Here is a 288,358-nt window from a genome sequence, read left to right as displayed (position 1 = left end):
GATTTCCATGGCTCTCATCCCACTCTGCTTTAGACTATTTGAAAGACTGCAGCTAAAATCCATCCTCTGCTTTGACTATTTTCTGCCCAGTCATTTTGTGCTTCAGCAAAATTCTTACTGTCTTCCTTAATGGACTTCTGGGGGTGGAAGAGCAACTTCAATAAAAGTACAGAGAGTTAAATGAAGAGGCCAAGTCATTAACAAAATTCTAAGCTTGTCCTAGATTCCTAGAACATATTACATTATCAGAGCCCCTGTAACTAACTTTTGGCATATTCCTATGCCTATTACTTAATTCATTTAACAAACAGATGTTTAAATTTATTAAATGCTTTTTCTACATCAACTGAAATAATCATTATTTTCTTTTTTATTAATAAGGTAAATTTGATGGGGGATGCAACTCAACTCAGTATATGTAGCAAAAGAGACTTTATAGATATAATTAACTGAAATATATTGTCCCATCTTATCACAAGGGACCTTATAAGAAGAAGAAGTCAGGAGGTCAGAAAGGAGAAAAGATACACTGATGGCTTTGAAGATAGGGGGAGAAAGGGGCCGATAGCCAAAGACTGTCAGCTACCTCCAGAAACTGGCAACAACATGAAACTGATTCTCCCCTGAAGCCTCTAGAAGCCAATCCCAAAAAAAACCAAAAGATGAATGTTCTCTCTGATATGTGGAGGCTGACTCAATATGGATGAGGAGAGTAGAGGTTTCACTGGATTGGACAGGAGGAAGTGAGGGGAAGGGAGTGGGGGTGGGACTGGGAAAGACAGAAGAATGAACCAGACATAACTTTCCTGTGTTCATATATGAATCCACAACCAATGTAACTCCACATTTTCAACCACAAGAATGGGAAATTGTATGTATGATATGTCGAAATACATTCTACTGTCATGTGTAACTAAAAAGAACAAATTTTTTAAAAAGAAAGAACTAGGTGTCAATGCCTGATTTTTGTGCCATAAGAATCATTTTGTACTTCTGACCTCTACTGTTACAAGTAAATAAATATGTATTGCTTTAAGCCATCAAATTTGTGATAATTTGTTACAGCAGACCATGCGACCACAATACTTACTGCTTTGAAGATCTTTAGCATAATTTCTTTCAAATCCTTGAATCATTTGTCCCCAGAGTTCAAGTCATGTGGTGTGTAATGATCCATTATCTGTAGGTCATGAGCCTTTTGGATTCTGATTATTTGGGCTTGTGAGCATGTCTTCTCCTGGTGCTATCAACAAACCTGTTTGGTAATAGGTACTGAAGCAGAGGAGGAGTACAGGCCACAAATGGTGTCACTCTAGGTGATATTGAAAAAGGGGGCAGAGGAGTTAACCCAAGAGTAGAGAGTCACACAACAGACACGCTGCAGACCTCTCCACCAGAAAATTCTCTTGTCCCAGGTCTAGCCTGGGAACTTAGAACAAAGCAACACTGGGGAGAGAGGGTCTTCTGATTGTGATCCTTCAGTCCTGGGGTTTGAAGGTTAGTATACAGAGTAAAAGCACAAGGTCATCTGGTCGGTCCACTTCTATTTGAATTAGCTCTTCCTCCCAAAACTTGCTGATATGAGCCCACCACTCCAGGGGGGCCCAAGTTGTTGCTGTGGCTCTGGGGCAGGTAATGGCCATCAGGAGCCCACACTGGTAAAGGCAGATGAAAGACTCTCTTCACTGGTCTATATTCCCATTTCTGCCGGTCGTCCTCGCCCCAAGCTTTTGACATTCGTAGTGGGTTTCCCCAGTTTGTTTGTTTTTTGGGTTTTTTTCTTTTTCTGGCATTTCCTTAGAAAAACTTTCTTGCCTTCTATAGAAGGACCCAACAACCCATGTGAAATTACCATTTTGTCAACTTTCTTTTCTACCATGACTTACAAAACCAAAGTACAAAATAATGCTGTCTGTAACTCTGAAGGGAGTGGTTAATATGAGGGTACAAGACAACTGGAAGAGAGAGGTTGAGTGGAGTGTGAACAGCACCTCACTTAGAAATCAGCACAGCCCAAGAAATTTATAGATGTCCAGATGGCTAGGTCCCCTGATTTTGACACTAGTTATCAGTGTGTTAAAAAAAAAAATGTTTTCATTAATCTAGTGGCCTTCAGGTTACCTCTGGAATCATGTTGTTGGTTTTTTTACTTCGTGTTTTTATGAGGACACATGGGTTTTTTGTTTGTTTGGTTGGTTTTGATTTTTTTTTTGTTTATTTGTTTGTTTTTGTTTTTGATATCAGGGATTGAACTCAGGGACACTCAACCACTGAGCCACATCCCAATCTTATTTTCTATTTTATTTAGACCAGGAACTCACTGAGTTGGTTAGCACCTCACTTTTGCTAAGGTTGGCTTTGAACTCAAAATCCTCCTTCCTCAGCCTCGAAAGCCACAGGGATTACAGACATGTGCCACCGCACCCAGTTTATGAGGAGACATTTTATGAACCAATTTCTTCCAGAACCCAACCCACTTCGCCCCTATACCTGTGCCTGTTATTTGAAAATCCTTCTCTGCCCTTTGAAATTTCTTGTTTATATTCTGTGAGTAATGCTGTATTCAAACCACTTTGAGGGTTCCAACATATCCATAAGAAACAATAAAATTGTTTTTAAAGAAATCTTCATAAAAGAAGAGTTCTGAGGGTGGGTGCAGGGAGGGGGGAATAGAACAAAAAATTAAATGCAGTTTAAAGCTAACTTATGGAAAATACGGACAAACTCTATGAGACTTCTTTGTTCATTTTTTGCAATTGTTCTATAACTTACCGCAAACTACAAAGTTAAATAAATAATTTTTAAAAAATGAAGATTTATGAAAGAAAAAAAAAACAATGTGAATTGATATTTACCAGAATTTTCTTCAGATATTTTAACCTAGAGAAGGACAACTATACAATGAAAACCATAATGTTAGAAATCTCTTTATTGGATTCAAATAAAATATTTATAGCTTGATAGAATATTTATTATGCCAGGCCTACAAAATTAATGAGCATAATTACATACACACTCACAGGACAAAATAATGAGACTCCCAAGAGTTAATAAAAGAAAGGCACATACACATGAACTAGAACTATTGGAACAAACAGGTCCAGAATTAAATAGAAGCAAATTGTTCTCAAAGATATAAGAAAGGAAAATATACCATATATGCTATGGTTTGGACATGAGGTGTCCCCCACCCCAAATCTGTTAATGCAGAAATAATCAGAGGTCAAATGATTAGGTTAGGAGGGCTGTAACCTAATCAGTCCATCAGAGCTTGAATGGACTGGGCAGCTGGAGGAAGCGGATCACTGTAGGCAGGTGTGCCCTTACAGGGTATATCTTCACTATGGCCCCTTCCCCCTACCCCTCTCTGCTTCTTACACTGCCAGGAGCTGAGCAGCTTTCCTCTGCTGGGCCATTCCCCATGATGTGCTGCCCCACCATGGGCCCAGGACAATGGTGTTGGCCATGTATGAACTGAGGACTCAGAGCCTTTGAGCCCCAAATAAACTTTTCCTCCTCTAACTTGTTATTGTCAGCTTTGTTAGTCCTAGCAATTAAAAAATCTGATTAAAACAATATGCAAATCACCTAAGATTTTCTTCATGTTCTCCCTCTCTCACCACCAACATAACTCATGCTCTCAGATGTACTCATATACACTGGCTCAATATTCCCATTAGTGCATTTTAAGGCAGAGCTACCATTTTATGCCCTCTGCATGTGATTACCAAACGCCAATCCCCCTCAAAACCCAAGCCCACCAAAGAAAAATGTGTTGTTGCCCAACAGGAAGGCAGTAGAAAAGTCGGCAGTGGGAATCTTGGGGTCACCCTTCCTGGGTTCTTTAAGCTTTCTCGAGATACACATTCTGTCTTCCTCTGTGTTGAATGCTAAGCAATGTTGACCACGTGCTGGCCATTTTACAAGCATGGAATTTTCCCTTCCTTTCCATATGAAAGGTCATGACCTCTATGGCTCCTCAGAGAGGTAGCATAAAAGTAGCACGGATGTTTAGCTCACACGGGATTTTAGACATTAGATTAACTTGTCTATAAAATGGGGAAAGTAACACAGTAATCCCCTAGTATCCATGAAGGATGGGTTCTATAACTCCCTGTGATATCAAAATACATGGATGCTCCAGTCCCTTATATAAAATGACATAGTATGTGCATATAACCTGTGCACTTCTTCCCACATAATTTAAATTACCTTTAGGTTACTTATATTTAATACAATGTGCTATGTAAATTATTGTCATTCTGTATTATATAGGGAATAAAAATTTTAAAAGTCCATACATGTTCAGAACAAATGTGGTGTTTTTTTAATCTTTTAAATACTTTCAATCTGTAGGTGGTAGAATCTGTGGATGCAGAAAACTAATTATAATTTATTTCAAATACTTTAGTGTAGGATTGTTTTAAGGATCATTTGAGATCTTGTAAACTCTCACTTTAGTTTAGGATTGTTTTAAGGATCATTTGAGATCTTGTAAACTCTCAAAAAACATAAGGTCCATCAGTGAATTTTATGTAGTTTTGTAAATACAGCATGGGAAGGAGAAAGTGTAATATTCCAGCTATTAAATAAAAAAATATTAGATCAGTATTTTTTTAAGCTCCTCATAAAATAATGCACTTAGCCAATGCACATCAATGGCAACTAATATCACATATACAGAAAAGAAAGAGAGATGAACAAACATTATCTAGATGTATTCTTTTAATTTTTTAAAAAATCAAATTATAGGCAGGTACAGTGGTTCATGCCTATAGCTAATACCTGAGGCTGAAGGATTGCAAGTTCAAGGCCAGACTCAGAAACTTAGCAAGACCCTTGGCAATTTAGCAATACCCTGTCTCAAAATAAAAAATAGAAAGGGCTAGAGATGTAGCTCAGTGCCAGCATACCCCTTGGTTCAAACCCAAGTACCCAAAAAGTAAGAAAATTAAAATTTTTAAATTTAAAAGTATATGTTAAATGAAACCACAAGGAAGCAATTAGAAAAATCCAGATTTCAGGAAACTTTACAACTTAATTCCTTCAACAAATATGTTGCAAAGAAGTAGAGAAAATCTATAGGTTAAAAGAGACTTAAGTGATATATGAGAACCAAAAGTATATGAGAGTGTTGCTTGGAAAATAAGTCAAACAAATTAAGACAAAAATTATTCTGCAAAAATTCAAACACTGACTGGATATTTGTTGATTTTAAGGAATCATTACCAATTTTTTAGGTGTGATAACAGTATTATGGCTATGTTTTTAAGCAATCTTTTTTCTTTTAGAAATACAAACTGAATTAATCATGGATGAAATGGTATGCTTAGAATTCTCCATAAAATAACCACGCATGGAGGGAGCGTACCAGATGAGAGCACATGGGGACAAATATAAAATAAAACCAGAGTGACAGTGAACTGGGTGATCATTACGGGGAGGTCAGGGGTAGTGCAGGGACCCTGTGGATTACACTATTCTTCTCAACTCATATATATTTGAAAACTAGTAAAAAGGTTTTCAAAGTGATAAGCACTTGTTTAAATACTTTTTACTCGTAACACATAATATCTTTAAATATTCTCCATGTTGGTAGTTTCTCACTTTGCAAAGATTTTTTCACCCAAAGCAGGACACAAACAAAAATTGTGTGTGTGTGTGTGTGTGTGTATGTGTGTGTGTATGCAATACACTTCACATACACTTGCAGCTACATTGCTGGCATGTGGTCTAGATTTGACTAATGCAAAGAGTACCAGTCTACGTGGTCCACAGCATCATCCAGAGTGGAAGTGGTGGTGGTGGTGATTTCATTAAACCAGTCCATACAGAGGAGGTGGGCATTATTCCTGGCTACCCAGCTTCAGAGTTTAATTGTGTCCCCACCCCCATCCCAAGATTCACTGTGCTTATTTAATATTCTTTAATAAATTCCTTTTCTCCTTAGTGTGAATTCCTAAGAAGCATGACTCACATAACACCCTTGAAATCTTCAACTGTTGTGAAAGTTCAGAAAAGCTGGAAATATCAGAAAAATTTTCTGTAAGAAAGTGATTTTTCAGCTGCTCTTTGAGAGGATGGATAGGCTCTCTAAAAAATATCAGGGTGACAAGTGTGAAATGGAGAGGGTATCCTCAGAGGATGGACTATAGATAAAAACAGAGAAGCCAAAATTATATGGCATGGGCCAAAAGAGAATTCAGCTTGCTCACACAGTATAAGTAGGATGAAGATGAGCAGAGAAACCACTCTAAGAAAACAATGTTGGAGACACATCATAGTGGTCTAACACAGTACAAATCTTTAAAATAATGGTTCTATTGAGCACTGATTATATAACATTCTCTTTATGTCATCAATTTCATATTATGTTCAGAATAATTCAGTGAGTGGCTATTTTCACTTTTGTTGTCATTGCAAACTGAGACTCTAAAAGATTAAATGACTTGCCCAAACTTACACTGCTGGTAAGTAAGAAAATCAAGATTTGAGTTAGTTAGATGCCAAGACTTGAAACTCACGCTCTATTCTATTGCTTAATGATTTGAACCTCATATCAGAGACAAAGAGGGGTCAAAAAGATTTCCAGAAAGAATGATCTGTGCTTGAAGGTTTTATATAGCCGGAAAGATATAATATAGATCCCTTGAATAAATCTTATTTTTATATCTTGAGCCATAGCAGTGCTTATTGAATTAAATAGTGCCAATTTCTAGAATTATATTCAATATTAGTTATTACATAATACTTGCAGTAAAAGTTTTAGAACAGCAATGTTGAATATGGGGAAATAATCAATGCATCTTTGTAACTTTATTGCGTATATTTTCTTTAATAAATCCTGGATAAGAATTTATTTTCTTGTGATGTAAATGTCACATTCATCAAGAACTAAAAAAAAAATGATGAGACAAGGAATTTTTTGAAGGTTGTTTAATTTTGGTCAATAAAGATATTATCCTGTCTCTGTAATGACAGTCATTATAATATAATCATTCTTGTCTGGCTGCTTCTCCTCCATTCTACTGGTAATTGTTTAAGATGTTTTCATTTCTGACATTACTCAATCCATGCTGACCATCTCTGAAGGGCCAATCTTCATGGTCACGTGCCTAAACTCTTGCACAGCCTATTTCAGTCTTATGCCCCACTTTTCCTCTTTTGAGCCATCCCTTCTTGTCCTGATGAGTAGAGAATTGTCCTTCTACTACGAAGGACTGTCCACAAAAATCTGCCTCTTTGGTCCTTTTCATCATCAACAGGCTTGTTTAGTCTTGATATCCAAAGCCTGGCTGACTTCTGGGCTCTCTCTTCCTCTTCTCTTTCACACATCTGAACCCCATCTTCTCTGTTGAATCATTTCTGATCACCTCGACTCAGTGACAAGTCTCTTTTCTCATACCTACTTCCACAGTGATAATGCCATAATAACTTAAAACATAATTTCTATCATATTGGTATCTTTCTATATGTTTCCATATAAGTCACCCATATAAATTCTCTGAGAACAGCAACTTTCTGTATTTGTGGTGCCCTGCCTCTTTTCAAGCATCTTATGAAACAGGTTACACAAAGAAGATATGCAAATATTTGATTGGTATTGGATACTCTAAGGAATAGGAGGACCACAAGAAAAGAACACTCTTTTAATCTTTTAATTTAAATAATATAAATTCCCTGATTTTTTTAATGTAGAATATTGTTGTATAACCTTAAATGTTTCCTCCTGGTAAAAAACATATCCAGATAATGATTTAAAATTGAAAAATCATAAGCAAACACAGAAAGTATTCAGGAATATCTGTTACTTGTACAATCTTGTACATGTCATTCTCCCTATGGAATGAGTTGCTAATCAACTGCCACAGGCATAATTAACAATATCACAAGTTCTAACAAGAACTCAGAAGTCAAAAATCACAAAACATGGAAATTTATTTATTTTTAATACTGGACTCTGAGATCTTAAACATGCATTAGAAAAATAAGTACCTATTTCCATTGCAGACAGAAGATTCTCAGGAATACCAAAGTCTTCTAATTTGTTCATCCTTGAATATATTTCAAAATCTAGTTGGAATGGTAGGCTTTATCTTTTCAATAATTAAAACCTTAAAGAGTCTTGTGAGAGCTGTGCTCATTAACCATAACCCTCAAAAAACAAAGCTTTCTCATTGTACTTTAAAACTAGATTGTGGAGGCTGGGGATATGGCTCAAGCGGTAAGGCACTCATTAAAATAAAAATTCTCTCTCTCTCTCTCTCTCTCTCTCTCTCTTTGAAAAAAATAAAACTGGATTGTGGTGTACTGCTTGTTCTTCAGCCTCCCCAGAGTCTTGGCCACACGTGCCACAAATACATTTCAGGTGCAAATTATCTGCACCATAAAATTTTAGAGTATATCATTCATGCTGATTTAAAAAAATTGAAATACTAGATTTTCAGGAAGAAAGATAAAAGCAAATTACCAGTCAATATTTCTATTTTTTAGCAGATTAAATAATCACAGATTAAACAGTAGGAACTTCAGAACATCTAGGCTTTACATAAACTTCCTAGAAAATATCTAATGCTGGGAAGTTTTTAAAATTTTACATAAAAATTAAAATGTCTCTTGGAACACTTAAACTCGAGTCATCAGTCACACCAATCTTCTTAAGCATATATGCCATATTTGATTTCAATATCTTCAAACTCATAGCAGTTTGAAAGTAGGCCTAAAATCAGGTGATGTCCCAGACAAAACAAAGATAAAATTTCAGTCATTCCACTTCAATAGCAGGAATCTATCCTCCTTTCATTCATTTGCTAAGGCAGCCATAACAAAATACCCCCCAATTAAGTGACTTAAACAACAAAATGTATTATCTCAGTTCTTGAGGCTGGAAAGCCAACATATGAGTAGGATTGGTTCCCTGATTTCTGGTGGCTCACTGTACATCTGTGGTATTCCTTGACTTGGAGACATATCTCTGCCTTCATTGTTAGAGTTCTCTGTTTATGCATAATCCTATCCCAATTTTCCCTCTTTATAAGGACACCAGTCATATTGAATTAAGGTCTTCCCCACTCCAGTTTTATCTCATTTTAATTAATTACATCTGCAATCACCCTATTTCCAAAGGTCGAATTCAATAATACAATAAGTTAGAACTTCAATATAGGAATTTGGGGAATAAATAACTCAATGCATAATAGGAATTAAAGATAATCTTCTCACCTATTACACAGAATTAATCATGCAGGAATAAATAGGGAATAAAAAACAATCAGATTGGTGTGATGAACTCTACATATCAAAGTTACATAGATCTATGTCATTTCAATAATTCATTTATGCATGCATTCAAGAAAACTTATGAATAATACTAACAATGAAAAGGCACAAGTGGGGATACAGGAGTACACAGGACTTTAGACACAACCTGATTCATATTTTGTGCTGTGTACAGGTGAATAATTCTTTAAATGTTTGTTCAACATTTATTTAAAGGCAACAGAAAGTAGTTGGTATTCTATTAAAAAAACATACACTTTATTTCAAAAGCATGAATTAAATCTAAAATAACATTGACTCTTATTTGAGAAATTCTCTCTGTTCAGTTTTCTGTTACTCATAAATGAATAGTGTTAATAGTTCATACTCTCTGACCATCAAGGTAGGCTACAAGACAACAGTTACAGAAATTTTTCAACAGTATTTGAAAGTTATTTTTCTTCCAGCTATCATGCTGGAAAAAATAGTTTTACTTTTATGTATTCTTTATTTCTTTTTAGTTTTCTTTTGCAGTTTTTAAATAAGATAAAACTTTGGAAGTCACATTGAAAATTCAAAATTTAGATAATAAATTGCTGATTCTCATCATATTGCATTGTTCTACAATATTTCAGAATTTCAACCTACTATGACTGCTGACTTCAGGGAACTACCTGGCTGATTTTGAAGAAGGCAGCACAGCCCAGTACAACCCCAAACATATTTCATGTGTTTGCTGCTTTTTCATCACTATGACCAAAATACCTGAAAAAAAGAACTTAGAGGGCTGAGTTTGTGGTTCAGTAGTAGAGCACTTGCTTAGCACGTGTGAGGCCCTGGATGTGATCCTCATTACCACATAAAAATAAATAAAATAAAGGTATTGTGTCCGTCCACAATCAAAAATAAATAATAACAAAAGAACAACTTAGAGGAGGAAAAGTTTATTTTAGTCTCACAGTTTCAGAGATCTCAGTCTGTGGTCAGCCAACTCCACTGGGATGAGGCAAAGCATCATGGCGGAAGACCATGGCAGAGGAAAACTCTTAGCTCATGGCAGTTGGGAAGCAGAGAGATTGAGGTGGCAGGGACAGAATATCAACACCAAAGGCACCCCCCCACACACACACATTAACCTAATTCTCCCAGTCACACCTTAACAATTACCTGCCACCAGTTACTACCCTGTACTACAGTATTTTCAGTTTATTAATCCATCAAATAGATTAACCCACTGATTAGGCTATGACTCAATCGGATCAATTCACCTTTGAACATTGTTTCACTGTCTCACATAAGCTTTGGGGGGACACCTCATATCCAAACCATAACAGGATACTGAGAGTAACCTCTTAAATTTCCATTTGTTGGTCCTTTCTAGTCAGACATAAAGGATGGGAACAAAATGCATTTTTTTAGTCATGTATAGAGCTATTTATGGAACTCTAAATTAGTGAATAGCATATGAGATTTTAGTATCCCATTATGAACTGGAAACCCAGGAAGCTGATTAGCTTTACTCTTAATCGGATTTATAAATTATTAAGAGAAATAACCACATAAATCAGGGAAACTCAAGGTCAAAAACTACCATGTAACTAAAGGAAATATCAGAACATCTATGTGGTCAGTCTTTTCCTAGCTTCATACACAAGGGAAACTAACTATACAACAGTTATGCACAGACTCTGGATTAGATGTCTGGGTAAAAAATCCCACTTGCAGCATTTATTAACTAGGTGAACTTGAGGAAATCATTTGACTGTTCTCTGTCTCACTTGACTCTTGTGAAAAATGGTAATATTGACAGCACCTACTTTGTGGAATTTTTGCAGACTGTATATATTGAAATTTATAGACTGTTGAGAACAAAGCCTGGTACATACTAGATACAAATATTCCTTATTAAAGTGAAGTGTGTACTAGAACTGTAAACTGTTCTGTGTGATGTTAAGTGTAAACTTGAACTTAAATAATGTATTTCTTAGTTGTCATGGAGTGGGTTGTGAAGCTGCTGGGCACATGTTCTATCCAATAAGCTGCCTAAAAAGGAAAAGATCAATTTCTCTTCTAGTATAGTGCAACCCACAAGGAGATGTTTTCTGATCATGCTGATCCTATCAGACATGTTGCAAGAAGCTAAACAGAGGAGAGCCACCAGCAAAGTAGTGTCTACTCAGCTTCCCACCATTAGCATGCACTGGCTTCTGCCAGATAGTTGACACCATGGGACCTATACCTACTAGGATTTTTCATTTTATCTTCTTCTGGCTTTGAAAACTCATGTCATAATTTTATTACCATGTTAACAGTATAGTCTTAAGAGGTAGAACTTCCAAGAGGTGATTACATCATGGGGGATCTGCCGTCATGCACAGATTCATGTGCCTGCTGTAGGGTAGGTTCATTATTAAAAAAATGAGTTCATTTTCTCTCTCCTTTTCTCCCCTTCTTTTTTTCCCTCCCTTCCTTCTTCAGTCCCTCCCTCATGAGACAACACAATAGGAAGACCCCACAGATGGCAGCCCTTTGGTCTTGGGCTTGCCATACTCCAGAACTGTGAGGAAGCAATTTTGTTCTTTATAAATCACCCAGCCTCTGCTATTCTATATAGCAGCATAAGATGGGTGAAGACAATATCTCTTTACAATTAGTTGCTTATTTGACTGTCCTGAGCCAATTTAACTATGCAGCAATTGTCAAGTTCTCTAGTAAATGAAGACTTCAGCAGTCACTGGTAGATGGGTGAGAAGAAGACTTCAGCAGTCAGTGGTAGATGGGTGACACCCCGTTACTAAAACTTAATTACTAAGTGTCTTGGCCCAGATATACTAAATGTTTAAATAGTAGCAACAGTTTTCTTTTGTTGTTGTTGTTGTTTTTTGTTTTGTTTTGTTTTGTTTTTGTAGCTCCACTGACAACATCACTTTATTCCCAGGCACGCTGACTCATGCCTTTTGTGAAAGTTTTACTCTGTATCAAATGTAATGATATTCTGGAAGCAGAAACAGCCTTGAAGTTGAGTGAAGAGACAGAATCCTCCATGGATAGGAAGGATACAGAGTGTACACAGAGGGGCTAGGATCAAGCCCCCTACTATAATGGGTTGCATAGCTGATTTAAAGAAAGAGTAATGGCACCCACACAAATATGTTACCAGCCAGGTATGTTGAATACCATAAATTTGTTAAGAGAAAAAGTGATTTCTGTCATCTTTATGCTGATTGATAATCTCTGTAGTATAAATTTTGATAAGGATACTTAAAACGCCAAGCAACAAACTCAGATGGTTGCTGATTCTTCTTAGGGTATAAGAAGAATCAGCAACCATCTGAGTTTGTAATCTAACCATTCCTAAGGTAAAGATTAGAGTTTATTTATGCATACATACAGATAGCACTGTTTACAGAGATGCAGTCTTAAATGCAAAATATCCTCATGCAATTTCAGTTTATTTTGGCCAATAATAGTTGATATATACAAAATTGTTAAGCTATAAGTAGGAATATGAGATATCTATTTTAAAGATGAGAAAAGTGATGCACAGAAAATGACTTACTAGTTTTGTGGCCTTAAGCCAGTTGTTCAACCATTCTAAACCTCAGATTTTTTTATCTGTACAATATGGTCGTTGCAATAAACATATGTGATAATAGATGAAAAGTTACCTTTCTCAGTGCCAAGCATACAGAATGAATTCAATCAATTTGACTTTTAACATTCAAATGAAATTTAAATGAATTAAAGAATTTTAAGCCCTCAGTTGAATATCTGATATTATTGCCTCAAGGCAGTAATAGAATTTTATTATTAGATGAAAGTCTGAAGATAATCTCAGACCAATTGCTCCAAGATACAGGAGCTTCAACAAGTTCTGGTCTTACTTGAGAAGGCATGAAAGATCTTATAGCTGAACACTGACAAGGGTCTAATTTTGGTTTTAAAACAAGCAAACAAACAAACAAACAAAACAGAACCAGCATATTTAAAAATTAAATCTACACAATTGTAGTTAGCATAATTGGACTGGGTATATCCCAACCCCCAAAAAATGTGCATCCCAGATACCTGTGCTTCTTTAGAAGTGTCCTATTATGTCAAGTAGTTCAGTTTTCCCAGAATCTTTTCACTACCATCCTGTTGGTATTATATTAACAGGTAAGTGACATCATTCCACAAAGCCTCCTGTAGATCCTATCTCTGGCTTTAGTCTACCACTTTCAGGCCTGGCCTAATCCTGGGTTTGGACCCATACTGATGAACCATCTGGCAAGAAATCAATATGCTTCTAACCCTGGAAAATACAGGAGAGAACATGATATGGAGATGGCCAGGGTTCCATTTATGAAGAATGTGTGTAAAAATGCCAGTAGACATGAGGATCTCAGAATCTGCTGAGTAATTTTGGGTCTTTCCACAATTTCTGGCATCAACAATGATTAAAAAAATATTCAGTCATCAATTTTTTTTTATTTCTAAAACTCTAACATCCAAACCCTTTTCCCTTAAAGTTTTAGATGGTAAATGGATATCAGAGGCTCTAATTCAGCCTCCCAAACAACATCCACACTTATAACACTTCCCCTGGATGGCAGCCAGCACCTTGATAGATCCAGTTATTGGAAAGTCCTTAGGAACATTCAACTGAAAAAAAATGCTGTTCTGTAACTTCCAGGTGCTAGCCAGAAAGTCAAGCCTAAAACCACAGAGTTTCAAAGTTGGCAAGAATCTCAGCATCATTTTAACCTCTGGAACTTCCCTCAAACAAATCAAATTTCTTTTCCATATTAAAGCTTAAATGGGTGACCCTTTCTTGTGTAACAAACCATCCCTAAACAACAAACACTTATTATTTCTTATAATTTTGAGCCTCGGAGCATTAGTCAGTTTTTTTTTTATCACTATGTTGAAATATCTGAGAAAAATAAAAGAGGAAAGAGTTACTGTGGCTCTCAGTTTCTGAGGTTCAATCCCTGGTCATCTGGTCCCATTGCTGTGGACCTGTGGTGAGGCAGAACATTATGGAGGAGAAAACATGATAGAACAGATCTGCTCAGCTCATGGCAGCTGGAAAAGAAAAAGAGAGATAAAAGAAGGGGCTGGGGACAAAATATACACTTGCTGTCCCAGTGACCCACTTCCTCCAACGGGGGGCAACCACCACCTCTCAATAATGCCATCAAAACATGAATCCATCAATGGATTAATCCATTGGCAATGAGAGAGCCCCCATGATCTTATCACTTTCCAAAAATCCCCACCTCTGAACATTGTTTCATTGAGAACCAAACCTTCAGAACATGAGCCTAATTCAAACTATAACAGCCAGCTAGATGACTGTTCCAGTTAGCCCAGTGCAGCTGTGACTGGATGGTCTGTAATGACCTTATTCACGTGTCTGGCAATTGTCAGGGTGGTGGTTCTCAAGGTAGCCTCAGCTGGGACAGTCTGTCTTCACTCCACATGGTGTCTCCTCCTCCAGTAAGCCACCCTGGGCTTCTTTACCTGGTATCTCAAGGATCCAAAGAGCAATGCTTCTCAAGACTCTGATGCACTCTTTTCTGATGTCCTTTTGCCCCAAAGCAAATCACACCACACACTGGTGTGTTAGATAGTGCTCCCCATCCCAATTAATATCCTTCCCAGAACCTCATAATGTAACCTTACTTGTAAATATTGTCGTTGCACATGTAATCAGTTAAGTTAAAGAGAAGTCATCCTGGACTAGGCATGGGTCTTTAATCCAATGTGATTAACATCCTTATAAAAAGAAGAGAAGAGGTACAGAAACATACAGGAAGAATGCCACGTGATAACCGAGGTAGAGAATGGAGGGCGATTTCTACAGGCCAAGGAATGTCAAAGACTGGGAGAACCCAGATACTAAAAGAAAGACATGGAGCAGACTCCGCCAGAGTCTTCAAAGTGGGTGTCGCCCTGCCAACACCTTGATTTAGGACACCTAGATTTGAAAACTATGAAAGAATAGATTTCTACTATTTTTTTTAATTTGTATTATTAGTTGTTCAAAACATTACATAGTTTTTGACATATCATATTTCATACATTTGATTCAAGTGGGTTATGAACTCCCATTTTTACCCCGAATACAGATTGCAGAATCACATCGGTTACACATCCACTTTTTTACATAGATTTCTACTATTTTAAGCCACCTGTTTGTGGTAGTCAGGCAGCCCAAGGAAACTAACACACATGGCCAAGTGATAATTCAAGAGATGGCTCACTAATAAATGAGAAGAAATGAATCACTATATTACAAAGTGATGTGCACACCCGGGTAAGAAGAGTTTGTGGCCATGTTTTCAATCTACCAGAGATCCTTTCCAGTATATGATATATTATAATGTTTTCCCATTATCAAACTTTCCAGGATAACTCCTAGAACAAGGTTTCAATACCTTTTACATGTAGGTTACTCTCTAGTAGTATTGCAATTTCTTCGTATTCTTCTTAAAAGGCAGGCCACAGTGTTACTACATACTTCAAACATATTCTCTTCAGAAATGCTATTCAGTTTCATATTAGTAGGTTGTATTTGGCTGCAAGTAATAGAAACTTCACTAACAGAGGCCTAAGTGAAACTCTATTTATTATTTTGCTTAACAAGAACTCTGTTAATAGCTAATCCTGATTAGAAACTTTGTAATGTCCGCTCTTGTATCAAAACCTCTGAAATTCTCTTAGTCTTTCCTGCATCATTGCAAGAAGTCTCGCTGAATATCATATTCTGTATGTAATATTTGTATGTGGTCATGTCCAAATTGAGGTGAAGGGCTGGAGGGAAAAGTAAGAGAGGTTTCCTGTTATCTTTGTCATATTATCAGGAAGAAAATAGATCTCCCAGAAATTTCCCACAGTCTCTTTGGCCAGACCAAGCCATATCATGACTCCTAGCTCCCAGAGACTTTGAAAACAAGTTTCTGCTTTTTTAGTTCTATTGTGGATACCATCAAGGGAGGAAAAGGCTGGGGGATACTTTTGGTTATAGTATTTAGACAGCCAACCAGGAGATGAACCTCCTCCAAAACACAGGAAACTTTGAGGCACGGCATATTGATGTGGTCACTTTTATGGAAGGGATTTTTAGAAATGACAAAGAAATTGTCATATTGTGTTCATTACAGTAATTAAGCATGAGGGTTCTGGGTTCAGAACCTATCTTCTAATTTACCAGAAAAGTGAGTTCTTATAAATTACTGCACTTATCTAAGGTCTCAGATTCTGCATGTTAAAAATAGAGAGAAAATAATCATAGCTTACGTGTTAGAAATAGAAAAAAAATCATACCTATTGACAGTGCTGCAAAGATTAAATTTATGCCACTTATTACAATTTCTAGCCCATGGTAAATATTTAAAAATACACATTAGTCTGTTTTCTGTGTTACTATAATGAAATACCTGAGGCTAGTTAACTATAAAGAAAGATTCATTTTTGCTTATCGTTCTGGTCCAAGGACAAGGGACCATATCTAGTAATGGCCTTTTGCTGACAGAATCCCAAAGCAACACAAGGTATCACATAGTGAGAGACAGGGAATACACATGCAAGTGTCTTTTATGGTCTAATTCCCTCCTGTTATAAACCCACCTGTGTTCAATCATGAGAGCTTCATCCTGGTGACCTTATCTAATCCTAGTCACCTCCAAAGTTCCCTCTTCTAAATATCAAATTGTTTCCACCTTCTTAATATGTCAAAATGGGAATAAAATTTCAGCACATGAGCCTTTGGGGACATAGGCACACTCCCACAATTCCATAAGGTAAGGGACAGATATAGGACAAAGAACAACCAGGTTAATTTATACATATCTACATAAAGAAACCTGAAAAAAACACATAGGGAACAACTAAAAGTGATTACCTATGGTAGAGAGAACGGAGACTTTCTAATGAATACTTCTAAAGTCTTTAATTGCATGAATATGTATTTTCTAGTTAAAAAAAAAAGTTGAATGTCCCCATTATGTATTTAAGTCAATTTGGTTCATGGCTTCACAAAGTCTATCAAGAAAAAATAATTTGCTAAAAATGTTCAAGGTAGTTATCTTCCAGTGATTGAGTTAACAATGTTTGTTGTTTGGGCCAAATATAATCCAAAAGGTCCTTATATGCAGAAGAGAGAGGGACAAGAGTCAAAGTCAGCGTCATGGATTGTGAGAAAGAGTCTCCTGGCCACTGCTGGTTGTAGGAGGTGGGAGGAGAAATCAGCCAAGTAATCCCTGCAACTTCCAGAAGATAAAATGGCAAAAATATGGATTCTCCTTGGAGCTCTAGAAAGGAACATGACTTGCTGACTCCTTGACGTTAGCCCAGTGAGACCTTGTCATGAGCAAGTTGTACCATTAACACAGACAGGACAAATTTGTGTCTTTCCACAATGCCAGAATTTATTGGATAGTGATAAATTTACAAGCTACATTAATTTCATTGGCTTTAATTAACCGAGTACTCTTGGTTTCTCTTGGAATCCATGACCTAGGCAATCACAAATCCTTTCATTCCAATCAATTCCCAATATCCTTAACACTCCAGTCACAGATCACGCTTGACACAATGATATGCAGGTTTCAGAACAGCTGAGGAAAGATCAAGGCCACTATAGGACCTAAAGAGTAAAAAGATACAAATGCAAAGTCACTGAAGGTGGTCAGGTAAAGATTTAAAGGACCCAGCCACAGAGCTGTCAAGGTGAGGAGCCAGACAGATGGCAGTTCAGAAGTGAGCAGTGACACGGGCAGGAAAAACCATGCTGAGCTAAAGCTTGGGGGTGAGCGAAAAGTCACTGATATGACAATTTTCCTGAGCAAGACTCATAATAAGTGACCAGGTGACAGGTCAGTGTGCAGTGCCTAAGTCTTGGGGTGCTCATCCTTTTATAAATCTTAGGCAAGGGGGTTGGTTACACCTGGTGTGATTGATAAGCTCATCTGCCTGTTGTTCCTGATAAAATTTAATACGCCCATATGTCCATGCACTCCTGATTTAATTTGGTAATTCATAAGTGATCATTTTTTATTAGTACATGTAAATAATTTATTAGTTTGTGACTTAGGGTTAAGCTGGGCAAATGATGGTTGTGTACTTGTACAACAAGATATCGAGTCATTCTGCCTCGGCACTTGTACTCAAAATGGAATAACTCAGAGTGAGAGGGGAGTAACCTAGGACAGCCACAGCCCACACTCTCTGCAGACTTCTACAATTATATGGAAATACGTTTGTGTTAAGTCACTATTTTATTATAATTTATTATAGCAGCAATAGGAAACCAATATAAATCCCCACATATTGAGTAATAAATGTTATTTTTAAATCAGGAAAAAATAATATTTTTAAATGTTCTGCTTATAAGCAAACTTGAAGTATAACCAGAGCATCAAATTGCTGAGTTCTCTCATGAGATGATATACACCATTAGCTTGTAAGTGTTCAGAGACTTGGCCCCAAGGTACCTGAGCAATCTTCAAAATGCATCAAGTGGCAAAGCATGTGCTCCCAGACTCCTGGTATTGATTTTTTTTTTTCATTCTTTTGTTCCCTAGTCCTTCACCTACACCTCTCAGATAACAGGCATGTCACATAGCTAGTCTTCAGAAAAAGTGTACATTTTATAAGAAATGTTTTAAAAAATAAAGCTGTAAAAAAGGAAAGACATATATCAAAAAACATCATTTTTTAAAACAGCAGAAAATGTCCTGAAATACCAGACAGAAATCTGTTTCTAATGTGATGTACCTAGTTTTCCAGAGAACAGGAAATTGCCTGTTATAAATGCATTGTCATGATGACAATGGGAAAAAGCACAAGAATTGCACAAATTCCTTTGTGCTTCATTGTACATTACAAATGTAGAGACCTAGAAAAGCTTTATGTTGTAGTAGCTAGATTTTTTTAAATAAAAAATAAAAGTAGTTGGAAGGTCTTCTTTAAAGAATTCAAGCTAAATGGTCCTTATGAGAAAAGAATTTAATTTTTTTTAATTGATTATTTTTTTCCTGGTTACTCAGATAATACACACTCAATGTAAAAAAGTTAGAAGTTACAAAAAAGTACGTAGAATATTAATCATTCATCCTAAGAGGAAACCATTTCTAAAATCTCTTGCATTTTTCTTTCATTTATACTTTTTCATAGTAAAGATATAGTAGTAATATATAGCATATATAATTTTTTATCTTGTTCCTTTGCATTAATATTTAAAACAGCAGCCTTTCACTTGGAAAATAAAACTGCACAGCCATAATTTTCACATTGCATAATTTTCATATTTGCATCCATCATGTGCCTATACCAAAAAAAATATTCACACTTTCTTTTGTGTTGAATAATTAGTTTGCTCTTAAGGCTGATTATTTATAAATAGTGCTGCAACAAACAGCTTTATACATAATTATTTTTCTACAGTAACGATTATTTCTGTAGAATCAATGCTTAGAAGTGCACTAGCTGTGCTAAAATTTGTGAATATTTTTAAGAATCTAATACATATGGCTGTGATTCTTCCAGAAGATTTATCTATTTATTCTTAATCAATGTTTGAGATTTTCTCCAATCATTCCTTGGTATTCAGAGATTGATCCCAGGACCCCCAGTAAATACCAAAATTCAAGGATATTCAGTTTCATATAAAACAGTGTAGCATTTGTTTGTAATCTACCCACATCTCTCCTATACTTTGCATCTCTAGTATAAGATTACTTACAATACCTAAAACAATGTAAATGTATGTAAATAGTCTTAAATGTATTATTTAGGAAATAGTGACAAGGCAAAAAAGTATATATACACACGTATATATACACACACAAACGTATATACACACACACATACAATATTTTTCAAATATCTTCAGTCCATAGTTGGTTGGATCTGTGGATACAGAATCTGTTTATACAGAGAAATAACTATATATTACCAATTCTTAGAAGCACAGATTATTTTTACTTTAAAATCTTTATAAACTTGATAAACACAGAATATTTTTATATTTATTTTAATATATTTTAATTAGGATGAATACTCTATTACATACTCTTTTATAAATTTTCTAGTCACATAATTTGTAACTTGTTTGTTAGAGTTAATTTTATACCAACATGAGAGATTACTGTATGGGTGACAAGAGTAACAGTTTATTACAGCATTGATTTCAGATCCAATGTACCCAGGATATCTTCCCTGACAAGTGAGGTATGACCCTTCCAAACATTACCCCCAAACAATATTTATATCTGTTTAAAAAATGACTAGTGAATGGCAAGAAATAAATAATTCTCAGAACTTTTCTAAAAAGTATTGCATTCAGAAATTGGTGGTTCAGGACTGGGGTTGTGGCTAACTTGTAGAACTCTTGCCTAGCACATGTGAGGCACTAGGTTCGATCCTCAGCACCACATAAAAAATAAATAAACAAATAAAATAATGCTATAAATAAAAAAGAAGTTGGTGGTTCAGAGGAAATCCATATTTATCTAAGAAATTCCTAATGGAAGGAAATGGCAGTAAGCAGAGCGGAGCCAAGAACACAAAATAAGAATCAGAAGGTTCCACAGTATGTTGGAGAGGATTCTCTTTAAGAGATGTTCCCCTATTGAACAAGGCACCCTTATACCCCTATGCTAAATACCGGTATAAGGTCTGCTCTTTGAAATTTCCACTTGCCTACTTAGATATGTGTGGCAAAATGCTATTCCTTGCTTATAATCCTTTTTCTAAAAAAGTAAATATTTATGTACTGATCTCCTCAAGAAGACCACAAGACAGGCACCATGCATATTAGTTAGGATTACTTTGGTTTCTACTAACAGAGAGTCCAACTAAATATGAGTAAAAACAACAAGGGTACTACCATCTTGTATTAAAAGAAGTAGTAAGATAGGCTCTTCCAGGGTGATCAAGTGAGTGGACCAACATGACTGGACTTAAGCTGGCATTTCTGTGATCTTAGGAGCATCATCTTAGAGTTTTCAGATAGCCACCATAATTCTAAATATCCTGTCTTCAAACAACAATGTCAAATAGGATATTTTATCCACTTTATCAGGAAAAAAAATATTTCCCACAAGTCCACAGCTGAATTCACCTTTCAATAAACTCATCATAATTGGTCACAAACCACACTCTAAGTAACAGCAAAGGGGAACAGTATTGCTATAATTGTAAAATCATAATTTGTTGCTGGCCTGGATTTATTGGCTTCTCTATTGTGTTAGTCAGCTTTCCATCAGTATGACAAAATGCCTGAGAGAATCAACTTAAAAGAAGGAAAGGTTTATTTTGGCTCATAATTTCAGAGGCTTCAGTTCATGGTTGCTTGGCCCTATTGCTTTGGGCCTGTAGCAGGATAGTACTTCATGGCAGGAGCACATGGCAGAGAGGCTTGTTCTTTTTACAGCAACTAGAAAGCAAAAAGAAGTAAGTATAGGGTTCCAGTATCCTCAAGGGCATGTGCCCAGGGATCTAGTGCTCTTCCACTAGGCCCTACCTCCCAAAGGCTGACAACCAAGCCTTAAGCATAGGGGCCTTTGAGGGCCACTTATTCAAACCATAGCAACTTCACATAGATAAATTCCAGCTTCTGTTGGGAAGGGAAAAGCAGAGGACTGACTGATGTGTTAGCAACTAATGTCTACCACCTCCAGGCTTATCAACTTATATTTCCCCAGAATTTAGTAAAGTCCTCCTTGCATAGTATGTTCAGAGAGAATATTTGTAGGCTGTTAATAAATGAAAGAAAATATTTGGAATACCTTTGTAAAATAGCACCAGTGCATTCCTTTTGCTAAGATTATTCGAGAACTATGAAAGAGTATCATATTTTGTAGAATACTAAAAGGTTAAACTTCATGAGAAAATTCATTGTTATTTTTTTTGAATGAAGATATATTGTGAATTTGATAGCTTCAGAATTCTTTGAAATTACAAATAAATAAATGACAAAAATAGGTCAGACTCATCTGACAAATTTGGGCAGATTGAAGGAGACGTTTTTAAGGGAAACATCAGAACTGGGCCACAGTGGCTTTATTAGTCACCTTTAAATTGACACCAACAGTAATGCTGCTATTCTATTTTCAGATAATTCAGCTATTAAATAGTGCCTGATGAGTAAAGAAATATCGCATTTGCTATTTATTAGGTTGGTTCCCATCTCTATGATCCCACGAAACCGTCATTGTGACCGATTCTTTGTCGGGTTATACATCCTCAAAGTCAACCTCTTTCCCTCCTCTCTAAGGACAGAGAGAGGTCATGTTCAGTGGCTTTTTACAGAGGGCTTTGTGCTTCCAGTCCTGGATCACAGATATTCTTCAAAGTATATTCTGAAGACATGGTCAGCAATATCTGTGCTTCACAGTATCTACTTCCTGGTTATTAAGTAACTGTCATTCCTTTTTACCCCCAAGAGCACCAGCCCTTTCTTATAGGCGTGGCTGAACCTAGTTGGAAGTTTTTGTTCTTGTTTTCTTTTTTTTCCTTTGATTTGTTTTTTTGCACTTGTAGAAATAGTCTCATCAAATCCCATTGATCCTCAGGAACCTCAGCACCAGCCAGGCCAGTTCGCCCTCTTCAGTCCTTAGGCCATTCGGCATACTATACCAAACAACTACAGACTGGAGAGGATTCTCTTTAAGAGAGGCTCCCTTATTGGACAAGGTATCCTTATATCCCTATGCTATATACCTCTATGAGGTCTGCTCCTTGAAATTTCCACTTGCCTACTGACTCCTCACCATTCTGGAGACTGCAAAGTCCAAGATCAAGGCTGTGGCAGATTGGATACCTGGAGAGGGTGCATTTCTGGCTCAAACATTGTACTTTCATCACTTGGTGGTTGGGACAGGGAGTTCTCTGGAGCCTTTTATAAGGACACCAGTTCCATTCACAAGGGCTCTACCCTCATGACATAGTCACCTCCTAAAAGACCCCCCCCCCTTCCTGAGATCTTCACATTGAGGTGGCGGGGACCAACATTCAGCCTATATCAAGGGCTCTCTTCTGAGCTGAGATGCCAGATCTAGCCAAGCAGGACCCATCCTCAGAGGTACACATGTCAGACCTACGGGGTGTATCTTCCAAGACTTAGAGTCTTTACAATTCCAGCCTCTTCCATTTGTTCCCTCAGTCCTAACTGCTTCCTGTAATTGCTGTCCTAAATACCTTAGAACTTTCTTCTGATGGTTTCTGTTGCCTAGTTAACAACTTCATCACAATTTTTTATACTGAAGTCTCTCTGCTCAAATCTCTTGTTTCCTGACTGTTCAGTCTACAGTTCCCCCATTTTACCCACCCATGGCATTGAGCATATACAACAGATGAGCTAAAGCATTGTCATCCTATACTAGGCAGATATTGTTTGATATTATGAGGGTGGGGGATGAATTCTGAGCTTCATGGTGCTTGGGGAAGGAGCAGAGAAAGACCAACTGGAACCCCTATCCTTTTCCCTGTATCCCCAAGATGCCTAAACTTAAGATCAGCAATATGAAGTCCCTACAGTTTCCTAAGCCCCTTTCCTGAGAAGGTAATTTAACGATTTCCTTAACATTATTTAGATATGTCCTTTGAGGTATCTTGCTTCCCCAACCCAAGTGCCTTATTAAGTACCCCCTCTGTTAAGTGCAATATTCCCACAGAAGAAATTTTAGTGATCACATTTCTTCCCCTGTTGCTATAATTCCAAGGATATTTTACCACTCCTTGGAGTTCAGCACCATGGAAACAAAAGAATATAAAGGTTACATAATTTGTTCATTTTACATTCCACCAGCATCTCATCCCAGGCCCTCTGCTCTTTATCTTTCTACCTCAAACTGATCCTCATACCTGGCTTGCACCAGGAACAGCTCTGATCTGGTGGCCTCCCAATTCTCTAGAGAGCAAATACAATCCAAGACTTCCATTTCTTTAATTGTTTTGGTTCAAAACATCCAGAAATGACTGGTGAGCCCTAAACAAATCTGAAAATGAATCTTCTCAAGAAAACTTTGTTCAGCAGCCACATAATAATGGACCTTTAAACTAGACTCACACAATTTGGCTAGCTTCTGAAGGAATTTATGACAGACTTTTAAGACACAATGCCAGTTCTTAAGGACACTGACACCCAGGATTGGACACAACAAGTAAACTGCACAAAGCAATAATACAAAACAAGTGCAATAGACTCCATGGTAGAGAACTTCCTGAGGGCTGCAGTGCTCTGGGAAGGCTTCAGAGAACCCAAGCCTGAAAGTTGTCCACTAACCCATGAATTAAGTGGGATGTCAGTGTTGTTCAAATTGCATCAATGTGGACTGTGAGCATAAAATTGTATCTCAATCTGTCTTCAAAAAGACAAGAAAAGATAGAAAATTCAGGCTATAATCTAACACTGTCAGGGCATCTTCCAAAAATCTATTACCTAGAGTATTGCACAGGATGTTAGCCAGTTTTTCAGGACAGACCAAATTGTGTATTGATTTTCAACTTTGTTAAATCTACTTCCACAGACAATGTCTCTAAGAAATGCTACCATCATGCCATCTGAAAAGGTATTTTGATCTTCATAGTCCAAACAGTTCAAAAGCAGAAAAACATAAAATAGAAGGTATGTAAGCACGTGTAGAAGCCCTCTTTGCCCACAGATCCATGTGCTTCACACAGCAGCAGAGCTGGCTTCTCTGGTCACTATCTGCCTCCTGAGGTCAGCCAGTGGCAGGCTGGAGGAAGGAGAACTCAGGGTATTTTTCCTCTTCCTCGCTGTCTCAGCCAGGACCTCTGTGATTCTAGCGCCTGCTGAGGAGACCCACCTGGTTCAGCTTCTTCTGGGTAACTCCAGTCCCTGGGCCCTGGTAGCATGACTTCCTTCTTTAATGTATTCCTGCTGCTACTAAACTCTGATTAATCTCTGCTCCTCCACAGGCTGGATGAACAAATTACATGCCCTCTGTTAACAACATTAGAAGTAGTTTGTGTTTCTGGTTAAACACAAAGGCTTTCCTATTGTTTCCTGCCATGTGGAAGGAGCTCCGTTATGAGATCATCCTGGCTTCTCTTGGTTCACTTAGCCACTTACAAAGGAGTAAGTGGACCTAATTGGTGAGTGTGGAAAGAGAATCAAGCAGGAAGAACCCAACCTCTTCCTTTAGCCTTTCTTTTGAAGTCAGCCCACCTGCCATTAGTGTGTTCTCTGCTCTGCTGTCAACCACATGGTAGAAAGGTGTGACCCTAGAGAAGATGCTAACAGGTTTCCAGGGCTGCCTACGGCAGAGTAATCTTAAATTTCTGGATTGAGAAGCCCAATTGCCTGGACTTGCAGGTACATTATATTGTATTAACATTATCAATACTAAATGTGATATTTTGATTCTTCCATCTGTGTCACTTTTGTTTCTTTTATTACATTCAATCCAGTGCTCAAAAAAGGAAGGCCCATATAGAATACATGCTCAGAAACATAGCATGTATAATATTTATTTACATTATGTTCTAATTACTTGCATTCCTAAAGTTGTTAGATCAATTGAAACTAATATCTAATCTCATAAATAGCTGACATTGTGCCAGGAATTATTCTAGGTGCTTTACATAAGTTTATTTACCTTTCCCAATAATGCAATATTTATTACAGGTGCTCCTTGACATCCACTGCATTCTGATAAATCCATCGTAAGTCAAAAAATGCATGGAATTCACCTCCTATAGTTTGGATATGGATTGTCCCCCAAAGATTCAAGTGTTGGAAGGTTGGTCCCCAGTGTAGCAATGGGAGAGGTGCTGGGACCTATAAGTGGTAGGGCCTGGTAGAATGTGATTACCTCGTTGGCAGTGCTGCCCTTGGAAGGAATTAATGCTGGTCTTACAAAGTGAGTTAATTCTCACAAGAGTGGGTTATTACTTAAAAAAAAAAAAAGACAATCTTGACCCCTGTCTTTATCTTTGTGGCTTCTTATCTTACGTTATGATCTTTTCTACACCTTCACCAGAGTCCACCAGAAGCCAGCACTCTGCTCATGGACCTCCAGAACTGTGAACTAAATAACCCTCTTCTCTTTAAAACTTGTCTAGTCTTAGATAATTGTTATAGCAATGAACAACAGACAAAAATGCCACTCAACTTACCAAACATCATAGCTTAACAGCACAAAACACTATAGAGTATGAGTTGTTCACCCACACATTTGCTTGACTGACTAGAATCTGGGGTTCACTGCTCCTGCCAGCATCACAAGGGCGCATCACTAGCTCAGAAAAAGATCAAAATTCAAACTCAAAGTACAAGTCCTACTGAATGTATATTGTTTATGCACTGTCATTGTCAAAAAAAATCATTAAGTTGAACCATCCTAAGTCAGAGGCCATCTGTATCAAAAGTCCTGTTTGCATCCAAGGAGACTAGAGCATTGAGATATCATATCCCCATGTTTGCCTAAAGTCACACAGAAAATAGTTAGTTGAACCTGGAATCAAAGTTTAAACACCAGTCTATAGAATCTGCATTTTACAGTACCAGGCTATGCTGCCGAAATTCAAATTTTTAACAAATGAACCTGTACTTCATAAAATATGATTACATTTTCAGTCTTAGGTGTATTATTTTCAAATACCTCCTAAAGCATAGCATGTAGTCTCAGTTTTTGACACACCTCAGTTTTGATGTAGAACATGACATTATTTCCTTCTCCAAAAAGACCTACTAAGCAATGCTGATTTTACCAGAAATTTCAGATGAAATATGAAAAAGGGAATTCACATCAAGTACCTGATAATAAATTAAAGTGCTTTTAAGCAGTGGATACATTCCTAAAGACTCCTGTTATTCAACTCTGGCCACTTGAAAAATAATTATCCCATAGAAATAAACATAAAATCCAACATAATATTTTATTACAGAAGAGGTTGCTAATATTTTCATTATTACACTATTTTGAATTTGAATAGTTAGACTTCTCATAAAATAAACAAAATGTATATATTTCCTATATGGCTTTCATAATGGAGATGGGGGAGGGTTCTTTTTCATCTTTCCACAACAGAACAAGATAACTCTTGCCTCCCAATCCCTGAAATCTTAACACTTGCCTTCCTACCCTCTCTACACTGAGCATTTAGTTCTACCTCTTCCTGACACCTGTTTACCTGTACACACGGTGAGGGTTGGCAAAAAAGGATTTTGCAGCCACAAGAAGAAAGGGAAAGAAGTGCATAGATTAAACTGCAATTAAAGAAATCTTATTGAAACAAAGATCATAAATACTCTAAACTGATCACTTCATGGTATAAAATAACCAGGACTATCATTACTATAGCTATAATTTACTATCATGTGCCTCTTGAAATTATTCATATTTATTGTATCTATATGGTGACAACACTGTATAAAGTTGTTCTCTTGTGAATCATTTTCTGACTCTGCTTTCAATACTTTCACATTGAAGACAATCAGTGGAGGAGAGGAAGGGGACCGAGGAAGGGAAGAATAGTGGAATGAATCTGACCTAACCTTCCTATGTGCATATACAAATATACCACAGTGAAATTCACCATTATGTATATCCACAATACACAATAAGTAAAAAGCGGAAAGACCAGTAGACATAGAGAACCTGGGGAGGGAAAGAAGATGTGCTGAGAACTGAATTAATGCAAATTATATTTCATGTTTTATAGTTCTATTAAAGTGAGCCCTAATGTCACATCTAACACAAAAATAAATAGATAGATAAATAAATAAATAAATAAATAAATAAATAAATAAATAAGGGAATGGGGCTTTAGCTAAATGGGGCTTTTGCCTAACATGCACTTGGCCTTGGGTTCAATCTCTGGCAATGATAATAATAATAATGTCACATTGATAGCTTGGAATGGGCCATAGTAGGATAATTTATGGTACAGAAATTGGCAAAGTTTATAAACAAGAGCTATTTACACCCCTAACCCCAGAAAGCCTGTTGTCAATCATTTACTAGCACACACTAGATGTTGATAAGATGATTGATAGGTTAGGTAGGTAGATAGATGTGTATACACATCTATAGTCACACAGACAGACTGAAAGATATACAGACATAGGTATGTAGTTAGCTTAACATTATTTTCCTTACAGAAATACTTCCGTGTTTTCTCTGACAACAAATCTTATAAATTTCAATAAAACTGCTGCATACGTATATTTTCCCATTAGAATTTAGGAAACGTGGTTTCATACCGGGAATGAAAAATAAAACACAAACAACCCACTGGACCTCCTTTCATGTGAAGGGACAACAATAGAGAAAGGGAACTAACAATATGAACCATGTAGAACTGGTACAAAGAGGTCTTTGAAAAGCGAGGGGGAAAATGCTGAGCTGACACAAGTCCCAGAGAGCACATTGATGTCTTCTAGATTATAGGCAGTCAGCATAAACATTCTCCAATAATAGGGTACACTTAGAAACCTTCTCTCTAAACAAGAAAAATGATATTTTAAATTGCAGTGAAGGGTAACCAATTTCTACATAAGAGAGCAAGATGAAGCCAATTTGCAGAAAACTTGAGAACCAGAGAAATGGGGGCTGATTTTCTGGGGAGATTTTATCCACTGCTATCCTACTTCAACAACAAAAAAAATTATAATGTAATCATATTTTATATCTAAGGGTTTAATTTTATGACAATACATAGCGGTGACTATGGCTTGAGACCGCAAAGAGCAGAAACAGTACTGCTTCATGTTTTATTCGAGACAGTACACATGTTCTACAAACATATTTGCAAATGCAAAATGCCTTTTAATATGAAATGTTACATGTTTTATGACTGTGGTTATAAACGTTAAAATAACCACAGGGTAGAAACAATTCTATTCAAATATTTGCCAAGTTCAAATCTCATCAACAGGAAGATGTACAGATTATTCCTAAGGGCCCCACTTTGCAAATATTCAGTGTCATTAGGGAGAAATAAGTGTAACGTGGAAAACCTGCAGAACCAGCTTCGTGTACGAATGTGGTCTCTTATTTAATAACCCAGGCACTCCATCCCTGAGTGATCTAAACTCTTTCTCTAAAAAAAATCTAGGGGGGGAAAAGTGCTCACTCAGTTCAAAGAGGACCATTTATGGTTCACAAGACAAAATTAAATTGTTTGATCAGGGAACCGTGAACCCCAGTTTATAACTTCCAGTACTTCTGTTGTGATCTCTGAGTGCCACTAATAAAATTGTGTCTTGCTTTTGGCTACTAAGTCATCCTTGCTGAGTCAGATCTTTGTATAGGTTGCAGAGACACTACAGGCTCTGGTTCCCAAAAGGTCATCTCCTTTGATTTTGTTCTCATAAGTCCATAATACCAGTCAATCCAGAGTAGTTTCTAGCTTACAGTCAAGTTCTGTTGGAAAAAAAAAAAAAAAAAAAACACTGACCTCCACAAATAGGAACAGTGATGGTGAATCTGTATCACTGCTCAGATCCACCTTTCTTCATAGTGAACTTCCCTTTGGGTCCTTCATTTGCTTTTGTGATGGGGGGCACTGCATCATGACCATTTAATCCATCAGAAAAAATAACATAAAACCTAAGAAGAAAAGAGGATTGCATTTCAACCTGTCTTCTGAAGATATTCCTTGGCCTCCTTGAAAACATAGTTACCTCTTTATGGTAAAACATCCTAAATATTGTCCATGCAAGTCCACCTTGCAATGGTGCAGCAAAGAGAGAATTGTTAATTCAAGTTATCCCAAAATCTGAAAAAGAAAATCTGTTATGAGGTGATATATTCTGTATCTTCTAAGACAACTGACCACTTGGTATCTTTAAAATGTAACGTCTCGCCAGACGTATTGCATCCTAAATAATTTAGAAGACATTCGGGGCTATGATAAATGTATGCACAAATTCAATAGGAGCACAGAGTACAGGGCAATTAAGTTTGACTGAATAGATATGAGCTCCCCAAAGTAAAAACTATGTGATCTGGGACGGAAAAGTGTCAACCATGATAACAGAGAAAGGTGTTTATGGGCCAAAACAGCCTAAGAGAAAAGGACGTGTAAATATTTGAAAGTAAAGGTGAGCCATTTACCCAGTGTAGAGACACAGGTTTTATGGGTATCCAGGAATAAAGAGTGTTGAAAAAAGAGAATTACATGTAGACCCATCTTGTGTTCCACTGTGAATACCGAGTTAGAAGTCTATGCTGAAAACAAAAATGGGAAGGATGAAGAGCAGAAGGAGTAATGTATGGGAATCTATAAGTTAGGGAGAAAACAAATGCCTGGGCAGAGAGTGGACAGGTGGGGAGGGGAGCCTAAAGTCAAGAATGTGATGCTGTTCTCACTGTCCAGGCCAGAGATGGCACAGCCCTGAGAGTAGAGGCAGTGTGGTAACCAAGGGGAAAAATCTGATTCTAGCAATGCTGCAGGGCAGATTAGCAAGCCCTGGGGAATAGTTGTGTACACAGAGAAATGCAGAGAGAAAGAAATGATACTGAGGTTGTGAGGTTGTAGTGAGGGAGATTGCCATTAACTGCACTAGGGAACATTAGAGGAGAAGAGTTGTAATGGGGACACACACACACACACACACACAACACACACACACACACACACAACACACACACACACACAAATGGATTTCTTTTGGCACTTCTACTTTTAAGTTCCTATAGGACATTCATATGGAGAGGCACTTTCTAAATTTACTTTTTTAAAAATGATGCTTTCATTTGTCTGGAGGCTCAAACTGGTAATAACTGCTGCAAAGGACATCTAAACACTATAAACCAAACTTCTCATCACGCACAAATATACAGCTACAGAAACATTTCACCAGAAATAAAATAGAATAGGTTGAAAATATATATTATTTTCAGATTTTTTTAGTATTTATATAATGAAGGAAGCACTACAAATCAATACAAAAAAACAAAAAGATGATTCAAAAAATAGCAGAAATTCACATATGGCTATTTGGAAAAAAAAAAAAAATATATATATATATATATATATATATATATATATATATATGGATTTAGAGCTTTACCTCATACTATGCACCAAATTAAGTTAGAGAAAAGGGGAAAAATGAAGGTGAATATTTATTCAACCTTTGAACCTCAGGATGGGAAATATTTTTTTATATTTTGGAAAAATCACAAAGTTTATGATTAATAGATTTGACTATGTAAGAACATTTTATCCCTCACCTTCAATAAACAACATTTACTGAATCAAAAGACATTTAAAGATCTATATATTTCAAAATAATGTATATGCTTTTGTTTACAATCATATAAAATAGCAAGTGATGTCTAAGTAATAAGAGATGGTTCTATTTTTTTAAATGATCCCTGTTCAACTTCTAGATTTCACCAGTAAAGGGAATGAGTGTACCCCTTTCTTTGGGCTCCTCCCCTTTCATTAGGCTGGAATGCAAGGACTAATAGTGGAAGATGGAAGACCCATATTAACAGAAGATCCACAAAATAGAGCCTAGATGCCCAACACAGAGTTACCTTCTCCCATGCAGTGTGAGCAGGGACCTACTCAGCTCAGTTTACTATGTGACGACATTGTATAACCATGTATACAACCAACTTCAAAAAATAATAAGCTTGGGCTGGGGTTCTGCCTCAGAGGTATAGTAATTGCCTAGCATGTGTGAGGCACTGCCTTTGACTCTCAGCACCACATATAAACAAATGAATAAAATAAAGGTCCATCAACACTAAAAAATATTCTTAAAAATAATAATAATAATAAACTTTGCCCACCAATTAAATGTGGCAATACACCTGTGAGGATTTCTGGTACCTCTCCATGCCAGAGAACATGGATGAGAAGCATCAGCATGTAGAGCTGTTTCCTATTCTTCTTACATCATTTAAGAAAGATACCACCCATTCTTATGTTTTTAAATAATGTATAAACAAAATGCACTGAACCATACAAGAAACTAGATCAAGTTCTTAAAGAGAATGTTTCAACTGTTAAAAAAAGCATGCAAGTTGACAATTTCTCCTTGTCAGTACTGATCAATAAAGCCCCTAGACTGAAGTATTTAAAAGTTTTGAGAAATTGATAATTGTGCCCCAACAGTCATCTTTCCTTACTTCTTTGGTAATAAAACCACTAATTTTTAGCTTGGAACACAGTGGCCCAAAATAAAATTTACATTTCAGTCTCCCAAATAGCTACACTTGGCCAGGTGACTAAATTCTGGTCAGTTGGGGAATAAGTAACCTTGAGTTGGAATCCATGTGTTAGGACGGCCGCAAGAGCTCATGGTAAGGAACCTGATCCTCACTATTGATGTCACCTTATTAGTTATGGATTGCCTACTTCTGCTCTCTGTTCATGGACAGAGAAAGAAATCTCTTCTTCCTTTGAGCCCACTCTTACACTGAGCTTTCTGTTATTTCCATTCTAAACCTAAATGTTACAAAGACCAAAAAACATATCATTGTTCTACATTCTCAAAAAGAATCAGAAAGAAAGGTATGCAATATTAAAACAGTACTATGAAAAAATAAGCACATAATTTAAAGGTCTTTAAAATGGGAGTCAGTATTACAGGTCAGCAACATCCACTATATCTCAAAATCCTTCTTATTTTTCTCGTCTTTTAGTTCTTCAAATGGTAAATCCTGTGATTCATTAAAGTTCCCCAGTCATTGCCTTTCTGCTGACTCAATAATACATTAGAATCACTGCTTTGTTGTTTTATAGTATACTATAAAGAATTAACTTAGTCTCCTATGTTATTAGAGAAAAAAATTTAAATAGCTATCTTCAAAAATCAATTGTAAGGCTTTAGAGTGGAATAACAAATTTGGCAATTGGCCCACATTGAAATATTGTATTGACTATTTCCTCCCTACCAGAAAAGCACACTCTAACCAGACAATATGAGAAGGAGCTTATCTCTGTGTTTGGGTTCTAGAAAGAATTGCTTAATGAAAACAAATTTCAGAAAGGTTATTATTAGTCACCCTCACACTTTCCTCAGGTGTATGACTGCACTGAAAACTATGAACAATGGTAGAACTTAGGCACATCTCCAGGGAAGCAAGTTAGGAACCAAAGGGAAAACCCAACTGGCCCTTGAGGTGTGGTAAGGAGGACCTGGGAAAAATCGGGGCTTGGGGAGAGGATGCGGACAGACACAGCTACTGCAAAGTACAAAGGTTCTAAGTGTGTGCATGTCTGTATGCACATATATACATGAAAAAATTAATTCAACAGGCAAGTCTTAAAAATTAGATTGACTGTTTTTAGTAAATCACTATCACTTCCCTTTAAAGGAAATAGAGATATATAGGCAATTAACTTGAGGTGCAATATTTGATATAGAGATTGCTATCATCAGCAATCACCTTGAGTAGAACAGTAATTGTAATAAAAATTTATATAAAAATTGATTTATTAATGATTAAAATATTGAAGTCTGTAAAGAAGCAGAGTAGTTAACCTTTGCTTGGCCTTGTTTCCTGTCAAAGAGAATAGTTTCCTAAAGTGCTCAGAAAACAAAATAAGAAGCAACAATGAGAATCAGCCATGTTAGTAACAGCTAAAGAGCAGGGAAATGAGAAAATGGATTTGTGTGTATTTTTGGTTTTTGGGGTGGTTTTGTTTTTGTTTTTTTTTTGGTCTCATCTTTGAGGCCTTAACTTTTGTTGGTTACTTTTTTATGGTTTATCAAAAACCCCTGTTTATTACAGAAGCCTTACTCTGGTTTCAGAAAATGAAAATAAACAATAAAAAATTGATATTTAAAAACCTATTATAAAAAATATTTTTTAGTGGGGACAGGTACTGGGATTGAACCCAGGGCATTTAACCACTGCGCTACATCCCCAGCCCTTTTTATTTTTTATTTTGAGACAGGGTTTCACTAAATTGCTTAGGGCCTTGCTAAGTTGCTAAGTTTGGTCTCAAACTTGTAATTTTCCTGTCAGCCTCCTGAGTCACTAGGAATACAGGTGTGCTCTACCACACCTGGCTAAAGAATTTTAAACACACATAATTTTATTTTGAAATTCCAATAGCTGAGGGTTCAAACTCAAAGTATAAATCAACCAGACTAAGATCCCATTAGTAATGTGTTGCTTAACTTGAACACTAGAAATATTTCTTTAAATATAAGTCAGCATTATTTTGCTGTGGAAAGGACCCTAAGAGACTATACTTTACTCTTTCAGGTGGATCAGTGAAGGTAAAATAATCATCAATAATCAGTACTTATCATTTTAGTCAAGGAGTATAGCCTTCACCTGCCCCTCTCATTCAATAAAGTCCTGTGGGTGCTTGAAGGAGAATATCTCCAAATACCACCAACCTTGTAGTTTTGCAGGGTAACCTACTCTGTTTATGTTCTTTGTGAAAATCACACAAAGACTCTCCATCCTCTGGACTGAGCCTCCTGATCCTTGAGAGGATCACAGAGATGTAAAAACCCACTAGGTCAAGTCTATGGCCCAAAATTTAATTTGATTTCTCTTAAGATCAGACTACAACCACAGGTATTGGAAAAAAATTCAAACCTAAAGGATTCTCTCTGTCCATCCTTCCTTCATTTTGCTCAAAAATACCTCAAAAAAGTTCTAAGGAATGATCAAGAAAAGGCTGAATGTCCCATTTGACATATAAATTATCTAATTTTCTCTTTTCTGCTTTTTGTACCTAGGCATAAGTCCTCTGACCATAGTTAGTATTGTTTGACCAAAAAAAAATTTATAATGTATTTCTGCTTCAAAATAATCATAGATTTCCTAACCTGCAACATTAAATAAAAAGATAATATTAAGAATAATGTAATCAAAGTAATGGGGATCATGTATTCATTCATACATATGAACAAAATGGGGGAGAGAAACAGAGATAATGTTAATGTTGGAGGGGTCTTGCACAAGAATGCCAGTTAATACATGTAGAAGTAATAGAGTCCGAAAAAATCATTGTCTTGCAACTTCCTATCTGGTAATTGAGACAAAAGATCCTAAGTTGATAGTAAGACCCTAGAGTGAAAATTTGTTGAAGAGCAGGATAGTCCTATGGTCTCGAGCTGCCATCCCACAAACTCCTCTTTATTTACAAGGAAAAGGGGTACCTTTATATTGAGAAGACACAGCAAACATGACCTCACTTAGTGGCTAAAGGGCTCAGCATTGATAATGCGACAGACAGATATGTACCTCCTGATGGGATGCAGCAGGAAGTATGTAGGTAAGAAATGGACCTTCAGTGAGGCAAGCAGAGCATACTATCAAAGTGTCACCAAACAAAAGACTACAAAGGACTGTTCTAAATAGAGGAGATTTTAAAGACTTTATGAAAAAAAATATATTGAATAACTTTTGTTGGATTATGGATAAAAAAGCTATGTGGAAATTTTATTGTAATAATTGGGAAATTTTTAATATGAACTGTATATTTGATCATGCTATTGAATCAATGTTAAGCTTATTGGCTCTACTAAAAGTATTGCAGTTACATAAGCTAAAGCTCTTATTCTTGTAGCTACATACTGAATTATTTAGAGATAAGCTGTTATAATATCTGCCTTTGTCTTCAAGTTCAAGAAAATGTATATGTGATACACAAACACACACACACACACATGCTACATAACACCAAGAGAAAGGTAACAAGAAGTGACAAATGTTAAGTGGTAATGCCAAGAAAATAATTCAGTGTTGTTTACGGAACTCTTCTCTCAACATTTTGCAGCTTTGAAATTTTTCAGAATAAATTGAGGATGAAAGGGAGGAAGGGAAAAGGAGAGTTGATTGATTTGGAAGCTCTTATGCATAAAACCATATAGAAGATGTTTCCTGAAGAAGTTAAGAGTATACCACTCCAAAATAGGCTTCCCTGACACATTGACTATTTTGAATTAAAGGCACTTAAAGAAGACAGGTGCAAGAAGATCTCTCTGACCTTCATTCTGTTTCTTAAAAGTAGTAGATGAAATTCTACATGGATGATGTCCTCTCTATCTCAGAAGGAAAATAATGTTCTTATCATCAAGCATGTTCTTATTTAATTGGATGGACAATTAAATCCAAGGGAAATTCATACATACAAAACTTGTTAAAGTAACCTTCACCTTCTCTACCTAGTTAACCACTCTAGCTCTACCCCTTTGCCTCATCACATTTCATACCTTACTTCTATTACTGTTAATTTACTATTTATTGTTTAACTATTATTTAGAAAATTATACTTTACTATTTATTTTTACTATTTATTACATCATTATTCTCTATTATTCCAACTCAGAATCTAAGTAACTGATTCTAACTGCTTCTTTGGATCTGCATTTCCTAGGAGGGCTCATGTGCAGTCTAAAGCCTATATTAAATTTCTACACTTTTCTCCTGATAAAACCCACCTTATATCAATTGAATTCTCCAACCCAGCTGGGACCTTAAGAAGATGAATGTGGAGTTTTGCAACCCTTGCAATCTTGTTACATAATTTAAATCTACATATCAGATACAATATGATAAACACTTCTAGAGAAAATATCCAAACAGTTTAACTAAAAGATTAAATTCTGTTAAAGTTATCTAGAAGTAATATGTTATATAAGTTCTAGAGCCATATGACAATGAATTTTAGTCTTAATTTTGCCATTTACTATTTATGTAACCTTGGGCATGATACTCATGGTTAACTTGACATCTCTTGCTTTTCTTTTCTATAAAACAAAGAATAATGCTTAATTAATACAGATGTTCTGACTATTGAATACTAAAATGCTGCTGTTCAGTGGTTCTCAAACTATTGTTTGAATCATGGTCACCTTGAAGACTCATCCCCAAACCCAGAGATTCTAAGGCAGGCAATCTCGGATGGGGCCCTAGAACATGCATTTCCAAGTTCCCAACTGATTTTGCTGATTCTGTGGTCTGGGGACCACACTTTGAGAAATAGCTCTATAGATATGCAATTAAGTGTAGACTCAGAAAGAGAAAGAATTCTATAGAACCAGAACTCTCTGTTAATAGGGCCTGTTACTCCAGGAGGTGAGTAGAAGTCTATGTCTTTCTGCTATGATTTTCCTGATAGCCCACACAGATAAAATTCTATTTACAGTTTCAACCACCTCCCTGTTCCAATGCAATGGAAGCACCTGGCCAGATATTTGGAAGTAAATGACCTCTGAAATGAGTCTGTCACATCAATACCTATCTGTAAGATGCTCAGAGTACTTTGCACCCTGTAGGCCTTCTGTAAGTGCCCAGCACAAATCCCAGAGCCAGTCCACTAAGCTGCCCTCAGCTCTCATTCCTAACTTTCTTCTGCACTTCCTGCTAAACAAAAAGTATAACCAATACTTGACCTAATATGTTCAGACCTTCTTATGCTACACCCAAGGTATGGCCTCAGAGACACACAGAGAAATCAGATTCCTTCTCACTGGACCATGAGAATCAGAAAGTCCATTACTATAGACCTTATGTGCCTCATATTGGAGCCTTCTCCTAGTACTGTGCAGACAGTTTCGAGAGTGCTTTGCACTCTGACTTGGATTTTTAGAGCTCAATCCTTCATGGATGTTTATCAGAGGAAGAATGTAATATATTTTAAAGAGTATGGACCCTGGACAACCAAAGATTTCAGTTAGAATCCTAGTTTGATTACTAACCAGGAGGTCCCTGACAAAATTACTCAAGATCACTTGAGCCTCAGTTAGTTAAACTATATGATGGGAATAACATTACTTGACCCATAAGATTAAGTGAGGCAATGCATAATAAAAGCACTGATCTTAGTGACTATCCCAGTAAGTAAAAGATATATTAGGTTTTATAAAAGTTATAGTGATGGTGAAAATTACAATAAAAAATGACAAAGGAGGACAAGGAAGAAAAACATGCCTATTCATGAAGCTAACTCTCCAGCTATCTTCTGGACAGTTGCTGCCCTACTTTCATCCATATACTTTGAATTTCCACCATGCTCATAGCCTCCCTTAAAGGACTTTAAAACTAAAGTGGAACAACAACAACAACAAAAATCATTCTAATGGTTATCCTAAATCTTAATCCCTATGAATGATCACTGTGCTCTCCTGTGGTAGAATGGATTTTTTTAAGTAATGGAGATTGCTGTGCTTCTTGTAATTGCAGAGAATGTTCCCCAGGTCCTCTAGCCAAGCAGGCCCATGAATCTAGAGGATAGAAACATTGCTCTAGGCAAGTTAGGTCACACAATTATCTATTTTGCATTCTCATGAGACAGAATCCTGAATAAGTAGTAGATGAAAGAACAGGGACTAAGTTAGGGCAGCTGGATTTCAGTCATGATCCGTCACCATTAATTATTTGTGTTGACTTAGACATTATTTGGGGATCCTCACTTTCCCCACATGTTAAGCATCTGCTCACTCTATGGATCTCTTCTATTTCACAAATCATGATTGTCTCCACTTTGGCCCTGGCTTAATCTCCCAACTTGGAAGAAGAATCATATGATTGACAATGATTTGTCAATTTCAAAGTTCAATTCATGACAGTTCTGACATTTACACAGTAGCTGGCACCAAGTTCCAGATGGTCACTGTGATGAACCATATTGAGTGAAGAGCAGCAGAAAATAATGCTGCATTAAACTGGGTTTTAAGGAAAGGCAGTAAAAAGATTTCATGAATATACATTTATTGTATTGACATTTCTGTCATTCCATTTATGTCCTACAGAATAAAAATAAATGCTTTTGGCTTTTGATAAAGCTATAATCAGGTAACAAAATTAGTTGCACAGCATGACTTAATTATTAAAGAACATATATAGAGTTGCACACACCAAGATAATAATGGTAGTTAACAATTAGTGACAGTTACAGATGTTTTTAAAATTTTTTCTTTGTAATTTTTTCTTAGTATTTTCTGATATTCTACCATGTGCAGGTGTTGCTTTTGTGAAAATAATTTTTAAAAACCAATATTCCAAATCCTAATTTAATCACTGTCTCACAGCCTTTTACAGTTTCTCTGTCTGGAAAATAATTCAGAATACAACACATCTAATCCTTTTATGGATAAAAATCTTTTTATGAATAAAAAGAGAAAAAACATTTATAATTCCCTAGCAGCCATGTCTTCCTAACCAAACAATTTTTTCCATCAAACTCTATCCTAGTCTTTTAGAAATTTTCTTACTGAGCAGCTCTTAGATTACTGTCTTTGATTGTCACTGTCTTTCCTAAAAAAGCAGCATGTGCTTAGTCTGTCATAAAGCAGCGTGGTAAATTTCAAAGCTCAGATTCCACTGCTTTTCCTGAAAGTAGTTATGGAGGTTTCATGTTGAGTTCCCCTAACAGCCTGAGGGAGTCAGGACAGCGGGGTGGAGAACCGGGCTTCCAACAAGACTCCAGACTGAACCAGGACTCTGCCACTCTAGGTCTGTGCATCGCTGATCCCTATACAACCTCGGATCCCCTCAGTTTCCTCATCTGCAAAATGAATGTGATAATGCCTATCATACCATCTTATTAGCACCAAGTGAGGTCCTGCTTGTAAAGAGGCATAGTTCAATGCCTGGAAAATAATACTTGTTATTGGAGCACTCAATGGCTCAGTAAATCGAACTATAATTTATTTTAAAATGAAACTTCAACTTCTTCACAAATAACTTCAGAGATTCAAAATCCCATCCCCTTCTCACAGGTATTTTATCTTTGAGAGAAATAAATATAAAGAGTATCTCGTGGAATCTTTCTGCTTTGATTTTATTATATCAAAACTCTGCCTACACAATTTCTCAATTTGAAAGTTTTCAAACACTCAAGTGAGCAATTTTCTGTTTCTTAATAAAATGATTATTAGTTCTCTTTTTTTGAGTTGGAAAGAAATTTAGAAGTACCTGGGTATTTTCTATTCAGACAGTTACTATTAACATGGACCATATTTAGATATTCAAAACGTTAGTTTTTAAATTCCTAACACTAAATCAAACAAATAAAAATCATTGTTTAATTTAAAATTCAAAAATTCAAAGGAAATGAATGGTACAGTATCTGTTAGTATATAAATTTAGTCTTTCTTGATTTTCAAACTGTATCCGGTAATTCATTATAAAATGAGACTGAGGGGATATTTAAAAGATCAACTCCATTATTTTAAATATTTCATTAATTTAGTTACTAATATGTTGTTCTCATAAAGTAAATTATTCTAATAGTTAAGACTGCTAGCAATATTCTAGCTATGCTATGTGAATGAGGAAAGTTCTTAGTCCATCTTTAATTGTGTATAATAATATCTACTTCACAGAGGCATCATGAGAATTAGATGAGAAATACATAAATCATTTAGCAGAAACTGAATACAATAAGCTCTCATTAAATATTATATAATATTATGTCATCATTTTTATGACAGAAAATATAAGCATTAGAAAGGGTAACTTCTCAAGTTTTCTTTAAAGAAGACTATTTTAGAATAGATTGGGTTCTTATGAAAAGAGAAATTTTTCCTAGTCTATTTTCAAAGTATTATTCAAGAGCAAATTAATTTTTCTAGCTATTCTCTTATTTAGCTTAGGAGAAAACCTCTTGAATTCCTCTTCTCTCATCTTACCCACTATGAGAGTTACATTCATCTGGTTGAATTGCACCCTGCAATTATGATTTTTCACACTATGAAACCATTTAAACATATAAAAGTATACATAACACAATGTGAAAGACACTCTTATATATGCTGATGTTCAAACACCAAGATTAAGCACATGTTAATATTTTGCTTTGCTTCAACTCCCCAACTTTGCTTTCTAAAGCATGAGATGTTACAGGTACCTATATATCCTGAGCCCATCATCTTTCTCCCCAGAAGCAACCACTACCCTAAAGCAGCCAGTGTGTTATCATTTTCATGGATGTTTTGTGTTTCTGTTACATATGTAGCATCTATAAATAGTAATTGTTTTTTTTAAATGTACACAAATGTATTTTACCTTAAGTATTCTTTGCAACTTGTTTTTTCTTAACTCAGCATTGCATGTTTTAAAAATCAACCATTTTTACTTATAGATATCTGGATCATTCATTATAAATCTTGCAGATTTACTATTTGAATAAGACATAGCTTATATACTTATTCACTGTTAGTGGATTGTTTCCCTTGTTACAAACTTGCTTAAACAATTTCCCTGTTCCAAATACCTTGGTTTTCCTAGGGTAAAGAAGTGAATTAGTGGGTGATATATGCACCTTCACCTTTACAAAGTATTCCCAAATTGTTTTCCAAGATGGTCAAACCAATTTGCAATCCAACATGAACAGGTCTTCAACATCCCCCACACCTTCACTAACACTTTGTATCATCAGATAGACTGGATTTTTCCAATTTGTTATTGATCTATCTTGTCACATTTGCCTGAACTATTTGCCAATCCAATCATTTTCCAGGGATTTCATAATATTTTCCAGAATAAAGTCTTTGTAAATATTAGAAAAAAGAACAAATGAACACATGATTCTAAGAATTCAAAGATTGCTGAAGGAGATTTATTTTCCTAACTAGAAAGACAAAAAAAAAATCAAGAAAAGAATGGGAATGAGTCAGTATCTGAACATGTAAATATGAATCAAAAATCAGTTCTGATGCAGTAAACAAAGAAAACCATCACCAAAAAAATCTTCACATTCAATGCCTGCTCTAAAGTTTAGGTTAACTAGATTGTGTTTGTTACTTAAAAAATCAGAAATGCTGTAATTCTCTCTTTGCCTTTCTCAGAGACAGCATACAAATGTATGAAGCCCTCATAGAAATTAATAAATATTGCCTGTTGGGATCTTATTTCCATATTTCATTTATCTGACAAATCAAGATTAGCTCAATAATTTATATATTGGTTGAAGATAAATTAATGAGCTTTGTGCACTAGGGTACTTTTATGCAAAGGGAAATGAATACGAATTTTCCATGTTACAAATGTTTTGCTGTTAGGTCTTTATAAAAATAAAAACTACAAATGTGAATGCCACTATTATTTTATACAAAGAAATAATAATGCGGTGATAAAATATTACACATTTTGCCTACCAATACTTCAGATGTAATCGACCTACAGACAGATTATAAAGAATAGCCTTGTTTTTATAAAAATTAAATGAGTCCTAAGATTTAAAATGTTTTGTTGCTGTTGCTTCTGTCATTTTGTGTTTATTATTCTTCTCTAGTTTATAAATTTTGTCACTGAATGTTGATAATATTCAATTGTGCTCTGTGTCCTTGTATGGTCTAATCATTGGGGTTTATTCTAGGTAGCCTTGCCACACAGTACATGGAAATTTCTAGAAATAATGTCTATACAGACACATTTTAAAAAATGAAGCTCATATTTGTTACTTGACCTTGTATTTATGACAGCCATGAAGCTGCTCTGATCTTAATCTCAATAAGATACTCTTTGTAGAATGCTAAAAATAGTTTCCTAGAGACTTATTAATTTTAGATAAAATACATGGTGAGTCCTTTCATTTTTCACAACTTGTTTCTAACGGAGAGTGGGAAAATACGACTGCTTGATTAAAGGGTTTTTTTGAAATTGTCAATGCTTGATCACTTGATATTCAGTAGTCAGTGATTCAACTAGTTATTTTTATAAGTGTAATAATGTATGAAGAACTGATTTTTAAAAGATAAAATGTACATATTATTAGTAAAGCAATATAGTGACTTGGGGTACTTGGGGTTTTTTTTTTTAAAGAATTTAACTTTATTTTATTTATTAGTTTTTATGTGGTACTGAGAATCCAACCCAGTGCCTCACCCATACTAGGCAAGTGCTATACCACCGAGGTACAACCCCAGCCCTGGGGTATTCATTTTTAAACAATGTTGTAGTTACAGTTCTTTTCAAACACAAAATTGTTAAAAGTTTATCTAAGGTAAAATTGTATAACTATTAAAAGAAAATAGAACCAAAATTATATATAGCTTATATTCCAGGGTGCATGCATCTCACATAATAGCTAAAAAGTATGACATAGTTAGTATACTACTGAACACATTTTAGGATTAAAGAAAATAAATAAATAAATAACAGAAAAAAACTTATATTTTATCTTGGGATTAATTTATGCCCAAACACATTAGACTTCTAAATTACTATTGCATCCCTGGAATAAAGTCTACCTGGTCACAGAGTACAATTCTTTTTATATATTGGTAAATTCTATTTACTAATATTTTAGTAAATATTTTGTTAGGGATTTTTGTGTCTGTATCGATGAGAACTTTTGCATCTGTATTGATGTGGTTTCATTTTTGTACTTTTTCTGGTTTTAGTGTCAGTATCAGGATACTAGCTTCATAAAAATACTAGCTTCACAAAAATGGATTGAGAAATGTTCTCTCTCTACTGTTTTCTGGGACAGATTGGGTAGAGTTGGTGTTCTTTTATAAATGGCTAGAATTCTCTGGTGAAAGCATCTGGACTTGAAGATTTATCAAGGAGTTTTTAAATTACAGTTTCGATTTATTTAATTGTCACAATGCTATTCAAGCTATTCATTTAGTACAAGTTGTGGCAGTTTGTGATTTTTGAGAATTTGGTGCATTTCATCTAAGTTGTCAAGGGTACGTGTAAAGAACTATTTGGAATACTCCCTCATATGATTTCTAGATGATCCACAGTGGTATCTTCTGTTTCATTCCTTATATTGTAACTTGGGTCTTCTCTCACTTTATTTCTCTGGCAGTTTTCCTACAGAATTGTCAATTTTATTGATCTTTACAAAGATCTAGCTTTTTGTTTTATTGGTTTTCTTTATTATTTCCAATGTCATCGATTTCTGCTCTTATATTTATTACTACTTCCTTTCTTCTGCTTGGTTTGGATTTCTTTTGTTCTTTTGACCAGGCTCTTGAGGTGGGAGCTTAGACCATGGATTTGAGCATAAATATCTTACTCTTCTCTGCTTTAGCTGTATTCCACAGATCATCTTTTATTTTTTTCGGAGTGTTGGGGAGGTACCAGGCATTGAATTCAGGTACACTCAACCTCTGAGCCACATCCCCAGCCCTATTTTGTATTTTTTATTTAGAGGCAGGATCTCACTGAGTTGCTTAGGGCCTTGCTAAGTTGTTGGGGCTGACTTTGAACTCATGATCCTCCTCCAGTCAACCTCTAGAGCCACTGGGATTATAGGTATGGCGCCTGGCTCCATAGATATTGATAAGTGTCATTTCCATGTTCATTCAGTTCAATGCATTTTTTTTTTCATTTTCCTTAAGATTTTCTCTATGATTATTTATAAATGTGTTATTTATGTGTGTTGTTCTGTTCTAAGTATTCAGACATTTCCAATCTAATTTTCTATCTCCTTATTAGGATACCAATCAAGTTGGATTTAGGGGCCCCTCTAAACTAATAGAATCTTAACCTGATTATATCTGCAAAGACCCTATTTATAAATAAAGTTACATTTACAGGTTCCAGGGATTGGGACCTGGATATCTTTTAGGACCAATATTCATCCTACCTCAGGAACTTGATTTTAACTCTAGAACAAAATATTGGGGAAAGGATTGTTCTCTAATTGTTTTTTTTAATTTTTTTTATTTGTAAATGTCTTTTTATTTTATTTATGTATTTATATGTGGTGCTGAGGATTGAACCCAGAGCCTCACCCATGCCAGGCAAGCACTGTACCACTGAGCCACAACTCCAGCCCCTGTAATTGGGGTTTTGATTTTGTTTTTATTTAACAAAAACAAATACAGAAACTTTTACTCACAATTATATGATGGGTGAATTTTACTCATGATTATAGGATGGACCATGATGGATAGAATTTGGATGAGGGAGACAGTAAATTAATAATTGGCACAAAACTGATTTTATCTACAAAAATTTCTTCAGTTAATTTGATGATGAAGACAGAAAATTCCAAATATAGGACAAATATATCTATTTTCTTTTATAACATAGTCAGACTTTTTATAATGCTAAATGTCCCTGAATACTTTTAAGTTTGTCTTTCTCACTTGAGATGGTTCTTGGGAGCTAGGGTCTCGTCCTGCACAGATGAATCCTAGCCTAGCGCACACAGATGTTCCATTATTAATACACGTGCATTCAGTAGGGTGAATAAATGAAACCAAACACTATAAGTGATGCAGTTATACAATTTTCTTCCACAAGACCAATGACAACATCCTCAGCCAGCAGAGGCTATGGTGATGCTTCCACTTTGGTCCTCACCCAGATCCACAGCTCTGGTTATCCTAATGGTCCACATGTAGATCCCACTCAGATCTGTGGTAGTCTGGCGTTTTTCTGACAGGCCTTTCTGCTGGTGTGATGTGAGTAAGGTACTCTAAATCTTTCTGTGGGAAAGTCCTCAAAAATTCAGTCCAAAAAATAAGGTAAGAATCTTCTCTAGACATAACTGAAGTCCATGTTAGTTAAAGTTCATCTTTAGCTCCATTCCATTTCATTCTTCCTTCCCCAACCCCATCTCCCCTTTATCAGGACTTCTGGCCATATATTTTCAGTTCTTTTTAAAGATATATTTACAGTTACCTATTCTATTTATTTTTATATAGTTTGAATAGATCAAGATTTTAAGTTTTAAATATGAATAGCCAGTTGTCCCCACAGTGGTTTTTTTAATCTTTTATTTATTGATTTATAATGTTACATTTAAAGTTTCCATTTATATTGATGTCTCCTTTTGAACTCGATTTTTTGTTTCACTAACCTTTTAATTTATTGCTGAACAATAGCAAACTGATTCAATTACTGTAGTTTACGATGAATATTGGTACCTGGTAAAGTAATTCCCGCAAACATGTTCTTTGTCTTGATTATTCTTGGATCTTTAATATTCCTATGTGGTTTTGGATCAGCTCAAAAATTTCATGAGAAAAAAAAAGTCTAATGGGTATTTTGCCTGGAATTGAATTTACTTACAGTTTAGCAGATTTTACATCATTATCAGATTCTTTGAATCTGTATACAGTCAACTCTCCATTTTCAGGTCTTACACTTAACATATAGAATATATTTAATATATTTTAAAATAGTTAATAATTTTCTCCATAAAAATTTTTATGACTCCAAACACTGTTCTGAAAAGTTTGCTTGTGTTTACTAACTTAATCTTCATAACAACTGAGATAAATAATATTATAATTAATATCCCCTGTGTTATAGATAAGAAAACTGAGACACAGATTACCTATTTTGCCCCACGTCACACATCTAAGGGGCATAGCTTGAATTTGAGCACATGTATGTATATCACTGGAAGAGAGTCACTGTGTCCTGGCATTAGCTTGCCTGCAAAAGGATGGTAGAAGAAGGTCTTCAACAGAACTGGAAACTTGTAGCAACTGTGGCTATAAGTGGAGCCAGAAAGAGGGGCTTTTCCTGCCCAATGAAGTTGGTGGGTTTTTTTGTTGTTGTTGTTGTTTCGTTTTGTTTTGATTTGTGTGTGTGTGTGTGTGTGTGTGTGTGTGTGTTCTTGGTTAGAATTATAAGCACATATAAACTTGATAAAAATAAAATCATAAAAGATGAATATGTAAATAGCCTTAAGAGTTGTGTTATCTAGAATATGAAATTATTTCATAGCTGCCTGATCATCTAACAAGAACTGAAGAAAAAGAAAGTGATTTTTTTAAAAGGACAAATTTTTTTCTGAATTCCATAGGTGCTTTCTAAGAGGAGAGTCTACCTTATATTAAACATGCCAGTGCAGATCTTTAAGAAAGTTATTCAAACGGCCACCACAAGCCACTAACACGGGGGCAAATTAATCTCTTCATGAGGCAAAAAGTAATTATTATGAACTCTACCCTGAGCTAGACTCAACATGTTTTCAGATTGATGTCTCCCAAATGAACACTCATAATTTGTTATCGTCTGTCTTGTAATTTTGCTGTAGGCCTACCTGATTTGTTTATGTTATATTTACTATGTTTTATCCACTTGTGAATATTTTTTAAAAATCCTCTTCTCACCATAAGATTCCAGGGTCCTTCTTTGGGTTCTTTTGAGCCCAGCCCCTATGGTTCTGAGATTTTTGCCAGATTCTGCAGTCTTCCTTACAAATCACAAGGCTGGCAAGTTCCTGCTGGGAATAAATCTGAGGACTGAGCCTCACAGTCTCAGCAAGGCTCTGCAAAATTTAATTAAGAATCACCTCAAACCTTCACCACAAAAATAAACAATGGCTAGAGAGTCATATCATCTCACTTGCTTCGCATTCCTTGCAGCTCTCATTTTTCAAATAATTATAGAAATTAATGTGCCTTCCTCAAAATGGAATTATTCTCTAAAACCCTAAGGTTATTCCAAAAGCAAAGATAAAGTAATTCCTTCTGTGTAGACCATTTTGTAGCATATTTTAATGATTATTTTTAAAACAAAATAACTTTTCTAACTGCAGCTTTACCTCTCTTAGGCTAAAGCTCATCCTGCAACATTCTATAAGATTATGTGATAACATTCATCTTCCAATTTAATGAACTTATCCAAATAAAAATTAGTTTTATTTCCCATATGTTAGATTACCAAAGTATCCCATATCTCCCCCAAAGACCACTCTCTCTAAAGTGGCCTAAGAATCCATGAAAGTAGCTCAGGCCAAAGGGGCCAATAGTATTTTGGTGGTAGATGCTATCTTGGCAGCTATTACACTGACCCCTTCTTGCTTTTCACAGAAACTTGATTTTATTAATTGTCTTCCAACTAGCCATTTCCTAGAGGGCACCCATTTCCATCCCAGCAGGTGACTCCTGGTAAGACAGAACCAGTTGTAGTTATTTTACCTCCGTCGGCAAATATTTGATGTGTGGACATCTGACCCTACTGTGTCTGCTAAGATGTCACAAGTTGGCTGAAGAATTTTGGGGCAATGTTTTCCTTCTCTCAAAACTGACCTAAGCCAGGCATGGTGGCCCACACCTGCAATCCCAGCTCCTCAGGAGGCTGAGGCAGAAGAAAAACATGTACCAGACCAGGTTGGGCAACTTAGCAAGACCTTGTCTCAAAATAAAACATAGATGTGCTGGGGATGTAACTCAATGGTATAGCACTTGCCTAGGGTATGTGAGGACCTGGGTTTGATCTCCAGCACCACAAAAGAAGGAGGAGTAGTAAGAGGAAGAGTAGGAGGAGGAGGTGGTGGAGGAAGAGAGGAGAAAGGAAAAAGTAGGAAAGAAAAAAAGGACAGAGAGAAAGAAAAAAAGATGACTCTATTCAACCACTGAGGTAACCAATAACCAAGTGAAAGTAAATCTTCCATATAGACTATTTGGTAGCATACCTCTAATGATTATTTTTAAAACAAAATAACTTTTCTAACAATAGTTTTCTCTCTCTTTGGCAAGAGTTCATCATACTGCAACAGTCTATAAGAATTTTTTTTAATTCTCTTCTAACCATAAAATTCCATGGTCCTTCCTTGTGTTTGCCTCATGGTTCTGACTCTTCAGTCCTCTTCAAAAACCACTGAAGCCGGTGAAATAGTTCTGCCTTCTGAAATTCTGATTATGTAAGGAAATAAACTAAGGAACAGAATTAGTTTAAAGTAATAGAAAATTCAGCTTGCAGGGGTTTAAAAAAATACTTTTTATCTTTCTCTTGCAACACAGTCTAGAGATAGGTACAGAACAGGCCTAGAAATGACTACTATTGGGTAATGTAGAAGGTGCCTACGTTAAAGTATTAAGCAATAAAGAAAGAAAAATATGGATTTAAAATAGGATATTAAATACAAGGGAATGTGAATTATCCAGACCACAACGTTCAGTCTAGAATAATGACTTGGGCTATGTTGAAGGTTGTGTTTACTTTAATTTGCTACTAATCAGCCACAGTTCTGGCCTCTTGGATATATATATCCAAGAGGCCAGAACTGTGAGCTGCCTGTCTTGATACTGTCAAGCTACGGAGGAGCAACTCAGGATCAAAGATCTACTCTAGGCCAAAAGAGAAGAAAAAAGTCCTGCCGAGACAAAACATCTTGCTAGCCTTCATTCTGTGAACTTAGAATTGTATTGATAAAAGACCAGACTAGATTTAAAGAAATAGATATAAAGCAAGAAAGTCGATACAAAACATCAGATTCTTGGAACTGGATTGTTGAGTTCAGAAGACTAAAAATCCAAGTCAACGTGGTCAGCCAGATTTTTCTCTTATGTTATAGATCAATCTGTGATGTACAGAGAACCCTCAACCTTGGGAAATAGAGAAAATGGTGTATGATGGAGATTTTATATTTATTAAGTTTATTTACTCAACATTTTCCTACAATCAAGTAAAAAAAAATTAAGAGTCAAAGAAATAAGTCAAGCTTAATAAAGTTAATGAACCAAATACACCAGGGAACTGAGTGGCAAGTGAAAGAAAGTTTTAAAAAGAATTGCTGCCATAAATCCACAAACTCACTACCATAGGAAGTGGGCTACAGAGGCTATTAAACTGTGTGTAAAATAATGTTGAAATCAACAAAATACAAAGGTGGATTCAAGTGACAGCTTGCAGTAAAAACACAATGTAAATATCAGTGTTTAAAATGGGCTAGAGTCATTTCATGTAGGACAGTGGTCCTTAGAGTGTGAACCCTGGACCAGGAGTATCAGCAACATCTTGAACCTAGAGCAAATTCTCAGCTTCCACCAAGAACTACAGAAACAGAACCTCTGAGGCAGAGGCAGAACTCTGCATTCTGACAATACCTCCCTCCAGGGATCCTGATGCACTCACCTTTGAGAATCACTGCTATGGGGACAAGGAGCCCTAACGAGCAGGCAGTGGGATAAGGTGACCACCAGCTGCGGTGTCACACAGACCTGAGTTTGCCTCTCAGATCTATTCTTCTAGTTACATGAAGTTAGGTAGGTACTCACATCCTCTAAGCCTATTTATAAGCATCCCTTTCTTAGAGGTGTATTGCAAGGACTGACCCAATAACATCCATGAAATCTGCTCAATAAATAATATTTGCTATTGCTTCATCATCAACATCATCGTAATGCTCCCTAAAGGTATGACTATATTATTTCTCTGTATATGAAAACACTGATTATTCAATGTTCTATATATTCTATAAAAGAAAACAAGAAGGTGTCATAGCAAGATTTGTGTATTAATGGTTGAATTAATTACAATGATTATTCTATGACACTATATATTTGACATTGTTCTAAATGCTTTGCCTATATTAAGTCATTATATCCTACTTCATCCTCAAAATAAACCCATAAAGTAAGGTCTATTATTATGCCCAAAGTTACAAAACTAGAACTTGATAGTCAAGATTCAAATGCCTTAAAGTTTATGGACTAAACTGTATCACTTCTCAAAGCTAAAGATTCTTTGACATTTAAGGCAGGTGTTTCAATTGTCTCAAATAATACACTTAAGTGGAATATCTCATTATCCAAGGAATCAGAGATATGAAACATCCTCATCCTTCTGCTACCTGCTCTTTGAATCTCTTTTCCATCTGCATCAATGCACCCAAGCAATTCCATAGATAAGCTAGTAGCCTGCAAATTGCAATGACTGTTCTCTCTAAAATGGTAGGAAGAACAGAGCTTGTGAGAAATGCACACAATGAGAAAATTCATTGAGCTCCCCAGCTTCTCATTTTCTCAGTGCAAGGGCATTCCAGGATAATAGAATAAACTATTACCCTCCGGCAGCAACAGTATCTCTGCTAAGTCTGAGTCAGATGCTCAGGCACTTGAATATACTAGGAAGGAATAAGAGAACAGAACTCAAGGGGTCAGATTACCTTGCTCTGAGCTGCACTCTCTATGCCTGAGCAAACTGCCTGGTTGCCCATGTCTGTCTGGATGTTTGAAGGCTCCCTGACCTTGCTTGATGGATTTTATTGGGCATTTGTCAAGGCTTTCAAAACTTCTCAGTGTCAAAACAAGAGCATTCAGACTCCAAGGCTGCAACAAAAGGAGGCAGTCTTTTGAATCAAGACAGATCAATTTTACCTCTAACTCTGTCTCCAGCTTTTGAATGCCTGCCAAGTTCTTTAGGTTTCTTCAAGGTGACAAATCCAAACAATTCACATGCTGTTTCAACAGTTCTCAATTGCCAGTATTTCCAGGGAATTCTATGTTGGAATAAGGAGGAAAACCCTCCCTATGTATTTCCTACTGCCAGAAAACAATCTAAAATGAAAGTGAGAAAATGCAAGATTAGGTTTTCCTCTTATTATTTCGGATGGAATATTCATTGGACCAAGTTTTTGGCGGAATAGAAATTTCAGTAAATGTGTTAGTCCTCTTGTTAGTACTTACTGAAAATGGTATCTCATTTCCCACGTGCATTCCCTGAACATCTTATCTAATGTGTTATGGAAAAAGACATTCAAAAGGAAATAGCTCTGCTTTACTCTGTAAATTTTTCCACAATCTGATCTACAGAGAAAAAAACTAGAAGCAATAAGATTTGTTGTAGGTCAGAGCACAGTGTTTCCTTCTGTCTCTGTTCATTTGTGCCAGTGTTAAGTTTTTTGACTCCGAGGAAACTTTCCCTCACTTTCCATCCAAATGGCCTACAAAGAGTTACTGAAAGTAAAAGACCCTTGAGATTATCCTGGATGTGTAACCATATTAAGAAATCAATATTCACTTTTAGCCATGATAATAGTATTTTTGTCAAGTTTAAGAGATTTGCTCTCATACAGGAATCAAGGTACTTGTGTAACAGAAGAGGAGATGCGTGTAAGGTCCACGTACAGTTGCTTCAGTGTCTTCTACACAGGTGTTAGGTAAACTGTTCCCACAGAAAGAGCTTTTGCAGATATCATAAAGGTAAAAGAAAACATTCTTTTATTTATTTTTTTCTGTCCTAAATAATTCCTATCCATAACCTCCCCAAACTCAATGAAGTACACATTTCTGGGGTTTGAGAGATGGGGGGGGGTGAAGTAATGAGAATTGTAGGTTCCTCTCTCCCCCGTCAGCACTGTACCAAGCCCCTTGTGAACACGGTTGCCGAACCAGACATGCAGAAATGTAAGAGTAAGGACCAGTAGTAGCAGAGTGGATGAGTTAACAGCAGATGGGGACGGAGGGGAAGACAACAAAATTTATTTTCCAAAAATATAGAGTGGAATTACAATGTAAGATTGATTACATATGTAAAATGAATTTCCCCACCAGATGCTACTAATTACAAAAGGAAAAACAGTAACCATGCAGTGGAGGAAACTGGCAGTTACCACCGTAACCCAAGTGATCAAAGCTTACACCAACAGTAAGGGGGTGCACACATCAAGCGCTCCCTGATAGGATGCACTGAGAAGAAACGCCACCATCGCTGCGCCAGTCCCGGCAGGGCCACAGCAGACATCAGACCAACCTGCTGCGGCTGTTCTACAACACAGAGCCCTGGACTCCTCAAAAAATGCCAATGTCATGAAATCCAAAGGAATTTCTGAGGAACTGTTCCAGCTAAAAGGAGACTGAACGGACTTGGCAACCGAAAGCCACATGTGACCTGGAGAACATCATGGAAGCAAATGATAAAATCTGGATAACGTCTCTAGACTGGATAATCACATTGTTTTAGTTTTAAATTCCTGGTTATAATTAACATACTAAGGTTATATAAGAAAATGGGCTTGTTTTAAGAAAGGCACACACCAAAGGATTCATAAGCAGTAGGCTTCTGGTCAGCAAACTCACTCTCGAACAACTCGGAAGAAAGAATACAGGGAAAGAGAGGGCAAAGAAAACAATCAAATAAAGCAAAAATTGTTCCTTGTTGGATTCTAGCCAACTTTACAGTCAGTCTGAAACGATGTCAAAAATAAATTTTTTTTTAATTGTGATACAGAAATTTAAGGTAAATGTGATGTTTTTATAACCCAAGGGAAAAGGGGGAAAGTTGCCTTAATCCCTTCCAGGGAGTCTCTTTGAGGACACACTCCAGTAACTGGTCTTGATCTTGTCTATGTTTCATCCTTTTCCCTTCGATGCTCAATTTCAAAGCTTCCCAGGACAGTTTCTGTTTCCACTTAGGGAAACCCTCTCCCACTGAAGACCAGTGCGACACAGTGGACTTTGGAAGCTGTTTCTCACACTCTGAGTCATTACAGCTAGGATGAAACAGACAGGGCGAGGCTATGGAGTGGGTGATAGCAGTACCTTGAGGACCTGGCTGGGGCGAGGTCCTTCACTGGTATGTGGCAAAGACATGCCTACTCACTGTTCCTGGTCCCTTGAGAAGTAGACATTGAACAAACTGTGCCTCCCCCCGCCCCCACTCTCCCTCCCTCCCTCTCTCTTACACACACACACAGGAAGCAATTTTCAGAGGTAAACAGAATACATTTATATGGAAGAGAAGTCAGTTTCCCAAAGAGTCAATAATCTTCACTCGGTCGCTTTTCCAGCAAGGAGACAGCACTTTTCACAGGTAATGTCCTTTCCAACTACTATCCCCATATTCATCATGCAGTTTCCAAATCACAAGGAGGGGATAGTGGGTAGGTAAGAAGTTTCCATCTTTTCAAACAGAGCTATCTGTCCTTGCTTGCCAGATTTGGGCCCCCAAAAGACCCACTGAAATCTCTGAATTTCAGATTTTTCTATATTTCAGATCTCAGGTTGCAAGTGCCCCTGGGCGTGAAGGACAGCACACCCTCTATCCATACGTCCTGCCAGGGAACAAGGGGCCACTGGAGATGGAGTGAGGGTTCAAAACAGCCACATTCCACCTCCACTCTGGGTCTTTCTTTGATGCAGCTTCCTTTTCCTGGAATCCATCCCCAACCCTAAAGTCTCCCCCATATTATCCCTCATCACTCCTGTGTTTGCCCTGGGTTTCCTTCACCCCACCACCACTCTCATACAGCTCTCTTGAGTGTAAGCAAAGACCTAAAACTCAAAGATTAACTAGTTTTTTTTTTTTAAAAAAAAAAAGAAAGAAAAAGCATTGAGAGGCAAACAGGATCCAATCAGATATCATGAAAAGAACTACAATTGTCCCTCAGTATCTGTGGAAGATTGGTACCAGGAACCCCCAGCAGATACCAAAATCTGCAGATGCTCAAGCCCCTTCTATAGAATAGTGTAGTATTTACATATGACCTGCACATCCTCCTGTATGCTTTAAAGCATCTCTAGATGACTTATAATACCCAATACAATGTAAACCCTATGTTGTTACAGTGTCGTGTTTAGAGAATAATGGCAGCAATGAAAAGTCTCTACATGTTTGGTACAGGTACATTTTTTTTTCAAATATTTTCCATATGTGGTTGTTTGAATCTATAGATGTGGAAGGCTGACTGCATACCTGGTACTTGTGATAGGAAAAAATATGAAAAGAATTTAGAGTAGAATGACACAATAATAGAGTAGTTGAAACCAATCACATGGATCAAATGTACACTTTCTGTAGCAGAAAGTATTAAATAATGGATAACTTGAATCTGAAGGATTGAGGCCCAATAAGAGGCAAATACGTTAGAAAAGCTCCAAAGATTTCTGTAGTTCTAAAGCTCAATGTCCCAGGTAATATATATCTCTGGTTAATACCTGGCCCCTGACATCTGAGAGTGTAACCTCCTAAAGTAATTAAAATACCAAACCTCGCTGACCTGCACGGGAGCTTGGGCCCAGGGTAGGCCCAAGTCCATCCCACTAACAGCAGACACCCACCTGAGCTCAGGCCCAGCCCAGACCTGCCTCAGTGACCTACACAGGAGCCAGGGCCCAGGGTAAGCTTGGGTCCGCCCCCGCCACCACCACCACCTAGGAGCTCAGGTCTAACTTTCATCTTGAGACACTAAAGCCATCCCCATAGCCTTCCCTATGCAGTAGCCTCTATCTTGGAACAACAGACAGGGCTTAGAAGCAGCTGCATCTTGAAGCAGGCATCCCAAAGCTAGTGTAAGGCTGACCCTTTCAGTCCCATCTCTGAAAGAAGTTGCATCCATCTTGGGACACCTCCACTGCTATCTCCAGCTACCTACTGCCATTGCCGCTACCAACTATAGCTGTAAGAGCATCCATCCTGGGACACCAGCAGGGTCTGGAAGTCCACCACCAAGGTGAGACAGAGATAATCTGCACAGATACTACAAGATTATAGGATAGAAACTGTAATACCTCAGATCCACACTGCAAGTAAGGAAATCACATAGACAACATGAAAAAACAAGGGAGGAAACTGCCCCAAACAAACCAGGATGCTACAAAAACAGGATCCAGGAACAGTGCAGTTGATGAAATGTCAGAGAAGGGGTTCAGCATGTTTATAATTAAAATGATCTATGAATTAAAGAATGACCTAAATGAGCAAATACAGGCAAAAGTCGATCACTCCAACAAAGAGATAAGAGAGCAAATACAGGCAACCATTGATGACACCAATAAATAGATAAGTGAGCAAATACAGGCATCCATTGATCACACCAATAAAGAAAGAAGGGAGCAAATACAGGTAGCAAGAGATTACTTCAAGAAAGAAAGATTCTGAAAAAAAAATCCTTGAAATAAAGAAAACAATAAAACAAATTTAAAAACTCAATAGAAAGCATCACCAACAGACTAGATCACTTGGTACACAGAACGCAATGAGATAATATCAGAAAATTTCCCAAAAATGAAAAATGAATTGGAAAATCAAACACAAGGGGCTTAGAGGACACCAAATGGACAAAATTACAACAGATCTACACCAAGGAACATTATAATGAAAATGCCTGGCATACAGAAAAATGATAGAATCTTAAAAGCTACAAGAGAGAAGAATCAGATCACATATAGGGGAAGACTAATTTGTATCTCAGCAGATTTTTTAAGCCAGGAGATCCTGGAACAGAATATACCAAGCTCTGAAAGAAATGAATGCCAACCAAAGATCTTATATCCAGCAAAACTAAGCATTAGATTTGATGATGAAATAAAAACATTCCATGATAAACAAAAGTTAAAAGAATTTACAAATAAAAACCTGCACTACAGAACATCCTTGGCAGAATATTCCATGAAGAGGAATTGAAAAACAACAATGAAGCTAGCCAAGCCCTAAAAAACAAATGTCAAATGTCTTCTTTGATATAAAGAGAGCCACTAAGAATAGAACAGGAAGGAAGAGCATGAGGAAAAGACTAACAGTAAACTAAGACGAATGGGGGGAGAGAAAGGAAGAGAGAAGGGAAAACATATGGAAATGGTAGGAGACCTTCAGTGATACACAAAATAATAAGAGGTTATGAGGGGCAAGGGGGTGGGGGGAAAAAAAGGGGAGAGAATTGAACAACAGCAGAGGAGGTAGAGAGGGATGTTGGGAGGGGAGGGGAGGGGAGGGGGGATAGTAGGGGATAGGAAAGGTAGCAGAATACAACAGTCACTAATATGCCATTATGTAAAAATGTGAGTATGTAACAGAAGTGAGTCTGTATTATGTATTTGGGGAGTTCAAAACCCAATTGAGTCGAATGTATGAAAGATGATATGTCTTGAGCTCTGTAATGTTTTGAACAACCAATAAAAAAAAAAAAAAGAAAATCAGCAAAGGGAGGTATTACACTAAAGGAAAAACTAATCAAAGGAGAAACCAAGTCAAGTTAAATACCAAAAGTAAACAAAACTGGGTGGGAATACAAATCATGTCTCAATAATAACCCTGAATGTTAATGGCCTACACTCACCAATCAAAAGATATAGACTGGCAGGTTGCATTTTTAAAAAAAAGAACCAACAATATGCTGCCTCCAAGAGACCCATCTCAGGGGAAAAGACATTCACAGACTGAAGGTGAAAAGTTGGAAAAAATCATACTACTCACATGAGCTGCAGAAGCAAGCAGGGGTTTCCATCCTCATATCAAATAAAGTAGATTTCAAGTCAGAGGTAATCAAAAGGGATAAAGAAGGATATTTTATGCTGCTTAAGAAAAACATTCATCAATTATAAATATATATGCCTCAAACAATGGAGCATTTATGTTTATAAAACAAATTCTTCTCATGTTCAAGAGTCAAATAGACCACAACACAATAATTCTGGGTGACTTTAACACACCTCTTTCACAATTGGATAGATCTTCCAAACAAAAGCTGAACAAAGAAACTATAAAACTCAATAATACAATCAATAATTAGACTTAACTGACATATAAAGAATATTTCATCCTTCAACGAGTGAATAAACTTTCTTCTCAGCAGCACATAGATCCTTCTCTAAATAGACCATATACTATGCCACAAAGCAACTCTTCGCAAATACAAAAAAAGTAGAGATACTATCTGGCATTCTATCAGATCATAATGAAATAAAATTAGAAATCAATTATAAAATAAAAAATAAAAACTACTCCAACACCTGGAGACTAAATAATATGCTACTGAATGTACAATGGGTTGCAAAAGACATTAAGAAGGAGATTAAAAAATTCTTAGAGATGAATGAGAACACAAATATAACATATCAAAATCTCTGGGACACTATGAAGGCAGTACTAAGAGAGTTCATTGCATAGAGTTCATTTCTTAAAAGAAGAAAACGTCGACAAATAAATGACTTAACATTACATCTCAAAGCCCTAGAAAAAGAAGAAAAAATCAACACCAAAAGCAGAAGAAGATAGGAAATAATTAAAATCAGAGCTGAAATCAATGAAATTGAAACAAAAGAACAATTTTAAAAAATGACAAAACAAAAAGTTGGTTCTTTGAAAAAAATAAATAAAATTGACAGACCCTTAGCCATACTCACGAAAAGAAGGAGAAAGAAAACTCAAATTACTAACATATGTGACGAAAAAGGAAATATCAGAATGGACACTACAGAAATACAGAATACAATTAGAAATTATTTTGAAAAGTTGTACTCAAATAAAATAGAAAATATCAATGGCATTGACAAATTTCTAGAGTCATATGATTTGCCCAAATTGAATCAGGATGATATATACAATTTAAACAGATCAATTTCAAGTGATAAAATAGAAGATGCCCCAGAAGCCTACCAACCAAGAAAAGCCCAAGACCAAATGGATACACAGCCGAGTTCCATGAGACCTTTAAAGAAGAACTAATACCAATACTCTTCAATTTATTTCAGGAAATAGAAAAAGAAGGAGCACTTCCAAACTCATTCTATGAGGCCAATATCATCCTAATTCCAAAACCAGGCAAAGATACATCAAAACAAACAAACAAAAACAACAACAACAACAACAACAAAACCCTTCAGACCAATATCTCTAATGAACATAGATGCAAAAATTCTCAATAAAATGCTGGCAAATTGAATACAAAAAAGATAGTACACTATAATCAAGTGGGGTTCATTCCAGGGATGCAAGGTTGGTTCAACATATGGAAATCAATAAATGTAATTCATCACATCAATAGTCTTAAATATAAGAACCATATGATCATCTCAATAGATGCAGAAAAAGCATTTGACAAAATACAGCACCCCTTCATGTTCAAACACTAGAAAAACTAGGGATAACAGAAACATATATCAACATTGTAAAAGCGATCTATGCGAAGCACCAGGCCAACATTATTCTAAATGGACAAAAATTGAAAGCATTCCCTCTAAAAACTAGAACAAGACAGAGATGCCGTCTTTCACCACTTCTATTTAACATAGTTCTTGAAACACTGGCCAGAGCAATTAGACAGACAAAAGAAATTAAAGGAATACCCATAGGAAAAGAAGAACTCAAATTGGCACTATTTGCTGATGATATGATTCTATCTATTCTATCTATTCTAGAAGACCCAAAAAATTCCACCAGAAAACTTCTAGAAGTAGAAAGTGAATTCAGCAAAGTAGCAGGATACAAAATCAACACTCATAAGTTAAAGGCATTTCTGTATATTAGTGACAAATCCTATGAAAGGAAAATGAGGAAAACTACCCCATTTACAATAGCCTCAAAAAAAAAATACTCAGGAATCAATTTAATGACAGAGGTGAAGACCTCTACAATGAAAACTACAGAATGCTAAAGAAAGAAATTTAAAAAGAACTTAGAAAATGGAAAGATCTACCTTGTTCATAGACAGAATTGATATTGTCCAAATTACCATACTGCATACCATAATGCATTTTCAATCAAAAAGCCAATGACATTCCTCACAGAAATAGAAAAAGCAGTCATGAAATTCATCTGGAAAATAAGAGACACAGAATAGCTGAAGCAATCCTTATCAAAAGAGTGAAGCAGGTGGCATCACTATACCAGACCTTAAATTATACTACAGAGCAATAGTAATGAAGACAGCATAATATTGGCACCAAAATAAACTTGTAGACCAATGGTACAGAATAGAGGACACAAAGACTAACCCACATAATTATAGTTATCTTACATTAGGCAAAGGTGCCAAAAACGTACGTTGGAGAAAAGATAGCCTCTTCAACAAATAGTGCTGGGAATATTGGAAATCCATATGCAACAAAATGAAATTAAATCTCTATTTCTCACCATGCACAAAACTCAACTTGAAATGGGTCAAGGACCTAAGAACTAAACCAGAGACACTGCATCTATTAGAAGAAGTAGGCCCAAATCTCCACCATACAGGATTAGGCCCAACTTCCTGTAGCGCAAGAATTAATATCAAGAATCAATAAATGGGATGGATTTCAAACTAAAAAGCTTTTTCTCAGCAAAAGAAACAATCAGTGAGGTGAATAGAGCGCCTAGAATTTGGGAACAAATTTTTACCATATGTAAATCAGATAGAGCACTAATCTCTAGGATATATAAAGAACTCAAAAGTTTTAACACCAATAAAACAAATAACCCAATTAATAAATGTGCCAAGGAACTGACAGACACTTCTTAGAAGAAATATACAATCAATCAATATGAAAAAATGTTCAACATCTCTAGCAATTAGAGACATGCAAATCAAAACTACTCTAAGATTTCATCTCACTCTAGTCTGAACAGCCACAGTGGAGTAAAAGGCACACTCATACATTGTTGGTGGGACTGCAAATTGGTGGAAAGCAGTATGGAGAATCCTTGGAAAACTGGGAATGGAATCACCATTTGACCCAGCTATCCCACTCCTTGGTCTATACCCAAAAGACTTAAAATCAGCATACTACAGGGACACAGCCACATCAATGTTTATAGCAGCACAATTCACAATAGCTAAACTGTAAAACCAACCTAGATGTCCTTCAGTAGATGAATGGATAAAGAAATTTTGTATATATACACATGGAATATTATTCAGCATTAAAAGAGAATAAAATCATGACATTTGAAGGTAAATGGGTGGAGTTGGAGAATATAATGCTAAGTGAGCCAATCCAAAAAAAAAATGCCAAATGTTTTCTCTGATTTAAGGATGCTGATTCATAATGGGGGAGGCATAGAAGGATTAGATGAACTCTAGATAGGGCAAAGAGGAAAAGCGGAGGGAGAGGAAGGATTGGGAGGTGGGGGGTAGGAAAGACGGTGGAATGAGATGGTCATTATTACCCTAAGTACATGTATGAAGACATGAGCGGTGTGACTCTACTTTGTGTACAACCAGAGATATGAAAAATTGTGCTAAATATCTATAATATGAATTGTAATACTTTCTGCTGTCATATATAATAAATTAAAATAATGCCAAAAAATATCAAACCTAAAATTGTTTGAATGATACAATTTTCCTAAAGAAAATTAATAGCTTTAAACCAGGATAATAAGTATACATGTGATTAAGTTATTCAAACCTATAGTCCTAATATTTTCAAATATCTTAATCCTTGCACTTAAGAGAAATTGACCTATTACTAAAGTATATCATCTGTATGATTCAAAATTAAATTGATGGGACTGACTAATTCATTTACATTAAATATCTTACATCAAAATCCATCCGTATAATAAAATTTAAGAAAGCCTAATACTTAATAAACTTTTATGTGAGACTTGAGGGTGACTATTTAAAGGCATCTGACCCAGTGTGCTGATATATTTATTCCTTTTCATGTTTTCCAGTGTGTGTGATGGCTGCCGACGAGAGGCCAGCTAAGATCATGAGGTGGCCTTAAGGATGGAAGCTATATGTTAAGCATCGCAGAGCAGAAACAGCCTTAGATCTCTTTTATTTTATTTTTTAAATATTTTTAGCTGTAGATGGATACAATATCTTTATATATCTAATGTCATATGGTGCTGAGGTTCGAACCCAGTAACCATCAGTGCTCGGTGAGCACTTTATCACTGCGCCACATCCCAGCTAAGGTGCTGGATCTCTGATGACAGAATGGAGCCCATCTTCCAACCTCTTTAAGAAGTGAGTCTCCATCTTGCTTAAAACCATTGTTATTTGGGGGTTTTCTATTACAGGCATTTGAACTTTATCCTAAAAGACATCAGAATATTTATACGTGTTGATAAATTTTGCTAATTTAGCATTCTTGCAACAAGGCTCTTAAAACCTACACATAGAATCTTGCTTTAAAATGCCATATCCTGGGGCTGGGGATGTGGCTCAAGCGGTAGCGCGCTCGTCTGGCATGCGTGCGGCCCGGGTTCCATCCTCAGCACCACATACCAACAAAGATGTTGTGTCCGCCGAGAACTAAAAAATAAATATCAAAAATTCTGTCTCTCCTCTCTCACTCTCTCTTAAAAAAAGAAAATAAAAAAAATAAATAAAATGCCATATCCAACATTTATGCCATTTGTTAAAAAAAAGATAGATTCTATAAACTTGTGTTACTAATCTATCTAAAGTAAGACCTTAATAAGGAAAAAAAGCCTTGAGTTCCTTAAACCATTCAATTTTATGTCATAGAGTTAGAAAAGATTTTGAAAGTGAAAATGAGAAAAGTCTGGTCCTGCTACCACCTGATGAAGCCAAAAACTCAAGAGACTGGTGGGAAAAGAAAGAGCTCTAGCTGCAACAATCTGGCACGTGGAAGATGGAGACTTGATTTCTTCCTGCCAGGGGACCTTCTTGTCAGGGGTTGCACGTGCTCAGCTTACAAGGGGTTTCAGAAGAGTCTGCCATAGGCAGGTGGGTGCTGGACCGGTCATTAATTCTTGCCGTCATTCATTCTCTTGATGTGGATTCCAGGATGCCCTCAGGTACCAGGCATTCCAGATTTTCCTGTTTTCTATAAACCTAAATACAGATTACTGTTTAGAAAGTCATGTGACCAGTGTTGTTCTTTCATATTTTCCCTTATTCTTCCTTTTAGGCAAGGCTGAGTTTGCCAGTTATTTATCTGGGGGAGTGAAGCAAAACAAAAACAGTGAAAAAAAGACTTGCTAGTACTAGGAATGAGTTAACCCATTCAGGGCTTTAGGTGTACCAAATGAAAATGGTAACCACAGCCATAATGTGTACCAGATGTTGCAATCAACTATCTCAGGTAGAATTCACAATATTCCTATGAGATAGGCATTATAATTATCCTCATTTTACAAATAAGAAACCTAAGGCACAGAGAAATTGATAACTTACCCAAATTGATACAGCTGGTAAGAGGAGAAACCGGCATCAGCATCTAGTAGCTTGATGGCAGAGCCAGCAGGCAGGTGAAAGATGGAGACTTGCACCCAAATTCCCCCTAAGCAAGTCTAGGTTGAGAAAAGGTTTTTTTTTTTTTAAATGGTATTTTCAAATCAAAATAACTATACAGTGCCAAAACTGAGGCCCAAATCTAGATTTTCTTATTCAAGTTTTTTTCCCCCATTAAAGCAGCATTGATACCAAACAGTTTTTAGGTTAACCGAATATTTTTAGACTACTGAAATGTTTAGAAGCATTAAAAGATAAATAAAAACACTTGCAATAATTAAGTATATGCTCAAGTGTAATACATATTAATCATCTTTCAAGGGAAGCAATAGAGGTAATCTCTCCTTGAATGTTAGAATTTCTGATTCAATAGAAATTATCCCAGCATCTAAAAAGTTCCAATAGAGCTATATCCATATCTAGACTTATGTATAACAGAGGGAAGATTGTATGGTTTTTCTACAGATAAATAGATCTTTGTCTTTTATTGCTAGTTGCCCCAAAAGTATTACCGAAAAAAAAAGCTTAATATTATGTAACATTTTAATTTTTTTAATCATTACATTTTAATTTTTTAATCATCATTTTTTTTCTGCTAATTGAACAGCTCCTTTCACCTCCAGATTCTAACCCATGCTCCATATTCTGTTAACACCATGAGAATATTTGTTTGTTCATTTTGCAGTACTGGGGATTGAACCCAGGGTTGCTCTGCCCCTGAGCTACATCCCAAACCAACTTTAAAAAAAATTTTTTTTGGTACCAGGGATTGAACTCAGGGGCACTCAACCACTGAGCCACATCCTCCTATTTTGTATTTTCTTTAAAGACAGAGCCTCACTGAATTGCTTAGCACCTCACTGTTGTTGAGGCTAGCTTTGAACCTGTGATCTTCCTGCCTCAGCTTCCCAAGCCACTGGGATTACAGGCTTGTGCCACTGTGCCTGGCCAATTTTAAATTTTGAGAGAGAATCTCGCCAGGTTGCCCAGGTTGGCCTCCAACTTGGGATCCTCCTGCCTCAGCTTCCTGAGTAGCTGGGATAGGCATGTACCACCATTAAATCTTCTTAACCACAATAATCTTTGTAATGACAGTTTTCTTCTCGGTGTTGTGGAGGCTGCAGTGACTCCCTTTCTCTACATGCATTCATTCCTATCTCCTTTGCTGGTCTGCATGGTCCTCCACAAAATGGTTCCTGTGTACTTATTCAAATATCTTTCTTAGGGTTTTCCTTCTGCACAGTCATTTTTAGATCAACAGCAAATCAGGGAATGCCAAAAGACACCTGAGTAGATAGATGTAGAATTGCACCAACCAGCATGGGAAACTTTGACAGGCTTTGCTTACAACAGATTGCAGCAGCTTCCACTAGAAATGTATGGGTTTCTGAAGCCGGGGAGGCAAACTGGAGTCAGAATATCATGGATTCAGGAACAGAAGGAGAGTGGTTCCAATTTAACTGGCTAAGGTCAGCTTTCTAGAGTTTAGACCAAATGTATGCCAGGAGCTGTCCTTTGCAGTAGGCAAAGACAAAGAGATCTACAACAGAGGGGCAGCTTCTGCTCCTGAACTTGACTCCCAAGTGCTCTTACCTGCACTGCCTCCAGCTCCCACAGTCTCCTTCTGCTTCTCTCTTTGGTGTTTCACCTTCCACTGACTTCGTTTCTTTGGGGAAAATACCTACATGCAATCCTGGATTAAGTATTGACTCTATCCATTTGGTGGATTTCCTGGATTTCAGAGTTGGCAGGAGTCTAGTGATAACTGCTCCCTCTTTGCAGCAAATGTTCTTTCTGGGATGTTTTGGGGTTAGAGGAAGAAAACATATTATGATTTTCCCATAAATCTACTAAGCATTGCAATGAATTATGAATCTCTGAGCAGAAAGATATATCATCCAAAGGCCCAAACACGATTGGCAAATCTTTTATTTGAAAGCTATGGCTTATTTCAGTTAATTAGGAAACCATCTTATTTAAGTCTAGCATTCTTTCTAAATTAAAAGTTATGGAATTACAAAATTTTATTTGATAATCATGTACATACCACTTATTGCTGTGTTCAATTTGTAATAAAAATTCTGTGGATATTTCCTACCTCATCATTGCTCCTTTTCCTTCTTGAAATATTGCCTAATCTGACATGGCAACAGCAAAAAAAAAAAAAAAAGTCTGAGATTTTTCTCAAGAATTCCTTTTCACTTCTAATATTGTCTTCTTGGTCAATGAGAAAATAAATTGTAATCATATTTCTTTTCATTACTATTTATCCTTTTTATATACCAAAATTCACACTCATTTCAAGATAAAAGATATAATATGTAAAAGAAATGAGTACTTTTGAAGTGTCCCAGATACAAATATGAAAACACAGAAATATTTTATTGGGTACAATCAATATATAAAGATAGAGACTACCTTCCCTATAGCTTATGGTGTAATTTTGTACTTATTCACATAATTATTTGTTGATTTATATCATTCTGATGTGACATGAATTCTATAAGGATCCGTATCCTGTCTGTTTTGGCTTACCACTCAATCTCCAATACCCATCTCAGTATTAAGAACATGGTAGACACTCAACAAATTGCAGTGAACACATGAAGAAAAGGAATCTTCAGTGACATATAAGGACTATGACAGGGGGCAATAGATAATTTTTAGAAGGGACAAATATTTTTATTATCTCGAATGTGGTGATATCAAAGCTTAAAAAATTCCACAGTTTAAACACATGAAGTTCATGGTATGTCAATTATATCTCAATAAAACCACTTTTTAGGTTGTAAAAATCTTGGTAATACTATGCTAATTATACTATCCAAAAATTCATGAAATTTTTTATAATAACATTTTACAAAGAAACCAACATTACTAGAATATTGTTTGGTCAATTTTAGAAAAGAAAAACATTTTGAATTAAGTATTAATTTTTTACATCTTGGCTTCAGGTACATAGACATTATTAAAGTAAAAAATCATACCATTTAATCAGCTTTTTATCATTAATTTGAAATAATGTTATTGCATTTAAGATCTTCAAACTAGATATCATGATAACGTGGGTTGTTTTCTCTTGAATGTGCATTTTCATTTTTGAATAAAATACTCAACAAATGTTTTCCCCCAAAGACAGTGTGTGAATTGAATCCTATTGAAAATATACCGGAAGTACTTATTCTTTCTAAATTCCAGAGTCTTTTCAATTATAATGAAAAAATATTATTATCCATTTTGTTGGAAATTCCCAGTACATGAGGAAGATAATAATGTTCAAAGACATTACGACTGAATTAAAATCTCACTAGTGTTTGAAAAGAGAATGGTAATATAGGCATGAGAAATGAATCACAGGCATGAGACAAAAGGATTGATTTTATCATTATGCATAGTAAGTGACCGAATTATTCATTGACAATAGATTTACAGCTTTTGGTTAAAATCAGTTTCAATTTAAAATCTGATCACTTAATTTTGACAAAACTTTTTGGGACATAAGATTTTTCTGTCTCTCTAGATTTGAATATTTTGAACACATTTTTATATGAAATTATATAATTCGTGGTCCTTTTAATATTTTAAAAGTTATTCATGTTATAGCATGCATTAGTATTTCATTCCTTTTGACAGCAGAATGATATCCTATTATGTGACTGAACCACATCATATTTATCTATCAACCAGTTGGTGAATAGCTTGGGTTATTCCCTCCTTCTGGCTACAAATAATGTTGCTCTGAACATTCGTGTACAAATTTCTATGTGGATCTCTCTTTTTATTTCCCTTAGGCACATACCCAAGAGTGTAACGGCTAGATGCTATGGTAATTTCAAGTTTAGTCAGTTGAGGGATTGCTGGATTCCAAAGCAGTGGCACCATTTGCATTCCTATCCACAGTATGTGAGTGTTCCAACTTCTCCACATACTCTCCAACAAGCATTATCTATATTTTTAAATAGTCATTTGAGTGTATATGAAATGGTATCTTGTGATTTTGATTTGCAGTTCCCCTGATAGCTAATTATATTGAGCATCTTTTCATGAGCTTAGTGGTCATTTGCAGATCTTTGGAGAAATGACTATTCAGATTCTTCGCCCATTTTTAAACTAGTTTTTAAAAAAATTATTTAGCCATAATAGTTCTTAATATATTCCAAGTACAAGTTGCTTATCAGATATATGATTTACAAAAATCATTCTTTGGGTTAGAGTTTTACTTTCTTGGTGTTGTTCTTTGAAGTACAAAACTTTTAGTTTTTGAGATATCCAGTGTATCACTGTTTTCCTTTGATGTTCGTGTTTTGGTGTCATATGTAAGGAATTGTTATAGAAGTTCAAACAAAATCACTCCTATTTTCCTCCTAAGAGATTTATAGTTGATTTAACTTTTATATTTGGATCTCTGATCCATTTTAATTAATTTTGATATATGGTATGAGGAATAGTCCAGCTTCATTCTTTGACAGGTACATCTCCATTTGTTCAAATATCATTTGTTGAAAAGACTAGTCTCAGCCTTTTCTCCCATTTAATTGCCTAAACATGGAAACAAAATTTCTAATCTTCTTAGCCCTAGTAGTGATGTTCCCTGTGTTGTTTTATTGTATTTCTTCCTTTGGAATATCAACTACTGCTTTAGTCCATTTTCTACTGCTATTACAGAAAACCCATGACTGGTAGTTTATAAAAAATAGAGATTTATTTCTTACAGCTCTGGAAGCAGGGAGATCTGATATCAAGTCACTGGCATCTAATGTTGTGTCATCCCATGGCAGACAGTGGAAAGGAAAAAGAGCATGAGAGAATAGGAAGACAAGAAGGAGCTGAACTCCAATTTTTAACAAGCCTATTGCACTATAACATGACATTAATCCATTCATGAGGACAAAGCCTTCATCACCTAATCACCACTTGTTAAATTTCATCTCCCAACGCTGGTAATTGTGTTTGCAGCACAGGAACTTTTGGAGACACATTCAAACTATAGCAACTGTCACCTGACTCTGGGTACCTGACAATCACTTCTCTGTGTCTGAAGTTGAAATCTGGATCCTTGGACCAATAGAGTTTTATTAATGTCTACACCCTGCTATAACAGTAGAACATAGTGGGTGTGTTTGCATACAACTTTATTTTCTCCTATTACTCAATAACACAACCCATCCTAATTCAAAAGGAAAGCTAAGGACATATTTTTCTGTTAATTCCCACTTGCCATAGTTGTTGGGAATGTGATGAAAGTTGCAATATAAAACTCATTATCTTAGAGCATAATTTAGTTGGTAAAACTGAGGAAATTTTTGTGGGGAAATGCAAAGGAAAATGACATTAATATGCTCAGAACTGGGCATATTGGGACTCCTAATATCATTTGTTTAGAAGGCTCATTAGGGAAAAAAAAGGATATTTATATAATGTTTAAGACTTTCTAAAATCTGGCACCTTTAATCTCCATCCATGGATTCCCAATGAGAAGCGTTTTTGTAATCAGTCTATTTGTTTCCCCAAATATATTCTTCTATTATTCCAATTACTTCAGATATTCATCAAACAATTATTATTGAGTAACCATTAAACACCAAGCACTCCTACCCTAAAAGAGGTCTCTCGCTCATCTCTATAGACAGAACCCTATTTCAAGATCTGGCTCAACAATTCCGTTCACCACAGATCTTAGCCGCAGTTCTTAGAATCTCTTCTTCTCTCAAGGTCTGCACTTGTTGCTGCTTGTCTATTTGACATTAGGTGCCAGTCATTGTGTTGCACTACTGGTCAGTTTTCATTAGTACCTTGGTAATCTACTAGCACTCTGCCTCAGCATCTCAGGTGTGCTGTATACTCAGTATTCAGTATATATTCTGCACATGATGATCAAGAGTGGTCCCTAGAGATGCTGTCCTTAAATAACCTTCATCTTTCCAAGTTCATCAGCAGTGGTTATAAGACCTGAAAGTTTTTAAATTATCTTGCTGACATCTGAATTCTACTACAGATTCTGTGACAAAGTCATATTGCTGGAAACAGAGTTCCCTACCAGGGGTTGGCACACACTGTACTTCTTGCACAATGGAAGGTGAGAAGATCTGAGATCTTTGGAATGAAGCAGATGCAGATTAGTGCAATACTCAGTTGCAATCAAGTTTATGAGCCAATAAAAACGTGTGTGGTTTTTAACAAACAGGAAGGAGTGGTTTTCCAGAAATGTGGGAGTTAGAATACACTTGCAATTATGGATAAAGTGGAAGTATAACCTGGGAAAAGACACATGGTAAGCTATAAACTATACATGCAATGCTCTTCTAGGTATGAAAAACCATTTTCATTTCCTGTATGCATGACCTATATTGTCAACCTTGCTGATGAATTGTTAATGGGACACACATATCAAAGAGAATGCTCTATAGAAAACAAATGTAACCTCTGAAACTCCTTTCTAATAACTATTATTCGTAAGAAAGCAAAATTGAACTTATTTGAGGGATCATTAGGAATTAAAAAGTAACTGCTCATAAATCACATAGTGTCATGCTGCTATGCACTAATTTTTGGGGAAAAAAACGGTTCTGGCTTTATAGAAAATTACACTTCAAATGTTAATCAGAAATGTACTATATTTTCTCCAGTTTATGTTAGCTAATTTCTAGAGCTAATACTTTAAAAAATATTTCCTTGCTGAACAAACTTAATTTGCTTCAGATTCATATTCATTGAGCCAGAGGAAGCCTGTTTTATGTCATGAGATCCTGGGACTCAAGAGAAATAAAAATGGCCAGTGATGACAGTCTTGATAAGACTATGTTCATTTTTTACTTTTAGAAGACCATACTTTTAAATCGTGACCATCACTGAAACGGACACATTTATCTTTGAGTCCTGCTCTGCCCTGAGATATTCTGTGAACACTGGGAACACATTTTCTTTGTTCTGATCCCAGCCCCTGAATGAGAGCCAAGTAGAGTGGGTTCCTCATAAATATGCATTGACCACCTGCCTGGGTATTCCTGTAGAGCTGTACTCCGGTGGTTAGCAAATGCTACCTGCAGGAAGCAGAGGAAATACAAATGGAGGTAAGATGCTATCATTTCTTTTCTTTTATTTATTTATTTATTTATTTTTTGAAGCTTGGGTTATGATCACTTCTCTCAGCTTGAACGCTGCAGATCTCTCACTTTAGGATCTAAATGGAGTTTAAATAAAAGGCTCCCACATGAAGTCCTCTTCCAGTGGGTACCCGGAGAAAGAAAACAAGATGAAAGAAGTAAAATGCTTCTAACTTAGTTTATTCCGTTCTCACCAGTTCAGCAGCTCACCAGAATCTATACAGAATCTTAATCCAAACTTGAAGGTGAAATCAGGAACAAATAAAAAAAATACTGTATTTATTGACGACTTAGTGGCATAAATCTAATTCTATGAAATAAAAGGTAATGAGGTTGTAATAGTCTCAAAGATATGGGGCACACAATTTAATATCTTTATGTATTTTATACCAAGATCCTACTCACCTTTTTGGATAAAACTACTGCGTCCAAATTTCTGCAGGTTTAACTAAAAGCAAAAACCTGAACAACACAAATGAACCACCTGCGCAAAGATTTAGTTAACTTTAATTGCAATTTCAGAGCTTTATGAAGCTGCAGAGCATAAACTGGTGGGAAGTACCAGGCCCACATACAGATGGGCCCAGAGGCACCCAGACTCCAAGGGCAGGAAGCGGATCAGCTCTAGAGACTTCAGGTCTCACTGCCTGTTGCTAGTGAGCAAGTGGGGCTCAGAATGAGTTCAGCTGACGGTGCAGAGGGTAGGATTCCAATCAGACGGTAAACACGCAGTCCCTTTCCAGCTGGAGCAGGGACCTAAACCTGGTCATCGCAGACCCCTTCTCCAGTCTGCACACTCAAAACCCATCAACACCCCTTTCCAGAGGATGGGCGGCTCCTTTGCAATTAAAAGCCGTAGGGTGCCGGGAGGGCATACATAAGCATGCTACCTCCAAGACACCTCTTCCCATCTGGCCAAGATTTGGGAGTGTCGCAATGGCATGGATGGCCTTGATGGGGGACACGAAGAACCGACACCGCGGGAAGGATCGAGGGCTCCCGGGCTTAGGAGACTGCAACTGTTCCCCCCTATGAGGAGTGGTACAGTCCGGGGCGGGGCGGGGCGGAGGAGTCTCTCCGTGGTCTCTCCCCGCCCCTTCCCGCCTCCGAGCAGGGCTGCGGCGGGAGCGAGTAAGCGCGCGTCCGGCAGGTCCCTCCCCCGGCGCCGGCGACCGGGCTCCGCCCCTCGCCGAGCCGCCCCCTCCGCGGCTGCAGGCAGAGCTCGCCCAGCTTTGCGGACGCCGCCACCGTCGCCACCGTCGCCTCTTCCTGCTACTGCTGGCGTTCCGGGGCCGCTCCGGGTGGCGACGCTGCCCTGGGTGGGCGGCGAGCCCGGGCGGCAGCTGAGCACCCGGCGCGGCGCCTCCAGTTCTCCCGGCCGCGCGGCGCCGTGACAGGTGCAGAGTCTGGGCTGAAGTCTCACCTGCAGCCATCGCCGCGATGCCCACAATGCGGAGAACAGTGTCGGAGATTCGCTCTCGCGCCGAGGGTGAGTGACCACCTCAACAGGGGGGCTGTGCGCGGAGGAGGCGCGGAACCAGCCTGGGGCAGGGCTGTGAGTGAGCGAGCTTGCACGCGTGTGTGTGTGTGTGTGTGTGTGTGTGTGTGTGTGTGTGTGTGTGTGTGTGTTTATGTTTATCCGGCCAGAAATACCTTGTCCCACCTCTTCCCCTTGACAGTCGCCAGACTGTCGCGCCCGGTCCCCAGCGGACCCTTCTCCCTGCCCTGCCTTCAGTGCTCTCACAAATCCTTTCCAGGGTCCAGACCCTCCGAATTGATACCGGGAGCGAGCCCCAAGGCTTGCTTTACACCGCAGCGTGACCATTAGGTCCAAGTCACAGAGCGCACTTGCTTGCCCAACTAGCCACTAGCGAGCGAACCTCCAGGTTCTTAGCTTCCCCACCCTAAAGAACAGATCGCCAACCCGCCGCCCTCGTCGCCAGCGCCCACCTCTTAACAGCACCCACATCGCAGCTCCAGGGGAAGCGGATTTGCCCTTCACAACGTGTAAGACCTTTTGATCCACAGTCCCTTGCCTCTCTGGGAGCGAGGATTCTTAATTGGAGTTCGGTGCTTAGTAGGTGTCATGCATTAATTACAATCTTTCATTCTGTCTTCTGCAGTGAAGTCTCACCTGGCTGAGTCTCTCGGATGAGGTTTCGTTTTTGTTTTTCCTTATTCCTGAAACCTGCACTTTGGCCAGTTGAGCTGATTTGTAGAAGATGTTTTATTTGCTCCACCCAGGGCCAGCTGTTGAATGGCTGCGCTTGTCCACTTGTCGGTACTGAGCAACAGATGCCAAGGGTAGAGGCAAGGGAGGTTTGGTGGGAGAAGCCCTCAGCATTCTATCTGGCCTGTGGCAGCATTCAATAAATATTCCTTGATTTTGATCAGGGCAAAGCCAAGACTACATATCCCGAGTTTTGTTTTTCATTGCCGTAAACCTATAGTTGAACCCTGCAAAGAGGATAACGTGTTTTTGAGAACTGAGCTATCTTGTCACCATTACTGATTCTCACCCTTCCTCCCCACCCCCACTCTTCAGTGTCAGGCTGGTCACAATAGTGGTTTTAGGAGAAAAAGAAATGTGTGTTTTACACACACACACACACACACACACACACACACGGGGGGGGGGGGGAGTCCAGGGATTTAAGGCAGAACATTTTATTTTTCCTCTGTAGTGTCCTCATTTGAAAATAGAGTTCCTGGGCTCTAATATCTAGGATTTCCTAATTTCAAGACTTAGGAAAATATTAAACTGCTCTGGGGAGAGAGCCACATAGAGTCAAAACTAACCTGTGTCCAACAGGAATTTAATACATACTTATTGTGATAGCAAAAAAAAAAAAAGTCACTTATAGGACGTTTCAGTTTTATACAGTTGAATAGATGATATTTCTTTTTCAACGTACACAGTAAATATGTACTCATTTTTATACTTCTAAATGAAGTTAATTTTGCTGATCACCCTTTCAACTGTAGAGGTGATGAAAATATAATATAATGGTGATAGTTGGTGTTTTCAAATAATAGCAATTGATGGATCAGATATTGTGGGGAATAGGAACAAGAAGTAAAAAAATCTAAAAGAAATGCAGAAAATCCTGTGGCATGTGTGAGGATTTTATTAGCATTGAAGGCCTGCAGTTTTCTTTTTGATTGGCACATGTGTTTTACAAAACACTTTCACAGAGTTTATGGGATCTTACAATGCTCCTAGAGGTTGGCAAAGGTGGAGTAACATCTGCTAGTTGAGGAAATGATGGCTCAGAATGGTTTAGTAACTTGCCCAAGGTCAAGTGGCTAGTTTAGTGACACATTTGGTATAACAGCTCTGGGAAAACAAGGACTGCTTCTTACTTAATCTTTGTATTCCCTGTGCATCTAGCACAGTGTCAGGTGCATTGTGGTGCTTGGTGAATGACCCTTTCCTCCCATATTGGTTGATTTGCTCAGAACTGTGAGGACAAAGTAATAACTGTGTGGGCTAGCGGTGTGGATTGTTGTCTGCTCTTCCCACATCTTTCTTTCCTGAGCAATGTTCTCCTTCCATAGCTCCTGCTTCCTAAAGGGCCTTGCTCTGAACTGCAGTCCTTTGGGCCTCAGCTGATTGGATCAGGCTGGGCTCCTGACCCAAGGGCATTCAATCCATTGGTGACTCACACTTGTAACCTTGTGGTTTGGCTACAAAGATCCTCTGTGTTTTTATCTCTCTCTTGGGAAGTATTAAGGTTAGAGACTTTTATAGTGAAAATCAAAGCAGAAAGGGGCAGAGGCAAATATTCTGATGGGGGAGAATCTGATGACTGTAATAGGTCATGCTAATTCTGCTGAAATAAATAAACAAAACCCATGAATAGATAGGAAAGAAAATGGAAGAGATAGGAAAATGTAGATGCTGAGAGAAGGTGGCCAGACCTTGGACTTGAAGCTTTTCCTAAGTTTTCTATTCCCAGTTCTCAAGAAGTTAAAAAAAAAATCTCTTTTTATCTCCCTTCTTGAAGTTACTTGAATGGGTTTCTGTTCCCTGAATCCAGATTGGCCAGATGCATGATTGTCTTGCTTGTAAGTTGTTTGTAACCAAATTGGAGAGATAGGACTGAAATGAAATAAGGAATAAATAGTCTAAGAGGGGCTGTTGTTAATTGAATATTGTGCTTGTTGTGGGTATCATCGGTCCTGTACAAGATCAGGAATTTAATACATGCTGATTCCTGAGCAAGTGAATAATTCATTGAGGTATGATTTGATGAGTTCTCCTGCAGTGCTTTTCAAACTTTAAGGCATGCAGGAATAACCTGGGGATCTTGTTAAATAAAGGCTGATTTAGAAGGTCTGGGATAGGGCTGGAGTTATTATACTTCTGATAAGCTCACAGGTTATGCTGGAAGTTGCTGGTCTGCAGGTAACAGTCTTTAAAAGATTTTGCCATCTCTTGCAGTGCTTGGGAGGGCATTGAAGGTGAAGAGTAAGGACATGAAAAAAGCAAACGTGGCTTATTGCAGAGTTGTTAAGGAAACTAGCTAGGAACAAGAGGGAAACTTGGAAAGGAGTAGGATGTAAGTTTGGACAGGTAGAGCACTGCTAGATTACAGAGCATTTTGAATGCCAAGATGAGTCATTTGGATATAGAATTGAATATGTGAACAAGATCTTAGAGTTCATTAATCTAATTTGAGTATGACACTAATACATAATAACTGACAGAGCCAGTCTGGAGCCAAATCCTTATAAGAGAGTGACATCCCAGGAGAAGTATCTTAGATAAACTAAGAAATGCCGTGGATGGGCTGGAAGGAAACTCACTAAATAGGCTCTATTGCCAATAAAGTCTTAAAATAGCAAAGGTCAGGATTAGCACTGAAATGGAATAGTAAAAATGGGAAGGGAGGAATCAGATTTCTGTCACTAAACTCGTTCCACAGGTACTTGGGACTTATCAGTGAGCACAGTGGCAGAAGCCTTGTCCTTGGTGGTGCTTTTCCTTTCTAGTAAAGCATGAGAAAAAGCAAACACAATAAATAAGCAAATGATAGTGAGTGCTACTGAAGAATAAAGAGAAGGTATGAGGGTAAGGCCAGTGGATTTCAGTTCTCGGAGGGTTGGCCAGGCTGCCCTTCATTGAGCAGGTGAGGCAAGATAGTTAGCCTAGTAGGGACCTGGAGGAAGGGTGAGGGAACAAGCAGAGGGAATGGTCAGACAGAGGCTTCAAGGCAGGAGAGTCTGGAGTGTTAAAGGAACACGGAGGGCGAGAATAGAAGGAAATGAGGCCACATGGTGGGATTTAGCTGTATAGAATAAGAGGCAGTTGGATTTTTTTTTAAAGCAATTCTCTAAAGCAGTAATCTTGAGTTCTAATGTTTATAATATCCTATGTCTTTAAACCTCATTAAAATGCAGTTTCTTTGGCTGCTTTATGAAGATTCTATTGAGTAGACCTGAGGTGGGCCTGGGGAACTGCAAAACGAATGAGCCCCCTTGGATATTCTGGAGCTGGCTCAACTCTTCTTTACAGTCTTAAGCCCGACTGGTTGAGAAAAATTCCAACATCCCTGCCTCCCACCCCCAATCCACCACGTTCCACACATTCTGACTATTGAACTCAGGGCCTTGTATATGCTAAGCAAGTGCTACATCCCTGATTGAGATAATCTATTACAAGATAAGGAAGTTGAGAAAGAGGGCCAATACCTTAAGAGAAGATCAAATTTTAAAGTAATTGTAAGACATCCAAATTGACAGGCTTTAAAGCTACTTAGGAATTTTGAAGTCAGATGTGGAAAAAAAATCATCTTTGGAATCTTAAATTCAGAGATAATACTTGAAACCCAGTCAGTATATAAATTTGCCCCAAAGCAAGAGTAAAAACCTAAGGTTAAGATTTTAGGTCTCTTCTACCCTGGCTAAATTAAATGGATATCTAAACACAACATCAGTAATCTAGAAACAGGGACTGAAATAAAGGTAGCTTATACAAAAACATTTTTTACCACTCCTACAAAACAAGCCTGGAGATAGGTAGCTATGCCTGTTATACAAACTCATGAGGGATATTGGCTCCTTATTCCTTTTTGCTTCACCATCCTGAGCAGATGACTTCCATAAAGTCACAACATAATTGCTGGGTGCCAGCCATCTTGTAGAAGTTCCAGGCAGGAAAAAAAATGGAAGAGTTGTCCTGAAAAATGCCATACAGAGAATAATGCTTATTTTTGCATTGGTTCCCATCTGCAAGAGAAGCTGGGAAATGGAGTTTTCCAGCACAGCACATTACTCAGCAGTGCATTTCTAAAGGAAAAAGGGAAACCAGTTAAAGGGTAGACAACAGGCTCAGTCACAACCAGGTATTCAGATTGCCAAAAACTCTTGCTTGAATAAAACAGGAACTGTTTTTAGAGCTTGTGCTCAACAAAATTACAAGCATTAAGTTGTTCAGAACTAAAGAAATGTACTCAGAAAAAAAACACATTACCCATCCAATGGTTTGCATTTTATTCTGCTGAATGTGATAATGATAAAATGGAAGGCTGTTCCTGTTATGTAACACATATGCTGTGGGATCTATTTGGAAGTTGTCTTAGTGTGGTAGGGGGTTTACTAAATAACAACTCTAAAATGTTTGCAACTGTATAGAATACTATGTTTCATTTACTTAAAAGATAACAAAAAGGACAGGAAAATTAATTTCTTGTTAAAGGAAATATTTTAGGAGGCTATTTCAGTTGTTCAGATCAAAGATGACTAAGGTTCTTTTTTCCCTTGGATGAACGTGCATTACCTACCTACTGTGTGCAGCTAATCAGGTGGTGGGACAAAACGGATGGTGAATGAAGGAGACCCCAGCAAAAATGTGGAGATGTGTTCATGGCTTATAGCTGAAGTGACACGGAGTGTAGTGATACATCATGTAATCAGTATTCCACATTTTCTAAATATGTCATTTTATTTCATGTTATTCTAACTGCATCCGAAATACATTTTTAGGTTTTCTAATCTATGGCATGGAATTCATTATTTTCCTCATCCTTTCAAAAATAGTGAAAATTGAATTGTGCACCTACATGACAGCCGTGGAAAGTCTGCATGTGTCTTAGGAAGCATTTGAAGCTAGTGAAATGTTTGCCGTGTGGGTCTCAGGATTTCATTAGAATGGCGGTGCTGGGAAGACAGAGCTTTTGCTTTTCTTCTTCACCCCTCACCATAGCCTATACCTTTCAGTGATCTCATCCTTTGCAGAGTAACATCCTTCAAGGCACGAGTTTTTGTCTTGTCTTATTCAGTGACAGGTTGCTCCCTGCAGGACATTATTGGCAGCTCTTGTGTTTGTTGAATGAATCTGTGGCCTAGAGATGAGAATGTGGTAGAATCCAGGTTGTAAAGTACTCTGAGCTAAGTCCAGGTGTACTCAGCACCCTTTTACAAGGAACCCCCACACCACGACAAGAGCATTTCTGTGATTTCTTCATTGTTGTACCCTCCCCCCATCTCAAGTTCTACTGTTCTGCTTGTTTGTTGAATGCACTGACACAGAGCTTTGTTCTGAATGGAGGAGGAGCTTATTACCTTTGTTCTTTCAGTTGTAGAAGTACTGCCTGAGCATTGGTAAATCTCACATCGCACAGAGAGTAAAATCACCCCAGATGATGCCATCGAATATAATCATGTTGTGATTGTACAATTTTATAAATTTTATGTAAGATTTGTATATTTCTTAAATGTTCTCATTTTATATATGCCCTTCTAGCCATTTTCCAGAAGAGGAGAAAAATAAGATCATACTCTACATTATTTTTAATCTTTTTTCCCCACTGACTAGTATTTCACAGACCTCTGTGTCCATATGATCTAGAGTTATATAAATTCAATGGAGGGTGTGATTTTTGTCTCTTGTCACTTCTTACTTCTCTAATTCTTAGAGCAGTGATTTGAACTTGCTAGGGGCTCAGTCATTATTTATAGAATGCACAAATTGATGTCATTGATTTTGTGACAGTTCAGTATTTTTACCTTAAATATGGTTTACTAAGGAATGTCCTGTGAGTGGGCATTTAGGCCATTTCCGAGTTTTTTTGTTTTGTTTTGTTGTGTGTGTGTTTTAAGTAGTTGTTAAAACAAAACACCAAAAAAAAAAAGTGTTTGTATACTTCTCAGATTATTTCTTTGCGAAAAGTCTCTAGAAATGGAATTTCTGGGTGAAAAGGATGTCTCTTCTTATGACTTTTTTTTTGTTTTGTAACTTAGACATGTAAGCTGGAAGCTATTGGTGTTGAAACCAAACCATTGGTCTGAATTCTTTCATTTTAAATACTTTTCAGTTAATTTTTATCTCTCTGGGTTTTGCAATTATATTGTGTATAATAAAGCAGATTAATTGTTTTTTAAAGAAGGGATTGAACACAGGAGTGCTTAACCACTGTGCCACAGTGGTTAAGCCCTATTTATTTTTTTATTTTTGAGACAGGGTCTCGGGACTGAGGATATACCTCAATGGGTAGAGTGCTTGCCTTGCATGCACAAGGCCCTGGGTTCAATCCCCAGGACCAGAGAGATTGAGAGAGAGACAGGGGGAGAGAGAGAGACAGAGAGAGAGAGAGAGAGAGAGAGAGAGAGAGAGAGAGAGAGAGAGAGACACACACAGAGAGAGAGAGAGTGTGTGTGTGTGTGTATATGTGCGTGTGTGTGTGTGTGTCTCACTAAGTTGCTTAGGGCCTCACTAAATTGCTGAGGCTGGCTTTGAACTTGTGATCCTCCTGCCTTAGCCTCCATAGCCACTGGAATTACAGGCATGTTATGCCCAGTTATTTTTTTTATTAGTGCATTATAGTTGTACATAATCATTGGGTTTAATTTGACATAATAATATTGACAGGGAGTTTAATTTACTCCATTTCAGGCCTCAATTTCCCCCCTTTCTCTCCCCTCCTCCTTCTCTAATTTCCATTCTTCTGTTGGTCTACCTTCCACTCATTTATTGATTTTTTAAATTGGTGCTTGATAGATATACATAAAGATAGAATTCACTGTGGTATATTTATACATGCACATAATATAATTTAAGCTAAGTATTTTTAAATGTTTTCAGTTAATTATTATTGGAATAGGTATTTATTACTTATCGTACAAAAAAACCCTTTTTTTAATCTGCTAGAATACCATGGACTCCAGTTCTGTTTTTAAGGTTTCATATAGTGGCCCCTACATAATAGCTAAGATCTTTCTCATTCTATTAAGAATTAGAGCAGAATTTAGACCAGCTGGGGTTTAGCTAATAGTTCCAAGGAATCTTCTTATATCAAATTGGCTTTCATATCTCAAATCAGCACTAAGAAAGAGAAAACATGAGTCACAAGTGCTAGACATGTATGCAATTTAAAATATTCTAGTAGATGTATTTAAATTATAAAACAGGTACCATTAGTTTTAATAATATATTTATACTACTCAAACCTTAAATATATTAATATAAGTAATATTTATAATGTTAATATATAATAATATAATGTTATAATAATATTTCATTTAGTAATGTATCTAAATAAAACTTAATATATTATAAGCATATGCTTCCTGTAACCCAGTGTATCCAACATTTATTGATATAAAATTATAAATGAGAGAATTGACATTCCTCTTTTGCACTAAGCTTTCTAAGTCTGGCGGTTATGTTGTTTGTACAGTGTATCTAATTTAGATATGCGCTTGGTAGCCACAGTGACCACTGGCTCCTCTGCCGAACAGCACAGCTATAGATTCAGCCTCCAGCTTGTGCTAGCTTCATAGGACTTCCTAGAATTCTTCAGTAAATAAATTTTTTTTTAATGAAAATCCAGAGCTCCAAGAAAGCTTATTAAAAATACATGTGTGGATATCCTTGTCCTCCAGCTTCCTTGCTGACAACAGGAGGCAGTCACTTATGTCCTCATAAAACCTCACACATTGTGTTTGTGCTTAGATAACACTGCCTTTCACATGGCCCCTGTGGCAATTTAGGGAATTTATGTGAACACGTGTCATCTTTGGAAGGCTTGTGTTTTTTTTTTTCTCCTTTTTTTTTCTTTTAAAAGAGATTTGGTAAGCAAAACCCACCCTGCTGCTGTCTTCCTATTAGTTTTTATTTAAATATTAACATAAATGTGAAATACTTTGAGCAGTACACTTTATGTTCAATATCACCATCACTTTCGTCGGTGTAAAGGGACTGTGCCTCTGAGCTTCATGGATTATTTACCCCTCTAATTGATGGGGCACAAGGAGGTGTCAGTTTTTATATATATATATATTTTATTAGTTGCTCAAGACAATACAATGATCTTGACATATCATACATGGTGTCAGTTTTAAATTTGAGCCTCTGTTCATTATTTTGTCTGAGCTATCTTTGAAGGAGGTGACTCTTCGAGATCCAAGGAGGGCTGTGCTCAGTAGCATCTAGTTAGTCAGGTGACAGTTCAGGCAGAGACTGCTTTCAGGAAGGACAGAGCTAAAGCTCTCCCAGGTTCTGGAGCGGAAACCACTTTAGTTGATCTTTTAGATAAGTCTGTTTTTGTGAGTGAAGCCGGTGAGCAGAGGGTAAAGCAGAGGTGGTTTGTTCTGACACCAATCTAGACCAGCTGGGTTTCCGGAATGGCTTAGGTTCTTGTGACTTTCCCTGGTCCTGAGAAAAAGCTAGTTTGGTGTAAAAGAAGTTTTCTTCCAGCTTCTGCAGACTCTCTTTTCCCTTTGCCCCTCCATCACACCCACATAGACTTAGCCCTATCCCTGACCTGAAAATCTCTGAGGTAGGCGGGCATTTAAGGAGCTCTGACTGGGCACTCTAAAGACATGAGCACCTGCCACCATTTCCCTGGCCCCTCAGTGCCTGCCACACAGCTCCGAGAGCTCCCAGCCTAAAAACCCTGCCTCAGTCAGGTTGGAGGTGCTGATCAGCGCCCCTGGTTGGGACTCCCGGCTCTGCACTGGCCTGCTAAGGTTTCGGAATATCATGCACCTGCACTTTCTCTCCTGTTGCTCTTGGCCACTCATCCAGACCGACTTGTGGCCCCATGCAGGGCGCCTTTGGTTCTGAATGCATCTGCTGCCCATGACCATTCCTGCTGGCCACGTCCTGCCACTGTCTTCATCTCGGTGGCTGTGAATAGTTGACTCCTTTCAGTTCCCGTCTCTCCTTTCCTTCCCCTTCCCTGGCCCAGACCATCTCCTGTCTCTGACCAAAGAAATGCATCAGGTCTCAGTATAAATTTGTCCCAAACTGGATGCGTGTCTCTGTACTTTAAGCTTGAGTTGGGTTCATGCCACTGTCTCTGCCGGGATGGTGGTGGTAAATGTTGCCAGGTAAACTGGATCGTCTTGTCTAACTTTGTTTTCACTCTTATGGGTAGATGTTAGAGAAATGACATGGGGAAGACCCCGCCTGCCGTCTTCAGTGCAGAGTGTGCCAAGTGTGGACAGGGCAGCAGAGGCTTGTGAAGTGTGGCTTGTTTTGTAGCCACATTGTGTACCTCAGTGGTACTCCACCCTGGATGCACAGTGCATCGCTTGGGGGTGTTTCTGAACAGTGCCGACATGTGGGTCCATCCTAGTCCAGTGGCGTCAGTCTCATCCGTGGGGATATGGACCAAGTGTTGATATTTCATCGCCCAGATAATTCTAATGTTCAGGAGTAGTGGAAAAAAAGATCAGATTGCATATTTATTTAGTCATATGTAAATACAGTTATTATGTAAATAACTTAATTTATTTAGTTATATGTAAATATGTTTAGTCATATATGTTGCCAGCAAGAAATCAGAAGCATATGGATATTTCTGTTTTTTTTTTTTTTCAATCTACCAAATTGCCTGATGGGTCTAATTATATTCCTTTTAATTTTCCCTCTTACAAGTGATGAAGTTCATATGATGATATTTACTCAATCTTGAAGATTTTCTTTAAAATTCTGAATTGAACATTGAATTCAGCACAACCCAATGAAGAGTACAACATGTCTGAGTTTATTTTTAGCTGGTATTATATCTACTCCGGGAGCTTAGTGAATATGAGGTTTTCTGTGGTATCATTACTGGCTTTGTGCTAACCTGCTTACTTTCAGTGTATTATAATAATTAATAGCTTTATTCTTCTTTGAAACTTCTTTGGTAACCTTATTTCCAAGGGATGTCCTTTCTTCTGTGGTGCATTTCTACAGTTATTGATTTATCCCACCATAGTATGAAAAGGTCTTTTATAGGTTAATGTATCAAGTGTGAAAACTTAACACAAGTTCCAACTTATTTGCCTTTCCTGGTTGTGGAGCTGAAGGTCAATATTTGAGACTCTTAGTTTGGGCAGTCTGGGGGCTGTTTGGCCACTTGGATGAGGGCTGGATTCTGGCTTCCAGCTGTAGGCAGTGGCCAGTGCTGGTGGTGAAGGTTGTCATCTGCAGCTCTGAGGACTGGCAAGTAAACACCACAGTGCCTCAGACTGAGTGCATTTGCCCAACCTTTGTGTGATTGTTTTTTATTTTATAATTCTCATTTATTTGTTTTTCATTTACATTTAGACTTGCCTTTATTGGATGATAGTGTGACTTGTACTTTACAGATGAAAACCTTTTTTAAAAGCCAGGATTTGCCCTTATAGAGGAGATGGAGGGAAGATTCTGACTTATTGGCTCAGTTTAACCCTATGGTTGCTTATGCCTGCTTTTGTTTAAAGTTTAGTAAAATAATCATTATATGAGTTTTCACTTGGCTTTTTTTGTTGTTGTTTTGGTTGTGGGTTTTTGTTTGTTTGTTTGTTTGTTTGTTTGTTTTTTGTTTTGGTGGTACAGGAGATTGAACCCAGGGGTTTTACTGAGTTATATCCCAAGCCCTTTTTAGCTTTTATTTTGAGACAGGGTCTCACTAAGTTAACCAGACTGGCCCTGAACTTGTTGTATCCTCCTGCTCCAACCTCCCAAGTCCCTGGGATTAGAGGTGTATGCCACTGTGCTCAGTGTGAGTTGGCTTGTTGTGAACTTCTGCATGAATATAATTAGCAAAGGAGAATTTTTAAAAGCCCTCTTGATTTCCCCAGGTGCCAAGTTGAATTTCCCCTGATCTTATTAAGTGACTTTCCCCATGGAATTTTTTTATTCCTGTGGTTCATGAAACACTCATCTATAGACTTTAAGTTTGACTAAGCCTGAATACCAAAGCCTGTGGTCAGAACCCAGTAGTAATTTTTCTTTATGTCAGACGTTTTTTCATATGTTCAACTATGATTATTTTACTGAACTTTAAACAAAAGTTTAAACAGCCCCTTTTTTTGTTGCTGTTGTTCCACTGGAGCAAACTAATAGAACCACCATCTCCACTGTTTAAGTCTTGTGGGGTTTGGGGTCCTTTCAGTCCTGGCTTTCAGTTAGACAGGGTGGCCACCTAACAACCCGTGTGCATTTGTTTTGTGACTTAACACTTGAGGCCATCACTCATTTAGTGCTGTTTCTTCTCGCTCGCTTTAGCCTCTTAAGCTAATGCCTGCTAAATAATTGACTTGAAGGAAAGTGCAGCCAAGTACTCAGAGTTCCCTGTAGTGCTGGAGTGAAACCCGGGTTCTAGTCCTTTCAGCCTGTGTGGCCTTGAGACTGTCTCTGAACCTCTCTGAGAATCCTGTTGTTCTTTGCCGATGGTAATCCCTGTCTGTGAATCGGCTGCCTGTTGGAGAGTGAGATGAAGCCTAACTGCACGCTGAAATCTCCCGTGGAGCTTCTAACATGCTGACCACTGGGACCCACCCCAGATATTCTGACTGAATCTTAGGAATAAACGTTGAAACAAGGAGAAGAGAGGAGGCTTGGACCAGTAGGCCTTGCGGAGGTGGTGGAATGTGGTCAGATCAGGACAGAGCTTGAAGGAGGGAGGGTCGAACCGATGGATTGATAGAGAAGGTGTTTCTTCAAAGAAAAAAGAGGAGTCGAGAATGGCTAACATTTAAGGCCCTGAGACACAAATGATGGTGCCATTTACTGAGATAGAAAACACTGAAGGAAGAACAGAAAACCTCCTTCTATCTTACAAAAGAGTGAGACAGTCACCATGTGCCAAAACATGTAGACAGTTTTCTTATTCTCTGCAAATGAGTATTGCATTTCATCCAGGTTTCCATCCTCTCCTTCCCTCATCTTTTATTTTTTTTTTCCTGAATATTCTTTAGAACTTCAGCAAACCTAACTCTCAGTGTCTCTTCCCCATTCCCTCCCATTGGTGTGGATTTTAGGCATCTAGGAACCGCGTGGGTTCAGTCTGTTTGGGGGTGAGAATCTGTGGCCAGGACTCTTGCTCCATAACCAGAGCTGATGAGAACCGTCTCTGATGTCACCTTTGTGCTCTTTTGGCTCTTGGGGTGCTCCAGACTGCAGGGTCATTTTCCAGGACTGAGACGTTAAATGAAAGCACTAGCTAAACAAATGTCCCTCGAAACTGCATCTGGTGAGTGATTAGGACAAGATGGAGCTGTTCAGATTTTGCAAGTTGAGTTATTAAAATGCTGGCATGGTTGTGAAATCCCAGGGTGTTTTCTTAGTCTGACACACATCGTCCTGCTGCACACGGCTCTGTGGCGGCCCAGGTATGCCAGCAGGTCCCGCGGGGACTGACCTCATGATGCCAATTGGTAGAGGCAGCACCAGTAACTGCAAGCTGAGGAGGCTCTTTTTCTGCTCTGGCTGCTCTTTATTTATTAGGGAGTTCTTTCTGAAGCTTTTGTTCCATCCATCTTCTCATTCTTCTTCTACCTGTGAATTGGGTGGGCTGATGGCAATCTCACATTGTGTAGGCGTCCTTGCTGTAATGTCACTGAGCTGGGTCTTTTAAGATTCACAACCCACCAACTGTCATTCACACTCCTAGTTTAATCGGTTCAGTGGAGGTTTCTGCCTTTGGTGGCCACTTCCCTACAAATTGAAGGCTGTCCACCATGCCTTTCCTGCCCTTGGGCATACAAGTGGCGCCTATGTCTTGAAGCCCATCTTGTCTGACCAGTCTTGGGGCTTTTAAATACTGCCCCTGGTGCCTAGGACAGACAAGCCATCCCAGAGCCACACCCATTCTCAGGGCCATGCTGGGCACAGTGGAGCTCTCTGGGACACCTGTATGGGTCTCCTTTTTCCTAGCCTTGCTCAGTTGACTTGCTGGGTGTTGTGCTGCTGGGTTGCAGTTCTGCTCTTCAGAACCAGGCGGAGGCAGCGTCGCCCCATTCTGTATCCTGGGTGGTTTCTATCAAGTTAAAAGCTGTTCTCCTGCTTGTAGGAAGTTCATGTTGCTGTGTGTGCTGGGCTGACGTGCCCACAAAGTCCTTATTGGCAGTAGGCTTTAGTTTCTTCAACAGATGTTTTTGATGCTTGAGGCTTTGTATAAAAAAAAAAAAAGTGAAGTATTTTTTCTCCCTTAGAAGTTCACCATAGAGACAAGAAGCAGGTGCCACTCAAATGCCTCTGAGTCATCCTGAGAATAATGCAGCATCCAAATGATGTTATTTGGGTATTTTTGCTGCTTTTATTAAAGTGAGGACGAGTTTGTAGGAACCAGTTATGCATCTGCCTGTTTTTGTGTTTAAAAAAAATATGTAAATAGTTCTTTAAAAGGAAAGTTGTAATAGTAACTCATAAGAATAATAGCTGCTTCTGTGGCAGTTTATTAAATTTTTTCCCGGGGGCCTTTTAAGGGCTAGCTCATTCAGAACAGTTGTGCATCTTCTATGAACAAATTGCCCCTGAAGTCAGCCGGGTTACTTAACTACCCTGCCAACGCCTGCAGCTACTCATTCACTTGGTGGTACTCTTCCGGGTACAAACTTTGTCTGCACAAGGCATCGTGTGAGTGGTTCTCTGATGACCTTATAAATGTCCTTTAAAAAATCCTCTGGAAAGGATAGAATAATGGAATTCCAGAGTCAGAAGGGGACTTAGAATTCATTTCAGGCAGCACAGTACCTGAGGCAGCCTGCTTGCCGTTGACTACCCATTTCCTGCTTGAGTACCCCTCCATGAAGGGATCGCACCTCCTAAGATAGTTCATTTCATTCTCGGCTCTAGTTCTTAGCAAGTTCTTTCTTGCTAAGAAAGCAATAAAAGCCGTACAAACATTCATTTTCTGCACGTCATGCTCTGCCAGATATCCCCATATTATATTTGTACAATTGACATTTTTAGCCCTTTGTATAGGACCTTCAAGTTATTCAGCCTCTCAAAATACTCTTGAGTTCTGATCTTTTCATGTCAACTGTCTATTTCTTATGTCATCTGTGTCCTTAAGTTGTCTTTGGAACCCAGGAGTCTGGTTCCAGAATCCTGACCAATTTATGCAGTTACTCTAGGCAAGGGATCTCCTGGATCACAGCTGAGGCTCATAGGACTTGACCTTTGGGATCTCACTCACTCTTCCCAGTTTTGCCTTGTTTTTATCTCTGTAAATCTGCCCCATTTTCCATTAATATACTTCTGACATGGTGTTAGTCCAATTTTCTTTACTATAATGAAATACCTGAGGCTGGATACATTTATGAAGAAAAGAGGTCCATTTTGGCCCACAGTTGTGGAGGTCCAGACCCAGGGGCCATATCTGGTGATGGCCTTCTTCCTCACAGTGCCCCAAGACAATGCAGAGCATCACATGGCAAGAGACAGGGAATGTGTGTGTGTCTTCTCTGGTCTCTCTCCTCTTCTTATAAAGCCACCAGTATTTCGTCACAGGGCCTCCACCCTGATGTTCTTATCTAATCTTAACACTTTCCAAAGTCCCCATCTCCTAATACCATAATCAGGTAAAGTTTCTGCTGTCTTATTGCCTCACAATGGGGATTAAGTTTCAGTACGTGAACCCTGGTGCAAACACTCAAGCCATTACCCAAGCTGTGTTGGCATGCATGTGTCTTCAGGTGCCAGGATATCCTCCAGTGTGACTCCAGTGAGTCAGGTGACCCTCTCTCTAGGTGGCAAGTTCTCATTCCCAGCAGGACATCTGATTGGCTTGGCTGGTCAGATGCCCAGTGTTGACCCTGACACCTACGGCTGGGTTACCAGACCAGGAGGGAGGAATAGAGGACCAGGAGGCCAGTGGACCCAGGACTGGCTCTTTAGGGAAAGGTTCTCAGAGCTGGTTGGATGCGGGGGGGACGGGAGGTGGTAGCCAAGGGATAAGCTCCAGTATGAACCTCCTTTCTATATGTTTGTCAGTTGGTGACAATGAATCCACATTGTTACACAGTCATGAAGTTGTGTGTCTCTGTCATATAATAGTAGGGTCTAGCCAGAAGCCTTCCTAAAATCCAGATGCTAGAATTTCAAGAAAAGAAAAAGAGGAAGTGAGTCTGGAGGCTCCCTGGTCTCCAGAGGTCACCACCTCCCTTTAAACCATCCTTCCAATGAAGTGCACTTGGTTTTTGACTGGCATAGACCTCAGACTCGCTGGCCAATAATGGTATTGTCCACATTTAGGCGGTGTCAAGGACCTCTTCTGAGAATTCTGGGACGCTCTCCTGTGCTCTGTGTATGCTGCGAGACCCACTTTCACAGCAGTTGAATCCTCCCCAGTGTTACATGAATTCTCAATGCAAAAGGGAAATATTTTTTTTTAACTTCCAAATTAATATTCTCAAAAAATTCCCACTCTGGGGCTGGGGATGTGGCTCAAGCGGTAGCGCGCTCGCCTGGCATGCGTGCGGCCCAGGTTCGATCCTCAGCACCACATACCAACAAAGATGTTGTGTCCGCCGAGAACTAGAAAATAAATATTAAAATTCTGTCTCTCTCTCTCTTAAAAAAAAAAATTCCCACTCTGGAACTCTGAAGGCACATGTCTAGGCCGCTGTTTTAATAAACAGTGTTTTATAATGCTCGGGATCTGTCGTCTCTCCTTTTTAGAACACTGGGGGATATTTTTCAGCTGCATCCCTTGAATCCTCTTTTGTTCACCATTGGTTTTCTTTCTATGAATAGTGATGGTTCCCTTATCCATTCTGAGTATTCTCACAGTCCTCTAGGCCTGTGTGTGTGTGTGTGTGTGTGTGTGTGCGCGCTATGAAATAGAATTCTTTTACATCAACCAGGTGCTGGCTTTTATTTCATTTCTTTTTTTCCTTTTAAAAAAATCATCCCCTGCTTTCTCTTTTGCTTTAGTTGTTACAATTCGTGTTCGTTTCGACCTTTCTGGTTTTTAGATGACTCTCCTTGGTAGACAGTGAGGTGAAGTGGGAGTTGGGAAGTTCTGCTTTTTATTTGATGATCTGTTAACATTGCATCCTGTCCTGCAGGCAGCAGGCCTGTCTCATCAGTGCCTTGTATTCAAAATGAAGGGGGGGGGAGACACATGTGGAGGTCTCTAACATTTTGTAAGACAACTTTCCTACTTCCTCAGGTGTCTGCACCGGTTATCACTCACTCCCAAGCATGGGATTCTATTTCCAGTCTTTCCTTTGGTCTTTTTCTATCTTCTTTCACTTGCTCATGGACTTCCTGTGCAGTGGTTGTGGCCTTTCAAACTAAGCCTGCCTTTTCCCCTCGTCAGGGCTTTTCACAGTTAGTCAGCATGTTGCTTTAGATGGTTTTATGGGCTCCTGTCCCTTTGGGGTCTTGATGACAGCTTGGAATGTGTCCTCCTGAAGTCCGGAGCACGTGTCCAGCTTGGCGTGGATTCTCCCTTTTGACAGTCAAAGGTCTTTCATGCTGTCATGGTTTCTAAGACTCTTACTGCTTTACCCCTTTTGTGTCACTTAGCATCCAATTCACAGGAGCAGTTCCTCATCTTGTTTCCTGTCCCCTGTGGGAGATGAACTTGATGCTAAGGCAAGTCGCCAGTGCTTTTAGCTAATTGAGACTTCTAGGAGATGCCTGGTGGACGTCTGGTAGTTGAAACCCCTCATTGCTAGCACAGTCTGCTTCCGTGGCAGTTTTTTTAAGTCTACACGGGGAACATGCTGTCGGATCAAGACCAAGACCTGTGAGATGTTAAGGCAATGCCATTATTCCCTCTGTAGTTCATTGTTCGACTTGCTTTTCCAGTTAAGCACAATTTAGCATTAGTAAATGTTTTATTGCTATGTCCAAGCCACTCAGCATGCCCAAGATGATTGTTTTTGTAGGTTAATATCCAAGACTAGCTGCTATGGAGTTTGAGTGCTTCCTATGTGTGAGGCTTAACACTAGGCAGAAGAGATTTTCGTGAAATACCACTTAAGGGTAGCCTTTTTTCTGAATGTTAGTACTACTTTTTTCAGTGTCTTCTGCTTAGAATTTGTACTAGTACTTTTGAAGCCTTGTGCAATACAGTTTGACTTCAAGATGTGTTAAGCCATTAGGTGGTTTGTTTGTTTTTTTTCCTGTTTTAGACAAGATATACTGTTGATGTGTTTTTTATACTTGTTTATTTTTAGGTCACTTTTCACAAAAGCAGTTAAAGAAAAATATCAATTACCATGTATGGTAATGACAGATCCTGATAGAAAAATATTTGAATGTGTATGAGGATAGAGGAAAGACTATATAACTTCTGGGAATTTTTGGATAACTGAAAGTAGAAAATTTGGTAAACATTTAGTCAGTGGAAGGGACTTTCCTGTGGTGTTATTTGTTTTTTTTTTCCCATAGCATCTATTATTCTCAGTTGTGATTTACCTAAATATGTAGGTCAAAAGATTAATGTTGGAGGTGTGGTGGTTTTTTTACCTATGGGATACATTCAGAACTTTCAGAGACAACACTTCACAAAGAAGAAGGGTCAAAGAGGGTGCTTTGACATTTAAGTGATAACCTAACAGAGCCCATGAAGGTAAGACACGTTCTTGACCAAAAGAACGGTGAAGGGGTGGAATAGATCCAGGGCCAGGAAAAATGGACTTTAAGGGAGATGTGAGATCAATTTCAGTTGTGGTAATGAGCACATCAGTGTGAGAGCTTTGAAGATGCAGTGATCTTTGTCAGTGTCCTGGTACTCTCCTGCTCCCGTGCTCACAGGCTCCCTGACCATGAGAGAAGCAAGGTTTCGTCATCTTCATTGTGTTGAGAAGAATTCTTTAAGAAAGTGAACACTTTTGTAGGATGAAAAAAAAAAATTAAAAAAAAAATTTTTTTTTTTTTAAGCAGAGCATCATGTTTTACGTCATCAAGGATAAGTGTCTCTTTACTACATTTGATTATAATTCAGATGGGCTTGAAGATAAGGAGCCAAGATCACAGTCGCGTGAATCAGAGGGTGGTGGGGAAGAAGCTGAGATGTGGAAAGGGATGTGGAAAGCTCTGAGGTTCTTGTGTAAGTTTGTTAGGGTGGCAGCCCACAGTTATCCCAGAGCAGACCAGACTCAGAGCACGGTTAGGACATCTGGTAACAGGAGAGGAGATCTGATCTAGCAAGTAGGCCCTGCTGTGGAAGGTGCCAGGTAGCCTGGTGATCTCTTGAGCAAGGCAGTACACTGTGGTTTCAGACCATCATTCTGTACAGAACAGAAAATCCGACTAATGAGTGAGGTTCAGGGGCCAGAGCTCAGCATCTTGAAGAAGGCCATCCAGGTCCTGTAGGAGATCAGTGTTCACCGAAGTTAGATGCGCATCGGGACTGGACTGAGCTTCCTGAAGAGGACAAAATGCCTCTGCTAAAATTCCATAATCTGGAAGCTGAGCATATCTTGTAAGTAGGTGGAGTAGTTCAGTGGAGTCAAATGTGAACTTCCCAGAAAAGTCCAGGGGGATCCAAGGAAGTTTGACTAATGGGCATTCACTTCAAGACGCCACAGAATTAGGCCTGTGCTCCACCTTCTCACCTGTCCAAGTGGCACATAGTCTGTGATTGGTTTAGCTTGGGCCATGTGCCTAGCTTTAAGTCAGAAAGGGGCTCAGTAACTTGATGAGCAGTCCCCCTAGGTGGCCTGCCAGGGAAGCAAGTTCTCCAGAGGAAAAGCAGGGGCTATTTCCAGGAAAAGCAGACACTGAGCTGGAACGAGCAACAGAAGTCCACTGCACAGAACCTGGTAGGAGGAGTAAAGTGTTAATGCAATTGCAAATTTCATTTCCTTCCTAGTTATTGCAGTCATGGTCCAGAAATGTGAGAGGTATTGGTATTGCTGAATAGTTTCTATTTAATATCCATACTTTTTAAAGGTGTTTCATTTCTTTTGTGTCATATTTGAAAATGTAGTATGTGAGCCTTCACTTTCAAAGCACCCTGTTCACTGTTTCCAGAATGTTAATGCCTTTCCATTGTGCTCTGTGTCTCTGACCAGCTGCTATCAGGCTCACAATCGAACATTTGAAATGACTGTTGTGCTCCAATAATGCAGAACATGGGATTTCAAATCTCTTTTGTAGCTGCAGTAACTGCCTTTGTATTTCTAATTAAATTATCTGTGTAATAAAAAAAACATTAAAAATAAAATAAATAAAATACAAACATCTAAATTATTCCTCCGAAGATTGCTTTGATCTAGAAGCTTGGGTCAGGGAGCAGCAGGGAGAGAAAGAAAAAAAAAAAAGATATTTTTTACATATGTATACAGCAGACAGGAACTTTTAATTATTATTTTTCCTAAAGAACAAAAGAAAAATATATCACACTTTTGAAAAAGGACGGTGGGAAATGTTCATGATTTCCTACTAAGTCACGCCTCACTTTAATCACACCTCAAGTTCTGCCTCTCAAGTCTCCAGCTAGTTTACCAGTTAATATTCTTTTATTAGATCCTGACTGTTGCAAGCATGACTGTTTATTTAATGACCTAAATCTAGGTCAAGAAACTTGAGCAAATAGTATGGCCTCTTTAATGCCTAATATGGGAAGCCATTGAGTGAAAGGTTATATAATTGGACTCCCTTGAATCTGTTTGGGAGATAATATAATAGATATTCTGATTCTAATTGCAGCCTTACTTATAATTACAATAGAGTTGAACCTGCAAAAACGTAATGGTTCTATATTACCAGGCAACAGAATGATTTTGTATCTTTTTCTTTTCTCCCTCCTACCTACCCACCCCTGCGTTTCTATTGCGTAACCCCTATGCAGATGACAATTCAAGGAAAACATGTACTTACTTAATATTAACTCACAAAATTGGATGGGAAAATTTATCATTTTACTAGGAACTTTGATTCAGACTGGTCACAACCTTAATTAAATATTATTCAAAACATTTTAATGTTAAATACTTACATTAATGTCTTTGAGACTTCTGTTTTTCCTATATTGAGTATTTTTAAAGGGAGATTAATTTTACACTTTCTGGGGAGGATAAAGTGACAGGGACTGTCTAAGTGACAGGTATCATGCTACCTTGTTGCCATCTTCACATCAATGATGTTGATGGGTGAGGAAACTGAGGCTCAGATGATAAAAAATGTGCCTGGTGTTAGGAAGAAGTACCATAATCAGAATTTGAATACAGATCTGTCTGCAAGTGTATTCTTCCCACCTGCCCCACAGTCTGCCTTTCTTATTTCATAATAGAAAATTATAACTAGAATTTTCATGTGTATATGAGGAAGCAGGCACTGCCCCAAGTATGAACTCATGTAATCCCCACAAAACATGTGTAAGAAAGTAGGCAGCTAGAGGGTAATTAGTCTAAAGTAACCATAGCTTATAACCTCTTGCTTTTAGGCATGATACTGATGCCTTCCTTAGTTGTATTCTGTACTTAAAATATTATTGATTACTGTGTTTTAATGAGAAAAAGACACATGATTCTTAGGATAGGGCCGTTTGACTGTAAAGAGAAGCCCTCATTAAGTGATTAATTTGTGTTTTACATCCTACATTAAAAGCAATGGGTCACTAATCTGAACAGTGCATTTTATTTAAGCCAAGATATTCAAAAGATTGCAAATTTGTCATGTGATCCCAAAACAAAAATATAATTGATAAGATTTTTAAAACTCCTACATCTTTTTCAGGTCTTGAGCTTCTGCTTGGAGTGACATAGATGGTAGCTGTGTGTGGTCTATACAGTGATAACGAGAGACATGGAGAGGCTACAGGGTCAGACCAGCTCTGCCCTCCAAGAATGCCATGTGCACTTCCACTTCTTTTTATCTCTGTCCCCACAGTCCAACCCAGACCCCATCATCTTTTACTCGATTGTCCTATAACCTCAAAGTGTGGTCCTCCTGCTTAAAACTTGCAGTGGATTCCTACCACGTAAAGAATAGGAATTCACATTGTTCATTGTTTCTCCAGTCTGGCCCTGCCTCATTTTGTTTTATGAGGAACGTTATCTTCATATTCCTGGAAATGCCAAGTCCATTCTTCCCTCCAGCACTCTGTTCCTGCCCCTCTGCCTGTTGGTTGGGTTTCCCTGACCTTTCTTTAAATATCATCAAGGTCTCAACTCGGCATCCCCTTGATGGATGCCTCCAGTTACTCATCAGTAGGAGCATGAGGAGCAGTGGTAGAAGCAACAACAATGAGAACAGCTAATATTTACTGAGCTCTCACTACCTGCCAGGCATTATTCTTTTCATTTCTTAACTTATCCCATCCTTCACGACCACCCTTTGAGGTAAGGAATTCTTGTTATGGCTGTTGTATAGATGACAAAACAGAAGCACAGAGAATTTCATCAATCATTCTTTCAAACACTGGTTTATTTTCTTCATCTGTATTACTATGATCTCTAATTATCTTGTACTATTCTAGAAAATAAGTCCAAAATTGGGGACTTTACCTTATTTCCTGCTATTTCTATAGCATTTTAAAAATAGTAGGCACAGAGTAGACGCTTCTTGAGTCTGTTGAATGAATGAATAAACAAATGAAGGAACTAATATGATCTTACTGATTGGATCTTTCTATTTGTGATAAGAAGTAGAAAACTTTGGAGATTAATCTGCTTTCATTGTAGAAGGTCAGAAGCCTTTCACTTGAATAACTACTGAGCATTGTTCTTCGTTACATAGTACTATGTGCTTGCTTGTAAGCATGTGCTGAGTCTGGGCATAGGAAGGAAGACTGCATGTCAGCATATTCAGTCACTCAGTAATCATTGGTCGGTAGGTTGCAGGTGGTAGTTGGCTTAAATTGTAGTCACTGCTTATCTCTTCAAATATGGAGATTTTGCCAAGATCACAGAGCAGCATTTGGCCTCCTGACAGTGTTGGCTGCAGATTAAGGTGACTGTTGCTACGAAACATCTTGATAAAGGCATCAGTAGAATTTTTTATTCTGTTTTCTAAATTTCCCAGGTCTTCTAAACAAATGAACTATTGACATTCTTTTTTTTCCCCTTCCTGGTGCCTAGTGGATGCAAATTTTATAAGGTTTAAGAGCTTGAAAGAGCACATTAGATTATTAGCGGAGCTTCCTCATTTTACAAGGGAAAAGAATAACCCTCAGGGATCAAGAGGTTTGTGTAGGGTGACATAAACAATCGGTAGAAGAACCAGAGCTCTCCTTGCAGCCACATTGTGGGTTGAATGATCAACACTGTGAGAGGGAGATGAGCACTTGTGCACTTCAGAGTCCCAAGTAGGATGCCGACCCACCAGCACCCTAAGTCTTCTCCATAGTGGAAATTATTGCTAGAAGATGAAATTATCACCAGGAGGATGTTGCTTATATGTACCGACACAAAATAATATCTTCTTTTTAGCCTAGGCAGTGTTAAGAAACATAACGTGGCTATTTATTTCTCTATACTGAATTCTTGGTCCTTCAGAAGTCTAGAAACAGCATTTGGTCATTTTATAACTCAAACTGAAGAATTAGGTATAGTAAAATTCCTGGTTTGGTGTGTGCTTAGGGCATACTAAATAACTTCATCATGAGATGAAATAAAACACAATTCAGAAAACCAAACGGCTTTTCTTCTGGGGGGAGAAGAAGAGAATAAGAATCAAACAGAATGTTATAAACTCTGAATATGGTATTTTCGATACAGCTGGAAATCTGAATTACTGAGTCATTGTCTGTTTCATTTGGCATAAATAAGGAAAAGTCTTTCCCTGGCTCATTTTAATGAAAACTGGGCTAGAATAGTTTATTCGGAGAGATTGAGTGATTGTGACTGGTTTTAAGAAATTATAGGCCTTGGAGAGTATGACCTTGAAAGAAGTTGAACTGTGCTTTAATACAGAAGGAGTCTTGCTTAGTTCCTGAAGTGATGGGTGTGTGAGTGTACCTGCAATTTGTTCTGTAGAACTTTTAGCTTAAAAATACAACTGGGGCTGTGGATGTCAAATATCTGCTGATTACTGAGGACACAGCAGTAAATGCTTGAGTGATTCTCCTGGAGAATCCAAAATGTGATAAAGGCATATGTATCAGGTGTCATTGTCACTGTTAACTTGTGTCTGTACTTGAGGATATCTCGAGATACCCCCAACTTGGAAATCAGGAAAATGAGTGCATCTTATTTCTTGAGACCAACACATGTCTCATAGTTAACTTTTTTGCTGCTGTGACTAAAAGACCTGGTCAGAAAAATTTTAGAGGAGGAAGAGTTTACTTGGGGGCTATGGTTTCAGAGGTCTCAGTCCATAAACAGCTGGCTCCATTCCTCAGGACTCAACTGAGGCAGAACATGATGGCGAAAGAGAGTGGCAGAGGAAAGCACCTCACATAATGATCAGAGAGCAAAGAAAGAGACTCCACTCACCAGATACAAAATATACACCCCAAAGGCACACCCCCAATAGCCTGTCTCTCCCAGCCACACCCCACCCACCCTCAGTCACCACTCAGTTAATCCTATCAGGGGATTAATTCACTAATTGGGTTAAAGCTCTCATAACCCAATCATTTCTCCGCTAAACCTTCCTGAATTGTCTCACACATGAACAATGGGGAGACACCTCACATCCAAACCACAACAACATGACAGCAACAAAGTCACCTGCTGGGGGCAGATTGTTTCCTAGGCCTGCAGGGATTGCTGTTATCCCAATGAAAGATTAAATATCAGTTTGAATTTGGAGGTGGAGGAGGTCACAGTAGGGGTGAGACATTGAGTTAAACAATGGCCTCTCTGTGGTAGGTAGAAATGATAACGAACAGACCTGATATATCATGGCCCTGTTGCCAGGGCATTCCAACAAACTTTGAAGAGTTTGGTCCTATGGAGGCATTGCCCTTTTTGTGGGATTGAATTCTTATTTCATCCAGCCACTGGTGAGTGGGTTTCTTTGGTGCTTACCAGACACGTTATCACTTAGTCATTGACTTTCTAGATAAGACAACCTGGGAGAGTTGAATCTATCACAAGACTGAAGTTACTGTAGTTCCTATCACAGTCATTCCTCATCATCATTTACTAATCATTGATGTGGATTGATTCATCGGTCTCTAAGGTTTGGGTAACCCGTGTCTACTTGTAACAGGGGCTTCTGTTCTTGATATATGATCTGATTTTGCTCATGTGTGAATTCAACAGACAGTGAGGGCTTTGAGCTACAGCTATGATAGTCAGAAAACTTTCAGTGTAGCAGGGAAAGCAGAGAAATCGCCACTCTGAGAAATTGCTTGGGAGGCTCTACAACTTAATTCCTACACTCCATTAACTCTCTGAGTAAAACAGATAACATTTATTATGTGCTTAACAAATATTAGGTATTTTGTTAAGTGCTTTGCATATATACTCTTTCATTTTATACCAACTGTTCCAGGAGGTGTACACATATTTTTGTTTTACAGACTTTTTACAGACTAGGAAGCCTATGGAGAACAAGTAACTACCAGATGTGTCATGTTCTTGGCCTTGCTGTTAACCAAATACCGTCCATTTAACTATAGTTGATGTGCTGTTTGAATGTATTCCATGGTGGGCTTCACAGTTCAGTGTGGACCACCTAAGTTCTAACCCAGGGAAGATGGGTCCCAGAGGGATCCCAGAAGTAACCAGCTGAATGCTTTGGGGGGTGCCTGTAGATTAAATGACAACTATTGTATACGTTCTTTGTGCGATATTGGGCTAGAAAAAGCTTCAAAAATACCAGAGAATGTGATTAAAATGCATTTCCTTCTCTCAGCAAACTTAACCTGGCTTAAAAACAAAGATGACTTCTGAGGACCTGATCTACCAGGAGGACTCAGTGGTCACCCTTCTACATCCACGGCTTTGCTCTCCTTCTTTGCTTCCTGAAAAAAATGGCTCAGTTCTCTACAGATTTTAGGACTGTAAACAGGTGGATTAAAAGCTACTAGTAAATTTTAAATGCTTACATTGAACAAGCTTCCAAATCATCATGCAAATCCTAAAGCAAAGGAGAGAGCCAAGTATGGGAAGGAATGGCAACTGAGCTGGCTTACTTTTGTCTTCTCTGGGATGGGGGTGGGGGGTGGGGGGTTTTCCCTTCAATTGTCTTTGCCACCACTGTACAATAGCTCATTGAAGTCATCATCCAGGTATATACACACAGTCTTGATGGGTCATTGTGGCTCATGAAGGTGGTAATTTGCGGAAGAAATAATATATTTTTTTTTTTTAAAAAACCAGAAGCCTAAAAATAGAGTTGTCTGGTATATATCGAGTAGTTCTTGAATTGAATGTAGGTGTTTAGTCAGTTTCTATTGCTGTGATCAAAAGACCTAACAACAACAACCTAGAGGAGGAAAAGTTTATTTTGGTTCACTGTGTCAGAGGTTCAGTCCATGGTCAGCTGACTCTATCTGGGCCCAAGGTGAAGCAGAACATTATGGCAGAAGGGCTTGGTGGAGGAAAGCTGCTCAGGACCTCACAACCAGGAAGCAGAGCAAGATCTCTGCTCATCAAGGACAAAATATAAGTGCCAAAGGCACACCCTCAGTGACCTTCCTCCTTCAGCCACACCCTTCCTGGCTACAGCTAACACCCAGTTAATCCATTCAAGTGGATTAGTCTACCATTTAGGTTACAGCTCTCATAATCATTTTACCTCTGAACATTCTTGCATTGTCTCAGAAGCTTTGGGGAAAACCTCATATTTAAACCATAGCAGTAGAAAATGTGTTTTCACCCTTTATTGAGAAGAGTTGTGCCATCAAAACTGCTACCCACCTCCCTCAAAGTGTGAGTTTGTTAATTTAGATAGAAAAGGCTCTTTCTTACAGAGGAGTATGGATTGATAGTTTTCCTGTATCTCCAGGTATAACCTGTTTATTTCTACAATACAAATTTATTCAAAATTATAATAATTAAAAAATACTCACATTTTACTTTAACAGGTCTTTTCCCAAGTTACCTTCTCAAAATATTCCCAAGGACCTCTGAGTTTGCTGTGCCTATTCACCGGTTGATCTAGGCACCCGTGGGCAATTGGGTGCATTACACAGGTGGTACCTGAATCCTCTGGCCTTTGGACATCCTGAGAGTGAGCCTCAGGGTGCCTGTGGGGTCCCTGTCACTGCCAAGCTCACAGGAACCCTGATACCACTGAGAAGACCAGAGAGGGTGCCTACTAGCTCTCATAGGCTAAGGACTTCACTCCTTGCTTTTGTGCAAATTCCCCTCCCCCATCTCACATCTGGTCAGGGCATCCCAGAGCCCCAAGAGTTCTCCATAAATTCAGCTGCATGAACATCATCTTTCCCAGGCTTTTCTAGAGTGCCTGGGTAAAGAAAGCCTAGAGCATCTGCAATATTCTGTGCCCAGAACCATGGAGTCCTTTTGATGGCTCTACTCTAGAGAACAGGTAGGTATTCGGTCTAGATTTTGCCTCTTTTTCTGGATTTTTTTTTTTTCTGGGTATGACAGGACCTAATTTGGTGTCATGTGACTTCTAGGGTGATGAGGATAACAGGCAAATCTCACCCTGGAATGCTTTCAGTGGCATGTTGCAAAGCAGAAAATGGACCTCTTCACCAGCAGGAGAGGTTCCATGTGACACCCTCCCTCCCTCCCAGTGCTTCTGGTGTGCTTCTGTAGCACTTCCCTGTTTGCACCCACTTGCAGACACATCATCGTGTCCGCCCCCCCAGCCCTGTGTCTGTGCTCATGCTCTTACCTTTGTAGACCCCCTCGGTGGTTCTCTGGTTTCACACAGTATCCAGATGTCACAGGCAAAGCATTCTTGTACCATTCCTTACCAGCTCTTTCTTGGCTCTCATGCATCTTTATCAGTGGGTGGAGAAGCTTTCTCTTGCCCTCAAAAATAACAGCCAAATAACCGTCCCTCTGTCGTTTGTCCTGTGTTAATTGGGCACACATTGGTTGAGTATCTGCTGTTGGCTGGTACTGGGGTTAGGAAGATGAGTGACAACACACAGCCTGCAGCCCCAGGGAGCCCCTTTTCTAGTAAGTGGAGATGGACTCCTAAACAGAGAGCATCAAAACCTCCTGGTAAGTGTCTTGCTGGGGCCAGAGTAGGTCAAAGCAGCTTCACCGACTTTAATATTAGAGGCCCTTCAAAAGAGGCCAGGTGTTGGCCGGCTGTGTGGGAGGAGTTGGCATTGGCTGGGCAGAAAAGGGAAGGAAGAGTGGGTACTTCAGAGGGAGCGCTGTTGGCGTCCCTTTTTAATAAAAGGGTAAGGCATTCCTTGAATTTTCACTAGAACATACAATAAGCAGTTTAAGATATTTTCTGTCCAGGGCTGTTCTTATAAAACTTATGTGGTTTTTAAAAATGTGTTGTCAGTGTGGCAGCAAGGGACCCTGTTGGCTTGAATTATTCCCATGATTATGAGATGTCTTCAGATGATCTTGGAACCTTAATACTCAGGAGCCCAAATTCTAAGTAGTCAATAAGATCATTGTGGTGGTTGCTTATTTAAAACAGGATTTACTTTTTTTTTCCTCCTGTTTTCATCCAAAAAGAAAAACAAAGGAAAACATTACATGTTTAGCTTAAAATCTTAAATATATATTTAGATTAGTTTTGTCTCGTTAGTCCATAATGTAATATAAACCAGTAGAGAGTTATTTACTTTGGGGTATATTTTTATGTAGTGGGAAGAAAGATGTTGAACGTTTACCTGAGGAAAGTTTTAAATCGATGTTACCGCTTTTGAAATGGATCCATTTTTATGTGACTGTTAAATGACGACGCTCACATTGAATAGAAATGTTAGATACAGGGATTTTACTTTTTATTATAAAGGAAACAAGCACAACCCATAAAGGGCAGCATGGACTTTCAACAGATTTTACGTTCTAGAGTAGTAACGGAATGCATGTTCAGTCTGGGTAATAAAATGAATCATTTCTTGTCAAATAAAAAGACTTGTCTTTTTTTTTTTTTTTTTAAGGTTATGAGAAGACAGATGAAGTTTCGGAGAAGACCTCGCTGGCTGATCAGGATGAAGTCAGGACTATATTCATCAACCAGCCCCAGCTGACAAAATTCTGCAATAACCATGTCAGGTAGGGACTCCTGCAGGACACTGGAGCAACATCAGAGCAGCACTGCAGGTCTAAATGGAACCACTTGCAAGGAGCATCAGTTCAGTCAGTTAGTTCTTGAGAGCCTCTCACCAGCAGGAGTAGGTTGTTTCTCCATCTTCTGTCCAGTTAAGAAGTGTTAATAACAATCTTGAAGTAGGAAGGAGCAGAAAAGATCAGAACCCTTGTTCTGCCAGTTCTGTATGGAATCTGATCATGTGTAAATGTTCTAAGCCTATGACTACAGCCATGTATTTTTTTTTTTTTTTGCTAGCAAGTTTTAGCATTTCAGGAGAGATCTTTGCCATTCTGCACCAAGGAAACTCTAACCCCAACCTACAGCAAATCTAAATCTAAAAATTTAAAGAAATATTGTTTTTTGATAGTTGAGGGATATAGCATGCTGTTAGAGAGTGGAGGATTGTGAGAATGACGTCACTGCAGTGATAGGTTTCCATTGCCAACAATCACATAGAAAGTATTAGTGTGAGCAAAGTCGCTGAGAGGCCTCTTGGTCCACATGAATACCCCCAGTGCTGGCCTATGTTTCTCTGGTGGCAGAATTTCTAGATTCTAGATGTGCCCCTTTAAACTAGTATTTGCAACTTCAAATTCTTGAGTAACATTTCTCAGTTTGGGGAGTATGGCACAGGTCTACTTTAATCTCCCTTCTATTTTATAACCAAGACAAAGCTCTGGATGTTTCCAGTATTATCTCAAGTTGCTCTTTGTAAACTATTCCTAGTGCTGTTAAGCAGGGTGATTGGCCAAAGAGAACAAACGATATTATGCAGAAGAGATAGCCTATGGTTTTCTCTTTACTATTGACTTAGCCATCTCCTCTCACACTTTTTCATCTAAGTTAATAACCCTTTGCAAGATTTTTTCAATTGGAAACATTGAGCAAATGTTCATCTAATTGTGTGGGTGTATGTGTGTGTATGTGGTGGTGGTAATGGAATTTTGTAAATGTGTGTGCTAATTGTGGAGTAATCGATTTCTCTGCTACTTTTCATTTTTGTTTTCTAGCACTGCAAAATACAACATAATCACATTCCTTCCAAGATTTCTCTACTCTCAGTTCAGAAGAGCTGCTAATTCATTTTTTCTTTTTATTGCACTGCTTCAGGTAAAGTCACATCATAAAGCCTTAGTTCAAAGTTAAATGTTCAGGTGTTAATATATGTGTTTGTGGAGCCCATGACCAGTCCCCTGAGACTTAGCTGAAAGCAGAGAGGAAGGCTGGTCTGGATGGACATTTCCCTGCTACTGCTGCAAGCAGGGCCAGAATTTCACTGCCTCTTCAAGCCTTTTGCTTCATATTTATCAGCATATTTAGGTATTCTGTAAATTCAATGTGGCAAGAACTATCCATTTTAAGTGGTCTAGAGGCATGAAACTTTTTCCTAAAATTTTACTTTAGTTTTATAGCATTGAAAGTGTCACTTCTGAACTTTAGAATGTAAAAACCTCTTTCAGAGTTAATTATAACTGATTGCTTTAGAAAAAAAATTGTTTTATTAAAAAGTAGCATAGATATCCCTCTAGTCTTTTATTCCCCCTCCAAGCATTATATATTGCTTTAGATAACAAAAAAAGGATCATAGAGCACACATTGTTTTATAGTCTGCTTTATATGCATAATAATATGTGAACATCTTCCTAGGTATTAGCTGTACTTCTAAGATGCCATTTCTAATTGTTATAAAATATTTTATTACATAACTATGCTAGTATATATTTAACCAACCCCCCATTGTAGGTTAGCCTGTATGCAATATGCTTGTCATAAAGCTCATTAACATGTTTTTCTAACTACTTGTTAGATAAAAATACACTGCCTCACCCAGTGTTAGTCTGCCAAGATAGTAAAACAAATGAGGCATGTTTTAGAAGTCACTAATACTTTGTTTTTTTTTTAGGTTTAGTATAAACTTTTTGAATCTCATTTTATTTCTCTTGCTTTTTTTTTCTTTTCTTTAAATAGCAAATACCTGATGTGTCACCAACAGGTCGTTATACAACACTGGTTCCTCTCTTATTTATTTTAGCTGTGGCAGCTGTCAAAGAAATAATAGAAGATATTGTAAGTATTTGAATTTTTTCACTAATGTGACTTGTGTGTATATGTTTGTATACAGTAGTGTTTTCTTAAGTTATTTAATTCATGACACAGGCTGTAATTTATGCTCATTCAGTTTAGCAGTATGGAATATATTCCCATCCATGAAGTTAATTCTTAATAGATTAGATTAGTACTGAAGCATGCTCCTTACAATATTTGCTTATGTTTATAGGTTAGTAATAAAATAGTTTGAATGTAATAATTGGCATAAACTGGAAACCATCCTTGAGCATTGTTTTCAATTAAATGAAGTCACCTCAAAGTTATCTAAATACAGCTTTTTTTTATTCTTTCACTTTTAGATTTAAATACCATAGTTTCTACCTTATTAAATGCCTTTGATTCTTTCACATCTTATTTTAGTAGTTCTCAATTTCCTTTTCCTTTATCTTATTTTATTACAGTAACAGAAAATTGGCTATTTTTAGCATTCTGTAGTAGTAGAGAAAAGGGGAAATCAGTTTCCCTTTTGTAAAATAAATTCCCCCAAAATAAATTTGACCTTTTTTTTTAAGTCTTTAGTTTTAGCATTTTTCAGTAGTGACTTAGTAGAATATAGTTTCCTATTTTTATGTGTAAATAACAAGTGGCATATATACTTATTTTCAAATACTCTTAAACTGATGGAGAATTTTAAAAACAAAAGTTATATCATGTCAGCTGCTAAGTAGTGAGAAGGTGTTTATAAAGCTTCAATTTAATATTTCATAAGCATTCATTTCTGTAACAGCATTCCATTAATATTATTAAAAAGAAAATATGAGCCACAGCATCTTTAGGGCCATTGGAAATGGGGCAACTAAACATTTAGATCAGCAGTCTCGAAAGCATCTGAGTGTGTAAGAGAAGATACGGAGTGTGTGCGTGCATATGTGTAAGACAGCAGAGTCCCCTTATTTGGAAATGATGCACTGCACTGGGACCCCTAGTTGAGAAATTTAAGGGACTCTCTTCTGGCTTATATTGATCCATGCAGACTTTGCATCCTTTAAACTATGGTTGGATTTGACAGTTCGTGGGGATTAGAAGTTTAAACTCTTTCATCACCTTATGTACTCACTTTTCTGTGTTTGTTTATTCTAATTTTTATGGAGTACCTGTTTTTTCCTAGACATTGTGCTATTATTTCTGCTAATGTGGTTTACATTTAGTTCCCTCAATAATTTTGAAAGTTGTATATTAAACTCCATTAAAGATAAGGAAAACTGAGGCTTAGGAAGATCCTGTATCTTGTCCAAGAAAGTGGTGGAGTCAAAACACTGTTCCATGTAATGCTCTTTGCTCCATGTGGAGAGCATAATTGTGGAGAGTCACCAACAATAACATAAATAACATTTTTGTGCTTCTGGGTTCCACATATTTGTACTGTGTTCTTTATTAAATCTTATAACAGCTCTTTAAGGTATGATTGATCTTATCCCCATTTTGCAGATAAGGAGGAACAGAGGACAAGGTAATTTGTCCAAGGTCAAGCAGCTAATGACTGGGACTGCTAGATTTCAAGCAAGGCTTTTGAGTCTGCATTCCTGCCTTATTAGCACCCTTCTAAACTGCTTCCTTTACTTTATGTTGTTGTTGTTTTGTTTTTTTTGATTCCCTAGCGAAGTCATAAGCTCTCTAGCTATGTTCTAGTACTCATCTTTGAAAAGATATGGTAAATAAAGTTGTAATTTTAAATAGAACTCTTATTGGCAATAATATGAGAACTGTTAGAAAGAAGCTAATCAATCAGACCCTGAGAAATATAATAATAGTATTGTTAGATACTAATAATGGCATAGGAGGTATTTTTTAGTGAAATAGGTGTTAAGATATTAACTAAAATTTACCTGTAAGAATATTTAATAAGAAGTTTGTAGTGTTTAAAAGTTTAAGCTTGAAATATCACTCTCTAGAAAGAGAGAAATATAAGTGATAGTTGGACAAAAAGCCATCTTTATCAGAAAATATAATGAATATATATACATATATATTCATGCATTATTTCAACAAAACCAAGCATTCATTAGGATATACTTCAGGATGTGCTAAATGTTTGTGTGGTAATAAATCATGTTCCAAATATCAGAGGTTTAGTGCATGAATCTTTTGCACTTACTCAAAGATACTGCAGGTTGCTGGGAGAATGGAGGGCAGGAGGTGCCCCTGTTCCAGATAGTTCTTCAGGATCACAGTCTGAATGGAGGTTCTGCTGTGTGGAATGTCAGTGGTCATTGGAACAGGAAAGGGGACAGGGAGTGGAACTCCCACATCTTACATGTTTTGGCTCCTACGTGGTGTGCATCACATCTGCTTACAGGCCAGGATTAGAAATAGTGGTATGGTAATGAGGAAGGGAATGATATCCACCCCCATCCATGGAAGTAGAGAACAATGTCTGTGAAGGTTAGTAATGTCCTCCACTCACACCTCAGTGAATAAAACAGAGCTTGTGGTCTAGTAAATCTTCCTTTATATGCTCTTGAACAAAATTTTTAAAAATTTTAGAATAAAGCATAGTAAGATTGTCTACTAGTGAGACACTTAAGACATCCATCCCAATTTATTTTAACTCTTGATGCTTTTAACAGCTTAGTGTAATACAGTTTCCTATTTTTATGTGTAAGTAACAAGTGGCCTGCATACTTATTTGAAAATACTCTTAAATTGTTGGAGAGCTTTAAAAACAAGTTATATCATGTCAACTGCTAAATCTTTTGGAAATGATCAGTTGTTTGTTAAATTGATAGCAAAGAAGGAATGTTCTTAGTAGTGACTATCAACTTGTTAAACACTAGTAGACTTTATTCATCATAAAAATGGATATTTATTTTGAAGTCTGTGGTATGCAAGGACCAAAAGTTAGTGATGTGCTAGTGACTAAAAGTAGCCTTGATGGAGCTTATAATCCAGTAGAGAAGGTGGGTGTTAATCAAGTAATCATATTGGGCTATTATAGAAGTCATGTGCAGTAAGTCCTTAAAATAATGCCTAGTGTATAGTAAACAGTAAGCGAATGTTAGCTATATTGTCATCATTCAAAGATCCTTTTGGTTAAACAACAAAAAATGAATTGGAAGGAAAACTCAAGAAGACTAGCTAGAAGAATATTCTAGTAGTTGGTATAAAAAATGGAAATATGTTAGACTAAGTGATATTGTAGAGATCATGAAAAGTAGTAAAAGGAAGTCATTACACATTCAAAAGTAAACTTGACCAGACTGATCACTGCCCAACATGCTACCTACCCTACTTATTTTCATTCATATTCTGTCTGTCTACAGCCAGTAGAGTATAAGCCCCGTGAGAAGGGAGGGGCTCTGGCTCATGTGTTTTTGTGTGTCCTTAGCAGTTGTTAATGAGACCTGGCACATAGTGTTTAGTAAATATTTATTGAATGAAGAAAGAGGTTGGGCAGGGGCAAGAGGAAGAAGAAGGTGCAAGGACAACTCTCAGGGTTCCAGTTTGTAAAAATAAGTGGTGTGTGGTTCTGTGCCTGAGTCAAGGACCTAGTCTTGAGGGTGAAGGTCCCAGGCTGCCTTGTGGACAGTTTGAGATGCCTTTGAGACTGCCAGAGAGAGGTGTCGAGGAGGCAAATGGGTGTAATGGTGTGGACTCAGACAAGTGTCTTGGCTGGTGTTTACTTCCATTTTAGAATGAGTTGAGCCAGAAAAGAACTTAGAGAAGTGATGAAGGCTGGGGAGTAAGCTTGACCAACTGAACCCCATCCCAGAACAATGAGCAAAGAGACCAGAAGGCCTCGAGTGCTCATGGAAAACCTAGGCAGTGATGTGGTAAGATAGGCCCAGGAGACAAGGGCTTCAGAAGAGGAATTCTGATCACTTTCTTGGACAAGTTACATGACCTCTCTAAGCCTTAGCTTCCTTACCCTCAAGAGGATTTAACAGAACTCTCAAAGTTTTTGAGGGAATTAAACGAAAACAAAACAAGATCAGCATTGCAAAATTGAGTATTCTAAAGTTCATAATACTGTTAATACAGTTAATGGCGTACTTTCAGTCACACGTCGTTGATAATGTTAAACGATTCACTATCTTTCACTAATATTAAATGAATTTTGGTTATAAGACAGTAGACTTATTTGAATTCAGAAAATGTCTTTTTTCCAAACTCTTAGTTTTAGAAGAAACAATGATCTCCTATGATACACAGTAAGATGCTTTCTCTTTGTAGTCACAAGATTAGACTCTGGCTAAATGCTTATGTATATTCAACACCCTTCTTTCTTGATAAGTAACCTAACTTATTCCTCGGAGGGAAGGCTAAGAGAGAGATGCTCCAATGTGAGAATTCTCTGCAGGTGGAAAGTCATGTTTAGGATCATCTTAGGTTTCACTAAGATTAAATTTCCTGTTTGAAGTGGAATGTTTCATTAGTTAGCTTTTATTTGTCTCCTTCAGTTGAAAGTCTAACCATTGCCTATCATCAATTGTACATTATTTTGGAAATATTTGTACCTCTTTTGAATATCTAAATTTTCCTCGGACTGTTATTTTGAACCAAAATTTACCTTTGATTGCTTTCTGACATTCTTAGAATCTTTATTAACAAAGCAACACACAAAAATGAACCTTTTTGTAGTTTTACAATTATATTCTCTACTGTTGCTATAAGTTTAATAGAACTTCAAGAAATAATTTAAGATTAATTTCTGGCAAACTAGACTTTCTTTGGGAAGCAGTAATATGCCTATTAAAAGTTGACAAGAATATACTTTTATTAGTGAGTATTTTATGCTGAGAAAGACTTGTAGTGTGTTCCTGCATATGGATTTGGTAAGAATCATTTTCAACACTTTCCACAGAGGAGTTTTGAATGCTCTGTTTACATTTTGTGCAGTTCAATGGTGATTGATTGGATGAACCAAGTTTATGCGACCAGCTATTATTCCACTTCTCCAGGGTGTTGCTGGAACTCAGGAGTGCTGATCTACCACTCTACACTTTTCTCTTGGAGAGTTTTCATATATGCACTGAGATTCCAAAAACCTTGTTATTTTTTTTTCTCATATGGAAAACTTTGGAACTCTCTTGTTTTACATTTGTCCCAGCTTCTGTGGTAGTCGGTCATTCACAGCCAAGTTTGACTTTGGCCTTCCTATGATAGGATCTTTGAGCAAAGAGTTAGTTACACTCAGCACTTTCCTGCAGCATTAACAGAGTCTGATGTGTTCTGCTTAATGCTTGCTGTAAGTTTCAACAGAAGCCAGAGAAAACCTTTTCTTGCCACTTAAATTCTCACCTTTCCTCAGACCTCTGTTCCTTTTTTTTTTTTTTTTTTGACCCACTGCTATAAACCCTTGTATAAACCCTTGGCTGGTGTAACCCTTAAAATTCACCTGCCTGGACTTAGATTACCTCACCTTGTTAGCCATTTAATTTTGTAGGTGCCTTGGGGACAAAAGAAAAGAGGACCCTATGATTATGGTCACACGTGGTTGTGGGTGATGTTGGAAATCTGTGATGAGAAGAGGCTGTGTGAAAGTGGTAGACGTATTAGGTTCTAGTCACTGACAGACATCAGCACATCATTAAATTATAGAGGATATTGTAGTCAGCTTAATTAGATAATGAATTTCATAAGAAGCTGAAAATATTACAATACTATTATTAAATGGTAGCTATTATAGATAATTCTCCCGGGCAATTTTTTTAAGTGAGTTATTTAAGCACAAGACTAAATCAGACTTCCAGTTCCAATTTTTCTTGTACATTAAAAGTCTATTCTGTGCTTATGTAAGATCCATCTGAGGACCACAAACCTGTGCTGATGTGGAGGAGCACTGTGTAGTGATTCTGTTACTAGTGCTTTCGGATTTAAAGTTCCAGAGTGCCCTCTCCTCCTTTCTTTCAATGCACCCCCCCCCCAGAGATGTACATACTGATAACACTGACATCCATTATTGACATGAACCAATGAAACCTGGAGAAACACAACTTAAAGAAAGCTCTTTTTTTTTTTATTTTTTGGTAGGGTGCTCTTTATCAATCTCATTCACTTTTTCACTGTTATTCTTTTTGCTTTTAAACTAGAAACGACACAAAGCTGATAATGCGGTGAACAAGAAGCAGACACAAGGTAGGAATTTTCCATCTGTTGTCTCATATTTGTCAAGTCTATTCAGTAATATCTACAAATCTCTTTAATTATATATAATTCAATGGAGAATACTATGTCTTTAAGTTTTCATTCCAGAGTAGATTGCTTCTTGCTTTGTGGCATTTGTTAGCATGACACTTGAAGTCGTATTGGAGTGATTTATAGTGGTAATGCTTTTGAAAGACAACATTTTAATGGATTTAAGTGACTCCTAGCAATGTGCTCCCAAGTATTGTCCGTAAAATCTACAGTTATTTTGACAGTGTTAAAAGCTATAAAATGTCTGTTTGTTTGTGATCTACAGATGTTTCCCTAGAAAAGAGTTACAGAAAATAATCTGATGTATTGTTACTTGGGTGCAAAGTGTGTGGGAAGCACTTTGAGGTATACTATATATGCAGATAAAATATGCCCCAGAAATAAAGAAAATGATTAAAACCAGGCAAGCTCCTGGGGAATGTGTAGAATGTTGGCGTGGATCTTTTGGTTTGGGTCTCTGTTTGAGCAGCCCAAACCAAAGTGACCTTCAGCATAAGCAAAAAGACTGTCATGTGCTCCGTTTGAAAACAAAACAAAACAAAACCCAGGAACTTGCAAAACAGACACCTTACGCCATCCCTCAGCTTGCCCCCTCTGAGAGTTTTGTTTCTCTTTGAATTTCTCTGATGTGTTAAGGATCAGCTAAGTTTGCTGACATTATTTGGTTGCCATTATTTTTATGAAGCCCTGTTAAAATGCTCTGATTCTTTCTCATCGTTTCCCAACATCGTTGCCTTTTCTGATGATTGTTTTTTGTACACGTGAGGAAGGTGCATCTATTAATCTAAAAATTTGCAGAGTATTTACTGAATTTTATTTATTATAAGATATACAAAAAACAATAAATAGGGATTTTAAATTCGAAGAGCTGACAGCCCATTTGTAGAGATAAGTATGTGAACAAACAAATAAAAGTACAAGATATGAGAGGATTTCTATGGAAGATGAAGGGTTCAGATGCATGGTCTCATTGTCTTACTGCATCTTTGTGGCAAATGATGTTTTCCATGTCCAATGCTATAGAAATTCAAAAGGAGAAAAAATTGTAGCGCTTCTTCAGCTATATCTTGAATTTGGAAGGGATTGTAGATGAGCAGAGAGACTAGGGAAGTCAATTTTGCACCTAGGTTGAGTAGGAAAGGAGAGGTAAAGTTGTCCTGAATAGAAAGAAGGATGTTGGATTACTTTCTTGAACTGTGTGGAAAGGAGATTTGTATCAGACAGAACAAACACATGATTTATAAAGGTAGGCTGGGGCCAAACTTTATGGGACCTTGAGTGCCAAGCCAAGGAGATTCTGACATATATATATATATATATATATATATATATATATATATATATATATATATATATATATATACTAAGTAGCTATTGAAGGTTTATGAGTCAAAAGGGAACGGACAGACAGGTTTCAGGATGGAGAGCCGAAGGAATCAGAGTAGGGGACCGTGTCAGTCAACTTTGCATTGCTACGACCAAAATATGTGAAAGAACAACATAAAGGAGGAAAAATTTATTTGGGGCTCACAGTTTCGGAGGTTCAGTCCACGTATAGCCAATTCAGTCCCAATGCTGTGGAATTAAGGTGGGGCAGAACATCATGGCAGAAGGCCATGGCGGGGAAAAGCTGCTCGGCATATGGCAATCAGGAAGCAGGAGGGTAGGGAGGAACTAGGACAAAATGTAATCCTGGAGAGCATCCCCAGTGACCTACTTTCTTCAGCCACATCCCATTCACCTAAAGTTGCCACCCAGTAATCCATTCATATTATTAATCCGGCAAATGACATGATGTCTCTCATAACCTAATCATTTTCCCTCTCAACATTCCTGCATCATCTAACACCTGAGCTTTACGGGAAACCCCTCCTATCCAAACCATAACCCAGTTTATTAGAAGCCTGGAGACCAAGCTATTCCAGGAGTTTAGGTGTAAAGGGACAATTATAGCAGTTGAAGGGGGAAAAATTCAGATGTTTCAAGTCTTGGTATCTTTTTTTAATTTTCATTTTTTTATTGATTGTTCAAAACATTACAGAGCTCATGATATATCATCTTTCATACATTTGACTCAATTTGGTTTTGAACTCCCCAAATACAAATTGCAGACTCACTTCTGTTACATACTCACATTTTTACATAATGGCATATTAGTGACTGTCGTATTCTGCTACCTTTCCTATCCCCTACTATCCCCCCTCCCCTCCCCTCCCCTCCCCTCCCCTCCATCTTCCCTCTCTACCTCCTCTGCTGTTGTTCAATTCTCTCCCTTTTCCCCCCCTCCCCCTTGCCCCTCATAACCTCTTATAATTTTGTGTATCACTGAAGGTCTCCTACCATTTCCATATCCTTTCCCTTCTCTCTCCCTTTCTCTCCCCCCATTCATCTTAGCTTACTGTTAGTCTTTTCCTCATGCTCTTCCTTCCTGTTCTATTCTTAGTGGCTCTCTTTATATCAAAGAAGACATTTGACATTTGTTTTTTAGGGCTTGGCTAGCTTCACTTAGCATAATCTGCTCTAATGCCATCCATTTCCCTGCAAAGCTATGCACAATGGAGTATTATGCAGCACTACGAAGTCTTGGTATTTTTGACAGTGTGAAGTTTTTGCATTTCTTGCCCTGATGCTCAGAATACTCAGGACAGGTTTTGAAACAGACGTATGTAAATATTTTCTACTCCATCATGTGTTCTGTAACAGAGACTCTTCTCTTCAGTGACGGGCAGTTGTTTGTTTTCAGGTAGTGGCCCTAGAAGCCCCTGTGGTACAGTGGAAGAACAGTGGCTGTAGCTATGGTGATTTTAGGTGACCACAGCTTGTATTGCTGCTCCCTTCAGAGAAAACATTCTGTTTCTTGGTTATCACTGTTGGTTCATCAATCCCCTTCATGGATTAATGGGATTAGTTCTGCGGCTGAAATGAAGAATAGGCAAGTAAGAGGAAAGGATTTTAAGTGTGTATAAAACCATTTCAAAAATAAAATATTAAGACTCAGGTATAAAAACCATTTTAGTCAGCACAATACTAGGAAATCCCATACCCAAGAAATTATGGCTTTTAGGTTGATTCTTGAAGTTATTTTCCAAGGGATTGATTGGCCTCTTTGGTTTTATTTCCTTTTCTTCTCTTTGTCCCTCCCCTCCCCTCCCCTCCCTCCTCCTCTTCCCTTCCTGCTCCCCTCCCCCTCCTCTCTCTTCTCTCTTCTCTCTCTCTCTGTCTAGTTTCAGAATTGGTGGTTTTCTTGCTTGGCAGTTGATAGGTAACAAAAATGTTTGAATAGGGTACTGTTTTCTGTCAGATAATTCAAATTGCTGAATACTGAAGCCATCTGTTATCATTAGACCAGAACGAAATTCAATTTACTTTCCTGAACTGAGGCACTAGTGGATGTGTAGGAGTAGGAAGAAGGATATTCATGACAGGTAATTAATTTTTGACAGAGATTTAAATATTAAACTTAAATTTTCATTTTATAAATGTTTACCAAGACCACATAATATGTAAGAGGACATCTTTCCCTCAGATTCAAATATGAACCCTTCAGAGTTTTTGAATACAGAGATGACTACTTTCTCCCCTTATTTTTCATTGAGGCCCTGAAGCGTATTTTTTCTTCTTCTCTCATTCCCTAGAGCCTTTATAAATATCAGTTTGTATTTTCAACAATTTCAACCACTTAAGTGCAGACTGGTTCCTGTCTAACACCTTATTTTTACCAATTAAATAACAGAGTTTGAACCTAACTCAGAACTTAACAAATAGGCTGACCTTATCCTCCATACCTGTTTTGAAGGAAAACACTTCTTGCCATGGAGTTATGGAAGCTGGTTAAGTAGATGGTTCAGTGACGATGCAAATGTAAAATTGCATATTGCTGCCCAGGAACCTTGTTGGCAAGGGAAGGCAGAGTACGGATTGATGCTCAGAAGTCCAAGGATGTGAGTGAGCCTTGAGTTTTGTGGTCCACTCTTACCAAAAATTGTGACTGCTTCTCTTGGCTCCTGGTGTTTTGTTTTTGTTGTTGTTTTGTTGTGTTATGGTTTATGCAAAATCTAGTCAGGAACTCCACAGAGTTCAGGGCCAGCCTCTTACTCACCATTGTGTTTCCAGTACCTCCCAGCTTAGGGTGCTTTCTTAGCCGGTGCTCTGTATGTATAGAGCTGATAAACAAGTGTCCAGAGAGATATTTAAATGGGGACAACAAAGGAAGAACAGAAGCTAGAAATGTAAGGAGCCTTCTTGAAAACTAATCATCTGGGCTGGGAACAGGATGAAAAGCAGCATCTTCATAACACTGTGTCCCAGACTGTTTCACAGGCACTCATAAATACTAATATGGCAGAAGTTCTTGCTGCTTCTTTGCCTTCTCTGTCAGAGTCATCACATCACCATTCGCGCTTGCTTTGCCCCCTGTGAATACAGTGCTGTGTCCACTCATCATTTCCATATCGCAGAGCCCAGGAGCTCTGAAATATCCAGAGTGCCTGGTTTTCCTTGCATCTGGACTTACCTTCATTTTCTCTGATTTCCTCCCTCAGGATCTGAACTCAGCTTCTGACATACTGTCTTCCATGTATCTACACGCACAGGAGGCAATCTCTTGCTGTTTACCCTAAATTGGGTTGTTTTGCCCAATTTATCTCTGTAGACATTTGTAAATTATAAGTTTATAATTGCTATTATGATATGTAAATTGAAGCCAGACCCCAAATGAATTTATTGTAGTGGTGGTTGAACTGGTTCTCTTTTTTAAATTGTGTAACTATGCTCTCATTGTTGTATGATATGGTGTGAGGACCAGTATGCTAATATTTGAAGTGAAATGATAGTTTCTCCTAAAATCATAACATAGAGGCTTGGGAAAGAACGGAGCTCATTTGTAGACTAGGGTATTTGGGGGAAATTTAATGAATAGATGTACTTTTAAAAACCCCATGTGCGGATGTACTCCCAGAAGTTGCTGTGTGTACATTCCGCATGTGGGAAGGAGTGGGAGATACAGCAGCCCGTTCATTACCTGGTTTGATGCTGTAGTTGAAGGAAGGGACCAGGGAAACAACTCCACATCATGTACAGCCACAAGAATGGGATCCTAATTAGAATAATTCATACTCATGTATGTATAATATGTCAAAAAGCACTCTACTGCCATGTATAACTAAAAAGTATTTTTAAAAAGGTGGTGTACCATTACTATGATTAGATTAGTGCATTGTTTTATTATGATAGTAGGCAATATGCTAGAATAAGTCTTAATAATGAAATTTTGTTCCATTATTTAATATATATTTTTTAGAAAAGTCAACATGAAATTCTTTTAAATGAAGCACATAGCTTAAAATAACCAGTCTTCTCCTCTCACCCTGAGTTCCTCCCCAGAGCTTGCCTGGGGTAGAATTGGAGATGGCTGACAGCCAGTAACAAGGGTACTTGCCTGAAGGACACCTGGTTGCTTATCTCCCACTGGAAACCCTAGAATCCAGTTCCCTTTTTTTATGGAAAAAGCATTGAGGTAGTGTAAATTGCATGTGTTTTAGGGTATTAGGGCTAAAGCAGGGCAGAGTCTGTCTAGCTTAGGTCAGTTTCTGTGCTGTACAAAAGGGTATGTCATGCTAAGGAATTTAACATGGCACCACTTTCGTGACCTAATGAAACAGAGTGCTGGTGTTTTTCTCCCTGGAGGTTCCCCCCCCCCACCCCGCCCATGAGAACCATCCAATGGGCCTGAACAGGTGTTCTGCTGCATGTGTATCAACTTACCCATGAATACTTCTTAGCAGTTACAATTTCCATGATGTTCAGGGTTAAAAATCAAACATATAGCCTAAATGATTTCGAACACCTAAAATGCTATTAATGTGCCTCACAAATATCACGTATCTGTCAGGATTATATAAATTGAACTGGTTAGATAGTTTCAACAATAGCTGTGGAAGCTGTGGGCAGGGAGGAAGTATGTATTTGTGGAGAAATATAGCCCCAGCTTGTGTTTCATTTGTCCTAGAAACAAAAGTTGCACACAGGAGCAAAATCCACTGAGGAAATTTGGGAACATAGTTCAAGAGAGAGAGAGACTGGACTCAGGCTTGGCTTTTGACCCTGCTCTTAGCTTCTTTTCCTGCTTGTACATATCTCACTCACTTTGTCTTCTGTTTTTTAATTTAAACAAGTCATTCCACCTTCATGGGTACTTTCCTCCCATGTGTTTTTGCCAAGCCCAAATAAATTGCATGTCCAGATTTCCTGGGGAAAAAACAGGTGTGAGTCCAAGGTAGAACATTTGTTATTTCACTTCAGTAAGTCTTTATTGAACATTTTCCTTGTATAAGACTCTGCAGAAAATGCAGAGGGGAGCAAGGCTTCATTCTTGACCTACAGGAAATTAGAATTATGGGAGAGAAGATGAAGTCTGATATACAAGGCAGAAGAAGTGATAAGGACTAAATGAGAGAGGTGGGATTCAGAAGTATCATTTGAGAGGTTCATGAAGGACGAGTAGAATTCCAGTACACAGAGAGACTGGGTGGTAGCATGGGTGACCCAGGAGGAGGGACTACAGTGGAGGTGGGAAGACATGAGCATAGTCAGAGAAGCACAAATGATGCATTTTGATAAGAAGCATAGATACGTGTCAGGGGCAGGGATGCGGAGGCAAGTTAGGGTCATATTTAGGAGACTTTTGAAAATCAGGGTGAGAAATATGTAGGGAATAAATGAAGGGTATGGCAAGGCTCCCAGTGGACTTTTAAAGAAGAATCTGATGGCTCTGTGGGGCTGGGATCGGGCAGAGAGACTGATTTTGGATTGATTAGGAGAGAAACTGGCTGGAGAGTTGATTAACTGGACTCCTCAGTTGGAGGGTGGTGATGACAAGAAGATAGAGGAAATGCAGAGACTAGATATGGGGGGATGAGAGGAAGAGGGGGAGCCCTGCCCAGCACCAGATGCTGCAAATTGAGAGGAGCAGCACTCTACACCTGTTAAATCAGCATGAAGAAGACAAGAGCATTACTGTTCTTAACCAGAGCTCCAGTTCTTAACTGAAGAGGAGTTGAACTATGAAAACTAAACCCACATTGTAAGGAATTGTTGAATGATTGATTAGTGAGGCCCTGGGGGAGCTTTTTCTTTCAAGATATTTTTCAGTTAAGTGAAGGAAAAAGTGAATGATTGATGACTTACATATATATACATCCGTATTCTTCTTGTGAGTCACTGGTTCTTAAGCTTGAACGTGCCTCACAATGCCCAGGAGGGTTCATTAAAACATAGACTATTCCTGGGAGTCACCCTAGAATTTCTTCAGGCCTCGAATGGGGCCCCAGAATTTTATTCTTAAGAAATGTTCACGGATGCTGGTGGTACTGGTGAGGGCCCACACTTGGGGGCCTTTGTAAAAGTTTTATAGATGAGTTCAAAGGAATATCAACTGATTTAATACCGACATGAATAACAGAGTCAAGAGAGAGGAATTCAGGAAATTCCCCTTTGTTCTTTGTGTGTCAGTAGATGATAATGATTCAGCCAAGCTCCTAGTGATTTAATTTGACCTTTATAGACAAGTTTACACAAGACAGTCTTGTGCAATGTCAATTTGTGGCACAGTGAGGCTCTTACCTTCAAACTATCTTTGGAAGTAAGATTCTCTTTAATGAATGGTTTATATGGGTATATCGGTTTTCTTTCTTTGCTCGGATCAAAACCATAGTCTCAGCTGTACTCTCCTGTGATGTAAAATTCCTCTCAAATGCCGACTCTAGGCAGGATTGGAGCACACTATTCCTCTTGTAGTTTTTCTGCTCTCTGGGGCATCCTTTTGAATAACTTGCCTCTCCTTTCCCACTTAAAAAGTGACCTGTTGCCCAAGACCTGTTGCACTTTGGGTGATGTCCCTAGTGACAGACCATTTTGCCTAGAGACTTGGGCCGTGACACTCTCTGAGAATGTAAATGAGCACCTGCACCTGGCAGTGTTGGATTGAGTACTGAGAGGGCCACTTCATCCAGGGCTTTTGATTGAGAGGTACTCTAACAGAATGCCCAAGGTACTCTAACAGAATGTTTTCACTTCACAAAAGAAACCCATTACAACAAAGCTGCCAACTAGTATTCTGCTAAGTAAAAACAGATTCTCTTTGAGGTATTTGTTGAATGTCTGAGCCCTCGCAGGCATTCTGTCAGACTAATTTGGCTGTGTGGAAACTAAAGCAGGTGTGTTTGGATGCAACTGGGGAGTGATGGGGGAGTTTTTGCATTTAAAAGCATGAGCTGCCAAAGCACCTAGACAGGCCATTCTGTCCCCACACGTTCCAGTTCCTCTTCACCAGCATCCTTCATCATTTCCTCCAGAAGCAGAGTAGAAGCTCCATGAACTTTTGTCCCAAGAAAGCAAGTCTCAGCAAAGGACCCAGCATTGTTCCCTGCTTCCTTGACACTAGCTGGAACTGGGTCACAGGAGGTCACTGGTTAAAAATAAACTAGGTTGCTATTTCAGTTGCCAGCAGATTACACGGGATGATGTTTATTGTCATTGTTCTAAGAATTGGATGCTTAGGAACCAATTCCAAAAGAAAGATAACAGTGAATCCTGGCATTGATGTGTGTCCTTGGCCAGTGTTTTAAGTCTTGTGCAGACACTATATATTGTGAGCTGGTTTTTAACTTCACTGGAATCCTGAACTGCTCTCTGTATCCTAAAATTGGTCTAAGGTCAAGTCTGGAGAAGCTGTGTACTTCCTTTCTTGGTTTCTGAGTTTAGTTTTTGTATTTCAAGAACAAAATTAATGGTGTGGGGTGGAGGGGGCGGTGGATTAGAAACACCTCTTCATTTATAACAAGCTTCTGAGCAACACAGGTCCTACAGACCCAGAGAACAAGTACTTTTTTAAAAAAAAAAAGTGATTCTATTTAGGTCTCAGCAGAGGGACCTAAAGGTGATATATATCTTCATTAATCCAAGCCACTGCAGGCTCCAGTGTTAATACCAAATACTCATTAGATTGACAAAATCCAAGTGATTGTATATATCTGGTTCTATAGTCAGTGAAACTTGGTATGTTGCTGGTGAGAGAGAAATTGCTGTAGATTCCTAAAGAAGTAGTCTATATCTGATAAAAGTATCAACAGAAATACTCTGGAGCCAGCAATGCTTCTTACAGGATTTACTCCTATAAGACACAATCATGTAAATATATTTCAGTGTTCTTTGTGGTGGTAGGAAAAAAGGAGAAAACCAGAATTTCATCAAGAGAATAGTTGAATGACCAATGATACAGCTATTATCTCGGGTGTACCTAGAAGTCACATGCTAAACCTTGACCACAATAAGGATAAGACAGACTAGCTGGAGATTTATAATGTGCTGTGTTTCTCTAGTTTGTCCTTAAAGTATTATATGTTAAGGGGGAAAAAACAAGTTGCAGAGAAATACAATTCAAAAATGAATGGGAAAAAAGCAAGCCTGTCCACCATTATCTGGGGAATGGTGCATCTATTAGCACTCCTAACCTTGAGAACGTGGCAATGAGATGAAGAGAGACTGTCAGCTTTTCCTTTCTGCCCCTCTGTCATACTGTTGGACACGTGTTGATTTTGTAGTTTGATAGAAAGCATCATAGACTGATTATATATTTAAAAGTTTCTTAGATGTAAATTTTTGCAGGAGGCTAAGTTTTTTTCCAGTTTCTCTCTCCAATAATGGATTGATGGAAATATTTGTGTGGAGGGTGGAATGTACTGTTTGGGGTGGAGGCAGAGATCTGATAAAGGTCAGGTGGGAAGGAGGCAAACAGATTAGAAAGTGGAGGAAGAACGGATCCGGATCCGTGTGAGGCTGAGAGGAAAAGAGCAGATTCAGAAGATAGAGCTGGGAAGCAGGTCTGGAGAACCACTCTCAGTGGTCTTCCGTGAAAGTGCCACTGGCATCCACCATGCAGAGTAGAGCGAAGGCTCCTTGTAAGCTCTGTCTGTTGGGTCTGAGAAGCCTGTTGTGACACTTCTGTCCTGTTGAGTGGAACCAATGAGTAGGTCAGGGCTATTTTTAGATGTGAACTAGCCAACATCTGTGAAGTGGCAGCATAGAGGATGAGTTTCGATGGCAGAGCTAGAAGGGGTGGGCCTGAGCTGGCATCAGGGACTGGAGCATGTTCGTGCACCTCATGGTTACCTAACCACGTGCAACTGCTTGCACAGTACGGGAAATCTGAGTAACTTATAAAACTGAGAAGTCTATTTTAAACAAATGTTTAAATAGTCCATCGGCATCTTTTTATAGCTATTTTTTCATTCAGTCAAAACTCACAAACCATAAAGTTCACCATGTTAAATCATGAAGTTCAGTGGCCTCTGGTGCATTCACAAGATTATGTGCCCATCACCACTGCCTAACTGCAGAACATTTTCACTACACAGAGCCCGTCAATTTCTAGCTTCACCTTCCTGGAGGCCCTGACAACCACTAATCTGCCTTCTGTCTCCACGGATTCGTCTGGTCTGGATGTTTTCAATCAGTGAGATCATGTGATGGGTGGCCCTTCGTGTCTGTCTTCTGTCACTCAGCCTGTCTTCAGGCTTCATCCATGTTGTGCTGTCAGCACTTCATCCTCTTTCTGGCTAAATAAGGTTCCACTGAATGGATCTATTTGCTTATCTGTTAATCAGTTGATGGACATTTGGGTTGTTTCCCCTTGGAGGCTATTGTGAGTGAGAACTGCTGCACTGAACATTCCTGTACAATTTTATATGAAACATGTTTTCAAGGCTCTCAGGTATATGCTTACGAGTGGAATTTCTGGGCCTCTGGTAGCTTTGTGATGAACTCTTCTAGGAATTGCCAAAGCGTTTGCCTCTACGGCTGTGTGTTCAAAGCCATCTGCATGTTGTTTTTAACATGAGATCTACTAGGGAGAGGAGTTTTATCCTTAGTAAATCTATGTTGCTATTTCCATGGCTTGGCTTCATATGGTCTCAAACACACAGGCATATTAGCGAGTCCAGCATTCCATCTAGCAAGTGCTCTCCCTGAGCGCCTTTGTGTTGCTGTGTGGTGCCACTGGGAATGAGCGTGAGCAGAGCAGAGCAGCTCCCTGGTGTCGTGAAATGTGTGGTGTCGGGGAGCCACCAGCCATTAAGTAATCCTCTCCCCGCTAAATGTATAGAAAATCTGGAGTAAATGCTCAGAAGGCAAAGTGCATGGGGGCCCATTTAGACTTGGGGGTAGGGCAAACAACTGGTGTCCACAAAAGGTCCCCTGAGAAAGTGGTGTTCAAATCAAGATCTGGAAGTTATGTAGAAGTTAGTGAGTTAAGTTAGAAGTTGAGATGGTGGTGAATGGGCTGGTGGAGTGCCCCTGAGTTCAGTCCCTGGTACATGCCCCACCCCCACCCCCCCCAAAAATCCATTACTTACCTGCTTGTGACTCTTTTTTTTTTTTTTTTTTTAAAGCACTGCTGCTGTTGTAACATCTGAAATGTGTCCCTCCCTTTTGCACATGTTTTCTCTGGCTTTCTCCTTCAGCCCAGCTCAATGTAGTACTTCCTCTTTGGGCTGAAGGAAAGTTTTGTGACTCTCACGAGATGGCCCTCCATTAATAACAGGTCATTGTGCCAGCTGAAATTGACATTAGAAGTTTGTGTTTCTTTCCATAATTTTACATGTCCTTATTATCCTAATTAGTTTTTAAACCTGTAAAATTGCTACTAGCTATTTAATTTGAAGCTGTTCATTTGAATGACTGTTTCATCATAAGTAGCCTTTTCTTAGGTAGTGAAAAATGTTCTTAAAAATGTCGCCTTTTCTCTTTCCAGTTTTGAGAAATGGTGCTTGGGAAATTGTTCACTGGGAAAAGGTATGCATTGATTTTTATTTTGTTCCAGGAGAAGAAATGCATAGAGGTGTATCTAGTAGATGAAATTTTTGTATATGATATAAGCAAAAGACAAGAATTCCACTGATACCAAAGCTATTTATTAATTGATGTTATGACTATACATATGGACTTTCAGTTAGTCACATCTATTTAGCATTTCTGCTCTATTCTAGAAAGATGATTATTTTTAAAAAAGTAATATCTAAAACTCTTTATTTCTCTCATAGTATGTTTTGAGGTGTTTTGAGTGCTGTTTTCATAGATTTTATTTAACCATGAGCTGTTTTGTCTCGTAAATTTTGCTTTAATCATCTACTGTCCAAGTAAAATAAATGTTAGGGTTCTGATATTTCACATTTGTATTTTTTTTTTACCTCAAATTCATAAAGTGAGAGTGATCACATTCAAATACAACTAATTTCTTTTTTAAAAAAAGTCATAAAGCCTAAGCATTGTTGTTCAGTGAACCCAAAATCAGTGACATGACTTCACAAGTTAATTGGCTCATAGAACCTCTAGCATAGCAGTTAGTGAACTGAGTCATAATTTAACAAATGCTATCCAGCTGTTCGTTTTCAGACCTCATTTTCAAAAGGTAAGCGAGTATTATTAATTCTCCCTTAGTTCTGAAAGATTTACTCTCTAGTCACCCACAGATGAACAGCCTATGTAACTTGGTAAATGACTTTTTGGAGGCCAGGCCAGTCTGTCAAGGGGACTTTGTTTCCTGGGATTGCCAGGACACAAGGGGTGCGAGACAGTATCCTGCTAGGACAACACAGGTGTTACCCGCAATCGATTTATTTGTACTCCATTTTCTTCTCAGCTGATTTAAATCCTGTGTTTGATCCTGCCTTGTGGTTTTTATGGTTACTTGGTGTCCCTGCACAGATTCACCCCTCAATAAAAGCTTCATTGCATTTTTATTAATTTTTAAATCAGTTGCTAGACATCTCCTCTTCTGGATAGTAGAAAATTCTCATCTCTCTTTTTTGGTCTTTGACATAAGAGTAACAAAGAGGATAATGCCTTGATAGTGCTTTCATTATTTCTGTCCTAATTGTCTCTGTTTAGGAAGAGCAAAACAAAACCAAAGGTGTAAAAAGCACTTCCAAAGTAAATTTCTTTAAGGGTCTTGTATGGCACTTGTGGATTTAAACATCTTGGAGAAAAGATAGGATATAATTAAGTATAACTTGAATTGTATTATATTTTCATTACTGGCATTGTCAGTATAGTTAATATAAATGCACGTCCTAAGAAATTAACTTATCAGTTTATTATCTTCTTACCTAGACTTCTTGCTGAGTAAATAAAGTGATAAAGTCAGGAGATAACCATCTACTACTTCACTCTAAAATTAGCCTTTAAAATTGCTTAGTGGGCAGCCAATCTTTCAAGAATGTGTTACTCTACATGGATGATTGTAATGCTTTGTTAATTTTTTAAAAGTTTTTTTTTAGTTGTACGTGGACACAATATCTTTATTTACTTATTTTTATGTGGTGCTGAGGATACAACCCAGTGCCTCACACGTGCAAGATTGGCACTCTCTACCACTGAGCTACAGCCCCAACCCACTTTGTTAATTTTTGACAGACAAAAATACTGGATCACCAGCCATGTTTACCCATGTTTACCCATCAGGGTAGTTTTTTTAGTTATCTTAGAGATCAATGCCACACTTAATGTGGGTATCACTTGTTGAGAGGATCAGATTCTAAGTCACCCAAAGCCACCCGGCTAAAATGAACTGAAGTTATTTAATAACTAGAATTAGATAATTAATTATAACTCATGAAAATTGATTTGGTCATAAATTCAAAATTAATGTATTCTTGTGTTGGTGATATGGGGAAAAAAGGTCTTCTCACTGGCATGTGGGATACTCACAGATAAACTTTAAAACCTATGTATGACCTTTGTAAAGAAATCATCTATCCTTAAAGATTTACGTATATATACAAAGATGTCATATTCTTTGAAAAATTAAAATATCCATTATTCTAAATTATTAATATATTATAATCTCAGGAAATTTACATTTTTTTCCCTCGTGAGTTGACTAATTTATCTGATTTCCAAAAATAAACAGTAGAGAAAAATAGAACAATGAAGAACTATGTGCTAAGATTGACTGTAAGTAAGATAGAAAGTTATTAAAAGAAAGTGGATATATTTCAAATATAGAATAGCAGGGGATAAATAGGAATAATATAGAGTAAAATGCAGTGCCTGAATTAAAGTCTGTTTAATCTTTGAAAAAGGTTAAACAAAGCAAAATAATTGGTAAAGTGATTATTTAATAATCACAGAGCAGCAGTTTCAAGTAATAATACTTGAATATTTAGTTTATAGCTAAAAGAAATTCCAACTGGATAAAATAGTTAAATGCTAAAATGCTGTTTTTGAATCACATACAAATAGAATAAAGACATTAATAAATATAAGAACAGTATCTTGAGATCTTTGGTATTTGATTACATAAATCTTAAAACAAATACAAAACAGAAGTTACCAGGAATAAATAAGCAGGGAATATAAAATGTTTGCACCAAATATGGCAGATTAAGATCTTTGTTATTGCCCACTTTCATTTCCTATTTATATAAGTAAGAGGATATATATAAACAACCAAACTCAGAATAATAATCAACCTGTTAATAAAAGTTGCAAATTTAAACAACATTGATGTCTTTGCCTGCTATATATTCAATAAAAACAAGTTCACTTGTATTTCAAAAGCTTTATTTTATATTTTATTCACATACTATGTGGATTAGGAGTTTGGCTACTCATATTGAGAAACATAAGAAAGAAATTCTGGGAATTTATCCCAAGAAAATAATTATAATGTAGGAGAAAATATCTATATACCTAAAATGTTTATTGCAGCACAATTTTGTGTACATGATATGTATGCAACGTTGCTAAAGTAGTTCTTATTTTATAATTAAAATAATTTATAAACAAAATAACTACTTCTTAAAGTAGTTGTATCATAAATAAATTACGGCATTCTACATAGTGTTTTTGTGACAAGTAAAAATTGTGATTTTACACATTGTGGCAGCAACAGAAAAAAATTCTAATATTCGTTCAATAAATGGTAGTTGATAATATGTGCCAGGCAGTCAGCTCATAGCAGAAAACAAGATATGTAAGAGTTTCTGTGTCATAGAATATGATCATGGTTGAAAAGAACAGGTCTCTGAGTGCTGAGATACCAGCCATGTGAAAAATGGCATATTGAACCCATGGGCAGGCACAGAGCAAGCTGACATGTTTGGCTTAGCCAGATCACCAGACTTTTTCTTAGTGTATATAATATTTTGTGCAATTAAAAACAAAATCAGTAAACCAACACTAAAAGTGTCGTCCACATGCTGGGTAATATATGAGAAACCTTTGAGTGCTGGGCTTCACTTCAGGGTACTTTCCCGGCCATTCTAAATGTGTGGCTACTGAGGTTGCTTTTTAATGTTCCTCAGAGGACTTAAAAATTTGCACAGCATACTTGTAGTCATTCACAGATGGGCAGACTTTAACTCTCAAACATTCATGGTTCATCCCTCCGGTTATTGCCCTGAAGTCTTTTCCCTGTTGCAGAAGGTTAAGTTTCAAGTACCTGGTTTTAAAAGAAAGTGTTGAATGACAGAGCCCAGACAAAGAACTGCAGTTCTGCTCTTAAAAATGTCAGCAGTGGCTTCATCCACCCTCTCCACAAAGACCAGTTCTTCACATTAAGAAGCAGCTGAGACTGTTCACAGGTTTCGAGATACATTCAAATAGAGAATTTAGGTGAATAACCCTGATACAAACACATTCTTCTGACTCCGTGGGGAAGCATGGCATGGTGGGCTGTGTCGCTTTGTAGAGTTGCCCTAATGCATGAAGTTTCCATCACAAAATGTGCTTTTCTTTGTATTAAGACTCTTATCTCAAAATAATGCTTAATAAAAATATAAATATTCTAAAACCTATAATTGGGCAAAGTTTGATTTTTAATTATTCAATTATAGTTTGATAATCTCATCCTTTTTCATAATTTTCAATCACAGTTGCTCATGGTAACAACTTGAGAAAGTGAACCAAAAGCCTAAACTGTTACCTTAACTTTGGTATTTGGGAGACTGAAAATGTTTTGTCATGTTCCTCCCATTGTAATACATGGGCAAAGCATTTTTGCCATCCTGGCTTTTTCTTTTGTTCATTTCTTTTATGTTGGAAAGGAGAATGCCACATTAGGAGCTCAGAGCCCAAAGGAATAAGAAATTCTTAGATACCTTTGAGAAATTTATCTAAAATGTAGGCAAGTAAATTCCCTGTGTTCTTTAAGGAATGTGAGAACTGCTTTAGCATTTAGTAGTTCTTGGTTTTCCAAGCCACTGGGTAATGACAGTGTGTCCTATAAAGTGTTAATATACTATTCAGTTTAATTACTGTAAGGGCTCCTTTTTGTCTTATGAAGAATGAAGATGTTGAGAAGCGGTGCAATCAGTTGAGGGTTTTTGTAAGTCTTACTGATCAATTCTAATGATGTAGATGGATGAGGTCCTGATTTTATGAAGCATATAGTTTAACTGGAGAAGAAACATTAACCTATCAGAGGTGATTGCAGAACAATTAAATGGGAACCTGGGTAGCATTATAAATGTCATGACTACAGAGAATTTATTTTTATTATCTTACTGTAAGTGGATGCCATTAGAATACTATCATGGCACTTTTTTTAAGTTTACATTGATACTTAATTTTTAAAAATTTTTTTGTGTTTTTTCCTTTTTTGAGGGAGGGAGTTTTAATTTCAAGGTCCTTGGCAGTTTTTCAGGCAGTCCAAATTTCAACTAAAACAAGTCATTTTGAGTCAAGGCATCCAGAGTTTCCCTACTTGGGTAACCAGCATACATATATCACAGATTAGAAGTTCCCACTCCACCATCCCCCCCACACTCACAACTTTCCCTAACCTGTTTTTTCCAGCATATGAAGAGGAACAGAATGGGGCCCCTCTGGAATGATTTCTTATGTTTCCCACTAAGGACACCATTCTCTCCTTTCCCCCAGTAAACCATCATTTTAGAATTCAAAGATAAGTAGGGAGAGGGAATAACAAAACATCTTTAACAACAACAACAACAAAAAAGACTTTTCTTCCCTGTATTAAACATAGAAAATGTAAGTAAGAGGGTTACATTTGTGATCTAATAGGAATGGCTACCAGCATAACTTGGTCCAATGAATTAAGCCAGATTGTTACTTAGTTGAAGTTATATTATTTTCCAAAAGATGCATAACAGACCTGACACTTAAATTACTTCAAGTTCTGGCCATAGGTCATCTTTAATTTTTCATCATGCCATGCTCAGAAAAAAAAAATGTTAACACACTGGAAAATAAACAGATTAGGCTGTTTATTTTTAACATGAATTACATTGATAGTTTCAGTAAATTTACTAGTGTAAACATGAAGCTTTGCCAATAATCAGGTAGTCAGATGTGCATTAGCTTTTCCACTCACTGATCCTGAGCAAATATTAGAATCTCAGATTCATTTTCTTCCACTCTAAATTATGAATAGGAACTAATACTTGTTTCCTAGAGGTCATTGTGAAAGGTAATGATCACCTATATGATCATTTTTCCAATCAAGTGGAGATTTCCTTAAGTAGGGTAAAGTTTTAGTGGCTGAATTCCTCCCTTTTACTTTTATGTCAAAGAGAGAGAATATGAGAAATTGAGATGTCAATTAAGTAGGTAAAATGGATCCATTGATTTTATTAAGATAAGTTATTTATAACTGAAAAAAAAGCGCAAAGATACAGTGTTCATTTTTTAAAGGATTCTCCCACCTCTGGCCTCACTCCTAGACAGTTTTTTGCCATTTTTGTGAAGACCAGTGGTTCTTGTTTGCCAATAGCCATTTTTTTCCTGTATTCTGTGCTTAAATACAATGGGTTGTGTATTTGTAACTATCTTTCTATGCAGATAATTAACCAATTCCCAGTTTTCTTTCAGGTAAATGTTGGAGATATAGTTATAATAAAAGGCAAAGAGTATATACCTGCTGACACTGTACTTCTCTCATCAAGGTAGAGATACCTACTGATGCTCAAACAGTGTAGAGGATGGTTTCTCTACCCTGCATTGACCTTGTGATTTCTCCAAGGAAATAAGGAATAAACGAAGAATTTTAAACCTCTCCAATGATTTTTAATTAAAGCTCTTAAAAATTTGATTGGACTTAAGGGGCTCTTTCATGTTTGCCATATAAAATAAATAACAGGTATTATTATATAATCCAAAAGTTAAAATTATAATTGAGAGTCTTTTCTTCCTCTGGATATGTCCAGATTCATGTGTGTGGACCACTTATTTTATATAATCCATTGATTGGGTTCTGTTGATTTTATCTTTTGATCCTTGTTCATCATAAATTCCTTTATGATGTGTTCATATATCTTTGCAAAGTTTCTTGATCCTTATGGTGAAATGGCACAAGAAAATGGATGAATGATTTCTTTTTTTGCCATCATACCTTTCAAAATGCCATCCTCTTCCAACCAAAAATTAAGTACTTGCTCTTTCTCTTAAACTCTTTCTGTTACTGAGTTTAGACAATTTTTGTTATACTCGTATTTAAGAGAGTCATAAATTAGTATTCAGAACATATGGCAGTTACCCTTCAAAGAATGTGATTTTCAAATGGTTTTATGTTTAAAAACTGTAAAACTAGTCCTAATATAAATTAAGTAGAAATGTTTTTACTGTTTTAGAGGTTGTTTATCATCATTTCCTTGGACAGTTTTATTTGTAATATCCATATGTAAATATGGAGTGTCCTTTTTTCAAAACCTATTTAATCAGGTCATGATTCAAAGTGATTGGGTTTATGACAGGCTAGTGAAACTTGAGCAAGTAAGAATTACCCAGATATTTACAGAAGTAAGTCTATAGGTAGTTGAAAAAGCTAGGGGTGGTTCTATTTCCATATTTTATAGTCAGTTACTTTTTGTGCCACATACAGATGGGTTTTTGTTTTCAGAAAAATTAAGATGGATTTTTTAAAATCAGCCTTTCTGTTCTTACTTTTCTTTGCTTACAACTATTTGTAGGGGTAAAATTTCTAAAACTGAAGTAAAGCTTTCTGTCTACACTTGGCCATATAATAGCAAACTTAAGGGTGATTTTCTTGCCATTGTCTCAGGTTCTGAGTAATATTGGGTGTTAAAAGGAGCTCTGCTTAGGAGTCAGAAAACCAGAATCCTTTTCCTGGCTTGGTGATTCTGAACAAACTACATAGTCTCATCCTTTCACATAGAGGAAGACAGACTAAGTGATCAAGCCCTGATGTTCCCCAATTCTTTTTTTTTTTAATTGATGAACTTTCAGAGTACCTAATAGAATGATGTACATTTAATGGTTATTAAATAATAAATGTGCTAATGATTGGCCATCTAGATATTATATGTATATAAGAAAGATCAAAGTGATGGTAAAGTCTTCTAGCAATTAAGAAAGTACTGATGTTTTCCTGATTAAACTCTTCAAGACATTACCCTAGAATCATATGTGCTGAGCCATTCATGTACAGTATTTATTTTTTCTGCCAGACTATCCTGCCCTGACTTTAATTCTAACTTGAAATTTTTAAAAAAAACATTTGTCATCTTTCTTAATGCAGCCCTAGAAGCACCTCAGCAAGCTCTGTGCTTGTACAGTTGGATGCTCAATGGAAAATTCTATGCAAATATTCTAAAATGTGAAAACTCTGAAATCTGAAACACTCCTGGTCCTAGTCATTTCAGATAAAGGCTACTTAACCTTTATTTTTAAAACTTTAGAGCATTTTTTATAGAATTTGTTTTCTAAACATTGAAAATATTTCCTAGTGGCTATCAATATTAGTAGATCAAAATAGCTTTTATGTCTTTCCTCCAAAGATTATCATATTTTTAACAGATTATCTGATCCATTGCTTTTGGTTATTTAGTAATATAAAGGTTGTGCTACCAGGCAAACATTTCTCCTCAGAATCACAATACCACCTTTCAGCTGGCATGTTGGTTTACTTATGTAGCTCTTTTGAGACTACATTAACCTTAACAATTAGGTTATAGTTTTTATCATTTAACAGAAAGAGAAATTTTGACATTGTTTTACATTTAGCTACTTCAGTGACTAAGTCAAAGTTGAGATATTCCTGATTATCTTTACTATGTAACACTGTCCACTGTCAAAATAAGTACATGCTGATTTTCACCAGCAAGTGGGCACTGTTAAGCAGTAAGAATAAACAATTGCTTATAATATTTCTAAATGTTTTCCATTTTTAATTATAGTGCATCTTCTGTGAATTAGTTTGAAAAAAGGCATGAACATGGCTGAAAGTTAACTGTGTTTCACTTTTGAAATGGAGAAACTGAAATTTTAGTATAATACATTTATGCCTTGAGAAAGTATAAAATAGAGTAAAATAACTCAAGCTAAATTCAAATCCAAATATATTCTTAGTATGTCTATTTCATGCCCTCCCTGAAAATGTTTCTCTTGTTTCAAAGGCTTAAACTCCTCCCTACATTCCCCCGCCCCACCACTGCCCAAAACCACAATGTATTACCTAGACTTTGTTATTAGATAACTCCAAATGCTATAATTTCCTAAGACCCATATCTTTGCTTTTTTGCATTAAAGGTAATACAATACTTATACAATTAACTTTAAAAATATTTTTGAATCAGAATATTTTTAACAAAGTTTTTCTTTTTCTTTTTTTTTTAGTGTGTTGGGGTTGGAGGAAGCTAGTATAGTATGCTTTGCTTTTCAAAAACCTAAAAAATAACTTACACAATGATTTCTTTGCTTTTTGGATAGTATGAGATCTACAGCAGAAGGAATGAGATTAAGGAATTAGATAAAGTAAGATCTATAAGTTAGAGTAGCTCTTTATATGAAGTGTTTTTATTCAATTTGTTAAGAAATGCTTATATGTAAACTTTAAAAATTGGAAGTTTTTGCATTAAAATTGAAATTTGGTTTTAAAAGCAAATAAGTAATCCTTATTGAATGTTGTCTCATGCTTTCAGACCTGATCAAAATAAGTTTTGAAAAAATTGGCATTAGACATTTTTATTAACATGTATTATTTTCTATAATAATTTCAAACCTCTGTCTCTCTTGTCCATTTGTTTGTTTTTTTTTCTTCTCTGTTATTCATTTTTTCCCCACTTTAATTATTTTAAACTGGGACATGTAGGTGGCAGTAGGGGAAATAGTGAAAGTGACCAATGGGGAACATCTCCCAGCAGATCTCATCAGTCTGTCCTCAAGGTTAGAGCCACTGAGTGGTACAGGATGTGTAAGAGGGTCCTCACCCTAAACCAGAGAACAGTTGCACCCAAATATGCTTGAGTTCTGTGTCTCTTTCTTTTAAATGAACTTTTTTATATTCTTGGTGACGGACATTTCACAGATGTTTTAAAAGCATTTTATGAATACCATATTGGAAGACGTCTGTGCCTCAAGTAGGCCGATTTAACTCCTATTGTTATTGATAGGAGTCCAAGAGACATGCAGTGAAGGAAGATTTTAATTTCCTATGCATCATTAATAATAGCCATATTTAACAACATGCCTCAATACCGAAGCTTAACTTACTACCTCGCCAGGATATTGTTTTCAACAGTGTTAAGCTTTTCCTGAAACAGCCATGGAAAATTGATTGTATTTCTTAAATACGTTCTTATTTCTCATATTCGAAATTTTCTACAAGTTCCATAGAATACCTCTAGTGATTATGACTGTAATTTGGGTTTAAATAGGGTTTACAGAGGACCCCCTGCACAAAGCTGGATGTTGTACCTTTTGTACCGCATGCTTTGGGACCAGTTTTTAATCCCACTTGTAACTCGTGACAATGTGCACGTTCCTGTGATAAACTTCAGCCGTCTCCTCATGTCTGTATTGTGATTTGCATCTTGTTTCATTTCCACTTACTAATCAAGACGCCTGCTTTGCCTCTCTGACTGTAGTTTGTGTTTTGGATGTGATCGTATTTGCTGAAGTGTTTCTGATCTGGCATGATTCCTGACTTCTCGCTGCCTTTTCACAGCACTGTTAAGAACTGCTTTCCTCACAGCTGTCTTCAGTGGTTATTAAGAATGTTCTGACTTTGGATGCATATTTATTTGCCCCACTTCAAATGAAATCATCCATTTAAGCTTCATAACTTCTTAGCTATTTAAAGTCTTGGAAAATCTGTTTTGTGAGAAAAAAAATAAAATGTTATTCTCACTCATTCTGAGACTGGCCTTTGATAAGTGTGTCATCAGTAAATTTCAATGCATCTTATCACCAGAATGTAGAATCAGTGTTGTCGTTTAGCATTGTTGGTGATCATTCTTCTATAGTATCAAAAGATGTGTTTTATAATTTCATAGATCATTTAATGTTCCGAATGTATATATAAGTAAGTCACAAATTTGAAGCAATTGCTAGGACCAAATTACTATTGTGACAGAGATATAAGAAGTAAGGTTTTGAATAATTGATAGAAAATATAAACATTGGAAGACTTTTCTCCAGTTGGGGAAAAAGGAGCAGCCTCTATGAATGACCCCATAGGGAAAACTTGCAGTTACTTTAAAATGAGTCTGTCAAATATTGGATTAATGTCCATGTATTTAAGTAGTTTCCACAAATCTTTAGGCTATGGAATTCAACTAACTGCCCAATTCTGAAATTGTGGAATAGTTTCTTTTTGCACATGTACAAATTGGAAGTTGATTAGAAAATTCCAGGTGTGTGTGACTTGCAAATTTCTTTCTTTGGAAGCTTTGCACACACTCATAAGAAATTATATTCATAACTGCTTACATGATAGCAATTTAGGCTTTTATGTATGCTACTGAGATTGGAATTCAGAATGGTTTTCCATAGAGTTGAGGATCGGATTGTCCAGCTGCACAACCAACTCACATGTCTATTGTTGCTGGGCAGTAAAGTATCATGGGAAGGGAACATAGCATTTACTGCAGGGATATAGCATCTGCAGTAAAACTGAAGAACAAAGCTGTCAGGCCACTGCACGCCAGACTTCACTGAAACACTTTGTTGGAGACTCAGAAAGTGGTTCTTTTCGGTTTAAGACAAAAAGGCCAAATTGGCCAATTTTAATTTTGTCTTTTCCTTTCTCAGTGTTCTCTGAAGCACTTTGAAGAGAGAGGAAAAAATAGAGGCAGAAAAATATTGTCCACTTTTATTGTAAAATCTGTCCATGTAGCTTTTAAAAGGAGGCTTAAATTTTTAATATGACATGCTCCGTATGATACTATTTATTATTATAACTAAAAGGTGAAAAAAATGCAAGCTTATAGAAGTAGCAATCTGGAATTTTCTAATCAGCTACTTTGCTTAACCAATTTACATGTGGGCCATGAACATGAAATCTTCCTTGATATTTCTGAACTAAAGATAAATCTGGGCACAAACTACTTTACATTTCAGATACAGTCTGTGTTGTGTCTATATGGATGAACAATTTAAAAATAACGTGACAGATCTACTCATTTCATTATCTTGAAGGCCATTAGTGAGTGTTGTCAGGAAATTGCTTTGGGGTCCTTCTGGCTGGAAAGCTGAGCCATGATTTGTCATGCATGGGTTCTGCCTCACAGCATCTTGCTGTTGGAATGAAAAATCATCTAGAAGCTAGGTGACTCTAGCTTTGCCTAGAACAGAAGGCTTTGGTGAGTCTGAACATGTAAATATTCTGCTTTCTTTCTCCCACTAAATCTTTGTGCTTCTCAATTCTAAACAACAGTGAGCCCCAGGCCATGTGCTACATTGAGACATCCAACCTAGATGGTGAAACAAACTTGAAAATTAGACAGGTAAGTTCTGATGCAGATTCATCGACTTATTCCTGTTTTAGTACATGGAATGAAAAGCTCCTTTCTTAGTATTACTGTCTTAAGGGGAGGTAATTCTAAGTACTACTTGCTCATTGAGGTTTCATAAACCAGTGTTAAGTAAATGGAATATTCAGGTTCACTTGCTGATTAAATGTAGTTCATCATATAAGTACTATTTGTAATATATTTTATGTAATAGCCAACACTTGGGTAATAATAATCATAGTGGTTCTAAGTGCTTTGACATGTGGTAGCTTATTTATTTTTCCTACCCACCTGGCCCAAATTATTATTTGGCTTTGCCATATTGAAAAGCTGCGGCTTTCTTTGTTATTCTGAAACTCACTCACCTTGTGTTTTAATATTAGCTTAGATTGCTACAGTTCCTTTTCATACCATCCTAGCAGGAAACAAAAGTCAGTTTAAGCAGACTGAGATTGTATAGTGCTAAACATCAATTTCACTTTAGGAAAGAAATTTCTCCTTGGAGGCTTCAAAATATTTTTGTAGACTAGTTTATACTTTAGTACTTTCACAAAAGCTGCCCTAATCTTGTGCTAAAAAACGTGCTCAAGTTGGGAAAGACGGTAACCCTAAATTGTGATTTGACAGTGTATTATGTAATGGGAGAGAATTGTTCATAAGACAGTCCTAAGACTTGGAGGAATCCCCCAGCCCCAAGCCAGACACAACTTACTTAACATCCTCTTTGCTTATTTAAAAAATTTTAAACAGGGCTTACCAGCAACCTCCGATATCAAAGACATTGACAGTTTGATGAGAATTTCTGGCAAAATTGAGTGTGAGAGTCCAAACAGACATCTCTACGATTTTGTGGGAAATATAAGGCTTGATGGCCATGGGTATGTAAAAGCACATTTGCTGCATTTTCTTGTGTTGTTGAATGTTTTCCGATTCTGGGTCCTATTATTTTCCTCTGCTCTAAGTTTGAATACTTAAAACCTTTTTTTAAGAAAGTCTGTTTTCCAGCCCAAGTCTTATAAAAATGTTGGATCTTAACCCTATTCATGTGGTATAGGCTTTCCCAGGGTTCCTGCCAATCTGGCAGTTGGAAGTTTTCAGGGATATTCCACATTCCTGGCAGGTTCTTCTGTGGGTAAATAACCTGTGGCTTGTCCTTTGACCAGAATACTAGCCAGTGTTCATGACCTGGGTCCTTTCCTGTGACCTCTGGATGCCTTGGGGAGTTCAGGCTGTATCCCTAAGGTGTTTATTGTACTGGGCGATTTGTTTCCTTCTCTGTGTAATTTTTTTTTAATATTGCCGTTGGACACAATACCTTTATTTATTTATTTTTATGTGGTGCTGAGTATCAAACCCAGGGCCTAGAATGTCCTAGGTGAGCGCTCTACTGCTGAGCCACAACCTCAGCCCTAGTTTTTTATGTTTTTTTTTTTTTTAATTATTTCTGGGGGAAGGAGGTGTGCTGTGGATTGAACCCAGGGCTTTATGCCTGTTGGGCAAGTGTTGTACCACTGAGCTATACTCCCAGCCCTCACATGCACTTTGCTAAACCATGTTATCATATGTAACATCTTTTGTTTTTCCTTGCTTCTTATCTCTTTCTCCTCTCCTCTTTCCTACCACTTCTCTACCTCTTCCATCATTCATTCAACCAGTATTTCTTATGCACCTAGACTGTTAGGCCATTTGCAGATATTAAGGCACCAATGAATAATGCAAATAAGTACTCCTGCCCTAGTGTCTGAGTTCATTCAGGCCACTATAACAAAATGCCTTAGATTGGACAGTTTATAAACAACAAAAATATATTGCTTGCCATTCTGGAGGCTGGAAAATCCAAGACCAAGGTACCAGCAGACTTGGTGTCAGATGAGGACATGTTTCTCATTGATGGCACTGGCTGTATGTCCTCAGATGGTGGAGGCCCTCAGGACTTCCCTACGAGGGCCCAAATCCCATTCACGAAGGCAGAGCTTTCATGATCTAATCACCTTAAGACCACACCTCCTGATATCACTATACTCGGGATTAGGTTTCAACTTATAAATATTGGGGGCATACAAATATTTTAAACCATAACATCTTGTGAGATTACTTTCTCATAGTAAGGGGAAGGGCAGACTGACAAACAATGACACGATAAGTAAGAAAATTCTGCCTCTATTAAAAAGCAATAAATGCTTTGCAAAAGATGTCATAAGAGAGTGGGAGAAGGTGGGAGGGAATCAGGATGGTTGCAGTCAGCCTCATTGAGAAGGTAACATTTGAACAATGATGAGTAGGAGGTGAGGAACTTAGCCATATGAAGATTTGAAAGGAGAGGATTCCAAACAAAAGAAATAGTGCAAGTTTTCAGTTATATTATTACAATGATCTTAAAGAGGGAAAGTACTTGGAGAAATTTGGGAATGTTAGGCCATTGTGGTTGGAATGGTGTGATCAAGGAAGACAGTAATAGAAGAAATCCAATAGCAAATAGCGGGCAATATCATAGGAGGCTTTGTAGGTCATTGTGGGGGTGGATTCAGAATGAAATGGGAATCCACTGAAAGGTTTTGAGGGAGGAAGATCAGCAGTTTGGTTTTGGACTATTTGTGATGTCCAAACAGAGATGGATGTCCAAGAGACAATCAAATATATATATATGAAGTTTGGGATAGATGTCTTGGATGAAATAAATTGGGGAGAAGTTGGCAGAGATACTTAAAGCCGTGTGACTGGGAAAAACCATTGAGAGTGAAAGGGTCTAAGCAGAAAAATTGAAAGACCCAAGGACTCTCCTAGGACTGTCTAATATCAAGAGGTTGTAAAGCTGGGATATGACTCAGTGGTAGAGTACTTTCCTACTATGCATGAGGCCCTGGGATCAACCCCCATAATGGGAGTAGGGTAGGGGTGAGGTTGATTAAAAAAAAAAGGAAGGACTAGTGAAAGAGACTGAGACCACTTGTAGGGTGAAAAGACAGAGCAAGAGGAAACTGTACCAAGGTAGACAGCAAAGCACAAAATCGAGTCAGATGTTACTGATGGTCAGGTTGAGGGAAGCTGAATATATATAATCAGTTGGGTTTAGCTAGTGGACATTATTGAACTTGACTGGAACAGGTGGAACCTATGAGCTTGTGTTTGAGACCATAGAAGGAGTTGAGAATCACAAACACACTTCTTTTTCAAGGGTTTTTTTTGTTGTTGGTTTTTTTTTTTTTTTTTTTTTTTGCAAAGGGGAATAAAGAATGGGGTAGAACTCCACAGTATATCTTATCTACCAGGCATTTGTAGAGGCCAACTAAATGTAAACTAGATGCACTGATTCAATCCACCAACCTGGGAAAATGTTATTGGTGCTTTCATCATCTTGTGATTGCAATATTAGAGATTGGAACCTTAAAAGACATTTGAAGTATTCAGATCTACCAAGAGCTTGTCTGCAACCATCAGAGTAATTGTTGTTTAAAATTTTTAACCCAAGTTATCTTTTCCTGAACATATGGTTATATACTAATGATAGCTTTTGCCGTTTATACAAGTAATGTTTCTTTAGTGTGACATTCCTAACTGGCCAGCTTCCATTTCTTATCAGTTCCCCTTCAAATTGATGCCAAGCAAATTCATGCTGTCAAGGAGAAATTTTGTGTGATGGTGCCAAGATTTAGGATACAGATAGAATTTATATAATAGCATGTTTTGTTTTATATGATATGTAGAAGTAGATCTTAAAGACGTTTAGCACATTTGATTTTGACTGTGATTACCCAGAGATCTGGAGACCCTTTGGAATGAATGAGTATACTTTGATTCCTTTAAGGATGAGGGTCATGGTCTAATGCCAGAAGCTTTGAATTCCAGCTGTGATGAAAACAAATTATTCTTAACTCCTTGTAATTAAAAAGTAGGACATTTTGCTTTTTAACAGTTTGTACCTATTTCCAGTCAATCCAGACCACAAATTCTGAGTGACAGTTCTTACATTATGCCCTGTTGGAATAAGTGAGGAATAGTGAGTACCTGTGTTACCTAGAGCATAGTCCAGCAGCTTCTCCAGAACTTCATGGAAACCTGCTATAAGCCCAAGGTCCCTCCCAACTCTCAAGTGCACCCCAAATTTTGAGACATATCCAAGAAGGGTTCTTCTGCTGTGGTTTCAATATGATTTATCTCCCAACAGTTTATGTGCCATAATACCCCAATGTAATGGTATTGAGAGGTGATGGGACCAAGGGGGAGGTAACTAGGTCCTGGAGGCTCCACCCTCAGAAGGATTAATGCCCATATCACAGGGTTAGTCATGGCAAGAACAAGTTGTTATACAGTGAGGCCATCCCATGTGTTTGGCTCCTTTCACACAGCTCTGTGTCACTTGTACTCCCCCCATGTGATTTTATCTGCCATGTTTTGACACAGCATGAAGCTCTTGCCAGATGTGGTCACCTAATCTTGGATTTTTCAACCTTCAAAACCGTAGGCTAAAATAAAAATATTTTCTTACACCCAGTCTTGAGTATTTTTTTAACTAGTCACACAAAATGGACTAAAGTAGCATTCCTTCTGGACCCATACAGTTGGGGGCATGGTGATGCATGCCTGTAATCCCAGCAACTCGGGAGACTGAGACAGGAGGATCTCGAGTTCTGGACCCATACAGTTGGGTCCATAAGGCATGCTTTTGTACCTAGAGAATGAAAGTTATGGTTGGTTTTCCTTTCTTTAAATTAAAATGCACTCTGTATTAATAAGGATTCACCTGAGTATTGTTCTCACCCACTCATCTTGATTGATTTCACCTAAGCCAGAGAATTTGTATAGGTCCTGAAAAAATGTCTAAGACCCAAGCTGCTGCTGGCCTCTGAGCTTACTAGATAGAGCTTGAAGGCCTTAGTCACAAGAAGGCCTTAGTCACATGAAGCTTTCATTAACAAAGATTCTGTGTTCTCTGTAGATTTTGGGGGGGAAGGGGGGAGATTGTTTCCTTCTTTCTTTATAAAATTTTTTTATATTTTTATGTTTGAGTTTTTTGCTGTTTTATTCAGCTTTTTCACTGCTGTGACTAAAATACCCCATAAGAACAATTTTAGAGGAGGAAAAGTTTATTTGGGGGCTCACAATTTCAGAGGTCTCAGTCTGTAGGCAGCTGGCTTCAGTACTAGGGGCTCAAGATGAGACTGAACATCATGGAGGAAGAGAGTGGTGGAGGGAAGCAGCTCACCTGATGCTCACACCCCCAATGCTCCAGCCACACCATACCCAACTTCATTACTACTCAACTTGTCCCATCAGGGGATTAATTCACTGATTGGGTTAAGGCTATCATAACCCAGTCATTTCTCCTCTGAACCCTCCTGCATTGTCTCACATATGAGTTTTGGGGGACATCTCACATCAAAACCATAACATTTGCTTTTGCTTTTTTTTCCCCCTTATTAAAATGAAGACTAGGTCATAGAAACCCTTGAGCCATTAACTTTGTATATTAAATTTCCATCAAGTAGCCCAACATATCTATGATAGTGCTGTATCCTTGTATAAGTTTGTATCACCTAATAACTTTCCTTAGAGAGTGCCCTTACAGAAAACCCACAAGTGACCCAACTTGAATTTTATTCATGAAAATGTGGCTTAAATTACAGGAGATTAATAACTTTAAAAAGCTTACCATTTGCTGGGCACACGCCCATAAATCCCAGCGGCTCTGGAGGCTAAGACAGGAGGATCACAAGTTCAAAGTCAGCCTCAGCAAAATCAAGGTGCTAAGCAACTTAGTGAGACTCCGTCTTTAAATAAAATACAAAAAAAAAAAAAATGGGGGGGTGCTGGGGATGTGGCTCAGTGGTTAAGTGCCATGAGTTCAATCCCTGTACCAAAAAAAAAAAAAAAAATGCTTACCATTTCTTGAAAATGTATTTGCAGTTCTTAGAGAATTGATCTTCAGGTACTATAAAATAAATAACCTGGAAGTTTAAGTACAGGGACCTGTCTGTGGGGGAGATATGGCAGTGCTACATACAGTGAGATCTGTGTATTTATCTTATTGTGTCTGTCTGTGTGTGTGTGTGAGAGAGAGACAGAGGAGAGAGAAAGAGTAAGAGACAGAAAGACAGAGAGACAGACAAGAGAGACAGAATTTGAACCTCTATTATACATAAAGCTATTTTTAATTTGATGTGTGGGTGTATGTTGGGTGGTCTGCTGCAGTTCTCTTAGTCCACCATTTCCAAACATTTCAAGAAACTAAATCAACGTATTAATTTAGGAAAAGTCATAAATAGGCTTAAGAATTAGCCTCTGAATTCCAAAACACTGTCTTGTCTTTGGGATAGCATGTTAGTTTGCTCAGGCTGCTATAACAGTATACCACAGACTAGATAGCTTTCCCAGGAGAAGTTTTTTCCTCACCATTCTGAGTGTTGGAAATCTGAGATCAGGATAGTAGTGTGGTTTGATTCTGATGAGGGTTTTCTTTTTGTCAGTAAAAGATGTCTTCTCACTGTGTCTTCACTTGGTAGAAAGACAGAACGCTGTCTGGTATCTCCTCTTAAAATGGCAATGATCTCAACATGAAGATCCCACCCTTTTACATTTTAAAAAAACCTAATAAACTCCTGAAGTTGCCAACTCCAAAAAAACATCATATTAGGGGGTTAGAACTTCAGCATAGGAATATGAAGCCAGAATGGGGGGGGTGCACAATTCAGTCCATAGGAGATAAAAATATTATAGGACTTGGCTAGTAGGATATTAAGGAGGAGCAACAGCTATTTCCCAACAGTCAATAGTTACTTTCCCAGCAGCTGTTCATGTCTAAAACAATAATTCTCTTTGGTGGGAAAATTACTTGCTTTCTAGAAATAAAGCAAATGTGAGAAGAGTTATTAAAATATATAATTAAAATAACATATAGTGACTGTGTGGTGAACTGCGACTGGGCAGTTCTTAAGCATTTTAGAAAATGTCATTTCTAATGTCAGTATACTCTGTCCTAGCACTGTTCCTCTGGGAGCAGATCAGATTCTTCTTCGAGGTGCTCAGTTGAGAAATACTCAGTGGGTTCATGGAATAGTTGTCTACACTGGACATGACACCAAGCTGATGCAGGTGAGATTTTTATCTATGAAATATCTGGAGCCTCAGTCTTTTGGAAATACATCACTTGTAGCTCTCAGTGCAGTACCTCAAACAGAGCAGACCATCTGTCCCAGATTTCTGAGCCCCACCCCACATATCCAGAGTCTGGCCCTCCAGGATGTGTGAGGCCTTTAAATCCCCTCCCTGTGAGAAGGACTCTGTACACAGGAACACTGGAAATTTCACCAGAGATCACCTGGTGCATGAATGGTTCGATGTGTGATCTGTTGGCAGCATTTTCTGACTATTGGTGATCATTTACGTTGTCAGTAACAGTGAGTGCTCTGCATTAAAGTATGTGTCTTCTAATTTTATTTTAATGCAATCATCATACTTTAAATTTTATTTTTTCATGTAATTTAACGAAAAGTGTGAATTGAATTGCCATTTTTATAGCATTTTTATGTAAGGCTATTTTTGCCATCAGCTTTCATCCTAGCACCAATGTTTACACTTGCCTGCAAGTGCTCCTTCTCTGCATCATGATACCATCTGTGTTCAGTGGTTCCATGGGTATGGGAAACTCACTTTTAAATACCGAGTGAAAATCTACTCTTAAAGGCTAATATCTTTGTACATTGTACAGGCACAAAGATGTTATTAACAGGCAAGTGGAACTGTTCTTAATTCTTTTATCCTTAGCTATTCTGTAAATCTTTGTTTTATGCTGTCCTACGGATTCCTTAGTTAGTACAGATCTAGCATAAATAATTTGAAAGGAAACTCTCCTTTGTTATCTTTTATAATCAGGGCTACCTGCATTGCTGCTATGCTCAGGAAAACAATTACAAATGCCACCAGAAATTTGAAGATGAGAGATTCTTCAAATGTTGCCTTCATAGTTGAGAGTTTCCAGGTGTCTGGATGTAGGTGCATAGGTCTTGTCTTCTCCTTTCTTGAGCAGACACTCTAACTAGGTGTTTCTGCAGTACCTTATTTGCTTAAATAGCCAAGTGCATCTCACCTGCCACAGTGTCTGTGAAAGAAATATTATTTCATAGAAAAAGGTTTGAAAAGTATAGTAGTCTTGGGAAAAAGAGGTACCTAACCATTGACACCTGTCCTACCTGGCATGGGTTTTGCATAATTTATATATACACATACCTCTTGATACTGACTTATGACTCATGTTGTCATCCTCATCACATGTCAAGTACACATCACTAAACTGTGTACATTTTTTTTTAACTATTCATCTTGTTTCTTTTTTACAGAATTCAACGAGTCCGCCACTTAAGCTCTCCAATGTGGAACGGATCACAAATGTACAAATATTGATTTTGTTTTGTATCTTAATTGCCATGTCTCTTATCTGTTCCGTGGGCTCAGCCATTTGGAATCGAAGGCACTCTGGAAGAGACTGGTATCTCAATCTAAACTGTAAGCAATGATGTCGTGACTGCACTTTTTTACTTTCATTAACATGTGATTGTTTCACAATTGATCTGGATTTGTTTTATGGAATTTCCTGTTTCTAAAAAGAAGACCTTGTTGTCAAGATAATTTGACATTTAATGTTTATTTTTCAATGTGGTATCCAATAAAAGTACACAAAATTTTAGGATCTCTAAATTTCAAAATCCTTGAAAACACAATAAACAATCCTTAGTAGTAGAAAATGTTCAGTAAATATAGCCCTTAACATGATATTCATAAGTAAAAGCTATTCTTTAAAAAATAGTTAACTATCTGGATACAGAAAGTAGATTGTGTGTGTGTGTTCTCACATGCATGCATGTTTTATTATAAAGTAGTTTACATACCTTAAAAATGTTTTAATTGAATACACTTGCATTTGATCTCAGTAATACAGAGAGTCCTATGTTAATGCTCACCTTGACCAGGGGAAAGTGCTGTTAGATTCCCTGTGGAGCATACATCCTTGTGTGGTTGTGGTATTAATGTGCCACCCCTGGGTATTTCTAGGAAGTGGGTTTGCATTTCCATTTGGTAAATACTTAATTTCCAAGTGTGAAAACCAATTCTAGTAAAGTCTTATTGCAAAAACTGATTTTTAAAAATCTGCTTTTTATTGCATTTATTTAACTTTGCAGCTCTTCCAAGTCATTTTTATACTCCCTGGTTTATTATTTTAACATGAAAAGTGTTACTATTATCATCAGTTTGTTTTTTCATATTCTTTGCAATTTATCTGGGATACCGGTTTCACTTTCCTTATTGAGAAGGAAGAGGTCAGGTACATGTCTATTCTCCTAGTGGCTCAGGAAGCTGAGACAGGAGGATCCCAAGTTCAAAGGAAGCTTGCAACTTAGTAAGGCCCCAATCAACTCAACAAGGATCTGTCTCAAAAAATAAAATTAAATTAAAAAAATCTTGGAATGTGTGGTGAAGTACCTCTGACTTCAATCCTTAGTACGAGAGAGAAAGAGAAGATAGGAGGATAGAAGAAAGAGTATAATTTACCTATGAATGAATAATACTCCTACAGTTGGAATTGGTTTTGCTGCCACTCTTTTGTTTACTTGCTTGCTTTTTAAAAGTGTGCTTTAAATTGAAAATGCTTTTTGAATTCATATGAAGTCATTCTATGCAATTGAAATTTTACATTTATAAATCTCTGTCGTCTCTGGACTTGTAAAACGTGATTTACAGTACTTAGTAGTTCTTTCACACTTTAGTACCACTATGCAGTTCTTAATAGAATTAACAGCATATCAAATACAAGTACAGTTATCCCTCAGTTTCTATGAGTGATTAGTTTCAGGACACAGCAAGGATGCCAAAATCCACAGATGCTCAAGTCTCTTATATATAGAATGGCATAGACTTGGCATGTAACCTATGCACATTCTCCCATATACTTAAATCTCTGCATTACTTATAATACATAATACAATGTATATGCTATGCAAATAGGTGTTATACTGTATTGTTTAGGGAATAATGACAATGAAAGCAGTATGCACATATATAGACAGTTTGTGTTCTTTCCTTCCCTCCACCCCACAAATGCATAGCCTTCAGATATGGAGGACCAACTGTAGTGTAATTCCATCTTGAAGGATGAATTTGAGAATCAGGACATGTTATCAGCAAAATGTTCCTCCCAAATTATCCACATAGGCTGTATAATATGGAACATTCTTACTATGCTAAATTTTTATCAGTGCAAATAAAATAAATCTGTAAATTATTCTTCTCATCTCTCCCAACAGATGGTGGTGCTAATAATTTTGGACTGAATTTCTTGACCTTCATCATCCTTTTCAACAATCTCATTCCAATCAGCTTGTTGGTTACATTAGAGGTGGTAAAATTCACCCAGGCATACTTCATAAACTGGGTAAATATGAGTTATTATAGTATAACAATACATTTTGTTTTCTTATGATAAGATTTTTTCATCTCCCCGGGAGGAAGAAAATCTCAATTACACCTACCTTTTATTGACTACAAGATGATATTTTTGAGCCTGATGTAATTTTAACAAAATCCCCTCTTCTCAAAAGCATGCATGTTTATAAACTAGGTATCTTGAGAAAAAAATGGTTCTCTAATTCAGGAAACCTATTTTGGTATACTTAGTGGTTGAAAAGGAAGGAGACCATGAGATTGGAATTAATAAATATCTGGATTATAGTTCTAGTATTATGATTTGCTACATATGCAGACTTTGCCTAGTCCTTTGACTTCTTTCAAGTTTATTTTCTTGGACACTCACATAGGGATGATAAAACATGCTTTACCCACATCTCCCTGTGGCTATATATATCAAGGAGTCTCTTGACATAGCAAAGAACTTCATAAACAATCAAGCACTCTACAAATGATGCTGAGTTTGCTATTGGTAACAACCAGCTCATCTCTCATGTTTATTCACATTTACAGTTTATTTTTCCACACTGTTAACAATCTCAGCATGAACTTTTCTTCTTAATTATTTTCTTAAATTTATTATTGGTAAAATGTATTAGACATCTGTTTTCTAAAAAAATAATAAACATTATCATACTTTCAGGTTTAGATTATCAAAGTTTAAATTAATTGATCTACATTAAATCCATCAGAAAGTTTGATTTTCTTTATTTTGAGAAATTGTGCTGTTATTTTTGTTTCTTAAATCATTTAAAGCCTTTCTATATTGACAATATTGGGATTTTTAAAAATTCAGCCTATGATACTATTGCAACTGCTCACTGTCTTCTTGTGGTGTCAGTCTCTTAATTCCTTGGTTGGAGATCAGTGTCATGTAGACATCTGAAATGAGCTGCAGACATAGCTGTCCTCATACAAGGATTACATTGCTGAAGAATTTTGTAATGTGTCCAAATATAATAGAAACTTACTGAAGGATTCTCATTCAGATATTATAAGGTAATTCACTATGAAGGTCAAATGACTAGTCAGTCAATTTGTTATTTTTTATTTGGACTTTCAAAAATAATATTGGCTTCAAATAAATGTATAAGCTTAGTGTTAGAGGAACACAACAGGCTTAGGCTTTTAAACCACATTTCTTATATACAGATATTTTGTAACATCCCTGATGGATGGAATACTAGAGATGGAAGACTTGTTTTCCACTCTTCCCTTACAAGGCAGCTTTTTCCTTGTATAGAAATGAGATTTGTAATCATCTTCCTTTGATTCTGCTTCTGCCCAGTGAATCTGTGTGAAAACATTTTATTTTATTTCTGAATGATAGCCTTCTAAGATATTTGAACTCAGCTTCCATTCCTGCTCTTCTGCCATATCGTTTTCTCCCTAAATAAACATCCCCACCTCCTTTGATTGCTCTTTGTTTCATGAAGTTTCCAGATTACTCTCCATTCTGACCACTCTTCCCTCTTCTCTAAATATAGCCTGGTTGGCTCATGTCTCTCTTAAAATATGGCACATAAAACTCAACAGCCTCTTCCAGAAGTAATGGTGATCAGTTCAGAACACAGATCTAGAGAGATCTGTTTTGATTTAGAGTCTGGCCTTTTCATTTGATGTGTAAAATCATTAAACCACAACCCTGACTTATTGACAAACTTTTCCACTATAGAAAATATTAATTTTGTTGGCTATTAGAGTCAAACCTCATGGCTTCTAGGCACAAAGCAAGAACAGATAAGTTCTTTTGGCTTTTGAGAGGTGCATTTGCTTGGCTTTCAAGTATGCTGAATACAAAACTTAACCCAAAAGGTACGACCAGGTAGAATCTCTTGGACAATTTTCCCAGGGGTTTGAAGACCTAATTATCTGAGCAACCTTTAGTTGCCCTTTTCTTTCTCTTGTCATTAAGCACCTACCTAGTGTCAGACACTCCAGGGAACACATTTCATGTGTTATCTTATTTAGTCTTTACAATAGGTCACCTTTACTGAAAACAACCAAATTACAGCCAACCTAGATTGCCTGATTCCAGAGACATACTCTTAACTACCGTGTAGCACTGTCTGCCCTAATGTCATCAGTTTTTGATCCCAAATGGTGTCCTTTTTCCTTCTCAGAATCACAGAATCAATAAATGGACCAAGCCCCAGTTGAGCAATGAAGGAAGGGTTATCTTTGGCAAAGAATGAGGAAGCAGAAAGAAATGCTCACAGATCTATTTCTAGATCTGTTTGGGGCTGGGAATGATAGATACAGTGTAAGAGAAATTAAGGGTAAAAGAAATCAGGGGTATACTAATAAAGGGGATGAATATTCATGGTTATTTTTTTTTCTGGGATCAAGTAGAGATTTTCTAGAAATTCGAGTGCCACCATTTTTCATTCCTTTTATGCTTCTTTCCAGTCACTATCATGGAAACTGTTAACTTTCATGGCACTGGGGGTGTATCATTTAGCATGCAGATAGGATTATAGTGAAGTGAGAGGTTGTCGGGTGGTCTTTCTGGTAGCCACCTTATTAGATCCAACTGGTTTTCATTAGCTCACCTGAAGATGGACTTCTAGCCTACAAGGCATCTGTCTTCAAAGATAAGCAAAATTAGGGAAGAAATTCAATGAGGTCATGTAGGCAGTGCAAAATTAGGATGGGGTGACACTAACTATGAAATATAATAGTCTATACTGAGTGTTTTCAAGAAAATTAAATGGTATAGAAATAACAAGGAATTAAAATGCTTGCCTATAGCTTATCAGTCAAACAGTGACTTATTAAAGTATAAAGATACTCTTAGACAAAGTCTGTCTTTGCACTGCACAAAAGCCAATAGGGATAAATTTTTTAAAAAATTCTAATGTTAGATGTTTCCAATGAACTAATTGTTTCATAATAAAACAAACAAACAAACAAAAAAAGCCAATAAGGAGGTAATAAGAGTTGGTGGGAAAGAAATCAGGTTTATTCAAGTGTAAATACCCTGAGAAGATGCGGGGAATCTCATCACACACACATCCCTAAAAAAAAGAACCTCTTCCACTTTGTAGGGAACTCAGGTAGGTGAAAGGCTCATATAGGGAGGGAGAAGAGATGTAGATACAGTGGACAGGAAGACCACACGCTGGGTGGGGTCTTTGTCATCAAGGGCAAATTTCCTTTTTATTTTGATGAGAAATCACAACTGCACTCAACCTCTTTGTGATCGTTCCTATAATTCTTAGACTTCTTACTTTTCTGAAAGTTAAACATCACCGTAATATACATGTTTGTGTTAGTCTGTGCTCAAGGACTAAAGAATAAGGAGGAGCCTAACACATTCTGATGTTATCCAAAGGTCTGGAGATGTTCTGGGTTTTGTAAATCGGAAGAAAGATTATTTAGCAGTTAACATCTGCATCAGGTAGGCCTGGCGTTCTTGTAGAATTTAGAAAGCAAAGGGAGATGAAGCAACTCTACAAAGGACAACTCCTAAAGGAGCTGTCACCGTCACAGTACTGCTTTCTTTTAAATTTCAACCCAATGCCTTATTACTAGTTGTATTCATTTCTCTGTTTATTTTTTAAGGATCTTGACATGCACTATGAACCCACAGATACTGCTGCTATGGCTCGAACATCTAATCTGAATGAGGAACTTGGCCAGGTAAGTGTTGAATCAGAAGTCAGATTTGGTATAATTTCTGTGGTATGTGACAACTTCAGATGAGGTAACAACTCCTAATTTTCCAATATTTGAATAATCCGCATAGGGACATTTTTAGTACACGTCTAACCATCTTCATTTTCAGTAAGTGAAGTTTTCAACACTATTTAAAGCGGATTCTGTGTTCAAGATAAGGTACTGCACAAACCTAGGCGTGTCCTCAACTTGTAGCCTGATGAGTACAGAAAATGTTAGAATTGTAAAATTGTTCATAACTTTTAACTAGAAAGGAAGGGAAAACTCAAGTTGTGTGAGTTTAGTCAAATAGGAATTTTACGTTTACATTTCATAAGTCATACAATACATGGCTTAATAGAGATGCATTCTGAAAAATGCATTGTTAGCTGATTTTTGTCATTGTGCAAACAACATAGAATGTACTTACACATACTGATGTCTATGTCTCACTAGGCAATATAATCTGGTGGTATCACCATCATATTTGTGGTCCCTTGGTGACTAAAAGACCTTATGGCATACAACTGCATGTGTGTATCTGCTAATCCACTCATGTAAGCTAGCTGCCTGAGATTTTGTTTTCTTATATCATCACCACTTCCAAAATCTTAGTATTTAAATAGCATGCAGGACAGAATTTTTGTTTTTCTTACCAATTCAGATGTTGTATGAAATTAATTGTACAAGCTATCACAGATTCTATAGTTGGTTGTTATTTTGAGAAATGTTGACAGACATCCCAGTACAGTAGTGATACTCTCTAATGAAAATTCAGACCATACTGAGGCATATTTCTCTCTTCCCATAGTATTTTGAATATTTAGATAGTTTTTAGTACCAACATGTGAAAGAATTTATTGCTAAAATATTTTTTAAAAGCTGAATATGCTCTCTGATGTATGTGCAAGAACTAGTCAAATAATAATAATGATAATAATAATGATCATTGTACCCCTACAATGTAACAAAGTTGATTTAAAAATATAAATGGATTTTTTCCCCTCTAAAAAATTTGAAACATTAATGAGAAATTTTAACCTTTTGTTTAGGTTAAATACATATTTTCTGACAAAACTGGGACTCTGACATGCAATGTAATGCAGTTTAAGAAGTGCACTATAGCAGGAGTTGCTTATGGGTGAGTTTTTTCCTCCCTTTAATGAGAATATGATATACACGTTTAATTAATACTAACAGTTTTGTTCTCTTGAGAATTCTTATTAGAGGAGGGCTTCGTTCTTGTTTTTTGTTTGTTTGTTTTAATCTAGAAAGCAGCTGTTTTAATTTCAGGACACACACAGGGTTTGGTATTCTTTTCACTGAGGATGAAATAGGGTGGGTTTTTCAGTGTGTAGGTTTGTAAAAGGGTCTCCATCTGGCCTTGGTAATAAGAAGTAAATATGTTTCCGTTTGCACTGGTGCAGTAAGAGTGCAGCTTGGATGTGATGAGACAATGCAGTCAGGCCTTGGTCAGTTTTCAAGTTAAAACATTGTTGTTTCTCTTTTAGTTATGATTGGTTTTTCTTGTATCATCTCACCTCTTAGCACTTGTAGAGCAATCTAGAATTCTGATGATGCAGAGGAGGTAGGGATATGAACTTTTTTTGTTTTTTTTTTAATCTTTTTTTGTGATACTGGGGATTGTACCCAGTGGTTCTCTACCTCTGAGCTACATCCCCAACCCTTTTTATTTTAAGACAGGGTCTCCCTAAGTTGCAAGGCTTGCCTGGAATTTATAATCCTCCTGCCTCAGCCTCTGAGTCACTGGATGTGAAATTCGTTTTAATCTAGAAGATAATTAATATTAATGAAAGTTTCTTATCATGCTGATAATGTTGTTTAGAACATGCTGGTTGGGCACCCTTTTAATTTATATTTTATTTCTAGGTATGCTTGCCTAAACTGTTCAAACACTTCTCTTAGAAATACTTGTAGAACAATATGAGAAGATTAAATTCTACATTACTTTTTAGACATGATCAAAAATTGAAACACTCTTCTGGTTGGTTGACATTGGTCTGTCATAAAATTTTACAACTATTCTTATCTACAGTGAGGCTGGTAAATAATGATCTCTTAATCGTACAAATGGGTGCTTGTTTTGGGGTTTTCTGGTTCATACCCACCCTTATTCACACTTTATCTCTGAGCAGTAAGCCAATATAAAAAGAGTTGAATTAAAAAAAAATTTGAGCTAAATTTTGAGTTAAAGTTTGGCTTAAAATTACAAATATTTCATGAAAAATTTTAAAGATACATGGTTATTCCTGGATTCAGGGTCTACAAAGAGAAATAGATGGAGGCAGACATGCTTGTTCTTTGGAACAAGAAAGAGTAAAAAGGACTTAAATCTTTGTGTATAAATGAAGTTAAAAGGAGTTGACTGAAGGACTTCTTCACACTTTGAAGACAGGCTGGTGGTCTGAGAGGCATGCTTGCTGTTTCCAGGACTGGATGCTGTCTTTGCATTTTTCCTTTTCATCTGAAGATTTCCTCATCCCCTTAGATCTAAGAAGTTCACCTCACTGCTTTCCTCCAGTTGCTCCTGGAACAGGAGACTTTCAGCCACACTCTTTGGCATCTTGTACTTACACATTCTACCCACAGTAATCCCCAAGATTAGAAACAAAGGCCTAATGTGACTCTTGAGCTTGTCATATTATACATTTGCTGTCAGATTCATGGTGCTGTCTGTTTTTACACAGATTCTATATTCATTCATAGATATTATTTCTACAATGCACCTGTTCCTTGGACTTTACCCAGTTTCCAGTTGAATAAGCGGGTTCTTAGAACTTAGAACTTCATAATTATCAATTGTGAAATTATCAGAGCAGAAAGTTAAAATGAGATCTAGTCTGTCTGCTGCATTTTGTACAGGTTTTTCTCATTCTTGGAACAGGTCTTAAATTACCTGCAGGTAGTAGTTCTCAAGAGCAGTGCTCTTCTTGTATCAGTTGGTATCATTGTTAACAACTGAGAGAACAAGGATGGGTTTGATCAAAGTGTTGTCACATGTAGTTTAAGTTGCCAGTGAAACAAAGTACCTCTTGGGAAAGTAACATTTCTTAATGGTGAGGTGCAGACATGGGCATGGGTTCTAGCATTATCTCTAGTTCATCCTGGGACCCTAGAAAATTTCTCTTCAGGTAATCCTGATGCTTAAAATGTAATGAGGCAGGAAATCACACCGTCTCTAACATCCTTCTCCAGATATAGAGTTTAGAAATAAAAACACAGCACTTCTTTTGTTTGCAAAGTTTAAACTGTATAAAAAATGTGTACATGATTGCTAGCAGTGATTATTTTGTAAAGAGCAATGTGCTCTTTGAATGTTGTAGAATATTTTCAAGAATACCAAAAGCCATGGTGATTAAAACTGGTTGTTAAACTCCTTTGCAAGATTAATGTATTATCTGTGCATTTGCTTTAGGCACACTTAACCCTGACTGAGTTTCTAATTAAGATCCCTGCCCACACATCCTGGTGGACAGTTGGATTGTCAGCATTGTAGAGAGCTGTGGCTATCTGAAGGCTTTGGGGAAACCATGACTTCTGACGAGCTTGTGTACATCAGGGTCACACAGCTCTGTTATCTAATTCTAGCCAATCTCTATTGTTGAAGGATGGGGAGAGTGATTACTGTCAATCATGTTACTGTGGGATTTTCTCTGAGCTCTCTTAGGCCATAGGTACCTACACAGGTTCCCATTTGCCCCATAATAGTATTTAATATGGGAAATTATTAGACACATGCACTTGTAGCCACAGCAGAAGAAAGCAAGTTGTCTATCCTCCCAGGAGATAATAATATAAACTTTCAAACACCAGCCACTGCCTTTGGAGTTACAAGTTTATAGCTCATCCTTTCTTCAGCATGTCTACGGAAGATAAAGCTGTTTTATCCTAGATAGAGTCAAAGGTGAGTCCCATGCATTTAATTAGCTAGAAGGATAAGATATGAAATGTTCAGCTAATTCTGAGAATATCATAATTTTGTCAAAATATTAATGCTTAAAGTAATGCTCTAGAATTTAATTTTAGTAAATTCTTTCTCATGTTGCTTATTTTTGCCCCAAAGTTTGCCCTTTTGGATTCATGATAGGCAGCAAAATAAAAAGATTTGTACACAGTTGCTAGTAATGATTATTTTATAAAGATCAACTTTGTGTTGGGGATGCTTCTGCCTAAACTTACTAGATTATTCCATTAGATCTTTTTTATGGGACAGTTACAGTATGATAATTCGTTCCTAGGTATCAGCACATTTGTATCGTTAAAACGCTTTTTTCTGATTATGCTTTATGTGTGATTAACTTTGCCGTGGTTTTAGCAAACATTGAAGCTACTAAGTTTAAACATTTCTTACTGAATCTGAATGCATTACATAAAATCAGTAAATTCCATGGTGAAGAGGCAAATTGGCTACGCAGTTACAGGATACCTTTGTACACCTGCTTAGCTAACCATAAATCATCATATTCTACTTACTATACTAACTGCCATTCTTTCAGACTCAACTAAAAGTCCATTTTCCTAACATTTTGGAGATCCATCTTTCAGCACTTCCTTTATGGTTTTATGCTCCCAGACGTTCTGTGATTATTTTTCCTTTTTCTGTCCTTCCTCTTGCTTTCTGAAGCCATGTCCCTGAACCTGAGGATTATGGGTGCTCTCCTGATGAATGGTAAGCTGTGTGGACCTTGCTGTCTCATTCATCTCTTTGAAAAGGTTTGCGTTCTGTTGTTTGGTTAGACCCATTTCACCGCACTGCTCATCTAGGTTGGGTGAAAATGCTATGAAGGTTATCTCTTGAAATCTATCACATAGCCTTCATTTTCTGTTGAATAACCTTTATAAGCATTTGATAAACATTTAGATTAATGGTTAGACTTGCTGGAGTTTATGTTATTTATCTATAATAAAGTCTTTAATGATCAATCCCGAGTCTCTGGGCTGTGAACTACCTGATTTCAACTACAGCTCCTAAAGCTTTCCTGGGTTTTTAGCCTAACACTGCCCCCTTCTGGCAATAAGTATCCTCTGCAGAACTGCAAAAAAGTGCTGAAACATCCCAGGCAGTGAAATTTTCTTTTTTATATTGTCCATTATTTTAATATGTCCAGGGGCTATAAAATGAACATTTTTCAATGAAATGTCTGGAACAAATACTGGAAGACTGTGATACCCAGGACTAGAGTGAATTGCAATATAATTAATTTTAGACTTATTAAAGATAGCATTTAGCATTTTGTAGGTTTAATTTGGGTTTGTTTGCTCATTTTACTTTAAAAATTCCATGCCTTTACATTTTCATCTAGGATAATATACATTTTTTATTTATATAATTCATCATGACATGGGAGGAAGTAGAATTTGAAAAAAAAATGGGTTCCTTTAATGCTGGAGACTTTAGAAAATATTAAGGCTTTATAGATGTTTATGTTTTAATTTTCAGATTGTGCTTATATTTTGTGAGTAAACCATATATACAATATGCATTGAAGTCCAAAACCATTAATATTTTTAACCTATGATTTAATTCAGTAAAATGAAAATTTGATTTTAAAAATTTTAGTAAACCCCATACTACCTGGAGTTAATGACAGAAGCAGCTGTTTGACTCATCACAACTCATGAGTCATCACATGCTCATGGCCTGGTGTCATATATTTAACACCTACACACCAATAAATTTTCAGTGCTCTTTAAAATATACTACTATTTGTGAATAATCCAACTTTAATGTTACATAAAAACTGAAGATAATAATGATATTTTAAAAATAAACACTAGGGAAGGCTTTTATCACCTTTATAATAAAGTAAGCTTTATTTTATATATTTGGATTCTTCATCTGTAAAATAATTACCTATAGCCCAGCAAAAATGAAGGAACAAATATTTCTTGAGTTTCCATGTTCTGGGCCATGTCTTTGGATTCCAACTACCCAAGTTCAGATCCTGATTCTACTGGTGCCCTTGAACAAGTTATCTAACTTTGAATGAGTTTCCTCATTTGGAAGAATATGGTGCTAATAGTAGTGACATCTCAGGAAGTTTTAAGGATTAAATGAGTCTGTTTTTAAAACGCTTAGAAAGGTGTTTGGATGCTGTAAGCCCATACTGTGTTAGCTTAGGTGTCTGTCAGTTAAATCCTCATGACATACTTGATGTGGCTATTTTAAAGTTGATAAAATTTGGGCAGAGGACTTAGTAAGTGATTTGCCACCCAATAATATATCCAGAAACCTGGGAGACAGAGTTAAAGCCTGGCTTAGATTGGTTACAAAGTGTATTCTGGTTATATTACAGCCTGTAGATTTTAGAGGACTTTAAAGAATATCTGTTTTTAGAGCACAAGATAGCCTTGCATCTTCAGTCATTTTTATCCCTCTGTTTCACTCAAGTTTTTCCAACCTGGAATTTATTTTAGTAAATATCTTGTGTTTTTAAGCAAGAACAAGTACAGCAGGTAAAATCTAATTGAAGAGAGGAAAGTTAGCACAGGGGTGCACAACCTTGCACATTTCATATTGCCGAGGAAATAAAGATCAAGTCTGATTCTAACTGAATCCTGTGGTCCAGGTATCCAACTGCATCTTCCTGCTGCTGATCTGTAAGAGTATAGATTCCTCTGTAAATAAAAAACTTCAAAATGAATTCCATACTGGTGTTCAACAGTTTTGCCTTCCAATACGGAGTCCACTGAATTCCATGTATAAAACCTATGCTCTGTGCTTAGTGAAATAAGCCAGTCCCAAAACACCAAAGGCCACATGTTCTCTCCAATATGTGGATGCTAACACACAGTAAGGGGTGAGGAGAATAGAAGTTCATTAGATTAGACAAATAGGAGTGAAGGGAAAAGAGGGGGGATGGGAATAGGAAAGACAATGGAATGAATAAACATATGTAACTTTCCTATGTTCCCCTATAAATACACAACCAGTGTAACTCCACATCATGTGCAATCACAAGAATGGGATCAAAATTGGAATGGATTGCACTCCATGTATGTACAATATGTCAGAATACACCCTACTGTCTTGTATATCTACAAACAACAAGTTTTTAAAAAATATATACACTGTATTAATTTTGCTGAATCAGCATTCACCCCAAAAAAGGTCCAGTTAAACACATATTTAACACTTAAATATATATAGATTCCATACTTACATCTAGTCAAGTTTCAAGACAAACCTGTAATATATTAACACTTTTGAACACATTCTATTGACACTAAGGATAAGTGAATGGTGACTATCTCTACTGTCTTAAACATATTAATTTAAATGGTTTACAGAGATAAAATCATATCCTAACCAATGGCTTCTTACTCCAAAATAAGTATTATTTTATTATTATTGCCAAGTACCATCAACTAGCATGTAACCAGCCTCACAGATTAATTCCTTTCTATTAAAAGGCTGCCACTCAAAATATCATGCTAAGCAAAAAAAGCCAATCTCAAAAAACCAGCGACCGAATGTTTTCTCTGATAAGTGGATACTAATCCATATGGGGTGAGGCGGTACATGGGATAAGTGGAGGAACTTTGGATAGGGCACAGGGGAAGGGGGAGGAGGTAAAAGGATAGGAAAGATGTGAAATGAGACAGACATCATTACTCTAGGTACTGTGTGATTGCACTAATGGTGTGACTCTACTTCGTGCACAACCAGAGAAGTGAAAATTTTTTCATTTGTGCACAGTGAACCAAAGAGCTTTCTACTCTCATGTATAACTGATTCGAACTAATAAATAAATAATTTTTTAAAAGGCTGCCATTCTCTGAATTGATAGTATCAATATTTTTGAGATTACAGAAAAACAACTTTTATTTGCAGCATCTGTGTAGTTTTAAGATATGTTGATTTTCCAAAACTACATAATTTTCACAACCATTTTTCTCCTTTTATAACTTTTATTGTGGAAAAATTTAAGCATAAGCAAAGATAGAAAATATGTCCATCGTTTGCTCCCATAGCGTGCACCCAAGACCAGCTTCAATCCCTCTGTGCCCTCTCCCCCAATACTATTTTGAAGCAAATCCTAGATCTTATTTTGGTTTTCTGAACTGTTTAGTGTGTGTATGTATATATATATATAGTTGCACATTATTCTTGTGATTTTTTTTTAAGCTGAGGATGAGTCTCCAGATGATCACCTCTGTGCTTCATCATTTCACTGTGGTTTTTAGCATTATCTCAGTATCAGCAGATAGTACTATTTTCCTATTCATTTGTTTTCTCACTTTAGCCTATAATTATGTTTGGAGTGAGTGGTATTTATTCTGCTGAAAAAGCTAGACTCACTAAAACATTCTGCCAGGTGTGACTGTGTAATAATGAGATCTAACACATCTAAATTAGCATTAGTCTTCAAAGTAGTCCTCTTGGCAGGTAATTTATTTATTCCAGTGATGCAGCCTTTCACAGAATGCTTTTTTGGAAATCCTCTTTTGTAATTGCCTTCAGAAATACTTTGAGTCACACCGAAAACTGGGACTCATTACTTTGGTCAGAACCAATGTCTACCAAAAATACTATTGAATTTAATCACCTGTACATATTTATGGACTTGACTCCGACTCTGAATAACAAATTTATTGCTAAAAATTAAATCTCCCAACCAGGAATTTTGGTTTGGAAGCAGTAGTGACATTGAAAAGCATGGAATGCTGACCCTCTCAAGGATAGAGACCCAAACAGCAGAAGCTAGGGTAGGAGGTTGGGGTTTCTGCAGTTTAGGGGAAGAGGTACATCCCCCAGGTCTTAGAGGGTGCTGACTGGAGCTTAGCTATAGTTCGCCATGCTCATGGCCTTGGAGAACTGCCACCTGCCTGACAATGAGCTCCACTGAGCACTATCATAAGGTAATCATGCACCTTAGATGTTAGTGTAACCAGTGACCAGTCCAGACCTGGTGGAATGACATGAATGTGGTCTTCATGCAGAGATTTATATGTGGCTCAGCCTAAGAGAAATGCCTGGGCTTGCAAGAGTCTTACTGCCTGGTGTTGGAAATCTCTCTGCCCAGTAGTGCACATTGGTTTCTTCTGTGTGGAGCAACTAAAAGAGAAATTCAATAAATCTATCTTAAAATCCTGTAGCTTTGTGCTTTTGTCCATGGTTCAGCCCTTCCCATGGTGTATACCTTGGCATCGGTGGCCCTGAAGCAGGACCGTGGACAAAGTTGTTGACTCTGGGTCTCATGATGAATTTGGAAATGTGCCTTCCAGGCTGGCTTGGGGCACAGCACACTCCAGTCCCAGTGCACACCTGACCACTGCAGTTCCCACCTCAGCAGTCGTCCTGCAGGTGGCTGGATGAAAAAGCAGATGCACATTCACCTGTTGATGTGGCTTGGCTGCTGACAACCAGCTGTCTCTTCACTCCTGTACTTAATTACATTAAACCAAGAAAAATGATTTTTAGCATCCTTGTCTCAGATTGTGTGTATGTCCAAATTTTGCAGTGTTACCCAGTGAGAAAATGGCCATCAATGGCTCCTTACTCTCTATCCATATTATAATTAAACACATTTACAACAAATTAAAGGAGCAAATGAAAACTCAGGACTTGCATTTTGTCAGCCTAAACCTTGGCTAGAGAATTCTAGTTTTTTAAAATATGAAGGTATTCAGGCTGTGTTGAAAGTTGTATATTTTTGCCTGGACAATGCAGAGTATGGCCATCATCTCCTAAAGAAAGAAGTTTCCTATATGTACATTTTTGTCTGGTTAATTGCAATTCTCTTGACTCGGGACATTTGGAATGAATTTGAAGTTGGTCACTGTTTGCTTTTGGAGTGTGCAAACACGTGCTCAGCCAGCAGGACCCATTCTCGTGGTATATCTGGGCTGCCATGCCTGCTCCCTGCTCACATGCAAGTGCTGAATTTCATTTGAAAAACAAACATTTATATTCCATGCATGTGTGATTATGTCAGATTGAACCCCAGTATTATGTATGACTATAGTGCACTACTGAAAACCAAAAAATATCCAGACAACCACAAAAATCCCAGTTCTTCACAGTCACACTGCCTGTCCTTGTATTGCTGTGTATGGTGTGTATCGACATTGAGTGTATGTGGTGGGCACGTCTATATTTCAGTTGGCTTACATGGATTTTGTTCTTGTTTTTTTTCCTTTTAATTTGATTTTTAAGTTCATAACACATTAATGTGTTACAAATTCAAAAGGTATAAAAAGGAAAATTCCCCCCCTTTCCTGTCCTCCATTTTCACTTCTAAAGATAAGCAGTATGATTAATTTCAAGTTTATCCCTCCAGACCTGTTCTATGAATATATATTATTTCTTCACTTTTTAAATGTTTTTCTCATGCTTTTACAAAAAGCGAAGCATATTGTACACAGTTTTGTACCAGCTTTTCATTTGACAGTGTTTCATTGAGTTGTATTACCAATCTACATTCTTACCAGTGATAGGCTTCACGGCTTTTTCACAATTGCAACGGCACAGTTGTCAAACTTTATTTTTTGCCATGTTGATAAACTTAAATTTCACTTCTCTCATGATGAAGTGAGATGGAATAGAGGCTTTATAGCTGCTTATATTTTCTGCTTTGTGAGCTGTGTTTGTTGTCTTGCTCCTTGTTTTACTGCAATATTGATTTTTTTAAAATGAAAGAAGTTATTACTTCATGGAAATTTGCCCTTATTGTGTACGTTGAAAGGGTTTTTTTGCCCCCAGTTTGTTATTTGGCTTTTGACTTTGCTTGCATTAGTTTTTGCTCTGTGAAAATATTTACTGTTAAACAGTTGTGTTTATCCGCTTGTTTTCTGAACTATGTATGAAACCTAAGCCTTTCCCACTCCTGAGTTTTTGGGGTTTTTTTCTCCATGTCTTTAGTGCTTATATTAAATCATTGGTCCATCCAGGGTTTATTTTGATTTTAAGATGAAAAGTACAGCTCCAATCTTTTATTTCTTCATTTTTCCTTTTATCTTTTGGGTTTCATGTTGATATGAATTTTAAATTTGAAAACCTTCAGAGTCTGCACTGTCACATAGGAAGATGAGTATTACCGGTTAGGCCATCTGCATTTTTGTATGAACTGGAAATAATTATTTTCCACATATTGTAGCTTTTGAATCAGGCTGCAAAAAGTTTCAGATGACATGTCGATTACATGCTCATCGTTCTCCTTTTTCTACTCTGTCACTGAGCTACATCCCTAGCTTTTTTTTTTTTTTTTTTTTTTTAAGACAGGGTCTGACTAAATTACCCAGGCTGACCTTGCGCTTGAGATCATCCTGCCTCAGTGTCCCAATAGCTGGGATCAGAGATGTGTGCCTGTGCACCTGGCTGTTATTTTTACTTTTAATGTAGTTCTTTTTTTTTTTTGAATTTTAACATTTATTTATTTTTTCTTAGTTCTCGGTGGACACAACATCTTTGTTGGTATGTGGTGCTGCTGAGGATCGAACCCGGGCCGCACGCATGCTAGGCGAGCGCGCTACCGCTTGAGCCACATCCCCAGCCCCAATGTAGTTCTTATTTTTAAATGACAGGAGCTTCCTAAATTTTATTATTTACTTTGTACTAAAAGTGAGCATTTGGTAATATTTCTGAGCACGTTGATGAGTATGTGCCAAACCAGACTATCTGATCAGAGGCTGATGTCTGTGGGTCTTGAGAAGGAAGCACTTTCTGGGAGAGGAGATCTTAGTTAATATCACCCATGTTGGAGGACTTCTTTGGGGAGCAGACAATGTGAGTAAAATATTTCCATAGCATATCTAGAGTTACTCAGTGATAAATTCATTTGAAAGTCATATCAATTATGGCAACTGGGACTTATAAAATGAGAGAATTATTGGTGAGATTAATAAGCCATAGTTTCAGATTTGTAAAGATTTTTAGTCTGGAATTATTTGGAAGGAAAATAGATTTCCTCAATGTAAGATGTGACTATGAATATTATTTGACTTTCCAATTTCTCTGACAAATAAAGTAGGAGAATATAACTATGAACCATTAACAAATACGTATGGTAAAACTTTATAAAGCCTTAAGTAGTAAACTGTTTTTAGTAAGTGATAATATTTGTAGGAGAAACATGCTAGTTTTTCTGTCTACCAAATGATAAGTCATTTAAAAAATCTTAGCTTTTTTCTTCCACCTCCATCTGTAAAACTAAAGCAGTAGAAACAATAATAGTTGTAATTGTTCATTTTGCTTCCTAGGGATATTTTGAGAGTCCTAAACTAATATGTTAACAAAGATATTGTAATTTTGAGAACTTTCTTAATAGGCATGTAAATAAAGATGTGTCTTCTTATAAACATTCCAACTTCCTTGGTTATTGGAAGAAATGTATTTCATTGGAGATACTGTGTATGTCTATTTAAAATTCTTTTTTTTTTCAGTGATTTCTCCTTTTTAATTTTTTGGCTTTAAAATGTGAATGTCATGATATTTGACACACTAGCATGGATAAAACTCTTTGTAGTCTATAAAAAAAATGTTATTAAAATCTTTCTAAATTGTAATTACTTATTACCAGAGACATTTCTTTTTCTTAGTAATTTCTGAAATTTTCTCCTGTGCTCAAAAGCTCAGATGTATGTATTTCACTATACATTTTAAATTATACTCTTTTTTTAAACATTGCCATTTAAATGTTTCTTGTTTTTCATTTGAATCTCTTATATGGAGTGGCCATGAGAAAGGTAACACTGCCTCTGATCCAAAGATAGCCACAACACAAAAAATTCTAAACACTTTTATGATTTGACTTCCTCATATGTATGGAATAAATGTGATATGCCCATAAATATTTGTTCATATATTTGCTAATGAAAGATGTTGATGTAATCAGTTAACAGTTTATTGTTCATGTTTTAATGTTTTACATAATAGTCCTGGAGTGTTTGTCACTGTAAATAAAGATTTCTCATACAGATAAAATGAAATAATTATCTTTATAGCAACTTCATTAATAATTAGGATTCTAGAGAAAGGAATATATTGTGGAAACAGAAGAAATTCTGGGTATTATAGCAGTTTTCTTTCTTATGTTTTTAAACTAATTTTTAAATTTCATGTGGCTACAATATAATTTGATTCCAAGAAAATGAACTCTGAAGCATTATTTTTTCCTTACACTGCAGATGTCTGTCACATTTTAGAGTGCTTGTGTAGGTTTTATGACATAATCCTGAAATCTGTGATGTCTTATTTAGAAACTCAGTCCAAATTACACTTAATTAAGTTAAGGGTTTGTTGGAATAGCAGTTTACTTAAAAAATGAGGTCCAAATAGATCAGTGGGCTAATGGAAATCAACCAGGTTTGCTTTATTTTTCCCCCTCTTCAGGCAGAGCTCTCAGTTGGGAGATGAAAAAACATTTAATGATTCATCATTGCTGGAAAATCTCCAAAATAATCATGTAAGCAACATGAAACAATTATCTTTTTTCGTTAATGCATGAAAACTAGTAAGTGTTCCTCAACTGTCTTGTGTCTTTATATTTTTTTGAACTTTCATAATCATTTTAAATAATTGCCAAAAATCTCATATTGCAAAATTCTTTTTACATGGCTAATGTGAATTCTCGGTAATTGGAAATTTAATTTTAATATTATCATTTGTCAGTGTTCTTTTTTTTTGAAAGTGTTTAATTTTAAATAATTATGGAACCTTGAGTGGAATAACTTACTAATATTAACAATTTCAAAATGTCTATAGAGGAATTACTCAATATCATAAACTAGTGTCAAATCTACACTAGGAACTCCAGAGCCTGCCTGGACCCAGTGTGAACATCCTGCTTAAGAAGTTATTGACAGGGCTGGGGCTGGGGCTGGGGCTCAGTGGTAGAGCGCTTGCCTAGCACATGTGAGGCACTGGGTTTGATCCTCAGGACCACATAAAATAATATTTTTATTTTTTAAACATGTTTTTAAAATTATTGCTGCTTATTCAGATTCCACCAGATTAGCCTGTAGATACTCCTGGAATTTAAACTTGTCCTCACTGGCTCAGGTTCAATCATGAGACAGTTGAAACACTGGGTGTCTAGCACCGGAAGGCTCACATCTGCTCCTGGGTAGAGAGAGCCCTGGGTGTTCACAGGGGTATTTCTGTATCATTTTTTTCTTAAGTGGGCCTTCAGCGACATATTATTCTCAGGATCCACCAAGCCTGGACCTAGGCCACCTCTTCCCTCTTGTGTTCTCAGTGAATTGTGTTGTCACCTGTCTTGTCATTCTGAAACTGAAAGTTTGCCTTTGCTACCTCCTCCTCTGTCCACGTCCAGATCTCCTGAGTCCTGAAGCCCTCATCAGGACTAACACCTAGCGTGTATCCCAGATGCCTGCTTCAGCGCTCTCACAGTCTCACCACCCATCCAGCCACCAGCATCCCCTCCATGGGTTACAGCTGTGACCCCGCCCCCCAAACCTGTCTCCTTGTTTGCATCTTCACTCCTAATGGTTGTTGCACAGGACAAGCTAACAGGATGATCTAGTCCCTCCCTTTGAGCTCCTTTTCCTTCCTCTCTACTCGGGCCATAGTGGCCTTCTTTTATTTTCTGAAACACCTCATTCTTGCCTTCTTTAGGAACTTTTCAGTTATATGCCATTCCTATTTGATGGAAGTCACTTGACTCAGTTCTTGGTGAGACGGAAACCTCACCTGCTTAGACATCTCCTTGTCTTAATGACTAACTCTCCCAAGTCGCCATTCATGGTATTTGCTCTTCAGAATCCTTAACACACTACCAATAAATAGTACTTGTGTATTACATTCTGTCTCCCCACAGGGCTAAGCTTCACATGGCTGGGACCCTGCGTGCTTGATCCACTTTTTTAGATTGAACAGTTTTTTCAAATAATGTTCTCATTTATCACTTCGCTTTTTTTGTTTTGTTTTGTTTATTTTTTTCCCCAAGGGCATAGAGCTTTGTTTTTCCTTTATTGATCTGAATGACATTTTTCTTCATTAGAAACCAGTAAGATGTTTAATTTTAGATCCTGTCTTGTTTTCTCCTATACACTATCAGCTCCTTGAAGAAAATAATCCATTTTCAGTCTTCCTCAAGCCATTAAAAGTCCACTCTACTGGGGAGTTGCTTTAAAAAAAAAAAAAAAAAAACTTAGTAAACTATCAGTAAGGTTAAGGTTACCATTTTTGGAGAGGGTGCGAAGTTTTATGAAATCCCTCATCATCATTATCCCAACCCAAAGTAGGATTAGATGCCTGAAACTTAAAACTGATCAGGAATTACAGCCAGGTAAGTGAATATTTTAGAATTTCTCTCCTCCTAGTACAAATTCATCCTTTTTTTATTTTTTTACTATATTATTTCTATTTGACCACACAAAGTTGTCTTGTATAAATATTTAGAAAGTGAATGAGGAAGTACAAGAATGAATAAATTGAGTTAAAAACATGTTTCCTTCATAATAGATATTGGCTATAAATCCACAACCCTGATTATTAATAGATTAATATGAAATAATACTTCTGTCATTAGTGTCAAATGTTTAAGTGAAAATAAATTATGTACTTCTCTCTTGCAGCCAACAGCCCCTATCATATGTGAGTTTCTTACAATGATGGCTGTCTGCCACACAGCGGTGCCAGAGCGGGAAGGTGACAAGATCATTTATCAAGCCGCATCTCCAGGTACAAGTAAAGTGATCATGAATATTTTTTTTCTGTGGAAAATTGTTCTGAAATCTGGGATTATATAAATAAAATCAATTTTGTCTGAAAAAGTAGGATTACCAAATTGTGCTTTTTAGATAAAAATTGTCATTTACTAATTAGAAAAACCTTGGCTGCCAGGCTTCATTGTGTGTGTGTGTGTGTGTGTGTGTGTGTGTGTGTGTGTTTGAAACATACATCTTTGTATATGTAATATGTTGATGTATAACATGCATTACATGGGAATTTGAATAAGTAAAATACAAGTACTTTTCTATAAACATGTATTTTCCCTTTATAAATATTAATCAGATTGTATTGTACATAGGCAGTCAGAAAAAAAGAAGATCTCTGTGCCTAAAATAGTGATGTACAAGGCTTTAGAACACAAATGTTGCTGTTTTCTTTTGAAAATGATAGTCAGAAGGCTTGCTTTGTATTTACTTAGGTGAAGAAACTTTTATTCATGTAAAAGGATCCTATAAAATATGTATTAGCACAATTACTAATATTATTTTGGCTTAATTTTAGACCACCTTTCAATTTAAAATTGGGTGCCTAATCAATTTGATAATTGTAAAAGTTTTAGAAAAAAAATGAACACCCTTTGGAGAACTCTTCGTGTTTAAAACTTTATTCTAAATAAACATCTATGCTGTGTAGAGTGAACGAGATTCCTAAAAAGGATAAAAAGATACCACATCTCACATGGTTAGAATAGAACCTCGATGAATATTTTCTCATCCTACACCCTCCCCAGCAATGCAAGGGGTTTACAACATAGAAATGAAAGTAGTTAATATATAATAAAGCATTCATTAATTTTACACTATTTAAATTGAATCCTCAGTTAGTAGTATTAGTTTTTCTACATTCAACTCTTTAGAAGGAAAATGCTAAATATTGTGTGTGTGTGTGTGTCTGTGTGTGTGTGCGCGCGCGCACTGGGGTTTAACTCAAGGATGCTGGACCACAGAGCCACATTCCCAGCCCTATTTTGTATTTAGAGACAGGGTCTCATTGAGTTCTTTGAGCCTCGCCATTGCTGAGGCTGGCTTTGAACTCAGGATCCTCCTGTCTCAGCCTCCAGCTGGGATTACAGGCATGCGTCACCATACCCAGCAATGAAATTTTTAAAAGACAGTTTTGTGCCATTCATTTGGAGAACATTGTTCTGGAGAATATGCTAGACTAAGGGATACAGTTATCATTTTTATGTATGGGATTAACAATGAGACTTACTATTCAGAAACCTGATGCTGGGGTATATGTCTCAGATACTTTCCATCATTCTCCTCCTTTGGCATTGTCATGGAACTTAAAAAGAAATGGATTGCAGCAATAGGGACCAACGTGAAAAGAATTTTAACTGAAAAAAAATTGCATCATGTGAATTTTTTTGTTATGTTTGGGGTAACTTTTCCATCACTTATTGCTTTTACCTGTTCTGAAACAGATGAGGGGGCTCTGGTCAGAGCAGCCAAGCAATTGAATTTTGTTTTCACTGGAAGAACACCTGACTCGGTCATTATCGATTCAGTAAGTTATTTATGTTTTAAGTTTCTTTTTAACCAAACTAATGCATATGCATAGCTTCAATGATAAGATAATAAAGTCATAATAAAATGGAAGTTTCCCACACCAAAAGGAAACATTTTCTGTTCTTTCATCTATTTGTTTAAGCATTTATACATCCAGTACTTTCAAAAAGCATTATTAATAATATGTTTCATAACAGGTATATATTCTTCAACATTAGACACATCTACTGATTTTCCGTTAACAGGATTTCTCTCTTCCTCCATTTTTGCCTATCCTTCCCTGAATTTCTAACATTGTCATAATTATTAAATTTCTGATGAAATAAATATTCAGGACTAATTTTTAATGAGCAGATATGTTACAAAAGATAATGCATATCTGGCCAGTAAGCACATGAGAAAATACTGCTAGTCGTCAGGAAAATGCAAAACTACAGTATTAGGCCCCTGCACTCCTACCAAGAAGGTGAAAATTAAAAATATCCATAGCACCAAGGGTGAATGAGAGTGTAGAGCAAGTGGATGATAAAATCCATTGGGAAAACCATTTAAGAGTTTCCTAAAAAAAAAAAAGACCAGTTTTTTAAATGAGCACCTAACTCAGCACACGTACTCAGATACCCAGAGGAAATGCAAGTTGACATCCTCAAAACGACTTGGAAAGGAATCTTCATTGTTTTACTCATAGTAGCTAATAGCTGAAAGAAACCAAATGCTCATCAGTAGGAGAATGGATAAACCAACTGTGATATATTCCTACACTGCTAATATCTAAACAATAAAAAGGAATGTTATCAATTCATCAACAGCGTGGCTAAATCTGAAAAACATTATGCTGAGCAAAAAAAGAAGAAGAAGAAAAGCCAGACACAAAGGAGTGCATCCTTTTTAATTTCATTTATATGCAGCTGGAGATCAGGCAGAAGTGATTAATGGTGATAGAATTTGGAACAGTGGTTGCTACAGGCAGAGAGAAGATTGATTGGGAACAGGCTCAAGGGAATTTATGGGTTGGTGGAAATGTTTCGAGTCTTGATCACAGTGGTGTTTACACAGAGTACAACTTTGTCAAACTATGTAATTTTTTTAACTGTACTTTGAAGATACATGCATTTTATTGAATATAAATTGTATCTCATTTTACCAATAGTCATAGCTGAACATTATTGTATTCAATATTTTCTTTTACTTTTGTACTTCTTTATACAAAATTATTTCCTAAGAATAATTTTTCCTTTATTACCTAAAGATAAATCTCCTACCTTTTGTTTTTGTTTTGTTTTTGGGGGTAGTGAGGATTGAACCCATACGTGCTCTACCACTGAGCCACATCCCCAATCCATTTTATATTTTATTTTGAGATAGGGTCTCCCTATGTGGCTTAAGGCCTCACTAAGTTGCTGAGGCTGGCCTCAACCTTGCTCTCCTCCTGCCTCAGCCACTTGAGTTGCTGGAATTACAGACGTGTGCCACAATACCTGATACCTTCTTTTTTTCTTAATTTTCTCAATTGCTTCATTTTCTTTCTATTACTAATTTACTTAATTTTCTTTTTTTCTTAATTATTTCATTTCTTTCTACTACTCATTGTTCTCTATACTTTTACAATACAGTCCCACCAGATAATCTGTCTATTGGCAACTCTTGCCTCCTATTTTGGTTGGTTGTTCAAAGGCCTTCTTCTAGGGCACATGGAATTCCTTTTGATTTTCTCCTGTTTTTGACTCCTTCCATTAACCTGAAAATAAGTTCATATTTCAGGAAAATAAATTGTGTAGTCATTTTTATGACAGAACTTTGTGACCGGTGATTATTTCTAAGAAACTTAAGATATTTCCAACTCTGTGTAATCATATATCTCTTACTTTTATAGCTGGGGCAGGAAGAAAGATATGAATTGCTCAATGTGCTGGAGTTCACCAGGTAAAACTTCTCCTCTGTGATTTTTCTGGATAAAATAAATTGCTATTCATTTTTACTTCTTCCTTTTTAAATAACTAGAAGGTATGCTTTTTAATTTAAATTTGTTTAGGCAAAACATTAACTCAAAATCTTTAGTACATTTTTAATTATCTGTAGGTAAATCATAAACTGCTTTCTTCAGAATATTGCAATGGTAGTAATTAAAAAATTGTTTAAAATATAACTAAATCACCAGTCTAGGACCTAGGGCCAGGAGTCTGATAGCTAGTGTGTGAGTCAGTTTTTCATTCCTATAACAAATACCAGAGATAATCAACTTATAAAGAGAAAAGGTTTACATCAGCTCACAGTTCTCAAGGTTTCAATGTGCAGTTCTACAACACTGCTGCTTTAAGCCTATGTTGAGGCAGCACACCATGGTGGGAGGGTATGGTAGACCAAAACTGCTCACCCCAAGGCCAGGGTGTAAAAGAGGAGGTGAAGACAGGGATGGGATTACACACCCTCAATGAGCTAAAGATCTTGCATTAAGCCTCACCTTATGAAGTCTGCAGCACTTACCAGCAGCATCTTACTGGGTACTAAGGCTCCAACACATGGGCCCTTGGGGGACCTTCAAGATCCAATCTATGTCACTTAGTGATCTGGAAACATAGGAAGAGTCACCAAGATTTCTGTGGAGTAATTGGAGTCAGGAAGCAATCATCCTAATTGTGAGCTCATTATATCTAATTGTCCTTGGGATTTCAAAAACCATATGTATATCTCTGTGAGGTGTAAGCCACATACCATCTAGTTAGAAAAGAAGAAAAAGCAAAGGGATTGTTCTACTGATTTTATTTCTTAAGGTCAAATAATAGAGTCCTTTAGTTTTAGTAAGGCCTTTAGTAAGGCCTCTCTGTACAAGTTTCCCAACCACCCTACATTCCTGGGACCAGGTAGTCCTTAGCTACAGGATCTTTAAAAAGATTGCATAGCCACCTGCAGGACACTTCAAAACATCAAACCCATGAGGTAGTAGAGCTGTCATTCAAGGAAATAAGTGCCTACCTTTTTTCAAGAATTTTCTCCTATATAAGACAAGCTCATATACTACCTTTGAGAGATGTTTCCTTTTCTGTGCCAACTTTGGTTGCTATTTCAATTGGTAGTGATCCCATGCCCGTGGTTCATAACAAAAGCAATGGGGTCTGTATTAATTAATCTAGCACTATATTAATCAAAGATTGTTTTCTTATATACTCTGAAAGGCTCAAAGGAAAATAAATAAGAAGTTGGATAATTAACTAGAATAGAGTATTTCCAAATGTATTCCTCATCTTTTTCTTTTTATGTTAAAGTGACTGTTTTCCTAACCCTACTATTATAAGTAGTATGTTAATTGGCTCTTAGGTACGTCTTTTAAACACACACTTAGAAAGTACTATGCTAAATGCCATAAAGCAAGGCTAGGGATTTCAGGTCTTTGAGAATACTACAATAAGGGCAGACTTAAGATCAGAAGTGAGAAAAGTGAATATGATGCTGTTAGTCTTGTGAAAACTGGTGGTAGTGTAGACCAGGATGATGGTGGTGAAATTAAAGGGAAGTTGATGGCACCCATATACCTTTTAAAGGAAGGTCAGTAGGACTTTGCCATGGGTCGGATATGGAAGGCAGAGAGGGAAAGGTCAGGGCTTCTGGCATGAGCAGTGAAGAGAAGTTCTGTTTACATGGATGATAGAAACAGAAGAGAAATTGATGTGGACATTAAGATGTCTGGGATGAAACATCTTAATGTTTAGGTTTTAGATGCCTGTGAGACACACAAACGGACGTGTCAGATCAGCAGTTGGATGTAAGTGCCTAAAACCTATGAGAGAGAAAGCCTGTGGCTGAAAGGCCGTGTGGCAGTCATTGGTGTAGAAGTGATATTTAAAGCCATGAAAGTGAATGGGATCGCCTAGAGAGCACACATAAGAGCCCAAGAGAAAATGGAAGGCTGATGACCGAGCCATGAGTAATTCTAACTGTGAAGGGTTAGGAAAAGAGGAATCAACAAAGGAGAATGCTTAATTGTTAAAGTCAGGGAGGACAAAGAGAATAATAGCACAAGAAGAGCAGTTCAAGCTCACATGGACATCTCTGTCAGAGACTGCTTCAAGCTTAGATGAGGGGAAGGTCAAAGTGTTCATCGAATGTGACTGTCCATTGGTGTGGTGAGGAGGGAAGCAAAAAGTGAAAGACAGGAATGAAGGAAGGGGAGGGCAGTGGAGGTGGTTCAGAGGTGGTGACGGTTCAGAGGAGTTGACCTGTGAAGACCAGTGAAGAAAGAGTTGAAAGGGCGTGTGACTCAATGGAAGAGTGCTGGTTGGGGGGGAGTTCTGTAGGGCGGGGTGTAGAGTTTAACTACTGACCAGCAGGGTGCAGCTTTGAAGAAGAGGCAGATTCACAGGAGTGAGATTCCTGCAAAAGTGAGGTGAAAGGTGGTTCACACACACACAGAAGAGGCCTCTGATAAGAGAAGAAATATTTCCTCCATCATATTGGGGAAATAATGGAGAAGATTTGGTGCACACCTAGACAGAAATGGAGGCTTTAATGACATAAAGAAAAGGGGTTTCTTGTTTGACGTTCCAAAGTAAATTCCAAAAATTTAAAGAGTCTGGAGTGAGGAGGGAACATAAGACTTGGAGAATGGAGAAGATATACACTGTGGTCTTACAGAGGGTGAGAGAGCAAGCTTCCTAGAGAAATGTAGTAGATAGGTGTTCAGTGATGTGTGGGGCAGAGCCTCCCATCGTATCCAGTATCATGTATTTACCAGTCGTCATCACTGGGTGAATCTCAACAATGTCTACTTACTCTGATATACCACAGAAGAGTGTCCGCGTTTACCCTTGGGGATTTTTCCAGGAGAAGAGAAGAGCAAGGAAGTTGATGCGTTTGATACCACTAAATCAAAACTGAATTAAGAAAGGCGTGAATCAAGAAGGGCTAAGTTAGAATGCACAGCTGCCATTAAATGTCTTCCTAAAGTACCATCTTCACATTCCCTCCTTGTCTGAGGTTTCACTGTCCATTGAACCAAAATCCTAGAAGTCAACATTTCATAAGTTTTATTAAATGACTTCGTTACAGTATACTGCTATAATCATTCTATTTTAATATGGTTGTCAGTCTCTTACCATGCCTAATTTATAAAGTAAGCTGTATCATAGGTTTGTATATCTCGGAATAATACTTGTGAATGTGTGTTTGCATTTGCTGTTGGGTGTGATTATGTACTTAAAATTGATTATTTTTATTTTTTAACAAAAATCACCATACACAGTTGCTCTTTTAAGATACTAACTTAAAAAATTTTTTTTCAAATGTGAAAATATTGAACCAGGACTCTCCTCTACTCCGGTGGGTCTTAACTCTCACAGGTTTCTAGGGAACCATTTTGTAAAGTATTCCTCTAGGGCAGAAGATGGTACCCTGATGACTCAAAAAAACATAATGTAACTTTCAAAAGTCCCCAACTGTACATCAGGGGATAATTCATATATGTGGAAGGATCGGGCTCATGATTTGATCAAATTTATTTTTTCACTGTGAGTATTAAAATATGTGAGGCATGACAGACATATATGTGCAGATCCTCATTATGGAAATACCTCTTTCTTTCAGCGCTCGAAAAAGAATGTCAGTGATTGTTCGCACTCCATCCGGGAAGTTACGACTTTACTGCAAAGGAGCTGTAAGTCTTTATTTTTGTCTTTTACAGTTTTGATTTATGCTGGTTTATATTGTACGTGTTAGGCATTCTGCTGTGGGAATGTAATGCAAATGTTTAGCATGAAGTTGCTGACATCCACTTTTGCTGGTGTTTTATAGTAACAGGGTTCTGCCTCTTCTGGTCAAATGTGGAATTCCTTCTGGGTAAATTGGGTGCTTTAAAAAAGTTTAGCATAGGTTATTTTTATAATTTAATTTTTGCTACATAATATTTGAGTTTCATAGTATATAAACTATGTTAGCAGGCAACTAAATATGGAAAACAATATAATTTTTCAAAGAACATAGAAATAGTCTTTGTTCTTTGGATCATAGTTATTGGTATAATTTCTTCATGTGAAGATCACTGTTTGTCTTGCATTGTTTTGATTATAACAGAATTTCTAATAATTGATTAGCATTGACATATGGGCAGGTTATATACTGTGTATTTCTTTTTTAAAAAATTTATTTATTTAATTCATTTTAGTTGTTGATGGACATTTATTTTTTTATTTATATGTGGTGCTGAGAATTGAACCCAGTGACTCACACATTTGAGTCAAGCGCTCTACCACTGAGCCACAACCTCAGCCCCTATACTGTGTATTCTAACTGATTCTCCTAGTTGAAATATGTTTACACTCATGGAAAAATGAGAAATCTACTGACTGGGGCTTTTTTTTTTTTTTAAGGTCAGTCAATATTTTCTTTTTGAATTGCCCTTTCTAGAGACCTAGTTTGTAAATTCCCCACCTTGGAACTTTGCAATTTTGAATAGACTCAACAACCTTGCTTTTTCCCATGGAAATTTGGAAACCAAACTTAAGAGGCCCAAGTCTTTTTATTTAAATTCCTGTTGAGAATGTTAGATGCCTTGGTTTTAAAATCATTAAAATGCAATTTTTGAATGCCTTGGTTTTGAAGCATCCTGGTGGAATGATTTTGCAATGTCTTGTGAATTTCGTTTTGGAATTTCTTTAGTTTTATTTTCCCACTGATTCAAAGACCTGATATTTATTCATTCTGAACATCTTATCACCAGGCTTCAAACTGGATTTTGGAGATGCAAAGGAAAAAAACCTAAGATGTGTCAGGAATTTAAGACTAGCCAGGGAAACACATATAAACAGAAGGTTAGGTTACTAAGGTATCCTAAAGATCTTCCAACAGCCCCATGGGAATATGCACAGTGATAAGGGAATAGGAGAGCCTGCAGACCTCCCACTTCAAACAACTGATAGATGTCTGGTTTAGGCACCCAGATCACATCCGTCCTCCTGTGGCTTTGAACATTCTTCTACCTAAAAACTTTGGGAAATTAAAACATTGAATAAAAAGTAAAAATATAGAGACTCTTTTTTTAAAAATAATCTCAGAGAGAGTTTGCATATGTTAACTCGTTTATTGCATTGTTTTTCTTCCCTCCCAAATCGGCTATGAAATGTGGTTCAGTGGTAAAAGGCATAAACATGGAAAGCATGCTTGGGAACTAGTGGTAGGTTGCCAGGGAAGAGCTGAATTTGAGGTAGAAAAGGTCGATGTGAGTTAGGTTTTGTTTTTTTTTTTTGTTTTGTTTTCTTTCGTCTTTTACCATCCTTAAGAACTGTACTTTTTTCTTGATTATTCTCATGGCACCTCAGAGGATGATATAAGGCTACCAGTTGAGACCACTGACAATAGTCCATGCAGGAGTTGATATGGAATAACAAGACAGTTGCAGAAAAGACAGAGGAGGATGATTTAGGACTTAATAATTGATTGGTGATGAGGGAAGGGATTATCCAAGATCTTTAGGGGATTTCTGCTTGGCTTGCCAAGGGGACTGAATGATATCACTTCCCCAAATGGAGAGTTGGCCAGCTACATTTGAGCCACAAAGATTTCACAGGGGATAGAATCTAAATTTCACAGGGGAAGAAATCCAGGGTACAGATACATCCTAGAACTTAATGTATATAGTTGGAAACTAAAAGCAGGGGATGCAGTCTTATATGAAGAAATGTTACCTGAAATGAGACAAGAGTAATAAAATGAAAAGTAGAAGAACCAGGAAAGCAGATTGTGATTTGGAGGAGAATCTAAGGAGCTTGTGGATTGATTCCTTGATAGAGTCAATAATCAACAGATAACAGCTGTAGCAGAAGACCTGGATAAACAGAGCTCATTATGCACTCCAGTCAGGATGGCATAGTATGCCATACTTTGATTTGCATTCTTTGTGCAAATCAAAGTCATGGTGAAGACACATGGAGTTGATATAAGTATAAAGAGAAAATAAAGCTCAAACTACACAAATAGACGTCTGTGTACTGTACTCCAAAGTAGAAATAGAATCAGAGTGGTTCATTGAATGGAAGACTTGAGCAGGGTGGGGTGGGCATCCCAGCCTCTGGGTTCAGAATCTAGAAGCAGTGGTTAGAGTTTGACTGCTATGAAACCATGGGGCGAGTGTCCCAGATTTGAAATCACATGAGAGCCAGCTTCCTGTCTGAAGTTAAGGACAATGGTGAGCTTCCCCAATGTAAGAGGAAATCTCATGCCAACCTCTGCAGAGGGTTTATAAAATGACCAGGTTGGCCTGCCTGCAAAGAGGGACAGAACAAGAGCAAAACTCAGGGACACGTGAAGAATTTTCATGCTAAAAGAGATAACAAGTTCCATAAAAAAACTGGGTATTCACTCCAGATTGAATCATTTATATAGACCCATCTGCCAAGGAATGTTTAAGCTCAACATATTGAAGAAATTCTAACTTTTTTTGAATCAAAAAGAAACAAAGAGAGGTAATATAAATACATACACACACACACACACACACACACATGCATACATAACCTATATATACAAATTTTTAAAAATAAATAAATGAAGTAAATGTCAGGTTAGACACAGTTCAAGTAGAGTTAGTAAATTTAAAGATAGTACTGAAAATTCCATCTTGAATATGCATAAAAAACACAACAGCTGTCTGTATGTATGTATATAGGGTGGGGGGTGTCAAATAATTTATTTTCCCTACTTCGTCTAGATCTTCTCAAATAAAGATGTTTTGCTTTGTTAATTTTTAAATGGAAGAAAGAAACTGTATAAAATATACTACATATTTATGTACGTATGTATAGTATTAACTAAAGAAAAAATACATTTACACAAGTAAAAATTTATTCAAGAAAAGAGGCATTCTATCCCAAATTTTTTTACCCGAGGAAAAATTATAAACTTGACTTATAAACTTAATGCTGTAGAGACCTTAAAGTGATTGAAAATTTCAAATTAGGTGTTCCTTAAATAAAGTTCTTTGCCATCTATAAAAAAGACCACATCTGAAATTAGTTGCTTTTATAGCAGTTCACTACCACCACACCAGGCAAATTTCAGATAATTCTGAATGACACACAAAAAAAGTGTCTGCATATGTTTAGATATGGGTGTGTCTTACATCTTTGTCAAACATTCCAGGTCAAAGGGACCCAAGCTTCATGTAGCAGGGCAGTCTCACCTTACTTAACCTGACTGCAAGATCAGATTCCCAGTGGCAGTTGTTTAACTTATAGTGTCAAAATCAAACAGAACTATTAAAGACAAATCTCCCAAGAAATGAATGTTCATTTAGAAAGAGAACATAAAAATTAAATTGCAATTCAAGACACACACACACATAGCCCACAATGGTCTTGGGTCTATTCTGTGAACAAAAGGTGAAGGTTTTATTAAGATGGAGAAATCTACACAAATGATTTTGAAAGAAATTTCATTGGCACTTGCAATGGATTGCTGACGCTGGCAAGCTCTGATTGGGGAGCGGCACGAGTTACTATGTAAAGCTATCCTTAAAGTCATAACCAGCTGTTTCCTTGTCATTTGCTAAATAAAATTAGTCTTAAAGTCATGGCAGCCCATTTCTTTGGCTCAGTTTTAGGAGATAGTTCCTAGAACAGGTATCTGTGAGTGTCCCCCTCCCTTATGGCCCCTCCACTCCATTTTGCATAATTATTTTCATAATGGTAAGATTATCTAGATGATTTCAGTATTAATTGCGGCACATAAATAAGCAATTATGTTAAGATCTACTTGTTTTCCACCACTGCCATCTTATGCAGATGCCTGCATTTTCTGGTAGTCTTTTTTTTGTGTGTGTGTGACAGTATCATACATATCCTGTGAGGTTATACACAAGTGACATTTCAAAATGATTGAGGATTGCATCCAAAATTTTATTAATTTAAATAATTTTGAACACCTACCATGTGCAAGGCACTTTGGAGGCAGAGCATTGTTTGAACTTCAGTATAAAAGACAAACAAAACCAATTTTCTGAATGAGAATTCTCCCAAGAGGAGTTATTAATCATGAGTTCAACTTTTCTCAAAGCCCTGGATCTTCACACAGTGAATATAACTTGTCTATGCTGTGCCGCTCCCATAGCTTCAGCTCACCATAACTCTCTACTTTTACCTTGCTAAGGGCAGCACAGATAACTACATGCAATGAGGATTTTCCATAAACACAGACTAGACGATTCTGAGTCTCATCCAATGGAGTGTGTACTCATTTTAGTGCCTATAAAGAACCTGATTTAGCTCCTAACAATGCGCCCAGCACTTGATGTAGCCCTCTCAATAAGGGAGTGTTAACTATGGCTGAAAAAATATCTGTAAATAATATATTTTTTGCATGTGATTTTAAAACAAGGATACATTTAATGCAGAAGGCCAAATTCTGTCCTCTGCTTTTCTCAATATTACAAGGAAGTTAGAAACTTAATTTCTCTCGTATTCAAGGCATCAGTTTCTTCCACTAGAATGTTTGGATATACTGCAGAATTCAGTCCTTCAGATCTTATTACTTATCACTTTTGTTTTTGTTATTGTGATTTTTTTGAAGATTTTCTTAGTTTTAAAATGACCTATATTCATTTCATTGAAAATTTCATTAGCTTCTGGAAAAAAAATAAAGATCATAAGTTAAACTTTTCCTTCTTCTTGAGAAGGGACAGTGAGGGGAAATTATCATTTCCTTTTGCTTTGCCCCCCTTCCCATTCCACCACTGAAAAATGGAAAGAAGTTCATAATTAGAGCTTGGAATATTCCATCTGCTCTGAGGTCACTAAGTTGTATTTCTCTCAAGGGTTCTAAATCATACTCCATTAGTCTGCTTCCAAATCTCAGCCCTGAGACTAGAGACCCCTATATGGGTAATATCACTAAGAAAGTAATTGCAGGTAAATGATTTATTTTTTCCTGGTCTAGTAAAACCATGAAGACTAAACACTAGAATTTTTTAAAACATTAAACCAAAGCCAAATAATAACTAAAGGAACAATAGGCAATTTGTAAATGAGCAAAAACTAGAGAAACGTAAGTGGTACATAAAGCTAAAGCTAAAAAGAACTTTAAAAACAATCCAGTAATTTTATTTTACAAGTTAAATCAACTGAGTCTTAAAGTGGTACAATTAAAAACTGCTGTTTAAGGCAGTTCCTGTTTTGTTCAAGGTTCTCTGCACTGTACCACCAGCCCTCTTGAGCAGATCCAGTAGGCCTGTGTTGCTTAAAGTTTATTCTCTGTGAACACTGATCCCATATAGGGCTCTAGCCCCTGGAAGGTTCTGTGAGCATATAAGTTGGGACCTGTGCCATACAGCCATTGAGAGACCCACTGCGATTTTTTAAATTTATATATAACAGCAGAATGCATTATAATTCTTATTACATATATACAGCACAATTTTTCATATCTCCAGTTGTATACATAGTATATTCACACCAATTTGTGTCTTCATACCTGTACTTTGGATAATCATGATCATCACATTCTACCATCATTAATTACCCCATACCCCCTCCCTTTCCCTCCAACCCCTCTGCCCTATCTACAGTTCATCTATTCCTCCCATGCTACCCCTCCTTATCCCATTATGAATCAGCCTCCTTATATCAAAGAAAACATTTGCCATTTGGTTTGGGGGGATTGGCTAACTTCACTTAGCATTATCTTCTCTAATTCCATCCATTTACCTGCAAATGCCATCATTTTATTCTCTTTTATTGCTCTTTTATTTCATTGTGTATATATGCCACACTTTTTTATCCATTCATCTATTGAAGGGCATATAGTTGGTTCTACAGTTTAGCTATTGTGAATTGTGCTGCTATAAACACTGATGTGGCTGTGTCCCTGTAGTATGCTATTTTAAAGTCCTCTGGGTGTAGAACGAGAAGAAGGATAGCTGGGTCAAATGGTGGTTCCATACCCAATTTTTCAAGAAATCTCCATACTGTTTTCCATATTGGCTACACCAATTTGCAGTCCCACTAGCAGTGTATGAGTGTACCTTTTCCCCCACATCCTCGCCAACACTTATTGTTCTTTGTCTTCATAATAGCTGCCATTCTGACTGGAGTGAGATGAAATCTTAGAGTGGTTTTGATTTGCATTTCTCTAATTGCTAGTGATGATGAACATTTTTTATGTATTTGTTGATTGATTGTATATCCTCTGAGAAGTGTCTCTTCAGGTCCTTAGCCCATTTATTGATTGGGATATTTGTTTTTTGGGTGTTTAGCTTTTTGAGATTTTTATATACCCTAGAGATTAGTGCTATGTCTGATGTGTGAGGGGTAAAGATTTTCTCCCAAGATGTACGCTCTCTATTCACCTCTCAGATTGTTTCTTTTACTGAGAAGAAGCTTTTTAGTTTAAATCCATCTCATTTGTTGATTCATGATTATAATTTTGCACTATAGGGGTCTTCTTAAGTAAGTTGAGGCCTAATCCAACATCATGGAGATTTGGGCCTACTTTTTCTTCTATTACACACAGGGTATCTAGTTTAGTTCTTAGGTCCTTGATCCACTTTGAGTTGAGTTTTGTGCATGATGAGAGATAGGGGTCTAATTTCACTTTGCTGCATATGGATTTCCAGTTTTACAAGCACCATTTGTTGAAAAGGCTATCTTTTCTTCATGTATGTTTTTAGCACCTTTGTCTAATAACTGTACTTATGTGGGTTTGTCTTTGTGTCCTCTGTTCTGTATCATTGGTCCACCATTCTACTTTGGTGCCAAAACCATGCTGTTTTTGTTACTGTTGCTCTGCAGTATAGTTTAAGGTGTGATGTAGCGATTTCACCTGCTTCACTCTTCCTGCTAAGGTTTGCTGTAGCTATTCTGAGTCTCTTATTTTTCCAGATGAATTTCATGATTGCTTTTTCTATTTCTATGAGGAATGTCATTGGAATTTTGATCGAAATTGCATTAAATCTGTATGGTGCTTTTGCAAGTATGTTCATTTTGATAATATTAATTCTGCCTATCCAAGAGCAAGGTAGATCTTTCCATCTTCTAAGGTCTTCTTTGATTTCTTTCTTTAGGATTCTGTAATTTTCATTATCTAGATCTTTCACCTCTTTCATTAAGTTGATTCCCAAGTTGTTTTTTTGTTTTGTTTTGTTTTGTTTTGTTTTGTTTTTTGAGGCTATTGAGAATGGGGTAGTTTTCCTCATATCCCTTTCTGAGGATTTGTCACTGATATACAGAAATGCCTTTGATTTATGGGTGTTGATTTTATATCCTGATGCTTTGCTGAATTCATTTGCTTGTTCCAGGAGTTTTCTGGTGGAACTTTTAGGGTCTTTCAGGTATAGAATCATAACATCAGCAAATAGTGCCATTTTGAGTTCTTCTTTTCCTATGTGTATCCCTTTAATTTCTTTCATCTGTCTAATTGCTCTGGCCAGTGTTTCAAGGACTATGTTAAAAAGAAGTGGTGAAAGAGGGCATCCCTGTCTTGTTCCAGTTTTTAGAAGGAATGCCTTCAATTTTTCTCCATTTAGAATAATGTTGGCCTGGGGCTTAGCATAGATAGCCTTGTGATGTTGAGATATGTTCCTGTTATCCCTAGTTTTTCTAATGTTTTGAACATAAAGGGGTGCTGTATTTTGTCAAATGCCTTTTCTGCGTCTATTGAGGTGATCGTATGATTTTTTAAGTCTATTGATGTGATGTTAAAGGGATGAGCAGTATTGCAGCAGGGCCAGCCCGTTAGCTCTGTCCAGTCCAGCATCTCCTGGACTTTCTTGAGTTCTGGTCCCATTATTCCTTGTAGCACCTTTTCAGAGCTCTACAGAACCGTTAGGGCTGGGTGAGAATCTTGCAGTATTTGGGAAGTAAATAAGTATTAATATTCACATTTCAAACATTGGAGTAACTATAGTGATTTATTCCAAAAGAAAATGAGAATGTAGGCCTAGAACCTCCCCTTAGTATCTACTGGGTATTTTTTCCAGGATCTCCACAGATACCCAAATACAGAGATGCTCAAGTCCCTTATATTAGATGACACAGTGCATGCATATAACCTACACACATCTTCTCTGGTACTTTCAGTTATCTCTGTGTTGCTGTTAACACTTCATACAATGTAAATGCTGTGTAAATAGTTGTTATACTACATTGTTTAGGCGATAAGAAAAAAGTCTATACCTATCCTGTACAAGCAACCATCCAGGGCCTGATGACATCTGTCTGTGATTGGTTGAGTCCTTGAATACAGAACCTGTAGATCCAGAGGTCTAGCTGTATTTCTTTGTGTCATTAGGGAAACAGGGTTATCTGGAAAAAATATTTCATGCCTTAAAATAAGTACTAAAGGTGATTAGTTATTTTTATACTGATTTGGTAACTAGTAGTGTCATACCATTAACTTTATTAAACTCAGAATGCTTTATTAAGTACATTATACCTTCTCTTTGTTTTCCAGGACACTGTAATTTATGAACGACTTGCAGAGACTTCAAAATACAAAGAAATTACCCTCAAACATTTAGAACAGTTTGCTACAGAAGGTGAGCATAATAGTAGTAAAGTATGATTAAAATACACAGAAATCATATACTCTTGAGAGCTTACAAAGTCACTGGTATTATTTTACCTAGACATTCCTAAAATAAGGTATCAATATTGAGAACTTAGATTTTACTATATTCTGTTCCCATACAATATTTTTATTAGAAAACTAAAACTGTATTTATTGAAATGTTCAGAGGCTTTATCCCCACATTTTAGGTAGTAAGACCCATAAATCTGTTTACTTTTCAGAATGGATATAATTTACAGTGTAAACACTTTACCTTATATCTCAAGAAATTCATTAGGGAAAAAATGAGTCAAAGAACTGAAATATTCTAATCTGAATAAAAGAGAGAAGAAATAAATAAGCCTATGTGATTATGAAAATGAGTATCAATTTAGTTAGAACTGATGACTTTTTTCTAAGGCCCCGACCACATGTCAAGCTCTGTGTTAGACCTGAGAATCGATGAGAAAAAAGAAAAAAGCTTAACCCTGTCTCTCTGCCTTGAAATATGATGATGTGTGAAACAAAACAGTACCTGGTCTAGAGAGCTGATCTAGATAGGATGAAAGGGAGTAAGGGTTGTTAAACATTAGGGTCAGTACCACAAGAATTTGTAGTCTTATCTCTGAACTTGGCAACAGTGGTCACAGCTGTATCTAAATCTCCCATCTCAGTTTTCCCTCCTGTTTCAGCTCCAACAGTCGCCAGGGGCACCAAGCCTGACCCCTGACCAAATCCCCTCCTGATCCAGGCTGAGAAAAGATAGAAATGTTTTTTAAAAAATCACTAGAAAAGAATTATAATAGACTTTGAAAATCAAGGACACAAAGAACCTCCTCCCAGTTCTGCAGAAAGCAGGAACACAGAAGCATACACGATGATAGAGCTCAGACCCTCAGACAGGGCCCAGGCAGGTTCAACCTACCACACACAGCACAGGTATTATTCGGTTTGGTTTTGCTTGTGGAGGGGTCTGGAGGCATCTTTCTCCTCTGGATATGATGATACACATGCTCTGGCTCTCAGACATATTTGAGTTGGCTCGGCCCCCACCTTCACTCCATTCTTTCTGGCTCTGGGCTGAATGTCACTTCTGCTCCATGGCTCCCCTCAAATAAATTTTCCAGCCAAGTTTCCAAAAGTGAAAAACATGCCCTAATATGGCCCCGTGGATTTAACCTCCACTCTCAGTGATCCGGCAATAGATAACCCTACTCCTTTCTTTGAAAGACCCTCCTGGTATTTTATGTCACAGGTTCTTTGCTTCTTGCTTCTGACATATTGCCTTGAACGTATTTTATTTGACAAGATGATGAAGCCTAGAGTCTGGCTCTGATTGCTTTAAGAGTTAAATGACCTTGAGTGAGGCATTCTCTTAGGAATCTAGGTAGCTGCTTCCTTACATGGCTGAGAAGTGCTCTGGCCTCTCTTTTCTTCTAGTCCCTCTCCTTTCTTCTGGCTGAGGGTGAAGTGAGCTATGAAAGCCGTAGACACTGAGCTCTGGGAGTAGGTCAGCGCACACATGAGTTTTGACTGCCTTTTCTGAACACATCTTGTTCCTTATTGCCACTGACCCTCCATTTACAAAGATTCTTTTTGCCATAAATTTATAGTGGTAAACAGCAGTGATAAATATAGTCATGTAGCCCAGTAAGAGGAAGGCCACCCTCCCAGTTGACTTTAAGGGGTTTCCCTGTCCCTCCTCATAAGCATCTGAAGCCACTATTCTGAGTCAGCCACTGTATCTGACAGTGGAGTTACAGATAGGAAGAACTCCAGGTCCCTGCTGTCCAGGAGCTTCAATCTGATAGAGGAGACCTTGAGAGCAAACGTATAGAATATTGTTATTCACAACATGAGAGCATTTGGGGATTTCTGCTTGGGTCATCCAGGTGAGAGGAGGCTGTTTCAAAACGATGGCTTCAAGAGCTGAGTCTCAAAGTTGATTCAAAACTGACAGTGGCAAGGTATTTGGGAGGGTAGAGTGGAGACCCTGGTATGGAGAAGGTGGCAGCAGGGAAAGAGGTTGAGGCAGTTGATGAAACAAGTAAGAGCCATACATCAGGGTTTACCTCTCATCTTGGAGAATGTTCAGAAGATTTCAAACCAAGGAAGCCCTTAGTAAGATCAGGATTTTAGAAGAGTCACTCCAGGTGTGGAGGGTGGATGAAAAGGACTGGGAATGAGAAGCACAGTGCCAATCTTAAGAGTGAGAGGACATTGGTAGATGTTTTATACTGAGGTTTCGTCATAGCCGAGTTGGATTTAGCACATTTTATTTGAATGCAGTCGGTCTTTTCAAATGGGACTTTGTTAAACAAAAACAGGAACATCAGACTTCTGAATAAAATCTTCTTTGGTGTGTCTGGGTGTGTGTTGCCTCTTCCAGGGTTAAGAACTTTGTGTTTTGCTGTGGCTGAGATTTCCGAGAGCGACTTTGAGGAATGGAGAGCTGTCTACCAGCGGGCGTCCACCTCCGTGCAGAACAGGCTGTTGAAGCTGGAGGAGAGCTACGAGCTGATCGAAAAGGTGTGTGGGGGGCTGTTTTGGTCCTCCAGAAAGTCAGGTTTCCACAGAGTCTCCATCTTTACTCTTGGGACCAATGGAATAAAAAGCAGACCATCTTGATGCAACACTCACCATTGAATTTCCTCTCACTGTCTAGCATTAATACACCTTCATTAATAGCATTTATGAGAGAGAAGTTTACTGAACAGTCTCAGGTTTAGACATTACGATGTATAGACCTTCACTCTTACAGTTTGGGATCACAGTTTGGTCTGACGATCTCCTTAACAACTTCTTCCATTGTTTCTGCATCACTGAGGACATGGAGCATGCCCACGCACACATTAGATACACATACATGTGTGCTTAGAATTAATCTAAGCATATTTAATATGTAATATAAAATCATGATATAGCTTACATAATCTGTAGCTAGTAATTAGTAATACTTAAGTGAATAATCCTGGTCGTATACCTGGCCAATTGTTGTACTACACTTATGCACCCCTCTCCCTCTATTATTTTGATCACAAGTATAAATATCCCTCTTTTACAGATGAAGAAACTAAAGCCAGTCATCCTAAAAGTGATCCATACACTATGGCTGGTGCTATAGAAATAGCAAGATGTTAATTATCAGTGGCAAATAATTTTGTGTACTCTGTGCCAGGTGCTGCTCATAGCACTTTTGTTTATTAACTATTTAATCCCTTTGAAGTGTTAATTATCCTATTTACAGATGAAGAAATCAAGGCACACATTAAGTCATCCTGCTAACATTACCCAGCTCCCAAGAGCAACAGATCTCCCTCCTACCCGTTTTCATGCTCTGAAGCACTCACGTGCCTCCACTCTAACCTTTAACTACCCATTAAATAACTCCCCAGTTGCTCAGTCCCTTCAACATATTCATGTTTGTACAGCATGGAAGCAAACTAGCTTGTCAGCCACAGTTCATCAGATCTCACCTCCAGGTAAGTAAAGGCTGACTTTTTCCTCCTTCCTCTATCAAACTAGGTATTTCTGTCTTATAAGGCCGTGAGCACCACACGGATGTCCTGGACTATTTCTACTTCCGTTCCCACATGCCCTTTACTACTAGGGAGGGCCGTTTTCTAGCTGCAGGTGGTTTCTCTGTTATATACACTTGCCACATGTAACTCTAGGTATTGTTCTTCTGTCTCCTCATACACTGTGATCACTTCATATGTTGTGTGTTTTATAAGGGAGACATCTAGTCACATGGGTCATACATCATATGCAGAGAGAGAACGATATATAGATAGAGATATTAACCCCTTATATATGAATTTAATATTTTCTGCACTTTATTCTAAGAAGACACGTGATAGCATATGTAATACCTTCCAGCTTGGCCCTCCTCACCAAATTTTAGAGGTGTGCACACAGCAGGGGCTTGCTATCAATTTATTTATTGAACCTGCTGTTTTTTCTTTTTTGGCCACTTTCTAACATTTATATATGATTTTGTCTTTTGGGTATTATATGATGAAATAAAATAATATGGGGCCATGACCGTAATCTCCAATGAAAGTCATTTATTATATCTTACTAATGGAATGGAATTTTTATCTTTTGCTTTCCTTACTCTTAAGAATTTTTTTAATTACCATATTTGTAAATGATTCTCTTATTTCTGCTATCTTCTCTCCCATGCTAATGATATGGAATTAATGTACAGGGACACTAAAAATACATTTGAAAATGGATTATTAAATTGTTTGTACTTGAAGGATATATAGAAAATTCTGGAGCTGAATGCTCAATAATCCTAACATTCTTACTCTTAATTTCTTAGTATCTATGGGTTAGATTTTCTAGGATTTACAGTTTTCTTGTTAATGTCTGATTAAAACACCTTAGTACTTTGAGGTTTTTAACAGAAGTAGATGTTCAATCTTTTTCCAGCAGATGGTGATCATGAGTTGCATTGAAATTTAAGTTGCCTGAGAAAATCCATTGAAAGTTTTTGTTGTTGTTTCTTTGGGTTTGTTTGTTTGATTGTTTAGTTTACCTACATGGAAACCTCCCTTATGATTGCTTTTTAGCTAAAACAAGTTAAAATGGAAAATTAGAGCTAATTTATCTTTACTTCTTGATAAGCCACAGGCTCTAACATGTTAAAAAGTCTTAAGACCCAGAAAGGTGAAGAGATTGGGTCCCTTACTCAGCCAGAGTATTGGAGAGGGGGTTTAGGGACAGGAAAGATGGTGGAATGAGGTGGACATCAATCATTACCCGAGGTACATGTATGACTGCACATATGGTGTGACACTACATCATGTACAATCAGAGAAATGAAGTTGTGCTGCAGTTGTGCACAATGAATCAAAATGCATTCTGTTGTCATATATACCTAATTAAAATAAATTTATAATTTTTTTTTTTAAATTCAGAGAACAAGAGTACACTTCTGAGTTTCTGGAAACTTAAAAAAAATTAATTTTCTGCATCCTTCTGTATTCCTCAAACTGGGTTTTTATTCAGTTATACATTCAGTTAACTTTCATTAGGCAGTTAAAAGGTACTAGATATCCAGCTGCACAAGCCCATGAGGAAAATGGTTTGGGCCCTCTGGGTGCCCTGGTCTGAACAAGTCTCAAGTTGAGGAAACCTCAGGAACCCCCCCTGAAGTGATCCACACGCTCCATCTGAAGGAAGCATGCAGAGAGGAGGTAACTTTTGAAAGAGCTTAAAAGAGTGTTGAACCAGGTAGAGGAAAGCAGAAGTCTTTTTTTAAAGGAAAAAAGAATGACGCAGGGGTCTCTGCAACTGAGCTGTTTTTCTAAAAAGTGGCTGTGCCAACACTGGTCCTTTGAGGACTGTGGGGTTTTTTAGAAGTCTATAGAGCCAGGGTGATATCACTTTGTTGCTGGTCTGAGTTTCCATTCTTAGTTAAACTCAGCTGGGGTCAGTTCCGTAGAAGTTTTGATTTACTGCAGTTAAAACCACCCTAGTGAGGCAAGTTTCAACCTGTCAGGCCGCTGATTCTGCTCATGTGTCACCCTGGCTTTAAATTTAGCTGTCACAGCCTTAGAGTTCATCCAATTTGGCTTCTTCCTTACCTACTTTAACGGAGACATGTTGATTAGGCAATCTATTTTTTATATGTTTGGAATCTATTTTTATGTAGACTCTGATGTTGGACTTAACATATAAGGAAATGAATTTTTTTTAACGTGAGAGTGGTTTTCAAGAAAATGTTTTTAGGGCAGAACCCATTTTCCAAACAAAACATTCCCTGAACCATGATAATCATAACTGATAAAAGCAGCGCCGCCCTGGCTGAAAAGTTAAGGGGTGGAGAGAAGCCCCTTGTTGGCTTCCGCTACCCCTCCACCATGGTGGTCCGTGAGGGGCTTTTCAGGACTGGGGGGTCCTCTGAGTACAATTTGGAGACTATATAATGTTACCTCTGTGTGTGGACTTTTTAGAAAATGTGCTTCTCCAAAGATCAGAACTTCATTGTGGTCACACAGGATGTTTCTGAACACATTTGAATCAGTGACCCGGGATGCCGTCAACACAGTGTTGGTCGTATTACTTCAAAAACAATTCAAAATTTGAAAGATTGATAGAGCATTCCACAAAAACAAGAATGTTTTTGATAAATAAATATTTTACAATATGATGAAGGTTGTACTTTCAAACCCTGTGTGCTCTCTCTCCCTCTCCCACCTCCTCTCACCCCTGTCATATTCATTCAAATGAGTAAATTCAGTTTTTAAAACTTAGTTAAAGCCATATTCCTTCGGGGGTTATAACTTCTGGTGTGAACTGAAAAAAACTACCCAGCTAGACCACAAATATGCAAGAATACGTTGATATCTATCCATAGGTGCAAGGCTGGGTTACTTTTCTACCCCAAGACTTCTGAGCACTAGAGTGCACTGCCTTAACCCCACCCCCACCCCCAAGGACACACTGAAGGGAAGAGAACACCGAGGTATGAAGAATCCTCTGCTAATGGCATCCATGTTGACAGTCATCATTAGAGGAGAGAACTGGTGATTTTTAAATTTATCTAAAATATAATCACATCTGTTGTAATATTGTATTGTGTGGGCTCCAACACTTGCATCCATATGGTAAACTTTTCAGAATACTAAAAAAAAAAAAATTCTTATGCCATGAGTTGTTTCAAGAATCAGTTACTGGTACATTTTCTTTTCTGTTACTAAATATAAGCCAGGGGGTGACATTTGATAGTAGGAGAGTCTTAACTTGTTCAGGAATAAGGTCACTTAGTTAACATGCAAAAGGTACTGTTAGAGTCATCTCAGATGCTCCAGTTGTCTTGACCCACTTGGAAGAGGAATATTACAGCTTCACTCTGGTGCTATGGACAGTAATACCTCCTAGTCCCTCCTCATCACCACTTGAGAGAATTTACAGTTGTCTCATTTTCAGATGACAAACCTGACCTGTTTTGTCTTCCTTAACCTTATTCTTTTGAAATACGGTATAGTTGAATTCATCATTTCAGCTTATGAAACCAGTTATAGTGTTCAGTCTATACTTTTTAAAGCCAGATTATTTTTAAATAAATTTAAATTTAAATTATATCTGCATTTATTTAAAAAGAATTGTAAATAACAAAATATTATAAAATCTTAAGTTTTATTAGCAATGGTTTCTCTGAAATTTCTCACCTATTTGCTTTGATCTGTCACTTTAATTTTATTCTAACATTTGAAACACAAATTATTTTTACCTCATTCATTCTGTTCTGCTGGATTCCTTTGAAAATTAATAGTACAGAGAGTTCTAATCTTACTTTCTTATTTTCTAATTAAACCAGTGGTAGAATATGAAGATGTGTCTTCATGGAAAATATAGCTTTTTAAAGTTTTTTATATTTATTTGCTTCAATCAATGTGATTATATCTTTAGCACTACACAAATTACCTACTAATAGCTTCTATGTTTATGAAAGCACATTATGTATCTTGAGCATCATAGAAAATAAAGCAGTGTGATATAATACTATCTAGATTGAGCATTGATTGAAGCAGTATTTCCCTAATAGTAAAATTTTTTTCTTGTTTTGAGGAGGAGAAAAAAGTAGAAACTTAACTTATGCTTTTATCTGGTGAAGTTTTAAAAATAGATTGTGGGTCAGAGGATCATTTCTGAACTGGAAAGCAAAACCAAGAGTGCTGTAATTTTGGCATCGTCTAACACTCCTTTGATCAAATAGTAGTATTGTATCTTATATGCATTTATAATTTGTGATTAATGTATACCCACTAGATTGAAATTTCATGAGAGCAATCATAATTATCATATTCATCTCTGTATCTCCAGTGCTTGACTGTCTGGCCTACGTTAATCACTCAATAAATATTTGAAGAACAAATGAATTATTCAATTAGATAAATTATTCAGAACCTGGAGCTTAGTAAGTGCTTACTTAGTGAAAACCTGGTTCCTAGTACCAATATAGTTTACACTTTTCACACATTGAAGGCCTTGGTACCAAATGTAATGTCACTAAGGATTAATTTAGGGCTATGACAGAAAAGGAGCTAATAATTTTACAAAATGCATTCTTAAGAAGTTTAGGATCACTTGTTTAAAAAAAAAAAAATCTGTCTCCAGAGTTACTTGTATATAAATGTAAGAAGAACATGTTTGAAAAGATTCAACATCACACATTTGAGCACTGGAAAAGGCAGACTCTCTTCTGGTCTCTGGGGCACAGTAGGGGAAAGGATTGAAAAATCTCTACCTTTGTTTGAGTGATACAAGATAGTAAACTTGTAAATCAAGGGGGAAAAAAAAGGTGTTTTGTTATTGTTTTGTTTTGTTGTTTGTTTTTGTAATTTTTCCAGACAGAATTTTGGTGCCCTGTGCACTGAGATAAGGTATTTGGATAGGACAGTGAGGTCATGATCTTTTTTTACATTATTTTCTTTACTTCTCCCTAAAATATGATTCACATTTTGGGGCTCTTTAAAGACTGCCCTGATGTGATGTAATATTAGATCAACCACTGTGCTGGGAACAGTAGTGCAGGCCTACAATCCCAGCAGCTTGGGAGGCTGAGGCAGGAGGATTGCAAGTTCAAAGCCAGCCTCAGCAACTTCATGAGGCCCTTCACAAAGCAACTCAGTGAGACCCTGTCTCTAAATAAAATACAAAGTAGGGCTGAGAGTGTGGCTCAGTGGTTGAGTGCACATGAGTTTAATCCCTGGTACAAAAAAAAAAAAGGTCAACCACGGCATTCAGTGTGACTAAACACAACAGTTGGGTACCCTTTGCCATATGTGGCAACAAATGGTTTAGAAGATTCCTAGAGAAATATAAAACTTAATGGAAAACAGGACCTTTTTGAACACTTTTGGCTGCCAAGTTTATAGTAACTTCTGTATGACAAAGGAATGCTCTTCCAGATAAAACTACCACATCTATTCTTAGTAGCTGCAAATATCACTTTCATTTGTACTAAAAGCTAGATGAAAATCTACATGATGTACTGGTGATTTCATGGTTTAAAATTCCAGTGGTTTCCTGTTTTACTGTTTTCTTAAGAACATTTGCAGTTAGTCATCTCACCTACTAATGAGACCTGTCACTTTTTGAGCATTTATTAATCTCCAGGTCCTCTGCTTTTTTACCCTGATTATTTAGTTCAGGGGCCTCAAAAGTGAGGTACACAGATGATCTATTGCAGGTGAGCAAGGAAATAGCAGGCCTGTTCTGTTTTTGCTTGTATTTTATCTCATTTTAATTTTTCTGCATTTTATAGTGCACATGACTTATTAATAGAACAGAAATGTTGTACAAAACATGACTGCGTCATATGTAAATACTCAACATTTTTTCCTAATCTGCTACTCAAAAAAACAGTTTGAATTGACTGATCTAATTTCATCCCCAAAAGAACCCTGTTAAATCAGTATGATTAGGCATTCTGTTGTGGAAATTGATTCTTAGGAAAGTAAAGTTACTTGCTGAAGGACGCATATCTGTGACAGTTGGCACAGCAAGAATTGAAATCCCAGCTCTGCCTTAATAATAGTCCATACATTATGTTGCCAGTGTGGTTTGGAAAAAGGCAGGAATGTGGGCAAAATATTGGAACCTTGAAAAATAAAATATAATCAAGCATGTAGTTGCATAGTCACTAGATCAGCACTTGTTGACATATTTGGGGCTCCTCCACTTAGTAATCGAGGCAGAAAATATACTCTCTTTTCCTTAAAAAATAAGGTCGACATATGTTTGCCATGGTTTTCCCTCAACTTTAGAATCTTCCTATTTAAAGTGTTTAATATTTTCTTATGTCTCTAATCACATGTTCCTTCTCCGGAGCACTCGTGGCCGACTTTCCACACTGGGTAGCCGTCTTCTGACTCAGATAAGATGGATGTGTTGTTTTTGCAAGCTACACCCAACCACTTCTCAAATCCTGATTCCTTTCGGCTGGGTGTGTGAATTCTGGCCTCATGTGCTAAGCCCTTGGCTCTGTGAGTTCAAATGTAATTTCTGTGGTTCAGAAAGCAATCAGCTAAAACCCTTTTCTTGGCCTCAGAAACATTAACCAGTTGCCTGATTTCTTCAGAAGCATGCAAGTGGGTCATTCCAAGGGTTTAATGCTCTCAGCCTTAGTTTCATAGCCCCGTTTAAACTGAAAGGAGAAGAGGTGGGAGGTTCTCTTTTAAATAAGACTGTCATCCATCCATACCTGCATCTCTGCTAAATGGTGTTAAGAAGAAAAAGGCTCAAGAGTGAATACCCCCCAATACAAGGCGGAACTGAGTCTCCTTATTAGTCTCCCCTTCTAAAATTCTCACCAGATACCCTTTGCCTTTGGAATCTTCACTGGAACACACTGACCTTGAATTTCCATTCTTCCCCTGCTTTTCCAGCCTCATCTTCCTCACCACTATGCCTCATTTCATTTATTGCTCTCATATTGACTTAAGGGCAAATTCTCAAATGCAACAGGCTTTTTCCATACCTCCAGCTCTGCACGTGTGATTTGTTCTGTCTAGAATTAACTCTTGACCTCTCCGGATGGACTAAATCTGAAGTCATTGTTTAAGATTTAAAGTCAAGCGTTAACTCACATTAGATGGTTGTGTTTTTTTTAACTATCCAGACTAAATCGATACTTCTTTCCTATGTTTGTCATTTGTATACACATGAAAGTACATATGTAGTATATAGAACACAGGACTAGCATAGTATTTTTAAAGATAGGGTATAATGTTAGAGTTTGTAAACAAGTCGGGATGGCGCCTGGCATTTTGCCAGGGGGAGTGGTTTGTGAGGTGGCGCCAGCGAGCCATTAAGTGTGGAGATTCCTTATTGGTTGACTGCTGTATCTAGTTTATGTTAATTAAGATAAACTGTATGGAATGTATATATACCCCTCCTGTCCTACAATAAAGGGCTCCCACTCCTGCTGTATCAATCTGCACAAGTTCCTTGTCACACCCCCCCCCCCCCCGGTTATTTTGCTGCAGCTGGACTGTGGCAGTATAACATACAGTAATGTAATTAATTGGGGGGAGCATTATTTCTTTGATGATAATCCTACATCACAGTTAAGAAGTTTTGTCTGAAATTTAGTTTTGCACAAAGACAAAAAAGGGTAGGTAGGAGCTGGCCAAGGGAATATCCAGAGCTATCATGAAGGAGCCACATGTAGAGATGGGATAGGATACTCACAAGGTTTTCGAACTTCAGCTCAATGGCCACACCCATGCACTGCCTATTTTTGTTAAGTTTTATTGGAACACAGTAACATCCATTAATTTACATAATATCTCTGGCTGGTTTTCTGCTCAGCAGCAGAACTGAGTAGTTGCAGCAGAGAATGTATGACCATCAATTTACCATCTGTTCTTTTACAGAACATTTTGTCAACCCTGCTATAGGTCAGCAATTTTCAGAGTTACAGTTCTGCAAACAGCAGCATTGCAGCCACTGCACATTCCCAGCCTCACCTGAAACCTATTCAGTGAGCAATTCTGAGTGCAGGGCCTAACAAGGTGGTTCTAAGCCTAAGTGATTTTGATGCCTGCTAAAGTATGGTAAGAGTCCTGGCCCTGTGGCTAATTACTGCAGGCAAGTTTAGGTGAAACAGCAATAGAAGATGGGGAAGAATTCAAAGAAGAGTGTCTGCTGATACTTTCTGAAATGGAAATCCCTTGTTGCAGGAGATCACTTTATATCCCCAGAACTACATGCTTAGTGCATCTGAATGAGTAAGTGCAGGCTGTGTCTTCGAAAGGAGCTCATCTTCAAATGTGAATGTGGATCCTGCAGGTAAGAAGAGAATAGGTACATCTGGTAGGACTGAGGCTAAACCCCATTCATAGAAACCAAGTGTTGTTAAAGACTAAGGAGCAGGCTGGGCACGGTGGCGCATGCCTGTAATCTCAAAGCCAGCCTCAGCAAAAGAGAGGCACTAAGCAACTCAGTGAAACCCTGTCTCTAAATAAAATACAAAGTAAGGCTGGAGATGTGGCTCAGTGGTCGAGTGCCCCTGAATTCAATCTCTGGTAACCCCCCCCCAAAAAAAAGACTAAGGAACAGAGACAGATGTTTAAAAACCCAAGGATCTGAATAAAAGTCTTACTTTCATTTCCTCTGTCTTAGTTCCCATTTGCTTCCTTTGGGTATGTAATGATTCTTGGGGTTTCTTTCTTACTATCCTAGTTCAACTGTATCTGTGTGACCTCAGAAAATTGACTCAGCCTCCCAAAAGCTATTAACTAGAACAATAAATGCCAAACACTGAACAGTGTCTGGTCCATTTTCTCTGCTCAGAAAGTGTTAGTTGCTTCTTTATTTTTACCTACCTAGTTGTTATTTCATTTATATTGCTGGCCTTTATCATATTAATCCAGTGGTAAAATTTTGCATGCCAATATTACATCTTTGTCTTTAAAGAAACTTTATCAAATTGCCTATGTTGCAGTATTACTCAAGCCTACATTAGTATTATGAGCTTGATCATTATATTTTTCTCACTTGGAAACATAACACATGCTTTTAGAAATATATCATCTAAACACTAACCAAATCTTTGCTCTCATGGAAGTATAGGTCACTTTGAGGTTCTGATACTTAGTAAAATATACATGTATTGGGGGAGAAAATAACCACAATTCCTAAATCTGTCATAATACATTTTACCAGACTACAGAAAGTTTTTGAACACTCTATATGAAGCTTTTTGATCTTCACTAGGGAAGAAGTTTTGTATTTATATACCTTTTGTAAAAAGCCTGCACAATTTAGAAACATCTGAAAGAGAAAAATAAAAATATTGGGGACTTTACTAGGTGAATAAATATTATTTCATGATTTTTCAGTGATAACTAAATCTATATTATGTCAAAGAGTCCTCAACCTGAAACCTTTATAACTTTTGGCATGGTGACAGCTTGAAAGTAAAATTAGTATTTTGGATTTTTTTTTTAATTCCATAAATGCCATGGGAATTTTATCACGTTTCAACACTTTCTGAATATGTAATTCCCATAGTGCCCATTAGTGACCATCTGTGTAAGGTAATACATATTTGGGATGAAATTGATTACAGCCCGAACACCCTAGTGTTATGATCAGAAAAAGCACGCAAAGTTCACATCTTTTTTTCCTAATGATCTCTATGTAGCTGAAGATATTAATTTCCAAAGGCAGAACAGCCTATCACTCAAGATCTTAATCTCACAATAAATGACACCAGGGCAAAAGGATAGGAGTCTGCACAGCCTTGCTCTAAAATTAATAAGTGCTGTTCCCGGGAAGCTCTTAGGATAAAGGGGAAATGAACAGATTTTTGGAGCAGAGTGTTTTCTTTTCACACATCAATGTAGGCCCACACCAGTTTTGCTGAATGTTCAGAAATGTTTTATTACCCTTCTAGAAATCCCTATTATCACCAACACACTCCCTGATCATCTGCTTATAACTTTCCTGATCATACCTTGCTAATCCTACATCTTTGATCCTTTGTATTAATTTTGCTTGTTTTGAAAATGTTTTACTTTTACCTGTGCAAATCCAGATGCTTTCCTTATTTTAAATATGATTTCAACATGATCTCCACATGATCTCCAGTGAAGTCAGTTGTGTGTGGTGATGCTTATCTCTATATTTTCTGAATTCATTTTTCCGCTCAAGAGTAGAGCTCATCAAATATATTTGACTATATTTCTAATGAATATTTTGACTCTCTATGTAGTTACACAGTGTTTTGTGAAATATATTACAAAAAATAATTATGTTTTGGGGGGAAGGTTTTGGTTTGGGTTTGTTTTAGTTTGGTTTAGAGAATTTCGAGGATTTGTATTACTGAACTATTGCCACAATCATTAAGAAACCTTATGATATCTTCCATAGAATATTTAAAATTCGAACACAACTACATCCTGTTCCTCACTGGGATGTGAGCCTGAATGATGTAACTGCAAATACCCTAAAAGTAGCTGGAAGAACTGATGGAGTCATTGTCTAAATGTTGAAATATAGCAATTATAACGTTGGCACAGTTGATGCTGAACTGTTCCTCCTTTTTTTCCTTGAACTTCTTGATGATAATTATCCATCAGGTTATGATAGATTTCAAATCTGCTTCCCATTAAAGGTAATGAAATAATATTATCTTCTTAAATAAGATGATATTTACTTTCCTGTTTTATATATCATATACCCAGAAGTCATGCATCAAGTGTATCTAACAGCTGTGTGCATTATTTGGAACACACTGAATAGAAAATGGTCTAGATTGCAGTGATATTTTTTAACTTTTGGATTATGGATTTTGTTTTTGTTGAGTTTGTCATGAGCTCACTTAGTGAAAATACTGACTGCTGCCTCAATATTATGGAAATACAAAGATAAATAGGACATGGCCCCTACTTTTGAGGAAAACTACTAGGGTCACACATTTAAACAGCTCATCTTAATACAGATTGAATATCCTTTATCTGAAATGCTTATGAATAGATTTCAGATTTTTTTCAGATTTTGGAATATTTTATGTGCATCATGAGAAACCTTGAAGAGGAGACCCAAGTATAAACATAAAATTCATTTTTTTTGTATATGCCTCTTTCACAGAGTGTAAAAGTAATTTTATGTTATAAATATTTATATTTTTTTGTACCCAGGTTTTAACTACCACATCACATGAAGTCAGATGTGGAATTTTCCACTCATGGCATCATGTTGGTATTAAAAGCGTTTCAGATTTTGGAGCATTTCAGACATCAGATTTTCTAATTAGGGATGCTAACCCTATATGGTAAGATATGGAAAGATGGGCAAATTTCTGAGTACAGCAGAGGGGAAAACTTGTTTTGAAAGGCAAAGGAAAGCTAAAAGTAAGCTGTAACTTTTGAGTTTGGTATCACAGAATACACCAGGTTTCACCAGCAAGTGAAGAATATGTGGTATATCTATTAATAGACAAGATTGTTTGTGTATCCCATGGAAACATCTTGCACATGCACAGCTCTCTCTAAGTCCATTGTGGCAGAGACTGTTGGCTGACTAATTTAACAATCATTCCCATCTGCCTTCTCCCTTGATGTCTCCCCTGTGGAACTGAGAAAAGCTAAATACTGATGGTTAGTGATATCCATGTAACACAATCTGGCTAACTGGCCATGTCTGGAAATATGCTGAGGGTTTTTTTTTTTTAATAATTTTGCTTTTTCAAATAAGAGACCCTGTTGATATCACTTCCTTACTCTTGTCTTCGATATGGCTGCTATAATTATACCAGTGAGGGCCCCGAGACGTTGAGAGCACTCAGGAAGATGAATGGAGATGTGCTTGAGCCATAACTGCCTACTTCAGTACTACTTATGAGGAAAATCAAACCTTCTCTTAAGCCATTGTAGTCAGATTTTTCTGTTACTTGCAGCCAGAAGCATTCCTGACTGATACCGGAATTAGCCACACATGCAAGGGTATGGAGAGAACAAGTCTGCCAGCACCATTTTTCCAACTGCATGTTCTCACTTCAGGTCTCTGTGTTACATCTTGATAATTCTTGCAATATTTCAAGATTTTCCATCATTGTTATATTTGTTATGGTGATCTATGGTCAAAGATCTTTAAGATTATTATAATTGTTTTGGAGGGCACCACAAACTGTGCCCACATGAGACACTGAAGTTAATCAGTAAATGTTGTGTATATTCTGACTGTTCCACCAACCAGCCATCCCTCCATCTCTGTCCCTTTCCACAGGCTTCCTTTTTTGAGATACAGCAATATTGAAATCAGACGAATCAGTAAACCTACAAAGATCTCCAAGCATTTAAGTGAAAGGAAGAGTTGCCCGTCTCTCACTTTAAATCAAAAGCTAGAAATGGGTAAGCTTAGCAAGGAAGGTGTGGCTAAAGACAGGTATACTGAAAGCTGACCTCTTGCACCAGTTAGCCAACCAGTGAATGCAGTGGGAATGTCCTCAAAGGACATTAAAGTGCTACTCCAGTGAACACATGAATAATAAGAAAGCAAATCAGGCTTGTTGCTGATATGTCACAGTTTTAGTGATCTGGATAGAAGATCAGACCAACATTCCCTTTGACCAAAAACAAATCCAGAGAAAGGCCCTAATCCTCTGCAGTTCTGTGAAGGATGAGAGAGGTGAAGAAATAAGGAAAGAAGAATAAGGAAAGAAGCCGTCTCCACAGTTGGAGATGTATAGGGCAAAGCAGCAAATGCTGGTGAAGAAGCTGCAACACGTTGTCGGAAAGGTCTAGTGGAGATAGATGAAGAAGGGCGCTGCTGTCAGCAGCAGGTTTTCAGTGTGGATGTAACAGTCTTATCTTGAAGAAGACACCATCTAGGACTTTCATAACTAGAGATACTTTAATGCCTGGCTTCAAAGGACAGACTGGCTCTCTTATTATGGCCTTCAGCAGCCACCACCCTGATCAGTCAGTGGCCATCCACATCAAGGCCAAATCCTCCACCAGCAAGAAGATGATGACTTGCTGAAGGCTCATGACCATTAGCAATTTTTTAGCAATAAAGTATTTTTAAAGTATTTACATTCTTTTTGTTGGTTGGTTGATTGCTACTGGGGATTGAACCCAGGGGTGCTCAACCACTGAACTAGGTCCACATCCCTATTTTATTTTTTTATTTTTAGACAGCATCTTACCAAGTTGCTTAGGACCTCACCAAATTGCTGAAGCTGGTTTTGAACTTTCGATTCTCCTGCCTCAGCCTCCGGAGCCACTGAGATTACAGGCATGTGCCACCATGCCTGGCTACATTATTTTAGACAGATGCTCTTGCATACTTAATACACTATACTATATGATAAATGTAACTTTTATGCACACTGGGAAACCAAAAAAAATTACATGACTTGTTTCATTGTGATATTTGCTTTATCATAGTGGTCTAGAACCAAATCCACAATATCTTCAAAGTATACCTCTATTAGTTGTGTTCAGTCTTGTGTGAAGGATACTGTCTAATGAGCAATACTTCTGTGATATTCTGACCTTCTCATGTGCAAAGTGGAACAATGAGAAAAACGCTCAACCTGTTCTTTCTTAAAGACACCAATGCTATAACTATGTTTACTGCTCTCCGCCTCATTTCTAATTTCATCATGTATACATTCCCTGATAGTACTTCAGATTGCAATTTGACAATATTAGTATATATCCTTTTCTTTTTAAATAAATCATCAAGATTGCTTTTTCACTGTGGTAATCTTCCTTATTCTGTTTTGTCTTTCTTGATAACTACCTGCTCCTTTTTAATTGACTTTTTCTTTTCCCCTTCTAAATATTTTTGGGCTTTGTTTTGTTGGGGTGTGGTATTTGTTTGTTTATTTTAGAATTTGCTTTTAGGGAGACAGTAGGGTAAGACAGTCTTACTGTCATGGAAAAATATTCCAGATGAAAGTCAAGGATCCTTAAGAGAGAAAGCTCAGTGGAATAGTTGGAACTTACACCTAAGTCCATGAATTATCATTAAGTCTCTGATTTTCAAACAACTATGTACTTCAATTCTTGTTTTTAAAGAATCTAAACTAGTTGGATTCTTAAAAATTTTACCCCTCATTTTTTTTCCAGAACCTTCAGCTACTTGGAGCTACAGCTATTGAGGATAAATTACAAGATCAAGTGCCTGAAACCATAGAAACTCTGATGAAAGCAGATATCAAAATCTGGATCCTCACAGGGGACAAGCAAGAAACTGCCATTAATATTGGTAATTCACTTAATTCAGGTGCTTTTTAACAGATATATATATTTTAGAAGGTGGATTTGAGATGTTTCAATATCTGAAAGAGTTGATATATCAAGATTCCAAATTTATATTATTAGACCTTCCTGTTTGTTTACTTACAGTTTCAATACTGCCTTTAAAGTTGTAGTGGTTTTATATGCAACCAAACTTGAGCTCTCACAACCACATATACCCTCTCTCACCTTTCCATCCTGCCTCCTCATGTGGCATTCATGAGGGGCACATTCTAATAATACTTCTGTAGTTGTCTGTGAGAGTCTAGGGATTAGGTCTGTGGCATGCTTATGTAGTGACACTGGTTTGTGTGACCAAATGTTGTTTCTGAGATAGGAAGTAAGAAAGTTACTAGTTTGTATTCTTCCAGCAGTCAGTTTCAGTTATTTTGGGGGAAAAAAAAAAAAGTTTTAGGCTGGGGTTGTGGCTCAGTGGTAGAGCACTTGCCTAGCACGTTCGAGGCCCTGGGTTCAATCCTCATCACCATATAAAAATAAATAAAGATATTGAGTCCAACTACAACTAAAAAATAAATATTAAAAAAATAAAAATAAAAGTTTGTATTAGCTCAAGCTGCCATAACAGAATATCTTATATGGGGTAACTTAAACAATAGAAACTGATTTTTCTAGAGACTGGAAATGCAAGATCAGAGTGCCCAGGGTTCGTTTCTGGTGAGGCCTCTCTTCCTGGCTTACAGGTGGCTGCCTTCTCGTGTCCTCACGTAGCCTTTGCTCTGTGCATATGCACCACCGATATCTTTTTCTTGTAAGGACACCGGTTCTGTTGCATTAGAACCCTGTCTTAGTCTCTTTGCATGGCTATAAAAAAAAATGCCCTCAGTCTGATAACTTGTAAAGAGAATAAATTTACATCTCACAGTTCTGGAGCAGAGAAATCAAAGGTCGAGGCACCACCAGATTCAGTATCAGATGAGGACACACTTTCGGATTTACAGATGATATCTTCTGTGTCCTCACCTGGTAGAAGGGGCAAGGAAGTTTTGGAGGCCTCTTTTATAAAGGCATTAATCCATTTATAGGGATAGAGCCATGCCAACAGCCCACCTCCTACTACCATCACACTGGTAATGAGATTCAGTATTGAATTTGGGGGAGACAAATATTCAGACCATAGCAGGCCCCACACTATGACCTCCTTTAGCCTTAATTACCTTTTTAAAGGTCCTATGTACAAATAGTCACATTGTGGGTTAAGGTTTCAGCATAGGAATTTCAGGGTTGAGAGAAAAAAATTCAGTTTATAACAAAGGTCTTACTAAGAAGAAAGTTAATATTTGGTATTAGAAGCCTATAGTACCAGTAATACATCAAAAGAAATACCTTTTTTCCCAAAATTCAGTAATGGTAGCCTGAGCACTGTAAACCTTTGTATAGATTTAACCTCTTATTATTAGTCATATACATTATGTACAAAAATCCTCCAAAGTCACAGAAAATAGGACTGAAGTGTTCACAGCATGAAACCACAGTTTTGGAAAGTCATTTTTAAGTATTCTCTAAAATACACTTAGCTCATATTCCTTTTGAAATATTAGCAGTCAGCCTGAAGTATCCTATACATCTAAAACTCAGGTACAAAGTTATAGTAAATTAATGTTATTAATAGAATATTATTTATTTTAGGAGAAAAAAGCATACAAATTTATTAACATACATGGAGGAAATTACAGGAGTTTGAATACCCTAAAAATTAATTTTTATTTTAAAAAAATCAACAAATTATGTAGTAGAATGTTAAATTTACAAGCCACACAGTTGTTAATTAACACTAGTATTTAGAGAAAAAATGAAAAGAAGATGTCTGAGAAGGGAATTATGATAAAATGCAAGATGGGTCAAGAATTGGAAGACCTGAAAACACAGGGTAAAACTTAAGACAACAGATGGAGAAAATATGGTGAAGAGTGAGACGTGGGGAAAGGAGGCACTCAGGAGTCGTAGCGTAGGGTGTGTAGTCACTGTGGGTGATCTAGGAAAGGGAGGAGGGTAGTAATTTCTGGCAATGTTTAGCTTCTAGAATCTTGGGCCATGATTGATTCTAGAAAAAGAGATGATTCATTCAGCAAATAGCTGTGGTGTCCATAGTGCCGGGTTCCAGTGAAGTGCAGGAAACAAGAAGCCAACTCTCTGCCCTTGTGGAAATCAGGTCCTGGTCAGGGAAACAGACAAAGTAAATGAAAAAAAGCACAGAGTATATTGGATTTCAGTGATTGGTATTACACACACACACACACACACACACACACACACACACACACACACACAGTGATAGGGCATCACCCAAAGGAATTCATAGTTAAGTAGGAAGGTCAGGAAAAATTCAAGGTGACATTTGAGAAATGACCTGAGAGAGGAAGGGAGCTTGTCATGGGATGATCAGAGGAAAACTGCTTTCTGTTGTAGAAAGAGCACAGGAGCAGAGCGGGCACAGCAGAGACTGGTGGGATAGGGCCGCTCAGGGCCTTGTAAGGACTTTGCACTCGCTCCAAGTGAACAGGGAAAACACGGGCTGGTTCTCAGCAGAGACAGACATGATCTGACTTCTCTGTGAGGAAAACAGTCACTCTGGCTGCTGGGCCAAGGCTGGACTGAGAGGGGAGGCGGTGTGGAAGCAGGAGACCAGGGGAGAATCTACTGCATTGAACCAGGGGAATCGCCGTGGTGGCCTAAACTGGTGGCAGCATGAGGAGTGGCTGGCTTCTCAATGTGTTTCAAAGGTAGAGCCAGGAGGATTGACTGGTAGATTTCACATAGGGTTTGAGAGAAGGAAAGTAATCAGGGGTGACGACAACACTTTTGGCCTTAGCAACTGAACAATGGTTTTGCCATTAACCAAAATGAGGAAGACAAGTAAGGCAGGTTTTGAGGGACAAGAGGGGTGCCAGCAGCCTGGGTTTTGCATATACTAAGTGTGAGTTGTCTACTTTGTACCCAAGTGTCTGCTGTTAGGAAGAACTTGGTTATGAGACCCTAGAGGTCAGGAGAGAAGTCTGAGTGGAAAGTGTTTCAGATTGATAAACATTTAGGACTAGAAGTGCAGCTCAGTGGTAGAGCATCTGCTTATCATATGTGAGGCCCTGGGTTCTATCCTCAGCATCACAGAAAAATAAATAGGAGAGAGAGAGATCCAGAAGAGTAAACATTTAAGTTGCATTTAAACCCATGAGATAGAATGGAATCACAAAGGGAGTGATATTATTTTTACTATCTTTTTAATATGAAAGCAGGTTTGCCTATTTTTCTGCAGCCACATTCAGCTATAGCAAGTGGTACAGAATAGATTTAACAAAGTGGTGATTTTGCCATGTAGAGGGTACAGCAGAGCAAGCGAGGGCAGGTAAGGAGAGAATATCATGACTGCTCAGAGCAGGGAGATGGTGGGATCAGTGGATCAAGAAAGAGTCAGCCTACCCTCCTGTGCCCATCCTCTGTCAACAGCCATCATTTTCTCTTTGTGTTGGTCATCAAGACAAGACACTGAGAATCCTTACCAGTCTCTTTCCTTATTGTTTATTAAGACAGCCTCAAAAGATGTCCTTGTATTATATCCATCCTATAGCATGTGAGAGCATTTCATTTTCAACATCCTGTAAGCCTGGAAAATAGCTTATTGCCACCATCATTTTTTTATAAACTCCTCCTTAAATGTTTCAATAGTATTATCATTTTAATATCTTCTCTTTCATAAAATTAATTGTATTTGTAATTGTATTTGTTCTGTTTGTACATAGGACATTCCTGCAAACTCTTAAAGAAGAACATGGGAATGATTGTTATAAATGAAGACTCTCTTGATGTAAGTGAAATTCTTTTTTTTTAAAAAAAAAACCCTCTTTTACTAACTTAATCACCTTGTAGTATTTTATTTTATTCAGTTAGCTATATTTTATTTTCCCAATGTTAACAGATATGCTATCATTGTTGTTCTACTTTAATATAGTTTTGAATAACATTGATTAAATTGATACACACCTTGGAATTGTGTTAACTATAGAAATTGCTAAATAATTTTCTTAAGGTTATAAGACAGAAAAAGCACTTTATAAAAGCATTGTTGGGAAGTTCCTGATGGTCTGTAACTTGTTCATATCTGAGTATTATATTTTGTGTATCAAGCATTTTATGCCCGTTTTAACATCCAGTGCTAATATACGTTTTGCTTCTTTTAGAAAATTGTGAAAGTTATTTAACAGCACAAAATAACCATTTCTGAAAAGTTTTGGTTTGATGTGTGTGTTATGTCCTAACTTCTAGGGTAAAATGTAAATTCCTCATATATATTTTTTCATGGCCTTGATCACCTGATGTCATATTTAGAAAAGAAATAAAGATTATTAGGAATTGGATATAAAGTATAAGTTCACAAAATGATATGTAGGTCATGTGACCTGAAAATATTTTCAAGTTAGGGTGAATATTTGTAATTTAAGGTGGAAGACAGAACAGGAAAGGTGATGATTATACAGCTTCTTGAAATAGTCACTGTGACGCAGAGAGCCAAGTGGAGAAAACCTGATAATTAGGCATGTTGGTGAAGCTGAGAGGCCAGCTAGGTAGGAGCCACCGGTGAGGAGGTGATTGAGAATGGAGATGTTTAGAAGGTGGCTGCAGAGCCGAGATTGTATGTAAGCATTTTCTCACTTCAGATTTTTACCTTGGAATGATGGTCTCTTATTCATCCTTTAAACAGTCCTCTGATAATTTTCTCTTTCTCATGAAATCTTTGAGCAACTTGTCATTTAAAGATTAGCATGTGATTTTGCAATTATATGAGCTGTTTATGCCTTTAATTACTGAACAAGTAGTTTTGGCGAACCAAACTTTAATCCTATTTTAAAACATAAACTCAAAAAATTCATCAATGGAAGCTAATCTGTCTTTCTTATACATTTAGTTGTCCCTCTGCTAGGCACTAAGAATGTACCCCTAAATTATTGTGCCATAAGCTCTGCCCCCTTTAACTTACTGTTATCTCCATCATCCACCATCTTGTATGTTAATTATTATAGCTGAGTTATTATTACCTTGTGAAAAATTATGACTAAGAGAACCATGCTCTCATACGCTTACACAATAAGTGAAATGGCATATATACAAATAACAGTACAAATCAGATCTATAAATAAAGTAGATAGTTCACTATGGGGATATTGTGAAGTGGAGTATATTTATAAAGAAAGTGACATCTAGTTAGAAAGAGTTGTATAATGGAAGAGTGAAAAGTATTTGAAACATGAAAATTCTCACAAGTAAGTTCAAGGCCTATTTGGGGCTTGAGAAGAAAAACACTGAATTTGAATGCAAGGTTATAATTCTTAAATATTCTTATTTTGCTTCTTTTTAAAAAATGTGGAAGTTATTAAACAGCACAAAATAACCATTTCTGATAAGTTTTGTTATCCTCAAATATTCTTATTTGAAGAATTATAAGCCATAATGTAAAAATTAAGTTACAGAACAGGAAAAGTACAGATGTTAGAAAGTGAATCTGCACCTTTGCATCTGATCTGCCAGTTTACCTCCCTGGAGCTGGCCCCTACTTTCAAATTCTTGAGTTATTCTCAGGAGTGTATGTCAACATACAGACCGTCTGTTGTTAAAACAAGTCATAGAACATTATATAAAACACTTTATGTACTTTGCTTTTCTCACTTACTATATCTTAGCAAATGTTTTGCAATAGATGTTTGAAGCTATCTAATTTTTTTTTAACATGGCATGGTATTTAAAAGGTATCTATAAGTGAATGATAGAGTTAAAACCGAAAGGTGATCTCAGGCCATCTGTGGTAGCCTGGGCCAGGTTAGGGAATGTGCCTACATAGGAAGAGGGGACCTTCATCAGCTCTGTGCTGAAGAAGTATGAGAGATTGTACATAGGCAGCCTTGGAAGAGCAGCAGGCATGGAGTACAGGCAAGGGGCCAGGAGAAGAGTTTAGGTCACCTTTGGATTAGGATTGGGGGCACCAATGCCAGCGATGTGGTGTCAGAAAAATTGGGATGTATGCCATCTGGCCACTGAAGAAGGAGTCAACAAGGATGTTTCTGGAAGGTCCATTTGGTCAGAGAACTGTTAAAATTGAAATGGAAATAATTCACACCAATCCTGGTGGTGGTTATGCTTTTTTAAAAAAAAAACACAATACCTTTATTGGTTTTTTATTTTTATGTGGTGCCAGGGATCAAACCCAGTGCCTCACACATGCTAAGCAAGCACTGTACCACTGAGCCATAACCCCAGCCCCACAGTTATGCTTTGGTGGGTAACATGGTTACATGTTTTCTTACAGTCACAATAAATCAGAGATAGAATCATGATGCAAAAGCAGGACAAGCCATGCTTTGTCTGACGGGGGACCCTTTTTGTCTGGATCCAGGCTCCCACCTATGTAGAGTGTGGCAGCATGGCTGCTTTTCTTTTATTCTGTTCCGTCATTTTTGTCCATTCCTTGGATAAATATCCTTTCTTTTTTTTTTGAGAGAGAGAGAGAGAGAATTTTTTAATATTTATTTTTCAGTTTTCAGTGGACACAACATCTTTATTTTATGTGGTGCTGAGGATCGAACCCAGCGCCCCGCGCATGCCAGGCGAGCACGTTACCACTTGAGCCACATCCCCAGCCTGGATAAATATTCTTTTGAGTGTTTTAAGTATCAAGTAAATAATAATCTCAAGGGGAAAAGAAAAGTGAAATACCAAAAAAAAATATTCATTGTAGTGCATCAGAGTAGAGTCACAACAGAGGCATTTATTTTCATTTTGAGGTTTCTAAGTTGGTAGCACAAAATTAACAAACACCTCAGGGTACTCGCACTGCCTATTTCTACTGGAGCAGCAGTGTAGGTGCTATTGTATCTGTCTGTTCAGCTTTAGCCTCTGTCTCAGCGTCCAGAAAACTGTCTCATGTGTAAGAATTATGCTATAAATATTTGAGAAGCAAGTTACTGCATAATTGTTAAGAATTCCATTTTTTTTTAAATTGGTGAGTTCCATTATTTTTAAAAGTCATGTATCAGTTTTAACTTTGGTAGTACTTTATCATATCTGATGTTTTAAAAGTAGGATAGTTAAGAATCTCCTTATCCATTCAAGTGGCAGGTTGGGGCAGGAGGCAGACTGTATGAATGAATTAGCACTAATTTGTCCAGCTCCTACCGGCCAAGCATTCTGCACCACTGTCTGGGGAAGGTTTTCTCCCAGGGAGTTAAGTGGTGACTACAAATCTGGCTATTTAGGGTCAGACCTGCTGGGGTGCACTCATTTGTTTCTCAGCAGGAAAGGAAACATCACTTTGCATAGCAACTTCCTATCTTGTGTCATAAAATCCATGGCTGAGGTTTCAGGCAAATCATGTGAAGTGCTAGGATGCCCGTAGGTACATCATTATTTGTTTTTCATTGCCACAGAAAAGAAAAACATCCTATCTATGTTTAAATTGTACTGATAGATAATAAGAGGAAATAGGATTATCACTGCATGAGCATAAAGAATAATTAACAAGTAATAAACTTAGGAACATAACATCTTAGGAAATGAATTGTGAGTGTGTGTTTTGTCAAGTGACAATTTTAACGAGCACACTCAAATTATTCTCTGAAACAGCCCAGTGGTTGAGAGCACAGTTCTGTCCCAGACTAACTGTGCAAGTTGAAAAAGCTTCTGTGAGCCAAGTTTTGCTGCCTGTAAAGAGAACATCACGTTTGGCATAGGATTAGTATGGTTAGCCCAATACATGGCACATGTGAAAAGGAAATGTTATGAAATTTTGTAGAAAGAACAGTATTCCCATTGCTTGTAACTTGTTTTGCATGATGATTATCTTTGTTATAAAAACTATTTTTCCACGTTTTAATTTTTTCCTAAGGGAACAAATTATAACTGTAGATTCTCTTTTACATAAGTGATACATATTGCTATGAACTATTCAAATTTTCTGCAAAATGTTATTCCTAATACTGTTAAAATTGAACAGATCAATCTCTTTTTCTTATATTAAACTTTTACAAAGTATTATATTCAAGGATCTTGAAATTTCACATAGAAATCTGTTTCTTCTAGTGATTCTATTAACAGAGATCACCGTCTCCCAAAATATAGATCATCATCATCATCAAAAAAATGCTACTGGGCTTTCTTTCTTTTGGGGTTTCAGCATGGTTGTTGTGCTGGGGGTAGGGGCCGGGAGTAGCTCTTCCGATGTTTTTAAATCCTTTAAGTAAATGCATTAAACCAAACTATAGTTGAAGATACAAACAGAATGAGAGTCTTGCTCTGCAGACCTAATAGGGAAACTGGAAAGGTTTGCCTTCCTCCATTAACTCCCAACTACTATCATTGCAAGAGCAGTACCTCCTCCTTAGACAGTCTACAGTCTAAGGACAGGCTCTTATAAAATGCCCATCATCAAAAGAGTTTCTCAAGCAAAATTTTTTTTTTAATTTAGAAAAGAATTTCATAGGTAAAGCTCATCTAAAGTTGATCAGAATTTTCAATAACTATTTCATTTGGGTAATTTGTATAATTTGTTGTACACTATTTGAGCCTCTTTAATAGGAGTTCTGATTATGTTCTTCATATAAGACATTTCCATAAGCATCTGCAAAGACAAGAATTCCAGATTTCTGGCTTGAAGAACATTTTTATACTTCCTCTCTGACTCCCCAGTAAGGCTCAGGAAATAGCCCACAAACCTCTCAGAAGCCCCTTCCACTGAATAACCCATATCTATGGCATCCCTTTTGCATCTTTGAGTTATATCTTTGAGTTTGTCATGAAATAATTCCTTCAAAGTCTGTCAAAACTGGAAACATCTGAACTGTGAGCTAAGAACTAGAGAATTTGATACTGTGACCCAATTTCTAATTTTAAAAAGTCTTTCAAAATACACTAAAACAGTTCTGGAAGGATTGGGTTTATGATATACTAAGAAATATAGTTTTAATACTATACAAGCGCCTCATAGCATACCGACTCTGTGAATCTCTGGAAATACTTTCAGGCAACTCAAAATCATACTCTTTCATCTTGGTGTGATCAAAGTTTCTACATGATAGAAAAATGATGGAGGTTTGTTTCATTGAGATAGCTCACCACCATGTCATCTGTCAAGCCCAGAGTGGGAAGGATTATCATTTCTTATGCTACTCACTGTATGACATAAAGGAATAAATAGATGTCTCCTGGGTACCAAAACCATCTTTCTTGAGTTTCTCGTGATATACCCTTAACATAAGACTCACCTTCTAGCATCTCTTTTGTAGGGGGAGCTGTGGAATCTGGTAAAGCTAGAACTTAAATCCATTCTTACTGTAGTTGCCCCGGCCTTTCTACTGCCAGACTTTCCTGAGAGGTGCAGGGGGAGCAGCCACCACACTTCCTGGGAGAAGCCAAGTATCATTGACCCTACAGAAAAATACAGCTTTCTGACCTCCTAGGAAAAGCGAATTCTGACCCCTCTGCAGGATTCTGTGTGTGGTTGTTCCGGTCCTAACAAAACCAAGAGCTTATGTGTCTTAAGTGCTTTCTATTTTGGACCGGGTGCTGGATTAAAGCCTTGACACCTGAAAATGTTAGTAGACAGATATAATTATGCCTCAAAATAGGAATCCAGAAAGAGTTTCCTAATCAAAAAGACAGCTAAGCAGCACTGGGGAATGTAGCTAAGTCATTTGACTCTGGAATATAATATAAAAATAACTTTTTCTTACCCTCAGCTGCTACATTTGAAAAATAAGAGTAATGAAAATATTCATTTCCTAGGAATGATCTGAGGGCTAAAGAAGACAGTACTCCTGTTTAATGCTTAGAAATAGTTGACAGGCATGTAGTAAGCACTCAAGAAATATTGACTGTGGTCATGATCCTCATCATTACTACTTCTCCTAGCACTATTATTCCTGGGAGAGGAGAGTTCTTCATTTCCATCTGCTGTAAGAGATAACTTTAAACAGCTGGCTTGCTCTTAAATTACTTAAATTTCTCTACTTAATTTAAGAATATGGCCCCAAACTAGCTGTAGGTTTGATTATGGATACCAGTGTTTCCCCTCCCTGATATATTTTTTTTTCAGAAAATGAATTGTTGGCCACATTGGATATTACATTAACAAGCATTAAAATACAATTTTTTCAACACCAGAGTAAAAGCAAACCCTTTATGGAATGACTATTTTTTTCTAGCCATATTTGACTTTCTAATAGCATGTAAGTTTTGACTATAACTTATAGCACATTCAGGACATAAATGCTGAAGTTGTCATCTGTACCCTTTTAAGCTCAACTTGTATATATTATGCAGACAAACCTCACTGTTTTGGGAACCAGCCACTGGTGAATGGCTTCTGAAAGAAATCCAGAATAAGCAAGTTATTGACCTGACTCCAGAAAAGAAGTGGGGTGAGGGGGGAATGTGGGCTACTTCAGGTTTTATTTTGATATGTCCCCTGAGTCTAATACAATACATTTTGTATTGCTTTGACAAATAGTTTAGGCAGGTTTTAAACCACACTGAGTTTCTTTCCACCACCAGTGTTGGCGTTTCAACACCATGAATTTTCTTTTACCATCAGCAAAGCTAGTTCAACTTTGGGCTTGAAATCTTAAGATCTTAGATTCTAACTTTTAAGGTGTGAGTGTATCCCTATCAGATGCAGAGGTCATTTTCTGCAGTGCCCCAAGGTAGGAAGATTATTCATATCCTGTCTGGCACACTGCTTGCTCCAAGTAGTCTTCAGTGAAGAGAGCCAAATGCATTACCTTTGAAAGGAATAGGTTAGTGAAAAAATGTAAACATTACTCAAGAATGAAAATAACATTTGAACAAATAATCTATTTTCCTTTCCCCTGATTTAAGACAGTGTCTGCTACAGGCCAAAGTATGTGGTTGAAGAAGTTTCATCAAACCCATTGTTTGGTCTCATGGAACTCAATGTGTCCCCCTTTTTAAACAAAATTCAGTGTGCCCAGTTGGTGTGCAGAGCCCTAAGTGAAGTTGTTCACCAATTCACAGTATTTCTGTTTCAAGAAATGCTTCCTTCCCCAAGCCTCAGAATTCTTTTCCTCATTTTGGCTAGACATCTGAACTCTTCCCAGAGTTCCCAAGACCTAGAATTACAGATAAGTGCTTTCTAACCAGTCTGCCCCCTTGCTGTCTCCCCACATGCCTGTGGGCATTTCTGAATGGAGAAATTTTCTTATGCTCTCTTCATGTCTCCTGCTCACACCTTTGATGAGTCAGTACATTCATGAAAATAAAGGAGTCTAGGAGACCTACTATGTGCCAGGAGTTTCTGATGCAAAATTCTCTGCTCCCATAGGGCTGGTGCTATATCTTCCCCCCTCCATGTGTACATGGAGACTTTGAGTTCACACAGTTATCTAGTGCAGGATTCTGAATCCCCACCTTGAGTGATCCAAATCTCAGAGCTATGTCTTTATTTAGTTTTGTTTTTGGGTTTAAATCACGACACCTTCTCTAATGACAAAAGGACTCGATTATAGGTAAAAGCATTCTGAGAGGCAACCCCCAGGTGTTCCAGCTTGTTTCATCAACTCAGGACCAGGTTCACCCCCACAAAGCCACCAAGGAGTCATCCTGCTACCTTGCACTTACAGAACCAAAGAAAGACCTCGGTGTAGTTTTCTCGATAGAACTGAGTGTATATGTGAAATAAAGGAAATGGTGTGTACTGGGGATCTACACTGAGAAAATATGGCAGATAACAATTCTTCTGTATTCCTCTAGTAATTAATTCAAGTCATTAAGAAAATGGCCCAACGTTTGCTTTCTCTGTGGTTCTGGGAACGGTTTCTCATAGGCTCCAGTTTTTGCCTTCTCCAAATGGTTGATTTGGTAATTTTCTTATTTTCAGAAAACTGGTTGTATATTCTAAGCAACCTCTTCCTGACTGAATTGAAGGCAATGCGAGAGACTGGATGTCTGCCCACCCAGTTCCTCCCAAAATGCTTCCTTTAAGCATTTGAGTCACAGTCGCCACTGGAGAATACTTCATACCAAGCTCGAAATCGTGTTTAGGAGGCTTTCAGTGGTGGTTTAGAGTAATTACCATGAGGGCTTTGGTAGAAGCCTTTATCCACAAAACTATTTAAATTATATAATTATATCCCCTACCTCATTCTTCCTTCCTTTCCCTGGATTTGTCTTTCTCTGCTGCACATCCCTGCCCCAGTGCCGAAACCCAGTCTGGACACAGATCTGACACTTCTCTGCCTTTGTTCCCTGAGTGAGAGTAGATGCCTCACGGACTTATTTGCCTCATGGAACCTATCATAATCCCAAATCCCAGGCCTCTCCTAAGGGGCCAAGAGCAATTTCCCCAGTGCTACAACTTCTTCCTCTTACCTGCTTCCATTTTGTGAACCTTGACCTTTTCCAGATGGCATGATCCTTTGGGAGATTGGACTATTTTCTCAATTAGTGCTGTACATCTACCCTGGCTTTGGAAGACCCAATCTGAGTATCAGCAAAGCATGGTTTTTTTTTTTGTTTTGTTTTTGTTTTTGTTTTTTTCTGTTTTGTCTCTTTCCCTCTCTCCATTATCTTTAACAACACATATTAATTAAATGCACTTCTTTTGGCTTTTTTCCCACTCAGCCATTTTGGGGGGATCTCTCTGATCATGTGGTTTCAATGACTTCACCTTCTGTCTGCCCCTACCCATTTTGGAAAAATTGTTCTATATTGGTTTGGTTCTGTATGCATATGCTTTTAGACATTGTATTCCAGTTTAGGAATTTAGAGACACCAGAGGTCTTTGATCAAAAACTATATCAAAAAGAGCTAGCAATCCTGACTGGGTTGCATACTAAATGAACCAATTGTAGATGAACATAGTTTATTTCTACTCTTAAGTGTATTTTCTTTTATCACTTCCTGGAGTAGCTAGAAGAGCCATTGATAATATGCATTGTGTAGGAGTATATGGAATGTAAAGTATTTCATTGAATCACTAATACATTGTAGAAAAATAAGTTATACCCAGTGGTTTATCCAGGTTGTTATCGTGGGAGTCATAACTCACTTTTTAAGAACGTGTCAACATTGTCCATACTTGATATGGTCACAGTATATTATTAGGAATGTTCTTGGAATGTTCGGTTAATTCGTAATTTTAGGGTGTGAACATTTGGAGAGTATAAAAGTAGAAAAATAATGAAACATTTGGCTGTAAATTTGTAAATACTTGATTTCTTTAAATGATGATGAAGCGGGGCCACAAACCACCAAAATAGCTGATAAAACGTGTTAATTTAAGATTCATGTATATATCTATGTCCTCTTATTTGACATTTTAGATTAGCTTATAGTAGGGTTTAAAAGGCAAATACTTAGCAAACTAAGGTAAATTATCCCCCATCCTACTTTCCAAAGTAAATGATATTTCTCTGCTTTAAGAATTGACTTGATGATGTTCTATCCCAAGAATATGCCAGCAAGACTAGCCCTGTGTGTTTTCTCTCATCATCAATTATTTTAAATCAATATATTTTTATTTGATTATCTGTTCAAAAAAAATATACAAAAAGAGAGAAGAAACTCCACATAAGTTTGTAACTGTCGAAGGAGTTCTCTCAGTTTGGAGGCAGAAATTAAGAGATAAAGAAAAATAGCGGGTAGTTTTATGAATATTTCTTCTACCATGTGCCAAGCGCTGTGTGCTATAAGAGAAAAGATAATACTCTCATTCTCAGAACTGAAGGGCAGACAGTTTCCCAGAGTTTTTGTTTTGTTTTGTTTTGGTTTTGGTTTTGGTTTTTTTTTGGTATTAGGGATTAAACCCGGGAACACTTTGCTACTAAGCTACATCCCCAGGCCTTTTCACTTTTTTTATCTTGAAACTTAGAATCACTAAGTTGCTGAGACTGTCCTTGAATTTACAGTCTCCTGCCTCAGCCTCCTAGTCATTGGGATTACAAATGTGCACCACTATCCCAGCCAGATATTTTTTATATAATCAAAGAATTAGCTGGTAGAGTTGAATGTTAGCAGTCAAAAGTCAGGTTGACGTAAAATTGGGAGATTTCACAGGAAAACGTTAAGATGATTCAGTACACTCCCTGGGTTATACCAGTGTTACGCAGCAGTCCACAGTGTGCCGATGTTTCTTCATTATGGGTCGGTGCCTCTTTTGGGCTTTCTTGGATGTTGGCTTTATGCCAAAAGAGCAGGGCACTTTCTTCACAAGTAAAGGAGTCAAAACATTTTATCACTGCAGTCACTCTAAATAACAGATGTTCCCCCAATCTCACTAATGATAAAACCTCCATTCAAGAAGTTAGGTAACCTGTCTGAAGAAAGAGCCAGCAAGTATCAGCAAGGATGCAACTCAAGCCTCTTTGATACCATATTAATACTCTCAAGAGTGAATCAGATGAAAAGACAAATCATAAGGAGTAAGACATGAAATCAACTTATTCATAATGCTTTTTTTGTTTTGTTTTGGTTTGGTTTTTGTTTGTTTTGTTTTATTTTTTGTTTTGTTTTGTTTTGTTTTTTGGTACCAGGCATTGAACTTAGGGTCACTAAACCACTGAACCATATTCTATCCTTTTTTATATCTTATTTAGAGACAGGATCTTACTGAGTTGCTTAGGGCCTCACTAAGTTGCTGAGGCTGGCTTTGAACTCCCAATACTCCTGCCTCAGCCTCCGAAGCTGCTGGGATTAAAGGTGTGCACCACTGTGCGCAGCTCAAATTGCTTTTTCATGTAATATGTGATATAACCTTTTCTAGAAGGCTGAGCCTGTGTGGCTGCCTAATCGAATCTAAGAGGGGTTAAGAATTCTTGTGATCTTTAGTTAGTGGTTGAAAATGCTTCTTATTTCTTATTCAATTTTTCCATTAAGGAATTTTTCAAAGTAAAGCATATAATTTTCCCTCTTCAAGGTAGATGAAAATATTTGATTACCTTATCTTTACCTTGGACTCTACATCCACCTGAAGTTGAAGAGAACTTTGAGTTCTGAGCCATAGGATATGTTTTGGCTTCTGGAACTTGGTTCTTTACAGTATAGCATCATTTTGTATCCAATATTATCAGGGCCCAACAAGTATCATGTGTGCCTCAAATGTTAGCCTCCACTTTCTCACAGCCCACTTTTATATGGCTGCACATTTGTACATTCTGGACAGAAAATGCTTTCTCTGTATTGGTTCGTCATCTGTCTGCATGCACTCATGAGTTCTGAAGAGTAGCTGGGGCCTCCAGACAGTTACCTTGTTTCAGGTGAATCCATCTTGGTTCAGCAAGATTTCTGTAAGAGTTTCTAACAGTTTACTGCATTTTGCCCTTTCTAAGGAACAATGTGGAAAATTATGGTGCTAATATTAAGTGGGAAATACAGACTTCGTAAACTTAACTACCTACTCACAAAGGTGAAAGTTGTATATCTTTCAAAAGTGATTCAACATTAGCCCTGATTTTATGCTCATTCACTTAATTCCTAAAGGAAAGAACAAACCCAGGAACAACAAAAGTGCCTTAGTTCAGTCTAGCTGCTATAACAAAACTACCATAGACTGGGCAGCTTTAAACAAGAAACATTTATGTCACACAGTTTTGGAAGCTGGAAAGTCTGACATCATGATATCAGCAGATTTGGTGTCTCTAATGAACCTGCCTCCTGGTTCATAGAGCCTTGTGTTTTTCACATGATGGAACGGGAAGGGAGCCCTCCAGGATCTCTTTTCTAAAGACATGAATCCCATTCATGAGGTCTCCATTCCTTGATGTAGTCACCTCCCAAAGGCCCTGCCTCCTAATGTTATCACACTATTAATATATGAATTTTGGGGGGACATCAAACATTCATCCCATAACAAATAAATCCATTATTAAATAATGCCTTTAAAAGTCTAAGTGCAATTTCCAGAGTGTGTGTGTGTGTGTGTGTGTGTGTGTGTGTGTGTGTATTTTTTTTTCTTCTTGGGAATAGAAAACTTCTTGTAATATAAGTTTATCACCTTACCTGCACCCACTTAGTAGATGGCTAGGGATAAATACAAATGCCAGGTGCTTATTTGTTATTTGGACCCAAACACCAAAATATACTTTGAATAAATAAATATAGGTAAGCTTTTTTCCTTTTAACTTTTTTATTTGGGGTCACCCTTGCTGATGGCCATCCTCTGGAATATATATGAGCAATCACACATTATCAGCTGTCACTGCAAGTAAGTAACTGTGGCCCCAGAGCAAGGTGTGAGAGGCACTACCATTAGGCAATGTGTGTCGGACTCTGCTCGCTAACCTTTCTTTGCTCTGTCTCTGCTGTCTGAGCTCTTGGCTAACTGTCTTCAAGTTGAAGGCCATGGGCTTTTCCTTCCCTTTCCTTAGGGACACTTCCACATTCTCCACTAGGGTGTTCCTTGGATTTATTCCTAAGTAAAAATATCTTTCCTGTAAACCTCTGAAAGGAATCAGGAAAGAAACAAAGGGACTAGACACTGGAAAAGAGTGAAAAGAGACTTTTTTCTTTCTTTCTTTTTTTTTTTTTTTTTTTTGGCAGGTGCTTTTCTGCAACATTACATTTTGGGCCATCAAAAACATAGTTCTTAGGTGGCCTAACATGTTCTTTGCACATCTGGCCTCTGGGTTCTTTAGACTGTTCCAAGCGGAGTTTTGCCAAAGTGAAAATGACAACTTGTGTACTATGATACTTTTCAAACAAATCAGGGCTTCCGATGTAGTTCAGTCTAAAACTGTGTCGGGTTTCATTGTCTAAGGCGCTCTCTGTGATTTTTATCAAGGGTTTCCTTGTTGGAGGTCATGTAAAAGTAATGAAAAGATTACGATAAGGCTTCCAGTCTCTGATTTCCTAAAGATAGCTGTTGTGTTATATTATTTTATTGGAGGGTGTTCTGTGAACATGTTAACTGTTTGCCAGGCATGTTTCTTATGAATCCAGTAGATGATCTTTACTTCTTGGTCAAGTGTTATACCACCTGGATTGATCACTGAGTTGCTAGTCTACGAGTTCATCCTACTATACTCATTAGATAATTTTTATTATTTGAGGGAGAATTAGATGTTGAGGCCACGCTGGATCCTAATTACCTCTGTGCTCCATGTCCTCTATAAAAAGAAAAGCACAGTAACGTTTCCTTTATTCTAACCCAGAGTGTCCAAGATTATACAAGAGTTTGACAAGCAGCCGAAAACCATCCTCAGAGTAGTCACAGGAGAAAGCCAATTGAACTTCCCACAAGGTGTTCTGCCGTCACTGATAAATGAGGTCATTCTTTTTATTATCTCTTCATCAGGGCCTCATCCCAAACAGAAGGTAGCGATACAAACAGACAAGCTACCACACATCATGCCATGTTATAAAAGCAGAAATGAAGTATTTGGAGAATCCAGAGATGGAAGTCTTCTCAGTCACCCCTAGGACTCTGGGAAATAGAGTCAAGGGAATGATTCTTGGCTTATTTATTCATTAATTTTAAAATAAGAAAATCGTGATCTTGTTTGTAGGCTTAAAGACCTTGGAAAAAAAAAATAGGGCCCATGGGGAGAATGAGGATGAGCAGAATAGGGCAAGGAAAGGAGCTAGATTGTTGTTCCAAATCCAGCTCCAGACTTCAGGGGAAGGGGAAGTTTAAGGGAAGAAAATTGAAGGAATTTTATTCTTGCATCAGTGTGTGAATGTTCTCGGTGAGGGAGGTAGACATTTGCTGAGTGACAAGGGCCAAACTTGTAATCAGGAGAGAAGAAAAGGCCTGGAGTAGCCTGCCCCCTCTCTCAAAAGGGCCTTTTCCTTTCTGTGCTATCAAGAATGAGGGGAGAAGCCCTGTTGATTGCACTGAAACTGAAACAGGCAAGACAGGAAAGCTTGGTGGGAGGTTTGTACTGGGAATGCCTTGCTGGGTAGGGTGCTAGGCACAGGGAGAGTGAACTTGAGTGGACTAGAAAGACCCCAGTTGCTGGTGCACACAAATCCCACCTCACCTATGGCTCCTCCTTTATCTGTCTGGCCACCTTCACTCTGGCCTGACCCGTTTCCTACTTGTCCCCCACCAACTGCCTTTACTTCAGAAGGCCTCTCTGATACTCCTTCATATTCAGCCCACAAATAAAAACATGCAGAACAAGAGAATACAGGCCTTGGATCGTGTTGTGTTCTGTGGTCTTTGATCCTCTTTCTGATTTAGCTTCTTAATTATGTATCTTCACTTTCACAAGTCACTAAGTTTAAATATTTAAACATTTCCCCCTTCAGTAGCCAAAGAGAAAAACAAAGCAGAAGCTAATACCGTAATAAATTTATCTGGAGCTACAGGAGATATGAGCTTCAATGCAATATGGCCATAAAGTATGACTCCCAGGCTTAGGGGAGAAGCAATCGACTTTCATAAATAAAAGAATTTTAAAATACTCCCAGCAGTAAATAAGGATAAAACATAACTTGTAACTTGCAGCACACAGCCAAGAGCAGAGCTACTTATAAAACTGTAAACTAAAATAGGAACATGTTTGCAGCTCTGTCCTTGCTGTTACCTTCACCCTAGGAAGGCTGACAGAAGAGAGGGCTGTGGGAAGGTATCCACTCCCCTCCTGAAATGTTACCTCTCTTTGTCTCCTGACACCTCTTGATTTGTTGAAGATCTGTGATAGTCACCAAGGAAACCCAGGGGTACTGATGCCACAAATAAGAGAGTTTGCAATGAATTTTAAAGTGTGAGAGAATGCCTGAGAAAGGGGGGAGAATGGGGAAGGCAGGACCCACAGGTGGATCTTAATGAGGACAGTTCACAGTGCTGGGTCCACTTGACTTGCTTTTTGCAGCTGATCTTTAAAGAAACTTAAAGTTCTCCCAGAGTCCTTCTCAGGTTTCATTTCAGGTTGTCAGCTCAGAAGTCACTCAGGCAATAACTTAAAACAAAACAAAACAAATTACAGAAGCAGTTTAGTGAGCAATGCCTGTGTTTGAAAGACTGTTGAAGTAATAGATTATTTGTTCCTTAGAAAATTAGGGAATAGGGCTGGAGAGGTGGCTCAGTTGGTGGAGCACTGCCCTAGCATGCAGAAAGTTCTAGGTTCAGCCTGCAGCACCATAATAAATAATTAAATAAATTGTAAAAAAAAAAAAAAAGAAAAGAAAGAAAGAAAAAAGGAAGAAAAGAAAATTAGAGAACAAGAAAAAGAAGATACATATTCATTCACTACCTCCCTTCCTCTCCCCCCCAACCCTACCCCTCCCGCCTATAATCAGAAGTGATAATAAAGGGGAAATGGAATGCTTACAGTGGAATGAAACCATTATTTATCAGTTCTCTCATTCAATAACTATGTATTTCCTGACCACATGTAATTACAGGTACTATTTGTTGCAGGGAGGCAGGTTAGTCCTGATCTCTCTCCTCAAAGGACGCAGGGTTTTGCTAGCAAAGGCTGAGTTACATGGATTGACCTGGGAGCTCTGTACATAGGGCAGGCTTCTGGCATTGAGGGAGAGGGAAATGCAAGAGGCACCATGGCAGAGGGTGCTGTGAAGGACCCTAGGTGGGCTTAGAGTGTAGGAAATGGTAAGAACCATTTTAAGGAGCTTTCAGGTCATCTCAGCAGCAGCAAGAAGTTCTGGAAAGATTGTAGAGCAAGAAGAGACACGATTTGTGTTTTAGATTTGTGTGAGAGCTCTATAGGTGGAAATAAAAAAAAAAAGATGAAAGTCAAATGAGGAGGGAAACAATTGAAGAAATGGTGTGGGCATTCCATTGTATGACTTGCTCTGCCTGGTACTTCCAAAGTATGGTTTCTTTTTCCTAGAGAAAGACAAGCTAGCACAAAAATTTAATTCTGAATTTAATTGCAGTTGAATTTTGATTAGGGAACTAAGATATAGGGCTGTCTCATCTTCTTCAACTGCAAAAGGGAGATAAATAGCACCTATGCACAGGCTAAAACTAAGTGTGGACTTAAATGTATACATATAGCCCTTAAAACTGTGACCAGTATAAGCCAGGCACCATAGCACATGCCTGTAATCCCAGTGGCTCAGGAGACTGAATAGGAGGATGGCAATTTCAAGGCCAGCCTCAGCAACTTAGGCCTTAAGCAAGTTAGCGAGACCCTGTTTCAAAATTTAAAAAATTAAAAACAGACTGTGGAAGAGCCTCAGTGGTTAAGTGCCACCAGATTCAATCCTTGATACCAAAAAAAAAAAAAAAAAAGTGCCTGGCGTAAAGCACATAGTAAGTATTTTATGTCAGTTCATTGACTTCCTTGTTTGTTCATTTACTCAACACAATATTGTTTTTAAAACAATCTAGGGTAGTATGCTATAAATTGTCATCAGTAAATTCTGCTTAAAGAACTTCGCGGGTATTTTTCACCTCCTTCTCTTAAATCCTCTTGGGCCAAACATTTCCAGCAGGAAATAGAGGTAAGGCCTGTAAATTAAAACAGCCCCCAATGTAAAGTGTGAACAGAAAATTTCTGGAAGAATTCTATCTGGTGGTCCTTTGTGTCACTGTAGGTAATGGGGACTGGGGGAGAGGGGAGGGTAGCCGTGAAGCTGTTGAGTGAAGTTTCAGTGTCGGGAAAGTGAGGCAGTCTCATTTTACAGTACAATGTGGTCTATTATTTTGATAAACAGATTCTGAAATTCCAGAACATAGTGTGAACCACATTTGAATACATTTACAGAAACACCTCCGAAAATCCCCCATATAAAATTTTAATTACCTATGTCTTCACCTCCCTCTTTGTGAATTAACTGTGAAATGACTATGCAACACCCTTAAATTGGAACATTAATTATACAAGCTATCAATATAATAAAAATTATGATGTGAGGGTATTATATTTTTATCATACCTGTATTTTATTATATAAATATATATTTTGTTTAATATTTATAACTCAAGACGTAGCCCTCAGAACAATGGTCTAATAGGTTCATACACACTGAGGTTCACACACTGGGATGGAATTTGTTAGCAGAGTTTTGTTCCTTGTGTTTCCCTGTGCAGGGACAGTGTTGTGTTTCTTCACAATGTTAGGGCTCATTGAAACAGGAAGTTGACTCCATTAAGTTACAGGAAGTCTATAGGATTTGGGGAGGAAAACTAAATATCTTGAAACTATTTCCCTCTGAAGAGCTGGGAAAGCAATTCTAGACAGAGAAAACAAATGCATCCCTTCTGTAGGGTTGAAGCAAACAAAGCTTTTCTTGACAGTGAAGGTTTTCATTGTGTTTAAAAGTGAAGTCTTCATTGGTGGGAGGGTTTCTTTTATTTGATCCATCAAGATTACCAAACCAAACTGGGCACACACAACAGCACACACCTGCAACCCCAGTAATTTGGAAGGCTGAGACAGAAGGATGGCAAGTTAGAGGCCAGCCTTGGCAACTTAGGGTAGCCCTAAGCAACTTAACAAGACCCTATCTCAAAAAAAAAAAAAAAATTAAAAAGGGCTAGGGATGTGGCTTGGTAGTTAAGCACCCTTGGGTTCAATCCCTGATCCAAAAAAAAAAAAAAAAAGATTACCAAGCCACATGTCACCATCTCTAGCTAAAATACAGTATCACAAAATTATGATTAAAGTTGTAGAAGCCAATTCATGAAGTGGCAAGAGATTACAAATCCTGCATTTCCTCCTCAAGGTTTCTGTGAATTAAATTTCAATAGCGTTGAGTACCTTTGAGAGAATACCCATAAATTATTGAAATTGTATTCCCCAACTTTTCCCCTTGGTTCATGGCAAAGCAATTTTGACTAGTTCATAAATTAGAACAGTGGTTGGGTTTTTAACAAGATAATTTACTGAAATATTCTTGCCGTATTGTGATTGTGTGGTTAGAATAATGAGCCAAAGACTGCAGAGTCAGCCAAGGAATGGGTAACCTGCGGTCCCAGCCCAGCCCTGCTGCCAGCAGATGTGCGACTTCCGTGGAGTTTGTCAGATAACCTTTGTCCAATCTCTTCTAAGGGGCTATTGTGAGACCCAAATGAGTGAAAGTTTGCAAAAGCAATTTGAAAGATAAAAAACACTAAAGATAACTAAATGTAGTTACCAAACATCCTGAAGGCATGTGAGTAGAATAAACGGAGTAAATGTTGATGGGCTTTGTGTTTAATATTCCAGGCAACCAGGGAAACCCTCAGTCGGCACTGTAATACCCTTGGGGATGCTCTTCGGAAAGAGAACGATTTTGCTCTTATAATTGATGGGAAGACCCTCAAGTATGCCTTAACCTTCGGAGTCCGGCAGTATTTCCTGGATCTAGCTTTGTCGTGCAAAGCTGTCATTTGCTGCAGGTAAATTCTCAGTGTTGTCAGATTTCAATAAAATCAACTTTTATCTTTTGATCAAGTTTTTGATCTTTAAAAGTTCCTTGAAGTTATCCTACTCAGAATCTGTAAATGTGAGGTTACCCAATTCATTCACTCAAGACCTGAGGTTCACACACTGGGATGGAATTTGTCAGCAGAGCTTTTGAATGTGAGCCCCAACAATCATCAATAAGAACTATTCATAATTTGAATCCACAGTTTTCTTGCTGTTATTTGTACTTAAAATTGGTTATTGGGGCTAGGGATGCAGCTAGTGGTAGACTGAGCGTTTTAATGCACAAGGCTATCACTTTAATCCCAGCACACACATTTGGGGAAAAAAAAAAGATTATTTACCTGCATTTCCATCTTGGGTTATTTCTATTAGGCTTCTGTTTTCTACACTTAAATCTTTGATCCTACTGCCAGAATTTGTTTTGGGGGAATAGCAGGATGGGAGGTATAAACTGGGTTATTTTCCAAATAGCCGAGCATCTTTCTGAGGCTCATTACTGACTCTATGGTCCCTTGCCTGCTAATTTATAATATTGCCTATATACTAAATTTAAATCTTCTTTGAGTTATCCTGTTCTAATCCATAAAATTAGTGTAACTAAAATCTGAAATATGCTCATGACAATGCCCCATCTCCTCCCTTCTAATCACCATGAAACCCAAGGATTTTCCTCTTTGTCGTCCACTTATTGAATCTTACCCACTGGGCAGACTAGGCTCAGAGTAGTGCTTTTTCAAATCACTTTATCGCCTTGAGAGACAAGGTGTTAGTAGACTTCCAAAGAAATTTTTCAGAATCTGTGTATTTTACATTATCTTTAAAACTGTCATTTGCTTTTGTTATTTTTTTAAAAAAAGTTATAATCACTAATAAAGTGTTATGCTTTTAAAAATTTGGGGAAGGGGGACAGTTCTGGGTTTAGTCACTTAAATATCCTGTATATGATTTTATCTCTGTACTTATAATTCATACCTTGTAGATATTCCTAAATTTCAATTGAAATATACTTCCTGAAATAGAATTTAAAGCATACTTAATAAGTATCCTATGTAAGCATCACTTCAACTTATAAACTTAGGTCATATTCAGAGAAGTAAGAGCTGCCTATTATTCCCAGAAATCTATTTTAGCCATAGAATCTATTTTTCATCTCTTTGGCATATATTAATAAATAATGTTATTATAAAGCTTTTGGAAAATAGACTGTGCAGATGTTTAATGTTAGTAACAATTAGGTTCTTTGCCTAATCATGAAGAAAGAGTTGGAAATGGTTTTGACTCTCATTTTTACTTGGGTAGCCTCATGCTTTTTAAAATCTGCTTTTACAGTGACTTTTCTTGGTTCCTTGCTAATATCTTGACAAGGTCTTGCTCACATTTGGCTCTGACACCCTTCCATCAGGATAATTTTGTGCCAGATTTGGTCACTTAATCATTTTCACTAATGGGTTCATAAGGATCAAGAAAAGATTGCTCAAAAGCACGAGTGTTAGCCTAGGGGCTTCGACTTGGAAACAGAACACAGAACAGAAGACAGGGCTATGCAAATAAAGTGGCCAGTTTCCTTAAGAGGGCATCCACGTGTGCCTGCTGTGTGCTGGGCACAGATGCTGTGCTTACAAAGACGAGTAAGACTCGCTACCTGCTGTCCTTCTTGCATCTGACGTTTTGTTTTAAGCAGAGTCACAACGGGTTTGAAAGATGTGGGAGGCCAGTTTTCGTAACGCAATCTTTGCAGCTGAGCTTCATTTTTAAAGCGTTGCTTAACACAGTACCTCCCACCATTCTTCAAAAAGTTGAACCACAAAATTAAACAATAGCAGAGGGAGGGAAAAACTAGAAAGCAGAGTCAAGGGAGAAGAAATATGTTCTGTGCTTGTGAAATTCCCTCCCAAGATCCTTGTCCTGTATGCTCACAAGTCACAGGATCTCAGGGCTCCTCCAGGCCCAAGGGACCCTGGGAGGGACTCACACACACTCTGCCATACACGTGCAGCTCAGCTCTGAAACTGAGCTTATAAAGATGTGTGTGGCCCCTTCCTCCCTTGGTTCTGTTTTATGCATGTTTGAGGACCATGAAGGTCCCTATGCAGACACTGAGTTTTATTTCAGGGTTGTGTTTTATTTTTTTTTTTTTCCTTTAAGTAAAATATCTTTCCTCAGCATTTTTTTTTCTTTTTTTCTAATTACCTTCATGCTCTCTTTTCCCATAAGGACTATGGTTCAGCTTCCGGCCTGGCTTTGAGAATTGGCCTAAGCCTCTAATTACATCAGTGCCACTGCTGGATTTATGTGTGTGCACCTTCTTGGCCTGGTGCCTCTTGACATTTAAACTATTGGCACAGACCATCTTCTTGTCATTTCACTCTCCGACCTCCAAGTGCAATTTCCATGATAATGCCTCTGTCACGCGAGGGGAATAGGTGGGCAAGTCTGTGTATCATTCTTGGCGATTAAACCCCAGTGTCAGTTCTCATTTCTCAGATGATTGCAATCTTCCAGCCTCAGGAAATTCTCCATTTTACTCCATTAGATAGACGCTCCAGATAAATACCGAGTATTATTTCAAAATACAGTACGGTACTGTTTCCCAAATTTGTCTGTGTTCATGCTGGCTTTCTGGGCTTTTCCCTCAAATTGAAGCTGCTTTCCATTCTACTGCCTGTCAATCTACACACAAGAAGATAATTCAGAACCAGACCTTCTGCCGTCTTCTTTCTAGCCACAGCCAGAGTGGAAGCAGCAGGAAGAGACTTCCTGTAATGGATAATAGTCTCTCCATGTTCCTCCCATCTCCAGGATTACATCAGCCACTTTCCTCCCTGACATTATCAGCATCCAGGGCAGAAGGCAGTTTTGAGTGTTTGCCTCATTGACACAGTTATACGGATGAGCGTTTGCCCTTGGGCTTCCCTCTGGACGGAAAGAAGCCAGTTGCGCTCCATTGGTAGTCATCACCCCCTCTCACCACCATTTTCTGAAGGGAATATCCTGAGACAAGACTAATCCCTCCCCGGGCCCCCAAATCGTTCAGGGCTTTGGAGTCCTGGTTTTGGTTTACACAATGTAGGTTGCATGTTATACCTCAAATATGTTCGGTGAAGCATGTCAGACCCAAGAAGTAGAATGTGATCTGTTTTTATCAGTGTTCACAAACGCTGTGTGGCTGGTCTTTTCACCGTGGTGTTCATTTCCCTGGGTAACCTGAGCTATTTCCTGGGAAGCAAGCACTCACTTTTCAGGTAGTTTCTGATACATGTTTCTGGTTATAGCATCAGCATTTTAGGGATGCTTCCTCCCTCTTACTCCCATTCTATTTTTCTTTTTAGGAGAGAAAGAGAGAGAATTTTTTTTAATATTTATTTTTTAGTTCTCGGCGGACACAACATCTTTGTATGTGGTGCTGAGGATCAAACCCGGGCCGCACACATGCCAGGCGAGCGCGCTACCGCTTGAGCCACATCCCCAGCCCCTTACTCCCATTCTTTTAGGGTACTTTCCTTCTACTTCCCTGGTCAATCCCACTGATTCTTATTTGTGTGATCACTGATACTCTGGAAGAATATTTGTTTCTTCCTCCAGGAGAAACACACATGCACACAAATAGGTGAGCTCACATGCACCATTTTAGGGGCTTCACAGAACCCCTTAAACTCCTTAGACAAGAAGAGAAAGGAAAAAACTCGCTATCGGACTCATGCAGATTTGTGGACTTAGCTGAAATGAACAGCTGTCTCAGAGTTCTAGATAAATAATTCCTGATCTCGGTCACCAGTGCCTTATGACTTGAGGCCTTCTAGTTTGTATAGTTGATATCATGGCATTTTGACTGGAGATTCAGGAAATGCTTGTTCTGACTCTCCCTCTCTGGCACTCTGGACACCTACCTAATGGAACCTCACTGGCCTTCGTTTCATGACCTGTGAAATGAAGAGATTAGAACTTAGCCATGATAACAGTCCTCCTGGGGACCTAGACGTATGAGCAGATAAGAGTGAAGCTATTCTGATACGGAAAGGCGGGAAACACACACACACACACACACACACAGACCCTTCCTGGGGCGTTCCATCCCAGCTTGAAAGCATCTGGGTCAGAGGACCTCCCATCGCCCTTGCAGTTTCTGGATGAACTCTCCTCCCGTTGGCCACTCTGCCGGGAATAGCCTTTCTACTGCTTAGATCAGCCGAATCCCAGGGAGCAGCTGCTCTGCCTCTTTTACTGTTCCCTCCAGCAGACTGGGAATGTTGCAGTGAACTGTTGCTGTGTGTTAAATAGCGTGTGGTTTCTGAGGTCCTCATCAGTTCACGTAACCCAGCCTTTCAAAGAATTTTACATTTTTTCTGTAGTTGTCAGTTTAGTTTAAACATATTTTGAAACTTATGTTCTGTGACAGTTGGTTGAAAATTGGCTTAGAGCCTCCAGCTTTTAGACTGTCTAGTAATCACCGTTCTTCTACATAATTTATGTACTCATGTCTTCTGAAAAGCAGAAGTTAAATTGGAGTCAGCATTTTTCCCTACTTGCAACATCCCTAATCAAAGTTAAACCCCTCTTTTAGGCCATTTTCCCCGTAGTGCTTAAAAAAAAACACTTGACTTCATTGAGCATCGTCACTTGGGAGTGGCATCCCAGGCCAAAACCTTTCACCTAACTCTGATCAAAGGTTCTCCAAGAAGAGGTCTGAAGGGACACTTTGGATATTTTCTGTCATAGCACGAGTCCATTTAATAAAGGGTCAAAGGCAGATCGACTTCTTGAATCCCTTGGGATTGTCTTTAGCTTTCAAACCTTCTCTAAACAAATGTCCTATTTAAAAGGTAGTCATAAAGCACAAATGAAGCTAATAAATGCTCTACAGACATTCCTGTAAGGAAAAGAAAATTGTGAGCACCATTGGATGCCAAGCAGATGTTTGGCTTTGAAAAGACAAACTGTTAATGAATGTCAACGTTATATTTGCTTCCAAGAAAATATGAATATATGTTGGAAATGGTGAGGGAATAATTCCTTTCATGTAAGTATGGCTAAAAGAGGACACGGCGAATAAATTTTATAACTTACAAAAATGCCCACATTTTTATTTAACATAATCATCGGCTCACCCCTGTCCATCTCATTTGTTTGTCTGTCTGGTAATGTTAAAGGAACTGCATGTCTGTCTGACAGCCTAGTAGCCAGTGCTGATGTGCTACAACAAAAAGTCCATTTTTGACAGTAAAATATCTACAAATATATGAGAAATGTAAATGCTAGTGAACCACCATAATTCAACATTGTATAGTTTTAGATGTGGTTTTTTAAGCCACCATCACCTGAACACACACACACACACACACACCTTAACACAATTGCAGATTATATAATTCTGGCAGAGTTCCCTTGTACTGAGAAGCACATAGGCGTAATTGCACAAAAAGTGAATTTTCACCCAGTGCACACACTTCTCACCCAAACATGACCTATACCCCAGAAGCACTTTCATGCTTTCTTTAGTTATTGGCCTTGACGGGTAACTGCTATTTTGATATCCATCACCATCCTTCATAAATCATATCTCATTCAGTTGATGCTTTTTCTGTTTCATATTTTACTAACTTTGAATATGCATGTGTATCTCCCACAACTACATTCAAATCCTTGATGAATTTTTTTTCCACAGCAATTTTAAATGCAGAAATCTAGCTTTTCACCAAATACTTCCCTAAAGCTTTGCATAAATCAATAAACTAGGGCTCTAATATAGTCTTCAAATACAAATCTGCCTAACACATTGCTTACAGTTCTCCTTCCGTTATGATTTGCTAAAGACATGATATGTGAAACAGGTGGCATACCTCTGACCCATTGGCCTATTGATCCTATTGTTTGGGAAAGGGAAGCAGAGTTAGTTTGGTGTAACTGGTTCTACATGGACCCAGGATGATTTCCAGTGACACTTTCATTTTATTAAATCAGTGTGGACCATACTAGGGTTCCAGGTTTCAAGACCAGGCCAGAGAGTAGGCTTGGCTTTTCCAGAAACTATTGGGCAGAGAGAAAGGAGACAGTAGTCCAGGGAAAAGATGATTTTGAAAAACAACAGATGTGCTTCCAAGGAGAGAGACAGAAAGACAAGAAATGGTTGTAGAACAGGCTTTTAGTTGAGGCACGAATGTTCCAAGTAGCATTCTCAATGAGAAAGGGAATATTGGATGGAGTGGGCCAACGTTTTCTAAAAAGACCTGGATAGTAAATATTTTAGGCTTTGCCTGCTGTACAGTCTCTATCACATTGTGACATTGAATTGTTGCCTCAACTCTGTGGGTAGAGTAAGAACACAACTCCAGGCAATATGTACTGTAGGTAATATGTAAATGAATGAGTGTGGCTTCCGTGCACTTTGAAGAATAAAAACAGACTGCTGTCTAGATTCAGCCCGGAGACATTCATCTGCCCAACCCTGGAACAGAGTGTCTGTGGCTCTTGAGTGGCCATGGAAGGAGTTGATTCTGACCAAATTTTCCTAAAATCCTGATGGAGTTACCCAAGCCTTCCTGGTTTCCCCAGGGAGAGAGATTTCCAGGCTATTCCTTCTCTTTACTCAAAAACGGAGGCATTTGCCCATCTTGCCTCACCTGACTTGTGTCCCTTTCTCCATGATTCCTCAAAGATGACTGATTTTCTATGGTACCAGTCTGGTGGTCCTGTGGAATTTCTTTCTCTGTGCTTTTGGTCCAAAAAAAAACCCTTAAAATATGGATATTTCCAGAAGTCTGTTTTAAAAATGAGATGTCAGTAGATAATTTACATCTCACAGCAAGAGAGAGATGGGGAGCTTAGGGCCTCGGAAGCATCTGATCCTGCTCTGCAGTGCAGCATCTTGCCGCTGTTCTGGGAGTGGGGAGGGCGGGGAAGGGGCTGCCAGCAAGGGGTTAGAGGACATGCCAGCAAGGGAACCAGGCAGGAAGATCTGCATACTAGTCTCTTCCCCAAGCAGTAGCCCTCTTAGAATATTGAACTAAAGAATATCAATTCCTTGATTTTTATATATTATGGTTTGCCCTTTATCCCCATTTTAGGAAGCATTCTGAAGGATTTAGCATGTTACCATCTGTTATGGTTAGATACAAGGTGTCCCCCAAAAGCTCATGTGGCAATGCCAGAACATTCAGAGGTGAAGTGATGAACCTGTGAGAGCTGTAACCTGAACAGTGGATTAATCAATTTGGTGGATTAATCATTTGAACGTCCTGCTGGATGATAACTGTAGGCCGGTGGAATGTGGCTGGAGGAGGTAGGTCAGATTGCCATGCCTTTGGGGCTTATATTTTATCCCTAGTTCCCACAGTCCCCCCCCAGCCCCCCGCTTCCCAGCTGCCATAAGCTGAGCCGCTTTCCTCCAGCACACCTTCCCACCTGGAGATTCCGTCTCACCCAGAGCAACAGAGTCAGCTAGCCATGGACTAAGACCTCTGAACCATGAGCCCTAATTAAACATTCTCTCCTCTCAATTGTTCACGTCAGGTATTTTGGTTACAGTGATGAAAACTGACCACCACACACACCATCCATCTGCCCTACTTTATGTGTCTATGAAAAACATCTTATTCTGTATCTATTAAATTGGGGCCTGGGTGTTTGTTTATGATGATAATATTCTAGTATAGTTTTTTGCCCTTGTTATTCTCTTTGATACATTTCCTGTCACCAAATGTAGAACAAGCTCTCCTCTGCCTGCTGCTTATCATTATACCAGTGCACATTGATCTCATGGTGTTAGCCACAGAGGTTGCCTTGGAGTCTTTGCTGCCATGGAAAGGGCATCAGTGAACATGGCAGGAGTTTCCTTAGGCTGTGTATGTAGGAGAGGAATGGGGTGCTTGGCTGTGGGGTATATGTGTATTTCATTCCAGTCAGAATTGTCGCAGTTCTCCAAAACAGCTGTGCTAATGTGCACACCCAGATCCAGGTCAGAGGGTTGTTCTTTCCCTACCTGAACACCAACACTTGGCATTCCCGAATTTATAAATTTGCCAGTTGGATCATTGTAAAATGGCACCTTGTTGTTTTGATGTTCATTTCCCTGATTACTAGGGAAGTTGAGCATTCTTCATATCAAGGATTCACCTCCAGAAATTTATTTTTGAAATTTACTCATTCATTCACCAGATGTTTTTCTAGCACCCACCATGTGCCGGGTACCTTTATAAGTGCTAGGAAAAAAAAAATCATCCCTGCCTTCACTTCTACCTGTTGTTCAATAAAACAAACACAAATATTTAAAAGGTAATAATTGCTTGTGTGTATACCTGTGAATGGTAACAGTTGATATACATCTAACAGATACATGTAAACTCAATGGTAATATTGCCATAAAGGAAAAGCTGGGTTTTCTGTCCTTTCTTTTTTTTTAATTTATTTTTTATTAATTTTAAACTGTTGTACATAACAGCAGAAAGCTTTTCAATTCATTGTACACAAATGCAGCGCAATTTTTCATTTCTCTGGTTGTACACACATGCAGTGATACATGTACCTAGAGTAATGATGTTCATATCATTCCACCATTTTTCCTACCCTCATACCCCCTCTCCTTCTCTCTCTTCCCTTGGCCCAATCAAAGTTCCTTCATTCTCCCCCATAAACACCCCACTATGGATCAGCATTCACTTACCAAAGAGAATGTTCAGCCTTTGGTTTTTTGGCTAACTTCACTTAGCATGATATTCTCCAACTCTATCCATTAACCTGCAAATGCCAAAATTTTATTCTCTTTTAATGCTGAGTAATATTCCATTGTGTATATATATCACAGTTTCTTTATCCATTCATCTTTTTAAGGGCATCTAGGTTGGTTCCACAGTTTAGGTATTGTGAATTAGGCAGCTATAAACATTGAAGTGGCTGTGTCATTATAGTATGCTGTTTTTAAGTCCTTTGTGTACCACCCGAGGATTGGGATAGCTGGGTCAAATGGCGTTTCCATTCCAAGTTTTCTAAGGATTCTCCATACAGCTTTCCAGATTAGATGCACCAATTTTTCTGTCTCACCAGCAATATATGAGGGAGTGTGCCTTTTCCCCCACATCCTCGCCAACACTTATTACTGTTTGTATTCTTGGTAACTGCCATTCTGACTGGAGTGAGATGAAATTTTAGAGTAGTTTTGATTTGCATTTCTCTAACTGCTAGCCATGATGAACATTTTTTCTTGTCCTTTCTTATGTACAAGCATTCTTTGTGTGTTCTGGATATCAATTTTTGGTTGATTGTAATTATAGCAAATATCTTCTAGTGACTCCCTTCTTAATTCTGCCTCTGGTGTTCTTCCTTGGAACAGAAATCATTGACTCTGACATGGTGGACTCTATGAAATTCTTGTATGGTTTGTGTCTTTGTGGTATTAGGGACTTCCCACACACAAAGACACTCACGTACATTTTCTCCTATTAACTTTACAGCTTTATGTTTTCCATGTAGGTCTTTAATCCATATGGAGTTTATTTTTGTCTATGGTATGAAGGAGGAGGAATCTCATGTTATTTATTTCTACACAGTGAGTAAATTCTCCCATTACCACTTACTAAACAATCCACTGTTCCCGCTGCTTGTGATGCCATATGGTGTAGCTCTTAGCACCAGGGCCAGACTCTCCAGAATCCAGGCTCCACCTCTTAGAGGCTAAGTGACAAGTCACTGAATTTCTCTGGCTTTAATTTCTTCCTCTTCAAAATAGAGATGAAAGTAGTTGTTCTCCTGGAGTTATTAGAAGTAAATGAGTTCATACATGGCACCTACAATTAATATTTTTGTTGCTCTTATAAGTGGAATCTAATTTTGTTATAGCCTAATTGACTATTTCTGATGAGGAATACTGTCACATGTAAAGATTTCTCTCTTACCATTATGGCCTTTTCTGTGCCTGTATTCTTTTTTGTCTTATATTGAAATTGCTAACTTAGCTTTACTTTGTTTTCTATATGCTTGTTCTTTTTTTTTTTTTTTCTAAATCTTTTTTGTTCATTCCTTCTGTCTGAATCCAGACTGCTTCGGTCAAAGCCTAGCTTTGCTAGTTGCTGTTTTACCACAATTAAACCATATAATCTCTGCACCTCCATTTCATTATTTGAAAAATGTCAGTAATAGTGACCTGTCAAGGATTGTTCTGAGAATTGAATGCATTAAAACAAGTAAAGAACTTAGAACATAGTAGGTGAAAATGAGCATTATCAAATCAGTGTCATAAAATGTATCTCTTTTAGACGCCACGCTGCTGGATCTTTTTGTTTTAATCCAACCTTTCAATCAATTTAACCCATTTACATTCATCCTAATTATTATTCTTTTAGACTTCATTTCTTCAATTTTATTTCATTTTCCTTTTGTCTCTTTCTCTCTCTAACTACTAGTACTCTCTAGATTAGATCTTATCCTGCTGGTTTGAAAGTTTTGTACTCTATTCTATATGTTGCTATTTCTGAAGTTTTAATAATTATATTTGTGCTTATTTTCCCCTTTAACTGTATGTATGTATTAGTATCTCTTCCTTTCCCTGCACCCCCATAAGAGACAGGAGCTGAAAGTAAAAAAGTAATTTCATGTGTGTACCCAGTGCCCATCTTATCTTGTTTTGTTAAGTAATCTCCTTTTTCTCTTTAGAAGCTTTTGGAAATTTTTTTTATTCTCAATTTCACCATAATGTGTCTGGATGTAGAAGTTGTTTTCTCATCTTTATTTTTGGCACTGTATGAGCCCTTCAATCCAAATATGTGTGTGTGTGTGTGTGTGTGTGTGTGTATACACACACAGACATATGCATACACACACATATACATATATGAAACATGTATGTATATATAATATATATACACACACAGATATACATATGCAGATATCCTTCTTTGTTTTGTGGGTTTTTTGTGGGGAGTGCATACCAGGAATTGAACTCTGGGGCACTCAACCACTGAACCACATCCCCAGCCCGATTTTCTGTATTTTTTTTTTTAGAGACAGGTTCTCACGGAGTTGTTTAGCGCCTTGCTTTTTTGCTGAGGCTGGCTTTGAACTCGGAAATCCTACTGTCTCAGTCTCCAAGCCACTGGGATTACAGGCGTGTACCACTGAGTCCTTCTTAATGATATTAATCAGTTTTTTAAATTTTTTATTCTTATATTTTGTCCTTGGACTCCCATATTTTATGTGTACACACACACACTTTTATTCCTCCATTTCTTTTCATTTTTCTCACAATCATTCCTTTTCTAATGTCTTCTAGCACATTTTTTATTCAAACTTTCAGGCCCTGTCATCCTGATTTTTCAGGTCACCATTGGATTTTTTATTATAGCAGTAATATTTTTATATGACTATTTCAATTGGTTTTTCATCGTAACTGTCTATTCTGGTTGCGTGTCTCTAAAGTCTTCGCATATTTCTCCAGTGTAGTTTTGTCATGCTTCTTTTAAATTCTTTTTATATCTATTTTTACTAACTCTACTTTCTTGGGTGCATGCTAAGCAAATATGCTACCACCAAGCCACACCCGCAGCCCACACCCCCTAGCTCTGCTTTCTTTAAGTGATTGTATTTCTTTTCTGCTGACAATTCTCTCCCTTAGATTGACCAGAAAGCTTTCGCTCTCCCAATTTAAGGCAGAACGTAGGAACTATTCCTGTGGTCTCATTTTTAGGGCGCTAGAAATATACTGTTAGATTCTGGATATTTCGCTTTTTGAGCATGTTATTTGGAGACCTTTGAGTCTTCACAAGTTTTAAACCAAGACAAAGTTTGCAGTTGCCACTTAGTTCCATCCAGCCCAGTTCCATCCACCTCAGGATGGTTACCCATCCCACCTGGGCTCCTATGAGGTGCCATGGAGAGGAAAGAGCATAGCAGGAAGCTTTCCTGCCCAGTTGTCCCTGGCACACCATCTCTTCTTCAGGTCATTTAGTTACTAACACATATTCACCACTCCACACTTCCCCAAAGGCTTCTCACAGATTTTGTTAGTTGATATTTGTGACCCTGAAATTTACTGTCCTCCTGGCTTCTTTAAGGTTAGATTCCAGTTTCTGTCAATAGCCTGAGCTACAGTTTTCCATCGACCACTCGGCTTTTCAGGGGTTTGGGTTTGTTTTTGGTTTCCTCCTTTTTGTTTGAGGGGAATTTATTATGTGTGTTGTGGTGCTGGGGATCAAGCCCTAGCTGCTAGGTATGCTAGGCAAGCCCCCCACTGGGCTACAGTCCTGGTCTATTTATTAGCTATTTTTAAGTGGAGCGTTTCCTTGAAGAAACCTGTCTATATGAGGAATATTTTTTAAAAAGGGGGGGGAATGGTCTTAGGATAAAGGGCAAGATGGTTTTCTTCCAATAAATAAATATATATATATATTATTTATAAATTATATATATATATATATATATATATATATATATATATATAAAAATCTGCAGCCCTTCCACACCTCCCTAGTCATGGGAAAGGGGAAAAGGTGGACATGTAGACTCCAACCAGATATCAGCAATGGAAGAAGGTGGAGGCTGTAGCACCTACTACTCTGAGAGCAAGATCCTAAGTCACAGCTAGGTTCCATATAATTTTTTTTCACCTAGAAAGGGAAAGCAGAGGTGCTTCACAGTGGGCAGCAAAGCATTCCCATAGGCAAGGATTCCCAGAGAGAGGCAGGTAGGTCTTACTTTGTGTAGGAAAAATTCCTGTCTCTCTCTACCATCTCTGTCTCCTCAGTGCAGAGATCCATAGAGAGACCATTTTTAGCTGAGTTGCTTAGTGCCTCGCTTTTATTGAGGCTGCCTTTGATCTCCTGCCTCAGCCTCCTGAGTCTCGGCAATCACAGGTGTGCTCCACCTCACCTGGTCCAGCTTTGCACTCTTTTCAAGCTCAATTCTAACTTTGCAGGCAGCATACTCCACTGACTCCACCAGGATATCCCACTGTTCTCCCTCTCAACTTACAAGTATCTAGAACTTCTCCAATAATTTTTCTTTGAAAATCTTCTTCCTGACTCCTTATGGGTAGGACTTCATTTTTCCAGTCACCCTCATGTGAAACCTCAGAGTCACCTTTGAAACCACTTATTATTCAGAACTGCCTCCTTGACCCCATGACCTTCCTTGTCATTTTCATGGCTTTTATCCTGGGATATATTCAGATGATGGAGAGAGAAAGAGAGAGAGAGAGAAAGAAAGAAAAAACGGCTTTTGAGCAACCCAAATTAATATTTTTTCAATGCTGCTTCTACCATGTTTTTTTCTGTCTCAAAAGCTTTTAACATCTTCTGTTGCTCACAGCTAGCAGTGACATTAAAAATTTTTTATCATGACCTACAGAGGCATGTGATCATCTTGCTCTAATCCATTCTGAATATACTCATTTTCCCTGAAGAAGTAGATATTTCCTTCTCTACCTAATAATTTTTTTTCCTCTTTCCCAGCCGTAAGAGAAAGCCTACAATACCCAATATCCTTTACATAGTTGCCTATACACTAGAGAGAGCAAATTATGCTGATTTGCTTCCTGTGGTATGGTGGCATTAATGAAATGAACTGCTTTCCTATAAAATTTTCAATTATTCAGTTCCACTACCATTTTGATATCTGCTATGTGCTACATACAACACTAGGTTCAATATAATTTTTTTTCAGCATTGCAGGCAAACTACATTACCTGGTGTGAATGCAATAATAAAATTTTCTACTAGGAGTCGCTTTCTTTTTAGTGACATTTTGTAAAGTGTGTTGGCCAATTAGTAGTTTGGGAAATCTGTGATTACACACATATACTTAATCAAATATACACTATCAATATATGCATTCCCTACTGAAAAAAAAATACCATCTGATTCATTGAAATTGAAGGCAGTAGTAGTTTATCTATATGACCACATAAATTCCACAAAAGAGAAGTTTTCTATCTAAAGTACATTGTGGAAAGAAATTCCTTCTTGAAATTGAAAAACTGTCTATATTTTATTTCTGTAGACTCAGTGCCTATAATGTAAGGTCTCTTCAATGCCTGTGACTATTCAGGATATCAACAGATGTTAGTTTTGGAAACTAGAGAGCTAACTCATCAGTCATTTGAATAGCACGGTTCTCTACTTAGAAGTAGGTAAATGTTTCACATGTACTATATGCTAAGTGTCATTTTTAGGATTTGCTATATAAGCTGCTGTTTTTCTTCCAATAATAAGTTCATGATGAGTTCCTGAGTTCTAATATTTATGTAATTTTGGTACATATTACATAAACTTTGGGGCATATTTTAATTTCTTCTCAATTTAAAACTTCATAAATGAACCTAACAAACTTTATTTCAAGAAGATTCAAGTAAGATCTCATAAGTTAGATTTTTCTCTTTTTTGCAATTTCTTTGCTAGTCAGCAGAATATGACTCAATGGTAGGGAACAAACTGATATCCACAAGAGAAACCTTAAGGGGTTTCTTGCAAAAAAAAGTACAGCAGATCTAGTCACCAGGAGTTTACCTGAAGCTTAGGAAGTACCAAGACTTGGTCACTATATAAAACACTTCAGAATAGTTAGAAAATACTATATTCTGCTGGGTACAGTGGCACATACCTGTAATCCAAAAGCTCAGGAGGCTGAGACAAGAGGATCACAATTTCAAAGTCAGCCTTAGCAACTTAGTGAGGCACTAAGCAACTCAGCAAGACCCTGTCTCAAAATAAAAAATAAAAAGGGCTAGGGAAATGACTCAGTGGTTAAGAACCTCGAGTTCAAAACCTGGTACCAAAAAAAAAAAAAAAACTATACTATTTCTCTCTTAACCTTTTATAGGTAGCCAAAGTACAATAGTTTATCCTTTTATCCTACTAGATTGTGTTTTGGATAACAACCTAAAAAATTTTCATACATACATTTAAAATTATACCAATAATGTATTATTACTATTAAATTTGCCACATAAGTCTTTTGACTATCTATAAAAAAACTCTCAAATTATTCCTGATTATATGTCTGTATATATACATGTCTATATAATCTTTATCCATATTCCATTCAGAAAGGTGATTCATTTAGCTAATCCCATTAAAAGAGTGCAAAACAAGGCTCATGTAAGAGGGGACCACCTATATACTTCTTACTTAAATGGTAAAAATTTCCAGTGCTCTGATCAAATGTTCACAGGGCAGTGAGAGTTACTACATAGCAAATAAGAAAAATAATGAATAACATGTGCAGAAACTGCAGCCAGAATAATATCTGAAAAGCATATTACACTCAGTGAACTTCTAGGTTGTATCAGAGGACCACCCTCTGTTTGTGGAGCCACAGGGAAGCAAAACAGACTTTACACTATACTCTGGATATGTAGTTGTTTGTTTTTTTTTTTTTCCACAGAGTCTGGAGGAGAACAGGAATAATTTCCATCTCAATGCAGACACACAAGCTTGTATGTACACACATGCATATGTGTGCGCATCTATACATGTTTGTAAAAAGAAAAGGCACCGTCATGATGTTTCTAAATTATACATTTGGTTGCTGTTTGGTACTTGGAAAGTTTAAGTTTTAGATATTCTCACAATTGGGCATGTGGCTTTTGATAAGCATTGGGAGTAATTGCCTTCTTGTAGAGATGGTTGTTCTAGACTGTTATGGAGAGAGTACAAACATAGAAGCAAGTATACAAAACTTAAGGAAGTAAATAAACTGATGAGTGCAGTAGCAAACTTTTAAGAGATAGAAACACAGTATAGAAAGAAGTATATTCTGGAGGATTTCGAATGTGTAAAGAAGTTTAATATGTTCTATTTCCTTTTCCTCAAGTGAGCTCTCCTCTCTTTGTCAAGGCCAAAGCCAATTCCACCTTTTCAAGGTCTCCCACGCTGATCTCTGTGTCTTTTAGAATTATTAATTACAAGAGGTCCTATCAGAAAGCTTTATGCTACTCTCATCTTTAATGACTTATAATTTTATTTTCTTTGTTATATCCTCCATCTATCAAGGAACCATTTTATACATGGATGCTTTGAAAATATTCAGTTATGTATCCCTGGGCTGCGGTTGTGACTCAGCGGTAGAGTGCTTGCCTAGCACGTGTGGGTCCCTGGGTTCAATCCTCAGCACTACATAAAAATAAATAAACAAAATAAAGGTATAAAAGTTATGGATCCCTTTTCCAAAATCTTGGAACCAGAAGTATTTAGGTTTGAGATTTTTTTTCATTCGTTTGTTTCAGATTTTAGAATATTTCACGTAGATAATGAGATTATTGTAGGAATAGGATCTAAGTCTAAATGTGAAATTCATTTAGTTTTCATATATACCTTATACACAAAGCCAGAAAGTAATTTTATATGATGTTTTTAATGCTTCTGCACTTTGACTATGACCTGTCCACATGAGGTCAAATGTGGAATTTTCCGCCTGTGGCATGATATCAGCAATCAAAAAGTTTCATGAATCCTTAAGTTTCAGATTAAGAATGCACAAGCTGTAGATCTGTTTTCTAACTAACTTCAGTTTGACTAACCTGGATCCCCCTAAAGCACATCCCCTTCCTGAGACCTGCTGTCAGATGTCCTTAGCACTCTCTTCCCAGGGCCTGGACACTGTGGTGTGCACTTGTACCTCCCATGGGTTCACTTGTGCTTTCCAGGTCATGATCATTCCCTAACACATTTATTCTTATTGTACTTCTTAATCACCATTAATTAAATATTTCATGAGCCATTTAAGTAATCCAGTTAGATCTAGTTGTAATCTTGCTAGGAAAACCAGGTGTAATGGTCTAGAAAGATTTTGAGTTGCTAGAAAAATTAGCTATTGAATTTTAGGGAAGGGGTGTAAGGAAGGGGTGGAAAGAATCATTACATTCTAGTCTCCACTTTAGTGAAACCACCCATGATGGTATCTTGTGAGTGATGTTTCTGCAACAAAAAATAGAATTTCAACCAGCAGACTTCATGCAAACTAAGGTTCTTTGTTGTACGTCACAAGTTTGTACATTTATGTTTTGAGAATGTGGGTTTTTTTTATGAATCACCAGTTAAATCAACGTCTTTGTTTAGCAACAGCTGCTACTTCATATTCATTAGAAATGAGGACTTCCTGTTTCTTGAATTATCTTCCAAGGTGGTTTGTCCATATTCAGCTTGGTAAAGGAAGCAGATGCCCTTACTAACAGCTATTATACTGTACCTTGGGGAGTGTCTCTCACTACCTCACCATCTTTTTTTAAAAAGGCATTTTTCTTGCTAAGAGTATTTCTACTCCACTTTTAACATTGAAGTTAGCCATTCCCATGGAGTTGGGGAAATTCTCACCAATTTTAATTGGGGAGTATTAAAAATTGCAGTATCAAGCAATGAAAACAGAGTGGTTTGTAATTTAGCTCACTATGCAGGGTCAGTTCATGAAAAAAAAAAAGTATCACTGTGTCCTAACTCCATGGAACCCATAGTGTGACTTTATAATGTATTAATATTGTGAGCCTGCTAAAAGGAATTTGATAAATGTCTTCAAATGCTTCTCTCTGTTCATGCCTATTTCCCATTTGCTTTCTAGAGCGTTGTTTGGTGGGCATTCTTTTTTTGACATTTACTAAATGTCAGCTGCAGTCCATGTTTAAAACATTGGCCTTGACCCAGTGGCCTTACCAATTTATATTAGCCTGTTAAGAAAAATTAAATAAAGTTGAAAATGAAATGAAAATTGCTTCAAAGGAACACGGAGGGTAACACTGAAATAGCCCATTAGTGGCCTGATACGTATTCATTCCCTCACTGAGTTCACAGCTGTGTCATTTTGTAATATTGCCAGACTCTGAAAGGAAATCCAAAGAAAAAATTAAAAATAATTCATTCACGTAGCAGCCATTTACTGAGTACCTTTTCTGGATCAGGCACTAAAAATACAAAGAGGAAGAGAGAGACTGGTTCACTCTGCAGGCATCTCACAGGCTCACGCTGTGATTCTCCGGCTTGAAATCAAAGCCAGAGCTGCTCTAGTTCATTGTGCTCTTGCAGGCAGTGGGGCCTCTTGAAGGCACATATTCGAGCACGGTATCCATTGCTAGGAATTTTTTCCTATGGAAATAATCAGGAAAATGTGCAGAGATGTGTCGATTCTTTTAGAGTAATGATCTTCATTTTTAATAAATGATTTGCCAGATGTTTCAGCAGATATCTATTGGACACCTGTGCCACTTAACCTTGATGAAGAATTTAACTATGAGATATTCTTCTTGTCCATCAGCATGGCGTGTGCTGGTTGTTTCTTACTATTTAATTATTATCTTAATAGTTGGCTGGACCAGTTCATTGTTTAGTCTTCCTGTCTTTCTGTGTAATTCCCAGTACAGTCTGGACAATTTATTAAGTTAATTGCACTGATGTACTCTGTCTTGGAACCCTTCTGTCATTGTCTTGGCATTTATTTCTTAAATGGCTTTTAAGAGTCTGTGAAAAATTACTCCAAATTTAATACCAAATATAATTTTAGTATAGTTCAGCATATAGTAGGCTGATGTCTTTTATCCCTGACTGTGTTTTTATAAAAGGTTGATTGATTTTTACTTGTGCATCAGTGGCTTTGGAAGAAAGTGAAGCACACAAACTATATTAAGCACTTGGTGTTTTTACTATGATGGGGATTCACAGTGGTATTTGAGAACAGGTGTAAGGATTAGCCACTCTGAATGTTAATTTAAGTAGAGTTTCAAGTTGTATTAAGCATGTAATACATTATGTAAGACCAGCTTTCAGAAGCTCAGAACTTTTACTTTTCAGGTACTGTATAGGATTTAATTATTGTCTGGAAATCTACTCACAACCTTGATGACCTTCTCTTTAATTCAGAAGTGAAAAATTAGAAATTTGGTTGTTATTTGTTGGGAAGTAATGGAATTTCTGGACTCAAATGTTTTTTTTTTCTTTAACAAATTAATAAGAACATCCTGGACAGCCAGTGCTTACCAAAGAATAATATCTTCTAGCTGTCACTTAAAGATTTGCTTCCATGACTTCATTTCTCCCCTACTTAAAGTAGCAACCAGGTTAACTGAGAACTAAACATTTCAAAATGAGACTTTCCCATGATGGCTCTTCAGAGAACGACCCATTTGGAGCTTTTGCTTTTTTTTATCCTTCAAAACAACGGCATTTCAAAATTCCTTTTTTTTTTTTTTAAGAAAACAGACATAACTGATAATTTGTTCTAATTTAAGGGTTTCTCCTCTTCAAAAATCTGAAGTCGTTGAGATGGTTAAGAAACAAGTCAAAGTCATTACACTGGCAATTGGTGATGGAGCAAATGACGTGAGCATGATACAGACAGCCCACGTCGGTGTCGGGATAAGCGGCAACGAAGGCTTGCAGGCGGCGAATTCCTCAGACTACTCCATAGCCCAGGTAAAGCATCACTGCTGCAAAACAGGACCCACTCCTTTTTGCCAACTAACACTATGAAGAGGAAATAATAATTTTTTCCCTACTCTAATTCTAGTTCAAGTATTTGAAGAACTTACTGATGGTTCATGGTGCCTGGAACTATAACAGAGTGTCCAAGTGCATCCTGTACTGCTTCTACAAGAACATAGTCCTCTATATTATCGAGGTAATAGCAGGCTACATTTAAAGTCCTTGTCACTTGCATACATATTTAAAGATGTTTTCTTTATGAAGACATTTTCTCATTGTTTTCATTAATACTTCATTTTCTTACTTACTTTTTATTATGTCTAAATGTATTCAAACAAAAAGGTTGTCAGCCATGGCAAACAATTAATGTTTAAATTCAAGCTAAAAATGTTATATTGCTTTCCTAGCAGTATTGAATTAGAATTGCTGATGAGGTAGTGTTTTCAGTTTAAAAAGCTACAAACTATATTTTTTATAAAGCTCAAAAACGTGCTAAAAAGAACAACACACTGTTGAAAGGTAATGCACATATGGAAAATTGTGTCTAAATAAAGACAAGTAATGTTCCCCAGCACCACAGGAATAAAATTTTTTTAAAGAAAAGTAAAGGGATGATAAACACAAAACTGAGAATAAGTTCTAATTCTGGGGGAGACAGAGCAGTGGAATCAGAAAGAGTATACAATAGCTTTGCTGGTATTGGTTTGTAGTGGGTTTTTTTTGTTTTGTTTTGTTTTTTGTTTGTTTGTTTAAAACTTAGATCTGTGTTACATACAGATATCCCTTGCTATCTAGACTTGTCTTGGTTTCTGAGTTTGGTAAGTAACAAGAATTCAGATAATAAGGGCTTTACCTAGAAATTATACCCGTGTGTGGATAGCAAGGGATTTCTGCGATCTTTTTTGTATATCAAATGTAGCCTTATTTTAAAAATGAAAACCTGGATCAGGAATGTCACTTCTAAAACCAAAAAAAGAAGAAGAAGAAAAGAAAAAAAAACACTTTTTTTCCTATGAACATCTTTGCAGCACCTGCTAAGAGCCAGGCTCCAGGCTTAGTCCAACAGCTACAATATAAATGTAGCATGATTTCTGTCCTCCAGAACCTTGCCAATTGAATACAATGGAAGCCACATGTCTAATTTCAAATTTTCCAGGAGCTACATTAGCAAAATACTAAAATTAAAGTTCAAATTTGTTTCAGTATCATATTCTATTTAACTCAATGTATTTCAAAGTATCATTTTCAACATTAATTACTATAAAAATTATTAATAAATATTTTATATTCTATATTATTTTCTCCATATTAAATGTTTAGAATTTGGTATGTATTTTAGACCTACAGTACATCTGGATTTAGACTAGTCCCATTTGAAGTGCTTGAGAGTCCTCTGTGGCCAGTGACTTCCATATTGTAGAGCATAGCACTAGAGGACAAATAAATGAACCTAATGGTTACTCAGGATGTGACAAATAATTTATTTACCTTTTTTTAACATTTGGCCTTTGAATCATCAGAAGCTATATTTGTAATAATGAAACTCTAGGTGTTATCAGTTTCATGTTCCTGTTGCAACTCTGTGGAGCATGGCAAGGAGGTCCTAGTAGCCTGGTAAGAAAACGTGCCTTTGCTGCTATAAAACATACCCCCATAGCTCTTCTGAGGACTTCCTTACAGAGGTTGGTGCCACCTTGCTCTCTGTTCTGTTGGCTATTTCTACACATCTATCAGAAGGGGCACAACCTAACCATTTGCTATGTGGAAATAAGATCTCATATTTTACACCAGAGAAGTAGCACTATAAAAAAAAATCAGTAGATCCCACATCTGCCCTGTTATTTGGGGACTGATATATGTTTGACTCAGCTGTTCTTTACCTCTGTCAGAATGCTTTTATCCTTAGTAAAGTGTTGACTGAGCATAGTTCTATTATGAGCCAGGTTAGTAAAATTGAAACTTGTTTTGAATATACAAGCCGCTTGCTTCATTTATTAGTCACTAAAGATCTATAATTAGGTTACAGCCTATTAGATAAAATAATCAAATATTTAGAAACAAAAATAAGATACTTCATGAACTTACTTATTATTTATTACTGCTAGGTTTGGGTTTGGAACAATCTGCTTTAAGACAAAATGTGCTTCCAAAGTGGTTTATAAAATCAAAAATATTACTTTTTAATATATGTTTGTGGTTCTTTTCTACAAAATGTATATATTTTTGGTTCATCTCTCCTTCTATATATCTAACTATTCTAACTAAAAACTTTTAAAAGAATATTATAGTATATTTATATATATTTTTGAAGACTTTTAAATCAGAATTTTTAAAACCAGTGCCAGTAATAAATCTGCTTATAAAAATTTAATTTTACAAAATGAAATAAGTCTAGATTTTAAATCTAGATTTTAAATCTAGATTAATTGGCAATAATGAAATGGGCAAAATTTATGTACTAATGGGAAAAATAAAATAAACTGAAATGAAAGCTGAATCTGCATGCTATTTTTCAAACCCAGGGTTGTGTGATTTGTGGTTGATTACCCCTAAATTTCACTTGGCTTTTCATGTAAAGCCTCTTCATGAGATATTTAACACTGATCACATTCTTTACACATGAAAAAGGAAGCGAGTTCTAAACTTTACTGGAAATCTCATTTTTATTTTTCTTTTAGCACTTTATGGAAATGTATTTTGAATATAATTCAACTGTCTTGGAAATGAATTGACCTTTTTAAATCAATTCCCAGATACCCAACTTTTGCCAGTTAAAACAAGTTCTGCAGATGTTAATGGCTCATGTCAATACTGCGAATGAATAGACAGAAAACACATCGGTGAATGTCTCTAGTGAGGACAGCTACCAGTCTCGAATCTTTCCTTTCAGTTTTTTGTGCTGATCAGGCGTGGGAGCAGAGAACTCATTGACTATTTGTAAGCTGCTGTTTAATATGCAGAAATGCTCCAGGAGGAAAATGTCTGTCAAGCTTTAGCTGCCACGCCTCTGCTTCGAGGTGGAATTTAGGAAATAATACCAGGAGAGGCAGGTCTGAAGTTTCTTTACTAATAAAGGCATAGTCTCAAACACTGTGGGTTTTATAGATTATCTGCAAAAAAATTTGCTTTCCCATCATGGAATTGCCAGGAATATCACTGCCGAGCTCCCGTGTTGCTGTAAATTATAGCTATACAAATAAATACTCATTTAGCAGGTGGTAGTTTAAAGTTCTTAACTCCTGGTAGCTGCCTGGCAGCAGCTCTAGGTGTTGGTTTACACGATTGGCTCTTTCTAAAGAGATTTTTTTTATTTCTCTGAAATGTCTGACTCCTTCCTAATAAGACTTTTTCTTTTTCCAAATGATTGGCTGTATCCAAGTTTTTCTGTCAAGACCCCCAAACAGTGTCGTGTTTTTAGTTTCCAGAAGCTGAGCTTAAATTCAATAAGGTGATACTTTCCCAGCCAGTTGAACTGAGAGATGGATTCCCTGTGAACTGAAATAATGTAGACACCTCCCCCAGAGGGCCTGGGGTTTTTCTTTCTCCATCATTGACTTTGGTTGAGTCAAAGGAAGGACTTTTACATGTTTATGGAATTTAGATGTTATCTTATTTAGCATGGGATGTGTTTCTAATATATCATTGAACTGCAATCTCAGACTAACCTGAAATCAGGTTTCTGGTAAACGACTTCACTGTTAAAGACCATATCTTTCTTCTTTTTTTAAATTTTTTTTTTTTTTAGTTGTCAGTGGACCTTTATTTATTTTTTTATTTACTTATATTCATTGCTGAGAACCGAACCCAGTGCAAACCGAACCCAGTGCCTCACACGTGCTAGGCAAGTGCTCTACCACTGAGCCACAACCCCAGCCCTCTTCTTTAATAAGTAAACTTGACTTCCAGAATATTTGTGTGAAGATAGATATAGGGTAGTATATTGAAAGGTTTTATTCTTATCTAGTCATTTCTTTCTCCTTTTAAAAAAATGAAATTAGAATATGAACTTTTTAGAATGCTGAAAGTAAATCTCTAAAAAAATGTTCACCTACTTTTCAATAGGAAAAATAATTGGTAAAAATGTGTTAACATCCCACTTAAATTTTTTCTGTCATAAAGCAGTTAATTTGTGTATTTTAAAATACACTTTGAACCAGACGTGTTGGTTTATTTGCAAATAAATTTGAACTTGAAATTGTGTATATATTCATTGATTTAAGAGAGGGCCTTGTTTTTAAGCTCATGGTAGCAGTAGCTTTTGAATCAGCACCAAATGTTATATTCACAGAAGACAGGGAACTACTAAAATTTACAAATATTTACCTACTACTCACACACAAATTTATTAGCAAAAAATGCCAATATCATACAGTATTCATGACTGCAAATGTGTTTAGAACTGTAACATTTTGAGGCAAATCATGTCTTTTAGGAAAATTTGGTATGCATAGAATCCTGACTTTCTTCAGAACAACAAAGATTAGACTGTGTCTTCATAGACAAGAGAGGCCGTAATCAGTTTGTGTTTAAAAATTTCTTATATTTCCGTACCCAAAAAATCAGAAAGAGCTTCTTAGAATATATTACTACAACAGATCACAGTTGCTGTCAGAAAAATCATAACCATCACCTGGAATAGCCCAAACATGTATTAATGTATGCCACAACTCAAAAAGACCAAATGAAAAAACACAACGGGGGTGGGGGGGCACTAAAGTCTGTTTCACCAATTCGTATATACTCCCAAGGGAAGAATAAACTTAACTTCAGTTTGCACGCACAAATAATCTGGCTCCTTGTTGAAGGCAAATGTTCAAAAATTTTCTGTAAAAATATTGAACACAAAAGAAAGGAAAGATTTCAGATTCGACCCCAGTTTCTATGCTTTTGTTGTTGTTGTTAAGTGTATTACAACCTACCACCATTTGGGATTTATTTTTCATGTTATTGCCACTTTGTTTTCTTTTCCATCTCATGAAGCAGACATTCATTTTTACACATGCTGGATCAGTCCCTTCCACTATGAAAAGGAAGATCAGTGTGGGTCCAGAGGCTCTTCACAGGGAGGCCAGCCTGGGTACATATTGATAAATGGTGAATTTGTAGCAATTCACGCTTCCATAATGAGGTTAAATGAAACGTGAAGTGTAGCGAAGTTCCTGTGACTCCCATTCAAAATTCACTCAAGCCGCATGTCAAGACCGCTTCCCCTACGAGTTTTGTGGTTGTGTTGTGTTTTTGTGCTTGTGTTTTGTGTAATCTCATTTCTGGTCCAGCCTTTTTACTCTTCCAGGTCAGCTTGACTTTTAGTTATATTTAGGTCTTCTTTTTATTTAAAAAAAAAAAAAAAAACTCATAGTAATGTCGGTATTACTCAGTGATATAGTCTCATTTTCCATTTTAAATATGTTGGAGAAAAACTTCTCCTTGTTGTTCTTAAATTGTGTTTAGAAAGTTAAGGCTTTAAAGAGAATGGTAAAATACATAAGAATGTTATGCTTTAATGTAAAGATTTGATTTTTATCAAAGCACGAAATTTAAGTTGAAAGTATTTTAATAGGTATATTCAAATTTGACATTCTGATGGCAGTAATTAACAAGAACTGTGAAAATATTTAACACACTCACCTACTTTGACCCATAAATTGTATGTTAAGAATTTATTCTAAGGAAAAAGAGATGAGTAAGGTTCAGTTTGGAATCATTTCTAATAGCAAAATCTTTAAGCAACCTAATATCCAAAATAGTTACATCCACACTTTAGAAGTTCTACATCCATTAATGGCATATTAAAGGATATAGAACAACTTAAGAAAATGCATATTTTGTAATGTGAAGAGGAAAGAGCAAGATATAACTCTATGTACATAAAATTTTAAATAAATTTGTGAATGTGTTTAAATAAACTGATGCAAAAGGAAATATTGATTCTATTATAGGATATTATTTTCTAAATAAATGTTAGTTATAATTAAAAACTGCACTTTAACTAAACTAAAAAATGAATGTTAGTTATAATTAAAAACTGCACTTTAACTAACTAAAAAATACTGATAGTATTTTTTAAGTGTAATTAAAGCATAAAAATTTAATGATATGTGTAAATATAGTCCCTTTTAAGAACAAATTGTTTTTTGTTTGTTTGGTTTTGTACTGGGTATTGAAGCCAGGGATGCTTTACCACCGAGCTATATTGCCAGTTCTTTTTGTTTAATTTTTTTTTAATTGGAGGCAGACTCTCTATAAATTGCTAAGGGCCTTGCTAAGTTGCTGAGACTGACCTCAAACTTGCCATCTTCCTGCCTCAGCCTCCCAAGTCACTGGGATTACAGGTGTGTTCCCTGCACCTGGTTTTTAATTTTTTATCAGTGATTGTTTATTCATAGCCCTGATTGATATAACTTGACAAATAGAACCAATTCTGACTTGAATAGCACATGCCTTATGAAGGTATCCCTCTAAATCAAAAAAAGTAAAGAGGTCATCTTGAAGAGCATCCTAAAAATATGTTAATGCTGTAGTTTTGCAAAATTGAATATACAATAGATCCTAAGCAATACATTGATTTTTTTTTTGTTCTAATTTTGGGGTTTTGGGGTTGTTTTCTTCCTAGATCTGGTTTGCCTTTGTTAATGGCTTTTCTGGACAGATCCTCTTTGAAAGATGGTGTATAGGTCTTTATAATGTGGTAAGTTTTATACATTTGGTAATAATGCCTGTTTTATTTAATTGTCTGAAATAAAGATGCACCCTGCATTTGGCTGTGTGGTATAATGACCAATTTGTCACTTCAGCTGTTTACAGCAATGCCTCCCTTAACTCTTGGAATATTTGAGAGATCATGCAGAAAAGAGAATATGTTGAAGTATCCTGAACTGTACAAAACGTCCCAGAATGCTCTGGACTTCAATACCAAGGTAGGAGCCCTTGTCCAGGCACAGATTCAGTGGGGCTGCTTGATTGCTCTGACTACTTAGGGCAGCTTGTTTTCAAAGCCAAGGAGACTCCAGCCTGAGACAGGTGGGGGGTGCCCACCAGGGTGAATCATCCTTCTTAAAGTTCTGTTACAGCAGGGAAAGCTTTTCATCGGTTGGTTTGATTTTGCTTGAGTTAGTCATTTTGTGTGATAAAATTAAAATGAAATCACCATCTGCTGGGATTTTTGAGGCAGCGTTGGGCTGATCTAGGAGACAGAAGTCACTGAACGTTTGGTCTCTGACTTCTGTTTTTTGCAGCCTTGTGAGGAAATGCTCACTCCTCATGGCGTCCATCCATACAGGACTGCCAAGGGCTAGCTTTACAGAGAAATGGGTGAGAGGGATGATATCATTTCTAACTCATCTTCTGTTTTGTGAAATAACTCTTTTGTCTTCATTAGAATTTTGGATTAATTGGCTCAGACATTAATATTACAGACTCTAGGAAATAACATTGTTTAATCATAGTGCTCGGTATTTCCAAACTTTAAAATTAAAAATACAAGGTAAGCTGGGGATATAGCTCAGTTGGTAGAGTGCTTGCCTCACATGCACAAGGCCCAGGTTCAATCCCCAGCACCACAAAAAAATAAAATAAAATAATAATGATGATGATAATAATAATAATAATAGTACTAGATAAAATAGCCAACATTTTATCTAAAAATAACAGTCTGAGTTTATATGCCACATAACAGAGGCTGTTGTCATCTCTTCTGATTTGTAATACTTGTTGTTCATCCTGGCAACAAAAGGTATCTTATTTTCTGCAGAGTTTATTTCCTGAATGTAAGTATTCTAAAGAATCTCTATAGGGATTTGTTAATTATTCAAGTTCCTTGGTAGTACAAGTGAGGAAGAAATTTTAAATCATAACAATCAAAGTAAATACCATTTTGAATCAGTATCATTCCTATATTTCATTAGTGTTATAAAAGCTCCTGGTATAATATACCCTCACAGAATCATTTTCATTTAATATAGTGCATGTTTATTAGCATGTGATTGATAATTGTATGTAACTTTAGTTCAGTGTACTGAATTTAGGACAGTTAATGTGAGATATTTTTATTAAATTCATAAAGCTCTCCAGTGCCATTTATTTTGCTGAAAATAAAGTGAAACAGGTGTTTTGGTGCCTCTAACCTCACACCATAAATGATAGTGTTAAGTTTATAGCCAAGAGGTTATTCTTCCGAGACTCGTCTTCACTAATACACTGTGCATGAATGTCCAGCCGCATATGTGAATATAGCTTAATGGTTTTGTGTCTTAGTTAATTAAAATAACAAATACACTAACAGTTCTTTAACTATACCACTATTTTTTAAAAGTATTTCTAGTCATCCTTTTTAAAACTATTACTATTGATGACACTCAGTATCCAAGCTCATATTTTAAATGTTTTATTTTTTAATTTTTCAAATGTATTTATGATGCCCAGTTTGCATTAAATTCTACCGCATTGCTATAATGTTTTTCATTACCTGTGATGGGTATTCTGAAATGACCGAAAGTCTGGGCACACACAATGGACGTGAGCTCTTGTTTCCCTTAAAAAGTGATCCCAGAGCTAGGAAAGCCCCAGGCCTTACTACTACTATATTAAGAGTAATTCCCACCAACCCAGGTGGTGGTATCAGCCTCAGCAGCTCGGCCTCCTGAGTGCCTTCTCAGGAGGTGACTTTCCAGCCAGAACTTGGCCACCTCACTCTTGCTTAAAAACGTTAACTCGATAATTGCCGTTCTAACTGGAGTGAGATGAAATCTTAGAGTAGTTTTGATTTGGATTTCTCAAAAAAAACCAAAGGCCAAATATTTTCTCTGATATGTGGATGTTGATCCATAATGGGGGGGAAGGTCTGAGGGGGAAGTGGGGGGTGAGTGGGGACAAGAGAAGAATGAGGAACTTTGGGTGGAGGGAAGAAAAGGGAGGGGAGGGGGCATGGGGGCTGGAAAGATGGTGGAATGAGACGGACATCATTACCCTAAGTACATACATGATTGCACAAATGGTGTGACTACCCTATGTACAACCAGAGAAATGTGTACAATGAATCCAAATGCATTCTGTTGTCATGCATAACTAATTAGAACAAATAAAAGAAAAAAGAAACATAACTCCATCCTCCCAGGACTATCCAAAGTCATTCCCACAGTCCTGCATCCTTTCCCACTCCTTCTGCATGACAACTCGGACACAATTCTGTGGCCAGGGAAAGGGTCCAGCAGGTAGTAGGCCGTTTTAGTGCAGGGCATTTATTATTCCTTGTGTCTTTTGTGGTTGAAAACAACTGGCCTTCCGAAAAATCATCAGATTGGCTCAAATAAGTTATACAGTTTCCATATTTGTTTGAATATTGGCTGTTTGTATACACATGTCGCCAACTATTTTTTGATAGGATATGTGGGGTTTTCTAAAGATTGCTGGGAATTTTTTTTTTATTAAATCTCATATAAGTGCTTTAAAACTTGGGGACAAATGGCTACCAAATGCATAGTTGTGCACCCAGCAGTTGCTGTGTGTCCCCAGCGTGGAAGCATTGTTGTGGTGAATGATGGCGCTTACGTTTGTTATGGTAAAAAGGGTCGGAGGTTCTGAGGTCCTGACAGGGGTTAAAGGATTAGCATGTGACAATAAGTATCGGTCAGGAAAATGGAAAAGTAGAACTAATTTTTCTTGCACCCACCTGTGCTTTCTGTCAAATAAAAAGTTGTGGTAATGACACAGTGAGGAGAAGCGACAAAGGTTAATGAGTAACACAAGTTCAAATGTGTAATGTGTTGGGGCGTAAATTGGATCATACAATCCAGTGTGGCCCCGTGAACTAACAAAGGAGATTGAGAGCCCAGTGGAAAATTTGGGGAGGCAGGCGACTTAATTTCTGTTGTTTGAACAGCTTTAAACTATTAATACGTGCCAATTTTGTTTAGTATGAGTTTTGTTTGCAAGAGGCACTTTTAAATGACAAAACTACAACTGTTCAGAGGGCCCGTAAGAATTCTAAACAGTTCTTCTATAACTTAATCTTTCACATTCGTGCTACATAAAAAGTAGTCCTCGCTCTCTTGTTCTTAAAATACGACAGACATGAAAAGTCATATTATTATTAAATGGTGTTATAATGATATGAAATTTGGTATTGACAGGTGTTTTAAAAAGCTGCGAAAAGTATTATTTTAATCGTTGTACTTGCTGTTTTTAACATAACATGTATATCTGTGTGTTTCTATATCAAAAGAGAGAGTGAGCGTCCTATCTTGTTATCATTGAAAAGTTGACACTTGTGTGTACCTGGGGAACAGAAAGGGATTTCCCCCAATTACAGTTTTTTTAAAAAAAAAAAACTCTGTTCTTCTGGGATTATGAAAATAGTCCCACCTAAGGAATCTCAAGATCTGCATTTATTGTACATTTTATTTTCTTTTTTAGGCAGAAATTTAAACTTTTGATACTTGGTTGTTTTTTTTTAAAAGTAATGGAAAAAATTCAAGGGAAGCTGAAAAAACATTTTGAGAAACATAAAAATAAATAAATGACCCATGAAAGTCTAAGAGGCAGAAAGTGTCTGTCAGTTCTATTAATTCACAGTGGTGGCCTGACAGAAACACGTTTTGTGAATCTAGCTCATAGATAAAAAGAAAGGTCAGAGTTCACAGAGCTAGTTTATCGCAAATGGTTCTCATGGATTTTTGTTTTCCCTCAGGTTTTCTGGGTTCATTGTTTAAATGGCCTCTTCCACTCCGTTATTCTGTTTTGGTTTCCATTAAAAGCCCTTCAGTATGGTAAGTAGAAAAGAGATGAATGCTAAAAGATGACTTTTTTAGAAAAGGAACACACTCTAAATATATGGTTTTTTTAAAAAAAAAATTTGTAGCAGTATTTTCCTTAACCTAGAATGTACGCATCCCAAAGTCGTACACACTTTAAAGATATTTATTATTCCTCTGGGAGCAAAGTGATTTAATGTATGCAAAGCCTTTCTTCTTTACTTCTCATGTTTTCCAAACTTGCAGAGAGTTAAATTTTAGGGCTCTTTTTTCTCCCCCTCTGTTGATGTATAGTTTGAAGACAATAAGTGCTAATATTTTATGTAGTCTATTTATTATACCTGTGAGATTTGGTCAAGCACTTTATGCGCAGCCTAATCAGACTGGCTAGTATTTTCAACTAGATTCCAGCCAATTTGGAGTGAGGTTTTTAATTCGTTCTTATGTTCATCTTGGAGTGCAAACTTCGGCTCTGCTCATTTCAAGGGAGTGATTTTATTCTGTCCGTATTGACAGATAGGATCATGGCATACTTCCCATCACATAAAAATGATTCAGTAGCCACTTTGGGCAAGAGGTCCATGAGACACACTAGCTTCTGTGTCCTGGAGCAGACCTTGCCCTGAGATGCTAGGGAAGACCACCGGCCATTCCGTGCCTGTGCTCCAAGACTACTGCAGTAAAATCCTGCAAGTTACCCCCATGTGAAGATGCCAGTCCTTCCTAAGTGCAAGCCACACCTTCCGTCTGAGCTTCTGGTTATCAGCCAGAGCCTGCTGCTTGCTCTTTACTGCAGGAAGGATCCCTATAAACACAAATCAAGACAGGTGTCTCCCTCCTGGGGAACCACAGACTCACCATAGTTAGATGCAGTCCTCCACCTCCATACCATTGCTTCTTCCTCACCATAGTCTAGTGGTTCCCTCTGCCCCCAGGTGTGCTCTGAGAGGCCCTCTAGGGTCTCCCAGGGCAAAACAGTGGGATCACTCTGCCCCATTGTTCCTGTAGCCCCAGCCCTTTGTTGTCCCTGTGTTTCTTCATGGTACTTGTCTATCAAGGTGTGATGTATTTGTTTTTTGGTTTTTCGGGGGTATTTGTCTTTCTCCTCTATTCAGAAGGGTATGGAATCAATCAGCTCTATTGTGTTTGCTTTGCTTAAAACAATTCCCAGCTTCTCATAGGTGCTCAGTAAATTATGGATGAATTACCCGGAGCATGCAGTGTGAATAAGCAAGTGCTACGGAGAAGACATTGGTTTCACATCCTGGCATAGTTTTTAATTTCCTTTATTAATTGCTCAGTAAATGATAGCAGTAAATACTTTCACTTTCTAGGCCATAGGAATATTTTGTTTTTGAGATATGTTTCACATCCATAAAGTTCACCATTTTAAAGTGTATAATTCAGTGGATTTTCGTATATTCAGGGGCCTCGCAGATGTCACCATTATCAACGCCAGAACCTTTTCATCATTCAGTAAAGAAACGCTGTGCCTATTAGCAATCACTCCCTGTTTCTCCTAAGCCTCCCCCAATCCTCTGGCAACGACTGATTTTTCTGTCTTGGCGCTTTTTATATAAATGAAATTATATAACTGACCTTAATTTATCCATGTTGTAGCATGAATCAGAACTTTATTCCTTTTATAGCTGAATAATATTCCACTGTATACAATCCAACACATTTTGTTTGTCTATTATTCAGTTGATGATCATTTGTGTTGTTTCTACTTTTTGGAGCCATGGGATCTTGAAGTTCAGGGTATAATTCAAAACACCCCAACCTTAGATAAGTTCTACAGGTAAAGTTAATCTTCAAAATACAAAATCAGTGTAGGTGTAAAAGACAGGAGTTAGTTCACCAGTCAAGTTTCCTGCTTCATGTTGGCTTTTGGAAATTTGTTTTGGGGAGGCTTATCTGTATAGCAACTTTGTGAGACTAGAAATAGTGTTTTTCTACATTAACCTCATTTCTGGCTCCAATGTCCATCCCTTGTTTTCCCCTGTTTCGTTCAAAATTTCTAAATTGAATTTTCTTTCCTAGAACCTCAATCATTTTTTCTAACAAGTCTGTCTTCTCTTGCAGGTAATGTATTTGGAAATGGGAAAACTTCCGATTACCTGCTTCTGGGGAATTTTGTGTACACTGTGAGTACAGAAGGGCATTTGCCTTGTTTGCATATAAAACCAAGCCTTTCATCTGTGCACATTTTATTCTTAAATTTAAAATTTTCCGGGCTTAAATATTAGTTCCCTTTAAAAATGAAATAAGGTATTTTGACTTTTTAGAGATTCTTTATATTAGCTTTTTAAAATGCCTCTTGGGTTCACTGACTTTAAAGGACTTCGTATGCTTTTGTTTTCTGTATTTCCTTTTTATTCTTACTGCCCTGATTTGCGTTTTGTTTTTTTCTTTTCTTTCCATTTTCCTTTCTCCTCAAATTTATTTTATGGCCATAGTTAATATTTTCTTGCATTCCTGAATTTGTGGCAAATTTTATCAAAGCACTCTTGGGTATGTAGCCAGTTATTATTTTGAGGCTCTTAATAACTAAAATGTGAGGGATCTCCAGGCTCCGGTGACTGTGTGCAACACTAGCTCTTGCACAGAGGGTACGTACACAGATGAGTCTGAGCTTTCCTGCCACTAACAAGCTGAAAAGTGTTTTTAAACCATCTCCCTTTAAAGCCAGGAGCCCTAGTGGGTGCTGCTGCCTGAGGTCTGTGTCTGATGATGTGGGCATCTGATAAAGGGTCACTTCAACCTTCAAGTCTGAATTCTGCTAGGATAGCTCTGGCCACACCCTCTGTGTCGCATTCCTTGTCCTCTGGACAGTGTGTTTTTCAGTGGCCACTGTTGATAGAAAAGCTGTAATAGGGTGTTTAAATGTCAGGGGTTGTGGGCTGGCCGTGTAGCTCAGTGGTAAAGCAAGCACCTACCATGTATGAGATTTCCCACGCAGTCCCCAGCACCCAAACACAAAAAGGATCCATCTCAAGTGTTTCAATAGCTGGATAATGGGAAGTTAAGATCATTCGATAACAGAGTTATTGAGGCTAAAGCAAATCTGGGGGATGTCCTTTCCATTGACACCAACCCACTGAAGTAGTAAAAGAAAAGCAAAAGCAGGTTGGAGGGACTGGGGCTTCCTTCTATTACAACACGAATGCAAAACAGAAATAGGTAAATACTTAATGGCATAGGTAGAAATAAGTCAGTGTATGTGTCGTGGATGTTGCTTAGGAACCTTTAAAGTGCTCAAGTCTCAGGAGAGGATTTTTTTATGATCTTACGTGTCAAACTAGATTTTATTTTAGAACTTTTTATGTAGCTTAATTAACATTTACATTTTAATAAGAGTTTTATTTCTACAGATATTAATCCAAACTTGCCACTAGATCTCCTGCTGAGAAAGCCCACTGTCTTTCTTTAACCTAACTTTAAGACCCCATTGGGAAGCGTCTAAGCAAATGCTGGGCTCAAACCCTGAAAGTGCCTTAAAGTAGGGCTGGGAACTTGGGGCATTTATTAGTCACCAGTGCCAGGCAAACATCTTACTTCCATCACCAGCAACTACTCAGAGTGCCCAGAGTTCCCTTGACTACTAACAGCATTTAAAATTTTATTATTAGTTTTACATAGACCATAATAAATAGTCTTCCAGTGCCAAGCATGGTTCCCAGTGTTTTATATTAGTGTTTTGACCTCAAGCATAAAACACAACCCCTCCCTTCGAGGTAGGTAAGCTTTATCAGAGCCAGTTTACGGATAGAGCTAAGACACACACAGATAAAGTAACTTGCCTTATTCATTAACCAAAGCAGGGGCAGAATCTTTGGCACAGATAATCTGACTCCAGAGCAAACAAATGTAACCATGGGAAACAGCACTGAGGGTAGTCCCGGTTCCCTCCGCTCCAGATTATCGTCATAGTCACCATCAAGGTGTGTGTCATGGAAGGGTAACAGACTCTCACAACCAGCTACATAAACGTTACATTTTAAGGGAATAAAGTTGCAGAATGAGTGTTTGGATTTCTAAATACCATTATTTCATTTTTATAATTTATCTTTGAAATTCAGAAAGGTGGGCTTTTAGTATAAAACATGATTTAAAATTCAGTTAAAGGCAGATTGAAAACCCAAGTGAACACTGTGCTGTCACTATTCATGAATTGTACAAAAAGCAGACAGACATGTGCTCGGGAGCCTCATGGATGGACTCTTAGACTGTGGACTTGAGGAGAGGCAGGGACAGGCGATAGGAGTCCTGTGCTGCAAACAGGCAGCTCTGACTGACCTCGTCCTAATGTGAGCCAGCCGGCTGGCTCATCTCATTTTTTTGCTTGTGCAGACAAAGCAAGCAACAAATAATTTACAGTCCCACTGTTTAATTCAATGCTATCTGTTCTTTATAAATCTCACTCTCAGGCCAGTCACGGTGGTGCACACCTGTAGTCCCAGCAGCTCAGGAGGCTAAGACAAGAGGATCCAGAGTTCAAAGCCAGCCTCAAAAAAGGCTGGGATGTGGCTCAGTGGTTAAACACCCCTAGGTTCAATCGCTGGTACAAAAAAAAAAAAAAAAAAATCTCGGTCACTTGATAAATTCATATTTATGAAATAAAATGACATTTTCCCTTTCTGTTTCAGTTTGTAGTGATAACTGTGTGTTTGAAAGCTGGACTGGAAACATCGTATTGGACATGGGTAAGAGTTTCTCTGATTACACCTAAGAATTGTCACATTTGCTTGTTCATTCTTTCCAATTTTTTTTTGTATTTTTAATTCTAAATTGATATGTCCCTTTATTCTCATCTATAGAGATTGTTAATTGTGGGGAGTTGAGAGTGGGGGGAAGAGAATTAAGAATTCTAGTTTGGAAACACTGAGTTAAGCAAACAAGTTTATTATCACAAAATTTTTCAGTATTATGTATTGTGACTATCCTAGGAAGTAGGCAAACTTCCCAACTTCCCAACTTATGTGTCCATGAAACTTTTCTTAGAGTGTCACAGACACAGACGCATTGGAAAATAATTCTGAAGACCAGTAATATTAATGAACTATCTATCCTCAGATATTTATAAATTCCCAGTTTGGATAAATCAAGTTCTATTTTCATTATGTTAGCTTTGCAGTATCTCCCTATTTAGGTAGAAAGACGTAGAGGAAAAAAAAATTAAAGTTTGATAATCGGGAAAGATTGGCACAAGAAATCGGGATTTGGCAGTTTGGGTATCCACATAATATTCTTAAAAAGGATCTGAATTCTTTTGTGGGGAGCAAAAATAAAGGAGGCTTAAAGATGGTATCAGGTAAAGAAGTAAATAGTCACTACAGGAGATCAGAGAAGGAATGGGTAGTTGAAATTCCAGTCCCACAAACGTTGTTACTGTTGTAGAAGAGATTAGCACTTAATGAAAGATGCAGTAAAACACATTCACACAGGCAATTATGTAGCAATTCCTATAGATAATATTTTTGTGACTGTAGTAAAAAATTAATAAGGGAATTTGTGAAGTTTCACTAGTGTTTGCACACTCAGCTGGCTGGAGTTGGCTTTGACTCAGATTTCCTTGCTTTGCAGTTCAGCCACATAGCAATCTGGGGCAGTATCGCGCTCTGGGTGGTGTTTTTTGGAATCTACTCATCTCTGTGGCCTGCTGTTCCGATGGCCCCTGATATGTCTGGAGAGGTAATGTTCACTAATGACTTGTGATCCACTGATATTCGTTAATGAACTTGCATCGTTTAGCATGATTTTCCATTTTGTTGATTTATGTTCAAATAGCATTTAACCATTCAAAAGCTATTTTTAAATTCCACAGTTGGGAATGATGAATCTTTATGGTAGTTAGGAGTTTGAATCATGTTAGGAATATCCACGTAGAAGATGCCATTTTAAAATTAGACTGTAAATCCACAAGTACATTCTGGGTAAGAGGTTTGGGGGGACAGTGTGTTTCTGTCTTTGGGGCAGTCTGTCATTTCTTAAATTATCTCTTACTCTAAAGAAAAGCCTGCCATCGCTAGATTAAATGCGCTTTCCAAGTTGTCTTAATGACATCAGTTTGGTTCTCATTTTGAAAGAATTAGGGCACGTGACATTTCAGCCTTATCATAGTCCATTTTCCATTCTGTCTCTCAGTTTCTTGTTACGCTGGTAGAAATTGAGTTATTAGGTGTTCATGGGGGAGTGTCAAAAGATCTCCTTTCCTTCAGAAGAGAATCCAGCAGTAGGAAGGTTTATGATTTCAATTGCAGGAAATTTGACATAAAATGTATAAAAGAAAATGTGGAAAACATTTCAGGATTTCCTGTGACCTCACAGTAACTTGCAAATCAAGGTAACATGAGCCCTGTTACAGGACATTGTTTTACCACAGTCACAGGAGCCCTTTCCAATGGTTTCCATGTATTTCTTGCCCCTAAGTACTGCCTGAGTACCTTTCACTTTTGACAGTCTGGTTTATAGATCATTTTCATGAAATTTTATCTGACAGCATCCTGTTTTTTATAAATTAGCAGAATGCAGGCACATTTAAAAACTTCTTTGTGGTTAAGTTTATTGGAGGCATCACATGCCATTACAGCCAATCCAGATGCATCAGGAGCAAGTACTTTCTTCCACCACACGCAAAGGCATCTTTTAAACATGCACTGTGAACCCTAGAAAATTTACAGCATGTATTTTAAGAATACAGGGAAGGCTGTGAATTGTGAAAACATCTCCTCCTTGCCTTGGTTCCTGAGTCCTTTTTTCTCAAGAAAAATTTACATACATGTAAATGGTGTGTGTGTGTCTCAGATGATACCTCTTGGGAAACCCAATTCTATTCTTTGTTCCTGTTTGATATGTTCTATCTGGTCTGAACCTGCTTTTCCCCAAGATCAATTCTAACATAATATCTTCTTTTCATTTTATCTCACTCTGTGTTGTTTATCTTCAAAATGAGTAACGCAAAAGATTCTGAGACCCAGATAGTTAAAGCAATTGTAGCCAGTAGGACCACCTTCTCTAAGACAAGTGTGAAGTTTGACTGGCTTTGTGCCAACCAAATATAATTCTACCCATGCCTGTGGAATTCCCAGCATTACTCAAACACGGAACTTAATATCGTCCCTTGAGACGTACAGCAATGCTATATTTAATTCAAAGTGAAATGAATGTCAGTACTCCATCACATTTTCACTCACATCAGAGATGGTGGGAAGTGCTAACAGGAGTTCTGTTTCTTGTTGTTTTATTACTACCGAAACTGTGAGTCAAGTGTTTAAATAACTGATGCTTCATTGGAAATGTAAAGAATGAATTAATTCCATCATTGGCTTTATTAGCTTATCTGAAATAAGTTACATAAAGAAAGGAACAGTGCTTTAAATTTTTGTAGTATGTTAGTGCATAAGTATAAGCCCATGTAAATGAACGCTATGCCAACTCCAAACTAAGGGTATAACAGAATGCAACTCAAGGATAGATCATCTTCCTTTATTGTTTCTTGGGCACTTGGGTAACAGATTCCACAAAATGTTGTAGCTGTGCTCAATTTTTATCACTTTTTATAGGTACAGAGTCCCTAGTTATACTACAAACCAGATAATTTCAGGAAGAAGTGACTACCCTTAGGTTCATATTTTTCTAATCTTAAAATTCTATATTTCAGGGCTGGGGCTGTAGCTCAGTGGTAGAACACTTGCCTAGCATGTGTGAGGCACTAGGTTCTATCCTTAGCACCACATAAAAATTAAAAAATAAAGGCATGCCGTCCATCCACAAGTACAAAAAAAATTTTTTTTAATTCTACATTTTAATCAAGACTATAGTCCAACACATACCTGCAAATAGACATGCATGTATATATATATACAAAATATTCATTTATATGCCAATATTTATACCTGTATGTGCGTAAAATTGGCTGATTGTTTAAAGTTCATTCCTCTTTCATCTCAATATGTCATCTATCATATATGCATTATTATATATTACACATAGTAATATTGTAAGTAACAGCAGCGTAAGTATAAATATCAGCCTCTGCTGCCTGATGTTTTGTATAATGAAATGCTGCCCAGGTTCTCTCCCAGAACTGTTCCACGGGACTCCTGATGTGTATAGGGCACTTTCTGTCACCACCACTAATAGGGTCATGTGGGTCTAAACCAAAGACTGTTCATAGTGCCTACAATCCCAGTCCTTTCCTCTGGTGGCTTAATAGAAACTCTGTCCACAACTAAAAATTAGTTAATTTTGTACATAATTATGTTTTGGTTGCATCAGAGCCTAACTCAAGGCCTCCGGGATGCTGTGGCCTAGAGGTGGAGTAGACAGACTGAACATAGCAGCCCCGAGCAGCTCTGTAGTTTATATGTAGTTCAAAGGGGCTTTGACTGATAGAGGAGTGATTTGAGAAGGCAGCCATCATCTGGGAAGAATCATGATGCCCATAATTCCTGACGGACACTGAACACTTGCCTCGCCCCAGGCATTCTCTAAGTGCTTCACACGGATTCTTTTAGCCAGTTCAAGGGCTTGGTATGGCGATGCTTCTATGTGGCAGGCACTGTTCTAGGCACTGTGGCTTCAGAACTGAATAAGATGAAGAAAAGGCCACATCTTCTAGTGGAAGGAGAAAGACCATAAATAAAATAATTTCATGAATGGGCAGAATTAAAGGCTCTCGAGAAAAGTACAGCAGACAAAGGGAGCCAAGAGCCCAGTTTGCAGATGTTCCCTGTAGAACCATGAAGGCTTTACTCACGGTCCCATAACCAGCCACTGGACAGGCTTGAGAGAGAAGTGTCATGACCTGACCCAGGTTTTCCCAGCAGGGATCTGACTGCCACTTTTTGAACCACCTAGAAGGTTATTGCCGCAAACCAGGGGAGAGGGAACGGTGTCTTGGGCCAGGAGAGTGTCAGTGCCGAGAAGCTGCCAGATTCAGAATATGGCTGGAAGGGCAAGCCACAGGATCTGCTGACAGGTTGGACGTGAGGGACGGAGATCAGGGCAGACTCCCATGTTCACCATGAGCATCGTGAGGGCATGTTAGATACTATCTCATTAATCCTCAAGCAAACTTGGTATAGAACCCAACTTGCAGATGAGACATCAAGTCTGACCTCCCGTGAACAGGAAGTGACAGAGGGAAGGTTTTGCCTCACATGTGCTGCTTCTCTGATGTTAGTCATTGATGAATCCAGAAGTCAGAAGTCTGCACCCACCAGCCTCTCCCATCAACACTGCTGCACTCCTTCCCCAGGGACCACTGCCTCTTCATCACTCACTCAGACATAACACTGTCAGTCTCCCAGTGCCCCATATGGCACATTAAGCTTTTGTTCAAAACTGTCCTTGATTCTTTGTGGTAGACAAACAAATAAGAAACACTGAGGTACAGGTTCCAGAGAGGCAGATGTCAGTTCAAATAAGTACATCTTTCCCACATCTAGCCATTTCCAGCAGATAGACCAGGCTGCTGCTGGTCTTAACTAATAATCCTTCCCTTGCCAGTCAGTGACCAGCTCTGGACCACTAGGGACACTTAGGCCACTCTTTATCCATTCTACACCTCCAAGGTCACCTTCCAGTTTTTTTTCCTAACATTGCACTTCTCCCGTGTGCTTCTCCTTACTGTGTCCTCTCCAGAGGAGCATCTGGAATGGTAAAAAGGTGCAGACTATTTTGCTCTAATTAACAGGATCTCAGGGTGCAAACTGTACAAATCAGGCAACTTACAAGTACAAGTCTCATGCTTCCAAATTCAGCTTGATAGAGACTCACAGATCAGGATTTTATAGTCATTTCCAGTTTGTATTCTTGGTTCATCTTTGCAGCTCCTTTCTGAAGACAAAGCCATTTCTTGCAATGACTTGAAAGAAAACCCTTGCTCAGTAAGAGGGGGAAGGAAAGAAACCAGCATTTATTATGCACCCACTCTGCTCGCCTGTCAACATGCTGAATGCCAGGCATGCCTCACTTTAGTTAAATCCACATTGGAAACCTTTGTGGTAAGCAGAGAAATAGCCAGTGACCCAGAACGTTCAACCCAGAACTTTCTTTTCAAATCCCAGTGGGATTTTCCTCTAATATCCTAAGGAATTCAATACCTTCTCTACAGGGCTCATTGCTCTCTGTTATTCCCAGGTGAGAACTCTTTCTTTTCATATTGCAACCGTCTTCCTGCTGATCTGCTTCCATCTGATCTACTATTGCTCAGCTTACCCAGGGCCCTGATCAGTTTCCCTGAGTTAGTCAGAGGTAGAAATGGTCCCATCTCTTTAAAACATACCCTTCCTTCATCAGTACCCACCTCACTCTCTCAATTCCTGTTGTAGAAATCCCTTCTCACTTCATATCCCCACTTTTTACCTCTTCTTAATAGGAATATTCACATCAATAATTCCCGTCTAATTTTTTTAAAGCCTATGCAATATAAAATTCAGTCATTCCACATCATCAGAGAAGGCATGCTGGCCAATCTGCTATCTCAGGGTGCCAAGTGCTGGGGACAGTCGCTCTTAGAAGCATTTTCCATATAGTCACTCATTTACTGTTCACAGCAACACTTTGGGATGGGTCCTGCTGTACATTTCATAACCACAGAGTGGTTAAATTGCTTTCTCAAAGTAACGCAGCTCCTAAGTACCTGAGCTGCCATCTGAACCCAGGGAGCATCTGTCCCCTTCACCACCGTGCACATGGACATCTGTTGCTTTTGCCTTTCTTCTCTCACATCTCCTTTTCCCTCCACGATGGCTTTTGCCCACCCTCATCTGCTTTAAAGGATTAACACCCTGTTAGTGTCAACACCAGCAATCAGAGTCCTTATTTCCAATCCGGTCCGCCCGTGTGCTGTCTCCATGTAATGTTTCCATCTTCAGCTGCCCTTGGCTGCCTCTCCCACGGATGGAGTTTCTTCTCACACCACCAAAGGGCTTCTTTTCCCATTACTTCAGCTCATTCTCCTCCCCTGAAGTTGCCAGAAAGCTACTCCCCAGATACGTCAGGGCGCAGTGGGGACTTCACTGACTGGCCTCTGCCAGCATGGCTTGCTCCCTGTTGGTGGGCAGGGAGTTCCCATTTTCGAAACATTCCTTCTTGGAGCTTTGCACCGTCTCCGTTGACAGTAAATCTGCATCTCTGCTCGTGATCATGATTCAAGTGATAGTTATTGACAAGTATGTGCAGACCACGCGATGTCGAAAAGGAATTGTGACATCCGTCGTGGAAAGCGGATCCTCCAAAGGTAGACAATTGGGGCGAGGAACATAAAGAGAAAACAGTGTGCTAAGCCTGGCCATGACTTTAAATATGCCGCTGTCTTCCTGTCCTCTCACAAATATGGTTGTGATTTAAGAGAGAACTTTTTGTTCAGGCTTGTATTTTTTCACACCAGTACCACAATTTATGGGGCAAGGTAGGCCCTGGGGAAAAGCGCTATGTTATATAAACACATGCTGGCCTGCTTGTCCGACTTGTCTCAGTGATGATCCTGGGTGTTTTCTGAATTTCCAGGAGAAAAAATCTTTTAGCCAATATAATAATTAAGCCAGAGTAAGAAATTTAAAAACAAGCCATATCAAGGATCATTTCATATCAGGATTAATACCAGAAGCTCAGTATCGGCAAAACTTTTAAATTTATTGTGGCATCGCAGACACACACCGTAAAGTCCTCCCAAGCGCCATCTGTTTCTGCTCTCCCTGGCCTAAGGGATCTATAAAACTACTGAAGGAAATTGAAGTTAAGGAACGAGCATGTGTTTTACAGAATTTCAGATCTCTTGATTGAGGTTTGTAAAGTCGCCCTGAAAACCAATAAAAATCTTTGTTGGGCTTTTTGGTGTCACCCTCATAGGAAAGGTATTAATAAACTACAGTAGTGATGCGATTTTCCCAAATTGTGCTGTTGCCCATTTTGTGCAGCATAATAAATCACTTTTCATATGAGGAATTTCCTTGTTAAAATAGTCCTTACTCATCTATCAGTTTTTAATTACCTACAACGCTTATAATAATTTATTGGTCATAAGACCAGCCTTGTTGCTGGGGTGGGGCAGTATTATGACACAATGACATTTTATCCAAGGTTACTGGGTTCACCAAGTGGCCTGGAGGGAACAACTATCCTAAACTCTCTCAGATGTTCTTCAATGAGCCAGCAATTGGGAGCCCATCCAGTAAAACATGCCACTGGGCACAGTCCCCGTGCCCTTGACAGCAACTCAGGTGAATCTCCACACTTCTTCAGGCCGCGCAGGCTGATGGCCACTTCCAAGCCAAAAAAAAAAAAAAATCTAGAAATGCTGAGAAAGCAAGACTTAGGTATGACAAATGTAATAGTGATTCAGGACATTCACGTGCAATTTAAAATCACCGCTTTCTTTAGAGTCATCGTGAGAACTCTCATTGCTTTTTGTAGCCACGGCATCTTTTCCTACAACATACAGCAAACGTATGTTGAGTGTCTAATGTGTGCCAGGCTCTGTGATAGGCACTGAAGGATGCTGAGATGAGCAGAATTGGTCCTTGTCCTTGGGGATCTCATGGCTGATGAAGAAACGCTGATGTGTGCAAGGGGCTGTAGTTGTACCCGGACACCCTAGTGGAGGGCAAGATGTGAGAAGAGGAGGAAGCCTGCTTGCTCAGCGTGGCAGAGCTTCAGCCGTTGGCCTCTAGGGTCAACTCATTCTCCCATTCATTCATTCCAGAAGTATGAAGTCTCCATCAGGGCCAGGCACTACTCCTAGGTACCAGGCTAATTCAGCAGGATCCCCATTGCCATTCAGAGTGAGAGGACCAGGGGACAGGAAGGAGAAGCAGTCACTAAACTCGTTAATAAATGACCAAATGATGAAAAAGTAACCACTGTATTTAAAAAAAAAAGTGATAGGAGGAAAATGAGGTGATGTGGCCAAGGACAGGGCTTATACTAGGTGCTCCCGGGAGGTCTTCTTGTAGCAGGGACAGAAGCTCAGGTGACGTGGGGATATCTGTTGTATGGAGAGGAGTGTTTCAGGCTTGAGGAGCAGCAGGTGCCTGTGCTCTGAGGCAGGAGTGAGCCTTTCCTTTCAAAGACAAGACCAGTATGGCTAGACTGAGAGGGCTGGAAAGAGCACCATGAGGTGAGCCAGGGAGGGGGCAGAGGGCAGGTCACCCCTCCAGGCCAGCAGTCTAGCTTATGAGGACATGATCATTTGTATTTGAATTACATGCCAGGGATTCCATCCAGAAGTCTCACAAAAGAAACTCTGAATGTCACCGTGCCATCTGTTCCAATAAAGCTCATTATGAGACAATTCTTGCGCTCCATGGTGTAGTTAAGGTAAAAGAATCATCCGTGAGGAGCCTAAGGATGCTTTATTCTGAGCCATCTCTGCAATTTTGTAGCATGTTGTTAGTCTGCTTTCCATTGCTATAATCAAATACCTGACTGAGAGAATTAAGTTATAAAAAGAAAAGGTTGATCTTGGTTTCCCAGCGGGGAGGTTCTGCTCCATGATTGATTGGCTCTTATGCTTTGAGCCTATGGTGAGGCCGTGCATCATGGCAGGAACACGTGGCAGAGTAAAATCACATCGTAAGCTAGGGAGCAAGGAGCGGGCTGGGTTCCACTGTCCCCTTAGGACTTGTAGACCTTCCACTAGTCCCTGCCTCTTAAAGGTTCTGCCACCTCCCGATAGTGGCATCTTGGGGATCAAGCCTCTGATACGTGGGCCTTTGGGGACACGATATTCATACTGTAGCACTAGTGTTATCCAAAGCCAGTCATTTGGGGTTATATTTTTCAATGTGTGTCTTAAACAAGACAAAGAAGTCAGGTAAGGGCTGTTGGCTGTAGCTCGGTGACAGAGCGCTTGCCTAGCACGTGTGAGGCACTGGGTTCGATCCTCAGCACCATATAAAAATAAATAAAATAAGGGTATTATGTTCATCTACAACCACAAAAATTTTTTTAAAAAAAAAGAAGTCAGGTAAGAGGGGCTGGGGTTGTGGCTCAGAGGTAGAGCGTTGGCCTAGCGTGTGTGAGGTCCTGGGCTCAATCCTCAGCATCTCATAAAAATAAATAAATAAAGATATTGTATCCACCTATAACTAAAAAATAAATATTAAAAAAAAAAAGAAGTCAGGCAAGGGACAGGAATTCCAGGACTGATGTGGCAACCACTCAGTCATCAGAGGCCAGATTTCTTCTGTCTTACTGAACTAACAACCTTAGCCTACTTCCTCTAGTCTAGTCATTTTACCCATTTACCCAGCCAACTAGAGAGAGAAGAAAGATCACTCCTTTCTCATTAAGACTCTTCCTAGATGTTGCCTCTACATTTCCACTTAGGGCTCGTTAGCCAAAAGCTGATCACATGGCCACAACAAAGGAGTGTAGTCTTTGGCAAAAGGGTATCCAGTCAAAGGATGGAGTTGCTTCTTAAGAAGACAGAGAGGAAGCCTAGCTGATAGTCTTAGCTATAGAAGTCAGTAACTTTTACATAAGCCATACATCAGCTTTTATATATGGGTAAGAGTCTTTTGAAGTTTGGGTTTTGTTTTTTTTTTTTAGTTTTTTGGGGAGGGAAGTGGGTCCTAGGGATTGAACTCAGGAGCACTTGACCACTGAACCACATCCCCAGCACTATTTTATATTTTATTTAGAGATAGGGTCTTACTGAGTTGCTTAATGCCTTACTTTTAGTGAGGTTGGCTTTGAACTCTAGATCCTCCTGCCTCAGCCTCGGGAGCTGCTGAGATGACAGGCGTGTGCCACCATGCCTAACACGTTTTGAGTTTTTTAAAAATCATTTCACTTAGTCTTGAAATATAGGTCATTTTGTTTTCCAGATTGAATTACTCATAAACAAACAAGTGATGCTTTATGGGTTTATTTAAAAAAAAAATAAGACTACAGAATCATCACAAAATTATGAAAACCAATAAAAATGATGTAACAAGTAAAAATATTGAGCAAGGAGATAAAGTACCCTTTCCTATACAATATACGTCATGACATTTTTGAAATTGTATTTCTCATAATAATAGTATGTTGTTACTAATTTCTGCCCTCATTTTTATGTTACTTTTAAGTTGTTTAAATAGCACAATAAAGAAGATTAAAATAAAGCAACAAATTCTGTTCTTAATTATTTTTACTATTCTGGGAATTATATTCCTAGAAAACATTTCAGAACCACACGTTTCCTAGCATTCTTGATGTGTTTTTAGAAACACTATTTTCTTTTGCATATTGTTCTCAAGTATACATTTATATGTAGTGAAATTTTACTTTGGGGGGAAAAATTAACTTCTGATTGATCTAGATCCCAGCTGACTCTTACTTTCTCCTGAAAACATCTCTCTTAGTCACTGTCCTTGTCTTCACTCCCTTTGCCAGATGGGGTGCAGAGGTGGCCCCTTTTGCATCCTACAGCAGACTTGAACATTGGTTCTGAGCCCACTAGGCACTGACCCCATCCAGCCCCTCACCATCACCCCAGAAACTTCCACAGGAAAGAAACACATAAAGGCTGTGTGCTGGCATCTAATTTGCATATTTTCTAAGATTTTTGTTTGTTTGTTTGGGATAACCCCAGCCAAGGATTTCTCTGTCTCTGAGTAATCAAGAGCTGCTGGAAATAATTGCAAACATATTGGGGTTTATCCGAAACACCCTTATCCTTAGTTATTTTTTTGGGTTTTCTGCCCTATTTTTATGGAGAAAGTAATAATTCATCTTATACAAGAGCCAATTCAGCTCAATCCAACTGAGATTTATGGAGTGCCTATGTGTCAGGGCTTATGCTGGGTGTTGGTGGATTAGAAGGGTACCTGAATATCATGAATATTGTAACTTCAAGCCACAGTAGATAGTTTTTTATTATGGAATAGACAGTATTCCAGAGAGTACCAGAAGCCATAGAATAAGATTTGAGTCAAAGGAAATGATAAATACATGTTAGTGGTAAGTTAGTCACACACACACACACACAAAAAAAAAAACACTTAAGTTTTGACATGAATATGTATCATATGACGTCAAAAATTTGCAAGAATTCTTTTCAGCTAAAACAAGATGTCAAAGACATTTCTCAGTGATGGACACCATAACATAGAATTGGCATTTGCTTTATTCTGTCTTTAAGTTTTCTCAGGAAGGTTTCAGACAGACTACCCAAGAGTATTTGTCTCAGGTTAAAGTGGAAGGTGGCAAATTCTTCACTGAGCCCTGCCCCAGTGAGTTTAATCTGTGCCCAGTACCACAATGAATTCAGAGAGGATCAGCCTCTAGGAAAGGGTCAGATCACTTAGAGACCTTTGCAATGTCACACCATGGTGTTTTGCAGACCCAGAACACAAAGATGTTTTCAGAAATACAGGTTTAAATCCAAATAACATAGCTTTTCTGTGTCTAAAAGCAGAGTTGGTTCTGATGAGCTGATGTAAAGTTCCCATACATCGGCAGTAGCGTTGCCAGGAAAGGGCACACTAATATTCATAAAATTCATATTTTGCCATAAAAATATAGATATTAAATTTGTGGATTTCAGCTTTCAAGGTATGAAAGATTATATTTATATCTTGAGTTCAGTGAACCAGCTCTTTTCAGTCCACTGAGATAGAATGATAGGAAAGGAGGGACCCCAGGAGAAAAGGCCCTGTGGGTGACTGAGGTGGGATGGGATGGGACAGGCTGAAACTGGGACACGGTAGCACAGAGTTTTCCTCTTCCATGGAAATATCCCACTCCTGGAGCCTAGGCAAAGCCTGGGGGAGTTGCCAAGAGGGAAGAGCTGCCGCTTGTTTGAAAGATCCAGAAAGTTTATATGAAAAGAAGCAACACCTACAAATTTGAAGTTAAGCACTGAAGGGTCTTTGTTGTTTTTGTTATTAATGATGATTTCACGAAGAAGGTGCTTTCCTGAGGAAATCAGAAGGATTAAGGGAAACACAGGAGGAGACAAGAGAAATGAGCTGATCTCGTGGTGTAGGAGGTGGTTTTAAAAGAGGCGTGGGAGTTGTGGGTTTGGGGATCACAGTACAATACAAGCCTTCTCTAACAGTTGCTCTACCGGGATGGGTTAGAGGAGTCACAGCCAGAAAGAAGAGTGAACCTTTTGGATCTGATTTGATCATTGTGTAACCAGATCCTAAGAAACACATAACGACTTGCTTGTCGAGTTTTCTCTTAACTTGTTCACTCCCTTGAAAAAGCTCTAAATCTCTAAAGATAAAGTAGCTCTACTGCACAAAGAAAAATGAAAGTTTCCATTCACCGGACCAACAAAGAGAAACGTTAGCCAGACACATGTATGGCTAATGGGAAGAAAACTAGAAAATGTAGTAAAAATGAAGAAATGTAAACAAACAGACCATTCTCTGAATAGGAGGATCATTCCTTAATGGTTGTTTCTTCCCAATTAACCATTTGGGAGGAAATTTTTTTTTAATAATCTCATAATATTTCTAGGAAAACAATACTTGATGCAGAAAAGAAATTAGAGTCTGACTGATAGTGGTGGCTTTATTATAACTATTTTGAGTGCTTTTTCTATCAGTGAAAATTGATGACTTCTTAAATAAAATTCATAGGAAAAAGGTTCTCAATAATGTGAGTAACTTAGAATCATTGAATAAATATCAGAAAATGAGGAAATGGAAAAGGAGAAAAAAAAATAGCAGATGTACTACCCAAAGATAATCACTGTTAACATTAGTCTCACCTTTTCCTGTCCTTAATTTGTGTACCTGTCTTTGAGCAACTTATTCATTCAACAAATATACATCAAAGCACTATTCTAGTTGCTAGCGATGCAACTCTGAACAAGAAAGACAAGCTTTACCTTGGAGCTTATAAGTTTGAAAAGAAAAACAAGCACCATATAGGATAGGGCAGGCTGCACAGCCCTGGGTAAGGGTGACAGGGAGGAGGGCAGGGTCTCTGGGGCAGAAGGGGTGCTCTTTTAAGTGGGGTGGTCACGAAGGCTCTTACTCCAAAGATGACCTTTGAGCTAAAACCTGATGATTCATGAGTAGATCTGTGGCTCTCTGGAGGAAGAGAATCCCAGATGGAAAATAGATAAATCCTGAAACCCTGCGGAAACCTGAGTGGCCTCCTGTGAGGGAGTAAAGGAATGGCCAAGAGGCTGAGAGATGGGGATTCAGAGATAGGGCTCCAACCAGGAGGCATTTGTAGAGATTCCTTCTTCCTCTGGCTTCCTGGAGGGTTGAGCAGAGTCATCATCTGACTGTTTAAATGACTACTCTGGGTGTTCTGTTGAGAATAGAGGGTACAGGCTGGAGAAAAGGGAAGGGACCATGTATAAGTTCACTGCTTTGATCCAGCGGGGATGGCAGCAGTTCAAGCCAGGGTGGAAGGGCAAGGAGTGGGTAGATTCTGTATTGGTGGGGGGTGAGTGTGCCATCCATCTCCAGTTATTTTTTAATCTTCCCACTGACCCCCACCTTTATTAAACAATCTCCATCCTCCCTTTCCCAGCCCCTGGCCATTCTGCCTTTTCTCTCTGAACATGACTCTTCTAGTTGCTGCATGTAAGTGGAATCATAGTGTTTGTCCTTCTGTGAGTAGCCAACTTCACTTAGTGCAGTGTCCTCCAGGCTTACCCAGATGGTAGCACCCATCAGTTCCCTTCCTTTGAACACTCCCTATCTTTCCACGCATGTATGTCCACGTTGTGGCTTTTCCTTTCATCTGTTGGTATCGTTTCCACCTTTGGGTGATGGTGAATAGTGCGACCCTGAACATTCGAGAGATAGGACCGGGAAGGCTGGAGAAGTCAGTTTTTGAAATAGTACAGATAAGATCTGCCATTGGATTGAATATACAGCTTGAGAGAAAGGAGGAAACAAGGATAACTTCTGTTTTTTTGGCCCAAGCAGTTGGAAGGATACAGTTTGCATTTGCCAAGATGAGGAAAACTGGGGTTTTGTGTTCTGCTCCTTTTTATTTTATGCGGTGAAAATATTCATGTCATGTAGTTAATAAGCCATCTTCAGTAATACTGGTACAAGACCTCCCTTCTCTTCCTGCCAATTCTACATCTCTTTCCCACTCCTACCCCCAGAAAGAGCTATATTCTAAGTATCATACTTTCCTTGGACTCAACAAAATATTTCTGTTGATTCAGACTTGGCAGGGATGTGGGGAGGTAGTTTAACATACTTAACTTTTAGTGCATGTCACTCAACCTTTTTTTTTTTTTAAGAAAAAAGACAATCTATATTGGAATAGGGTGTTTAGGGGGCTGAATCAATCTCTTCCCCTCGTTCTCTCCAGAACTCATAAATATCTAGCTGTAACTCCCCCCGAAAAAAACTTCATGCCAACACACCAGAAAACGAAGTAGACATAATTACCATATCTCCAGAATGGAGTCCCTGAGGTCTGGTGATTTTTACCTAATTCCTCCAAACACTAGGTTGTAAGGACTTATTTATCCAACAGTTCTTTATTGAACATCTGCTTGGTGGTTAAGTACTTGGGTGGTTAGACTTAATCAAGATATATATCTTCCTCTGACCGAAAGTATAGTCTAACAGGAAAACAAAGGAACGACTCAAAAATGAGCCATAGATGCCCACATACTGCAAATCCCGAAGTAGGGTCAGCTAACCTAGTCCAGGGAGGATATGATCACTTATGTGCAAATTAAAGGGCAAGTAGGAGTCACAGATACAAGGCTCCAAGTGAGAGCGAGCACCAACACCTTCCAGGAACTGAAAAACATGGTGTATAACTAGAGATGGGGACTAGCTTGGGAGATAGGACTGGGAAGGCTAGAGAAGTCAGATAGGAGAAGTCTACAAGTCATATCAAGAATTTTGTACTCTATCCCAAGTACAGGGAACTTATCCTCCTAGCCAGGGTCATCTATGACAACTTTGGCATCACGGATCTCTGCATCCGCTGGCTCTGCCAAGGCTGTGGGCAAAGTCATCCCTGAACTGAATGGGGAGCCTACTGGCACAGCCTTCTGTGTGCCCACCCCCAAAGTGTCAGTAGTGGATCTGACCTTCCACCTAAAGAAAGATATCAGAGGTGATGACTTCAAGAAGCTAGTGAAGCAGGCATCAGAGGGCCCCCTCAAAGGCTTTCTGGGTTACACCAGGGATGAAGTTGTCTCCTCCAACTTTAACAGTGACATACCAACTCCTCTACCTTAGATGCTGGGGCCAGCATTGCCCTCAATGACCACTTTATCAAGCTCGTATCCTGGTGTGACAATGAATTTGGCTACAGCAACAGGGTAGTGGACCTTATGGTCCATGTGGCCTCCAAGAAGTAAGAGTCCCTCATCCAACTCAGTCCCAAACACGCTGAGAATCTCCCCTTCTCCCAGTTTCCATTCCAGGCCTCCCTGAACAGAGAGGGAGGGGCTTAGGGAACTCTCCTGTCACGTGCATGCCATCAGGTAAAGCCCACTGCACCCCAGAAAATATCGTTCCATGGTGTTCTTTCCTGTGGCTTCTAGAAGATTGACCTAAATTACTCTGCACTTGACTCTTCCACAGACTGCTGCTGCAGTTTCTTTACATCTTTACTAAACCTCGGGACATGAGCCCTTCTGCAGGGAGGAATGCTTTCAAAGACTAGTGACCATGGAACAGTTTCATGAGATATTAACCCACTAGCAAAAGCAGTGCCTGACTTCAACACATAGTTCAGAAACTGAATTATCAAATTAGCAGGAATGAAAGGTTGTGACATGGATACACATTGTCAAATGCCTTTTTCAAAAGCTAATATATGGCTGGTGATAAGATAAATTGTACAGATCTATTTGTTCCACCATTACCCAATCTCACCCCCTTCCAATGGTGGTAGTGAGTTTTTAAAATCTGATGTAATTTGGTGCTGTTTTATGCCCAGAGAGGCCCAGCACTATGTTATTAATTGCTTGCTGCTACTTCAGTGAATACTTTCCAGGTCTTCTGCCAATCTCTTGGGATCTCATCTATTCTTATAAAGAAAAGTTGGTTATTTTTATGATCAGAGATATTAACACAGAATTTTATCTATTTTTACAACTCCTTTAAGTTCTTTGTGAACATATGGAAGTTTTACATTTTTTGGTGAACCAGTTCCCTTTGTGGGGTTGTTGTGTTTTTCCTTCTTCATTTTTAATCTTAGAAAGCCAGACACTTTTTTTGATTGTTGTTTTTATTGTTTTTAGTGTCGTTACTGCTTTCATTAATTCTTGATGCCTTTAAAATTTATATTAATTTCACTTCCTGCACTCTCCTCTAAAAATAACAAACCAAGTTTGGCAGCACTGTTTTCTGAATAATTTTCCCAGCGTAATATATTTTGCCTGTGCAGTTAGTAATAATTTCTATTAAAAAAAAAAAACCTTTTCTCCATTTCCTAAATCAACAAATTGAGATGAATGGCACTTTATCAGTGATCAGTTACTTTGACCTGTATTTCAGTATTACATTTTGAAATATTAGATGAGTCAGCATATGTAATGATATTGCTGTGCAAACTATGAAATTTATAAACTTACACTTAATTTGATATTGAGATAAAATATTTCCTTCCTTGACACTCATTGGACAGACCACTAAAAAGAACAAGAGATGAGTGACGAAAGAAATATGAAAATTAATGAAGAAAGGGAAATTGGTTAATAATCAATATTTTAAAAGCGGCCACATTATTGGTTACTCTTGAGTTTGATTCTTGCAATCACTTAATAGCTGAGGAGACTGAGGCTAAGGCTGAGAAGTAGCTTCCCCCGTCTGATAGCTGGGAGGGGTGGAACCAGGACCATTTCTAAAGCTGCTTATCACTGGACCTGCTCTTAATGGGGTCCGTGGATATAATCTTAGCTTCTCCAAAGGGCCTTCTTTTATGAAAAGTCATCTGTCATTATCCAAGAGTAAGAGACAGCACACCCCCCTGAGCTTTCTGGTGAAAAAGGAGAGGTAGGCCAGAACCATGTTCTAAAGGTTGTAAGTAGGTGGCAGGATAAACTCTTTCTCCTAAAAGAATGAACTTGGGCACAAGGAAAGTGAAGTTTCCCTCTCGGGTTGGAAATGTAGGTGCCAACAATAATGGATCACTGCCTTGTGAGTGGGAAGGTAAGACCCTCTTACCTCTCCATGCCCCAGGCTTGACCCAATGTACAATAAGCTCATATTTCCCCATTCTTTCCCTACACGTTCACATGGAAATTTCAGAACAATTTCTCAGCTGCAGTTGCGTTTTCAGTCGGCATTGGTTTATTTTTGAAGCCCTTGTGGTCCAATTTAGAGCCAGCGTCCTCTGCAGAGACAAGCAGTTGCTTGTTCCCCATGCAGGGCCCATGCCCTCCTGTTTACCAGCTTTGTGCCCCCACCCACCCCAGGCTGATCCCTTCTCAAGCCCCCTCGGGGCCACTTTTGTGGCAAATTTCACAGGGTCTCCAGGAGGGGTGCTGGGGGCCACTTGGCACAGTCCACCACCAATCTCCCACATTCAGGCGGGGGGTTTGCAGACTGCTCTCGGAGGGAGCCTGAGTCCAGCTCCGAACAGGCTGCTCCTGTTACCCCCATTGTCTTCTTTTCCCAGCTGACCTGCCTGTGAGTGGGGAGATGAGGAAAGTTAGAAACAAAACTGGTTTCTACGGAGCGAGGGGGAGCTTTCTTGTACAGAAAGGAAGGAAATACCTCTGTGGGATTTTATTTTTCACCCCCCTCCTCGTCATCCAAAAAATACAAAGAGACTCTCTGTCTTAAATGCGAATGTCGGCTTTAAATCTTTTAGGTTTGGATTAACCCTGCAAAAGAAAAAAAAAAAAATCTGACAGGCTTTCAGATATGACGCAGAAAAACTTTTCTCCTCTCAATTCATGTCGTTCATTTGTAAAGCCAAAGGCTGGTGGACTGAATAGTGGGCGCCAGTTGCCCCTCCATTCATAGTTAGCATCACAATAGTCAGAATTAGCAGCCCCGAGTCTGTCCACCACTTTTCCGCCAGCAGACATTTAATTCAAGGTGGTGAAGGCAAGAATAAATCTTTCTTCTCTTGCCCCCCACATTAAAATATATTAAAAGTAAGCCAAGTAAATGTGGTATTTTGGGTTACATCTGATCTTACCTTTTCCCCCCCAGAAGGAAAAGAAATGTGGGGGTTACTTTTTTTTACAGCCATTAACCTCACTAGAAAACTTCCTTCAATCTAAACAAAACCACTGACTTGATAGACATTTCCTATTACATAGTTATTGTTGGTTTTCACTATTGAGGATGTCAGCAAACATGTCCAGGATCATGTCTTGCTTATTAAATAAAGTGACTTTTATGTGAATATTTTTTACCTTATTGTTGTTTAGCATATGGATACTATTCTGTGCAACCCCCATGGCAAATTTTTATTTTCTGAATTTTTTTGTAGTGGCGTGTTTTTATTTTAAATGTGCTCCGAGTTCTTCAGTCCTATATAGCAAACAAAAAAAAAAAAAAAAACCTTAGCATGCTTGAACTGAAGGTCTCTATCAATGAACATGTATTAGTACAGAAAAAATTTAAGCAGTTTCTGAGAGTCAAAATGAATAAGTAATCTGAAATATCAATTTTAAATTAATTGTCTTTATATTTGATAAGGATTGATTAATTTAGATTACTTATGTGTAATTGTGAAACTGCATAGAAGGATTAAGCTAGGTCATTTTTAATTCCTCAGCCATATCTGGTAAAAAATGAAAAAGAAATTTCCTGTGTGATTTATAGCAGGATGTGAATGTGCATGTGTTAGTTGATTACTTTTTAATGGAATTATAACAGTACACTTATGAATTTAAATAGGTACTCCAAATTTATTCTTGATAAACAAATAGACTCAAAGAAATAAAACCAAAATATTTCCTTAGGTTTTATTGTGCAACACTATTTCTTTGAGGCTCTGTATAATCTAATTACATTACAACCTGAAAGGCTTTGATATGGCAATGTGAGATTTAAATAAAATGGAATTATTAAAGATATTTTAATATACTTGTATTTGGATTTTACACACTAGATATTTGTTTGACTTGAGCATAATTGATATACACTAATACAAGTTATATAAATCATTGAACAAAAACTCAGATTATTCCTAATAGCCAAAAACTAATCAAAGTGTGATTTTCATAGTAATGATTTATCCAGATGTTTAATCTCTTTTAATTTGATACAAGAGTAGAGTTGATTTTCATTTGTAAGAATTAGTAAATTTAGTGTGAGATTCATTTTGCCTGTTATATTATTATAATTTAATCCAGAATGTATTTTAAATTTGCTCCAAAAAATTGATGTTGATATTCTAAGTTGTAAAAGATCAAGGTTTATCACTCCATATACTGACCACAATAATAAAACTTTCTTTTAAAAATATGAAAATATTTGGTACATAAACACTGTTCTATTAGCTGCTTGAGAGCAGGGGAAAAGATGTGGTAAATGAATGTTTTAACACATGCAGCTTTAAATTCCAAATGTTTTCACAAGTTTGAACTCTCAGTTACAGTTACAGAATTATATCCTTAAAATTATTTGACTGAAGTCATAATAAGAACTGAACATGAACAATGTCTTTCTTGGTTTTTGAAGTATTATTGTTTCTGATGATTGATTGACGCAGGCAGCCATGCTGTTCAGTTCGGGAGTCTTTTGGACGGGCTTGCTATTTATTCCTGTGGCATCTTTGCTTCTGGACGTGGTGTACAAGGTGTAAGTATTAACACCTGGTTCTACACATGGAAACACAGGTGCATATTGACCCTCACATTTCTCTGATGGAGACATCAACTCAAGCATGTAGTTTGCAAATTGTGAACTAGTGATATTAATTTTAAATAAAGAAGAAATCATGATTTAGGCACTAAAAAATTAGCTTAGAAGATTAAATGAGAAGTAAAGCAGTTACTTTAATATTAGGAAGAAGGGAATTGATCAAATTGGAGAAAATTACATTAGGAAGTATTATTTAGAAATCAGCCAAAAACTGTAAATAGAGAGAGGGAAAACTTATTGTTTCCAAATACAATTTTTTTTAATGATTATGAAAAGAAAGTTTTTGCTTGTCTGATTCTCAACACACACACATATATATATGATAGAGAATGGAAAAAACAAAAATTTTTCTCAAAGGTTATAATTTTAAAATATTATCTCTTCCTATTTAAAAAAGTATTATTGAAGTTAGTATCATGGTATTTAATAACTCTAGGAGTTTTAATATTATAAATCTAAACTATTTAAGATTATTCCTATAATTAATGCACAGTTTTACTCTAATTTTTAAAATTTTGATGAAACATTTTGTACTCCAGTTACTTTTGTACTTATCAACAACCTGGTAATAAACCAGACACTAGTTTTATGGTCACATAAGCATTTCCATGCAAATCCTTTTACCTTTCCCTTCCTGCCCCAGTATCAAGAGGACCGCTTTTAAAACCTTAGTAGATGAAGTTCAGGAGCTTGAAGCCAAATCTCAAGACCCAGGAGCAGTTGTGCTTGGGAAAAGGTAAGATGCATATTATGTATGTTCTTTTCCAAGTAAAAGTTAGTGGTTGGAAATAAATGGCAAAATGTTTACTTATCCTGTACAATGAAACTGGCAGTATTATTGACAGATTTTGGAAGCAGAGAGATATGGATTGTATCACTTACTAAGCTATGTGCAACCTTAGCCAAGTTACTTAATGTTACTGAGCCTCGATTTTTAACAAATAAAATGGGAATGATAATTATACTGTGAGAACTGAATAAAATACTATCAAGCATGTAGCATAGTGCACAGAGCTTAAAATGAGCATTCAGTAAATGGTAGTTATAAATATTATTGTAATTAAGATAAAAAGGAAGAAAAAGGCTTTTAGCTTGAAACAACATCAATAATAAAATAGTATATAATCCACATCATAGAGTAACTTAGGGCAAAGTCCCTATAATGGCATTTGTGGCTCAGTGTGTCAGGTATCAGCCTAGATACACATCATCTATGAAGTAAATTTTATCTCTAAGTTTCCTTCCTCACCACCACCACCACCCACCAAAAAAGCCAAGTTAGCTAATTGAGTTCACTAAATTCTCAAAGCATTATTAAAAAGGAAATTAGTTGAAAGCACTCTGTAAAAAAAACAATTATGAAAATAGTCTCATTTTTTTTTCCTTTCATCATACTAAAGGGAACAAAAGTTTTGTCTGAACCATAGGAACTATTTTACCCTGGTGTATGTCACCTTAATCCTGATTTGGTATTTTCACAATGACACAATGGAGTAGGTGCCAGACTGGGGACTCAAGCCTGAAACCTTGGCCTCCAGTTCTGTCTTCCTCTCCTTAGGCCAAAGGGCATATTGCACACCTGTGTGAGTCTCTTTTTAGAAAATAATAGCACTAACATTTGTTGAGCACTCACTACCTTCCAGGTGCTTCACTTGCAGTGAACATGCACTATCTCATTGAATCCCTATAACAACCCTGTGTGAATAGATCATCTCCATTTTTCCCAGATGATAAAACTGAGGCCTAGAAAGACTAAGTTCCCACGTCTATCAGAGGTGGGCCGTGAGTCCGTGCCAGTTCATTATAGAGCTCCCACTCTAAACCATTTGCTATTCTGCCTCTTTTGGCTGATTTTTTGAGTGTGGTACAGTAGCAAAAACAGCCCTCTGGTATCCCGACAAAGTACATAACCTCTTAAGCCAGTGGCCCTGTGTGTCGATGAGAATGGCAATACTTACTTTCAGAGTTGCAGGCTTTCTCCTCCCTCCACCTCCCGCTCCATCTGAAAATCTGCCTCTTGGGAAAGCATGCAGTCCCTGGTCTGGCATCCACAATCCTTTAATAAGGTTTTCTTTCTCACCCCCCACATCCACCCCCATCTCACACTAAAAAGGGTCTGGTAAGAGTACTCAGAAATTAGTGAATAAAACTGTTTAGTAACAATTATTAGAGAAAGATTACAGATGACACTGTTCCTATCCTTTGGAGTAAATTTCTCACATATTTGTGTCTTAATAAGCTTACATTAAGCCCCTCCCCATGACACTAAGTTTGCCTGATTTGCAGTGTATCAGAAACTTTTGACAATTAATAATCAGGCTGGAGGCTGATATGATGACTGACTTCCAAGTCTGAAAGACTCAATGAGTCTGTGGTGTATGTACTCTCTTCCATTAAATAAAATAAACCAGTGAGTCTATAAAGGAAAGAACTAGATTCTACCATAAATGATTACCAACTTCTCCACAGAAAATATATCAGATAAATTTCCCTGCTGCTGCCCAGATTGCTTGCCTAAAATAGCCATTCATCTTTTCTGAAGAATTCAGGAATGAGTTAGCTGTTGGATGAATACCACAAACACCTGGTACAACCCAGAACTCCCTTTTGCCATCTCTGCCTGCTGGTGATCAGGTTGGTGATTAGCATGAGCATAGTGGCTTCATGCTAGAGGATAACTTAGGAGGGGTTTTTGAAAATGGTCTGGGAGAGAAGAAAGATAGCAGTTCTTGTGCTAAACCAGTTACATTCTAAGGCAGATAAAGAATTGTCAGATGGGTTGTAGGACCAGGATTATTTGGGGAATGTTAAAGAATAAAATTGATGTCAGATTTCAAAACACCAAATTTTATCTACACTATGAAAAGTGGAGATAAAATGGAGTGTGTTTTGTATAAACTTCTGTTGTTACATTTAATGCATTGCAATAAATTGTATGGTCTACCATAGGTACATTTGTTTACCCTACTAGATTGAGCGCCTTAAAGGAAAGGCCTGTCTTAGTCACTGTTGCGACCCAACAGCTAACCCAGCTCCAGGAACTCAGTAGCACTCTGTAAATACTTGTTCAGCAGATGAATGGATCACCAAAGAAGTAAACTAAGGAATGAATGAAAATGGGTGGTTGACTGAATGAGTGCAAGGTGGGTGATGAATCCATGCTTGACCTGTAGGGAATGAAATAATCATACATGAAATATGGAATTATATAACTTATTCTTCCAAAAGTAGGTCAAGTCCAAAGCAGCAGTTGCTTACTTTGTCATGAGTCAGCTCTTTAGAAAAATCTTCTGAGTTGATCATCCCTACAGACTGCTGTCGTGCTCAAATTATGTATGGAATGCAAATATGTCAAAGCTAAACATGTGAAGATTAATATTTACAATAATTTCTCATCTTTTTATTTTCAAACATGAGAATGTCGGGGGTGCTGGGGTTCTGGCTCAGTGATAGAATGCTCACCTAGCACGGGTGAGGCACTGGGTTCGATCCTCAGCACCACATAAAGGTAAATAAATAAAAATAAAGGCATGTGTCCACCTACAACTAAAAATATTTTTTTAAAAAAGAGAATGTCTTTGTATAGTAACTAATCCTTTCTAGTAATAATAGTATGCCACTTACCATGTCATCTAGGAAATTGGATATGTTCCATTAAATTAAAGGAAAAAGTATATTTCATCAATCTAAGTATATTACCCATGAGCCATGGATGATGGTAGAAAGCAATTAAAGTCTGAAATGTTGGAGAATAGCCCAAACTTATTCCTGATTGGTGTAAGCCTTGGCTTCTTTTTTTTTTTTTTTTTTTTTTTTTTTTTTTTTTTTTTTTTGGAGGGTGGGGAATACCAGGGATTTAACTCAGGGGCACTCAACCTCACCACTGAGTTACATCCCCAGCCCTGAGTTACATCCCCAGCCCTATTTTGTATTTTATTTAGAGATAGAGTCTCACTGAGTTGCTTAGTGCCTCTCTTTTGCTAAGGCTGGCTTTGAACTCATGATCCTCCTGCCGCAACCTCCCAGGCTGCTGAGATTACAGGCATGTGCCACAGAGCCCAGCACTGGCTTCTTGTTTATGGAAGAGAAAATTGCTCCTAATGGTGAAACCCTGTGCTTTGCAGTAGCTGCCACATGATAGCTATTACATGAACATGCTCCAACATTAGGGACCGGAAACTTCTACATTTCCAAAATTTTTTAAAACTCTTGAGATCAAGCATTCCTTTTCTACATATTTTTAATAAGCATTTGCTAGAAAACTTTGGGCCATTTGTCCTATTAGAAGTATAAAGACATTTGTAGTGTTTATTCTACAGTGTAAAGGTTTGTACTTCTATAACAGAAATATTAACTTTTTTGGAAAATGAGCCTTCCAGATCCCACTTCAGTATTACTTTCATAGGATGCATGTAGCATCTTACCATTTCTGAAACAAACTAAAAAAAATTGAATTCAAAAACTTAAGGTTTATAGTGAGGGATTATAGACACTGTGTGCTGTTGGAGATGGGGCAGCTATTCTAGAGTATCATCGGAGTGTGTGTGAAGCCTTGCATCTTACAGACAGGCAGATATAGTCATAAGACTCTGGATTTTCTTGATTTTCTAGCTGTAGACATTACCAGCATAGCCTCACCAGCGTCCACTAACTAGAAGCTCATGCTAAGATCTTCAGGCCTGTCCTCACCTATTTGCCCATCACATTGTCTGACCTCACAGCCTTAGCATAAAAGAGCAAAGGGGATGCAGAGCATCAGATCGCTTGGTCACATGGACAGTGAGGTGGCTCGCTCCCAGCCTCTCTTTGTATTGTTTATCTTAACCAAAGGCAATTTTATTGTCACCTCAGAACTAATAGAAATTGTATTACTCGATTTCACACTTAATTTTATGCCAGTAGGATGTAAATACCGGAGGGGATTGAAGGTAGAGGGATGTGTCAAATGTTTTTCCTCATCCTACTCTCATCAGAGGAAATGTTTCTTCCCAGCATTTATAAAGAAAAGGGACAGAAGGATGAAATGTTATCTCTTCCAGGGCAGAGACCAGGCCTGTTACAATCATTCATCTTCTCACCACCACTCCTGCTTAGCACAGGATAGCTGTCACATTCTGTTCTTTAAACATTCAATAAATAAATTTCTGGAGATTCATTTTAATGAGTCAACAAAAATAGCTTGCCTATCCAATATATAGACAAATGCCAAGTTTACCACCCTTCAAATATCACCTAATTTACCTTAAAACAATGTATATTCCAGTACATTCCAGAAATGTCAATGGATTTTTACAAGCACTTTTTTTTTTTAGTGTGTCTAAGAAAAATATTACATTCAAATGTAGAATCTTTTCACTTTCCTCCACCAAATAACCAAGTTGCAACATTTTCCAGGTGTTGGAAATAAAGTAGCAATATTTAAATGGTAGTTGCTTTGTAATTTCATCAAACAAACTTAGAATTTGCGTAGCTTGGTATGTAAATGAAAGGCCCGACAGATTGAGTAAAACTACTAGGTACAAGTTGTGAATTGATGAGGTTTTAGTGAGAAGTTATCTTCGTTTCTTCTTTTTTTTTTAATCTTCTCATACTGTTAAGCTGTTCAACAAAAACTGAATTTTTAATAGATCTAATGTTAATGTTAATCACATTAATGTTAATGTGATCAGTACCTTTTATAATATGACTTGGTAGTTGTTGTATCAGTACCTATAAATATTAGTGACACAGAATTGCATACATTCTGAAATGACTAGTAGTTCCCTAATATTTGGATAGGGCTGGAGGAATTCAATTCCCTATCACTTCTTATTTATGAAGCACCCTCCTAAGAATGGCGTTTATATTCTGGAGGAGGGATTCTTCTCTCTCTACAAGAACTAAAGCAAGAAGTTCAAAGTAACTAGAGGGAAAAAAAAAAGCAAAACATCAAGAGCCCAATCTTTTCCTTAGAAAAAGATGGAATGAGGCTATAGAAATTAAAACCCATGTATGGCCATAGACGTCTTGCATTGAGCTAACAAAGTACATTTTGTGATGATCTCTGTTCCAGTTGTTCTTTATAATAAATTCCTTAGGATCTGGGGGGATAAAGGGTGGGAGTGACTAGCATTTGTTGAGTGCTTCCTAAGGGTCAGTCACTATGCTGACAGGTTCCTAAACCCTCACAGTCTGCCTAAGTTTTACGTATTGTCCTCTCCCTGTTACCTAAGAGATGACTGACTGAGAAAGGTTTACCTCTAATAAGGAGCAGACTCGGAATCAAACCAAAATAAGACTCCAAAGCCTAAGCTTTTCTTGAGTAATATACTACTTTCACAAGAAAGACTTTTTTAGTGCTAAAAAAACAAAACAAAACAAAATGACATCATCTTATATGTTTTGGTTGCCATTAACATGAAAGGTAGAATTCTTCTTTCTTCATTAACACTTTAGTGTTATAGTATTAAAGGTCTAGTGCATTTAGGAAATCCAGCCTGAAGCCTGAAAAGTATATTTGGGGCAGAAGAAGATGGCATCATGATACATTGCCATCCCCCAGTCCTCTGTAGTCATCTCAAACACCAGAGATGGCTAGGCAACCCATTTGCAAAAGCTCTGCTCACAAAATAAGACCCCCTGCTGTTAAGCCAGCCCACTTCCTCAGAGCAGTTACATATTTTAGTATCGCTCAGAGTCCAGGAGCCTGTAATGTTAGAGCATTTAAAGAGTAAGAAAAGGGACTTGGTTCAAATGGCCCTTTCTCATTCTTTATAGCTGTTTATGTCACTGACAGGAACAAGTTTTGCAACTGATTACAGTACCACTGGAGTCTTAGATTCGTTTTCTGGTTTTAATGCAGCTAATTCCCAGTGACAATAAAATATGTCTAATAAGTATTAGTTAATATCCCCAGAGTTTTAAAAAAATGTGTAGAAGATTACTACAGATGTCAACATTTCTAAATATTTTTCCTTCAGTTTTTGCCTAAATGAATGTGTGATTCATTTACACAGTGAATTCACTTTGTAGAAGATTCTTTATATCTTTATTATTCCATTTCAGCATTATTCCATTTCAGCATCTCAAAAAAATTGGTAAAAACAGAACCAACATTATTTCATGTAAATTGCTGTAAGCGACTTAACTAAAGCTTTTTTAGTGGGAGAAAAGCAAGATAGAAATTTTTCAACTGAGTCAGATCCAGTTATTAAAACAAAACCATATAAACATTTGCTCTAACACATGTTAATAACTGGTAGTGCTTGTTGCATCCTTTGATATCAAAGCAAAGTTTTGAGTAGGTCAACCAGTAGAGGAATGGAAAGATTAATGATGTTGTTCAGTACATTTCAGAATTACTCAAATTTATCTATTCTACAAACATTTGAGTTGCTATCATGTGAGGCACTGTTTTATGTGCATTGGGGTGGTGACACGGGGCAGATGCATGATCTTCACAGCGTGGGTTTAGAAGTGGCCTAATTTGATTTCAAGATTTATATCTGTAGAGATCATTCTAAACATTTATGGAAAAATAAATATTTTTCCTTGTCCTTTAACCTACTATAATTTTTTCCCGAAAATACTTTTCTATTTTAAGGTGAAATTAAGATACATTTTAAACCCTAGTAGAATGGTAATGGAATGCTTCTAATTTAAAAGTCTGTAAAATGTGTTCTTTGCATAATTTTAGGATTTCTACTAACACGACTATGTTGTACCAGTTCTGAATTTCCATTTGACTTCATAGAACACAGAGGATTGAGGAAATCTCACTTTTTACTGGATTTTTATTAGAGACAAAACTCTTCCTCAGCTATGGGGAAAATAGCCTTATAAGTGTCTTTTCAAAGACATGAAATCTCATTTGCTGTTGGAGAAAATGGAGTAAAAAGAATGATGGGGCTGGAGTGCTCTTTTGTTTGAGTCTACTTTCCCTGGTGCTGGGGGGGGGGGAACCCACTGGCTCCGCTGAGTTGATAATTCATTTCACACGTTTGCACCTGTTCCCGCAGCCTCACCGAAAGAGCACAACTGCTCAAGAATGTCTTTAAGAAGAACCATGTAAATTTGTACCGCTCGGAGTCATTGCAACAAAACCTGCTCCGTAAGTATTTACTTTAAATAAATTCTCTTTCTCTTCCATTACTGTCTCCTGGCATTTATCAGAGCAGTATTTTGACTTTAACTATTTAAAATCAACACCTAAGTCAAGTTTTTCATATCTGCAACATGTTATCTAAATAATTAACAAGCACTCATGGATCACAACCGTCTTACTGTTTATAAATGGAGCATTTGAAAATCTCTCCGTTTTGCTTAAAAGAAAAACAAGGATATTTCCACATTCCTTGTTTCCTTAAATCTTCAAAAGAACCAGTAAGATAAATCTTAACTCCTAAAAGCTGCCTCTCTGTGGTTATCTTTTCTACTTGAATAACTTTGCTAGAGCTTTTCAGCTTTCATATAGCACAAGGAAACATATATTTTCCTCTTCAAAAATATTTATGAATAGAGTTGTAAGAAATAATTCTCTAAACATTTCAAGGATCTAAAAGAGAATCTAATATAGAAAGCTCCATAGTGAACTTATTTGAGTTGGTAATATATCTTTGGTTTCATGTTGTTTCCACATATGATTTATGCTTATATATATATATTTTCAAATATTTAATGCTTTTTCTCATTTTACTTCTGGTAGCTTTTTCTAAAGATGTAGTCCCCTTACGGGTCACTTCTTATCTCCAAGCTCCCTCCAACCATGTTGGGACATAAGTGAGTTCTTTTATAGACACTAAGAGCCCAGGAGAAGGTCACCCATAGGAAGCAACCACTTTCCCACCATCAACAGCTATTTGTGTTTCTCTCCTCTGCCATTTTTTTTAATGAACAAATAATTGTATATATTTATGGAGAACGATGTGATGTTTTGACATGTTTACATGGTGGAAGTATTAAATCAAGCTAACCATGCCTCCCTCCCTTCCTGCACATGGCTTTTCCATAATTCTCACCCCCCCCTGACTAGAAATGTGTACACCTGCTCTCCTAGTTCCCTCACCCACTCCAGTAGTGGAGAAACAAAAAGAAGTGGGGAGAGTGGACTTGAGAAGCAGAGCAAAGGGCTGAGGGGGATTTGAGGGCACCTGCCCACTTGAACACAGAGCAAAAGACATAGAAACTACGTGAGCAACCTAGTCATTCCACTCTCCATTTTGCAGCTGAGTCTGTGTCTTTTTCCAAACATTAAAAATTAGTGTCTTGTGCCTTTGAAGGTGGTGAGGATTCATTAGTTCTTCAACTTAGACAATATGTACTCAAAACTCAGAATAACAGTGATTTCCAGCAACTTCATGATGATGATTTCTGTTTTATCCTTAACATACAGATGGGTATGCTTTCTCTCAAGATGAAAATGGAATCGTTTCACAGTCTGAAGTGATTAGAGCCTATGATACCACAAAACAGAGGCCTGATGAGTGGTGATGGGGAGAGGCTGAGAGGCAGGCCCTGCTACACCTCTAAAGAGAGCCACTGCAACCTAAGGTCGTCACTGCAATCTGCTGACCAATTCCAGTCTGGTCTATGGAGAGGAAAGGTGGATCTGAGCTCATCTCGTTGATGGGCCTTCAGATCCACATACATTACAGACATAGTGCTGTGTAGCTGCACTGTAACACCATCTTTCTCAGATTTTTAAAGTGTCCGCTAAGGCTTTGTATACAGAAATTTAAAATGACCTCGTGTCTTGCCGGAGTGTTTTCTTAATCCAAGAGCAGGTTGGTCTTCTCACACCATTGCTCTGGGTCTGTCACTGTCAGTTCACTAGCTGTACCACAAGGCGACCAGCCATTTGGAAGCTCTAAAAATGGTGTTCAGCTAAAGGTACTCTTGATATCCAGACCTAGATTTCAGGATATGCTGAAGCAAACCAGCATTCTTAAGGAACTGACTCACCTTACTGAGCATTTCTAAACAAGGCATTAATAAATGTTTGTGTCAAAAATTGTCTTGATAAATGTTTGCCAAAGAAGTTCAGTAAGTGTATTTCTCATTCAGTAGTCATTTGCCCAGAAATTTAAGAGAAAGTTTACTTCCAGTTCTGCTGTAAGATCTGCATGCTTGACTTTTCAAATGTGAGAGTGATTTGCAAAAATTAATATTTCAAGGCATTTGCTACTCCAGTCTGTGATGTTGCACCTTCGGCCTTACAAGTGCTTCTTTGTCGTTTGTGTTGTTTCTTTGTTCAAGTTAAAGGGCACGTGTGCTAATGTGACTGTTGTTACAATGCTGATTTTTTAAATTTTATTTATGTCTCAGTCATTTCTGATAGTCTCATCATCCCTTAGACTTTTCTAAAAGTCTGGCTTCTGCTGTAGATTGAGTGATGTCATTTTGTCTTAAAGTTTTTCCCTTGTAAGAAAATTATGCTTATTACACATTTATGTGGGGTTTCCAAAGCTTTCTGTTAAGATACTTGGAATAATGTGTCAGATCAATGCATGGGCTTCTGTAATGTGCATAGGCTCAGCTCTTGTAATGTGTTTTGTTCTCACTATTTGTTCCCACTAGAGATGCCTGCTCACTTATGTAGCATACTGTGTGTTACGGTGACTGTCTCTGTCCTTAAGACTTGATTATTTCACAGTTCACTCATCAAGCCGTTTCCAAAATTGGTCATGTACTGCTTATTAGGACAAATAAGTAGTACACTTTTCCCATTTTAAAAAATACCTATTTTACCCAAGCCCATAATGCTACAAAGAACATTTTCATCATGAATAGCGTTCATTTAATGTGTTTTAAAATGTATGTTCAGCTTAATTTTTTTCAGCATTTCCATGATGTCTCCTGAAAATGCCTATTTTGCTACCAACGATAAATGGTGAAGGGGCTGTTTAAAAAACACAACCAGTTTTCTACACTATTTTTAGAATAATGCTTTCATTTAAAAAGAAAAAAAAGGAATTCTAGTTTTCAGATATATTTCAGAGATAGAAGCAAACTTTTTTGCCTTTTATTCAAAAGCCTGTTTGCCTTTAAGTGGACTTACCAGCAAAATAGGTAATACTTCAAAGAAAATCCACTGGAATTGAGAAGAGAGATGATTTCCCAAACTGTCCCCTGAGTTTCATCACTTCATATCTTTCCCCCTTTTTCTGGATCAAGATTTAAAATTATCATGTATACTGTTTCTTCCTCTGTATGTGCAGCCAGATACCAGTATGTACATTTCTACAAACAAGAAGTCATAACACATACACACAGTTCTCACCTAAAGGAAACACGGGGGTTTACACACTTCACTTTTCAGACCCTTCCCATTTTGGGATTCAGATTAAGAGAATCATGAATCAAAACATCTAGCAAGACCCCCGGGTGTAGAGTCTTAAGACCATCTTTGAAATTCTGAAATCACAGACTTGAACTGTCTGTCAAATGGATGTTCAGAGAGGCTCTTCCTGGGCCTCCCCGGGTGGTAGTGGAGGCCAAACCACAAAAATCCGCAAGAATGAAGAGCATCCCTCCAGAGAAATACTCCAGAGCACTTGCAGAGAAGAGCTGTTTCCCTGTGCCCCACCCCTCATCAGTGGCACCTTTCTCCAAAATTTTAGAATCAAATCATTAGAATAGAACCGAATTTTCCAACTGAAACATGAAAATTGAAAATTTTTAATTTTATCTTGAAACATGGGTTGTTTTGGTGGAGCTCTTCAACATGAAAAGAATACTCCTGCTTAATCAATATACACCTGCGTGATCTGAAATGTGACTAATTTATGCCTTTTCATCCCATGATTAGTTTTGAATTACTGATGTTAAGTCAATCTCTTTGCTTATTGGGTGGGGTTAGGGATAGGAGGCAGGGAGTGACCATTTTGATAAAACTTGAAATATAGCATTACAATTGCAGTAACTTTATAGTAGTACTTAAATTAGAGAAAATACTCCCCCCAAGTCTTTAACCTTCCTGAATTGGTAAAAAGACGCACGGTTTTACTAGGATGAAAATAACCAGTCAAAGTGACTTTTAACATGTATATTCTGAAACAAAGGACACGGACTCTTCAGTTTCAAAGTCCCTCGTAGGGACCCTGGCAAATGCTAACAATGTTTACAATTCAGAAAATACTATGTAGTAGAAAATCCTCACTCCTTTAGCATTGGAAAGTTGGGAGGTACTTCTTTAATGATTTGGATAGTACAGAGTGGTATTATTATGGAATGTCTAAATGTTTTTTTATATACATATAAAAATCTGTCGGTGTCTCACACCCAGAAAGATGCTATATTGTAGAATTTATTAGCAGGAAAACAGTGTTTCTCAGGAATGTAGTAAATTTTAAATTATGAGTGTGCTTCCTGTCCTCCCGCCTCCACTCCAGGCTCTCGAGAGACAGTGCCAGCACTGTTGCTAACTCACTGGAAAACTTTCTCCTAAGCGAGTCAGGTTCGTGCGTATTCTGCTAAGTAGGGTGAGCCATTTACACGAGTTGTATAATCAGTGAGTGGAATCAGTGATTCCTCTTAATTTCTAGGGAGGGGGTGAATTATAGAAATCAGTCAGTATTCTATCATTAAATTTTATATTTTCATCTTTCAATTCAGCCTTCTAACTATCCAGTAGGAAAGTCACATGATAGTTTGTCCTACACTGTGTGCACTTACAACCTGTCATTTAAAGTGTTCTTTCGGGAAATGAATGCTAGTCAAAAAGTAATAGATTGTATGTTTGTAATTTATAAATTATTTATAACAGTGTCATAAGTATTACAGGTATTACAAATCATCCAGGTTTATTTTCATGCAGTTGCCCTTAGGTAGTTCTTGGTTTTAAAATTTATTTCATTAAATAAATCTTTAATCTTATAAAGAAACATCTACACAAAAGTTGACCATGAAAATGCCCAGCCCACTCACATCACAATGACCAGGTCTACGGAATTCTTTTTGGAAATTACTGACAGTAACATCATGCAGTTCAGTGCCTAATAAATGCTTTTTAATAATGAGCATTTCTATAATGCCTCTTAAAGATACCATACTCTGATTTTTCTCACATTAAAATAACTGAGGTCCCTTGTGAAACTTAGTTATACTTTGCTGCATTTTAATTAACCTTCAACAGCTATTAAAATGGAAATTTAAGCTAAATTTTGAAGGAAAGGAAATAAATATTTTCCATTTTTCATCTTGATTTATTTTCCGTATGAGAGCAGCTGTGTTTTTGATAGGTTTATGGTTTGCATGAATTAATATTTAAAGTGATCTAGGCCAGTGCATGGCTATTGCTATAAATCTAATGTTTATTTCTGCCTTATCAAATCCTGTCATGGCCTATCTGAAATTTAATATTCAGTGGACACATTAATTGGTCCTCCATACAACATTTTTAATAAATGAATAAATTTTACAAACAAATTTAATTGATTCTTTTGTTTAACTTGCCTCTGAGAACTTTTCTTAATAAAGCTCACAAAAGTTCTCAGCAAATAAATTTCCCTTAAATAGGAAAAAAACTAGATTTCACATTTGCTTATTTTGAATCAACAACAACTTTCCATAGGTAAGTCTGCCCTTGCAAAGATGTGGGCAGATTATTAAAAATATCTATTTTTATGTTTCATGGTTCTAGAATAGAAGCCATAAATGTAGTAAATACTATTTGTTGTTTAACTACTTCAAGCTTCATTTTTCACATTTTCAGGTTTATTAGGTAAAAATAAAAAGGCAGCCTTGGAAGGCAGCTATGGAAAACTGCAGTTTGCATTAAAGATAAAGTAGTATTTTCAGCTCCATAAGAAACCATTCCTGCTGAAACTGCTGTAGAAATCGTAAAGCTGCATGAGTGAGGAGTGTCGATTTTGTGATTATAGTAGTTTTCTCAGGTTTGTTTATCTTGATGTAAAATGCACTGTGTTTTATAAATAGTTATTAAAGTTGAGTAATATTCATTTCTATGCAGTGTTAAGTGTCTTTGGCCTTTTGTGAATGTGCATGTTTTAAACTGCAAATTTTAAACATTTTGTCCTCTAATTGTTATTCAAAATGAAATAAACTTTACCATTACATAAAGAAAGTTGTAGAAGTTTTGTTTGCTAGTTTTAGATTTATATCCCTTTATAAATTCTTCAAATCCCAGCAATTAGTCTGAGAAAGGTATATCCATTTAATAGCATTTTAATATATTTTGTCTACAACCCCCCGTGGTATACAGAATATCCCTTCATTTTAATCCAACTAAGTGAAACATGGGATGAAGTATATTAACGCCAATTTGGTAAGAGGGATTTTGTCTTCAGTCAGAAAGCCTCCCAGGATTGTCCCCATTACATATTTAAATCAACTTGCAAGTGAACAGCTAATTCATGTCTCCATTCTTTCCTATTAGATTAATTTCTTAGATTTTCTAAATTGATTTTTATTTTCTAGTGCATGAGAAAGTGGCCAACTTTCACCAATAACATTTGAAGGAGGTAACCAGAAAGTGATAAAATTGAACATATAAACCAAAAGTGCAGGAAAATACCAGAAATAAGAACAGCAGCTTATGAAAAATAAGCATTCTTGGGCTGGGGATATAGCTCAGTTGGTAGAGTCCTTGCCTCGTATACACAAGGCTCTGGGTTCTAATCACCAGCACCACAAAAAAAAAAAAAAAAAAAAAAAGACTTCTTTTGTAAAAGCCAACAGAGGGGCACCCGGAGTAGCAATTTGATGAGCCGCTGATTTTATTAGACTGAGGCCACAAGTGTTTAGCTGTTTGGGCTCCCTGGTCCTCTTCACAGTCTTCCCAGGGACAATTGGGTGTGGGTCTACAGGCAAAGATACAATTTCTGGAGAAGTTACCATGAATTGTATCATATAATGTTCATATTCAGTGCCATTCCCCTTAAAACAAGCTGTGTTTATACTGACTGGTTCGTTTAAGATACCTTTACCTACCATAAAGGAAACAGCAAATTTAAAATATATTCCCATAAATCCAATACATCACCCTACTTAAAGTTTGTTTTGTTTTGCTTATGGCGTTTCTCACCTAAAGCTTCCGTTTCAGTCACACACAGCCACCTCACTTTAATGAAGAAATGTCGTCCTCACCTGGATAATTTCACAAGCCACTAATAAAAAAATTGTTAGAAAACATGAAATACTTCTTAACATTCAGTCTATCACTCTCAAGTATAAACTGTAACTTGCAAGTCAAAGAATTCCCTATCGTAACTAATTAAAGCAATAATAAAAAAAAGCAAAAAAAAAAGAATTTCCTATCAGAATAATTTCATTAACAATGAACATTTAATTACATTCTTAAAATAGCCACGCACATATAAAA

General features: G+C 37.6%; 1 protein-coding gene across 4 annotated transcripts; it reads left to right on the top strand.

The window, feature by feature from the left end:
• The first annotated feature begins 71,208 nt into the window (after nucleotides 1–71,208).
• Nucleotides 71,209–285,151, top strand: Atp8a1 (ATPase phospholipid transporting 8A1). 4 transcript variants are annotated; one of them, XM_005319953.4, is made up of 37 exons: nucleotides 71,209–71,340; nucleotides 100,010–100,124; nucleotides 101,172–101,271; nucleotides 102,130–102,228; nucleotides 108,300–108,345; nucleotides 120,212–120,252; nucleotides 129,530–129,603; nucleotides 132,095–132,164; nucleotides 132,921–133,048; nucleotides 139,148–139,259; nucleotides 140,504–140,669; nucleotides 142,466–142,593; nucleotides 146,190–146,267; nucleotides 147,335–147,423; nucleotides 150,928–150,972; nucleotides 159,637–159,709; nucleotides 161,844–161,949; nucleotides 163,427–163,509; nucleotides 165,385–165,434; nucleotides 169,089–169,158; nucleotides 177,939–178,023; nucleotides 180,424–180,563; nucleotides 195,635–195,773; nucleotides 199,561–199,625; nucleotides 217,936–218,108; nucleotides 237,332–237,515; nucleotides 237,610–237,720; nucleotides 244,138–244,212; nucleotides 244,319–244,441; nucleotides 248,209–248,287; nucleotides 250,358–250,419; nucleotides 252,922–252,978; nucleotides 253,859–253,966; nucleotides 272,888–272,976; nucleotides 273,683–273,775; nucleotides 281,037–281,128; nucleotides 282,410–285,151. In XM_005319953.4, exons 1-37 carry the CDS (start codon nucleotides 71,292–71,294, stop codon nucleotides 282,505–282,507), a joined length of 3,495 nt encoding a protein of 1,164 aa, XP_005320010.2. In that variant the 5' UTR covers nucleotides 71,209–71,291; the 3' UTR covers nucleotides 282,508–285,151. The 4 variants fall into 4 exon arrangements, with proteins under 4 accessions (XP_005320010.2, XP_005320011.2, XP_040148428.2 ...); XM_005319954.4 differs by lacking the exon at nucleotides 129,530–129,603 and adding an exon at nucleotides 126,292–126,365; XM_040292494.2 differs by lacking the exon at nucleotides 150,928–150,972.
• The last annotated feature ends 3,207 nt before the right edge of the window (nucleotides 285,152–288,358 follow it).

The sequence above is a fragment of the Ictidomys tridecemlineatus genome, chromosome 9 (genome assembly GCF_052094955.1).
Source record: "Ictidomys tridecemlineatus isolate mIctTri1 chromosome 9, mIctTri1.hap1, whole genome shotgun sequence".
NCBI classification, from domain to species: Eukaryota; Metazoa; Chordata; class Mammalia; order Rodentia; family Sciuridae; genus Ictidomys; species Ictidomys tridecemlineatus.
Note: the sequence above shows the minus strand (reverse complement) of the source record. Positions and strands in the feature narration are given on the sequence as shown.

What these genes read in the sequence shown, in the direction of transcription:
- Atp8a1 (XM_005319953.4), top strand. Translation starts at nt 71,292, where the DNA reads ATGCCCACAATGCGGAGAACAGTGTCGGAGATTCGCTCTCGCGCCGAG. An exon ending in ATGACACCAAGCTGATGCAG is followed by an intron (nt 139,260 to 140,503) that starts GTGAGATTTTTA and finishes TCTTTTTTACAG; the next exon opens with AATTCAACGAGTCCGCCACT. An exon ending in AAAATCTCCAAAATAATCAT is followed by an intron (nt 159,710 to 161,843) that starts GTAAGCAACATG and finishes TCTCTCTTGCAG; the next exon opens with CCAACAGCCCCTATCATATG.